Source organism: Sinohyriopsis cumingii, chromosome 4 (genome assembly GCF_028554795.1).
Source record: "Sinohyriopsis cumingii isolate HCF-2022 chromosome 4, ASM2855479v2, whole genome shotgun sequence".
Lineage (NCBI taxonomy): Eukaryota > Metazoa > Mollusca > Bivalvia > Unionida > Unionidae > Sinohyriopsis > Sinohyriopsis cumingii.
This window is the reverse complement of record NC_142964.1, coordinates 22,756,862-23,000,666: the sequence shown is the minus strand read 5'-3', so window position 1 is coordinate 23,000,666 and position 243,805 is coordinate 22,756,862. Positions and strand designations below refer to the sequence as shown.

At 34.9% G+C, this 243,805-nt stretch overlaps 3 protein-coding genes across 3 annotated transcripts; 1 reads left to right on the top strand and 2 right to left on the bottom strand.

The window, feature by feature from the left end:
• Window positions 1–18,795: 18,795 nt before the first annotated feature.
• Window positions 18,796–120,119, bottom strand: LOC149800808 (uncharacterized). The gene is made up of 20 exons (XM_089954800.1): window positions 119,799–120,119; window positions 112,831–112,935; window positions 109,263–109,396; window positions 104,371–104,390; window positions 100,293–101,034; window positions 98,694–98,986; window positions 98,131–98,220; window positions 85,293–85,397; window positions 79,544–79,660; window positions 77,317–77,388; window positions 63,280–63,404; window positions 62,102–62,188; window positions 52,465–52,554; window positions 49,039–49,116; window positions 46,715–46,786; window positions 44,267–44,531; window positions 38,439–38,582; window positions 33,907–33,992; window positions 32,482–32,552; window positions 18,796–19,487 (listed from the first exon to the last, which is right to left on the bottom strand). The coding sequence occupies exons 2-20, from the start codon at window positions 112,885–112,887 to the stop codon at window positions 19,349–19,351; spliced, it is 2,787 nt and encodes a 928-aa protein (XP_089810926.1). The 5' UTR covers window positions 112,888–112,935; window positions 119,799–120,119; the 3' UTR covers window positions 18,796–19,348.
• Window positions 120,120–120,641: 522 nt separating this feature from the next.
• LOC149800807 (uncharacterized) lies at window positions 120,642–135,064 on the top strand. The gene is made up of 5 exons (XM_089954799.1): window positions 120,642–120,970; window positions 125,929–126,018; window positions 127,659–128,340; window positions 129,828–130,023; window positions 133,945–135,064. Exons 1-5 carry the CDS (start codon window positions 120,695–120,697, stop codon window positions 135,041–135,043), a joined length of 2,343 nt encoding a protein of 780 aa, XP_089810925.1. The 5' UTR covers window positions 120,642–120,694; the 3' UTR covers window positions 135,044–135,064.
• A 15,137-nt stretch (window positions 135,065–150,201) lies between these two features.
• On the bottom strand, window positions 150,202–229,462 carry LOC149800806 (splicing factor Cactin-like). Its single transcript, XM_089954798.1, has 19 exons — window positions 229,224–229,462; window positions 222,030–222,320; window positions 218,712–218,781; window positions 210,594–210,647; window positions 205,018–205,164; window positions 201,019–201,090; window positions 195,349–195,411; window positions 192,853–192,907; window positions 188,351–188,439; window positions 187,795–187,948; window positions 181,710–181,853; window positions 179,619–179,728; window positions 168,154–168,341; window positions 167,537–167,804; window positions 164,744–164,899; window positions 163,027–163,110; window positions 161,772–161,822; window positions 158,161–158,223; window positions 150,202–154,394 (listed from the first exon to the last, which is right to left on the bottom strand). Exons 1-19 carry the CDS (start codon window positions 229,331–229,333, stop codon window positions 154,269–154,271), a joined length of 2,295 nt encoding a protein of 764 aa, XP_089810924.1. The 5' UTR covers window positions 229,334–229,462; the 3' UTR covers window positions 150,202–154,268.
• Window positions 229,463–243,805: the final 14,343 nt, after the last annotated feature.

Sequence of the window (243,805 nt, the reverse complement as noted above, 5' to 3'; positions counted from 1 at the left end):
TAGATATGATGATGACTCAAAAATGAAGGTATAACTGTACATGACACACAAAAACACCTTATTTTATGATCATCTAAGACAGTTAACATGGGAGTAAATTTCCTGTGACACATAAAATAAATCCCAAACTCGTGGCACAGTTTTTCTAAATATGATAACATGAAGGTGTTCCCAACATCATGCAAGGTTTGCATGTAATTAGTGTTGATTAGAAACTGATTATTCAACACCAACAATTCAATTAACAGTGTCTTCATCTCCTAGTTTTTTATGCTAGGATGTAATAACCTATGCTGCTGATCACCAGAACTCTGTGCACTGTTTGATTATAGAAGCATAGAAAAAGGCATGCCTTCCAAAGACTTGGCTGTTAGAATTTTCATATGTCCAAATATGAAGATCATTTTTACTTTCATGTTGATTTTTGTGGCCTACAAAACCCTGCATATACATTATCATGAATTTTTTCTTTATATTTAATTTTTTCAGCACCATTTCATCTCTTCCTTCAGATGTTCTGGATTTCTTAATTGTATGTTACTCTAACTTCTTTGTTGCATCATCTTTTAGCATCTATGCTTTTAATTTGATGTACAGCTGTTTACTTATATGATATGTTGTGATGGCATTTTAGGAACGTATCTAATACAGTCAGGCCTGTCAACAGTGAGCACTGTCAATAGTGGCCACCAATGGGAAAAGCAAAAACTGACCACCACTGTAAACATGTTCACTTTGCAAAATTGGTTTCTGAACAAGTACCATGCACCAAATATCATTATCTTATAACTATTATTATTATTATGTTCATTTATTTTACTTGCAATGTTCAACAGAATCATACGTGTATGTTTTCTCCAAAATGCACTCTGCTCATTTAAATCAGTCCTGAAAATGAAATCATCATCCTAAAATATATCACTGACATATGATTGTCATACAAAGGACTGGCTTTTTAGTCCATTAACTTGTAAAAATAAAGTTTAAAAGCAGCTGTTCACAATATATGGATTAGCCAGTAGTTTACTTGCCGAGATCAAAAGACAGTTGAGATGAATAGGGAATCGAAAGAAACTGAATATGGCTATTCTTTTTGACATAAATACTGAAACTTCACCTGCCTTTACAGACAAATCTTAAATATTGACTGAGCCCTGACCTTAATGAAAATAGATATATATCTGAGGCAAATTAATGAGATCACACTGGCACAAAAGGCCTATTCCATTTTTGCAGTGATAACACAAACTTTTCCCCAATATCCACAAAATACATTACTTTGACCCTCTAGACAAATTGACCCCTTTGACATGATATTCATTTGTCTAAACAATGCCTTCCTCGTGAAGTAAAAATTTTGTTTTGTATATAGTGAGCAGTCACTGTTGATATTATCTAGTCACTTCAATCAGTCAGAAGCCATTTTTTGTGATGCAGTTCTAAGCCAAAATGAAATTTGTTTGCATATTCTGTAGTTTACTGCTCCAAATCAAACACTGCAGACACAAATACATTACCGTAAATATGGGAATTTCTGCATCCAGTAAACCTTCTTTCACATGAATATTACAATATCAATGTAATATTTAGTTGTGAAAGTGACACTTTAAGGTTACATAAACATGGATCGTCAGCTGTATGGGTAGTGCATTAAACAATGCGACATCACACACATTGGTCATTCTGTGATGAAAAATAATGTTGTCTATGTAAAATGTTCTGTTTAATCGGAAGGACGCTTGTTCTTTGACTTGTAGTTTGTAAGAAAATTATAATCTACTTTTAGACGTCAATACTAGTTCAACTTTGGTTGGGACTATTTTTTATGCACAACAAATGAAAGGTGCATCATCTTTCATAATGAACGAAATTATTCATTCTTCTTTCCATCTAAATAATGATAAAAATAATCTCAAATGGGTAATGATTTAATATTGCATGTAAATTTATGAAACTCATTGAATAATGTCCAGCTTTTTCTTCCCAAGGATTCCAAAAGCTGAACATTATTCAATTTGTTGAAAAAATTCAATATTAAATCATTATCTATTTGAGATCCTCTATATAGAATATATGTATAGCACGTACGCTGTATCAGTGATATACCATGAGATGTATACATTTTTCATTCAAAAGAAATGAGGGTTGCCTTTTAATGAAACATTTATAGAGCAAGTGGTGTAACAAAGATACAGCATACATATTATACACATATTTTATTTATATCACATACAAATACACATATTTGCCCTTTGAATGGAGTTAAGATTGACTACAGGCATTCCTGCTGAGTGTGTCCGCTACAAAATATAGTTCTGTACCTATTGTGGTTATTCACCTTTGCAAATTTATAAGTTGATTATTTTCTTTTTTCAGTTTCTATTGTCATTCACATTGATTAAATCAATACAAGACACTCATGATTTAAAGGAAGAAGGATTGTTTTAATGAAGTAGAGCACTACACACACATGGTTAGATTTTTGAACACTGAATGCTCAGCCGTTCATGTGCTTTCACATGGAAATGAGTGTGGAATAGAAACTAAGCGAAAGGATGAACCAACAAGAATTAAAATATTTTAATATATTTACAGTTGATCTAACTCACTATTCTGCTTTAATTAACAAAACTACTGACCATAAAATTCTCTCTCTCTCTCCCTTTTTCCTTTGGTCAGTTTGACTTAACTTTTACCATCATTCATAGGTCCAGAGACATAGTTGTATGACACAAGTGAACATTCTCTATGTTCGTCTTTCCATGGATTTTTGCCTGTATCTTGCTATGATGGTCGAGTGATAGATAGGCAGCCTTTGGACATTTTCATATTTAATTAATAATAATCGATTTTTAGAACATTATAATAGGTTTAAGAAACAACAACAAAAACAACAACAACAAAGCATTAAATACCTTAATTATGTGTTCCTCGTAACTAGACATTTACCATATAGTGTCAACAGGCTATTGCAACTTTATATCACTGATTATATAAACACTGTAGATAAGTCCCAAGGAAAGTGTACACATACCATTACAATGAACCATATTCTTGTAGGTTACTGAGTGAAAAAAGTTGTTTCAAGGTTTTCATCCAACCCAAATTCTTTTTCTCTCTCACTCCAGATTTCTGCATATTTTGTCCATTATGCATGAGAGGAGAGGTTCAACGTAAAGCAGAGAGGATTGCGATAAAACTGTACCATCTTAAATTAATGTAAAAAATGGGAATTATTAATACTTTTTATTTTCATAGATCACTAATTATTAATGACTGGAAATTCATCATTGATCTATAGGCCTAGAATCGACAGCACACAGTTGCAAGAATGTTTATATATGCATATTATTGTGCTAAAGGTTCTTAGGAATATAGACCAGTACATAAGACTTATAAAAGGGGTTAGGCATGAGTCAGAAAACTACTTGTATTGTGGAGAGCACAGTCATGTAACACAGCAGTGTCTGCATGGAGATTTGTTGCCATCTTTTTAATGAACTAGGACATGAGCAAAAGTTGTGCACATACCAACAGGTAGAAGGCAATGATGTACAGACCTATGCAACACATATGTGATATTGTTCAAGTTACTTCTCTCTCTGACGCTCCTCAAGTGTCTAATATATAAATGTTTTTTTGTAGGTATGTAAATCAGTCTCATATTCAACATTCTCATGTATCCACTACATGTGGTCATGGTACAACAGATGGATCTTGTATGCCATCTTCTTCATGTGTGTATGTAAATAATCAAGGTGATGAAAAGAAATCTGTCAAGTCTAAAAACAATACACTGCATACTACCTTGTCTGAAGATCAATCCTCTGATCAAAATTGTCATGTCTTTGGGCACCTCAAAAGAGGTCTGCAAGTAATCAACCTCAATATTTAACACATCCTCCCTAAACTGAATGAGATTAAGTTAATATTACAGCAAACTAGATCAGTCAATATTCTAGGTCTATGTGAAACCTTTCATTCTGATGATACTGATGATTTGGCTCTCCAAATACAGGGGTCCCACTTTGAAAGAAAAGATAGGGAATCCATGGGGTGGGGGTGGGGGTGTTCTTCTCTATGTAGACAGTTCCATTAGTTATAACAGATGTATTATTTAGAGATTATTGAGGCTGAGAGTATCTGGATCAAAGAAACCCTTGCCCAATCAAAGCCAATACTCTTATGTTCAGTTTACAGCTGCCACCTAGTTCCACAGCTGATTGGATTGATAGATTTGAGGTGCAAATTCAAAAAGCATTACGAAATGAAGATTTAGAAACAATCATATTAGGTGATTTTAACAGTGACTACATGAAAACTCCACCTTTGACATGGATGAATAACTCTGAAACTTACAACTTTACTCAATTAATTAACACCCTAACTTGAGTAACAGATAAAAGTGCTATCATCACTGATCATGTCTATACTTGCCAGTAGCTTCTCATGGGTCAGAGGTTCTTTCCGGGGTTTTCCTGGGTTCTTCCTCCACCATTAATAATGGCCGCCATGTATAACCTATCGTGTGCTGAAAATGGCGTTAAACCCCACAACAACAACAACAACATATCTGTACTAATAAACCCGAAAACATAAGTGAAATTAATGTGCCAGTGTATGCACTAAGTGACCACTACCCAGTCTGTATAACTAGAAATGTTCCGAAATCATCTCAACACATTGAAATACAATATAGGGACTTTAAACAATTTGATGAGGAAATGTTCTTAAATGATTTAGTTTGCAAACCATTCCAATCAGTCTGCACTATAGCTGATGTCAACACTACCTTGGGCAAATGGTATCAGATGTTCCATGCAGCCTTAGACAAGCATGCCCCAATGAAAATTACACCCAAGTGGATTAGCCCTGAGATCAGTGAGGCTAGGCACCTAAGAGATAATTTCCACAAGAAAAAAAAACATGAAAAACTATAGAAAGTGGAGGAATAAAGTTAAGCACCTGATACATATTAGGCAAAAAAAAAAACTACTATAAACAGAATATTGATAAAAGTAAAAGTACCAAGACATTGTGGAAGCATCTAAAAGAGCTGAACCCACCCAAGAACAGTTGTTTTCCCCATAGACTTAAGCAAAACGATGATATAGCAACATTTGTACAAGACATTGTGGAAATGTTCAACATTTTCTTCATAAGAATCTCAAGTAACAGCATTCAGAACAAGACAAACAACCAATTGAACTTGATGCTCTTCTATCTTTTATAAGAGTTAAAATTCCTGATGATAATTATTTTTCAGTAGCTAATATAAGTGAAAGCTGATGTTTTTGATATGCTAATTAAATTGAATATTAATCAATCCTCTGGATTGGATGATATTGGTCCATGAATTCTTAAAATTGCTGCACCAGTAATAACAAAGTCACTAACGCATATCATAAACTTGTCCAAACAAGATTTTATTGCTTTGATGAGTTTAACTATCTATAGTCTTCTTCTGAAATGACAGTAGCATCAGTGCCGGTGTCAATTTTCATAGCTCATTCTTGTCCTTGATCTATGACAGTTGGTATCTAGGTTTTCACTTTAGGCAAGAAATTCATAACATTCAGAATTATCAGTGTTCTCCGAAACATTTTTCTAAGTTCTGCACATCATTGTGAAGTGTTCTATCTTTGAACATTTACAGTGTATTACTTTTCTTCCAGGACACATGTCTTTGCTGTCAGGAATCATCCCAGAGCTTTTGCATCTCCATATGTTATCCACACTGCAGTTTAATTTGCCATTTCTCCATGGCTGACTGGAACTGAAACTTTATTTCTCTTTTGTGGATTTGAACTGAATTGGTACGGTACCTTTTTTCCTGACCTGATTCCATTAGCATTCAAATTGGAATTTATGTGTATCCGTCCCTGGATTAGATGTTGCTGTTCCTTCATGGCCTGACTTGATCTAGATAAATTGATTGCTGTTTCTAAGTCAAGTCCGCCATAAAGTTGGAGTTTCTCTACCAAGTACTTGTCTTTTAGTACAACAATTAGACTGTCTGGAATCAGATGATCTTTAAGAACTCTAAAATTGCCATATCCTGCTTGACAGTTTAATGAAATAATAAATGCATCAATAGAATCACTTTCTTTTGTCATTACTAGCAAAATCTAGCTCTTTTGAAAATAACTTTTTTTTCATAATGAAATATCTTCCAATTTCTCTCTAACAATTTCTTTTGTTGTCAGCACTTAAGTTATTTCTGTTGTTAGTATATGAATTCCAATAATGGCAATACATAGCCTTAATGAGACAAAATGTGAAAATTCTCAAGTCTATATCTTGTGCAGAACCAATTTTAAAAAAAATAGAAATATATAAATATGACACAAAGAAGAAACAAGACAATGTTATTGATTGCAAAAGTTACTGATGTTGTAAACTTTCTTTTCAATAACAAATCAAAATCTTTCAGTTTAAAATTTCTCTATTCATTAAGTTTTAGAAGTGGATCAATAAAAATGGAATCTTACATTATAATGGTTAATACAGGTATGTAAAATGATAAGAAACAAAACAAGTACAATCCAATATAATAAAAAAACAATTCAATAAATATGTGATTGGTCCACATCAGCAGCAGCATCCATGTACATTGTTGAACAGATGTGATGGGAAACATACTAATACTAGAAAAATCACAAGGCATGAAAATAAATGTTTATTGAATATGAAAATAACAATGTAAAATGTGACTGGTACATACACACATGAAAACAGGCATCTTGAGATTAGAATAAAACAGTTATTAATATATAAATAGTTGTAATTTTTACAACTGTAAACAGATTTTATATTAGTAATCATTTAATTAAGACTACCAATTCATACAGACATGATGAATACATCTCACATGTACATGGTTGGAAAGATATATTACAAAAACAGTGCTGCAAATATCACATGACACACCCATTTTGTGACCTTTTCCCTATTTATGACCTTGACCTCTGAACAAGTGACTTTGTTTTATAAGGTAAAGTTTCATCAAGAATCTATACCACATACAAGTGACAGCCTGGAACAAGCCATTGACTAACATTATCCATTGTTCTGAATTTGGCCTTCAAGCAGGGATACAACTCAGTATATGAGACACTCTCAAGATATATAAAATGCTAAAGTTTCATGAAATTGGTAAGAAGTTTTGCAATACATGGATAGAGGTCAATGATTTATATTGTCTTTTGCCATTACTTTGAACTTGAAGCAGGGGAGCTGTGGCATTGGTACTTAACATTATCAGATAATGAGATTATATATATAAAACTTGTTTCATTATAGTTTTGTTAAAATGCCTTCATTGGTTAAGTCAGTTACATTTCTCCTCGAGGCAGGAGTGGCTCTGGTATGTAACACACTGTCTATAAAATATATATAAATACTAAAGTTTATTTAGACACCCTAAAATGTGACAGAATTTTCTTGCTTCCAATCTCCAGTAACAAAACACTGAAAATAAATGGGGGGGGGGGGGCATCTTTATCACATGTAGCTAATTTTTCATTGGGTCATGATTTACTCAACATTTTCCAGGTTCATACTAATGGCTGTCAGAATAAAAGAGGAATTGCTTGGGTTTATTTTTCCCCCAGATTTGGCAAATATTATGCAATATACTTGCTACTGTAGTGTAACCATCAGTTATTTAAAGCCAAGATTTCTGAAACTTTGAATCAATTCAGTATCTGACATCATTTTGAAGTACTGTCCTCCATTTGGCAAGAAACTTCACTTCATTATTCATTTTCTTCATTCTGCCATTCTCTTCTCACATTTGCACCACCATTGACTTGAAGGTGAAAAGAATCAGTAAATTTCTAGTCAGCCATGTTGAGTATAACCTAAAGTTTGGGTATGCACAAGGAATGGACATCAACTGCACAACCCCTCAATGTCACGTGTATCTATTGTAAATAATTAGTGAGATTTCTGAGCATCCTTTTGTATTAACATACATTTGCCAACTCTGGAAGGGACAGAGGTACTTTGATCAAATAAATAGCCTTACTCTCTATTTTCATTTCAATATTTATTTATTGAATTTATCTTAACAGTTAAAAAAAATTATACACTGTGCAGATTACATTAATAATAATAATAATAATAATAGTGACCTTATTTAAAAAGGGTAACACAATTAGCTAAAAACCTACCTTGAGGCCCTCATACAAAGGAATTTATTTATTTTAGCTTCATCTCTGAAGCCACTGGATATATTGGGTTTGGAAGAAGGAAATCAAGTGGGCATTTCTAATCTCAACTGGAATAGTATTCCAGAGCAAAGCTCCAGTGTATTGGAAACTTTTTTAAATAATTCCTTATTTGGTTTTGGAATTTTATACTGTTTGGTAGACATGGATTGCAGGTGGGGAGTATTACCAGGTAGCCTATACTGGAATAGTGATTGTAAATATTCAGGAGCACTATTATGGGATATCAAACATTAATTTGGCTTTTCTCAAAACAGATTTGGTCTTTAATAGGTAATTTTTTAACTTGCCAGCTAAATTTTCCTTGCTTTCTTTCTGAATTGATATTAGCTCAAATGCTCTTTTTTGAAGATGTGCCAGCTTTGCTATGTTTTTATCAATTGCATTACCCCATACTGTACTACAGTAGTCTAAATAGGGTTGTATGTAACTGTTATAAAATAGTTTTATGTGCCTTTCAGGGAGAAAATGTCTTATTCTACTCAGAGAAGCCATAAACTTGAATTAACCTTTTTACTGATATGTTCAGTCCATGATAGGTTATTATCTACCAGAGCACCAAGTAGTCTATCATGACAGACCATTTGCAACTTTTTTTATCCTTCCATGTCATAGTTCATCACTATCAAGATTTGTCTATTTTTGCTGTGTTGAGATAAGTAATATTTTAGTTTTACCAGTATTTACCACCAAGCTGTTGCGTGTGCACCAGTTTTCCAGTTTGTTTAGGGCATTCTGTAAAGAAATTTCGGTTCATGCTTTGTGTTTTGGATTTCTGACAATGTTGTGTCATCTGCGTAGAGATCTGTAAATGATATTGAGTCTCTTAGTAGAAGTGGTAGGTCATTAATAATAAAATAAATAGTAATGGACCCAGAATTGAGCCTTGTGGTATTCCATATCTTATTGTTCCAGATTCAGACAGAACATTATTTATATAAACATGTTGTGTTCTCTCATTTAAGAATGAAGTAAACCATCTAATTGTTCTTTCATCAAATTGGTAGATTTTCAATTTCTTCACAAGGATTTCATGATCCACCATGTCAAAATTTTTCATGAAATCTACAAATACAGATCCTATTATTCTACCTTGGTCAAGTGCTTGAAGCCATTTATCAGTTAGGGAGATCAAGACAGTCTCACATGAATGTTTCTGTCTAAAGACTGATTGATTAGGGTGTAACAGCAAGTGTTTGGTCAAATACGACATGAATGAGTCATGGACATGTTTTTCAATCAATTTTGACAAGTTTGTAGTATTGAGATTGGTCGGTAGTTATCAGCATCATCCTTAGAACCAGATTTGTGAATAGGAGTTACTTTTGCAGTTTTCCATATTTTGGGGACAGATGAGGTTGCAATACTTAAATTGATTATGAATGTCATGCTATCTACAATAGCAGAGGCAGAAGATTTAATGAGTCATGGACTAATCTGATCAAGTCCTGTAGCTTTCTTGGTATCAAGTTCACTGAGATATTTTTTAACAAAGATTTTTGATACTGGTGGGATAAAGAAACATACCTCCTTAGAGATTTTGCTGCTGCAGAACTTTTTCAGTTCATTAAAGTTGTTTTCTATCACTGGTTCTTTTAATTTTGTGGTAATGTTGGTGAATAAAATCATTGAAAACATTTGTAATGTCAGTTTCATTAGTGGCTATGCTGTCATTTACCAGAAGTGGGTGAATTTTATTTGTCTGATCTTTGTGTGTTCCTCCAATGAGTTCATTGAAGACTTTCCAAATGGAGTTTGTGTTGCTCTTTTTGTTTTCAAGCAATGATTGATAATAAGTTTATTTAGCCTTTTTAATCGTACTTGTTATTTTATTTGTCCATATTTTATATTGTGCATTGTTGCCGTCATATTAATGTTTAACATTTCCCTCTAATTTATTTGTATAAATATTGATTATCATTAAGACAAGAGACAGTGGTGTACATGATAGTTTTAGTTTAATGGATTTTAAGCGGTCAGATATGGTAATGTTAGAAACAAATTCTACCTAGTTCACATCTGATACTGATAAAGATTCTGACCCATTGGAGTTGGAGTCTGCAGTTGTCATCACTGTTGTTTTGATAAACTATTGCCCTGGTGTAAAACTAAAGAATTGTTCTCTGTAAGGAGCAGTCGTCTTGAGCCCTAGCTTGGGTGAACATTAAAAATTGGCTGGGAATATACTTTGTGTTGGATGTTATTGTTTGCAACTTTTGTACCTCGTAACAATTTTGGTGGCAGCGGTGGGATAGCAAAGTTGTTGGAAATTTGACAGTAACATTGAAACAGCACAAGTACCAAAGTTTTGTCTGAGTAGTGTAGCTGCAAATTGCTATTGGATATACTCTGTAACTTTGTGTGGGTGAGATTCCTGTTAAGCCAAGGATAAACAAAATAAGGATTGAAATGACGACCCAAGGTGGCGTTATAGATGAGAAGTAGGAACGATTGTTGAAGAGCACAGCATTGCAAGGGATAGAACCAGACGGAAACAGCAAACAAATTTGATGCAATTCACAGATATTGAGGGAGACTTCAGTGGTGAAGAACCATATGACATGGAAATAGAGGAAGAGCAGCCTGTAAGAAAACTAAAGAAAACACAGAGCAAACTAAAAACATCCAAGGACACCAACAAGCAAACTGAACGTGACCGGTTACAGTTAGAGAGGAAATGTGCAATTGAGAGACAAAAATTAGACCTTGAAAGGGAGAAGTTGCGAATGGAGCACAGTCTTAAACTTAAAGAGCTGGAGTTAGAGATAGAAAGGGTGAAACATCAGAAAGACATAGATAAAAAGAATGACAGCCTCCCATTCAAAGTCAAGCTTCGAACTTACAATCATCAAGCGAATGAAGACATTCTTACATTTCTCTCAGAATTTGATGCCGTGGCTGATCTCGCCAAATGGGGCGAAGAAATGAAAACCCTGCAACTGAGAACGCTGCTAACAGGGGAGGCAAGAGAGGTAGCCCAACAAACAAGTAAAAGCTATGTTGAGCTAAGAAAGGCCCTGATAAATAGGTTTGGGAAAAGACCTCATGAATATTTTAACCAGTTAGTTAGCATAAGAAGGGCTGCTAATGAAACATACAGAGGTCTGATGGCACGTACAGAGCAGTATTTAACACGGTTCATTGATAGTCGTGATCCACATAGATGTTTAGCAGATGAATACTTCTTGAAGGCTCTCCCACCAGTGCAGGCCCAGTGGATAAGGCGCAATAAAGGCAATGGCTCTGTTGTCGATGCTGCTGAGGATTATGTTTTGCCCATCAGTGACAGCAAGTTCGACCATAAGCACAGCCGACAACAAGCAAATAACCAAGCATCAAGTTCACCTCAGTCCAAGAAAACTGGTTTGATAGAAAAATCCTATGGAGACAAAAAGTGCTATAAATGTCACCAGAAGGGTCATGTTTTGCGTGACTGTCCCAGCAGAAAACAAAATCAAGCAACCTACTTTGCCCAGAATACCATTGGTGAATGGTTAATAAATGTACCGGGAACAGTGAACAACAAGGAAGTATTATTTGTTAAAGATACAGGCGCAGAAATGACCTTGATACGTGACGACCTTGTCGATAAGTCATGTATCCTTGAAGGACAGAACCTGACACTCTACACTGCCATTGGACAGCCTTTTGAGGCGAAATTAGTCATAGTAGAATTAGACACGCCATACTACAAGGGTCATGTCCAGGTTGGACTGGTATCTGACTTGGCAGCACAAGCGCTGCTGGGTATGGACATTCTACGTAGGAAAAAAAGGACTATGGTAGTAACGAGGAACCAGGCAAGAGCGCAGAAAGAGGATGCTGAAGAAAGTGAAAGGAAAATAAAAGAATGTGGGGTCCGATCCCATGAATTGGATGACGTGCATTTTCGGACGAAGATAGTGATCATGGTCCTGATGAGGATGAGGACGACATCCATCGTGAAGATGAGGCTGATGACAAGAACTTGTCGCTTGATCAGCTGCACAATGTTAATTTGGAATTAATTTCTCAGTATCAAAAGAATGACAGCTCGTTGGCTGGAGTGAGAGAAAAGGCCCTGTCATCTGCAGGTGAAATAGAAGGCATGGACAATGCATTTTTCTGGGAGCATGGAATTTTAAAACGGAAGTGGAAGTCGTCGGATAGAGAAAAATATGGAATCCAATTAGTTTTGCCAAAGCAGTTACGTCAAGCAGTGATAGAGTTGGCACATGATAGACCTCTTGCTGGTCATCTAGGAAGGGAGAAAACGAAAGCGAGAATAACAACCGCATTTTATTGGCCAGGAATGTTTGGGGATATTCAGAGGCACTGTCAGGCCTGTGACATCTGTCAAAAGACAGCAAGGAGAACAGGGAAGGAGAAAGCTCCAATGGTGTGTCCAACAATTGTGTCTGACCCTTTTGTCAAGATTGCGATGGATATCGTTGGCCCACTACAGCGCACAAAGGCGGGGAACAAATATATACTAACCATAGTAGAGGAAGCTACCAGGTATCCGGAAGCATTTCCTTTGAAGGACATTGATGCCAAAACAGTGGCCAACACCTTAATTGGCCTATTTAGTCGGGTTGGTATACCTAGGATTATCCTTATAGACCAAGGTACCAACTTCACATGCACACTTCTGAAAGAACTCTACAACATGTTGAACATCAAGGGGATCACAACTTCTCCTTACAGGCCACAATCCAATGGAAAGGTCGAAAGATTGAATGGCACACTCAAAGCTGTCTTGAAGAAACTGTGTTCCACGAACGGTGAAGACTGGGATGTGATGCTGCCTTATGCACTGTTTTGCTATAGGGAGGTACCACATGAAGCAACTGGTTTTTCGCCGTTTGAACTGCTGTATGGTTGGCCAGTTAGAGGGCCGATGGAGATTCTTAAGGATCTATTCACCGGTGAGGGTGAGACACATAAGTCAGTTGTTGAACATGTGCTTTCGATTCGCCAGAGATTGGTTGATGTAAGTGAGTTAGTGAAAGAAAATCTGACAGAGTGTCACAAGAAAGTTAAATCATGGTACGACAAAAATGCTACCAAACGGGAATTTAGGCCAGGAGATGAGGTCCTAGTTTTGTTGCCATCTGATGCATCGAAGATGAAAGCTCACTGGAAGGGACCTTATCGTGTCATTAGTAAGGTTAATGACGTTAATTACAAGATTAACATTAGTGGTAGGCGAGGACAAGTAACCTACCATAGTAACCTATTACGTCAGTACAAGAGAGCTGTACTGTTATCAACAACTGTGTGTGATGAATTTGATGGAGGAGGACGGATTGAATTCCCACTGGCTGACATGGAAAGTTTGGACAAAATCAGTCTGAATGGTAGACTGACGAAAGAACAGCGAGAACAGGTGCGAAGATTATGCTTGGAGTTTGAAGACGTGCTAACTTCAAAACCAGGCAAAACCAACTTGATCACTCACAACATTCGAACAACAACAGACATTCTAATCACGCAGAAACCCTATCGTATTCCCCATGCAAAAAGGGCTGAAGTCAGAGCCATAGTAGACGAAATGTTACAGCAAGAATTGATAAAACCATCTACAAGCCCATGGAGTTCACCAATTGTCCTTGTTCAAAAGAAAGATGGAAGTCTGCGACTTTGTGTTGATTACCGAAAATTGAACAACGTCACACTCTTTGATGCCTATCCTACACCAAGGATAGACGAACTTTTTGAGAAGTTGGGAAATGCAAAATATATTAGCAAACTCGATATGACCAAAGGTTACTGGCAGGTACCTCTGGCAAAAGAAGCGCAGGAGAAATCTGCTTTTGTGACACCCTTTGGACTTTATGAATTTACCATTATGCCTTTCGGGATGAAAACATCACCTGCTACATTTTCACGCATGATGGACCTGTTGCTGGCCAAATTACGTAATGTTGCATCTTACTTTGATGACATCATTATTTATAGTGAGACCTGGGATGACCACCTTCAGGATCTACGAGCAGTCTTGGAGAGATTGCGAGAAAACAATCTGACAGTTAGACCTTCCAAGTGTGACACTGGAAAGGATACTATTGTTTGCCTTGGTCACGTTGTTGGCGGAGGGCAAATTAAACCACACCACAGCAAAGTCAAAGCTATGGTTGACTTCCCACTTCCGACAACAAAGAAAGAGGTTCGATCCTTTCTAGGAATGGTGGGCTATTATAGAAAATTCATCAGGAATTTCGCTGAGCTCTCGGCTCCGCTTTGTATTTTGACAAGGAAGGGTCAGCCAAATCGTGTTACATGGGATGAGACAGCTGTTAAGTCATTCAGTGATTTGAAGAATGCACTTGTAAAGGCACCTATCCTGATCAATCCTGTTTTTGAACGCCCATTTGTACTGCAAACGGATGCAAGTGATGCGAGCATTGGAGCTGTTTTGAGTCAGTACAATGACAATAAGGACGAACATCCAATAGCGTATCTCAGCCGCAAACTATTGCCCAGGGAGCAGAATTATTCTACAATTGAGAAAGAATGCCTTGCGATAGTATGGGCGATAGAATCTCTTCACTACTACTTGTGTGGTGCTCCATTCAGTGTTGAAACTGACCATAACCCATTAACCTGGCTAAGCCAAAACAAAGGAAAAAACCAACGGCTTCTGAGATGGTCCCTGTGTCTGCAACCATATGAGTTCACGATCAAACACTGTCGGGGAGCAGAGACTGCAAATGCTGATGGATTGTCACGTGCTGGAGTCTAAAACTATGTGTTTTAGTGTTCATTCTTGTTGGACTTATCTGAATTAAGACCCATATGATAATGTGTGTTATAGCTTGTGTACTAATTAAGTACTTTCGTAATACACATCAGTTTGATTTTAAGTGAATCCAAAATGTTTGTTTTAGATGTTATGCTAAATGTTGTATTCGTAATATGGAAATATTTAGCGAGTCATTCAATGCTTACACTATATACTGTTTGATAGAACTCTAATTGCCAGGGAGATGCTAGAACTTTTTAAATTTCCTGAAGTAAGGTAATTCAATAGAACTGTATACAGCCAAATATTAACCCTTCAATCTTGCTTGTCCATCCTTTATAATTTTGTTCGAAAACTAGTTTTCTCTTAAGGGGGAAGGTGTTGCCGTCATATTAATGCTTAACATTTCCCTCTAATTTATTTGTATAAATATTGATTATCATCAAGACAAGAGACAGTGGTGTACATGATAGTTTTAGTTTAATGGATTTTAAGCGGTCAGATATGGTAATGTTAGAAACAAATTCTACCTAGTTCACATCTGATACTGATAAAGATTCTGACCCATTGGAGTTGGAGTCTGCAGTTGTCATCACTGTTGTTTTGATAAACTATTGCCCTGGTGTAAAACTAAAGAATTGTTCTCTGTAAAGAGCAGTCGTCTTGAGCCCTAGCTTGGGTGAACATTAAAAATTGGCTGGGAATATACTTTGTGTTGGATGTTATTGTTTGCAACTTTTGTACCTCGTAACATGCATGGTTTTCCATAGTCTTGAATTGGTCTCATGCTTTCTTAGCATCAAGGATTTCAGTAGCAAGCCAATTAGGTTGATGTACTTTCAGTAGTGCATGCTTAGAGACTACATCTTGAGGGCCTCAAGGTAGATTAGTTCTTAGCTAATTGTGTTACCCTAGTCTTTAAATAAGGTCATTATTATTATTATTATTATTATTCATAAATGAGTCAGTCCGCACACTCAGAGCTTCATCTATGTTATCCAAATTTTGGATCATATTCCATGGAACTTTATAAAGGTCATTCAGAAATTGTTCTTCATTAAAATTTGTGAATGATCTGTAAGTGATAGTTTTGTGTGTACTTTTCTTATTTCTCTTGCATTTAACCTTTCTTGTCAAAAAAGTTGGATAGTGGTCACTAAGACCAACATTCGGTACATTAACACAAGCCACATTGTCTGGTAGGTTGGTATAAATGTGATTAATAAGAGTGCTTGATTTTTCTGTTACCCTTGTAGACTCATTTACCAGCTGGACTAGGCCTAATGATTCAACAAATTCCATCCAGTTTTTCCTTATTTGAGTATTGCAAAGGTCTTTATTTATATCACTGAATATATGTTTCTTTCTCCTGTGCAAGAACATTTTCCTTTTTGTTTCAGAAAGTTATCATTCCAAATTGCTTTGGAGGAAGATAACCTATAAATGAAACCAACTAGGAATGATTTTGCATTATTTTGAGAAATTTCCACCCAGATACTCTCAATTTCATGTGACTCCAAGTCAAGTCGCCTTTCTGCATTTACATCTTCCCTAATGTATACAACATGACCTCCCCCCACTATCTCTGTTCCTGCGCAATGGTTTATTGTAGCCTTGACAGTGAAATAGATATCATTGTGGTTAGCATTTAATTTGGTTTTAGGGAGTCCTAAAAGATGTATATTATTTTCCTTGGAAGACAACATTAACTTAATGTGGTCTATTTTTCCCACTATACCTTGTACATTTAAGTGACCTATGTTAAACTTTTTGTATTTAGTTTCATATCAATTATATGTATGTCATCATGCAATGGGGTACTCACTGAGATTGTCTCCATACTACTTTTATCATTCTTACATCCTATTTCCATATTTAAATGTTCATATATATTAGCGTCTTCAAAGTCACATACAGACCCTGAAAATTCATTAACTTTTGCATTGACAATAGTGTCCAATGAATAGTTAGAGACAAGAGTCTCACTAGGTACATTTAGATTTGTTGTAAATGAAGCATTGGCATTCTCCTCTTTGCCAGCTTCCTAATATGTATAATACATTGATTGACAAAGCCTTTGGTTGTGTCCAAATTTATGGCATCTGAAGCACTCAATCTGTTTGCCATGATGGCATACCTGTGTCACATGTCCAGTTTCTCCACAGTAGAGACAGTACTCTTCATTATAGTGCCTGAAAATGGGGGTATATGTGTTAAATATTTCTCAGTAGCTGAGAGGTTCCTTTTCTGCTTAAATGAATTTTGTCTCTGTGGTAGAGACTAAGGCTGACATCCTGGTTCTGAAGAAAAAAAGATGTGTATTGTGGAATGTACTGAAGGTTGAAGACTTCACATAGGTCAATTATCAGGTCATTGATTTCTTTCGCCTTGGTGTCCACACAAGGAGGTAGTCCTGATATCATTATTTTACATGTATCTGGACTGCAATACCTAGCAGCATACAGTAAACTTTCAAAATCTGTTCTGATTTGATTTATTCACCTTCCCTCACTGGCATCATTTCCACCTACTAAAATAATAATTTGGTTGGATTCGGTTAGGTCAGTATTCAATATTTTGTCCATGATGTTGTCGATTTTTGCACCTCTTCGAGTCTGTACATATGTGTTCAAAAGTCTCCTTGCTATTATATTTTTCAATATTTAGAAGCCATTTATTAGAATCATATCTTTTCTGGCTTGTGGTGTCATGTGTTGGACTCTGCTTTCAATTTCAGACACATCTCTTGGAGGAAGGGGTGCTGAAATTGTTGCTTTAGTTGTGTGAACTAATCGAGCTGATGTTGACACATTTGTCTGAGCACTGGTAAATACAGATGTTGGTGCAGGCAACAGACTTGACTGAGCTGAGGGCCATGGGTGTGCACTTATTGCTGTTGCAGGTGTGACACATGACTGAGATGAGGGGTACTGTTGTTTGCAATGCAGGATTACTTTGGGTATCAGTTTTTACTTGCATGGTCATTTTACATTTTCAATTGGGTGGTAGTGGGATTGTCTGCCTAAGCATCTAACATTGTTGCTGTTTGGGAGTCAGTCTGAATTGCTGTTTCACATGAGGTTACTTGCTCATTAATCCTTCCCTGTACTGACCTAATAGCATGTAACTGTAGTTTTAATTCTTCAATTTGGGCCTCCAAGTTTCTAAATTGTTTTTTGATGTACACACATGAATAAATCATAAAGGTTTAAGCCATCACTGCTGTGGTCATGATTTATGGAGCGTGTAACTGCCTGACACTCTGGAGGGGTGTAAATTTTATTGCATGAGTCATCTAGGTCAAAGACTTTAGGAACTGTTTCATGTTTGGTACTACATCTAGTTACTGGTGTAGGTGTCAGCATGTAGTATGGGTATTCTCATCTTCTCTACATTTAGAGATATGATTTAACCATGTGAAACAGTTCAGCCCCTGAATATGTAAGACAAATGTTGTTTTATACAATGTAGCTGTCAGTGTTTATCTCTTGTGCTCTGTAGACAGTACTATTTGAAAACTTGAACTGCATGAAGTCATGCAAGGTTTTGAATCCAATATCTGTTTTACAAACTCAAACGTTTGTGGATCTATACGCAGTGATACTGTATTTATTATGTTTGACCCTCAGGAATTCTGGATAAATGTCAGCCATATTGGATAACTCCAAATCATCATCTGCACCATTGTTTTCATTTTCATTCTTTACATGATTTTGCTTAATGGGATTATCTGTGTGGCTCTGATCTTTAGGTATATCAGACATACTAAAGACAGAGAATGATGCAGAAAAGGTTGAGCTAAGAGTGCTGAGTAAGGAACCTACAAGGCTGGTATTTAAATATTTTTCCATGATTTTGATATTTTCACCTTGTTCATAACAGTGATAGAAAGTATAATTATGAAATCCTTATATATGACTAGCACATATCCATAGACTTTTGAAAAAGAAACTTGCATACTGTGTTTGAGTTGGTATCATCAGAAGTTTAGATATGGTGGATGTAGTTAAATTTCAAATTAATCCACTTCGGTAGCCATCTTGGATAATAATTATAGCTTTGAAATAATTTGTGGATGTTCTCATGCATTACTGCTTTCCAAGTGCATGAATTTGTAAGATATGTGCACACTGGAAGCATCTCTGATTTTGTGTACATTAACAAAAACATGTTACCAAAGATACATCAACATCAGGATTAATGATAACATAATCTAAACAGAATGATAAAGTTGAATTGTTGAGCTTGATTCTTCAGAGTAGCCTTTCTCATTTTCCCAAACCTCCCACTCCCTCCATTTTCCTCCCAAACCTCCCACTCTCTCCACGTGTAACATGCTTCTACATTTGCTACACAGAAAATGAAAACGTAGAAACAGATACAGTCTCTAGAATTATGTTGGTGAAGGATTCTTGTTTTTATTCTTGTTTTTGTTGACTGCATTCTTTTTTTGGGATTTGAATGGAGGTGGGTATGGAGTTGTGGCCCACTCTGGTAACTGCTGGACTGAAAAACTGTCATCAAAAGGATTACTGAAAAACGAAGAAATAAAAAATAAATTATAAAATAAATTATATTGTCTGAATACATTTTCATCTATCACTTTTCCAGTGTATATAAAAAAATGTAGGTGAAAATATTAATGGCAACTCTAAACTGATTTCTGCATTAAAAAATCTACATACCTGACATTTTCCAATAGCATAATCAAGTATATGTACAAAGTGAGACCTGGTTTGGTGTTGTTCAAATAAAGAAATTGCAGGATAATTTCTTCATTAATTTAAGCCACTGAAAATATAACTGGTTTGTAACATCATAATGGTAGAATTAAAAAGTCCTTAACCGATTCGGCCCTGATCCCATCTGTAGGCATGATGAGGCTGTACCCTACTTCAAAGCTCTGCAGCATCAAGGCCATTTAAGATACACCAACGTGGGTGGTATTAAAAAAAAGCAGACAGATATAGCTCTAAAATGATATCAAATAATCTGGAAGTTCTAGTTGCACTACAAAATACAGAGAGAAAAACCTCATTTTTTGGACCCGTTTTTTTTTTCACCCAAAATTTGATCGAGATCGGAATGCGATTTTGGGTTCGGATTTTAGACCTTTTGGCCACAGATCTAAAGCATACCAGTCTTAACTGCACACAGACAGGTGAACCTTTGCAAAAACTAGGATAAGGTGGGCATTTGGAATAAATTGCGGTCTCCATATAAAAATGATGGGTCCATTAAGCAAAAAAAAAAAAATAAAATTAAAAAAAATAAAATAAAAAAAAAATAACTCCAACTTTTACCCTTCTGCTCATGCGCAAGCAAAATAACCAATGGAAAATGATGTTTCTAATACAACTAGGCATTATTCTCATGGAAAATCTGTTGAAAGCTGCTGTATTCAGAAATAGCCCCCCAAATGTCTTTCCTACGCACATTTCAGGCAAAAATGACAAAAACCGCTGGGGCCGAATGAGTTAATGCCAAAATGGTTTTCATAAATTTTAGTAAAAGTCTGTTGAGAAGCATACATGTGATTTTACAAGCAGTTAGCAAAATTGCCATTTTAAAGGTGTTCTACTGCATGTACCATTTCATAGTTGAAATCAATTACTTTTGAAAATGAAAAGAATTTTTAAAAAAATGTAATTAAAAACCCCAGTATTTTTACATGCTGTATCAATTCAGCCAGAACCAGTCTACTGGGACTGGATGTTCCTCCAGTACAACAACAACAACAACAACAATGATAATAATAATAATAATAATAATAATGCTTTATTTATAGAGGATGACTCATTAGTCAAGGACTATTCTCCTTGAGACCCTCTTAAGGAGAGTATAACAATGCACATTATATGAAGATAGCAATAATTACTGTTTATTTTAACATGTTTAGTATTAAAATACTAAATTCCATTATCTATTAGAAACACATACATGCTCATGATATCTTTTCTTAAATACTCTAATATTTTTGGCAGATTTTACATGTAGTGGAAGCTTGTTCCACAGAACTGTACCAGAGTAGTGGAAACTCTTTTTAAATTGCTCTGTTCTTGGTTTTGGTGGTAGAAGGTTTCCATGTGATATTGTTCTCAACCGGTATTGTGTTGAAAAAGGCCTGAATAAGTGCTGAAGATACTCTGGTGCAGTTCCATGTAGACATTTATACAAAAGAACTGCCTTGTGAAAATCTATCCTGTCATATATTGTGAACCATTTGAGTTCTGTAAATAATACTTTTGAGGGATGATCAACAGATACATCTAAAATTACATGTGCTGCTTGTTTCTGAAGTTTATAAATCCTGTCAAGCTCAGATTTAGCACAGTTTCCCCATACATTAGAACAATAATCCATAGTTGGAAGAATATAGGACTTGTAGTATAGATTGCAAGTTTCCATAGGTAAATATTTCTTGATTCTGCTGAGAAGGGCAATTTTGGATGACAGTGTTTTACAAAGCTTATCAATATGGTCATCCCATAATAAATGTATTACCTATGGACACACCTATAAGCCTTTCATGTTTGACATTTTCTAATGGATGATTATTTATTGCAAGAGATAGTTTTGTGTTCCCTGACTTGTGTAGCTTTTGTGATGTCCCCAAAATCATACATTTTGTTTTACCTTCATTAATTACCATCCTATTTTGTTGTGCCCAGTTTTGGACTCTAATAAGGTCTGAGTTTAATCTTGTTTGGATAACTTCAATATCAGAACTATATGTATACAAGGTTGCAACGTCTGCAAACAAATCTGTATTTGTGGATTCATTATTTAATGGTATATCATTGATATAGATAAGGAAGAGGGGAGGGCCCAAAACTGAGCCTTGAGGGACTCCTGAATGAATAGTGCGAGCTTGAGAGCTAATATTGCCAATGCTTACTTGTTGAGACCTTTCAGTGGGATGATACATGGCAGAGAAATAGGATTAGAATTGTTAAAAAACAGTTGACATGTGCACAACAGTCTGTTTATTGGTTACTCTATTGTTTGAATTTGGGTAGTTCATGGCCAAATGCAGAATGTTTTTGAGGTGTTATAACTAATACAGTTATAACATGTGGTCATGATGTCTTCTGAATCTTTGATGAAAATCGGTCAACCTTTAGGAGGAGGGAGTTACTGACCATAAAAATGATTTTGGCAGACTTTAGTATTTTGAATTTTTTGTCATTTTTAATTGTTAATTTATTGTTCAAGATGTTTTAAGAGGAAAATGTATGGACACTTCATACATATTTTGTTAATTCATGGCAAAATGCCAAAATGTTTTTTTTTCTAGTGCAAAGAAACTAAGAAATATTACAAGTTCAACAGTGCTTAGATATCAGAGTTTAAGCATGAACAAGTGTCTTACAAAGGTCTTGTGTGCTTCAAAGGTAAGCAGATTTTGTCATTCATAAACTATTTGAAGTTTTCATGTACATATATTTCAATCCCTAGATCAAATATATCAGTTAACACTATACTGCAAGATAATTAATTTTAAAGTTGGAATAGATTATTCATAAAAGCCTAAATGCATAGCATGTTTTTTCATTGTTTATTTTAAGTCTAAATCAATCTTTTTTTACAGCGGTGAAACCTGCTAACAGATTTTTGGATCTAAGCCATGATGAGAAAGTAGCTCTTGAGGATGAGACAGACTCAGGAATCTTAAGTCCAAGTCAGGAATTTCCTCTGTGGGGTCAACATAACATAGAGGAGTATTGGAGAGCAGTCAGCAACCTTGTAAACCAGCAACATGAAAACTTCTTTGCAATCTAGACATAGTGGTCCCATCATTACAACACTCTAATGCTGATACAGGGACGGCATTCTCCATTCTTCACAAAATGCAAAGTATTTAAATGGGAAATCTGGACAAGAGCCTGTTAAACATGAAGCTTAATAATCACTGCATATGTCATCACTGGTCACCAGACAGTGATCTTTAGAAGAAACTAAAAATATTATTAGATGTTATTTAAAACAGTCAAATTTTACATTATCATTACATAACAATAGACTAACTCTTATTAAGTAATTATTATTGTAACATTTGCCGTCAGAATATGACTCTGATTTCAGTAGTAGCAATTACTTATCCTGTCGCTGTTGCTTAGCTAATCTATTTTCATGCCAAAAATATACCGTCCGTATGATGCAAATACATCCTCCCAGCTTGGAGAAAAGTCAGTATGACCCTTTGACCTTTTCAGTACCACTCTGTCGCATGGTCATGTACAGAACATAGATGTACCTATATGTCATTCTTTTCATGGCTGCCAAGCTGTATAAGTCGTTGTGACCAAGAAATTATGCCTGTGGTCAACTAAGATACTGCAGTTAGTGGTCTCTCTCTCTCTACAGTGTTTAATAATTCTCAGTGTTACTACTGTCCGTTCGTTTCTAAAACCGTATTGTAGCCTTTTGTTTTCCCCCTTAGAACTTTGTTCTTTGTGGGAATTCAGAAGCTACCTCATGTTCTACCCATGGTGGTAGACACTTTTACTTAAAATATTAACTGAATGATTTGGGTAAGTCTCTATGTTCAAGGAACAATAACAGGCCCTGCTCCGATGTTGAGGACATCGTTTCCTCCATTTTTATTTTCTACCCAATAAAACAGTTATAATTTCATATAACACTTGCACTGACATTCATGTATTTGCATGTTACCTAAATAAACAAATCAATAGAACTGAAAATATCTTGTTTCTTTAAATAAATAAGGAAATACTTCAACGATAATTTCCATCCTTTGTTTATTCGTGTGCAAGTCGAGTTTCACAACAACAAGGGACCACACCACTAAAAAAAATTATTTAGAGACAAAGCAGTCTGTGGGGCCATGGGGCTGTCATGGAATTGTGTACAGAGTTATATCAATATGTATATGTTGTCAAAAATGTACTCGGGTTTCGTTGCCACGTACAGCATCACCCGAGGGTGGTATAATTTTTTCAGCTAGTGTACTTATACAGCAAATTCTCTATAACCAAATCACATTACGCCGAGTCTTGTCAGGAAGCTTACCCCTTTACAGAAGCAAATCTCCAGCTGTAGAATTAATGAAATTTTCTTTATTACTATTCGTTTATATGACTGAATTGTTTTCATACTTTAGATGTTTTAGAACCTTAATTAATGTTTCAAAAAGACTTGTATCTGCAAAATATTCACTGAATGCAGTAGCTAACAAGCAGGAAACATATATTTATTCTAAACTCTATGGAGAGTCAATACCTAGGTTATACAACGCCATATTAGAAATACTATAGTCTGGTTCAAGTTAGCTATTTGTTGTAACTGAACAGACAAACTGAATTTAATTACACGCTGATTGCATTAAACTATTAATGGAATGGGTAACAAATTCATGTGCGCACATGCGCTACATATATCAATGAAGAAGTACTTAACCATGTCATATGTACTACACGGTTTAGTTATCATTTTAGCTGCCTAAATACCATGCCTTGTATATGGTTTGATGTGGAGTCACCAGCTGTAAAGCTGCTTTATACATGCCTGCCATGCCTTGTACATCGTTTGATGTGGAGTCACAGAACTCTGTGGGGTTTCGTATGATGTATACACTGTGTTTTGGTGACGTTGGATCGGAAGAGTGGATTGGGTCTGTGATGCAAGGGACCAGGTCTTCACGACCATCGGGTCTGTGATGTGAGGGATCCTTCAGCAGACTGAGAGGAGCGGACCATGCGTGGGTGCTTCTCTGGCCATTTACTAAAGCACGTGGAACCAGAGTTGTTGTTGTTGTTGTTGTTCTAGGGTTTAACGCCATTTTTCAGCACAAGATAGGCTATACATGGCGGCCAGTATAACTGCAGGAGGAAGAACCCTGGCAAACCCCGGGAAGAACCACCGACCCACGAGAAGCTACTGGCAGGCTTTCCCACATACCCATGCTAGCCGAGCCTTGGACTCAAACCCACGCAGACAGAGGTGAGATGGCAGTGATCCGGAACAGTGAGCACTTCAGACCACTCGGCCACTGGAACCGGAGTTAACATCTTGGTCGTCAAATGGGCGCCACGATAGTTATAGTGTTCCATGTTATTTCCACAATTGCATTTCATAATGTCATTCATTCCTATTGTTATGTCGTTATATGAACGATCGATAGGTTCATAATTTCATTCATTCCTATCGTTACATGAACGATCGATAGGTTCATAATGTCATTCATTCCTATTGTTATGTCATTATATGAACGATTGATAGGTTCATGTCATTCATTCCTATTGTTATGTCGTTATATGAACGATCGATAGGTTCATAATTTCATTCATTCCTATTCCTATTTCAATATCAGTTTATGATCGATAGGTTCATAATTACACGTATTGCTATATCGTTATGTGAACGATTGATAGGTTCGTCATTTCATTCATTCCTATCGTTATATGAACAATCGATAGGTTCGTAATTTCATTCATTCCTATTGCTATATCGTTATGTGAACAATCGATAAGTTCGTAATTTCATCCATTCCTATTGCTATATCGTTATGTGAATGATCGATAAGTTTGTAATTTCATTCATTCCTATTGCTATATCGTTATGTGAATGATCGATAGGTTCGTAATTTACACTGCTTTTCAATATCATTTTATGAACAATACGTTCAAATTTACCTGCTTTTCTAAATCATTATTTGAATGATACATTCATAATTACATTCTTTTCTAAATCATTATTTGAACGATACATTCATAATTACATTCTTTTCTAAATCGTTATTTGAACGATGCATTCAAGACTCTTTATATTGTGGTGTAGATCACTTTTATTTTGTTGATCAGTGATAGGAATTCACGTTTGTTTTGAAATTCCATTTGTTATTTTCATGTTTGAGTTTTTTCTCGTTAGAGTTAATTGTTGATACATGTAGTTCCATGTTAGGAACTTCATAATTTTCCTTATCTTTTTGTTTATAATGGTGTCAGATTTGTTAATACTTAAATTGTGTTTATAAATAAACATCTTGTAAACGCAGTTGCTTTTGGTGTCTTCCCTAATCCAGTCCCAACCCGGCTTCATCATGTGACAGGGGCCACATAAAGGCTTCGTGAGATACTCACACAGACTGCACCAAGTGCTACATGTGCATTCAGAAAAAACCATTGCACCATCTGTGATTTGTAGTCTTCCAGCACCTGGAATCTAGTACAGTCGAACCCACTTATCTCGACCTCGGTTAACTCGCCAACCCTATTAAGTCAACGTTTTTGAAGTGGAACCGCCAAATTCTCTCTTTGTCTTAGCATTTTCTCATCGGTTATGTCGATTCTTTTATGTCGCCGAACCCTAATATCTCGAGCACAAAAGAGGGCCAAATTTGCCACTTAACGTTGGTTATCTCGATGCCCATGACCAATCGCCGGCTTTTGAAAATGTTAGTTATCGATGTCACTTCACCATCTCACTACCGTCCAAGAATCCCAGATGCTTTAAGCAGACCAAAGTTCTCCAATGTGATTATGATGGCCAGCCAAGCGCCTGGATCACAGGAGATCTATTCAGTGCATGGGTGAAAAAGTGGGACAGGAAGTTCCAAGCAGAGAAAAGGAAGGTGGCACTGATCGTGGGCAAGAGTAGAGCTCATCCGGATGACACTGGTTAGCTTTTTGTAAAAACGAACTACACCCCGCACGTTTTTTGTGATTTTGTGAGCGATCTTTGTGTTTGCAATGTTGGAGAATATAATAAAGGTTTGTATCGAGAGTCGACGGTGGTTTGTATTGTATACTGGTAAATCTCTGCTGTTAGTTGGTGCACATATGCCTTTTGTTGTTAGCAAACATGTATGTACATTTTTATAGCATGCTGATCGCTTCATCAAACAAATCGCGGCAACGCTGTTGTGTAAAAAACCTCCAAAAACACGTGCATGTACATTCTCATTTATTAACGCACATCATGTACATAAAGAAATTTCAAGCACATGTTAATATATTGCCGCCATATTGGTTTTCGTTTATCTCGATCATCGGTTATCTCGACGCTTTTTGGCAAACCCCTAGGCCGGCGACATAACCGGGTTCAACTGTAGATGGAACAGAATCTAGTAGATTCTAGGCACACCTATCAAAGAAGAAACAGAAGAACATTCCCTCTTCTTCATCTGATTTTTCTGGCTTTTCTTCCAGATCTCACATGTTAGGATAAGCATCTTTAGCAGTTGTTGAAGCCCCTCCAAAAGAGGGGTCTTGATGTCTGAGAAGCCATTCAACCTCCCCTGTAGGGAGATAATGGAAAGTTCTCACATCCCTAACAGCATTCACACTTTAGGTAGCAGGTTGCTCCTTCTGATGGGGAAGTAGAGCACTGCGACCACAGGTTACACCCTTCCATTAGGGAGGTAGAGCAACGCAATAGTGGGTTGTGCCATCCCTTCTAAGATGGTTGAGCACCATGACAGCAGGTTGCACCCTCCCTTGAAGGAGGTTGAGCACCATAACCACTGGTTGCACCCTCCCTTTAGAGAGGTTGAGCACCTCACATTAGGGAGTGTGAGCACCACAATACTCATTGTGCCTCTGGCAGCATGTTGGCCCCTTCCATTAGCGAGAACAACACATTGCACCCATTGTATTCTCCATCTATCACTCATCAAACTTGTGGTACAGGGCCAGGGCCAGGACTGAGTTTCCCCCTCTTCCCCTCCACCATCCCACCCTGTGCAGGATTTACAATCCATACACAGGATTGAGGCTAGGGATGGGGACTGTTTCAGTGACCCCCCACCCAATTATATATATGAACGCTTATTGGATGTGGGGCCTTCCACTTCAGGGACTTTGGTCCATTATGCCCCCATGGGACTTTGGTCCATTTGCCCCATGGACTACTGGATCTTGCCATACCAATCAAAGTAATGTTGCAGCTTGTGTCCCAACATCACCTCACCAAGTGGTTTCCTTTCGGAAGGCTACAGGTGTTACATCATTGAGAGTAGTTAGATGTTCTCATGTCCCCTTTCTGCCTCCTGATCAACCAGGGGTTGCAACACATAGTACTCCTATGCCCCTCCATCAAGCGACATAGTGACACCCAACCACTCTCCAATTCAGAATGTCCTTGACTATGACGATGATGATGCTCTCTCCATCTTCGTTGACTCCAACGAGTTTGAGACAGACGCTGTTGGCAATGATGCATTCTCAAAGGCATCTCAGGTGGATGAGGAAGAAGAGGTTGTCTGGTCTTTTAATAAGGTGGTAAACAAGGTCTACCATTTGTTACCAGCTGACTTGTGCCCCAAACCATCTGGCAGAGAATCCAAAAAGATCCTTTCCAGTTAGGAAAAGTTCTCTGGGGTACCACCTCAATCAGACCTCTAACTTCTCCCGCACTGATCTACGATTGATGAAATATCAAAGAGGTTTTCGCAAGGCCAAAATATTGCTCCACAACATAGAGGGTCTTTACCTCCCTCTATATTTAGACCTTTATTTGTTCTTCAAGCTACTGGGTACATTGCCGAAAGTGGCCTAATAAACCTCCTCCTTTGGATGCTGATGCAACCAAAGTGGGTATTTCTTCAGGATGCTGGGTATGCCTTCCCGTCAATACAATTGATGCCATGGAACAGAAAAACCAGTGTTTTGTAACTATAGCCTCGCATGTCGACTTTTTCTCAGCTACTTCCTTTAGTATGCAGAAAGTGGTCTCCCTGAATCCAGCTGCATTACATGTGCTGGAGGCTGTAGCCAAAATATCCCAGCATGTGCTATCTGTTGCCATGGCATTATTGGTGGAATTTCTGCACATCCGCTGTGATGCTGCAGTGGACTCATCAAAGGTTTTGCTTAACCACAGTAAAGACCTTCTAAGGGCTGCTCCTTTACAAGCAATGACCCTCTTTGGGGGCCTCATTCTTACCGTGGCTTCTCAAGACTTACTCGATCACCAACAGTGATCTTTTACCTCCACTCCTGGTCCATCGCAGTCGACCAGGAAACGAGGTCAAGCAAATCTTCCTCAGTGACCATCTGCCAAATTTTTCAAGCAGGCACAACCTCAGTCCAATCCACAAATTCTTGCTAGACCACCTCCTCCCTCATCAGGTCCATGGTGCCAGGTCACCACAGATCCAAGAGGAAGTTCTCTAACCCACCCTCCTTTCCAAAAACAGGACAGGAATGGGGGCATAGAAGCCCAAGCAAATCACCCCATTTCCTGCCATGCATCCCCTACCCAAACATTCTAGTAGGTACTTGCCTAGGCTTTTTCTCAGAGGCTTGGTCAAGCATCACAGACAATGGTTGGGTCCTGGACTCGGACCGTATTGTCCCTCCACATCAACAACCAAGAAATGGAAGCAGTATTTCTGGCATTGAAAGGGTGCATAAGGGGCCAATGTGTCATGTGACAACATGTCTGTCATAGCCTACCTACAATGTCAAGGAGGTATGGAACCTTTTCCTCTTGGCAGCCTCAGAATCTGAGTTCACCACAATCTGGGCAAGATGAACATATTAGCAGACAACCTATCCAGAACAGACTAAGCCATCCTCACAGAATGGTTTCTTCACCACTTGGTAACAGAGTCCCTGTTTTCCCTTTAGGGGAGACCTCTAGAGGACCTGTTTGCGACCAAGCTCAACAACAAACTTCCCTTTTACGTGTCTTCTGTACCGGATCAGAAAGCATGGACAGTCGATGCATCCAATTCCAATGGGATTGCTTTTTTGCTTATGCCTTCCCACCTTTCTGAATGTTAGCACAAGTTCTGCAATGAGTCTGAACTCCACTGCTCAGATCATTCTCACTGTCCCATTTTGGTCCCAATGACCATGAATAATTGTTCTCCTAGACCTCTTGAGACCCCGACCCAGATCTCTACCACACAAGAGAGATCTCCTGTCACAACACTGGGAATCCCTATTCCACAACAGCCCAGACATTCTCCACCTTCATGCCTGGCTCATCTCAAATGATCTCTCTGCCAGAACAAGTTTTTGGAGAGAGTCACCAGCTGCATCATTCAAGCCAGGAGAGCTTTTACATCCAAAGTTTATGACACCAGGTGGAGAATCTTCTGTAACTGGTGCAGTAGGAAACACGTTGATCCTATCTGCCCTTTTGTAACTTCCATTGCTGATTTCCTTATTTCCTCTTTGAGACCAAAAGATGGTCCACTATCAAAGGCTACTGAGCAAATTCTTCCATGGCACAGCTAACGGTTCACATCTGCATCTTGCTGATCTTATAAGGTTTTTGAGCTTCCGAGACCTGTCTCTTGCTCTCCTGTGCCCAGATGGAATCTTTCCAAGGCAGTGTATTCTTTGGTCGTGAACCAAAGCACCTCATGAACCAATGAGTGGAGCTTCCTTTATGGATCTCACTCAAAACTGTTCTGTCTCACCCTTGCCTCTGCAAGACGAAGTGAAATTCATACCTTGTCCATTGACTCAGGCTGTCTTATCCCCTTACCCATAGAGATTCCCAGTCTCAGTTTATGCACAGGGGATGATCAAGATAGACTTTTATGCCCTTTGTGTGCTCTTGGCTTCTATCTTAATGTCTCCAAAGCAAACAGAAAAGGTAGAAAACATCTCTTTCTCCCTATTAAGGGCTCTGTAGACATTTCAGCAGCCACAATCTTCTGGTGGATTGTCATTAAAATCAAATGAGCTTTGGAGTCTCTCACTGATTGAGACCTCACCTTTATGAAGCTACAATCCCATGAGGTTTGAGCCATTGCTACCTCATGGGCCTACTTTAATCATTCCTCTCTGGAGGATGTTATGAATTCTATTATTATTATTATATTATTATAATATTATGATATTATGGGCCGAATTGTTAGTAGTTTTGGTCATTGCTATACTCATGTAAACATCCACACTGTCCTTCCAGTATCAACACTGGTTAGAGCAAATCCATTTAAGTTATAGGTGTGGAGAGATTGGCTAATATAATCAAACATGCTACTTCCTGCTGCTCTGCAGTGAAGCAAAGTCATAGTTTTAAAACAAACGTGTCAATGAATACTGGGTTCATTTTATTTTTTCCCTCTGTCATTTAGAAAATGACTCAAGATTTTTTAAGGAAATTGCTCTGAACCCACACATCCGAATGGTATACTCCAAAACTGGTTTCAGGCAGTGTACATGTACACACACCTGTTGAATTCCTGGTGCATGAGTATTACCTTTGCCCTTTTTCAGCTGAACTACATGTAGTACTGAAGCCTAAATACATGATTCTTTTTAAAATATTTCTGAGCCTGAATAATGCATTTTATTATCAGTCAGATATAGGACCCTTTGGACATGGCCAGCAGATATGAATGTTGTGAAGAAAAAACCCAACACCAATTTCATAAATTTGTGTGAATGTATTAGCAAGAAATTAAATGGATTCTAATGGAACTAACACTTATTTGTTATCTTAGAATTATGCATCTTTTTGTACATTTGTAATGGAATTACTTATTTTTATAAAACCTATTTGACTGGTGAGTGCACATAAAAAAATATTTATGCTTATTTTGCAGATTTGGTACACAAAAAAGTAAATATTAAAAATATTAAACAAGTAACAACTATATGAAGTACTTGTTTAACAAGTTAGTATCGAACTAGTTATTTAATATGCATGGATTTAAGATGGTAACTGTGCCAGTGAAACCTGTATTTTGTTTCCGCTCTCATTTACACATACACAGACACAATTTTTTGGGGTACATGCATTATTTTCTTAGCTAATTGACTTGGTTATAGCATGGTCTGGCACATAATACAGTCTTGTTTTATGACCTGAACCATCATGTTACAGTGCAGACACCCTGTACTTCTGCTATGCTTATGTTTCCATGGTAACATTAAAACATAAAAAATATTAACTGCTGAAAATTGTAACTATCAAAAGACACATCAGTGCAACTTTTATGATTAACATACCAAGTGTGGTTGAAATATTTAGGAATGTTTTATGACATGCATACAGAGTTTGGTTGAAATATCTAGAATGGTTTGATGACATGCATACCAAGTTTTGTTGAAATAGCTAGAATGGTTTGATGGCATGCATATCTAGAATGGTTTGATGACATGCATACCAAGTTTTGTTGAAATATCTAGAATGGTTTGATGACATGCATACAAAGTTTGGTTGAAATATCTAGAATGGTTTGATGACATGCATACCAAGTTTGGTAGAAATATCTAGAATGGTTTGATGACATGTGTACCAAGTTTGGTTGAAATAGCAAGAATGGTTTGAGAGTTATGTTCTGGAAAAAAAATGTTTCTTGTCAGACAGGCAGATGGATACAGCAAGAGGTATTTTACACCATACTACACATTTAACCCAAGCTTTACAAAACTATTGACACTGCTAGCAGAAAAGTAACTGCATCCTTTCATTTTGTCACTAAACTAGTCTTGACAATAAAGGACAACACACAATACTTCAGCTGTTATTTTCCATGGCATCTTGGACAATTATTTTTATACTTTAATACATGAATATGACAATTGCTGTTTATCATCCTACCAAATTTCAACTGCAAATTTTCCTTCTTTTCCAAAGTCACAGTACATCTTTCTCCTGTTTTCCCATCTCACCTACAAAGAAAGGGAATAGATTATTTGTTAAAATAAAACATAACGTAATCCAAATAACATTCCAAAGCTGCCTTTATATACTGACACAAAATACAGCACTCCCTCAATACTGCACTGTCCATGGCAGGGACCCCGAGTGGCCAAGTGGTCTAAAGCGCTCTCCGTTATAGATCACTGCCACGTCACCTCTGTCTGCGTGGGTTCGAGTCTCAGATTCAGCCAATGTGGGTATGTGAGAAAGCTTGCCAGTAGCTTCTTGTGGGTCGGTGGTTCTTTCCGGGGTTTTCCTGGGTTCTTCCTCCACCATTAATACTGGCCACCATGTATAGCCTATTGTGTGCTGAAAAATGGCGTTAAACCCTACAACAACTACAACAACTGTCCATGGCAACCATGGAATATACTGCCATATAGTGAGACTGCAATATACTGAAGTGTATAATACAGTACTGCCTCATTATGACACTATTAATGGCAGCCAAGGAGTATACAGCCTTATATAATGAAGTACATAATATGTTCTCCCTCATTACAACACTGTCCATTGCAACCATGGACTATACTGCCATATAGTGAGACTGCAATATAATGAAGTGCATTATAATGTACTCCCTCATTATAACACTGTTAATGGCAGCTGTGGAGCATACAGCTTTATAGCAAAACCATCTTAATAATGAGTACATGATACTGTACTCTCTCATTATAACACTGTCTATGGCAGCCATGGAGTATACTGCCATATAGTGAGACCACCTTATGACGAGTACATGATTCAGTACTACCTCATTATAATACTATCCACGGCAGCCATTGCGTATACTGCAATAGACTGACACTGTTTTATCATGAAGTATATAATCCAGTTGTCCATCATTATAAGAGTGTACACAGCCACCATGGAGTATACTGCCATATAATGAGACTGTCTTATCATGAAGTATATAATCCAGTTGTCCATCATTATAAGTGTCCACAGCCACCATGGAGTATACTGCCATAGACTGAGACTGCCTTATAATGACTGCATTAAACATTAAATTTTATTACTACACAGTAAAACAGAATCCATGACCATACCCGCTATTTAACTGGAAAAGCGTTATAATGAGACATCCTTGAGTGGCATAGAGTATTGATGATAGTGACAATTCTGGAACTTTCTGTCCTGTTCATTAGAACCTGTTTATAATTAACCTCCAAGAACAATGGATTTGCTGTGAGATAACTTGCTTATAAACAGGAAAAAGTAGACATATATTGTGCATCATTCGAACGCCCACTAGCTTCCTTCCCATCAGAAAAGAAGCCCAAGATGACCTGTTACTGCCCACTTGTTAATACCACTACCTACCAAGACTCTTCCATCTTCCTGGACCTTCAAAACCACACCTGTACTGCCTGGCCCTCCATCATCATTCCCATCAGACCAGTTCTTACCTAATAAAAACAGATTGGCAATCTTAGTATTAACAAAATAATGAACACATCAGAAAATTTGACAAATCAGAAGTCTTTATGTGAATACTTTGTTATCTGGCTTAATTATAACCACACTAAGAAATGTGCTAGAAATCTGCATCCATATTGCCCAAGTCCATTCACATTCTTCATTCATGTATTCAGCCTCTATCTGATTATATCAAAACCCTCAAAACTTTCAATATGTCTAAAGTTTAACAAGGAAAATTATGGAAACAGTGTAAACTACCATATTAGTGCATAATCTTCACTGTACATCCTACAACAGTGGCCACTACTGTACCCAGTTACAAGAGAGTCATGGTCAAATGAAACCAGTTCGGTGAGGATTGTAATTTAATTTTAATTTGTTTATAAAGTAATGGTTCAATATTTATTTTGTATTACTTTGATATTAAACTAAATGTACTGGAATATGAATATCAATGTAATTTTGATTCATGTCATTTTAGGCACTACAGCACATGACAGGTTTAGGATGCTCATCCAAACCATTACTTATTCTGACTGGAAAATGAGATGCCACAGTGGTTTTTATACAGGAAGTAAACACCATTATTCAATGTCCAAGATACACCAAACATTTCAGTAAAGAACAAAATAAACTTGTATAGCCATCTGCCATTTAAAAAGAATAATCCTTTGATGGAGTACTAAAGTTATTGAAGTAGATATTCTACAGGAAATGACACAAGGTACAAAGAAGTAAGGCAATGAATCCATACAGAGAAGTAAGCCAATGAATCCATACAGAGAAGTAAGCCAGTGAATCCATACAGAGAAGTAAGCCAATGAATCCACACAAATGACACAAGGTACAGAGAAGTAAGCCAATGAATCCATACAAATGACACAAGGTACAGAGAAGTAAGCCAATGAATCCATACAAATGACACAAGGTACAGAGAAGTAAGCCAATGAATCCAAACAGAGAAGTAAGCCAATGAATCCATACAAATGACACAAGGTACAGAGAAGTAAGCCAATGAATCCATACAAATGACACAAGGTACAGAGAAGTAAGCCAATGAATCCAAACAGAGAAGTAAGCCAATGAATCCATACAAATGACACAAGGTACAGAGAAGTAAGCCAATGAATCCATACAAATGACACAAGGTACAGAGAAGTAAGCCAATGAATCCATACAAATGACACAAGGTACAGAGAAGTAAGCCAATGAATCCATACAAATGACACAAGGTACAGAGAAGTAAGCCAATGAATCCATACAAATGACACAAGGTACAGAGAAGTAAGCCAGTGAATCCATACAGAGAAGTAAGCCAATGAATCCATACAAATGACACAAGGTACAGAGAAGTAAGCCAATGAATCCATACAAATGACACAAGGTACAGAGAAGTAAGCCAATGAATCCATACAAATGACACAAGGTACAGAGAAGTAAGCCAATGAATCCATACAAATGACACAAGGTACAGAGAAGTAAGCCAATGAATCCATACAGAGAAGTAAGCCAATGAATCCATACAGACACAAAGAATTTCAATCTCATTACTAATGAAAGAAACAGTTATCGGACTTTTCTATGCTTGGATTTAAAACATTCTGGTGATCTCGATGCAGTCATTTCTGGAAAATTAAAAAATGTGAATACAAATATTTTTTGGAAAAGGTAATTAAGAAAACTCAAACAATGAAAAAATAGTTTATTTTTAACTGTTTGAATTTGTAAAGGTTTTATCATAATGAAAGTAGAAACAGTTTAGTACAGGTATATGTTACATGTAGTATGTAAAGTGGTGGTTTTCTTAGATCATGATGCAAAATGTGTTGCAAATGGTTGTACTATTTAATATTTTTTATCAATTGTATAAATTATTGCAACATCAAACACTGTGCTTTAGGTTAAGAGTAATATTAATATTTACTCTTCTTCGTTCCTTTCATACAAAGCTAAATTTAGCTTCTTAAAGTCAAATGAATGACTACAAAACTGTCTCACATACCACAGATTCATAAACCCATACATTGTGTCTAATAATTTTAATATGCATACAAATAAAAAGCAAATAATTTCTAAATATAAGTATCAATGTCTAATACACAAATAAATCATTATTATTAAACTTATTTATTTCAAAATTGGATAAAATTTCATAATACAGTAGTTCCCATCTTGAACAGCCCCCATGACCAGTGGCCACCCAATTTTTATGGCCAGAATCCCTTGGCACAGATGTGTTTGTATTCAACTTACCCCTCAAGAATGGCCACCCCTCTAACGCAACCAGCAGCCAGCAAATTAGTACAAAAATGTAAAATGTTCCCCTCATGAGTGGCCACTTTTGTTTTCAAATGTATCCAGAACCAATAATTAATTCATATCATAACATAAGGTAAGTAATCAGATTATCTCTATCATTGATACATGTCTCCCAATGTCAAGTTTCAGTTACTGAAAAAGTGTTGACTAAAGTGCAAGTAACAGTAAGATTAATATTATATCATTGTCTATAAAAGCCAACATTTACAGGAAACAGGCTTAACAATGTTATGATAGAGTGTTGGGCTTCACACATCTGTCACGTTTTTCTCTTTGATGATTACAACCAGACACAATTGTCAAGATCATAACAGGGTTAGCATAAGCTAAAAATAGATTTTGTGCATTAACACACACACACACAGAAATTAACCTTGAACAAAACCGTGTACCAAAAAAGACCAAAAACTCACGTGACAACATATTTATCGCTTCCTTTATAAAGAAGGCATTTCACCCACTCGACAAAAATTTTGTCTGCATAATTAAATTGCACACAGTTAGCAACATCTGAAAAAATCATTCCTAAACATTAACATGTCATCATGTAAACAAAGATGTATTATTTTAGAAGAAAGTCAGTCATTCTACTCAATGACATCGAGTGAGGTGGGGAGGGGGGACTTGCCGAACAATTTTATGTAGAAAAGACTTGAATAAAACATTTTTATATTGAAAAGACTGGAATAAACAACGTTGTAACCGATAAGGAGGTTATTCAGCAGCAGTGAAAATGAAGCAGACTGAAGGAGAATTATGTATGTGCCAAGATTTAAATGTAGTTTTGAATGATTTTGCAATGTGCATGACAACAATATCCGCTCACGTATCATGCTTAAGTCAAGAATAAGAACTATTAATGTATATTCAGTTGAAATAAGTCTATTGTTATAACAAAAAGAACCTTTTAATAATTAATATTACTTTTAAACAAAGATATTAAATGAAGATATTAAATGCTTTGAAGCATGTAGCTTTCTTACTACGTACATTATATATACTTCTCACAAAAAATTTAGTCTCCCTCTGGAATGGCCACCCATTTTATATGGCAACTTTCCTGCTGCAGAAGGGGTGGCCGTATCAGACTTTAATTTTCCACAATTTAAAAGTGTACAGTGATGAAAGAAGGTTTGATGTGAAATTTATAAGGTTTAAATAATTAATAATCCTCAACCAGAGAGTAACCATACCAGCTTAATGTTTCAAAGACTGGAAAAAAATAATTTCCACACACCAACTGTGGTTCTTGACCATGTACCTTGACCACTCTTAACAATAAATTGGTTGAGCATGTGCTGAGGAGTATTCCCACCAAGTTTAACTGGAATTGACACAGCATGTGCTCCTACCAAGTTAACTGCCACTGACACAGCATGTGCTGAGGAGCATTCCTACCAAGTTTAACTGGAATTGACACAGCATGTGCTCCTACCAAGTTAACTGCAACTGACACAGCATGTGCTGAGGAGCATTCCTACCAAGTTTAATTGGAATTGACATAGCATGTTCTCCTACCAAGTTAACTGGAATTTACTCAGCATGTGCTGAAAATCATTCTTACCAAGTTTCATTAAAATCAGCCCAGCATGTAGTGAAGATCATTTCTTCCAAGTTTTTAATTCAAACTGAAATTGCCCCAGCATGTGCTCAGCAGCATTCCTCCAAGTTTCATTGGAAATGACCCAGCAGGTTTTGAGAAGTTGAGAATAGAAATGTTGACAGATGAGACACAACGGACAACAGATGATGCATGCCATATGCAAGCATATATTGTAAGCCCACTCAGCCTTCTGGGCATGCCATATGCAAGCATATACCATAAGCCCACTCAGCCTTATGGGCATGCCATATGCAAGCATATACCATAAGCCCACTCAGCCTTATGGGCATGCCATATGCAAGCATATACTGTAAGCCCACTCAGCCTTATGGGCATGCCATATGCAAGCATATACCATAAGCCCACTCAGCTTTATGGGCAGGTGAGCTAAACACTAATTATTATTAAGCTCTGGAAGAGTTTGTATTAAGGAGTATTAACAGAAACCAAACAATTACAATTAAGTACAGATGAGAGCATAACAAATATGCCACAACATCCTCATTCTTACCTCTTTGTACGTGACAACCAACAGCAATGACTTCATTAAATTGCAGTACTCGAGGATCATCAACAATCACAATATCAAAGTTTCCTCGTGCACCATAACTATACTGTCTGATTGTCTTGCTGCAGTCCCAAACAACATTAACCCCTAGGTTAGATGGAAACAGAACTATATTAGAGCAGACAATATTTACGACAAGCATTTCTGAGGTACTGTGCCCATTATAACTAAATTTAATCGCTAATATACCTGCACTGTAAGTATATACATATTCAGCACAAGTCTAAGAACAAAAAAAAAAACTGAAAAGTTCTAGTTGTTTGATTTACTTATATTTCTATGTCCCATGTGTCAGAACTGAAATGTTTTTCATCCACTCAATGAAATATATCCATTATTCACTCCTTTCAAGCAGATATCCTCTATATAATAGAACTTAACATTGTCCTACAATATAATCATGAGTTTCCTTCACAAGAAACTGAGATAATGTAAACTTGATTCCAAATTTTTCCACTTTTCTCCAAAATCAAATGCCAGGCTGTTTCACCAATCTCATAAAGTCACTTAGAGTGAAGAATTTACTACAGATGTTATATTACAAAGCTTTTTGATATTCAAGCATTTTAAGTTTCTGCATACCCAATGTTTTCATCTTTATATACAGTACACACAAAATGTAGTGACCAATCTCCACTCATGTCTGTGTTGCATCCACTGAAGTACACCATATTACAAGGCAAAATCTTCAGGATTTGCAGGTGGAGTTGTGTCTGAGCTACACTGTGTTATTGGGTAATAGACCTAATTGATTCATCTTTAGTGGTATAGAGGTAATCCATGAACTGGCCAGGTAGAATCCACTCCTGAAGTGGAGTTAAGTGAAAGTTATGCCTGGACAGAAAACTACACTCAACAACACTCCACCAGCATCAGTGAAATATGATCAACTGACTTCAAGTGTACTGTATAGTCAAAACTATATATAAAGACCATCCTTGGTACTTGCAGAGTGAGGTCTTTAGGAGTTGCTGGTCCTTTATGATGTGAAGGATTATCAAAAATAAATTCTGATTGTAGTTTTGTGCCTCTACTTTTTGGCAATAAAATCAATGCACAAGAGTATATTTTTGGAATTGCTCTGACCTATATTTCAGTGGATCAAGGGATAATTATTTGCACAATTTCTTCTCATGTCATTAGCTCAGTTTAAGCCATAGAGAAGTTAAACCACGGTTTGAATTCAACTCACATTTCAGAATAAGAAGGTCAGAATGACTTCAAGGGGCTGTCTAATTTTGTTAACATAATCAATGTAATGAAATATTAAGACAAGTGAATGCTACCAAACCTGACCAGCATTTTATATGTACACCTCTTGAATATTTATACAAAGCATTTTTAATCCCCCTTCCCACCCCACCCAAACAAATCTGAATGCTTATTTTTTCTGTTTTTAACCCAATACTGAATAAATCATGTTCTGCATTTTGGTGTTCCGGGTATGTGCAATATGAAACATAAAGCAGCAGGCAAAAGCATTAAGGTCCAGCAAGGATTCCGCAGCAAAACACTCAGAATCCAGCAATTATTCCAGAGTCTGATTGGAAAACAAAACCTGTAAAACCTAAGTAACAAGATGGTGTTTTGGGCCATTTCAAGAATTTTCACAAGCAATTTAAAGAGACATTAGTGAATTAGTGAAATGTAGTTCATGCTTGCAAGGGATTGTCTCACAAGTATGAACCATTGTGGTAGCTAAAACTTAGGGAGAAAAAAAAACTTGTGTCTGATACTAAACAGAAATATGCAAATATAACTAATCAGGTTCAAGTGTATGCATGTTAAAATTTATAATTTTTGTTACAATTATTTTTAATGTTGTTGAGAGAGAGGCAAAGGAAGTTCATATGCTCAGTTGCAAAAAAGTTAAATTTATCTAAAATAGATAATTGTAAAGCACTATTCATCACCATGATGTCTTTATTTGGTCTTGGAACTTCTGCATGGTATGTTTTGGAGTGGGTGAGGTACCAGCTGGAGGAGGAACCTCTGCATGGTATGTTTGGAGTGGGTGAGGTACCAGCTGGAGGTATGTTTGAAGTGGGTGAGGTACCAGCTGGAGATATGTTTGGAGTAGGTGAGGTACCAGCTGGAGGAGGAACCTCTGCATGGTATGTTTGGAGTGGGTGAGGTACCAGCTGGAGGTATGTTTGGAGTGGGTGAGGTACCTGCTGGAGGACAATAGCAAATGGATTTCAAAAATGAAGACAATCATGTTTCATAGGTCCTGGATCTTGCCCAACATAAAGGATATCCTTAATCTTTTCTGTGAGACTCCTGTAGCAGACAGAATAGGTACTCATTCTCTTCATCAATGTATACTGTGGCTTTAATCTCGTAGCAGACAGAATAGGTACTCATTCTCTTCATCAATGTATACTGTGGCTTTAATCTCATAGCAGACAGAAGAGGTACTCATTCTCTTTATCAATGTATGCTGTGGCTTTAATCTCGTAGTAGACAGAATAGGTACTCATTCTCTTCATCAATGTATACTGTGGCTTTAATCTCATAGCAGACAGAAGAGGTACTCATTCTCTTTATCAGTGTATACTGTGGCTTTAATCTCGTAGCAGACAGAATAGGTACTCATTCTCTTTATCAATGTATATACTGTTGCTTTAATCTCGTAGCAGACAGAATAGGTACTCATTCTCTTTATCAATGTATACTGTGGCTTTAATCTCGTAGCAGACAGAAGAGGTACTCATTCTCTTCATCAATGTATACTGTGGCTTTAATCTCGTAGCAGACAGAATAGGAACTCATTCTCTTTATCAATGTATACTGTGGCTTTAATCTTGTAGCAGACAGAAGAGGTACTCATTCTCTTCATCAATGTATACTGTGACTTTAATCTCGTAGCAGACATAAGAGGTACTCATTCTCTTTAACAATGTATACTGTGGCTTTAATCTCGTAGCAGACAGAATAGGTACTCATTCTCTTTATCAGTGTATACTGTGGCTTTAATCTCGTAGCAGACAGAATAGGTACTCATTCTCTTTATCAATGTATACTGTGGCTTTAATCTCGTAAGCCTGGCTTGATAGTTGTGGTCTCGGACAGTTAGCCTGAGACAAACTGCAATGAATATTTTCAATTGCTGCTCTAAAAATTAACTCTTTCCATTCTATTGTGAGTAAGCTCATTGAGGTTTTTACTGTACTCACTAGGGGAGGTTATTCTCCTTTGATATGGCTTCCAAGCTTGCATATATTATATTAAGAAGAACAGAAGATGTAGTATTGTCCTTGGGCATACTGTGGTACCTGCCAACAGAATACGCCATTAAGTTTGGACCTCTCAACTGAGCAGGTAGATGGGTAACCAACATGGTTTGTGTCAGTGGGATGGCCTACTGGATGGAAAGCTGTTGGCAGCATGTATGGACTAATTTTCACATTTGTCCATAACATGCTATATAAAATGGGACAGTCAACTGGTTTGCAACACAAGTCATCAAAACAACTGGTTTTGGGTAACTTGCAGTTATGAATGGCCTGAGAGCTTGTCGGATTGGCTGGCTATTCAGCTACTGGTGATAGACGCCTGTGAGAGTGGAATCAATCTCCATGTGCCCAGACTAACAGGCACTCAGGCAATGCTCAGGAAAGCAATGCCCCATGTCCACTGGCCTGCCATAATATCAGTGCAAACTCTCCAATCACTTCAGTGTCCAAACTGAAGTGATGTGATGAATTGCAGGAACAAATTCCCCGAAGCCAGTAACTGAATTGTATTCTCCTGAATATGCCACCTCATTTGACACTCAAACAGTGACTGGAGTGAGTTTAGTATAAATACATCCACTGCAACCCATTCTCCTGCTTCAAGTTGGCCAGCTGTGATGGTTGATGAAGATAAGGTTCTAGAAATCTTAGAGTGGGAGGGACCATTGTGGTATCCCCCATTATGCTGGTACGTGATGAAATATTAATATAAACGCTCAAAACATTGCATTACATTATTTACACCTTCAAGAGTCTATTACGATTATTTATGTCACAATATCCCCACATGACAGATCTTACTATTCAATCTTATATTTTAAAATAGCCTATTCATGTGACCTAGCCCATCCAGTGGGAAATAACTTCATTCTTCCAAGAACCCACCTGACCATATAATGGGATACAACCTGAAGCTTGTTAATATATTTACTAATAAAATTCTTATTAGTAGCTATAAACATGTACATAGCATCTATTTATAGAACCTATCCAATTTTATGCTCTTAATATCTTACAATGGAACCAATGCACATATAAAACTTCAACTAAAGATAATGACTACAACTATCTGTCAGGAATAAAATTTACAAAAGTTAGAGATATATGTAACACCAACTAGACAGCATAAGAAATCTTCTGGTGAAAATCTCATGTCAATATTACTTTCCATTCAGGAGGAAAAGCAATTTAAAAAAATTAAAGATGGCTGCCATTGTGCTTGCAGAATTATTTTGAAAGAAGGTAGGAAGGTGTACATATAAAGATGATCCCAAATGAGACTGAGAATTCACTGCCCCAGTCCTTCTGATCTGGTACTAGAATGACACATAGCATGGGAGAGGGAGGCAAATCAACATTTCTGTAGGTGATGAACTCCTCCACCCCAAGGAAAATGATGTCAGACCATTGTAAAGGATGTTAGCAGAAGGTCTTGCTCCTTCTTCTGACTCTACAGGTGGGAAGAAGCAGGGGACCCTATTAGAGGGGAAGAAACCATCACCGTTTGTTCCTTTGAGAACTATTTTGAGACCACCATGATGGGAATGACACTGTCTTCCAATCATCTATCTCTGGTGATGTCAAAATGGGGTTGCCGGCATCCTGAAACTGTTTAATAAGGATCATGGGACTAACCCTGCTAGCTGTTTTCCAAGGTGCATCTTCACAAACCAAGGTTCTGATGTGATTACCCCATCGACACCTTGGTGCATTGAGCAGATATTTCTGTGCTTTGAGTCTGTGAATTTCATTGGATGTGGCAGCAACTGTAACTGAGACTAAGGACTTGAACTAATCTAAAAATAGAAGGTATTTTCCAACTCGATGTAGAAGATTACTGTCTATTTATGTCTGGTTTTGTACTAAATGTAAAACAAACATATTATTAATGTTGTAAATTATCTGAATAGTGAGAGAGAAAAAATTAAAAATGTAATGCTTTTAAGTAGACACAGTCCCTTGATTCCTCACTGCAAACCACTTGTTATACCATATCACTGTAAACCACTCATTACACCATATCACCTAATAACAATGTAGCTATGATTATGAATTCCTATAACTTGGCTAAATCTAATTTTACTGTTGCTTCTTAATTTATTTCTCTTGATTTCAGTTCTTGGTTGATGAGAAGATTGATATTCAATTTTAAAATCATTAGATGCTCTATTTTTGTGTTTTTTCTGTACAATGCCCCCCCAGAAGCTTACCATATGGAAAGACTTTATGGTGACATCTTGAGTGTGACAAGAAAACGTTAATAATACTGAATTCTGATAGGAGCCAATAATTCTCCACTATAAGCCCATACAAGATATTAAGTTCAAACCTTTACACAATGTGTTCAAACTATTTTTGTACAAAGTTTTTTCCCATCATGAGACCACCCTACTTGTCCAATAACTTAAAATTTGAGCTGCTGGAACCGTCATAAAATAAATAATGTAATACAGGTATATGAAGGTCACATGAGGGATGCCAAAGTGTCAGGTGGGCCAGATATAAATGAATAACTGTATTTATAAAAAATATTACAAAAATCTCTAGCATGTCCAACAACAGTTCCCACTCCATTGTTATCTTCATTCCCTCTGTTCCAGTCTGGTCCACGGCGAACACGATGTCCAAGTTTGGGAAGGTTATTCTCTGAATTGGCTCTTTCTTGATAAACAACTTCATTAGGTTCCACCTCATTTACACTCCTGTCAGTTCTCTCATCCATTCCTGCCAGTGGATCTTCTATTGCATATTCATAATGATGCTGTTCCAATGCATCCCTGGCAAGGTCTAGGATGACTTCCTAAAACAAGATGAACAATGACAAATAAAACCAAGATATGGAATAATCAAAAAATGTGGGAAGCAATACTTAATGTGTAACTATGGGTATACACAAACACAATGAATACTTCCAAGGATCCTAAATCTTCGATCAAAACAAATGCAATGTTTCAACTTTTTCTCAAGAAGCAAGCTGCATATACAGATAGACTCACGGATTCTGCAATTTTTCATGCATCTTAAACTGGACTCATATACTGTACCACAATATTTTTTAAGACACACAGCACCACAACTACTGGTTTATACATAATTTAAACTGTTGCTCTTAAAGTAACTGGACCAAAAACATTATCCCAGTCTGATACTTACTGTAATTGAAAAAATCACATTATTCCAGTATGATACTTACTGTAATTGGAGAGAAAAAACATTATCCCAGTCTGATACTTACTGTAATTGAAAAAACACATTATCCCAGTCTGATACTTACTGTAACTGGAAGAAAAAAACATTATCCCAGTCTGATATTTACTCTAATTGAAAAAAAAACATTATTCCAGTCTCATATTTAGTGTAACTGAAAAAAATTTTTTTATTCCTGTCTAATGCTTAGAATAATTTGAAAAAACATTATCCCAGTCTGATACCTGAGCAATTTGAAACCAAAATTATCCCAGTCTGATACTTAGAGTAATCGGAAGCAAAACATTATCTTTCTCTGATACTTAGATGAATTGAAAAACAATATTTTTCCCTGTCTGATTCTTAGATTCTTAGACATTTATATAAAAGAACTGCCTTGTGAAGATCTATCCTGTCATATATTGTTTACCATTTAAGTTCTGTAAATAATGCTTTTGAGGGATGATCAATAGATGCATCCAATATTACACGTGCTGCTCATTTCTTAAGTTTATAAATGCTGCCAAGCTGAGATTTAGCACAGTTTCCCCATACATTTGAACAATAATCCATTGTTGGAAGAATATATGACTTGTAGTATAGATTGCGAGTTATCATAGGCAAATATTTCTTGATTCTGCTGAATAGGGCAATTCTGGATGACAGTATTTTACAAAACTTATCAATATGGTCATTTTATAATAAATTATTATATACGGTCATACCTACAAGCTTTTCATGTTTGACATTTTTTAGTGGATGATTATTTATTGCAAGAGATAGTTCTGGGTTCCATGACTTGTGTAGCTTTTGTGATGTCCCCAAAATAATACATTTTGTTTTAACTTCATCAATTACCATCCTATTTTGTTGTGCCCAGTTGATATACATTTGAAGACAAAATGGGTATGTGATAGGCCTAACATACATTTGAAGACAAAATGATAAGTGATAGATCTAAAATACATTTTAAGAAAAAAGGGATATGTGATTAAGGCCTAAATTACATTTGGAGACAAAAAGGTATGTGATAGGCCTAAAATACATTTGAAGACAAAAAGGGTATGTGATAGGCCTAAAATACATTTGACAACAAAAAGGGTATGTGATAGGCCTAAAATACATTTGAAGACAAAAAGGGTATGTGATAGGCCTAAAATACATTTGAAGACAAAAAGGGTATGTGATAGGCCTAAAATACATTTGAAGACAAAAAGGGTATGTGATAGGCCTAAAATACATTTGAAGACAAAAAGGGTATGTGATAGGCCTAAAATACATTTGAAGACAAAAAGGGTATGTGATAGGCCTAAAATACATTTGACCACAAAAAGAGTGTGTGATAGGCTTAAAATACATTTGAAGACAAAAAGGGTATGTGATAGGCCTAAAATACATTTGACCACAAAAAGGGTATGTGATAGGCCTAAAATACATTTGACCACAAAAAGGGTATGTGATAGGCCTAAAATACATTTGACCACAAAAAGGGTATGTTATAGGCCTAAAATATATTTGACCACAAAAAGAGAATGTGATAGGCCTAAAATACATTTGAAGACAAACATGAAAGTGAATTACAATAAGCAACATCATCCAAGGAAATGAGAGAAAAGTATTCTGTATGTGTCTGTGACTAAAGAGGCAGAATGGGATCATGTTCTTTTCAATTCTGGCATTCTAGTACTAATTGGAAAAGGAAATAATTACACCAGATTGGGACTAAAAGTCATGGAAAAAGAAAGCAATATTGTAGTTACATATATTGTATTAATGCTGTTTAATTTAATATAATACCTTCTCTTTGAGTAGGGGACTTCCACCTTCATTGAAATTCTCATGAAAGGATATGAAATTAGGATGTGTCATCTACAAAAAACACCAAACATGTACTGTAAATCACAATACTCTTAGTGTAATAAAATTTAAGTGGATCTTTCAAAATTATAAGCAAACACATAATTCAGAATATTGCTGTAAAATATCATCTACAAGTCTACCTGGTAACCCATGGTTTAATCCTAGTATAACAAAATTATGAAATGTAACTAATATGTAACAAACTTTCATAACTGACTGTCCAGGTAGATATGATACTTTTTGTTTTTTTCATCGTAAAATTTAATGAGCATGAAATTTTAGTGAGAAATAGCTTGGTCGCCGTATTTCACAAAATTCAATGTTATTCAAAAGTTCATGATTCACAGTAATAATAAGAACAAAAGTAACAATAAATAGAGGATCTGAAATGGATAATGATTTAATCATAATATTTTTCAATGAGTTTCATAAATTTAATATTAAATCACTAATCATTTGAGATTTTTTTATCACAGTTTTTATTTCAGTGGAAATTATTTAGATAGAAAGAAGAATGAATAATTTAGTTCATTCTGACAGACATTGCACCTTTCATTTGTTGTGCATACAAAATAGTCCCAAAGTTAAACTAGTATTAATGTTTAAAAATAGATTATACTTTTCTTATGATCTATAAGTCAAAGAACAAGCATCCTTCCAAATAAACAGGACATTTTACACAGACAAAATCATTTTTCAACACAGAATGTCCAGTGCTTGTGATGTCACACTGTCAGATGCAGTACCGGTTAGAATGCAGTAGGCGGTCCATGTTTATGTAACCTGACACGTCACTTTCACAACTAAACATTACATTGTTGCAAAACCCTTTTGAAAGGTTTCCTGGGTGCAGAAATTTCCATATTTACTGTATTTGTGAATAGATATTTGCAGTAGTTGACTTGGAAGGGCAGACTACTGAATATGTAAATAAATTTCATTTTGAGTCAGAATTACATCATATATTTGCCACATAAATACGCAGTGGTTGGATAAACTTCTATCAGTTTGGGGGACCAATTTATGTTCATGTTCTTCTGTGAATAGAGGTGAGTTTATTTACTTCTGTAAGTTAACATTTAAATCATGCTTGTAAATAAGGCGAATTCCATGCTTCAGATTTACCGCCCCCCCTCCAACCCCAAGTTACACATTCGCTATGACCTGAGCAGCACCCTTAGTTTTACTTGCTGCTGTTGCACTTGTCTTGGAGTTTTAGCCATTTTTCATGTTATGATGTTATACATTACATACAAGTCCCTGTGGTAGTAAATTAGCCATTATCTGACAGACGAGACCATTTTTCTCCAATTCCTTTTGCAAATCAAATCAAAAAAGGGTGACCAAAATGTTTATTGACAACTTTCCAGAATGCAGGGTTTAAAAAGTATCCCCATGATCATAGCCAATCAGTAAAGAGAATACTGCACAATGATTTCATGGGCTTATTTGGACCAAACAGAATCACATAAAGTGATATGTTCACATGTTAAAATATCAAAACTATGAAACTGTACACACTACAGGCAAAGTGTACTGATTATGTGATAAGTCGGGGGAAAAAATGACAGATTTCATAAGGAAAATCACCGTGAAAACATCTAATGATGGATAACAAATAACTGTATTAAACACGGGTTATGAAACAATCTGCATTTTCAGGGACTTACCATACTGCCCTGAAATTTACCTTTATATAAATTTTAGAAGTATCACAAGTTTTAGTTGAGAACATACTCAAGTTGAAAAACTGTATCAAAGCTGGGTAAAGTAAATCAATCATATTTTTAAAAACTTTGAGATATTTTACACTTAATTAAATTTATTACAACCTCAACCAAACATGAATTTAAAAACTATTTTGCATTGTTTCACTCAATTTACCATCTCCTGAATCTCTTTATTTGTATTAACTCTTAAAATAAAACATTTCTAGTACAAACCTGAACATCACTGAAATGAAACAGTAATTACCGTTAGCTTTTTCTGTGTAAAGGTATTTTCTTCAATAAATTTGGTTAAATAACAGCTGAAAATATTGCACAAGCTTGACATGCACTAAAAATAAAACCTATGTAGAAAATGAAGTAAAATCTCTCTATAAAGGCCACTTTGTATATTTTGTACTCAATAGACAGGTGGTTTGAGTTTAAACATTTAGCCCTAATTATCAACTGTTTTAACTGAGAGAGGGACTATGCATTTAACAGTTTGATGTAAATTATACATAGGGAAATATAGTAAAATTCAAAAGCTCTCACCGCTTCTTCTAAAGTGACCACCCGATTCTCAGGGACTGTCAATTCATTCCTGCATTCTATCAATTTTCCTGCCAGAATCTGAAAATTGAAAGCAAGTATTAAAACTTCATATCTTAAATAAGATGACCCAAGTTTTACTAAATCTCTCAAAAATATTCCTTAAATGTGAGATTTTTGCATTATATCTTGCAGTATTCCAGACAAAAGTGGGAACTTTGTGATAGGACCAGATAATATAAGGAATGAAAAATAACTCCTTAGATTTAAAACTATATACATGAGATTCATTCTATTCTTTAAATATTTTAAAAATATTTATTGAGGAATCTTTATTTTTCTGAGATATACAAGACTAGTTTCAGGAAAATGAATAAAACTAAAAATAAATAATAAATACAATTTTTTTTTATTTAAAAATATTTATTATGACTGTATTTTAATCCTTAATGACCATCTAAAGTTCTGTGAAAAGTTCATCATTACAACCCAAGCAATTAGATATTTAAAAAATAAATTAAAAGAAGAGAATTCATGAAATTTAATGAAACTGGGATAAGAACTTGGAAAAGAAAGTTTAACTTTATTTCTTTCACTGTCCTTACTCTACATTTTATTGATTAAAATCCAGATTGGTGAGATCTCCCCTTTAAACCTTGTAGTAATAACCTTGTAGCAATATACTTTTAGTAATAACCTTGTAGTAATAACCTTGTAGTAATAAACTTGTAGTAATAACCTTGTAGTAAAAACCTTGTAGTAATAAACTTGTAGTAATAACCTTGTAGTAATAACCTTGTAGTAATAACCTTGTAGTAATAAACTTGTAGTAATAATCTTGTAGTAATAAACTTGTAGTAATAACCTTGTAGTAATAAACTTGTAGTAATAACCTTGTACTAATAACCTTGTTGTAATAAACTTGTAGTAATAACCTTGTACTAATAAACTTGTAGCAATAACCTTGTAGTAATAAACTTGTAATAACCTTGTAGTAATAACCTTGTAATAATAACCTTGTATTAATAAAATGCTGAAGATTCAAGCCTACTATTGTGTAGAATTTCCCCACATGTAGGCTTCTTCTGAAAATATGAATTTATGTTTTATGGTAATAATTTACAGCTAAGTAGTAAACCTCATTCTTTTAAATAAAGTAATCTACACAACCAAATATATACTGGTTCTATAGTTCATAAAATAACTACTTGCCTATGATGAAAAAGAAGCATATTTTTTGCCTCTTCTATAATGAGATCCACACCTGTCTCTGTTTCAAGGGGGTTGATGAGTTATCAGGGGATGAGAAACATGGGAACAGTGTATATACATACCGTAACCTCTGTTGGTATATTGGTATGTTTGTCTATCATATCACCTACCTACCTACCAAGATAAGAAACTGATAAAGTCAGGTGTTCAGTCTGTCTCAGAGATTTATTTGTTGATCACTGTAATCAGTGCTATCAAAGATCCTTAGTTATAATGGCTCATGATTAATTGAGACAGTTTATTAAAAGTTTCTATAACGTTTTGTTTGTAAGAAGAAAGATGCAATGTTATACATGTGTAACTGACCAATCAGAACCCTCTGTGCATGAGTCATAGTTCCACTGGTACCATCTACAGGCATCTGCCTCTTTGATACCACTCTGTGTTAAGACCTCACAGTAGTTGTTTGTATATATTAAAGTTACTGATGGTTAGAACACAGCTTCTCATCCTATGTTTTAATGCAAAAACACAATAAACACTAAATACTGCAGTCACCAAACTCTCAGTCAGTCTAATCATGGAAATCAAGAAGTCCAAGCAATGCATCTGAATCCCCCACTCAGTCAGTCTAGTCATGGAAATCAAGAAGTCCAAACAATGCATATGAATCCCCCACTCAGTCAGTCTAGTCATGAAAATCAAGAAGTCCAAGCAATGAAATCCAAAATGGAAGGTGATGACGTATGCTGGGGTCGGCGTCATACTGATGTGTCAACAGTTTTTTGTTGAATCACAGAAAATAATATTCCAGTATTTAATTCTATGTAAATTTCGATAACTGTCTTTGTCCAAGAATTAATTTAGAGCACTAGTATTTCCAGGGAAAACAAACTTGTAATCCAAATAAATTAAATTAAACAAAATAATTATCCCAAAACTGGTCACAACATAAAACACTTTAACTTCTCAAGTGTTAAGGCACTAATGACTATTCTTTTTCAAAACATCAATAGTAAATCTAGCTAGATTACAAAACAGATGCCCAGATGTGGGTCAGTCCTCTGGAACTGATACATGTTTTTTGACGCATGGGCCTGATATGGCCTTGATTCCACTTTCTGAATCATACTGTGAGAAACAATGTTTTTAAAAATTCACAAAACTGTCTAATACAACTTTTACTGGTTCTGAATCAAGGTCAGGAACTAGGTCAGCATTAGATACAAAGTTTCTATGAAGTTGTTTACATCAAAAATATAAAAAAATCAGTCAGAACTGAACTTTATTCCAGTAAATAAAGTTACATTACAATAGAAAGTAATGGAATAAAATAATTTAAAACTTACAAACAAACAATTAAATTAAACAAATATAAATTAAATCAAATAAACATACCAATATCTACCCATCAGTTTGTCCTTCTATCAAAGCCAAATGTCAGTTTAGTATACTTACGTTTCTCTTTCATATGATACAAATCAATTTCTCCATTAAGTTTTTAATGCCCTTTCTTAACAAATAAATTTACATGTAGTGTATTACTATTTTAAGTATACAACATAAACATTTTTGTTAGCACCTAAAAATTTAGTGAGCTGTTGCACACACATACACACAGTAGTACATATCAATGCCAGAAATAGTAATAATTGACCCTCAAACATTTCAACCACTATAAGAAGGCATGGCATTAAATCTCATTTACAAATGTCCCCAATAGTCCATCATTACACGAGTCCTCAACAGTCCCTCTTTACAAAGATCATCAATCTACCAAAGCAACATTTAGGAAAAAATTTGGGGCAAATTCAAGCATCAGTTATAACATTTTATTTTGATACTTTTTGGGGGGCAGAATTGAGAAAGTAAAGCAAAATGTACTGGGGCATTTCTGCTGAAAGATTTCAGATATTCAAATTTGGAGAAAAATTTTTTGTAAGAAAAGCAAGAATAGACCTCAAAAAATAAATTACTGATAAATGGTGCCATAGCCCCCCGAGATAAAATTGGGATGGGCCTGGATCACACTAAATTGGGTAAATATCACTTCTACCATGCTCATTTATTTAACATATTCTGTGTACAATATTTGTTAAGGACACATCCCATTGTACAGCAACCAAACTCAAAATACACTACACTTTATCTGCCAATAAGCATGTTACAAATTAAGTCACTGCTCAAGTATACTCCAAATTGTTTCCATCAACTTACATTGTGTTTTGCAAACTTTGCAAGAAGTGCTCCATTTTCGAAGGAGTACATTCTTCCATGAGTAACTGATGCAATCATTTCCATTAATGTCTGAAATTATAAACATCATCAGGTGATATTTCTACCTTGAGGATATATGTTACTGAATAAAATATAATATCTCTAGTTCCAATATATATATATATATATATATATATATATATATATATATATATATATATATATATATATATATATATATATATAGAGAGAGAGAGAGAGAGAGAGAGAGAGAGAGAGAGAGAGAGAGAGATGAAATTGGTAATGGCACAATTACCAGTTTCCAAACCATATGAGCAAATATTGCTTTTTGACAAAGAAAGCTATCAATAAACATATAACATACAGCTAAGAAAAAAGACTAACTGTTTGATCATCCACCTACAGCTGCTGTCTGCCTAATAACCCAATGCAAGAATACTTGGCCAAGAAACCTGAATGCCTAATAACCAAATGCAAGAATACTTGGCCAAGAAACCTGACTACCTAATAACCCAATGCAATAGTACTTGGCTAAAAAACCTCTTGGCCTAATAACCCAATGCAATAGTACTTGGCCAAAAACCTGTCTGCCTAATAACCAAATGCAAGAATACTTGGCTAAGAAACCTGTCTGCCTAATAACCAAATGCAAGAATACTTGGCCAAGAAACCTGACTGCCTAATAACCCAATGCAGTAGTACTTGGCTAAAAAACCTCTTGGCCTAATAACCCAATGCAATAGTACTTGGCCAAGAAATCTCTCTGCCTAATAACCAAATGCAAGAATACTTGGCTAAGAAACATGTCTGCCTAATAACCAAATGCAAGAATACTTGGCCAAGAAACCTGACTGTCTAATAACCCAATGCAATAGTACTTGTCTAAAAAACCTCTTGGCCTAATAACCCAATGCAATAGTATTTGGCCAAGAAACCTGTCTGCCTAATAACCCAATGCAGCAGTACTTGGCCATGAAACCTCTCTGCCTAATAACCCAATGCAACAGTACTTGGCCAAGAAACCTGTCTGCCTAAGAAACAAATGCATGAGTACTTGGCCATGAAACCTCTCTGCCTAAGAACCAAATGCAAGAATACTTGGCCAAGAAACCTGGGTCAGTAGGATGTTATCTGTTGAAATTTGCTCCAATGCTGCTTACTGCATATAAATCTTTACATCTTCATCCAAATTTGATGGCATCAGAATAACTTGCCCAATATTGAAATGCCAGTTTTTAGGATGCTCTTTGTCTAAGTTGGTTAAATACTGTTCAGCACTATTTTATTTAGCTAAAACTGTGTCTACATTCTTCTGTTTCTAATAAAAGCAACCATATTGTGAAAATTAATAATACATTTTCAATAGTACATAAAGTTTTCTGACAAATTGGAATGTAAATTAATGAAAGTTTTACCCATGCTCAAAAATATGTAATTGAATAGAAGATCATCAAATGTAAAACCACTTGATTTTAGCAGAGTTCCTTTAGTCCTGCAAGCTTCCTTAATCTTTCTACCAGCAGTAGATATTTCTCCAAGAGGTCACCATATTCCCACTATTTAGCCAAAACAATTTCTTGTCATGAACAAGTGTGCAGAGGCTGCCAAAATAATTTTGTTTTCAAGGTGTAAAACATTTAGAGTTGAACTATTACTATTACTATTACTATTACTATTAATAGGCCAATACATTTCAGGAGTGAGGCCCACCAGCTTTTTACTGTTGACATTGTTTTGACTATTGGGGCACATGTGTACAGGAATGTTACTTACTAAACTAGCAAACTCCATTAAAACAGTCATTTCTCTAAGACAACTAGACCTTTGTGAACACATATCTCCAAATTCTAGAATATTTATCCAAACAAAATGCAAAATGAGAATTGACAATGGTATTCTTTATTTGCAAAATAAAATGCTAATATATCATGTAGTGTTTTTTATTTGCAAGTGTCACGAAATGCCCAATATGGCTCATTTAGTCTTCCTAACTTTTCATTTAAATCAGGTTGTCTTGTTTCACGCGCCGTAATATTTCTGTAAATGTAATTTTTCGTCGTATCTCATGATGCTTTTATTGCTCGCGCAGCACGTGCGAAATGTATTATTGCGCACTACTATATATATCGGGTAGAGATATTGAAGGACACAGCCAATATAGAGGGAAGCTCTAAACATATTCAGCTGTCAGGCAGGTGCCATTGTAATTTCGTTAAAGCCAAACAGTTGGGTGAGTCGAACGTTTTTTAGTCAACTCTTTTTATTATTTACAATAATTATTCAGTTTCGTAAAAGCATGTTCATTGTTGTATTATGTGGTCACATCGTTTATCGTATTTGCAATTCAGTTTATTAAGATATAACCTAGGCAATGTGGTAGCGAGTTAATTTCATCTAGTCGCTATCACGACTAATTTCAAAAACATGTTATGTATGTATTAATGTCATAGCATTACGTATATTTGTTTTTATTGCATAGCATTCCTATGTCATACTTCGTACCTATCATATATTCTTAAAGTAGTTGCAACAAAACCCATTCCAATTAAACTGGACTATTGGAAAGGTGTTTATTTTCCATATTCAGCTCGCTGGTTATGAGCAGCCGGATGGGCTTGTGAATACCATGACGTCTGGTGTACCATTACTAGTATAACCCACCAATTCAGTGCCAGCATACGGGTACAAGTGCGGAGGGGAAAGTGACCATGCCAGAGAGAAGGCCGTGTCAACGTGTATTTTCCAATCAAGTAGTGTTTTGACTACAAGTAAAGGACAATAACAAGTAGTGTATTGACTACAAGTAAAGTACAATAACAAGTAGTGGTTTGACTACATGTGAATCATGACAGTAGTGTCTGACTACATAAATGTTTGCAACCGGTAGTTGATTATATGGGTTTGCAACAAGCATTTGTTTATATGAAAGTTTGCTAGAGATATTTGTATACATGAAGTTTACGTGGAGTTTCTAGAACTTTTTGACTACATGAATGTGACATAGTAGTCAAAGTATATTTCATATATGTTTTATATTCATTTTATATGCTTTTCTGTGTTATTTTCATATCATTAGTACCAGTGTTTAATATATTGTCATTTGTCATCCGCGAACGTGTTTATTGTTTCTTTAAAACCTTGCCCGGTCTCAAAGGGTCAGCTCGACTACATTACAGCAAGCAAGAATATAATAAAACCTATTCTACCTAGCCCACTTCCTAATGGAATTAATGATTAAATGTGCCAAGCAAGAATATAATAAAACCTATTCTATGTAGCCCACTTCCTAATCGAATTAATGATTAAATGTGCCAAGCAAGAATATAATAAAACCTATTCTACCTAGCCCACTTCCTAATGGAATTAATGATTAAATGTGCCAAGCAAGAATATAATAAAACCTATTCTACCTAGCCCACTTCCTAATGGAATTAATGATTAAATGTGTCAAGCAAGAATATAATAAAACCTATTCTACCTAGCTAACTTCCTAATGGAATTAATGATTAAATGTGCCAAGCAAGAATATAATAAAACCTATTCTACCTAGCCCACTTCCTAATGGAATTAATGATTAAATGTGTCAAGCAAGCATATAATAAAACCTATTCTATGTAGCCCACTTCCTAATGGAATTAATGATTAAATGTGCCAAGCAAGAATATAATAAAACCTATTCTACCTAGCCCACTTCCTAATGGAATTAATGATTAAATGTGCCAAGCAAGAATATAATAAAACCTATTCTACCTAGCCCACTTCCTAATGGAATTAATGATTAAATGTGCAAAGCAAGAATATAAAAAAACCTATTCTACCTAGCCCACTTCCTAATGGAATTAATGATTAAATGTGCCAAGCAAGAATATAATAAAACCTATTCAACCTAGCCCACTTCCTAATGGAATTAATGATTAAATGTGCCAAGCAAGAATATAATAAAACCTATTCTATGTAGCCCACTTCCTAATGGAATTAATGATTAAATGTGCCAAGCAAGAATATAATAAAACCTATTCTACCTAGCCCACTTCCTAATGGAATTAATGATTAAATGTGCCAAGCAAGAATATAATAAAACCTATTCTACCTAGCCCACTTCCTAATGGAATTAATGATTAAATGTGCCAAGCAAGAATATAATAAAACCTATTCTATGTAGCCCACTTCCTAATCGAATTAATGATTAAATGTGCCAAGCAAGAATATAATAAAACCTATTCTACCTAGCCCACTTCCTAATGGAATTAATGATTAAATGTGCCAAGCAAGAATATAATAAAACCTATTCTACCTAGCCCACTTCCTAATGGAATTAATGATTAAATGTGCCAAGCAAGAATATAATAAAACCTACTCTACCTAGCCCACTTCCTAATGGAATTAATGATTAAATGTGTCAAGCAAGAATATAATAAAACCTATTCTATGTAGCCCACTTCCTAATGGAATTAATGATTAAATGTGCCAAGCAAGAATATAATAAAACCTATTCTATGTAGCCCACTTCCTAATGGAATTAATGATTAAATGTGCCAAGCAAGAATATAATAAAACCTATTCTACCTAGCCCACTTCCTAATGGAATTAATGATTAAATGTGCCAAGCAAGAATATAATAAAACCTATTCTACCTAGCCCACTTCCTAATGGAATTAATGATTAAATGTGCCAAGCAAGAATATAATAAAACCTATTCTATGTAGCCCACTTCCTAATGGAATTAATGATTAAATGTGCCAAGCAAGAATATAATAAAACCTATTCTACCTAGCCCACTTCCTAATGGAATTAATGATTAAATGTGCCAAGCAAGAATATAGTAAAACCTATTCTACCTAGCCCACTTCCTAATGGAATTAATGATTAAATGTGCCAAGCAAGAATATAATAAAACCTATTCTATGTAGCCCACTTCCTAATGGAATTAATGATTAAATGTGCCAAGCAAGAATATAATAAAACCTATTCTACCTAGCCCACTTCCTAATGGAATTAATGATTAAATGTGCCAAGCAAGAATATAATAAAACCTATTCTACCTAGCCCACTTCCTAATGGAATCAATGATTAAATGTGCCAAGCAAGAATATAATAAAACCTATTCTATGTAGCCCACTTCCTTATGGAATTAATGATTAAATGTGCCAAGCAAGAATATAATAAAACCTATTCTACCTAGCCCACTTCCTAATGGAATTAATGATTAAATGTGCAAAGCAAGAATATAAAAAAACCTATTCTACCTAGCCCACTTCCTAATGGAATTAATGATTAAATGTGCCAAGCAAGAATATAATAAAACCTATTCAACCTAGCCCACTTCCTAATGGAATTAATGATTAAATGTGCCAAGCAAGAATATAATAAAACCTATTCTATGTAGCCCACTTCCTAATGGAATTAATGATTAAATGTGCCAAGCAAGAATATAATAAAACCTATTCTACCTAGCCCACTTCCTAATGGAATTAATGATTAAATGTGCCAAGCAAGAATATAATAAAACCTATTCTACCTAGCCCACTTCCTAATGGAATTAATGATTAAATGTGCCAAGCAAGAATATAATAAAACCTATTCTATGTAGCCCACTTCCTAATCGAATTAATGATTAAATGTGCCAAGCAAGAATATAATAAAACCTATTCTATGTAGCCCACTTCCTAATGGAATTAATGATTAAATGTGCCAAGCAAGAATATAATAAAACCTATTCTACCTAGCCCACTTCCTAATGGAATTAATGATTAAATGTGCCAAGCAAGAATATAATAAAACCTATTCTACCTAGCCAACTTCCTAATGGAATCAATGATTAAATGTGCCAAGCAAGAATATAATAAAACCTATTCTATGTAACCCACTTCCTTATGGAATTAATGATTAAATGTGCCAAGCAAGAATATAATAAAACCTATTCTACCTAGCCCACTTCCTAATGGAATTAATGATTAAATGTGCAAAGCAAGAATATAAAAAAACCTATTCTACCTAGCCCACTTCCTAATGGAATTAATGATTAAATGTGCCAAGCAAGAATATAATAAAACCTATTCAACCTAGCCCACTTCCTAATGGAATTAATGATTAAATGTGCCAAGCAAGAATATAATAAAACCTATTCTATGTAGCCCACTTCCTAATGGAATTAATGATTAAATGTGCCAAGCAAGAATATAATAAAACCTATTCTACCTAGCCCACTTCCTAATGGAATTAATGATTAAATGTGCCAAGCAAGAATATAATAAAACCTATTCTACCTAGCCCACTTCCTAATGGAATTAATGATTAAATGTGCCAAGCAAGAATATAATAAAACCTATTCTATGTAGCCCACTTCCTAATGGAATTAATGATTAAATGTGCCAAGCAAGAATATAATAAAACCTATTCTATGTAGCCCACTTCCTAATCGAATTAATGATTAAATGTGCCAAGCAAGATATAATAAAACCTATTCTACCTAGCCCACTTCCTAATGGAATTAATGATTAAATGTGCCAAGCAAGAATATAATAAAACCTACTCTACCTAGCCCACTTCCTAATGGAATTAATGATTAAATGTGTCAAGAAAGAATATAATAAAACCTATTCTATGTAGCCCACTTCCAAAAAGAATTAATGATTAAATGTGCCAAGCAAGAATATAATAAAACCTATTCTACCTAGCCCAATTCCTAATGGAATTAATGATTAAATGTGCCAAGCAAGAATATAATAAAACCTATTCTACCTAGCCCACTTCCTAATGGAATTAATAATTAAATATATAATGCCAGGTGCATCATAACACATCATACATAATGATTTTCTGCAAAAGATATTTGGGCAAAGATCCACCTGATGGGGTTGATGCCTTACTGCCAAAAGAGACATTCAAGAAATCCATGGTGTCATAACATGAATTTCTTCTTACTTAACTGCTGAGTATTTAAAAGCATCTTCGATATTCTTGAGAGATAAAAAGATTTTCAAATTGGCTACCATGGTGACCATAATGGATGTGAAATCAGGTCAATATGACCTTCTATTTCAGAAAGCATAGCAATCACAACATTTTTGAGAATGCTCCCTTGAGAAAGGCACTTAGCTCCCATTTTCTCAGCATGACATAGCCAATAATGTGTTAAAAGTGCTGTTAAGCAATAAAACAAAACCAGATTCATTAATACACCTAGGTTGGAATCAATGCTACAAACTAGACTGACTTAACGTAATCTGCTTCAGGAAATTTATGACAAAGCAGAATCATATGCTCAAAATTTTGTTCAACTGAAACAGGTTAAATGAACATGTTATACCTGTCACAGAATTAGGCAAAGAAATAACTTGGTTTTGTTTTAAAACTATTCGACTATTTCTCGTTGTACATGCGTACAATATTATCTAGGGTGAATGTGTTTTTCCAGGTAAGCGACTGTATTAACATGTACCTAGCCACAGAGATTACTTGTGACAAGGTAACATGACTAACATGATATGCACGGGTACTCTACCCTGACTTGTACTCACTCTCCTATGGATTTAAGTAAGACCAATTTCTAAAACCACACTGGCTGTTTCTGGATCACGCCAAGGAGTGTGCGCGATTGTTCTCCAGCCATAGGGCTGACTGTGTTTGTAGCCGACTGTGTTTGTAGCTGATTCTGACTGTTATGGTGGCTGACTGTTATTGTAGCTGATTGCAACTGTCGCTGTGATTGTGTCTGTCGCTATGAAGTGTGATTGTCAATGTGACTGTGAATATGACTAGAGCGGTCTGAAGCTGTCCGAAGCCATCTAAAGTTGCTTAGAGTTATCTGGAGTTTCCAGAATATTCTATGCTGCGTTCTGTCGATATGTATGTATGTATGTACGTATGTCTGTGCCACGGACGTAGACAAAGCAAATTGAAAAAGTTGCTGTATGCTGTCTGTACGTGTAACGTATGACTGTACTTGTGGTGGATTCATAAAGGGTGCAAGCGGTCGATAAGAGTGTGGGCCAACCTAAGGAATCGTGCGACTGTACAAGGGGTCAAGAAGCATATGTTTGGATCCATTGTTGTTCCATTGCATTTTTATATCGTTAAGATTATTTTGAATCTTCATTATGTTCATAAGATTATTTTGAATCTTAGTTGTGTTCTTAAGATTATTTTGAATCTTAATAGAGTTTATATTCGAGATTATGTGAATCTCTTAAGGTGTAAAATACTGTTTAAAGTGTATCTGCAGTCCATGAGGTTTCTTGGATCTGTGCTTCATACGGATTTAATATTTTTGGTTTATTTTCGATGTATGAATGTTGTGTAGAGTGATTTGAGTAAATCGTATGTTGAGAGCGTGAGAGATTCATTGTATTTTTACATCATATATTTATCTTTATTAATTCATTCATAAATTTCCATCTTTCTCACATTGTGTTTGTCTTATTCATTTAATCCAAAGACACAATCGGTTTTTATTGTGCGACAATACCTCAGGTGTGGTAGTAAGTCTGACACAGGTTAAGGAGTTGTGTTACACATGAACATGTTATGTTTCAGGTGTGGTAGTAAGGTTGACAAAAGTTAAGGAGCTGTGTTGCAACAAAAACAGGTATAATTCTGATAATGATTGTGTGTGTGTATGTGATTTGGATTTCTAACATAGCTTTAACAATTGTTTCAGTCATATTACTATGATATTTGCAGTGTGACAGTTTATAGTGATGTCAAGCACTGGGGCATCATGCCGCAGACATGTAGCATAATGTCCCACCCAGTCACACTATCCTGACACCAGGTCGACCAGTCCTAACACTAACCTCTTAAGAATGCCAAGCGAGGCAGATGTTAGTACCTTTTTTGTAAGTCTTTGGTATGATTCGACCGGGGATTGAACCCATGACTTCCCGCATCTGAGGCAGACACTCTAACCACTAGACCATGGGGGCGGTCACTAATGGTAGTAAGGTTGACAAGGGTTAAGGAATTGTGTTGCAAAAAAACAGGTATACTTCTGATAACAGTAGTAAGGCTGCAAACCAGAATCACATTAAGATCTGTGGTTCAATTTTAGTATCACTTTTGAAAATCATGAAAAATTTAAAATTAAACAACATTTTGTCATAGGTTTTGTATGTGTTTCCTTTTTCAATTTTCAAAATTATTTCAGAAAACAGTCCAACTGAAAAAAAGCTTGTAACTTTTGTGAACTTTGGCAAACAAATTATTGACCCAATACATCCTGCCCAGCAGTCATAAAAAAAAAAGAAATTAAGCAACAAAAAATTTAAGATAAAGTTACTGTGAAGAAAATGTACATGCTTTTAAAAATCAAATATTGTGAAAATCAAAAACCTATACTAAATGTATAGCTATGAAACATGACTGGTTAAAAGACACATAGCAATTCATTCTTTCTTTCATTTGTAAATCAAATTCATAGGTTATACAGTGCAGAACCAGTCTAAACTCTACATGGACATATGCAGTCCAGCCATGACTAATTAAAATAACTGGGCAAATTATTTATATGAGTACAGTATTATTCTCTCCTGCAACACAGATACACAAAACAACTGCCTTCAGTATATTAAAAGTTTGCTAAAAATAAACACATGATATTTCATATCAGAAGACTAACCTTATCTGCATTTCCTACTGGAACACAGTACACTCTGACTTTTCTCAGGGCTAGTTCCTTTGCCACCTCACGTGTAGCATCCATTATCTGAGAAAAAGAATTGGCTATAATGACAGCAAAACAACATTAGTTAAAAAAATAAAAAAATTTTACAATCAAACTATAAAACAATGTTCAAAAATTGTCTGCGTTGTGTCTTGTTAAATTTGGACAAATTATATTTTTTGTGATAGTATGAGCCACTGGGAAGGAAACATCCCTTCAAACAATATAATATCATCACTGAAATCTAGAAATTTCTAACATAATAACATTAAAATATTGTACACTGAAACCATTATTTCGAGATCTGCATCAAATAAACTCCATTATATTCAGGAAATATTGAGCTTTGAAAATAAAAATTTCAAGATGTAAATTTTATGCCAAAATGGACATCTTCTTGCATCGTCTTGCATTTACAAGTCGCAGTTTGACTTGACATCAATGAACATTTTCCACAAACAGAAAAGCATCATGGGAAAACACCACACCCCCATCCAATTTACTCATAGTGCCACCATGACCTTGATAACATAACTGTAAATTGATCAAATCCACTTACACAACATCAGTTTTTCCCCGTTATTCTCATTCATTCTGGAAATGGTCTATTTATGCAAATATTTCCAGGGCCTAATTAAGCTAGAAAATTAGTATGTTTTATCCAAAATTATGACTTGCACATTTATGATACAGATAAAACAACAATACTTTAGACTGGTATCATATTTGCATTACACTTCTGTTCTCTCAATTTAAAATATTGTTTCTAATGTCAGCAAAGGTATACTGTTTCTGTTCTAGGGAAGTAATACAATTAAAGTCCAGCAACATGTGACTGTGTTACATTCCAGGGATTGTAATTCTAGGTCAGAGGTTAAAATACAGTTAAAGCTAGCAATCAATCTTATAACATACCCGAGATATTTCTGGGACTGTTTTGGGGCCAATGCCAAAAAATATCATTTTTTTCCAATTTCAGTATAGTCAATTCCCAAACATAATGTTAAAAAATATAATCTGATGCAATTCCATGAATTAAAAGTGCAAATATTTTTTTCTTCTAAATTCTGGGCTTATAGCCAGGTGAATTATAAAATAGTAAGTTTAAAAACTGAAACAGAAAACAAAAGCACCATTTTCATCTTCTCTTCCTCCACGACATCAGGACCTTGAATGAGGGTGGGGTCAGTGGCATGTCCATCTGAGATTAAAATTATCCTGGGGTAAACAACCATCCCAGCACCAAGTACAGGTGTAACTGAAAAACATGTTTAGGTTTAGTCTCCTCCTGCCTTCAAGAACATGTGTTAAAATTGCCTTACTTGTCTTTAAATCTGACTGCCATTATCTGTCCAATTTTGCACACTAACCCTCCTTGGGACTTAATTATACTTTTGAATCTCAAAAACAACCAATACTGTCTGGGTTAAATAAACAACCTACATTCCAATGATACTGTAGAGAAAACTCAGAACTCATGGAATCCAATGCAAAATAGGTAATAACACGTCTTGAAGAAAGATATACATTAAAGAGGTCCTCACATGATCAAACTATGAAAAACATAAGCCACAGAAGGAAAGAAAGGGAAATAAAGACCGTCTGGACTAGGGATGGTATCTTTAATGTTAAATTATATTATAACAATGTTAAGTAAAAAAAGAAAAGTTGGATGAAATTGACAACATTTTTTGACTTAAGATAACCATATCAAGCAAAAACAACAATGCTCAACTCTCAACCAGTTCAAGTTATAAATATTAACCAACAATGCTCAACTCTCAACCAGTTCAAGTTATGAATATTAACCAACAATGCTCAACTCTCAACCAGATCAAGTTATGAATATTAACCAACAATGCTCATCTCAACCAGTTCAAGTTATGAATATTAACTATCAATGCTCAACTCTCAACCAGTTCAAGTTATAAATATTAACCAACAATTCTGAATTGAACAAGTTATAGTTGTTTACACTGTTTTTGAAAAAGAATGGAACAATGTAATGTGATATAATATACTGGTATATCCAGGACAATGTAATGTGATATAATAATATTTGTATATCCAAAATAATGTAATATGACATAATAATACTGGTATATTGAGAACAATATAATATGATGTAATAATATTGGTATATTGAGAACAATGTAATGTGACATAATAATACTGGTATATTGAGAACAATATAATATGATGTAATAATATTGGTATATTGAGAACAATATAATATGATGTAATAATAATGGTATATCAAGAACACTGTAAAGTGAAATAAGATTAATATTGGTATATCGAGAATAAATGTGATATAATAATGCTAGTATATCGAGAACAATGTAATGTGACATAATAATATTGGTATATCTAGAACATTGCAATGTGACATAATAATAATGGTATATCTAGAACACTGTAATGTGACATAATAATATTGGTATATCTAGAACACTGCAATGTGACCTAACAATATTGGTATATCTAGAACATTGCAATGTGACCTAATAATATTGGTATATCTAGAACACTGCAATGTGACCTAATAATATTGGTATATCTAGAACACTGTAATGTGACATAATAATATTGGTATATCTAGAACATTGTAATGTGACATAATAATATTGGTATATCTAGAACCATGCAATGTGACCTAATAATACTGGTATATCTAGAACCATGCAATGTGACCTAATAATATTGTTATATCTAGAACACTGTAATGTGACATAATAATATTGGTATATCTAGAACACTGCAATGTGACCTAATAATAATGGTATATCTAGAACATTGCAATGTGACATAATAATATTGGTATATCTAGAACATTGCAATGTGACATAATAATATTGGTATATCTAGAACATTGCAATGTGACCTAATAATATAGGTATATCTAGAACATTGCAATGTGACCTAATAATATTGGTATATCTAGAACATTGCAATGTGACCTAATAATATTGGTATATCTAGAACACTGTAATGTGACATAATAACATTGGTATATCTAGAACACTGTAATGTGATATAATAATATTGGTATATCTAGAACATTGTAACATGACCTAATAATATTGGTTTATACAGAACATTGCAACATGACCTAATAATACTGGTATATCTAGAACATTGCAATGTGACCTAATAATATTGGTATATCTAGAACATTGCAATGTGACCTAATAATATTGGTATATCTAGAACATTGCAATGTGACCTAATAATACTGGTATATCTAGAACATTGCAATGTGACATAATAATATTGGTATATCTAGAACACTGTAATGTGACATAATAATATTGGTATATCTAGAACATTGCAATGTGACCTAATAATATTGGTATATCTAGAACACTGTAATGTGACATAATAATATTGGTATATCTAGAACATTGCAATGTGACATAATAATATTGGTATATCTAGAACATTGCAATGTGACATAATAATATTGGTATACCTAGAACATTGCAATGTGACATAATAATATTGGTATATCTAGAACATTGCAATGTGACATAATAATATTGGTATATCTAGAACATTGCAATGTGACCTAATAATATTGGTATATCTAGAACACTGCAATGTGACCTAATAATATTGGTATATCTAGAACACTGCAATGTGACCTAATAATATTGGTATATCTAGAACACTGCAATGTGACATAATAATATTGGTATATCTAGAACATTGTAATGTGACATAATAATATTGGTATATCTAGAACACTGCAATGTGACATAATAATATTGGTATATCTAGAACACTGCAATGTGACCTAATAATATTGGTATATCTAGAATATTGCAATGTGACCTAATAATATTGGTATATCTAGAACACTGTAATGTGACATAATAATATTGGTATATCTAGAACACTGTAATGTGACATAATAATATTGGTATATCTAGAACATTGCAATGTGACATAATAATATTGGTATATCTAGAACATTGCAATGTGACATAATAATATTGGTATATCTAGAACATTGCAATGTGACATAATAATATTGGTATATCTAGAACATTGCAATGTGACATAATAATATTGGTATATCTAGAACATTGCAATGTGACATAATAATATTGGTATATCTAGAACATTGCAATGTGACATAATAATATTGGTATATCTAGAACACTGCAATGTGACATAATAATATTGGTATATCTAGAACACTGCAATGTGACATAATAATATTGGTATATCTAGAACACTGCAATGTGACCTAATAATATTGGTATATCTAGAACATTGCAATGTGACATAATAATATTGGTATATCTAGAACACTGTAATGTGACATAATAATATTGGTATATCTAGAACACTGCAATGTGACATAATAATATTGGTATATCTAGAACACTGCAATGTGACCTAATAATATTGGCATATCTAGAACACTGTAATGTGACATAATAATATTGGCATATCTAGAACACTGCAATGTGACCTAATAATATTGGTATATCTAGAACATTGCAATGTGACCTAATAATATTGGTATATCTAGAACACTGTAATGTGACATAATAATATTGGTATATCTAGAACATTGCAATGTGACATAATAATATTGGTATATCTAGAACATTGCAATGTGACATAATAATATTGGTATATCTAGAACATTGCAATGTGACCTAATAATATTGGTATATCTAGAACACTGTAATGTGACATAATAATATTGGTATATCTAGAACACTGCAATGTGACATAATAATATTGGTATATCTAGAACACTGCAATGTGACCTAATAATATTGGTATATCTAGAACACTGCAATGTGACATAATAATATTAGTATATTTAGAACATTGCAATGTGACATATAAATATACAATATCATGTTCACAGTAACCTACATGTATAAAGAGGTTGCATGCTCAATAACTGATTATTATTAACCTGAAAATGAACAATGGGACTCATCCTGGATTCATCAGCTATAATAATGCTATTAGTTGACATCAGCAATGGTTAATATTGCTCAGTCACAAAATCTATCAATGGATGGATAGGTCTGTAAGATTCCATTTAGTATTTAGGAGCAACCTATACAACCATTCTCAATAAAATATAAATAATTAATTCCCATGATCCTCTGTGAACACACACTAATATTATGGAACTAATCTGACAATGGAAAGAATACACGACTTGGCTGAAAGAACCAATGTTCTTCAACAAAGGGGAAGGGGGGGGCGGCAAAGTGCTAAACTGAACTATTTTAATAAATTAGCTAATATCCTTCAAGATGGCATAATTGGTCCAAATGTTTTCATGGAATGTAGCCAAAACATTTCAGATGCAGAACAGGAACTCTGAGTATCCACCCATGGTATCCACCCATGTTACACAATAATGAACATCTTCCTTCAAGACATGACACAGCAAATTTATTTCATAGACATTTCTGTGAACCATCCTTTGTTGATGACACTTACACTATCCTGCAATCTACATCCCATCCTTTGTTGATGACACTTACACTATCCTGCCCTCTACATTCCATTCTTTTTTGATGACATTTACACTATCCTGCCCTCTAAATCCTCTTTTTTGATGACACTTACACTATCCTGCCCTCTAAATCCCATCCTTTGTTGATGACACTTACACTATCCTGCCCTCTAAATCCCATCCTTTCTTGATGACACTTACACTATCCTGCCCTCTACATCCTCTTTTTTGATGACACTTACACTATCCTGCACTCTACATCCCATCCTTTGTTGATGACACTTACACTATCCTGCCCTCTAAATCCCATCCTTTCTTGATGACACTTACACTATCCTGCCCTCTACATCCCATTCTTTGTTGATGACACTTACACTATCCTGCCCTCTACATCCCATCCTTTCTTGATGACACTTACACTATCCTGCCCTCTACATCCTCTTTTTTGATGACACACTATCCTGCCCTCTAAATCCCATCCTTTCTTGATGACACTTACACTATCCTGCCCTCTAAATCCAATCCTTTGTTGATGACACTTACACTATCCTGCCCTCTAAATCCCATCCTTTCTTGATGACACTTACACTATCCTGCCCTCTAAATCCCATCCTTTCTTGATGACACTTACACTATCCTGCACTCTACATCCCATCCTTTGTTGATGACACTTACACTATCCTGCACTCTACATCCCATCCTTTCTTGATGACACTTACACTATCCTGCCCTCTAAATCCCATCCTTTCTTGATGACACTTACACTATCCTGCACTCTACATCCCATCCTTTGTTGATGACACTTACACTATCCTGCCCTCTAAATCCCATCCTTTCTTGATGACACTTACACTATCCTGCCCTCTACATCCCATTCTTTATTGATGACACTTACACTATCCTGCCCTCTACATCCCATCCTTTCTTGATGACACTTACACTATCCTGCCCTCTACATCCTCTTTTTTGATGACACTTACACTATCCTGCCCTCTAAATCCCATCCTTTCTTGATGACACTTACACTATCCTGCCCTCTAAATCCCATACTTTGTTGATGACACTTACACTATCCTGCCCTCTACATCCTCTTTTTTGATGACACTTACACTATCCTGCACTCTACATCCCATCCTTTGTTGATGACACTTACACTATCCTGCCCTCTAAATCCCATCCTTTCTTGATGACACTTACACTATCCTGCCCTCTACATCCTCTTTTTTGATGACACTTACACTATCCTGCCCTCTAAATCCCATCCTTTCTTGATGACACTTACACTATCCTGCCCTCTACATCCTCTCCTTTCTTGATGACAGTTACACTATCCTACCCTCTAAATCCCATCCTTTGTTGATGACACACTATCCTACCCTCAACATCCTCTCCTTTGTTGATGACACTTACACTATCCTGCCCTCTACATTCCATCCTTTGTTGATGACACACTATCCTACCCTCTACATCCTCTCCTTTGTTGATGACACTTACACTATCCTGCACTCTACATCCCATCCTTCACTGATGACACTTACACTATCCTGCCCTCTAAATCCCATCCTTTGTTGATGACACTTACACTATCCTGCCCTCTACATCCCATCCTTCACTGATGACACTTACACTATCCTGCCCTCTAAATCCCATCCTTTGTTGATGACACTTACACTATCCTGCCCGCTACATCCTCTCCTTTGTTGATGACACTTACACTATCCTGCCTTCTACATCCCATCCTTTGTTGATGACACTTACACTTTCTTGCCCTCTACATTCCATTCTGACAGTATCTTTACTAGCATTTATATTAAGAGAAATGATGTAGAAGATGAACTTTCAAATCTAGACTTTAGAAAAAGGGAGGGTCCTAATCAGATCAACCCTAGGCTACTACAGAAAGATACTGCTGTATTATCATGACATTTATCTCACATTTTTACTGATTTGCTCCAAACATCATATATTTCTCAAGTGTGGAAACTGGCAAATGTCATCATTATTCATAAAAGAGACAAAGCCATTATCTCTAACTAGAAACATATTTTGTTTTCACTGGTAAGCAGTGTAGATAAAGTATTTGTAAAATAAATCTTCAATTATTTTTTATCTCACATTTAATAACTTAATTACTCTTTTAGAAGTCTGATATCAACCCTAAAAAATTCAGCAATTTTATGGCTGTATTATACTATATTTTTTGTACACATTTTGCAAGGCAGTCAATGAAGGCACAGAAATTAGAATGGTATTTCATGGATTAAGTATGACCTTTGTCAAAGTCTGGCATATTGGTAAAATTTATAAAAAACAGAACCCTTGAGCAATCACAAATTCTTTATCTGAATGTGTAGCAAACAGCAAACTATCACTGTATGACTACTATCAGTTTATGACTACTATCACTGTATAACTACTATCACTATATGACTACTATCAGTGTTTGATACACAACAGACAAATAAACTGTTAAAAAAAGCAATCCACCCACTGCGAAAAAAGTATATTCTAAAATTAAAAATTTGGTTTTATCTCTTTAGGAATCTATGTCTTGGCATAGGCACATACAAGAAATAAAAATAAAAGTGTGAAAAAATAGACATATTCTGAAGTCTTAAACTGAAACTTGACAGAAAATCATTGTAATTTCTTTATTCACCACTATAAGACCTCTTTTGGAGGTAGCAGTAATACAGTTTGTGATAGAGACAGTATGAAAAAAATGAGATAGAAAAAATACAAGCTGAAGCTGGAAGAATCCTATGGAAGGCAACAATATATGTGCAGCATTAATTTTAGAAACAAGCAACAAAATGGGAAAGTCTCATAACAAGAAGCTAATTGAAATAAACGTAATGTCAGGTCAAGTACTGAGCTGAAATCTGAAAAGCAATGACCACCATATCAGAGAATTAGAATGAAGAAATAAATGAGATGCAAAACATTCCACAGATCATTAAGACATGAAAAAATGCAGAAAATTTTATCAATTTGCAAGGCCTCAAAATAAGCATGCTGTTACAGGACTCAAGGTACATGTACTAAGGATACAGAAGAATGGGAACCAGTCAATAAAATAAAGTATATATGTGTTTGGCTGCAGGCCAGGATTGGTCAGTAATATTAAGACTCAAGTATATATGGGTTTGGCTGCAGGCCAGGATTGGTCAGTAATATTAAGACTCAAGTATATATGGGCTTGGCTGCAGGCCAGGACTGGTCAGTAATATTAAGACTCAAGTATATATGGGTTTGGCTGCAGGCCAGAATTGTTCAGTAATATTAAGACTCAAGTATATATGGGTTTGGCTGCAGGCCAGGATTGGTCAGTAATATTAAGGCTCAAGTACATATGGGTTTGGATGGCCAGGATTGGTCAGTAATAAGACTCTTTTGTGAGCTTATCCTAGTTGTAACTGTAAAAAACAATAGATATTGTTTTATTGATGGAATTTCAGTCTTGTTACAAGCTTGAGTTTCGAAAACTCATTACTGAAATTAGCGTTTGACTATGATAAAGAATTGAAAACATATGTTTTAAACATGTAGATCAAAAATAAACCATGGCTCATTTAGTTTTCCCAGCTGTCATGAAGGATGTGTCTATACTGATTAATATGGGTTTGATCATGAGCATTCAGAAATGTAAAGTCATTGAATTTCTCCATGGTGTTTTCGTAGTTCTTCTCCATGGTGTTTTCGTAGTTTACATTGGGAGTTGAAATAGTGCCATAAGTCCTATAACATAAGTGGAAGCACCAACTGATGAATGATGGGATTTGACACCAATCCCTAATTCATGGAGGTCAGAGACCACTCAAAGCCAACTTCTGTAAGCAGGCATTTTATACCCTAGCACTGCTAAATACATTTAGCTAGCAGATGTTGCTAAAACATCCCTTTTGCTTGGGAGGGTTGAATTTGAGAGGTTGTGCAAGGATTCCTGGCACATTATTGATGAGTAATGAATCTGGGGAAAAAACAAGTACTACAAAGTAAAGTTGTTTCCTCCAGAAAGGCTTATTTGGATTTTGTCAACTGGTGGCGTGCTGTTCTATTTATAGCAAACTGTACAATAAAACAAGATAGGTATAGTTATAATTGTGAAGTCAAAGCTGTAAGATAGCTAATTCTGAACACTTTAACCCTGGTAGTGCTGTTTTGTTTTGGGCTAACCTTGAAACCAGTGCTGATTTGTTTCTAACTGCCCTCTCTGTGTATGCTGAATTGTTTCATAACAATACAGACCTTTTGGGCCAAATCCATATAGCAACTACAAAACTAGTATTTATACACAGATTGCTGTGAAATTATACACAGTGACACATATATGCATGCAGATTGCAAACACTAAAAATGTCAGTAAAAAGGACGTGTGTTCATGGTTACCATAGCAACCAAATAGAGAAAAAGGGTGGAAAAGTATTTTGTGACAAAAATTTGAACATAATGTAAACATTTTCATCAAATATCGTTATTCTAAATGTGTACATGGACAGGTAATTTTTTCTACACATCATGTATCCTCAGTTCATTACTTTAAGCCCTATGCTAGATAATTAAAACTTTACTTTCAAACACGTGTCTACATGTCAGTGTGATGTGATGTGATTTGGATTTTTAACATAGCTTTAACAATTTTTCAGTCATATCGCTACGATGTCTACAGTGTGGCAGTTTATAGTGATGTCTAGCACTGGGGCATCATGCCACAGACATGTAGCATGATGTCCCACCCAGTCACATTATCCTGACACCGGGCCAACCAGTCCTAACACTAACCTCTTAATGCTGAGCGCCAAGCGAGGCAGCTGTTAGTACTATTTTTGTAAGTCTTTGGTATGACTCGGCCGGGGATCGAACCCACGACCTCCCGCATCCGAGGCGGACGCTCTAACCACTAGGCCACCGGAGCAGTGTCTACATGTTATTATGTTACAATATATATTTGGATGATGCAATATTTATACAGTATTATTATTCACAAATTTTCTCCATTTAAAATTATAATTATATTTACTTATAGTTCATTGATAATTACAGGTTACTGCATTTGTATGGGAAAATATGAACAAGTTTTTTGGCTGGAATACTGCACGACCTTGGGAGTGCAATATATCCATCCGACAAAACGAGTTCATATTTTCCCATACCACTGCAGTAACCTTTTTATTATATGCTCATTTTCTTATTCTACCTAAAGCATACTTACATAAACAAAATGCACTACAAGAAACAACGTAAATGAATGAATGCCGTATTCCAAACTAAATACACAAGCGCAGATTTATCATTACACAACAACATCATTATTAATGCGCACATAACTCTGCCCACATAAATTTGAACTTAGTTGTGCGCTCGACATAACTTTCAAAAGAAAATGACATGTCTAGTTAAAACTGAAATTTGCAGTCATACTGTGAATGAATGCGCACTGCAACAACTTTTCCATTTGATCTGGAATGAACATATTTTGGGTTTTTTTTCTCAATTTGATGAAAGTTTGTGATTTTGGTCTGGATTTATCTGTGCAAATTATACATGAAATACATCGGATTGAATTGGCGTGGGAGAGGTGTGTTTACATCTGCAAGTGTGTTTGTTTTGTCACTGACTATTTGAAATCATAATGTGGGAAAAATATGATGTGTTTCAATTGCAATTATCAAAAAAATGCTATTGAATTTAATGTTTATTTCATTTTGAGTGCAGTAAGGAAGATGTAATTGCTCTTGGAATATAGTCAAAATTACAGTACAATTTCAAAATGTGTAATCAAGCTTGAGAACTCATGACATGGGTCATGTAATTTGGATTTGCAGAACTAAGAAAGTACATTTTGAGGAAATTCTGAATGTAAAACTTTAAGTATATTTTTTTGCCATTCTTCTTACCAGCTAAAGCAGACAGTTTATGCCTTTATAGTTTGCATGTTATTTGTAGGTACTGAGCAATTTTATGAAATCTGGTGTCTATCGCGAAATCTGAAACAATGTATCAAAAAGTTAACGTGGAATGTAGCAAAACAGTTGGTATGTTCCAGTCCACGAAACATCTGCTTTAGTTTATTCAGAAACAAATTTAATCAACCAAAATGTATTGCATCTACTATGCGAATGTATATGATTTGTTTTTCAAAGTAGTTACTACTACACTATTGGGCACACATGTCATGCGTATGGGTGCAATATGGTGTGCAATATTGTAAAATATTGAACGATTCTGATAATGTAAAGATAAAGGAGAAAAAAATGACCATATAATAATGAAGCAATACTAATCATACTGAAAATGATATATAGTTATAGATTTACTTTGGTTGCCATAGCAACCAAAAAGTAATGTTAGTGTTTGAAAGGTTTAAAAGACTTTTTAAAATATTATTGTTGGCAGAATCTTTTATCCATCTAAATACAGCATTCATTTTTCAAAGAAATCAATGTCATCGAGCTGTTTTAATTACGAAGGTAAAAAAATAATTGTCATGATGTAGAAGAATTATATTGCTCATGTTTAAGGGTGAAGAGAATACTGTTTATGTAATGAAGTCAAACTAATGGAAAACTAGTTATCTCATTTGAAAATTGTTGGAAGACAGATGCCTTACTGATTTTTATGTAAACATTACTGTTGCTTGCAATAATAAATTTGACAAATACAAGTATCTCGATACATGTGACAAATGTAATAACTGACACAAAATCCATCTGCAGGTTTGTTATCGACTGCAGTGGGCTCTATTTTTTCATCACACCATGTAAAATGAAATGAAAATAATTTTTTCTTTCAAAATAAAAATATGGTTGAAAACATTAGGATTTCATTCATGGATTTAACAACTTTTAGAGTTATTTCTAGAATCGTACTACATAAAATTTTATTTTTGCCAGCTTCACTATTAAATCTTATGTATGCCTTAACTTTCCTTTACTATATATTGCAACCTGAATGCACATCAATAGTATAGGATACGTTGTCTTTCCTTTACTATATATTAACACGCAAACTGAATGCACATCAATAGTATGGGATACATTGTCTTTCCTTTACTATATATTAACACGCAAACTGAATGCACATCAATAGTATGGGATACATTGTCTTTCCTTTACTATATATTAACACGCAAACTGAATGCACATCAGTAGTATGGGATACATTGTCTTTCCTTTACTATATATTAACATGCAAACTGAATGCATATCAATAGTATGAGACATTGTCTTTTCTTTACTATATATTAACACGCAAACTGAATGCTCATCGATAGTATGGGATACGTTGTCTTTCCTTTACTATACATTAACACGCAAACTGAATGCACATCAATAGTATGGGATACATTGTCTTTCCTTTACTATACATTAACATGCAAACTGAATGCATATCAATAGTATGGGATACGTTGTCTTTCCTTTACATTACGTCTTTGACTTCTTTAATAGCTTTATAATTGATGCCTTCTTTAATATATGACAGCACTTTTATTTTCGAATATCTTTCTTTACAACTCAAGTTGTTTTAAAATCTTACTTTTAATACATCTTCTAATGTTCAGCTAGTTTGGGCACAACTGTCATGGACCTACCAAATAGATGTACTATCATCAGGTAGAGCAATATTATCACAGTCATTGGTTTGGGTCTTCTTTTGACGAAATAATGTACTATTTTTCAGTTACATATGGTAATGACACATCAGCTAAGAAATGCCAATGTGTTACCGAGTCAAGTAATCATTATGATCTTTACCACCAAGCGAGGCAGAAATAAACAACAGTATGAACTCTGCGATGCGAGTTTTCGACACTGGATGGGAGCTCTTGTGTCCAGTACACATATATGTATAGTGACATTGGTTGTCAGGCATTCTTTTTAGTGGAGCTGTATATCTGAGAGGCCTGAAAGTCATTATTACTGAAAATTAACAAAATTATTTCTCGTATAAATTATAAAGCAATAGTTGTGAGGTTTTCAATGATAATTATTAATTGCAAACTGCCAAAAATATTTTAAATAAAATAGATTTCTCAGCAAACAATCTTAACATATTATAACTTCTATGATGTCAAACGTTTGAGAAAAATAAAAAAGAACAAGCTTTATATGTTCATTTTCATACCTATGGAACAAGCTCTGTAAAAAGGAAACAAAACGAAATTGACGAGAAAAAAACAACAAACAAAAAAACAAAACAAGAACCCCCTCAAAAATTTCCACCAGGTCAAAAGTTCAGCTCTTGTATGAAGGTCTTGATTAGACTCCAAAGTCACACTGCTGTCCATTTCCTTTTCAACTTGATTGTTGAGAGAGAGAGAGAGAGAGAGCAAGATGAACTTTATAACACAAGAAGTGTATTGTGCTTTTCTTTATAAAAAAAAAATAATAATTATAATTTCAAAAATCGGATAGCCAAGGAAAGGAGTACCTCGGAATCAAAACCTGATACATTTCCGATAAACGATTGGTTCCATCCATTCCAGCTTGTACAGTTCTCACTCATGATGATACAATGTATCACCCAATATAAGAAAAGGCTCTGTACATGACAGACTTGTTGATAAATTTGGCTACTAGTTAAAGCTCGATTTAGTGGAATTTGAAGTTGTTACTGAATGGCATAGCACCTGTATATCAACACATGATAGTGTCCGAGCACTTTCATTACCAACACGTGCAGAAAATTATTTCTCAAATTTGGAAAACTGCATATTGCTATTTATACCTCTAAACACACACACACACACACACACACACAAAGCCCTAACGAGGTTTTTTCTTCTTCGAACAATCCCATACATATATATGGTAATCAGCGGCAACTAGCAATGAGACAGCTGTGAGACTGCAACTCCTTAATGCCCACCATATTGTTTACATCAACGTCCACTGTTGACAACATACTTTCCCGGGCAAATAAGTCTGTTGTAATATTTGTTTTACTGATATTCTGTTACAATGGTGCAGAACCGATCTATTGGATGATTGCATGTGCTATCTCTCAGCTATTATTAGCACACAATTAATGATTGGCCTACAATGGACATCTGTAAACATCACTGTCCTGTGCCATAAAAATGGCATCCGCACACAGAGCCAGGTGACATTTGACCATAAATATATGGTTCCCTGCATTCAAAACAAAGTGATGTCATCCATAAATATATGACTCCTGCACTACAAGGGTTAATATATCAATTCAATCTAATGACAAAGTCCTATACAAAAGGTATAATCGAAAATGTAGTTGAAACCGTTTTCCACACAATTCATTTGATACACTGTACTGAATTTAGTTCGTACAAAGAAAACTAGGTAAATGCTAGAATGTTTGCATTAGCCAATAGGATGAACTGAAAGTCAATCAAGGACCTTAATTCAAAAGAACTCAGCAAAACGTACTCCTCCTCATCAAACCCATCCAAATCCTTGCTGAGATGAAGGCTGAGAGGAAAACAGATGAAAATCCAACAGAAAATAAGGTTACTAATCCCAAGTATCTATGTGCAGACGGATGGATTAATGGATTAGTGAAATGGATTTACACTATATCTAGCAGTGAGTCATTTATATGATAAGCATAGAGTTTGTCATGTAGGATACACAACAACAGTCTACCACCGATTTTCATTGTGCTAGTGAAATATGTTATTTAATCTTATCTAATTTATCACCTGGCTCAGCAGCAAACAATGCCTTGTGGAGTCCACCATACAGTGGCGAAGGTCCTCCAAGTTTCAGTGATTCTACAAAACAGAATGAAAATTGTTGCATCTAATTTATCACCTGGCTGCAGACATAAAGCATGATGTCCCACCCAGACAAATTATCCTGACACCAGGCTGACCAGCCCTAACAATAAACTCTTAATGGTGAGCACCAAGTGAGGTAGGTGCTAGTACCAATTTTTAGAAGTCTTTGGTATAACTCAGCTGGGGTTCAAACTTGTGACTTCCTGTATCCAAGATAGCTGCTCTAACCACTTAGGTCACTAGAGTGGTTGAACTCATCCACATCTTGAACTTTGTGTTAGGAATGGTTGGCCATGAAGTCAGGATATTGTGACTGGGTGGGACATATTGCAACATGTCTTTGGCATGATGTCCCAGTGCTAGACATCCCTATAAAATGCCACATTGCAGAAATATAAGTAATATGAATCAAGTTGTTAAAGCTATATTAAAAATCCAAAAGCACACACTCACTTCATCTCTACTTTCAAATGAATGAAACAGCTGAAACAGTTTCTACTACATAAATATATATGGTTTGTTTACAAAGTAGTTCCCTCCCTCCCATCCATCCAACCATCCATCCATCCATCCATCCATACATACTTACCTACATACATACATACATACATACATATATACATACATACATACATACATATGTACATACATATGTGCATACATCCATACATACATACATACATACATACATACATACATACATACATACATACATACATACATACATACATACATACATACATATAATGTAGAATCATCTGCTGCGAAAGTGATATAGGTAAAGGTGAGCATGCATAAAACAAACAATGTACTGAAACATGTTTCTAAAACTAGTTGGAACTAACTTGCTTATGTAGTAACAAATTTTTTTATCCGTTACACAACAATTTTTACTCTCAAATGCCTGCAATTGCTGAATTATTGCACCTGTCCAAAGTACATTTATACACATCTACCACATTCCAATTGAAGTACCTGTGCACCATCAGCACAAAAGCATGTTTTAGTGAATCATGGAAATATCAGCTATTTTAAGCTGGCTTTTGAAGTGCCACCTTTGGGAAAACCCCTATTAGAAAGTATCTGTATTGAAGTAAATGACATCACATCATGGTATTGCTATTTAACAAATAATCATAATCTGCTATACAAAATAACTGGGTCAGATTCTCCATTATCCAAATATGAAAGCTGCAGATCTCATGTAGCACTTTCTTGCTTTTGGATGATTAGAATTATGACTAGGAAGTCTTCAATAAGTCGGACATAATCAGAATTATGATTAGGAAGTCTTCAATAAGTCAGTCATAGGCTCAGATAATGATGTAAGCAACACTAATTTTTGATAATCTGTCAAATTTAGATAATTTAGTGATACAGACGTAGACAACAAACCACATGATAGAGGCTGAAAAAGGTCAAATATAGTTGGTCATATTGGCTTGACAGTGAACGAGTTCTCTCAAGATTTTAAAGCATACAAAAAGGCTTTAGTGAAAAATACCTATACAGCCATTACGATGAGATTTTACACCAAAACCCATCAATAACAAATATGTACAAAAAAAGTAAAATCTTTAAAATGTATCTTGGCATACAGTACACTGCAGGGCATACAGAACACTGCTAGGCAGGCCTATGCACACAGAACCATTAAAGTGACAGGTGTTCTATTTAAAGTACACTACACTGTAGTTTTGGTATATCCACTGGTTTTGCAGGTGCACTGAGGTCAAGAGTCAATACCAATGAAAGTAGCCAATAGGTTTGTTTTATTTAAAGATATTTTTCAGCTTATGATAGGCTATATATGGTGTTCCAGTATATTTCATTAAGGAAGAATTGTACAGTAGCTAATAGCATGGTGTAATGGAAGGTAGCAATATTATCTGTATGAGAGAATAGAATCATTATAAAAAGTGTTCCAAAAGTAATGTAGAAGCCATATAAAGTGATATAGAATATTTATTAATGTTTTTTATGCGGTCCTACTAAATGTTTGGTGTTTTTTATGCGGTCCTATGAAATGTTTCGTATTTGTTATGCGGTCCTATGAAATGCTTGGTATTTGTTATGTGGTCCTATGAAATGTTTGGTGATTTTTATGCAGTCCTTACAAAATGTTTGGTATTTGTTATGTGGTACTTACGAAATGTTTGGCGCAGTCTACTCAGATCCATTGTCATTGTCTGAAGAATTTTTGTCTGAATGCCAAATGTAGTAATTGCAAACGTTTGTTCTTCAGTCACAATTTCTCCCTCTGCCTCTGCAAATAGAAAATTGACAAAATTAAAATAAAACATTAAAAGGTTGAAAATTTAAAATCTTGCCATTAAAGATCAGGTTCCAGACTTGGCACTCTTATTGTAAATTTTCTCCTGTCATCAGTTTTGTTGAAAATACACAAACTTTTTTTAATGTTGATTTTAAAATACAATCATGCCTGTCTTAACAAACAATTGCATATAAGTAACTCCTACTCAAAAATATTCATATGTCTGAGTCCATTTTCTGACATTTATGATCATCTGTAAACTCCATGTAGTCTGGTCACCTGTCAATAAAGGACATATTTTGTGGTCACTTATCTTTAACATAGTAATCAACATCTCCAGAATAAAAAATATGAAGCAGTCAGTGTGTCATAGATACAGTACTCTATCAGGTAACACTGTCCATGGTGGTCATGGAGTCTGTCATATCATAATGAGGCACACTATTATATACTTAAGTATGAAATATAGGAAATTCTTGGCAACAAAATTTCATTTTTCTTGAATTCCTGGATTTTCACATATGTGATATATATATATATATATATATATATATATATATATATATATATATATATATATATATACATACAGAAATTATATCTGGAGCAACAAAAATGAGCACTTTGTGAGCTAGAACAAAAAAAAACAGAAATGGCATTACATTTCAGACATGGAAAATTTCTGCTGAAAACATTTTACTCAACACTGTCCACATTATGAAGTTATTTTCCCTAATTTCCTTGTCAACAATGACAAACTCACTGTGATGCATTGCTAAATGTGGTTTGCTTTGTGGTAATTACAATTTTTACAAAATGTCAAATGGTCAGATGTAATTAAAAAGTTCACAAAATGTCAAAAATGTAATCTGCTGCAACAGATTAGATTATTCCAACACTACTACTCTCTTAAGTCACTGATATTTGATATGTATGCTTCTAAAATTGTAAAAATAAGAATCATTGCCCTCAGTGGTGTTTTCATTTTCTGATGCAAGATTTATATGAGAAAAACAAAACAAGAAACCCATGTGGGCCTGAGATCAATCACGTGGTGTACATTTGCCATTTTCAAATGCAAGATTTATATGAGGAGAATAAAAACAAGAAACCCATGTGGGCCTGAGATCAATCACCTGGTTGACATTTGCCATTACCAAATGCAAGAGCAGTTGATAAGAGAAATATGGGTCAGTAGGATACTTTAATGGCAGAAATTTCATCTGTGCAAAAATAATTGTTTCAAGGTTTCTCAAGTTGTTGTATCTTCATCCATATTTACAGCTCATATATTCATCCCTATTTTACATTTGATCTTTGTATGTCAAAGTTTCCCATTTTTAAAAATAAACAAGCTGTATAAATGTTTTCTACTTTGAGTAGCATCATCTGCACATATTTCAAGATCTTTAATACCCCATATGCATGCTCTAAAATCTGGTCAAATTCAGTTGAGTTGTTTTATAAGGGAAGTTGTTAAAATGTTTCACAATTTTTATATAATGGTGGCCATGTTTAACGACAGATTAGTACCACTGTGTATACTGGAAAGGTTTTCAAGCCAGTGTGTTTTTTTATCCATATTTGTCCAATCCTATACAGTGGTTTTTTATTTACCAAAGCTGTTTAAAGAGGTAGTTGTTTAAAATAAATGTCAGCTATATTCGATGATGTATTAGCATTATTCATATAGATTGGAAACTCATTCATGCCAGGATGCTTTCAATCAAGTTTTGTCATATTGTATTCAATGGATTTGAACTAGAAGTCACTGCAAAGTTTTGTTATTTTTAGCAATGGAAGTCATACTTGATTTTGTCTCAGCAACAGTTGTATAAAACTGAAAGGATCTTAGCTGGATGCAATCTCTTCTGTGTAGTAAAGTCCTGTTGGGTGCCCTTTGTGAAGTAGTTCAAAAGTTTTTCTTTTTTGTAAATGTGGCCAAATTTGATGGGAGATTAGCAGCATCATTGGATAAGGATGTTTTCTGTCAGATATTATCAATTCTGTTCAGAGTTTTGTCAGGAAGAAGTAAATTTTTATATTTTCCATAATGCTATCTATATTTAGTGGCAAATCAGCATAAATTGTACAAATCTGAAAGCTCCCCTATACCACTCAAACTTGGTCAAACCTGTTAGGTGACCTATGAGACAAAGTCATTTACAGATTCTTCGTGGCCACATTTGAAGGCATATCAGCATCAATTATACAAAAATTCAAAATTCTTCATGCAAGGGTGCTTTCTGTCAAGTTTGCTCAAATTCTATTCAGTTGCTTTGAGGGAAGAAAATGAATTTCTATTTAGGTAACCATGGCCTTTTCTATTTTTAATAACAGCAGTCATATCTGAAGGTAGAAGACTGGTATCATTTGTAACAACTTGAAAGACTTTCTTGTCAAATTCCAGTTTTTGAGATGTTACTTAAGGGATTTTATTATTTTAGTAATGGCAGCCATGTATGATATTGAACAGCATCTTTTCTATAAATCTGAAAGACTTTCAAGCCAAGATAAACAGTGACAAATTTTGTAAACATTAGTCCTGAGGTTTTTGTCAAGTTTAAAACTGAAACTGTTGATGGACACTGATGCACAGTGCATGACACATCATGCAATGATGGATCCAGGGTGGTACCATGAGCTCACCTGGCAATAGTGAACTGAGGCAAAATAAGAATTATTTGAGAAATATTAACTGAAGCATCAAACACTTAATGCAGAAAAGATGCAGATTAACAATGAGGAAAATATGTGCACAATTTATGTTAGGTTTTATCTGATTGGACTTTTTAGAACTATAGGAGCAACCATGTGATCAAACACAAATTCATTCATGTGTACATCTGATATAGTTTGTGCCTTTGAAAGCTGGGGAAGTAGTTTATTAACATTTTATTTAACTATTAAAAATCACACACCCCCCCATATCATTTTCATAGATTTACATAATTTCTATCATCTCTGACAATTGCTACAGAACTCTTCACCCTGATCTTGTACAATTTACCAGAAATGTATTTTACTTTCAATTTTTTCTTTGTCAAACTTGTCCTCAAAACTTACTAAGTGTGAAGGTACAAGTTTGGCAAGTTTCTCTAGCACTAATTTTAGTTTCAAGTGTAATATGTTTGATGAATCAAATAATCAACTCAGACTCTACATAAAAAAATGTTACTCTTTACTTGAAAAACAAAAAGTGTTACAAGTCTATGTTTTAAAAAAAATAACAGAAAAGTGTTAAAGACAACAAGCTTTGTAAAATTTAACAAATAATTTTTTCCCCAGAATACAAAAGTGAAAATGAGAAAAAAGAATTTACTGTATTGCAAATTAGATTACGAAATAATCCAAGAATTACAGACAAAAGTCCTAATAATTTAAAGTCCTGAATAAAACTCAGTACAAGTCCTGAAGAAATACAAAAACTGAAGGTGCTCACATGTCTGTTCTAGCTTATAGTGTTGATGTGTCAACAGTCTTTTGTTGAATCACAGTAATATAACTCCTGGCTTGAACTCAGTATAAATTCCAGTGAATATCTTTATCCAAGAATTTTATCAGAGCACTTTTGTATTTCCAGAGCAAATAATCACTTGAATTAAAGAAATAAAATTCAGCTCAACTGGTCACAAAATAATACAACTTGAAAGTGCTAGATGTTAAAGCATGAATGACCAAGTCCTCACAATCACATGATTATATAGTTTCTACTTGACCTCAGGTCACAATTAGCATTTTCTAAAAAAAAACATTACCTAATGGAAACTAACCTTCTAGAATGATCCTGATGTTTACAATACAATAACCTGGATTATGTATAATTCACTAAGGAAACTCCATAACTTTGACCCAAATAAACATACTTACCTATTCTATTAATAAAGATTCTGATATTAAGCCCATTCACAGAGAGAATAATTTAGCTACGCATTAGATGTTTACAATGAATAAAATAAAAAAGTCAATGAGGTCAAGCAGAAATGAACTCAATTTTGGACAAGGTCAAGTCAACATACAATGTAAGATTAAAATAGCATGTAATGAAATAAAAAAATTAAAACTAACAAACAAACAATTAAATTAAATATACATAACACAAGAAATAAAATGATATCTTACATCATTAAATAGAGTATTGACAAATAATAAGATACAAAGTAATAATTCACTATTCATCATTAGAGAAAATGATTAACCAATCAGAACATTGCTCTGCCATTTACATCATGTCAAGAAATAACCTTGTATTTGCATAAGCAGGAATATGTACAATTTAATGAATTTGTGATTTGCCTCTGGCAGTGTACACCACATAGGTTATGACATAAATGGCTGACAATGTTCTGATTGTGACTTCTGCTGCCATATTTTGCCATGTCAACAAAAGTAGTTCTGTTTCTCATGGCTGTTATTTCATCATTGAATGCAATTAATGTCATGATGACTTGCTGATGTATAATCAGGCAATAGTTGGAGAGATTCAATAATTTTTTTTCCAAAACTGTAGACATTTCATTGATAACTGATAATGGAAGCGTGTCAAATTGTTTTTCAAACTCTGTCTTTCACTGTAAGAACTGATTATACAAGTATTAAGCTGGATATTCTTCAACAAAATTTTCTAATTTATAAAATTTTAGGAAATATCACTACTATTATATAAGTCTCTTATATTCAACTATCATTGGAAAGCAGTGGGGATGTTCTGAATGCATCAAAACAGTTGACTTTAAATGCTGACAGGGAACAGGTAACTCAAGATTGACTAGAACAGCCAGAGAAGCAGGGTCTGGATTCAGTATTCAATTTAGCTGATACATAATGACCAACATATTTTTGGGATGGAAAATCAGTGGATGGATAATTTGCATAGAATTAGTTATCAGATATTTTATTTTTTAATGAATTTGTTACTTAAGACTCAAATTATTTTTTATGTTTAGATGAAGGCAGCCACAAGGTCTTTAAATGTAGTACATTTAAATAAACAATACAACATTTAATATGCAGTATAACATTTAATATGCAGTATAACATTTAATATGCAGTATATTTAATATATTTTATAACATTTAATATACAATAAATCTGAGATACAGTATAACATTTAATATACATTATAACATTCAAATTTGTATTGTGAAAGTGAGATAAGTACAATTGCAACATTACTGGTTGCAGTTATTTCCCCTGATGATTCACTTCAGAAGATCAAGACAAAGAACATGCAAGGCATGTAGATTTATTCCACTTTAAGTGGATATCAAACTGATTGCTGCAACTGATGCGGAAAACATGTGACTTTCAAATATTTTAATGCAAAATTTTAATACTGTTGATTCCACTGCCATAACCAAAATCAAGCAATGGAAAAGGCTTCAATGATCTCTTTGATTTTATTATCAATTAATTTAAATACTTTTAAAAGATATTGCAAATTCACTTTTATCCAAAGGATACATATTTCACAGATTTCATAGAAAGGAACCCCCCCAAACCTCATATCTATACAGAAACCAGGATCCATCCTGCATCATTGGAATATCCATGAACTAAAGAACCAATTAAAAGATAATTTTCTATGAAACCATGAAAAACCCAATAAATTTATTGTACATACCATTCATAAACTCTGTAAAAAAGTGTGTTGTCTGTCCCCATGCATTGTTTGTCTTCATACTTGCAGAAATGTCGATACACAGTACAGTCTTTAGACATTGAGAATCTATATGAATAAAATACATATTTAGCAATGAAAATGATAAATTGCTCTGCCACTGTAAATGTAAAGGACTCTTTCAAAGATAGATCAGTGGCATAAAAGTGAAATTTTGGGTCATCCTGCGAATATTCAGAAATACCACCCCTACTCCCGAATTACAGGGGCCATTGGAACCTTAATTACATCACAGATAGATATACAGACAGACAGACAGACATGTAGGTAAGTATGTAGATGGAGAGAGAAAGAGAGAGAGAGTGTTCTTGATACTGTTACTTATCCAAGTACCTCTTGTCAACTTATGTTTTTAAATTAACAATTACAGGTAGCATTCACAAATCAGAAAGTCATCAAAAACCATTAACTTGAAATAATATAGTGGTACCCTACATATAAGACTTTACTTGTCAAGAAGTATTACCCCTCCAAGTTTTATTATTCTAACTTGGATATTATGCATACAGCATGCCAAAAACTTATCTGGTCATGAACTACAAAGCAAATAAAGCTGAAATATAGGTCATGGTGACCTTCTTGTGTTTTAAGGGGTGGGTGGTATTAACTGAGATGCATATCATCATTATATGTATGATTCTAGCATAACCAGTAAGTTCACCCATATCTATGAAGCATCAAATAGAGGCCATAATGACCTACTTTTGTAATAAGGATCATCAAGTTCATCAAGATTAATCTGCTCATCACATTGGGATAATATACAAATAGCAAGCAAAACCTATGTGGTCATGATCAAAGGTCAAAAACAAAAACTAGTAAAGACTGAAATGCAGATCACAGTGAATAACATATGTGCATATTATTAAGTTTAATGATTCTAACATGAACAGTGCTTCATAATATAAAATAAAAAATGTAAACAAAGTCACTGAAACATAAAATATGGGTCAGTGACCTACTTTGCACTCATCAAGATGCATTCCCTGAATTAGTGTCATAATTCCAGGTATAACATTGCGCATTCACAATGCAACAAGAAGTAAAAAAACTTAATAAAGAGTATACAATGTCTGTAGGCAGTTACCCACTCCATAAAGGTTAATGCTATGAAACCCATTTCAAACTGCTGCATAGGACATAGTAAGGAAAAAGGGTCAATATGCATTAAGGCAGTCATATATACATATGTATATGTATTTACATCATATATACAACATCATATATACATATGTATATGTATTTACATCAATATGCATTAAGGCAGTCATATATACATATGTATATGTCTTTATGTCATATATACATATGTATATGTCTTTACGTCGATATGCATTAAGGCAGTCATATATACATATGTATATGTCTTTATGTCATATATACATATGTATATGTCTTTACGTCAATATGCATTAAGGCAGTCATATATACAAATGTATATGTCTTTACCTCATATATACATATGTATATGTATTTACGTCAATATGCATTAAGGCAGTCATATATACATATGTATATGTCTTTACATCATATATACATATGTATATGTATTTACGTCAATATGCATTAAGGCAGTCATATATACATATGTATATGTCTTTACATCATACATACATATGTATATGTATTTACGTCAATATGCATTAAGGCAGTCATATATACATATGTATATGTATTTACGTCAATATGCATTAAGGCAGTCATATATACATATGTATATGTATTTACGTCAATATGCATTAAGGCAGTCATATATACATATGTATATGTCTTTACGTCAATATGCATTAAGGCAGTCATATATACATATGTATGTCTTTACATCATATATACATATGTATATGTCTTTACGTCAATATGCATTAAGGCAGTCATATATACATATGTATATGTCTTTACATCATATATACATATGTATATGTATTTACATCAATATGCATTAAAGCAGTCATATATACATATGTATATGTCTTTACCTCATATATACATATGTATATGTATTCACGTCAATATGCATTAAGGCAGTCATATATACATATGTATATGTCTTTACGTCATATATACATATGTATATGTCTTTACGTCAATATGCATTAAGGCAGTCATATATACATATGTATATGTCTTTATGTCATATATACATATGCATATGTCTTTACATCAATATGCATTAAGGCAGTCATATATACATATGTATATGTCTTTATGTCATATATACATATGTATATGTCTTTATGTCAATATGCATTAAGGCAATCATATATACATGTATATGTCTTTACCTCATATATACATATGTATATGTCTTTACCTCATATATACATATGTATATGTCTTTACGTCAATATGCGTTAAGGCAGTCATATATACATATGTATATGTCTTTATGTCATATATACATATGTATATGTCTTTACGTCAATATGCATTAAGGCAGTCATATATACATATGTATATGTCTTTATGTCATATATACATATGTATATGTCTTTATGTCAATATGCATTAAGGCAATCATATATACATATGTATATGTCTTTACCTCATATATACATATGTATATGTCTTTACGTCAATATGCATTAAGGCAGTCATATATACATATGTATATGTCTTTATGTCATATATACATATGTATATGTCTTTACGTCAATATGCATTAAGGCAGTCATATATACATATGTATATGTCTTTACGTCAATATGCATTAAGGCAGTCATATATACATATGTATATGTCTTTACATCATATATACATATGTATATGTATTTACGTCAATATGCATTAAGGCAGTCATATATACATATGCATATGTCTTTACCTCATATATACATATGTATATGTCTTTATGTCAATATGCATTAAGGCAGTCATATATACATATGTATATGTCTTTACCTCATATATACATATGTATATGTCTTTACGTCAATATGCATTAAGGCAGTCATATATACATATGTATATGTCTTTATGTCATATATACATATGTATATGTCTTTACGTCAATATGCATTAAGGCAGTCATATATACATATGTATATGTCTTTACCTCATATATACATATGTATATGTCTTTACGTCAATATGCATTAAGGCAGTCATATATACATATGTATATGTCTTTATGTCATATATACATATGTATATGTCTTTACGTCAATATGCATTAAGGCAGTCATATATACATATGTATATGTCTTTACCTCATATATACATATGTATATGTATTTACGTCAATATGCATTAAGGCAGTCATATATACATATGTATATGTCTTTACCTCATATATACATATGTATATGTCTTTACGTCAATATGCATTAAGGCAGTCATATATACATATGTATATGTCTTTACATCAATATGCATTAAGGCAGTCATATATACATATGTATATGTCTTTACATCATATATACATATGTATATGTATTTACGTCAATATGCATTAAGGCAGTCATATATACATATGTATATGTCTTTACCTCATATATACATATGTATATGTCTTTACGTCAATATGCATTAAGGCAGTCATATATACATATGTATATGTCTTTACCTCATATATACATATGTATATGTCTTTATGTCAATATGCATTAAAGTCATATATACATATGTATATGTCTTTACATCATATATACATATGTATATGTATTTACGTCAATATGCATTAAGGCAGTCATATATACATATGTATATGTCTTTACCTCATATATACATATGTATATGTATTTACGTCAATATGCATTAAGGCAGTCATATATACATATGTATATGTCTTTACCTCATATATACATATGTATATGTATTTACGTCAATATGCATTAAGGCAGTCATATATACATATGTAGATGTATTTACGTCATATATACATATGTATATGTCTTTATGTCAATATGCATTAAGGCAGTCATATATACATATGTATATGTCTTTACCTCATATATACATATGTATATGTATTTACGTCAATATGCATTAAGGCAGTCATATATACATATGTAGATGTCTTTATGTCATATATACATATGTATATGTATTTACGTCAATATGCATTAAGGCAGTCATATATACATATGTATATGTCTTTATGTCATATATACATATGTATATGTCTTTACGTCAATATGCATTAAGGCAGTCATATATACATATGTATATGTATTTACGTCAATATGCATTAAGGCAGTCATATATACATATGTATATGTCTTTACATCATATATACATATGTATATGTATTTACGTCAATATGCATTAAGGCAGTCATATATACATATGTATATGTATTTATGTCAATATGCATTAAGGCAGTCATATATACATATGTATATGTCTTTACATCATATATGCATATGTAGATGTCTTTATGTCATATATACATATGTATATGTATTTACATCAATATGCATTAAGGCAGTCATATATACATATGTATGTCTTTACATCATATATACATATGTATATGTATTTACATCAATATGCATTAAGGCAGTCATATATACATATGTATGTCTTTACATCATATATACATATGTATATGTCTTTACGTCAATATGCATTAAGGCAGTCATATATACATATGTATGTCTTTACATCATATATACATATGTATATGTCTTTACGTCAATATGCATTAAGGCAGTCATATATACATATGTATATGTATTTACATCATATATACAACATCATATATACATATGTATATGTATTTACATCAATATGCATTAAGGCAGTCATATATACATATGTATATGTCTTTATGTCATATATACATATGTATATGTCTTTACGTCGATATGCATTAAGGCAGTCATATATACATATGTATATGTCTTTATGTCATATATACATATGTATATGTCTTTACGTCAATATGCATTAAGGCAGTCATATATACAAATGTATATGTCTTTACCTCATATATACATATGTATATGTATTTACGTCAATATGCATTAAGGCAGTCATATATACATATGTATATGTCTTTACATCATATATACATATGTATATGTATTTACGTCAATATGCATTAAGGCAGTCATATATACATATGTATATGTCTTTACATCATACATACATATGTATATGTATTTACGTCAATATGCATTAAGGCAGTCATATATACATATGTATATGTATTTACGTCAATATGCATTAAGGCAGTCATATATACATATGTATATGTATTTACGTCAATATGCATTAAGGCAGTCATATATACATATGTATATGTCTTTACGTCAATATGCATTAAGGCAGTCATATATACATATGTATGTCTTTACATCATATATACATATGTATATGTCTTTACGTCAATATGCATTAAGGCAGTCATATATACATATGTATATGTCTTTACATCATATATACATATGTATATGTATTTACATCAATATGCATTAAAGCAGTCATATATACATATGTATATGTCTTTACCTCATATATACATATGTATATGTATTCACGTCAATATGCATTAAGGCAGTCATATATACATATGTATATGTCTTTACGTCATATATACATATGTATATGTCTTTACGTCAATATGCATTAAGGCAGTCATATATACATATGTATATGTCTTTATGTCATATATACATATGCATATGTCTTTACATCAATATGCATTAAGGCAGTCATATATACATATGTATATGTCTTTATGTCATATATACATATGTATATGTCTTTATGTCAATATGCATTAAGGCAATCATATATACATGTATATGTCTTTACCTCATATATACATATGTATATGTCTTTACCTCATATATACATATGTATATGTCTTTACGTCAATATGCGTTAAGGCAGTCATATATACATATGTATATGTCTTTATGTCATATATACATATGTATATGTCTTTACGTCAATATGCATTAAGGCAGTCATATATACATATGTATATGTCTTTATGTCATATATACATATGTATATGTCTTTATGTCAATATGCATTAAGGCAATCATATATACATATGTATATGTCTTTACCTCATATATACATATGTATATGTCTTTACGTCAATATGCATTAAGGCAGTCATATATACATATGTATATGTCTTTATGTCATATATACATATGTATATGTCTTTACGTCAATATGCATTAAGGCAGTCATATATACATATGTATATGTCTTTACGTCAATATGCATTAAGGCAGTCATATATACATATGTATATGTCTTTACATCATATATACATATGTATATGTATTTACGTCAATATGCATTAAGGCAGTCATATATACATATGCATATGTCTTTACCTCATATATACATATGTATATGTCTTTATGTCAATATGCATTAAGGCAGTCATATATACATATGTATATGTCTTTACCTCATATATACATATGTATATGTCTTTACGTCAATATGCATTAAGGCAGTCATATATACATATGTATATGTCTTTATGTCATATATACATATGTATATGTCTTTACGTCAATATGCATTAAGGCAGTCATATATACATATGTATATGTCTTTACCTCATATATACATATGTATATGTCTTTACGTCAATATGCATTAAGGCAGTCATATATACATATGTATATGTCTTTATGTCATATATACATATGTATATGTCTTTACGTCAATATGCATTAAGGCAGTCATATATACATATGTATATGTCTTTACCTCATATATACATATGTATATGTATTTACGTCAATATGCATTAAGGCAGTCATATATACATATGTATATGTCTTTACCTCATATATACATATGTATATGTCTTTACGTCAATATGCATTAAGGCAGTCATATATACATATGTATATGTCTTTACATCAATATGCATTAAGGCAGTCATATATACATATGTATATGTCTTTACATCATATATACATATGTATATGTATTTACGTCAATATGCATTAAGGCAGTCATATATACATATGTATATGTCTTTACCTCATATATACATATGTATATGTCTTTACGTCAATATGCATTAAGGCAGTCATATATACATATGTATATGTCTTTACCTCATATATACATATGTATATGTCTTTATGTCAATATGCATTAAAGTCATATATACATATGTATATGTCTTTACATCATATATACATATGTATATGTATTTACGTCAATATGCATTAAGGCAGTCATATATACATATGTATATGTCTTTACCTCATATATACATATGTATATGTATTTACGTCAATATGCATTAAGGCAGTCATATATACATATGTATATGTCTTTACCTCATATATACATATGTATATGTATTTACGTCAATATGCATTAAGGCAGTCATATATACATATGTAGATGTATTTACGTCATATATACATATGTATATGTCTTTATGTCAATATGCATTAAGGCAGTCATATATACATATGTATATGTCTTTACCTCATATATACATATGTATATGTATTTACGTCAATATGCATTAAGGCAGTCATATATACATATGTAGATGTCTTTATGTCATATATACATATGTATATGTATTTACGTCAATATGCATTAAGGCAGTCATATATACATATGTATATGTCTTTATGTCATATATACATATGTATATGTCTTTACGTCAATATGCATTAAGGCAGTCATATATACATATGTATATGTATTTACGTCAATATGCATTAAGGCAGTCATATATACATATGTATATGTCTTTACATCATATATACATATGTATATGTATTTACGTCAATATGCATTAAGGCAGTCATATATACATATGTATATGTATTTATGTCAATATGCATTAAGGCAGTCATATATACATATGTATATGTCTTTACATCATATATGCATATGTAGATGTCTTTATGTCATATATACATATGTATATGTATTTACATCAATATGCATTAAGGCAGTCATATATACATATGTATGTCTTTACATCATATATACATATGTATATGTATTTACATCAATATGCATTAAGGCAGTCATATATACATATGTATGTCTTTACATCATATATACATATGTATATGTCTTTACGTCAATATGCATTAAGGCAGTCATATATACATATGTATGTCTTTACATCATATATACATATGTATATGTCTTTACGTCAATATGCATTAAGGCAGTCATATATACATATGTATATGTCTTTACCTCATATATACATATGTATATGTATTTACGTCAATATGCATTAAGGCAGTCATATATACAGATGTATATGTCTTTACCTCATATATACATATGTATATGTATTTACGTCAATATGCATTAAGGCAGTCATATATACATATGTATATGTCTTTACATCATATATACATATGTATATGTCTTTACGTCATATATACATATGTGTATGTCTTTACGTCAATATGCATTAAGGCAGTCATATATACATATGTATATGTATTTACGTCAATATGCATTAAGGCAGTTATATATACATATGTATATGTCTTTACATCATATATACATATGTATATGTCTTTACATCATATATACATATGTATATGTCTTTACGTCATATATACATATGTATATGTATTTACATCAATATGCATTAAGGCAGTCATATATACATATGTATATGTCTTTACCTCATATATACATATGTATATGTATTTACGTCAATATGCATTAAGGCAGTCATATATACATATGTATATGTCTTTACGTCATATATACATATGTATATGTCTTTACATCAATATGCATTAAGGCAGTCATATATACATATGTATATGTCTTTACATCATATATACATATGTATATGTCTTTACCTCATATATACATATGTATATGTCTTTGCGTCAATATGCGTTAAGGCAGTCATATATACATATGTATATGTCTTTATGTCATATATACATATGCATATGTCTTTACGTCAATATGCATTAAGGCAGTCATATATACATATGTATATGTCTTTATGTCATATATACATATGTATATGTCTTTACGTCAATATGCATTAAGGCAATCATATATACATATGTATATGTCTTTACCTCATATATACATATGTATATGTCTTTACGTCAATATGCATTAAGGCAGTCATATATACATATGTATATGTCTTTATGTCATATATACATATGTATATGTCTTTACGTCAATATGCATTAAGGCAGTCATATATACATATGTATATGTCTTTACCTCATATATACATATGTATATGTCTTTACGTCAATATGCATTAAGGCAGTCATGTATACATATGTATATGTCTTTATGTCATATATACATATGTATATGTCTTTACGTCAATATGCATTAAGGCAGTCATATATACATATGTATATGTCTTTACGTCAATATGCATTAAGGCAGTCATATATACATATGTATATGTCTTTACATCATATATACATATGTATATGTATTTACGTCAATATGCATTAAGGCAGTCATATATACATATGTATATGTCTTTACCTCATATATACATATGTATATGTCTTTACGTCAATATGCATTAAGGCAGTCATATATACATATGTATATGTCTTTACCTCATATATACATATGTATATGTCTTTATGTCAATATGCATTAAGGCAGTCATATATACATATGTATATGTCTTTACATCATATATACATATGTATATGTATTTACGTCAATATGCATTAAGGCAGTCATATATACATATGTATATGTCTTTACCTCATATATACATATGTATATGTATTTACGTCAATATGCATTAAGGCAGTCATATATACATATGTATATGTCTTTACCTCATATATACATATGTATATGTATTTACGTCAATATGCATTAAGGCAGTCATATATACATATGTATATGTCTTTACCTCATATATACATATGTATATGTATTTACGTCAATATGCATTAAGGCAGTCATATATACATATGTAGATGTATTTACGTCATATATACATATGTATATGTCTTTATGTCAATATGCATTAAGGCAGTCATATATACATATGTATATGTCTTTACCTCATATATACATATGTATATGTATTTACGTCAATATGCATTAAGGCAGTCATATATACATATGTAGATGTCTTTATGTCATATATACATATGTATATGTATTTACGTCAATATGCATTAAGGCAGTCATATATACATATGTATATGTCTTTATGTCATATATACATATGTATATGTCTTTACGTCAATATGCATTAAGGCAGTCATATATACATATGTATATGTATTTACGTCAATATGCATTAAGGCAGTCATATATACATATGTATATGTCTTTACATCATATATACATATGTATATGTATTTACGTCAATATGCATTAAGGCAGTCATATATACATATGTATATGTATTTATGTCAATATGCATTAAGGCAGTCATATATACATATGTATATGTCTTTACATCATATATGCATATGTAGATGTCTTTATGTCATATATACATATGTATATGTATTTACATCAATATGCATTAAGGCAGTCATATATACATATGTATATGTCTTTACGTCATATATACATATGTATATGTATTTATATCAATATGCATTAAGGCAGTCATATATACATATGTATATGTCTTTACATCATATATACATATGTATATGTCTTTACGTCAATATGCATTAAGGCAGTCATATATACATATGTATGTCTTTACATCATATATACATATGTATATGTATTTACATCAATATGCATTAAGGCAGTCATATATACATATGTATGTCTTTACATCATATATACATATGTATATGTCTTTACGTCAATATGCATTAAGGCAGTCATATATACATATGTATGTCTTTACATCATATATACATATGTATATGTCTTTACGTCAATATGCATTAAGGCAGTCATATATACATATGTATATGTCTTTACCTCATATATACATATGTATATGTATTTACGTCAATATGCATTAAGGCAGTCATATATACAGATGTATATGTCTTTACCTCATATATACATATGTATATGTATTTACGTCAATATGCATTAAGGCAGTCATATATACATATGTATATGTCTTTACATCATATATACATATGTATATGTCTTTACGTCATATATACATATGTATATGTCTTTACGTCAATATGCATTGAGGCAGTCATATATACATATGTATATGTATTTACGTCAATATGCATTAAGGCAGTTATATATACATATGTATATGTCTTTACATCATATATACATATGTATATGTCTTTACATCATATATACATATGTATATGTCTTTACGTCATATATACATATGTATATGTATTTACATCAATATGCATTAAGGCAGTCATATATACATATGTATATGTCTTTACCTCATATATACATATGTATATGTATTTACGTCAATATGCATTAAGGCAGTCATATATACATATGTATATGTCTTTACCTCATATATACATATGTATATGTATTTACATCAATATGCATTAAGGCAGTCATATATACATATGTATATGTCTTTACCTCATATATACATATGTATATGTATTTACGTCAATATGCATTAAGGCAGTCATATATACATATGTATGTCTTTACATCATATATACATATGTATATGTATTTACGTCAATATGCATTAAGGTAGTCATATATACATATGTATGTCTTTACATCATATATACATATGTATATGTTTTTACCTCATATATACATATGTATATGTCTTTACGTCAATATGCATTAAGGCAGTCATATATACATATGTATGTCTTTACATCATATATACATATGTATATGTATTTACGTCAATATGCATTAAGGCAGTCATATATACATATGTATATGTCTTTACGTCATATATACATATGTATATGTCTTTACGTCAATATGCATTAAGGCAGTCATATATACATATGTAGATGTCTTTATGTCATATATACATATGTATATGTCTTTACGTCAATATGCATTAAGGCAGTCATATATACATATGTATATGTCTTTACATCATATATACATATGTATATGTCTTTACGTCAATATGCATTAAGGCAGTCATATATACATATGTATATGTATTTACGTCAATATGCATTAAGGCAGTCATATATACATATGTATATGTCTTTACATCATATATACATATGTATATGTCTTTACATCATATATACATATGTATATGTCTTTACATCATATATACATATGTATATGTCTTTACGTCAATATGCATTAAGGCAGTCATATATACATATGTATATGTATTTACGTCAATATGCATTAAGGCAGTCATATATACATATGTATATGTCTTTACGTCATATATACATATGTATATGTCTTTACATCATATATACATATGTAGATGTCTTTATGTCATATATACATATGTATATGTATTTACGTCAATATGCATTAAGGCAGTCATATATACATATGTATATGTCTTTACGTCATATATACATATGTATATGTATTTACGTCAATATGCATATCTATATGTATTTACATGTGTGGATACCAATATCGACACTGATGGAAGAAGTGGCATTAAAAAAACTATACTTTGCAAAGGACAGCTAAAAATACAATATCATCATGCAAATGACAGTGGCCTCTATTGAGAGAGGCTTTATAAAAGGTGAATCACTGTATTATAAAGTTATCATAAATACTAAAGTCCACTGAAGGAACTGATGCTCAACTGGTTCACAAGAAAAGCCAGGAATTATGATAAGTTCATTTCTTGTATACTTTAAAAGATATTTTGTGTACCATTGTATACAAGATACATTTTAAAGATTATACATAAATATCTAAACTACAATCAACATACCTGCATATGATGCCTGTGGAGCAATCAATTTTTCCATTTTCCAATATCTGAGATTCACATATTTCTTCTCACTATTTACATCAAAGTCATCTGAAAAATAAACTGTTCCATTTAAACAAATCTCTTTAACACCCTTTTCAAATTTCCAGTGAAAGCTGTTGTAAATATCACTTATATAAAAAGAACAATATACACACTCTTAAAGACCAAATTGTCATAAATTCTGTGTAATCTAGTCCTGCCGCTATGTATTTATGTCCTTAACTATTACCCTTCATCTTTGTGAAAGTTCATAATCTTTTTTCCCATGATGCACTGTGCATATGGTAAGAATCAATTACTGACATTCAGGGGCCTAGGATTTTAACAAAAAAATAAGGGAATGACTTAAAAGATTTTTTCTTAAAATGAAGCCAATTTCTGCTCAATCCCAATTACTTATCAGAGACAAATTAAGAAAAAGAATGACAAAAACATCTTTTAATTCAAGTAAAAAAGCTGTAAGGCTTCTCACGCTATACCACAAAGTGCTATGAGCTACATGTAAGTAAATTCTGAATTACCATGCTCAGTGTTTGTTCCAGATGTAGCTTGCTGTTTCTGTTTGATATGAGTAAAGTTTGGCTTTAATATACCAACTGCGGCTGATGCAGAATCGGAATTTGAACCAGCAGACTGTGACACTAATATTTCCTGTCCAGATTTTGCTTCCAAACTACTATCTGGGATCTCAACAACAAATGAATCAGATGTTGATGATGCTGGTTGAGACTTTGACACTTGTGTATTTGTTCTGGGTTTTTGGAAATTTGATGTCTGGATCTTGGAGGGAAAATCTGACACAACTATGGGAGATCTACAGATAAAAATCATTTACAAATTACAATGTATTCTTGCTCAAAGCTGATGATTATTTTTAACAACATGTCTCTAAGCACATCACTTTTGATTTTAGTGCAAGGAAATTTTACACTTATCGAGAAATAAATCTGCACTTTATGCATTCATTCTCAAAATATAAGAATGTTTTAGAGGTCCCCTGGGGCAACAAACAAATCCCAATGGACCAAAAATCAAGCTATTTAAATAACAATATTGTTTTTCAAATTCTAGCAGTTTACTCCTAAAAATATTATTTTCAATTTGATAAAAAAAAATCTCTCTTCCAAAATGATGGGTCCAGACCACATTCCCAATCACTCTAAAAAAATGTCTAAAAAATGTCTGAAATTTTGTAACAGTAAAATATCATTTTCCACTGAGCAATCCTCATCATAATCAGCTGCATTAAATGTACACACTGTCCTGTTGGTGTTAATGGTCTTGTTCTAATAATTCTAAATTTGTTTTTATACATTGTGATATCAAAACTAACATTCAGACTCAGTCTGACAGGCATTTAACATTACAATATCAAAACTAATATTCAGACTCAGTCTACATAGACATTTAATATTACAATATCAAAACTAATATTCGGACTCAGTCTACATAGACATTTAACATTACAATATCAAAACTAATATTCAGACTTAGCCTACATAGACATTTAATATTACAATATCAAAACTAATATTCAGACTCAGTCTACATAGACATTTAACATTACAATATCAAAACTAATATTCAGACTCAGTCTGACACAGACATTTGATATTACAATATCAAAACTAATATTCAGACTTAGTCTACATAGACATTTAACATTACAATATCAAAACTAATATTCACTCAGTCTGACATAGACATTTAACATTACAATATCAAAACTAATATTCAGACTTAGTCTACATAGACATTTAATATTACAATATCAAAACTAATATTCAGACTCGGTCTACATAGACATTTAACATTACAATATCAAAACTAATATTCAGACTCGGTCTACATAGACATTTAACATTACAATATCAAAACTAATATTCAGACTCAGTCTGACACAGATATTTAACATTTCAATAACATAATTAATATTCAAACTAATGCTGACAGATATTTAACATTACAAGAAATGATTATTCTGATATTTAGACACAAAATTGCATGCTGTATATACTTGCTTATGAGTCCAGCTGCAAACTGCACAGACCCAGACCTGCCATTACATAATGCACCTGTCCAGCAGATCTGTTTTGCAATAGATACTACATTTTATTTACCTTACTTCTTGACTGGTCTCCTGACTTTCATCAGACTCATGTTCAATTTGGTTTGAAGTTTCTGAATCCATTCTATGACTTTTGTCAGATGATGCCAAGGTGGACTGTGCTACCTTGCCATTTGTACTAATGCTTTTTGAAGTCTCTGTTGGCCTGTTCATAGCCTTTTTTGGACTCTTACCTTTTGAAAAGTTTGGAACACTTAAATTGACAAGATGTTCATGGTTTGATTCTATCACAGAAGAAGAAAGATTTGTTGCTGTGAGTGGTTTAGTCTGTGAAAGGCCTTTTCTGCCACCAAATTTATACCCTTGTGAAGTGGTTTTAGAACCAAGGACATTTTTAGATACAGTATGCTCAACTGATGAGACTGCAGCAAATGATGGAACGCTGCTTGAATTGATATTGGAAACATTATCCGTGGTTGGTAATGAATTCTGCACAACTTCACCGTGATGAGTTGCCATATTGTCCAGTTTGCTTGGACTGTTTACACTCCTAACATTGTCAAGTGTCTGTAACTCAGCATGAAGATTTGTCAAATCCTGGGATTTATTATTTGATTGAATGTGCTCTCCTCTGCAAATTTTACCATCACTAGACAATTCCAGCTGGGACTCCATATTAGTTAGAAAATTATCAAATCGCTCAGCCAAGTTTTGTACAGCCTTTACTAACAATTTTACTTCATTTTCCCTCTTCTTGTCTCTCACTTCCAACTGTTGTATCCTGAACAGCAGATCTGCAAATTGAAAAGAAATAATGTTTGTCTCAAGCATCTATTTGTCTTAACACAATGAGCTCATTAATAACAGCCTTGAAATGAGAATAAGTTTGTACCAATGGTATCTCTATTTGATCCTTACATGCATATTGTTTATGTTAATTTCTAAGTTTAGCTGAAAGCCTTTTCCTCCAGTAGGTAGGTAAGAAAAAGATATAGCATAGCTGAAAGCCTTTTCCTCCAAGTAGGTTGGTAAGAAAAAGATATCGTATAGCTGAAAGCCTTTTCCTCCAAGAAGATAGGTAAGAAAAAGACATCATGTAGCTGAAAGCCTTTTCCTCCAAGTAGGTAGGTAAGAAAAAGACATCGTGTAGCTGAAAGCCTTTTCCTCCAAGTAGGTAGGTAAGAAAAAGACATCGTATAGCTGAAAGCCTTTTCCTCCAAATAGGAAGGTAAGAAAAAGACATTGTGTTCAGCAAGAATATTCTCCATAGGTTCTTTAGAATAAAATTTAGGAAAAATAAAAAGAACAAAAGATACTAATTAAGGGATACTAATTAAGGGATACTAATTAAGGAATCATGAGACTTGAAACATTAATGGCACACATTTGACCTAATTAACACTGTTCCTTTCTCAACTAATCAGTATGCCAAATTAGCTCAGTGCATATAGCATGAAACCCTGAGTCCAAGAGTCACAGGTATGATACCTGCCTACAGAATACAAGGCTTCTGCCTTGGTGTGTCTTTGCATGATACAGTTAAATTATAAAGCCAACCAACCAACCAGCATGTAAATAAAGGAAACCCTATTCAGGACTGTACTTAGAAATTGTCAGTATCCACATATTATGATAGTATCCAATGTCAACACTATATGTCATGGATACTGTTGTCAATGGAAACGGGGTCCCGAGTGGCTGAGTGGTCTAAAGCGCTCTTCGTTACGGATCACTGCCATCTCACCTCTGTCTGCGGCGGTTCGAGTCTAAGATTCAGCCAATGTGGGCATGTGAGAAAGCTTGCCAGTAGCTTCTCGTGGGTCGGTGGTTCTTTCCGGGGTTTTCCGGGTTCTTCCTCCACCATTAATACTGGCCGCCATGTATAGCCCATCGTGCTGAAAAATGGCGTTAAACCCCACAACAACAAGTCAATGGAAACTGCATTAACTCATTAACCCCTGGTGCCGTGTTTATGTGGCAGGAGGTAATAGCCTACTGCCGAGTTCTGTAGCGTCAAGGTCATGTCTGACACAATAAAGTGGGTGGTATTATAGAAAGGTAGGCAGATGTAGCTCTACAATGATACCAAATAATCTGTACATTTTAGTTGCACTACAAAATACAGATGGAAAAACCTAATTTTTTGGTCCTGTTTTTATTTCACCCAAAATATGCCTGTGGTCAGATCCAATTTTGTGTTTGGATTTTAGACTTTTTGGTCTCAGATCTAAGGCAGACCAGTCTGAACTGCACACAGACAGGCAAACCTTTGCAAAAAGTAGGACAAGGTGGGCATTTGGAATAAAGAAAGGTCTCAATACAAAAAATGATGGTCCATTAGGCAAAAAAAGAACCAATTGTTCATACACAAGCAAAATAACCAAAGGAAAACAATGTTTCTAACATAACTAGACATTAGGCTAATGGAAAATTTCTTGGAAGTCAATGTATTTGGATGTATTCAGTGATAGCCCCCAAAATGTGTTTCCTACTTGCATTGCAGGCAAAAACGACAAAAACCTCCAGGGGTTAATGAGTTAAAGTATGAGATTTTTTAGGAAGATGATGATAATTCAATTCACTTTAAGAAAAGTACAATCGCAAACTGCTTAGACCCTGATCTGTCATTGCATAATACAATGGAAGATCTGAATCTGTGTAATTTGTTAGAGGTAATGGCAGTAGAACACACAAAAGAAACCGTGATCTGCTGGTGCATGATGCGATGGCAGATAAAGGACAAGGTTGCCTGCAGTTGGACTTGACTTATATGCAAGCATATATGGTGTACATAATGAATAGATGATATTAAGATAAATTATTTTGTTTTTAAAACAAAAACATATCTCCACCCTCCCTCACCAATCATGATGATGTCCTTAACTTAATACAAAGTACTTTATCACTTTGTGACCTTGTAAATAAGGTCACAGTCACCTAGTTGGGTGATGGAATCCACTGAACATATCTAAACATTCAATTTGGTCTGGTTTGGCTAAATAGTATTTTTATGTCGTTTTTTATATAGATATATTGCTTACAAAGTAAGTGTGATAGATGGATGGACAGACAGCAAAAAACCAATGTTTCCCTTCCTGGGAAGGGGAAGATATAATACATCATTAATTCCAAGTCTGTAGCTTTAACAAATTATAATAAATACATACTGTGGTAAGAACTTGACCAAGGCACATGAAGAATAACTTCAATTTGCAATCCGTTTAAAATCATACACTCACAGACCTGTATGCTGCATGGAGATCTGATAAGCCTCCATTAGAGGCCATGTTCTAATGACTTTATTATCAACCAATCAAGTTGTAGCTCTCAGGATTTTGGTTATTCAGTATGCATTGCCACAACATGTAAAAAACCTAAAACTGTTGGAAAGGCACAATATGATTGGTTACATATGCATATTATATATCTAAACCATAAAAGAAAAAACATATCTGGGAAATTAGTGACTGAGTCTGTTAGGGAATGACCACAATTATTTTCTTTTCAAATTTCCATGTAACTTCGATTCATTGTGCTTGGTCTCATTTTAATATAATTGTTTCAACAATATTCACAGATCTGAATAGTACACAGCAGAGTATTGCTGGGAATAAAGAAAACAAAATATTGAATTATAAACAATTACTCTGTCAACATTATATCTGTCCAAAAACTGGAGCTATTTTTCAAATAAGTTCAAAACCTGTTATGGAAATGGTACAGAACTAAATTTCGTTCAAAATGGATAACAGAAAATGTCATTTAGTTACCTGGTCCATCTTAAATTGATTACCATACATAATCTGTTATAGATCAAGTCCGACTGCAAGCAACACAGACCCTGATCTGCCATTGCATAATGCACCAGCAGATCATGGTCTATGTTTTTTGTTCTACTGATTACTCTTAACAAACTGCACAGACCCAGACCCAGAACTGGGTCTCTATAGTTTATTGTTGGACTGGACTAACAAGTGAGTATTTCATCATCATTGAAACAGAACAACATATGAGAATGTTACAATTTCACAGCAACTGTTACAATGTTGCAAAAGTGTATGGGGGGAAATCCACTTTAAAAGTAAAGTGATCATAATAGCTTAACAAATGATGCTAATTTTGTTACATACCTTTATGACTTCCAAATGAGCTGAAATGAGAAGAAAGAAAAAACATCTTCAGAATTCTGCTCCTGAATTAATTACACAGTGAAACTAAGGGAAAGGTGAAAAAATTGCTGTTTCCTACTACATCCTACCCTCATGGAAACAAGAATTTAGTCAAACAAGGTGCATAACTGAAATTAGTGCAAATAAAATGACTGGTCAAAATGAATGTATACCAAACTACCAATGTACAACTACAAACTACTACTATACAATGTACTGAGTTCCACAGCAAACCACTAAAAACTGCAAAATTAGTTGCATTTCCTAAATTATGTCACATAATTCATCTAACACTAAGTCCTACAACAATCATGGAAATATAAAGATTAGTGCATCTTTAGACAACATAGAGCTAGAAAGAAGGATAAACATAAACTTACTCTGGAGCTACACCATCGTCTCCCATTGACGGATGGATGCCAAGAATAGACAACATGGATGCCTGCAGATAAGAGTGGGGGATGGGTGGCACTTACCCACCCACAACCCTTATTTTACATCTAAACATTTTTTGATCTACATCTGTAAAACTCAACAGCTGACTACTATGTGTTTTCCACATCACCCAAATAATTCTGTAGACGTCCTTGTTAGACACAATAATATGCACCAAATTTCATTGCTATCCATAAAATGTTGCAAAGCCAGTTCAGTTTGCAAGATTCTGTCTTTGACTGCATTCAGCTGTCAGACAAAATGGACAAAAACTAAAGAATGCAGACATTTGTTGATAAGACCATATAAAGATGATGATCATAACAATGGACAAAATTTCAATGCCCTCTGGCCTGGAACTGAAGAGGAAGTGTCTCTGCTACTGACTATGCAAATACCATTCCATGAGGACTGCTCATCACTGTCTGGACAAGCTGTCCACCAGAACATTTCTCTTGCGTGAAATGTGGCAGATTCTACGGGTGATCTCTGATGACGCTGTCAAATAGAGAAAGACTTCCAAGCTGAGAGAAGGGGCATAAGTGCCCTGTTAATGACTGAGTTATGCATAAATGATGCGTTGTCCATAACAACCATGATGAGAAGATGTCTTATGCAGCTGATGCACCTTTGTAGTGCTAAAAATTAGCCAGGATCATGATATGAAGGAAAGACGTTTCTTGCTGATTACAAACAAAGAGATACAAATCTGGGAAAAAACAGGTTCAGTGTTTGTATCCATAAATAAAAAATTTATAATGGAACTGACATCACTGCTGTCTAATGCTGTTTAATTAGTATGAATAATATGCGCTACAGTCACAGCGTGTAAATCATTTTTCATTTTCATCTTTTAGGCTGATATTTAGTGTTAATTCAATTAATGCACCACAATATCATCACAAAAGATGAAATTGATGTATTCTCACAGATTTTTTGCACCACTTTTGCTCTCTTTGAAGGATCACAGCCACTGTGAATAAAAAAATTGGGGGTTTGGGGGGCATTTAAAAAAAATATATATTTTGGGTAAAATTTCAGAAAATTGGAATTTCTAGATTTTTAAATAAACATTCAGGATGATCAGAGTAATTTGGAATAAATGGCAGGTCTGCAAACCCTGCTGGACTACTCTTTTGGGCTCCCTGAGCACCCCAGCATTAATATGAAGCATTAGTATACATGAAGGAGAAGGGTTCTAGAGTGAGCATTGGAACTATATAAACTTTTCCTGATTTCACCACCAACTCAAATGTGATGACAACTGGATCCTATGTAGGATCAAAGTGATCCCCAGTTTGCTAGAAACAAGAACTGTAACAATACATCTGAAGCCTTCAAGGGAGAACTAAGTCTGCTGCCATGTTGAGAGTCACCTGGAAAGAGGAGATGGTGAGCAGAAAATGATGTCTTCTCAACCAGTCTTGCTAAGAGAGACAGTATTTGTGAAATTCTGTTGGGAGTGATCCTTGATGGGTGAGGAAAATCTTTGTTAGGGATTAGACCTAGTAACTGGCTTTGTTCATCAACCAGTTATTGAAGACCTGGATAATAAGGACCCCTAAAGATCACAAGTGATCACCCATCATCCTAGTGAAGGTTCATGGAGTGGAGTCTTAGCCAAAAGGAACTAACCAAAACTGAAAGATCTTTGGCCCAGAAAAACCTGCAGTAATTTTCTGTGGGCTGAGGAAATGCATGTGAAAGTTGGCATCCTGAATATATATATGGCAACTGCCCAGTTGTTTGACCATATGGCATTTGTTATTGAGATGCATGGATGTCTCTTTTTGGACACTAGAAAGATTCAGGAATAAAATCCCATACTTTGAATGTTTGTCACCCTCTCAGCTGCACCTTCCTTAGAAGGATGTACACTTCTTACCAGCTGAGGTTCCAGTTTGTTCTGATGAAACCAAATGAAGGTTCTATGACAGAGGTGGAACATCCCACAAATATTATCAGTAAATTTACTCTCTTTTACTGTGTAAAGTAACCAAGCGTCATCTGTTAGGTCTGACAATGCCTCTGAAAAAGGGCAAAGTGAAGAGATCAGCAGACTACCTGCCCAGGCCCTTCTGGCCAATCTGTCTTTAGAAAGACAGGCAAATTGAGTTTTATATTGGAATGACAGTTCTGTTAAAGTCCCTGCTTAGAAGGGTACCAATAGACTTTTCCGACTGGTGTCTTCTTTTGTAAGTTAGTCCAGGCCTGGGACTGTGGCCAGTGACTGATGTTGTTGATACCTCAAACCAATAAATCACTGTGACGCCCTCCAATAATCTCTTTAAGCAGCTGCAGATAAAAAATTAACAGGTTGAAAAAGGCAACTGCAAAAAGGCTGGCATGGGAAGCAATGGTAACAAGTATATAAGACTTCAGCTCCATAGTCTCTAGAGACTTAGTGGAGATACAGGTCTGAACTCCTGCTTATAACCCAGCCTGGCAGAAGGAGGAAGTTAACCTCACTGGCAAACGTCCAGATGTCTTCATCATCTGTAAACTGGCCCAAAGGGTGGAAGTGAGATGGGGACACAAAGGGAAGGAAAGGACCAGACGCTTATAGGTCTTCAGAGATTTAATTAGTGTCTGCTAAAATTGTCAGTTCATTGTCCTGCCATTGCTCTCAAGGTCACAGAGAGAGAGAGAGAGAGAGAGAGTGTGTGTGTGTGTGTCGTGCATGCATGTGTTCTGGAATTTTAATGTAGGTTTTTAACAAATTCAGTTATATCGCTATGATGTTTGCAGTGTGGCAGTTTATAGTGACGTCAAGCAGTGAGGCATGCTGTAGACATATAACATCATGTCAGACCCATTATCTTGACACCAGGGCAATCAGTCCTAAAACTAAACTCTTAATGCTGAGTGCTAACTGAGGCAGCTGTTAGTACCATTTTTAGAAGTCTTTGGTTTGACCCAATCCCTTTCCCTACATGGTAGAGAAAAGCCAGTGTACGATCACCATGTTGATTGACTAAACATACAGTAAGGGGAGTCATCCACCCAACCCTTTTTCTTACACCAGTGATAGGCATCCAGTGACCATTGTTTAAGCCCTGTGACCATTGATGGATAAATGGTGACTGGTACTTTTCATTTTACTCTATGTCCAGTGCCTGGGTCCTAGTCCTCATTGCCTGGCACCCAGTGCTCAGTCAATGATCAATGAACTGGTCAGGTGATGGTGACCTGATCAAGGAGTCTGCAAAATCCAATGAATGGGATCTCCTTTTGAACACAGGCCTATCTGATTGAGCAGAAGACTGCCTCTCTTGCACTTGGATGGTGATACTTGCACATGGGTTCTGGTTACTTTCCTACACCACAAACATAAAGTCCACTTCACTTATTATAGACTGATTCTCTGACAGTTCCCTTGATCAATATAATCTGTCTAATAGCTCAGGTTTTCAAATAGAAGAAAGCAGTCAGATTTTCAGGAACTTCATCATATATATTTGCTACAATAGAACACTAGGAGAGCACATGTATTATATGTGTACTCTTGCAAACATGCAAGTGCTACATTAGAATTTTCTTAATACTTTCTCACACAAAAATCATTTTTGGGGATAATACGGGTTTCAAAGACAGAAGTCATTATTTTATTGATTTATTTCATTTTCTTGTGATCAATGTATCTAAAAAAATAAGGATACACAGGTGAGTAAAAGACTCAGAGGGCTTGTCCCAAACAGAAAAAACCCTGGGCCAGTCAGTTACATAAGTAGTAATGTAGTTATAGAGTGAGGGGTCTCAATAGTTTCTAAGTTGTGATCCACAAGCCCCAACTGTACACCCACAAGCAATGACTCTTGTGTCACAACACAACCCCTCTATTTGACGCGTATCGAGACCTTGGTATGTGAACACACACCTATTGCTCAGACATGCTGGTTTCATAATCTGGCAGTTATTTCAAAGTTATGCAAAACCATCCCCACCCCTAAGTTACACCCAACTAGTTATGCAAAACCATCCCCACCCCTTAGTTACACCCAACCAGTCATGCAAAACTATCAACCACCCCTTAGTTACACCCAACTAGGGCTGCATAAAATTGTAAAACTAAAAACAACCCACAATAAGATCACAAGTAGTAAAGTCTCCATCTTGAATAAGAGTTGTGCAAAATTACAAAAATATAAACATAATTACATAATAACCACCTTTTCAACCCAAAAATATAGGGATAATCATAAGATGGAATTTTTTTATCATTTTAACATGTTTTTCTTGTTATCTTATGCGCATAGGCCTGCACAGCCACAGCAGATGATGCCAACACCCCAAAGACAGACGACACTTCAAGGGCGCTATTCGCATGGTCTCTCGAGACTAAGCCGCCAATGATGATAATGATTATTATTATTATTATTACAATCAATCATCATATATATTTAATGAAATGAACTTACCATCCACATTCAGGACATGTATTATCAAAATCCAGGTCACTGTGACCCTTATTAAACTGCATTTGATTAACTCTCTTCAGGATAAATCTGGTGGATTGTTTCATCTCAGCCATATCTTGTTTGAAAGTGCGAAACTGTAAAACAGAGCACAAGGACATTTGAAAATTATCCAGTCTGTGGTCTGCTGTGACATGTACAATATATGTTCACTTTTCATACCGGGGCTGAAAAATGACAACTTCATAAAATGTGAACATTTTTTTGTACACCAAGATAGAAGTGGGCATTTGGAAACAAAAGAATCCCCCTGAGAGAACCACAAACCATGGAAAGGCAATCACTCATGCTTACAAGTGCTGGCACTGTGCATCAAACCTTCGGCCATACAAATGCTAAGCAAGCAGCTTAACCCTTTACCTCATGCAAGCGTCTTTGGATGCCTCAACTCCATTTGTATACAAGCACCTTTGGACGCCTCTACCCAATTCGCATACAAGCGCCTTTGAACGCCTGCTGTAAACATTAGCCATTTTAGCAGGTTTTCATAGCACAACCTTTGGGGAAAGCCCCTATTAGATACTACATTCATTGCTGTGAATGACCATTATGTCAGATCACGTGGTCGCTGTTTATGCTCTGGTCAAAATATGCTATTTAAAGTAACTGGGACATATTCTACTCTCTCCAAAATGGAGGTTGTGGATTTCATTCAGTACTGAAAAAGTTTTCATGATTAGAATCACAACTATGAAAGCTTCAATAACTTAGGTAAATGCTCTGATATTGATGTAGGCAGCAATTAGATTTTATAAATTATCAAATTCAGATGACTCAGTGATTCAAGTATGAGAAATGGCAGCTATGGTTGGTCACACAGCTTCACTGACTTGATGGTGAACAAGTTCTCTTAAGACTTTAAAGCAAATTCTTCAGTGAAAAATAATTACACAGCTATAACGATCGGACTTTACTCTTAAATTTTTCCATACATAATAAATGTGTACCATAAATGTAAAATGGTTAAACTTTCTGTTAAAAATACATACACTACACTGCTTAACAGTTAACAGGCAGGCCTATGTGTATGGAGTCATATAGGTAACAGGTGTTCTATTTATAGTGCACCGCACTGAGTAACTTTGCTACATGTGTATCGAAGGGCTGAAAAGCCATACTCTCTATGAGGTAAAGGGTTAACTATTAAAGAATCCCATCCCTATGCATCAAGGACATATTCATAGAGGCGCTCCCCATTCCACTTTTATGTTCAACAGTGTAAGAAGATTAATTTAATTTAATCATTCATTGGAATTACAGTGCTCACCATCTGGTATGTCCTGGCATCAATAATCACATCCTAATTCTTGTAATCTACAGTACCAAACCAAAATTCACCAAAAAATAATTATGTAACAAAATCTTGACATACTGATAAGCATGAGAAAGAAACTGGCATAAAATCTGAACATCTGCAAGACAAATAACAACATTCGCTGATAAATATCAAAGACAATTCTTGTACATAAAGTACATGATACATATAACTGTACTATAACCGTACTACTGTACATAAAGTACATGATTCATATAACTACTACTGTACTGTAACTGTACTACTGTACATAAAGTACATGATACTGTTACATATATCTGATTTAATATGTATTTATTATAATTTAATTGTTTGTTTGTCAGTTATATTTTTTTTTAATACTTTTCTTACATGCTATTGTAATGTAAATTTATTCACTAGAGATGATACTTTTTCAGAAAATTGTTTGGCCTTGTCTGTTAGTTTATAAACACCAGGTGTCGATCTAAATTTTGACCTTGATTCAAAATTAGTAAACAAAGTTCTATTTTATTTTAAAATCATTGGTTGTTTCCAAGGTCATGATGGGCCTACATGGTTTAAGATGTAAACAACTTTTTTTTAATTTTTTTATTTTTGAGAAAATTATTGGTCTACTCAAGGCCATATTCTGTGTGTGTCATATAAACATGATCACGTGACTTCCCTCTTTGATTTCGCAATTCTGGTGTCTCCATAACTACGCATTTGTTAGTTTTTTAATAGTAACTTGTAGAGAGACATTTCTGAGTTTTCGGGCTTTTACACTTGGTATAAATTTGTTTTCTTTGTTGTTGCCAGATTTTGAGTTATTATTATCTTCAGATTATTTGGATTTCAAAAGGATTAATTCATTATTCTCTGGAAATATCTGAAGAGTGCTCACACAGATTTTGGAAAGACATTGTTTACAAGTTTAATTTGGATTACCAATACCGGAGTGCCATTATTTACATTTCTATAAGTATCTGAAGATAATCACAGTACTGACTACAGCATACATCATCATCATCCATCTTGGATTTTCCATCAGGATTCGAACTTGAAATTATTAGAACATTTGTTACTAAGACTTTTGCAAAATAATTTGTGGATTATTCTTAGATTTAACTGGATTGGAATCTTGAAACTTTAAGTTCTCCTTTTTTCATTTTTACAAAAAATTTCCTGGAAATTAAATTATTTGTTAAATTTTAAAAAGCTTGTTGTTTTCACTCTTTCTGTGTTACTGTTTATTCAAGCCTAAACACGTAACAATACATATAACTGTACTACTGTACATAAAGTACATGATACATATAACTACTACTGTACATAAAGTACATGATACATATAACTGTACTACTGTACTATAACTGTACTACTGTACATAAAGTACATGATACATATAACTACTACTGTACTATAACTGTACTACTTGTACGTAAAGTACATGATACATATAACTACTACTGTACTATAACTACTACTACTGTACATAAAGTACACAATATATATAATTGCACTACTGTATTATAACTGTACTACTGTACATAAAGTACATAATACATATAACTGCACTACTGTACATAAAGTACATGATACATATAACTGTACTACTGTACTACAACTGTACTACTGTACATAAAGTACATGATACATATAACTGTACTACTGTCCTTAAACTATACTACTCTACATAAAGTACATGATACATATCACTGTACTACTGTACTATAACAGTACTACTCTACATAAAGTACATGATACATATAAATACTACTGTACATAAAGTACATGATACATATAACTACTACTGTACTATAACTGCATATAACTGTACTGTACTACTGTACTGTACTACTGTACTATAACTGCATATAACTGTACTGTACTACTGTACTGTACTACTCTACTATAACTGTACTCCTGTACATAAAGTACATGATACATGTAACTACTACTGTACTATAACCGTACTACTGTACTATAACTGTACTACTGTACATAAAGTACATGACCCATATAACTACTACTGTACTATTAACTGTACTACTTGTACATAAAGTACATGATACATATAACTGTACTACTGTACACAAAGTACACGATACATATACTGTACAATGAAATGAGATCCACAGCCATACTCCCTTACACACATAACAAGAATTGCATTATGATAAAAGGCTTTATGGAGGGTGTGTATTCTATCTCAATTTAACTTACTACAATTACCTCTTTGGCCAACTCATGGTCATTGTTGACCACATCAGAATCTTGGAAATCTTCCATCAGGGTATTTAGACGCTCACTAATGGTGGTAACTTATATATTCTAACTCTGAAGAAAAAGAAAAAATATCATACAAAATATCCATACCTTAAGATTTTAACCCAAAATACATAGAACTTCATTGGTTTAGCACAGTTGCAGTGAAATAAGCATTTATGAAGATTTCACCATGTTGGGGCCTTAAACGACCATTGTTCACTGTATTTATAAAACACTGTCTATTTCATAATTGTTGTTACCATGCCAAGTACCAGTATATTCAATTGCTCTGCACAAAACCAATGGAATTAACTAATATGCACACTAAAACTATTAATTTAACCAATATGTATATTTATATGATTCAAATTAGCCAGTATGACACTAAAATGATTCAATTAACCAATATGTACAATAAAGTGATTCAATTAATTTGAAGTTAAATGAATGAATTAACCAGTATGTTCACTAAAATAGTTCAATTAACCAGTATGTATACTAATATGAATTACTGAAACAGTATGTATACTACTATGAATTACTGAAATAGTAGTATACTAATACGAATTACTGAAACAGTACATATAATAAAATGATTCAATTAACAACTATATATATATATATATATATATATATATATATATATATATATATATATATATATATATATATATATATATATATATATATATATATATATATATATATATGTATATATATATATAAAATAAACAAATCAAACATTCACTATTGCAGTTCTGGATAATAATGTCTATGCAAATTCTAGAAGTAATGTACTCATCAATTTCAAATATCAAGAACTGGATAATAAGAACACTGGATGACTCAGTGAACCTCAATGAATTGTCAGGGGTTGGGGGACCCAGTCAAAAGAAGGGATGATTTCAATTTCCTAACAATAAAAGAATACTCAATATATCTACTGCAAGATAAACATTTTATAAAACGATGGGATCATCTTAGGATTATGAATGTATCTTTAATTCTTTTGCATCCAATTCAAGGGAAGCGGTGATTTTACAGAATAATAAATTTCAGTTTACCGTATAGAGAGTAAACAAATGTAAATGGCAACAAGATACTTTTAGATATTTCATCTCAAAATTGCAGTTACACAATTATAAACATTTATGGTCCTAATAAAAGAATAATCCCATCAAGCAGGCAAGGTTAGATTTCTTCCTAGTTTCAGAAACTCTTTTTACAGTGGTAAATGATACCTCTATAGAACCAGGTTATAGAATAGACTATCCTCTCATCCAGCTAACTAATATATCCAGGTTATAGAACAGACTATCCTCTCATCCAACTAATATAACCAGGTTATAGAATAGACTATCCTCTCATCCAACTAATATAACCAGGTTATAGAATAGACTATCCTCTCATCCAACTAATATAACCAGGTTATAGAACAGACTATCCTCTCATCCAACTAATATAACCAGGTTATAGAACAGACTATCCTCTCATCCAACTAACTAATATAACCAGGTTATAGAATAGACTATCCTCTCATCCAGCTAACTAATACTTTTTGAAAAAGAGAAAAGCACAGAACATTGTGGAAATTTAACAATTCTCTTTGAAAGATTTAGAATAGATAGCACTTGTTAAGCACTCAGTTCAAGAATGCCAGAACAAATATGTGTCTCACACATTAAATTCTAACTTGAAACCAGCTACAGCTTCTGAGGTTAGATTCTCCATTAATGACCAATTATTTTAAAAATGCTTTTGTGAGAATTAAGTGGGAAAACTATTTCTTATACTATGTATGAGAAAAAGACAACAAGCACAACAGGAAGATTAGAATACAAATGAGATTACTATTTAAGAACAGGAAAACAATATAAATAAGCTATATAAATTAGAAAGGAAAAACAGCCAGTTAGTGGAAATTTTAGCAAACAAAATGAAAGGGGCCAGACTAAAATATAGGGCAAAATGGACTGAAGATCGGGAAAGGGTTTAAAAAGATTTCTGTAATTTGGAAAATAGAAACTATATAAGAAAGATGATGTCAATTTAGCTAAACAAGATGGAACATTAACACAAAATAAGCTAGAAATTTTACAAGATTAAATCATACTATGAAAAATTATATTCTAATCACAATGTAGACCCAGTTGATCTCTGATCTCAAAGCTTCACTGAATTTTATAGACATCCCTAGATTGGACAATACACAAGGTAAATCAATGAATAGCCCGATTACACTAAAAGAAGCAAAAGCAAGTCTTAAAAACCTGCCAAATATAAAAGTCCAGGATGAGATAGATTTAAAGCCTAGTTCTTTATTGTCTATTATAGACATACTGGTCAGTAAGAGCAATTAAGTTTGCCTGTCTTAATGGTGAGCTATCTTCAACCCAGAAAGAAGGTGTTATAATTTGTCCCCGTTAGGGAGATAAGGCAAAACTATTTTAAGAAACTGAAGACCCATTTCTTTTAATGTCTTTTACAAACTTGTATAAGCATGCATTGCAGATAGGCTTAAACCTATACTGACATCAATTATACGTACATGTAGCAATCAAACAGGCTTTATTTAAGGCAGATACGTATCAAAAATGTCCATACTCTCTTATGACTTTAGGTCTTTGAGAAAGCATATGATTCAGCTGCATGGCTTTCTACTGATAAAGTTCCATATTTTAGCAAGCATTTTCAAGGCTAGATACATCTCTTCTGTAAAAAATACCAAATCTGGTGTCACTGTAAATGGACAATGTTCACCATGGTTTGAAATCAAGAGAGGATGTAGACAAGGTGACCCACATCTCAATACATTTTTAGTTTATGTGAATTGAAATAACCCCATCTGATTTGGAAAAATCCAAAATCAAAGGAATCAAAATAAAAGAAACACAGAATTTCTAGTTTTACAATATGCAGATGACAATACATTCACCCATGGGTGGTTCAGAGAAGTCTCTTGAGTCAGCTCTAGACCTTATCTACCAATATACTATATAAGTATTGAAAAAACTAAATGTGCATGGAGAGTAAGTACAACTGGGAGTACTATAAGATTGAAATACAGCTTATTTTATTTATCTAGGTATTACATTCCCTACAGAGTATGAAAGCAAAATTAGAGTAGTTAAATCTTTACTTTTACAGTGGTCAAAAAGATCACTTACCCCACTTGGAAAAACTGTAGTTGTGAAACGCTTGGCCCAATCCAAGATTACTCACCTATTTCTAAGTTTATCAAACCCACAAAGAGTCAAGATTCAAGTGATAAATGTATTATTCCATATGGATGGTGGAAAAGATAAAGTCAAAAGGAACGTTTTATGTAAAGAGCATTTTGAAGGAGGTTTGAAAATGATAGATATAAATATGTTTGTACATTTGCTGAAACTCACTTAGGTGAGAAGACCTGTCACCTCGAAACCTAAATGGAAAGAGATTTTAACAACTTCCAAGTTAAATTTAGATATTTTTTTTCACTTCTGGCACTGATTTTATGACAAAGGTGAGAAATAATTCAGATGCATTCTGGATTGATGCATTTCCAGTGTTATGTATATTTAATTTGTATTATTTGTTCACTTTTTGTAATGATTATATGTTATATACATCTGTGTTTTGTACTTTACTTTGTCCAAAATCAAGGTCATGGTGTACCTGACCAGTAACATTTATTTTGTAAACAACATAATACATAGCTAATATTTTTCTATGAATGTGGATTAAATGTTCTGACCATTATCAATGGAGTTAAACATGTTTATTCTGGTCTGGGTCTAGGGTACCAGATTTTCACTTGGAAATTTAATAAATTGCTGACAACTTTCTGAATGATTTAGCGAGGAGGCTGATCTACATCCTGTTTCTATTATTGTATCTTAGCTTTTTATATAATGTTGTTTACTTTAAATATCATTTATTATTGCCTTAATATCTGAAGCAGAATCAGTGTTATTGTTGTTTTTTGTTTTTAGTTTGTTTTGATTTATTTCTTTAAATTATTATTCAATGGAGTTACAAAATGCTCATAAATATTCACATACTGGAATTTTAATTTGGAATTACAGTTAAAATTCAGACAAGGACATTTTGGTTTATATTATCGTCATATATCATAACACTGGTAACACATCACCACACTCCAGGCCATTGGCACATTAGTAAATTTGAAACAACAGGCACATCAACTCATTCAATATTGGAATTTATTTGGAAAACCACTGGAATTCAACTGAAACCTCATACGTTTGGACTTGTGATAAAACATTTAAGACAATTTTTAATTCACAATACTGTACGTTCTTTTTAAATTTTCATTATATATTCAAGGGAAATAAATTAATTGTTGAATTTTACAAAACTTGTTGGTTTGTGATTTTTTCTGTTACTTACTTTAAGACCATAGTCATAACAGCAGCATACAATACTTATTGAAAATAACTTGGGTGAAAAAGGGAATTCAGTAAATGAATTAGTCAATGAAAACAGTTCATGGATTAATACAGATGATTATTTTAATAAGTTTGAAATGCAAGTTAACATTCAAAAGTTTCAAGGCATGCTCAGAGACATCAAGTTTTTTTAACAAACTTCATATAAACATTATTTCAAATATATATGGCCCCTTTTTACATAAAGATATAGTTTTGCTCATTAATGAAAAAGAGGGCAGTAAAAGTATACATCAAAAACTAAATGTTAGTACTTCTAGAACAACAGCAGTATTGAAATGGAATCAAGGCTATGAATTTATATATTAGAGTCATTAGAATGAATACTTTTTCTTGTCTTGTAAATAAACTAAGTGTTCTAAGCTAAGATGGTTTCAAACTAAAGTAATGCATAGAATTTTACCAACCAATACATTTTTCAGCAAAACTGGAAAAGTCCCTACATGCATGTGCTCTTTATATAATGATCCCTTAGGAACTTTATTTCGTCTTTTTTTTTTTAACTGTTCCAATACTGAGTTTTATTAGTGGATAATGAGTAAGTGTAATCTGAACAATTTCAAAATTTCAAAAGTAATATTTATTGTTGGTATAATAGACCAAAACAAAAGAGACACAGTGATCAATCTCCTTTTGCTGCAACTGAAATCATATATCTATAAATATAGATTTAAAAATAAAACCCTAAAAATGGCCCCATTTAAAGAAAGGCAATGAAGTTCTATTACATATCAGAAAAATATTATGCATATATCAATTGTACATGGACAAAGTTTGAAGATAAATGGCAATTATACAAACATCTCTATCAGTGATCCTTACTATGTCAATGCAAATCACAACTACAATTTTAAATAATCTCAGAAATGTCCATACATAAAATTAAGCATGTGTGTAGTATGACCTTACTGTTGTTGTGAGAAAACACATGTAGTAGATGTATATACACCTCTATAAAGTAGAGTAATTTCAAATGCAATATGTTGTTAAAGTACTATAGGTCTCCTAATTTATGTGAATGTTGAATCTAGTGATAACAAGCATATATCCCACTTCTGACACCATGCAATGTTATGTATTTGTCTTGGTATGTTCACAAAGTGTGAATATATGTAGATGACAATAGAGTCAAACACAAAGTGTGAATACATGTAGATGACAATAAAGTCAAACACAAAGTGTGAATACATGAAGATGACAATAAAGTCAAACACAAAGTATGAATGTATATGTAGATGACAATAAAGTCAAACACATAATGTGAATATATATATGGATGCCAATAAAGTCAAACACAAAGTGTGAATGTATGTGGATGAAAATAAAGTCAAACACGAAAGTGTGAATATATGTAGATGTCAATAAAGTCAAACACAAAGTGTGAATATATGTAGATGACAATAAAGTCAAACACAAAGTGTGAATACATGTTGATGACAATAAAGTCAAACACAAAGTGTAAATGTATGGATGACAATAATGTCAGACACAAAGTGTGTGTGTTTATATATATATATATATATATATATATATATATATATATATATATATATATATATATATATATATATATATATATATATATATATATATATATATATATATGTGTGTGTGTGTGTGTGTGTGTGTGTGTGTGTGTGTGTGTGTGTGATTAGGATTTTAAGGTAGCTTTAACAATTTTTCAGTCATATCGCTATGATGTCTACAGTGTGGCAATTTATAGTGATGTCTAAGACTGGGGCATCATGCCGCAGACATGTAGCATGATGTCCCAACCAATTACATTATTCTGACACCAGGCCAACCAGTCCTAACACTAACCTCTTAATGCTGAGCGCCTAGCGAGGCAGCTGTACCATTTTTGTAAGACTTTGGTACAACTCAGCCAGGGATCGAACCCACTACCTCCAGAGTGGCATATGTGTGTACATATGTATGCATGTGAATATCTGTAAATATACTTATTTTCATTTGCACTTCCAATCTCTCTCTGTCTCTCTCTCCCTTAGAGACTGATGACACATTTGTCTTTCTCTTTTTTCTCTCAAAAGTAGCCAAAATCTTAAATTTTATATGAGTTTAGAATTAGAATATAATACTACGTACTAGTGTCAACCATTATTGCCTATAAAGCAATGTATACTTATAGTGAAGTGTGTGGTACTCAGTTCCCAAACCTACTGCTACTTATGTACATAGAATAATAATAATAATAATAATAATAATTGTAAGATACAAAATTATTGGACAATGGAATGGATGCACAAACTTAAATTTCCTAAATAAGGTTAAAATATCTTTCAAAAAACATAAAACCAATGTTATTCTTTTTTTAAATATATATATCCAGAGTTCTGTTTCTAGTTACAATTCTGCAGCTACAGTAATCTCACTTAATATTAAGGAAATTTATATGATTTTTATAAGGAAGTAATTTAGCAAGTCCAACGAAAACAGCATCAACGTACTTCTTAAACTTACCTGCGAAAAACTTGAGTCGTGTTGCTCTCTTTACCACTGCAGTTGTAATTCAGCCATGGACAATGTTACACGGATGCATTTTCCCATGGAATACCCTTTTTAATAAGGGAAATTCCAAACCGAAAGTAGATCACACTATGAATTTTCCAATGAATTACAAAACTATAGTGCCCTCAAGAATTAACTGCGTGCCTTCAATAAATAACATTAAAAATAGGTTCACTTCTTATCTGGACTAGTTCTGCTGTCAACGTTTTTTATTTGTATAACTTAAACGTTATAATACACTTACAGTAGGCCCATATCACAAGTTACGACATAGTCTGGTTCACGTGAGTTGCACTCTGTTGCAAAAATTATTTAGGGGAGTGGTTGTAATTCAGAATTTATATACATAGGGTACCAGACTATTTGGGCTTGGCCTAAACTTGGAGTTATACCTATCTTAAGAATGTTAAATACTACCTTGAAATTTCAACTTAGGTCGTTCCGTCTTATAGTAGTCAGTATTATAGTCATGTTAGGTAAGGTATGCCCCAGACGATTTATATTAATAATATTAATATTTATATTAATAATAATACTGTTAATAATAATACTTTATTTATAGAAGGTAACTCATTTAGTCAAAGAAAATGAGAGAGAGAGAGAGAGAGAGAGAGAGAGAGAGAGTCCTACAGCGTAAAACACATCACCCGATATTTTTTGTTCTGAGAGTGATGGGACATAGCACTAGAACAAAAACATGTGCTATGTCTTGCATTGTTGGATTAAGATATAGAGAACGAAAGAGACAAAGACACAGAATTTTAAGATAGACTACTTGGTATTCAAGTTTAGCAAACAGTCGAAGATTGGCCTTCTCGTGTTGTGATAATACGTCAGATCTGCCTAATATGGACAAACTAGAAATTATACATATAAATTTAATATCAAAGGAAGTTGCTGAAGCGGATTTAACATGGCTCTTAAACGATTACATAGTTCAAGATGAAAGTGCCAAAAGAGCGGAAATCTCGAGTTATTGTGCGGGAACCTGCCAAGTTCAGTGTAGTTATTGCACGGACCTGCTATGGCTTGGCACGTGCATATTGCTGTTCAAGAGAGCATCAGAAAACACGGACACTCTCAGCACGATCTCTGTAGACATTGATAAGCTATTTAAACGATTGGTAATGAGTCTGCCTTTGGATTTGTTTTTGTTTTAATCTCGATTTGAACTTGCATTCTGTGGTTGTAAAATAGAACCTCGCACCAATCGTTTTTAATATCTCCCTTACTCCAGGTTTAAGTTTCTTGGCGAGGTCCCTTAAAGACGGAACATGATGCTGGTTTTAATTGCGCTGCGTGTTTGCCTTTTCATGCCTATTTATGCACCAGGGGTCCCAAATGCAAGGGACAATGTACCACAACCCAGCCTCCCCAATCTGTGACACATACAGAACTAAAGTGACAAAGAAAAATTGTTGTACATAGTGAACTAGTAGTACTTAAAAACTTGAAATAATCTTATTGGCTTTGGTAGTTTTGCCACCTTAAGGTAAACTGTTGCAATAAATGCTTTGTCTTGTAACTCATGAAAAGAGTAACATATATGAATATCTAGTGAACTTGAAATAAACTGCACAATGGAATTTTTCATTTATGGATCTTGCTGTCATTTAACTCGTCTGTTCACTCATTAACTACCAGCATTTATGATAATAAATACCCGTGTTTTCTTAATTTCATTTCTTTTCATATCAGTAAATCATTAATTAAATGACAAATTGTGTATTTGCGTACATTTAGTCTCCTTTGTCATTAACTTAGATTCAAATAAAATTAAATCTTCTTGCCACAGGTGACAAGACTTTCTTGGCACAGGTGTGACTTAAACCTTGAAAATGTGTTACACTAGTGGCTGTCAGATACTTTACATTGTAACTTGGCCAATTACCACAAACCAGATACATCAGTTTAAAATGAACATTAATTGCCATCACGCATAATACTTTGTTCAATATATAATTTGGCCGAGTGGTCTAAAGCGCTCTCCGTTACGGATCACTGCCATCTCACCTCTGTCTGCGTAGGTTCGAGTCTCGGATTCGGCCAATGTGGGTATGTGAGAAAGCTTGCCAGTAGCTTCTCGAGGGTCGGTGGTTCTTTCCGTGGATTTCTCGGGTTCTTCCTCCACCATTAATACTGGCCGCCATGTATAGCCTATCGTGTGCTGAAAAATGGCGTTAAACCCTACAACAACAACAACAAAAAAATCAATATATAATTTGCTTTAGCTTGTCTTGAAGATATTTTAAAAATGGTTCATGATGTAAATAATATCCTATCACTAGCAATAAGTAAAGGAGCAACAGTATGGAATCATCCTGAATTCAACATTTTAGATCGGTATTTAATCAAGAAAGTTTAAATTGTAGTAAATCTGTTTATATGTGTGGTCAAACTTCAAATTAAAATTTGTTCAAAACAAACCATTTAAACAACTAGAACCAACATTATTCATTAAAAATTTTCCAAGACTAGCAAAAAATCTATCCTTCTGGTTTCTAAATCATTTATGTTTATTGGTTTACAAATATACAGATAAGTTCATTGTATTTATGTTAATGGTTAAATATACAGACAAGCTCAGTGAGCTTATGGTACTGTTAATGGTTAAATATACAGATAAGTTCAGTGAGTTTATGTTAATGGTTAAATATACAGATAAGCCCAGTGAATTTACTGGATTCAGCTAATGTGGTTATGTGAGAAAGCTTGCCAGTAGCTTCTTTTAGGTCAGTGGTTTTTCCTGGGTTCTTCCTCCACCATTAATACTGGCCGCCATGCATTGCCTATTGTGTGCTGAATAATGGCGTTAAACCCTACAACAACAACAACTTCTAAAAAACTGCTCAACCAAATTTGACCAGATTTGACAAAAAGCATCCTGACATAAAGTTCATTAAAGTTCAAAGTTCAAATGATGCAGATCCGACATTAGATATATCCACCATGACTATAAATAGAAAAACCTTTAAACCTCTTTCTGTCAAAATCTGCGCAGAAGAATTTGATCACATTTGACCAGAAGCATCTGGCGAAATGTTCTTTCAGATTTGTTTTAAGTGTACCAATCCACCATACAGAATGGCTGTCATTACTGAGAATAGAAAAATATGTAAATGACCTTTTAAAGCACTTGAGAGAATTTGACCAAATTAGATACAAAGCATAGATGACTTTCAGTTTTGGTACCATTAAATAATATGTACCATTTTTCATATAAAAAAATGTAAAAAGAAACCACCCACCCCAAAAACTCGACAGAATTTTTCTAAGTTTTATGGAAAGTATCCTGGAATGTAGGTCTTTCAAGTTTGTTCAGATGATGCTTATTTCCATCGATATTTATTTTCCATCCTTCCATGTTTAACTTGTTTCCTCTTGAACTAATTAAAGATCTCCAAACAAAGTAGCACATACCACAGTTCTGTCCCTCTGCTTTCTAAGTCAGTTTGTATTGGTCAAACATTAAACATACCAAAGCCTTTTTGAAATTCTTTCTCAAAAGTCTCTGGGCTATCTATTATTTACATCAGTTTTTGTATGCAAATATGTATTATCTAAATAATGCTGAGAAAGAAAGAGTATATTTATTGAAACTTTTAGACATTGTAAAATACCTCCTTAGGTTCATTCATGATAAAAAGTTTGATTTTTGGGGTACATATTTCAAAAATTATTTCTGTATTGAAAATGTTAGTAAATTTTAAATAAATGTCATGTATTTATTAAAACTTTCCCTACCAAAACTAGCATTGTATCTCAAAGATTATGCTTCTTTCTAAATCATTTCAACTGCTCCGGTGGCCTAGTGGTTAGAGCATCCGCCTCGGATGCGGGAGGTCGTGGGTTTGATCCCTGACTGAGTCATACCAGAGACTTACAAAAATGGTACTAACAGCTGCCTCGCTTGGCGTTCAGCATTAAGAGGTTAGTGTTAGGACTGGTCGGCCTGGTGTCAGGATAATGTGACTGGGTGGGACATTATGCTACATGTCTGCGGCATAATGCCCCAGTACTAGACATCACTATAAACTGGCACATTGCAGACATCGTAGTGATATGACTGAAAAATTGTTAAAGCTTCGTTAAAAATCAAAATCACATCACATCACATCTAAATCATTTCATTTATTCAGGGTTCCTGAAGTCATAGAAACCCTGGAGAAGTTTGTAAATCACAGAAAAGCATTTAAAGGGCCTTGAAAAGTGTTACAATTTTCACAAGTCATTTAAAGTTTTGAAAAAGTCATGGAATTTGTTTTTTATGCATTCTCCAGTCGCATTTTCGTTTGCCGATGTAAAAATTGTACCAACCTACCAAACTTCGATAATGGATTTGTTAGAGTAGGTTCCCTTAAAACTTCACAGTGAGACTACATCCTGGAATCTTACTGCCGTTCAAAATTATTTTACTCAAAAGAGCATTTAAAATAGAAAAACTTATCTGATGGGATGAAGTATGCCCAAAGCCAGCTGTAAAATATGTTTTTGTGTTAAATTTAGTTAAGTATTAGATACCATGTTTACCATATATGTTGGGACATTTGTTGCACTGTATGTTCTGGGACACATCAATTTTTTGGTGGTCTATAATTTGCTGTGGTTGGGTTCTCAGATATTGTTAAATCATTTTAGATCATAAAATTAATAAAATATTTGTAAATTAACAAATGAATTCCATGGGAAAATTTCTGATGTTAGATGTTTTTTAAATCAAAAGTTTTAATAATAAACTCAAAAATCTGAGTAATGATTAAAAAATATAAAATACCTACTTTTTAGCAGATTCAAATTTTTTATGAATTTAGTTAAGTAAAATAATTATTTGTCAAAGAGGTGCAAACAGTAAGTCTGCAACTTTGCTTTCAAAATAAAGTTTTTAAAATGGACATATTCCTGTCATGTTAAAAGCCTTTACAAAAACTGTTGAGATGGTCTTGTATATATTTGTGGCATTTCATCAACTGGTGCTCCTTGTAAAATCTGGCTCTTCTTTGCAGGATAATCTGAGCAGCCTATATAATATCTTTTGTGTACATGTACCACCATTTCCTTTCCCAGTTTTGTATAATGCATGAAGCAGAATACATTGTACTTTCTTATTTTGTAGTTCTAAGTTCTGCAAATATAAGTATTCATACTCTTGTATATAATACCAGAACTCTTTAAAATGGAAAAGTACTCTGTATTCTACATTTGTACATTTCACTTCAGGGTAGATCGGAAATTTAGACAGTTCAGATTTTGAGCCTTGGTAACATTTAAAAAAAAATAATTGAAGTTGATAAGTGTAGTAACTTAATCTTAGAGAAAATAGAGTATTCATTGTCTCGTTCTTAAAGATTATCTGTTTTTCTTGTGACCTTTTCTTCAGAAGCTAGATTTACTAAAGTCATTTTGTATTTTTTGAGTCAGAGAGCCAGTTTATTTTCTATAGGGCCAGTTAATTTCCATGTGAACTGGCCTTGTTGGCCAATGAATAATCAGAGTTATTTTGACCACAGCATGGCCACTCCAGTGGCATAGTGGTTAGAGCATCTACCTCGGATGTGGGAGGTCACAGGTTCGAACCCCAGCAGAGTCATTCCAAAGACTTATAAAAATGGTACTTACAGCTGCCTCACTAGGCATTCAGCATTAAGAGGTTAGTGTTAGGACTGGTCAGCCTGGTGTCAGGATACTGTGACTGAGTGAGACTTCATGCTACATATCAGTGGCATGATGCCCCAGTGCTAGACATTTTTAATTGTCACACTGCAGACATATGACTGAAAAATTGTTAAAGCTATGTTAAAAATCCAAACCACACACACACACACTGACTCCAGCATAAACAGATCATCAAAATATGACAATTTGAAACAGGAAAGAAGAGATTTTGTTCTGTTTTGTCATGAAAAAAAAACATGAACATAAAATGCCATTAAAGAATCGCCAAGCAAAAAGAAGACACTGACTACTAAGCTAGCAAGCCATGTGTAGCACAGCATATACAAATGTTTTAGTAGGTACTTTTGATTTTGTCGATTGCTAAAACATCAGCTTCTAAAATACATTTTTATATTTGAAATACTTTTAGGAATATTTGCTGATGAATGCAACTGATCCCTTTCTAACTTATGAAGTTCAGAAGACTGTGGTGTCAGCACTCATATTACCAGCATTTAAGGTAAGAAGAACTCTTGATCACATTTTAACGCCATCTTAACTAATATTTGTAAACATGACAATTGTTTAAATAATTTCAGACTGTTTTTCTTGTTAAGACTTACAACCACATTGTTAATTCCAGAATAAAAAGGTGAGTCACAGTGGCCCAATACTAGGCCCAAATGTTTTGTATTTTAAAAAAAAGATATTTGTCTTGTGTTTTCAAGAAATTCTAAGAAATTTCATTATCACAGTTTATTAATTTCTGTAATAAATATTCACTGTTTCAGTGTTATATGATTTGAATCAGTCATTCCAGAGTATACTTCAATACAGATTTTGTACATGATCCTTGTCCACTTAAATCGTCTTGTCCAGTGTTTAGGTCACAATTACTTTTGGTTGACTAGAAAATTGTTACAAACTGTGCTTTATTTTGACTCAGCAGTGAATGATTGAGTGTATATAATGCTGGAAAAATGAATATTTATTGCAAAAGTCAATAAATTTATGACCAAACACTTTTGATCAATGTCAGCCTATTCTTTCTGTACTGGGATTTGATCCCACAGTAACTATTGTCTTCAGGATCCACGATGGCACAGTGGTTAGCATGCTGGAGTCACAAGTGAAAGGGCTTAGGTTTGAATCCCACAATCAGACCAGTCTGGGTTAGCTACTGTGCATCCTTGGGCACAAAATAACCAGCTTTTGTTGCTGAACCATAAACAACGAAACCAAACCAAAATTACTCCTCTCCCTTCTTGATCTTTTTTGTTGTTGACATTTGAGTCTGCATTTTTTCCTTCCTGTACAAACAGCAATGGAAATAGATGTTTAGCTTTGAGAAAACTTTTATTTACTGAAGTTTTCATCTTGAGAGGTTTCATTGTCAGAAAGGAAGTTAATTATCCAGTAATATTTTCCAGTTTGAACGTTTCCAAATTAAAGTTTCATGGTACATGTAGTAGTTGATTCCACTTTAATATCATTTGTTTAAATATAAACTGCCTTGAAATATACTTTATTGAGCTTATGCACACAGTGACTTGTAGAAGTGAATTTTACCCAGATTTGATGCAGTAATTAATTGTTGTCCAGTAAGGAGGTTGAGAGTCGGCACGCTGATATTGATTGCAAGGTCAAAACTTTCAACTCCAGTTTTTAGCTGTACTGGGTGAAACAAGTGTGAAAGGAGTTTGATCAAACTCAGTCTGTGGATATATTGAAGAATACCTTGAAATAATGCAAGTTCAAAAAGATATTTTTCCTCCCAAAAATATTTATCCATTAAATAAATTTGGCATGCATGTGTATACATTCTGTGTTCTTCTGTTCATGATTTAAGGTTCAAGGTCAAAGCCCATTACAGAGAATTTTGTAATGCAATAGATATGTTGAATTATTCTTAACACATACATGTCACCAGTATGATATGTTGAAATTTCTCAAAAATATCGGAGATGATTTCAATACACAGCACTACAAAAAAGAGTAAATAGACTTGTGTAGATTCCCAGAAATTAATTTAGCCAGTAGACTGTAAGTTCATTTGAGGGGCTGTTGTATGTTGTTGTATCTGCAAGTCTGATACAAATACCGAGTTTTAAAATGGTTCATAGGTGCTAAGATTAATATATTTTATTGATTTCTTTACAGGAGAAAATTAAATGGCTTCTTACTGCCATTACTGCAGAAGTCAACACTGAAAATGTTTCAGTAACAAGGCTGGTCAGATTCTTAGAAATATACAAGCTTCTTTTGGCAAGAAAGTGTTCTCAAAATATAGAAATACTTTTGGAAGAATCAGAACATTTATTGCCCAACTTGTGCTCCACCATTCTTGTAAATTTAGTTGAAAAAAGCAAATGTCTTGCAGGACATCTTAATTGGTTGCTTTTTACATTTTTCTGTGTGTGGCACAAGATAATTAAAATAACACACAGAGCTGAAAATGATGGGAAATTCCAGTTCTGCAAGAAATGTTTTCTAGAGTTCCATGAAAATATGCTACATTATATATACTCAGATCTTGAAAATGGGCTAATAAATAAGAAAGTTTTAAATATTTTCAATACCTTTTTGTCATATGCAGCAACTTTGTCTTCAGCATCAGCATTGAATAAGTGTTTCACAGTGGTAGCACAGAGTATTGCAAAGTTAATTCAGAAATCTGGTATCGCTAGCATTCCTATTCGACAAAGCAGAATTGGATTTGGTGGTGATCTGATGACATTCAGCCATGATGAGGTACATGCAGAGTTGGACATGTCACACTTGAGAGGAATTTCTCAGCTACTAATTAAATCCTCGGCAGTCCTTTCAAAAGACTGGATTCACGGTATTACACTCGGTCAGTGTTTAGTAGTCAACTTATACCAGGAGCGAAAAATTTAAGCTTTGACTCAGAATTCAAGATTCAACATATTTTATCTCTGGTAATTTTGCTGATGGAATGAAAGTACAGTTTTGAAAATAATATGATACAGTGTACTGTGTGCTTATTTACACAGTTTCATCATGTGTATCCAGTACTTGTTTACACAATTTCATTGTGTGTACTCTCTGTATTTACACAGTTTCATCATGTGTACTCAGTACTTATTTACACATTTTCATTGTGTGTACTCAGTATGTATTGACACATTTTCATTGTGTGTACTCTGTATGTATTTGCACATTTTCATTGACGTCTTTACATTTTTAGTCTGTTTTGTAATTTATTTTACTGAATCGAAGTTAGATTTTTTTATACACAGTTCTGTGACTGTTTATACTGTGTAGTTGTTCTTTGACATCAAATATTAGAGCGCAGGATTAAAAAGTGTATACATATTTCATGCAGACAAATTTAAGCATTTACTCCAAAACAGTGTATTGCAACTGGCATTAGAACAGTCCGTATTTTATTGTAGGGCATTCATTCAAGATAAATGTCTTATAGGCACAATTGCCAGGTATTAAATGGTAGTAATTAACAACTTGAGAACAAACAGAGCCATGTACTTGACTGGACTCGGAATTAGTCTTGATCAATCTGGCCATTTTATGCATCCCATGATTAACGTACAAACAGAGCCATGTACTTGACTGGACTCGGAATTAGTCTTGATCACTGGGCCATTTTATGCATCCCAAGATTAACGTACAAACAAAGCCATGTACTTGACTGGACTCCGAATTAGTCTTGATCACTAGGCCATTTTATGCATCCTAAGATTAACATATTGCTGATTAAGAGTTGTATGATATTGCAAGTTTGTGTTTCGCCAAATTCATAAAATACCCCATTGAATTTTAAATAAAACAACTTCCCAGCCAGGGAGTAAAACATTCAGTTCATTAAGTTCTTATCTAGAATTGTGATATCAGTTATCAGAATCATTGACTTTGGCTATATAATAACAAGTAGCTGTAAACAATACTGTTGATATAAAGAGGAATAAGCCAATAAAAAGGATGTTAGTACTCTCCCTTGGTAATCAGGAAACTATTTAGTGATTTTAAAGAAAAAAAACAATTCCGTGAAATTTTCAAATAATCAGCTGGTTTTTTTTATTAATTATTATTTAATAGTGACTAACTTTAAAAAAATTCCATTTATATTCAAGGAACTTAGATGAATTTTCATTAAAATACAGTTTGTTTAAGGGAAATACACAAGACAATATCAGGTAACTTAACAGCTAAATTACATTCAAGTGTGAAGTTTGTTTAAAGTGATTTGAAGTTCAGTTTTTTAAAAATAATTTTTACCAGAATCTAAGACAATTAACTTCTCCCAATCAGAAAGGTCTTTCAAATATTGCATTTTATTGAACCTTTCAGAACCCAGCAATCCTGCCCATTACACAGCTGTTTTGCAAGTACTGGACAACTTGGACAAGTATATTTTGCAGAAACTTGAACTCGAGTTCAACAGTGTCCATTTTTGTTGGTTACCTCATCTCTATGGTGACCAGGATGACGTCTGGATCGAAGCTCTGCTGGCTCTTTTGGACATAGCTATGATGGTATCGAGGAGGTGAGTATCAATCCACAAGGCCACTTCTGTAGATAAAGATGAGAAAATATATACCCCACTCCCTCGATAACTCACGCCCTGATAACTCGTAAACCCGCTTATAACGCTTTAAACCAGAAAATACCAAAAAAATTTATCACTATTTGTTGAACTTGAAGAAAATTGCGATACAAATTGGTAATGGAAATTTTGATGTATTGTTCGTTTTATTGTCGAAAACAGTAGATAGGACCTGGAAGTTTTAATCAACACTTTGAAATATCAAACTTAAAAATAGGTCACCGCAATTAACGATATGTAAGGAAATCTCGAGCAATGAAAATGTCACTTACACCGAGTAGAGGCAGTAATTTAATAAATAAATTTATCAATCAAAATTGTGTTCTAGTTCTATCTCTTAGTTTAGTTCTTTTTAAGTGTAATCGTCATAAATGCAATGTGTCCTCTTGTAATTAAACGTAAAAATGTGTCAATCTACCTTACTAGTTATGTCCACAACCATTTCTCTGAAAACCTAATTAAGTACCAACCATGTTTTGATAACTGACTTCCGAAAGTATTTGTTGTATTGTTGCACTGAATAAAAAGATGGCCTCCTTTGTATTACCATGTTAATTATGTCTTTTGAATCAAATAAAGGAGGTGGAATAAAAGAAAAGTTAAACGGCACAAAAATCCTACAAACTTAAAATCTAGCGGTCCCGGTCGTATGTCAGGTGAGCTCACTTCATTCGATCAATCAAACACTTATAAATGTTATTGTGTATGTAACATAAACATAAACTACCTTAAATTAACCGACTCTTTCATAACTGTGATCAAAAATAACAAGGCGGCCAAGCAAAATGAATACTTCGTAAAATAAAGAACTTGATTTCACAGATACGGATCATTGTTGGCAAGCAAGTTTCAGAGAATTCTTGAACTGGTACTTAGAGATATCCTCAAGGATGATAAGAAGTTTCATTATTACTTCCAGTGAAATCACAACATAAATATTGTACTAATTGAACAGTACAAAAATTGAGTTTCGACGTAGATGAATGTCTCATGAAATAAATGTCATGTGTTTAAAAAAAAAAGGAATCTTGTTTGGTGGTGTATCAACAGTTAGTCTAGTTCCCTGCTCTGTGGACTCCCGATTTGGCAGGATAATATTAAACACTACTATGTGAACCAGACTCATCAAGAAAACAAAAAGCAGTGATTTTTTCGCATACACATGTTGGTTGTTGAAACCAGTTGGAATGATCTTTCATATGTTGGATGTTTTGAAAATAAATGTTATTTAAACAGAATAATGAACAACTTCATTAGAAAAAGCATGTTATTAAATATTATTATCGATGTGATTGTAAAATTAGGATTCAGTCAATAAACAGCCCAGCTCCCTAACGCCTCCCCCCCCCCACTGTTTTCTCAATGTTGAAGCGATTTTTTAAAAAATTTTTGGAGGTTCCTTGGTAACTTGCACCTCGCTTATAGTGTGGTCTATGTTTGTGGACCCCGTTCTGTGCAAGTTATCAAGGGAGAGGTGTATTTTGAATCAATATTGATCAAATAATCAAAGTTTTGTGAAGCCAGCTAAGTTGGAAAATGAAACATAGTAGTCATGTTTTTTTGTTGCTGGCAGTGCCAGCAGTTTATGGTTTCAGTTAAAGATTTCAATGGGGTGTGTTTGTATGTGTGTGTGTGTGTGTGTGTGTGTGTGTAGATGTAGATATATATATATATATATATATATATATATATATATATATATATATATATATATATATATACATACACACTTGGACCAGCAATTTATGGTTTTAAAGATTCCTTTGATGTATGTATCTGTTCATATATAAATCAATGATCCTATGCTCCTTGCATGAAACGTATAGCTAACACAATTTGTTCTGTAACATCCGTTTACCTTCACTTCAAAGGTTACAATAGAAAATTAATAGAAAATGTATGTTACGGTTTTGGTTTAACAAAAAATCCATTTGCTTTATTTCTTTATGACTGTTTTGAATTTTGTTCATACAGAAAGTGAATCATTATGAAGTTAAGAAAATTTATTCTTTGACTCATGAGCTTTCCACTTTGGACCGCTCCTGTGGCCTAGAGGTTAGAGCGTCTGCCTCAGAACCAGGAGGTCATGGGTTCGAACCCTGGCCAAGTCATTCCAAAGACTTACAAAAATGGTACTAACAGCTGCCTCGCTTGGCACTCATCATTAAGAGGTTAATGTTAGGACTGGTCGGCCTGGTGTCAGGATAATGTGGCAGGGTGGGACATCACTATAACCTGCCACACTGCAGACATCATAGCAATGTGACTGAAAAATTGTTAAAGCTACGTTAAAAATCCTAATCACACACACACACACACACTTTCCACTTTGACATTGTAGAGAAGGTTACAGACATAAAATCTGCAATAACATTTTGGGTAATGTTTTTCATTTGTTTATATTTCCTAAATCACCTGATGGATTATCTTCATACTTTGGGAGAATCAATGTGTAGCTAAGACAGTTCATTCTGCAGCATGCCTGCTTGCCACTTTGACCTTCAGTTTCAAGTACATTGTTCGTATTTGTTATGTTATGCCTGGGGTTAATGAGATCTTTGTCCAGTCTTTAATTAATTAATGATAATTAATAATTCTGGATTTGATTGTCATTGTAAAATGTTCGTGTTGTTTGCTGCTTTTTTAATAATCCAGTTATTAAATCCACATTCCAAGGCATCATCTTTTCATCATAGTGTAGCCAGTTACATCCTTTGTTTATCCAGTTAATCTCCTTATTTCATCAGTGAATTAAGCCTTCAGTTAAGAATGTGAATGTTTTATGCCTGATGTTTATCTTTATTGCTGTATAAATTATTTTGGGTTAAAATAAACATAATACTTTAAGAAGAATTTTAAAATGCCTGTACAGTAATTGTGGGTGTTTTTCCTTTTTAAATTGTATCAAATTTTGACTTTGAAAACTGGTCACAAAACCTGATATGAGAAACCAATTGTTTTGAGAGACCACTTTTTCCTGGTAGAAGAAGTGGTCTCTTAATAATTCTTCACAGCTTATTGAAGAATCAAATTTGCTAAGTCAGTACATACTGATTTTAGAATATGGGTTCCCTTGTCCTCCTCAGACCATTCAGCAACTAAGTACATATTCATTTTAGAATCTGGGTTCCCATGTCCTCAGACCATTCAGCGACTAAGTACATATTCATTTTAGAATCTGGGTTCCCTTGTCCTCTTCAGACCATTCAGTGACTAAGTACATATTCATTTTTTAGAATCTGGGTTCCCTCGTCCTCTTCGGACCATTCAGCAACTAAGCTACCTGATGCTTTATTTGGTGTCTTGATTATCACACACTAGGCTGAACTTAAGATGATGGCACTATGTATAAACAAGCAGGGCATTGAGATTAAATAATAATTAATCAGTTAATTCATTTCTGCTGTATTTTGTTACTTTGCAGACACAGTCCCAAGGACCCCAATGTAGAAGCTTGGATCTGCCCCCACTTTCTATTTCACTAGTTCATGAAGCCATGAATCATTCATGAGAAACTTTGTTCATCATAGTTCATGAATATGTTCATGCACTTGTTAATGAATGATGATGACCCTATTTGTGAACTTTTATGAACTGTTCATGAATAGTTTGTGAAGTGTTCAAGAATAGTTTGTGAAGTGTTCATGAACAGTTCATGAATTCATAATTTATTGAACTGATCATTTTCAGTTCATGCACATTCATGAATATTTCATGAACCTTTTGATGAACTTTAATGAATGGTTCATGAACCATTCAAGAACAGTTTATGCCAGTTCATGAATTATTCATGATCATTTTGTGGGGGTAATTAATAATTAATCAGTCAGTTATTTTCTGCTGTATTTTGTTACTTTGCAGACACAGTCCCAAGGACCCCAATGTAGAAGCTTGGATCTGCCCCCACTTTCTATTTCACCAGTTTCTTCAGGTCACCATATTTGATCATAGTGTACTGGTAGACCTTTTAGCTTCCCCAGAGACCTGTTTCCTTAGTTATTTATTGAAGTATCTCAAATACACTCTGAACACATGGGATAAATTTGTCTCAGTTTATAAAAGCTGCATCACACCTTCAAATATTCTGAGTGCCAGAAAGATGAGAAGCTCTGGAGAACAAGTGTTATTGGACAGTTCTGACTCATTACAAGGACATTTGCCTGCTATGGATGCCCACTCAGTAAGCTCTAAAGAGGTATTGGACAGTTATGATTCATTACAGGGACATTTGCCTGCTATGGATGCCCACTCAGTAGACTCTAAAGAGGTACTGGAGAGAATGGACATTGATAATGCTGAAGCCAAAGATGATGTTAGTATTAGAAAGGTACAAAAATCAAGAGATGTCACCAGACTTAAGAGTGCCATTGATACAGGCATCACATATCCAAGAGGAGAAATGAAGTCATTTGGTCTTTCCTTGATAGAAGGTTATGGTTATGATTTAGATCATGAAAGTGATGATAGCATGAATGATGATGCTAATAATTATATCAATGATGGCGATAAATTCATGAATGATACAAGTCCTCCAACTTATTCAAGATGTGGAAATGAGCAAATTGTCAATGATAATGATAGTAATGATGACAGCAAAGATATTTCTGATGATAAAGAGGTTTCGTTAGCAGGGTTGGTTGTACCAGCAGATGAATTAAGGATTAGGAAAAATGAAAGTTTAGGTTTGGATGGAGATTCAGTAAGAGTGCATAATACATCTCAGTCTATATTGTTGTTGGCAGCCAATGAATCTGGTGGCCACGTTGATCCTGTACTATCAGAAATTGATAGGACTATGAGCACCTTGATTCGATTGCGACTCAAACTGGAGAGATTGTGGCAGATGAACCTGTTTCCTTACAACCCAAAACCTCTCCTAAAACATCAGGTGTCCCTGGAGCTAAAATATGAAGAATGGCTATCAGAAAGATACACAAGCAATAATTTAGATCGTGAATAAATAATGCAGTGTATAGAAAAACAGGTTTTCTTCTTTTTAAGGTTCTCTTTCATAAATTTTGGTTGTTTTGTGATTAATTTATTATTTCTTCTGCTCCTACATTCTCCACCAACACAATACTAGTGCTACCATCATTTCCATCACTACCGCAACTTCTATTTTTCTACTGTGACTACTATAACCATCACCATATTTGTCATTGCTGGTACTACTAGTGCTACTATTACTGTTAATGCCTGAATCTCCCCTTCTATTAAAACAAAATACAAAATTACTAAGTATTAAACTATTACCAGTCATTTTTAAGCAAAGTATCTTCATGGATAAGATTGCTGTCTTATAATATTACTAAAGTAAATATTTCATGTACATTTTTTATGGATTTACTGAATTAGCAGATCAAATGTGAGCAGGAAGTGAGTTATATATTTGGCTTCCAAATACCATAGAATGGTGGTCATTTTTTTAAGAAGTTGATCTTACATTATAGGTTTAAGAATTTTGTTGAATAATTGAGTCATGTACTCTTGGAACATACATTTTGATATATTTTGAAACTATAACTGCTTTTATAAAATCTATTCTGTCATATATATATAGTAGTGTTATAGTGGGGAATTTAGGTTTTGGTAGCTGACATAGATCAATTCCTTCTTCACCCCATGACTTTGCTATTTTTACCTCAATCGTCACACATCAGTGCATGTGCTATGGGGCAGTAAATCCAAAAAAATAATCATGCCAACATACAGGCAAAAACAAACCAACCCAACCACATCAACATGCTGCCACATGCATTGTGGGGAATTCCAATAGAAGGTGTGCCTGACATTGGAATCTTAAGATGGGTTGATGGAGAACTACAGTTATTTACTTAAAGGATTTTTGTGAAGTAAGAGGCTTACCAGTGTGTCAGTGATTACCACAGTGATTTTTACAAAATAAAAATCACTGGTTTACTTATGTGCTTAAGTATGTGTTTAATGATTTTTTTACCTGTGGCCATTGGCTATGTAAACAATGTTGCAAAGCAAAATCTGCTGGTAAACATTTACTCAGTTTTAACTCTTTATAAATCATTGTCAGTAATACTCTAGTACCAAATATCTATTTGGGGTTGCAGGTGGTTTTCCATTTCTTCTTCAAATACGTTAGCCAGTCATAATACCTTAGGAGAGCTATTACTACCTCACAAATCCATCCCTCCCAAGCTAAAATTTTACCTACAAAGGTAAAGGCTATCTGTCGACCAAGGTGACAATTAGAGTGACCTCCCCTTGATACTGGCATTGGCGCCAAATCCCAGGAAATTGTCAGTTACTGCTTCCACTCATGCAGAGTAGCATGCTCTCTACAGACAGACAAGCAGTTTAAAAGTTTTCCACCTCAAATGAAGTTTGAGGAGTTTTATTTTCAAAGGGAAGTATACTCCATCTATACATTTCCAACTTGTCTGTTTTTCCTATCGCTGACAAGAAAGATTCTACTTTGCCATCTTCACACACATAGGCACCTTTCATACATACCTGCACAGGTCGCATTGGCATCCCCTCACTTTGCTATAACCATATTTATATGTGCATGTCTGATAGAGAAAACTGATAGTATTGCCGTATAATTTACATAGAATCAGGATACAGATAAGTTTCTGTATTATCTTAGCAACTAATTCATCATGCTATATTTGATGCTTCACTGATTTTACCTGCATTTGTCTCATAATGGATATTGTAGCAGCTACTTCGTCAGTACCATTTTTATGTGCAGGTTTTGTGTGTGATATAGAAAACTCGTTTATATTACTGTATAGCTTCCACCATAGTTGGGTAAGTACAGGTTAGTTTTCTATACATCATTTACTCACTAGCGTCCATGCAATGTTACCTGAATTGATTATTCGGTCTCAACTTCGTACATGTAGTTTTTACTTGTATAGGCAGTCAATATTGACCTTTCTACAGGTTATTTGTTACTAGAATTGATTATTTAGCATCCACTTTATAAATATTATTAACAATGCTCTAATTTTTCACCTGTACAAGCCATGTATGCCCCTTTATAGGTATTTATCATAGTGGGTAACTCTACACAGACATACATAAGCTCATAAGCAGGATACACACTATGGTAAGTGTATATATGGTCAGCTCTATTTTTACCTTACAGATTTAGACCATGAGCAAGATTAGTCTGACAACCACCCATGTGTAGTTTTATCTGGTTGTCATTCCTTGAATATATGTTGGATTTGCATAATATGGACAAATCAATGATCAACAATTCTTTGGGCACTATGGGGAAGGTGCAGAAACGTAACTTGAGGGACAGAAGTATCAGCTTGCATGCAAGGGTTCGATTTACTGGAGAGTGACATGGAAAGCATCAACAGCATCAGTTAGTTTCACATATTAGAATTTCGTACTGTGGATCCTGTCCCCTTTCTTAACCTCAAGAACTGGATAATGTCATGCCAAGATGGCCATGTTCCTTCACACGGCTTCTAGAAGTTTTGTGATTAGCTTACAGCAGGCTACAAAACCAGTTATATTTTGGAGCAAGACATGATTTCACATGTTACCCCCCTTCTCATTCTCAAACTCATTGTCGACAAGGATAACTCCGACCTCATACCCTTTCAAGAATTAAGTTGATTAGGTTTGGAATCAATATTCAAGTAAAGATTACGTTTCCCCCAGGAACAAAAATTGAATTAATGCAGTGATAGACATCTTGCCAATATGGAACAATTCATCTACAAGATGATTTCTTCACCTACCGAGGTTTTTTTTAATGCATCATTGGACGTCTTAGTCCTAGGTTGCTTTCTTGGGCTCTCATAACAATGATACTGTGTTCAAAACGGAGATCGAACCTTGACCATTGGACCAAGTTTCGCATTCTGCACAATTTAAAGTTGCATCTCAAAGGCAGTGAAACCACTCTCTGGACTCTCGTCGGCGATGTTTCTGCAAGTACAAACTTGGGCAATCATGATCAGTATTGATGCCAACACAGAGGACTGAGAGAGCAAGTCTCCTGCCATTTCATGAGGTCTGTTCTACACTGGGCTGTTGGTGTAATTATTAAATTTGAAAATAAATACAGTGTGGCTTAAAACACTTTTTGCTCATCCATTTTCTTGTTTTACTAAAATATTTCAAGCCTCTCGCAGATCCAATGATCCATAGCCTGGCTTATGTTTCCTAAAAGAGACCAGAGGGAGAAAAGACCCCTCTAATACAAACTGAAACAAATCCTCTCATGATACTTTTTCCTGAGTAAGGGTCCATGATGGCAAAAAATGGGGGAATAATGGTGCCATTTCGACCGAGCTTCTCTTCCTGTCAATATCCCCACAGGAAATGTCGCATGCTTGTGCCGCCCTTTTCTAAAATCCAGGTGAGGGAAAGACAAAACTCTGCCATAGAATAAATGAGACTCGGCATCAGTGACCCATGGATCATGCAAATCATTTTGGGTACTTCAGGGTACTACCTTTCAGTCAGCATCTCAGTAATCAGAAGAATCACGGATATCACCACGATACGGAAAAAATGGATGACATTGTACAAAAAGATCAGAAGGTGGGAAATCATTTTTGTACCAATACATAAAATCCCTTCTTTCGTTGTTGTTTCACGTTGGATTCCTAAGCAAGAAGGAGAAATCTGGTCTTATTCCAGTCCAAATATCATGTTCATTCACTTTGGCATGGAATTCAAAACCCGTATGGACTGGGTCTTTCTCCTTCAGGAACGTACCTTGTAAATCATATCAGCAGTGCATATCATTCAGTAAAATAATATATACTCAGTCCGGGAATTTTTTTGCCTCCTTGGTCTCATCAACGTGACTTTGGTTCTAATGCCATTTGTTCATGAGACCTTGTAGATGATCCAGATATTCCTGTGACAGCAGAGCTTTGCACGACACATGGTCTCATCTCAGAATATCTGATCACGTTTACTTGCTTAATAGAACAATGCAAATGATTCAAAAACAATTCCAGAAAATTACTCTCTGCACAATCGCCAGCACAACATGCTGAGATTGCGCCTCCTGTCCTCTTTCAAAGACGTGAGTTGGGTTTGTCTCCATCAGAAGCAGTCAGTACGCATTAATCTACTTGAGTTGAAGGCCATAGTGATTATTGCAGGAGTTGCTGTCTGATAATGATAATCTTATTCTGTCCAACAACTCTACTGTCATCAATTACATCAGAAGGCAAGTCTGGAACAACCCTCAGGAGCTCTGGCTTCAGGCGTAGGATTGTTTTCGGGTAGTGTCATAATTGATAAATCCTTTCAAGTCCATCAAACCCCAGGCAAGATCAGTGTCCCAATGAACTCACTGTCCTGGTGGAACCAGCTGATCTAAACTGAATGATCAATCCAACCCTCGGTCATCAGACGGAATTTGTACCTGCTGGATTCAACCACTATAGACTTCTTTCCAGTGAGATGGAATGTCAGGTTCCTGATCTTCACCTCACATGTCCAGGTCCAGAAGCCTGTGCAGTTGAAGTATTTTCCAGATATGGAACAGTCTCGACACGTGCATTTCCAGTCCATCTGATTCCCAAAGTCTTGTAGGAAACGAGCGAGTGAGAACGTTGACTAATCCAAGTTGTTTCACTCAAGTGGGAAAAATCATGGATCAGCAATCTCTTACACCTAACAACAGTGATTCACGTGAAATTCCTGCCTTTTCCCAGGACAATTATTTATTATCCCTCCATGCTGACACAACTGTGAATGCAGGTTTTTGCATCCGAATCCAGAGATACTGAAACTGCTCACATGGGTCGCATCAAACAAGCTCTCAGAAAGAAACAGTTCTCCGTTGAAATGGTGGATGGAAATGCATCGCAGCATGGCAACAAGGCCCACCACTCTGAAAGCTTATGAGCGGAAATTGAGTTTTCTGCAAGTGGTGCAAGCAGAGATAGGTCTCCTCCCTATGTCGGGGTTACTGTTTGATGATTCGGATATGTCTCTTCATTATTGAAGAGGATACATGCTAGAACATTGACCTCTCTAACTTTCTGGATTTATCTACTTACCTTGACCAAATGCCTTCCCCTTCGTCGTAAGTGTAACCTACTGTGGAGTCTGATATGGTTGAAGAAGACTCGTCTTGAACCACCCTTTAGAGTGTTTCATGGCAAATCTCTTCTATAAAGGAACTGTTTCCTACTAGAAGATTCGCACTATCTAGAATGTTCGGGTGCCTGCACTGGAAATCCGGACAGAAACCGGTTCTAATTGGTACACGAACATGTCACGATGAAATCTTGTCCTAGAAAAACCTGAACTGACTGTGGATCCCTGTGCAGTCTCCAGTTGGCCAAAGCCAAAAACTGGAGGGCGCAAATACAGTATCTTCCCTAATGCACAAGCAGACAACTTGACTAGCCAAACACTCACGGGGACCGTGAGAAGAGGGATGCACAGCAGGGGCGGGAGCGAGTCCCTGGGTTTTCCCAACTCCTTCTTTAGGGAAGAGGGAGAGGACTCTAAAATGTTCTATCTCGGTCCTTCTTGCTGTATCGCCTAGCAACAGACAGGCGAGAGGTAGGCTTAAACCGTGGTTTCTACCTGGACTGGTGATGTACCCCTTTAAATAACTTTGCTGAAGGCCCCGAAGGGCGGTCAGGATCAACCCACTTCATGGCCGATTTTGATGGGACGGAAGAATATGCGAGAGACCGGTGTTTTTGGTCGCCCGGGTCCTGTGATGTCACGGAAGGAATGAGACCTCCAAAAAGCGTTTCTGCTTCAACTGGAACATCCATAAGAAGGTTTTCTACTTAGATCAAGTTAGACTTTTGAAGAGTCTAGGGCAACGTGCTTGTGGAGGTCGTGGAAGCAACTACGCTGACAGTGTTAGTGATTTAGACAAGTGGGGGTGGGAGAGTGAGACAGACCGTCCTTTATGTTGTCTAGCAAACCATCCCTTATGTAGCCTGGCAAACTCCATGCTTTTCAAAAACATCTGAGAGCTCCTCAACCATAGCCAAATTGGGAGTAAAAGATTTGGATGAGAGGCAGCCCCCAGTAATCTCTCCAAACTGGAAATAATGTATTTGTCTTTTGAGTCCGAGAGCTTGGAACACATACGGGGTGGGGGGGGTGCACAAACTGAAGGTTGGGAGGACCCAAAGGTAGGACAGAAACCATGTCTGCTCACATTACGGTCTACTAAGATCAAAAGAACTTATTTGTCCTTTGCCCGACCATGAGGGGATGCAGGACCTTTCAGCGCCTTATCTAGGTAAGAAGGAGACACGGGAGCAGAGGCTGTCGAGAGAAAGACATGAGAGTTGAGGTATCCTCATCCCCCAACTCCAAACTGGGAGTGATGGGACTGTCCCTGGCAACAGTTTTTCCAAGAGGACAAGAACGCTTTTTGTTCTTCCTCAGTTTGTTTGGAGCTCATCATTAAGAAGTTATTGTTAGGACTGGTCGGCCTGGTGTCAGGATAATGTGACTGGGTGGGACATCATGCTACTTGTCTGTGGCATGATGTCCCAGTACTAGACACCACTATTAACTGCCACACTGCAGACATCCTAGCGATATGACTGAACAATTGTGAAAGCTATGTTAAAAATCCAAATCACACACACGCACACTCACACACATACTGACTCCACACAAGTAGATAATGCAAATAGTGACCCGCAATATTAGTACTGCTGTGAGGTCAAGACATAGGCATCCGTGGTGCCATAAATGGGAAGGAAGATTCACTTCCGTAAAATGTATGTCCCACAACCCGTAGGGATTAAAAAGGGATCACTGGAAAGAGGGGATGCCATGCCAATCGACCTCCCTTGTCGGATGCATATATGCCAAATCCCTGTACGCAACAGGATTGATTGACACCAAAGGGGTGGGTGGGCGGAAGGTTAATTGACCCTACACCAATAATGGGGCTCTAAAGACTGGTGAGTGAAGATCAGTAAGGCAACTGATCTGATAGAAGAGCCATCCTCAGAAATTACACAGCGTGATTGCTGCTGTCCCTATCAGGGTGTCATGTTCTGCTTGTTAAATGTACAAAAGTTTATCTGCATCAGTGCAATCCAATCTGCGGCCCGCTAGCTGATTTTAAATGGCCCGCCAAAGCTCGAGCAATTTTTTTGTGCATTTATGCACAAAAAAAATGTCAGTGGCCATTTTTCATAGTATATCTTCTTAACCAGGTAATCACGTGAGCTGGGATCAAAAAATTCAAACATAGCGTATTACAGCTAACGCCATCTATCGCATGGCAATGACAAATAACCAGTCAGTATATTAATACATCCTGTCATGCAGAAGACGTGAGCCGTAATTAAAATAAACACATCCCGCCAAAATTAATAAAACCGGAAACTGATATATAGAACACTCTAGCGTGTCATTTTTTGTAAATAGTAATAACTACAACCATTCATAAATATATTTATTTCTAAAAATCTTTTAAAAAAATCGGAAAGTTACGGAATTAAACCGTACGTTTAATAAGTCAAGGGAACTGGATTTTGTGTTTATAGCGTCAAATGATAAGCCGGTGTGTCTGATATGTCAGAATTGTCTGTTTTGAAAATAAAAAACAATTTACAGATGCACTACACGTCCATGCATAAAGATTTCGACAAACATTACCCAATTGGTACGAAGGTAAGAGAAGAGAAAGTTGCTTCCCCAAAAAAAATCTTAAATGGCCAGCAAAGTGTTTTTCGTCAACTGTTGAGCTTAAGTGACTGTGCTACTGAGGCATCTATAAACATAAGCTGGGTGTTAGCTATAAAAAAAGAGACCATATTCAGATGGTGAAACTGTTAAACTATGTTTCCAAGAAAGTGCAGACTCTTTATTTGCCGAGTTTAACAACAAAGATGAAATCAATCAACATATATCAAATCTTCAGCTGTCTCACCAGGCGGTAGCAAGACATGTTGAAATTATATCACGTGATATATTTGAGCAGCTGCTTTTTTATTTGATGAATGCAACCGGTTTCAGTCTAGCATTGGATGTGTCATGTGATGTCACTGATACATACAGAACAACTTATAATTTGGGTTAGATTTGACATGGAACATAAAATTTAAAAACGAATTGCTGACACTGGTTCCATTGCAAAATACAAGAGGTGGTGATATATACAAGGACATTGACGGAGTGTTTATTAAGAAATGGCATTGATATGAAAAAGCTCGTATCGGTTCCCACGGATGGTGCCCCAGCAATGGTGGGACGGAGAGTATGCATTATCGGATTGCTGATGGCAGATTACGATTTTCCAAGTTTCCAAGCTTATCATTGTATCATTCACCAGCCAGCCCTTTGTTAAAACTGAAAGATGATGCTCTCCATAATGTAATAGATATTGTTGTTACAATTGTAAACTTTATATGAGCAAATCCTTTAAATCACCGGTAGTTTAAAACATTGTTAGAAGAGTATGAAAGCAATTATGGTGATTTTGTTCTTCATGTACTGATGTTCGTTGGCTGAGCAAAGGGAAGGTACTGGTAAGATTCTGGGATCTAATTGAAGAGATTACGGTGAAATCCAAGGAACAATTGTTAAATTATCTAGAAATGCCAGTGTTCATTGTTATGCTAGCATTTCTTATTGACATCACAGATCACCTGAATAAATTAAATTTGAAATTGCAAGGGCAGCATCAAATATTGGCAATTATAATGAAGGAAATTGGTGTTTTTGAAACAAAGCTGGGCTTATTCATCAGTCAACTGAATCAATCAAATTTTACACACTTTCCTGCACTTTCCAAGACAGCACAAGAATTTCCAGATCGTCAAAAGTGAGCTGTTCAACATATCATTAGAAAAGTTAAAATTGGATTTCTCTGCTCGTTTCAAAGACATTCGCAATCTGACTCCTCTGCTACTTTTTGTTGAAAATCCATTCACGTGATATTTCTATCGTAGCTACAAAGATGCGGTTATTGGGAGGAGATGAAGGTGCAGTGCAGCTTGAAATAATTAAAATGCAACATAATATGGCTCTTCGTGACAAACACAAGGATACGCCGCCAACTGAGTTCTGGATGACATATGTTTCTTCTGATGAATTTCCATACATATCGAAATGTTGTAAAAAAAAAAATAATTTTGACAAAGTTTGGGAGTACCTACGTCTGTGAAGCTTGATTTTGTGTTATGACCAAAATCAAGTATAAAAAAAAAAACGAAACTCTTTGACTGACGAACAATTAGAAAATCTAATGATGGCAGCAGTTACTGAATAACAACCGCAAAAAAATAAAACTGCAAGTACAATTCGAAGCCAAATACCTCACTAAAACGTGCTTGAACTTATATTGATATAATTTTGTGCGCTGAACTATTACAAAGCATACATTATTACTTAAGAAATTTTAATAAAGATAAACAATTGTGAATAATTTGTATAGTCGTTGCTTTTAAGTTCTCCTCTGAGGCCATCGGCTTCAAGAAAAAAGTTCAGTGGCCCATGGTGCTAGAAAGGTTGGACAGCACTGATCTGCATCGTCCGCAGCACAGATTCGACTGAGATTGGGGATTTATATTGTAAGTGGAGTTATTGAAGATAATTGATTTTTGGCTAAAATCCTGGTTGACAAAAGAGGGAAACTGAATCATAATTCCCATTAAAGCAGAGACAGCCAGTGTCAATAAATAAGGCACAAATCTCACGTCGTTGCCCTGATGCGAGGGCAAGTAGAAACAGTCTTGAGGGTGAGGTCCTAAAAAGAAGCCTCACTCAATGTTTCATAGTGGGTTTTATCAAATAACCATACAAATACTTAATAAGATTGGCATGGTGCGAATCTGAACTAATTATCGTGCCTTGATATAATTTAAATGTGTTAGATATGGCAGCTCTATAGCCCTTGATAGGGGATACAGAACATTTTATGTTCTCAAAGAGAAACAAAAGAAGATCAGCCACAGTGGTTATAAACGGGCAGGGCGGATCAACACGTTTCCGACTGCACCAATCACAGAAAATCACCTGGTGTAATAGACATTGGGTGTAATAGCTCTGATGCAACTGGTAACTCGGCCTGAAAAGTTGTTCCGGCAGAGAGATCGCTTGCGATGAGCCAAGCGTGAAGGTGAAGAATTTGTGGGTTGTTGTGGAGGAGGAATACCCGGTGTTGTGACAGAAGATCCCTCCTGAGAGGAAGAGACCAGGGTCGAGAGATCAAAAACGTCTAGAGGATCGTTGAACCACGGGCGCTGAGGCCACAAAGGGGCTATGAGGTTGATCCGAGCAGTGGTATTTCTGACTTTTTTCATCACTTGAGGAATCAGTCGGAAGGGTGGGAAGACGTAAGTGAACAGCCGATCCGCTGTAGACTGAATAAATCCACTTTCCTAGCTCCTTGGTCAGGGACAGGACAAACGTAAAAAGGAAGTCTGTTGTTGAGCCTGGTTGCAAAAGATCCACTAGGAGCCTTTCTCACAGAAACGACAAGGACTATGTTACAGAGCGGTGAAGAGCCCATTTGTGTGAGGATGGCTCTGCCAATTCTGGAGAGAGTGTCCGCCAAAACGTTCTTCTTATCCAGAATATGCCGAACTCTGTGTGATATGTTCTCTGAGGTGGCCCAGCGCAGGAGGTTCCAGACTTCCACACAAAGAGAAGGGGTATATATGCCTTTTTGACGTTGGAGATAAGCTATACGAAGGACGTGTTTTCGGAGACCATAACACATCCACCCCTTATTTTCTCGATGCACCCTTGCAACGCCAGGTATACAGCCTTCATTTCTAGGTTGTTTATGAGGAGGGATGATTCGGACGGGGTCCATTGTCCCTGTAGACTCATACCTTTTGGTTCTAAATGAGCGCCCCTGCCGGAATCTTACACGTCGGCGAACAGATAGGAGTGGGGTTCGGGTGCATGCACGAGGACTCCAATAATTAATCTGTCCCGATAAAATACTGGTCCTAGAAAGATCATTGTTGAATAGAGAATCTTTGTGAGGTTTCCACCTTGCGAGAAGGAGGAACAATAGAGGTCGCATATGGAGATGTCCTAAAAGAACCAAGTCGGCAGCGGTATTTAAGGTTCCCAGAAGGGACAGGTCCAGTCGAGCAGACAAAGAAATTACTGCTCGTAGCGTTCTAACAGGGCCAGGATTCGATCTATCCGATCCAGTGGAACTCGTAAGTTCTCTTTTGTGACGAAATTCATCTCTACGTAAACAAAGTCTTGCAATGGAGTGAGTTCCGATTTCTCGAGGTTGGGTACAAGACCCAACTGAGTTACCACGGATCAACAGCGGTACTGATCCTGCCGAAGGGACTGGAAATGAACATTGTGGATCAACCAGTCGTCGAAATACTGGAGAATTGGTATTCCCATTAACCGGGGGTATCTCGTCACTATTCCCATAACTCGTGTAAAAACTCTGAGGAGGAACTATGGGGATGTGTAGATAGGCATCCTGAAGGTCGACAGAGACTGCCCAATCGGACGATCGTAGTGCATTTCGGATTGTAAAGGTGGTCTCCATCTTGAAATGTTCTTCCTTTAAGAAACTGGTTTAAAGGGGAGAGGTCGATTATAATGCGAAACTTTCCACCTTTCTTGGTGACTACGAAGTGACTGATTGTTCATGACCCTCTTGAATGACCCTTTCTGTAAAAGTATGTGCGCTTCCTCCCTCAGTTAACCAGATTGGATCGGTGAAGAAAGATGGGGATCCTGGATAGAGGTAGTTCCCGAAACTGGAGTCGGTACCCCTCGTTCACTATAGAAAGGATGCAACCATCATCCTTGGTACTCGAACAGGCGTCGGAAAAAAGGCCTAGGCGAGCACCGACGGGAATGCCTGGGAGAGGGATGCGCGGAAGGAGAGGGCTCAAGTTCCTAGGGCTATTCCCTAACCCCTCCTTTGGGAAAAGAAGGGGGCTGTGGAACCTTTCCAGGTTCTTCGGGACATCTGTTTTGGGGTTTCTCAGAGCCAGACGGATGAGAAGGCGGAGGCTCATTTTGAGGTTGCATATTGGACAGAGGCTGTATCTGCCTGAAGAACTTTGAAGTCCTTTGAGAATGATTCACACTGATACATTTCCTGAGTCTTGAGATGCCACAGAAGGAATGAGGTCTCCAAACAGACTTTCGGCTTCAAGCGGAGCAGCCCTAAGAATGTCTTTACTGTGATCAAGAAGTACCTTTTAAGAGTCCAAAGTAAAAGCATGACAGATGTGAATGAGTTCCGCTGACAAAAGTCATAGAAACGGAAAGTGCATGCTGAGATGTCTTGGCCACAGCTTTCAGCACATGCTGAAGGGCAGCTTGGTTCAAGGATGTTTCCCTCAGCATACTAAAACAAGCAGCTGAGAAGAGATTGGTATGAGAAGCTATGGTGACTAGCAGTCGGACTTTCTGTTCCACAGTTTCAATGTCTTTAACAGGAAAGGCGTGCTCAGCCTCCATTTGAAATACCCACCTCAGTCATGCCAGGGTCAAGTTGGGGAGGCTTTGTGAGCCATATTAGGGAATGTACCCGATACCTGGCTGAAGAGACCAAGCATTGCAATGTTGAGGAGGCAAATGCCCATCCGCAACTTTGTTGATTAATATTTTGGCCTGTCAAAACCTATCAACAATGTCCTCTAAGAAGATTGAGGAAGGAGAAGGAGGTCTAGATGAGGATGAGCGCCCAAGATCTTTTCCAGACTGGAAAGGATCTTTTTGGACTGTGTGGCAGGTTTTGGGCAAAAGACTGGGGGTAAGAGGCAATAGACTTCATTTATTGCCATGTCAAACAACCATACCTCCTCTTGCACATCTACCAGAGATGAAGGAACAGGCATCACTTGTACTTCCTCAATGTTGAGCTCATTAGAGTCTGCGACAATGAAGATAGCATCATCAAGGACACTCTGAGCTGGAATCTGTGTAGGAATTACTAAGTCCCTTGGAGGTAGAGAGGGGAACACTCTGTGCTAAGTCACCTACTGCAACATGGTGGGTAGGGGCTGAAGGAGTGGCAAGAGGTAAAGGGAGACAAGAACTGTCAGTCCTGGAAGAAGTGATGCCTCTAACCTTCCGAATGGTTTCCACCCAATGATGAGGTGATTTCAGGACACGAGACGCAGCATCACCTATGTTATGAGGGCAAGATCCAAAAGCCTAGGAGGCATACTTGACCAAGGCCCCTGATGTGGAGGGCCCCATATCCCATATGAATTTATTGGGATTATAGGAAAGGGGGGAATACCAATCCAAACCCCTATCCCCATACCGTAAGACTTTAGTGTGAAGATCAGAGGATACAGGATCATCAATTGATGCATCACTAAGGAAAGTATGGTGCTAATCCCTCCCTAACAGAGGGTGCAACATACTACCTTGGACAGGATGGTGGTTGTGCATCTCCTGCTCAATAGGAGGCAGTGACACGATATGAATAGAGCAGTGTAATTCTCCTTCAAGGAAGGTAGCAACACGCTATGGTATAGGCAGTGCATCTCCTGCCCAATAGGAGGCAGCGATATGCCATGAGATGTGTGCTGCATATAATCCACAATGGGATGCAGTGACACACTAAGAGGTGAGCGGTACATCTCTTCCACAATGGGAGGCAGTAACACACTATGGAATGAGGGTGCATCTCCTCCGTTGGAGGCAGCAATATGCTGTTACATGGTCACTGTACATCCTTAACAATGGGAGGGGTTTTCCAGTCAAAAGATCCCTTTTTTTCAGTAACAGAGAAGCAGAAAATTCTGAGGAAGAAGGAGAATGAAGTTTCTTCTTTCTCTGATAAGTGCAGTTGGAGTCTGCAAGATTCCAGCTTTCTGCAGACCATGATTTACAAAATGCAATGATTTTTTTTCTTGTACATTTGGAACATTTAATAGTCTGGATGAGTGTCCCAGGAAGACTTCTTGTGGCCACACTTTCCCACAGACTGTGTTGACATTATTCCTTAATATAGAACATAAATTAAAGTACCTATAATGTCATGTATAACTCACCATGTCTGTATGTACTGTGTATGGAGTACACCCTTGTAATCTCTATAGATGTAGTAAACTGTTGCATAAATTTACCAGTCTTTTTCCATGTAAGAAAGAGAGTTGTCAGTTCTCAGTGTTTTATGCAATTTTTATCGAGAAAATGAAGTATACATATATACAATAACAATGTGAACAAAATTCAACACGTTGAATTAAATAGCTAGTATAGATACTGTATACGATACGGTTCCTGTGGTGTCAATCTAAAATAAAGAACACGCAGTGTCTATTCCTTGCATAAATGACTTACTGGTACTGAGATATAAAATGATTTTGATAGTAAGTGTATCTGACCCCTACGGGTGTACATGAAGTAACCCCAAGTCCCTGGAGGAACTGAAACTGGAGGGAAAAGGTTACCAGGTAAAAGTGTTGAAAAAAATGAACGCATTACATAACACTATTAGATATAATTATTGCAGAGGCCAGGTCGCAACTGTGGTTAAAAAACTGCAACAGGCATATTTTCTCTGGTGTTTGGCACATCAACGTCCTTGAAAAAAAATGAGCTAGCTGGTCTTGCTTTGCACATAATATACCAGGGACATGCAAGCTACAAGAGGAATTGCTTCATACTGACAATTCTTCACTCTAAGGGAAGATGTATGCACATAATATGGATGGTACGCTTGGCATGAAAAAGAAAGCTAAACAATAGCCATTAGTAAGCTTCTGCTGATATTCAATTTATCATGCACCTTTGTATTGATATCTTGAATGAATTCTTAAACATTCCACATCATCATTTTGTAGAGATATGGCCCAAGAATACCCAGTATCATTTCCCAATAAAATTCTCCCATTTAAACACTATATGATAAACTGGGTCCTTTGCAATGCACCTATCTCTAATAGCTCTAGTTTTACCACAAAATATAGACAAGGAATGTATGTATTTTCCTCTAAAATCTACTCAAGTCAGATGCAAATACCAAAAATTCCATAGCAAAATGCATACATGAATTATACATGGTTTAATTTTGAACACATACATGAATTATATATAGTTTAATTTTGAACACATACATGAATTATACATGGTTTAATTTTGAACACATACATGAATTATACAAGATTCAATTTCTGACAATGTACAAGACAACAAAAAACAAAGCTCCAGTCACTGAATTTCAATCCATTTATTTTTATATCCAAAGTACATTTTTTCATGACAAATAGCATCCCTAAATCTTAACATTTCTTTACATTTTGACATATTTTATCCATTAACTAAACAGAAATGAACAATGGGTAGAATCATATTCTTAGATTTTTTTAAAATCTGCCATGTACAAAGATAAATATACATTTAACTTGACAACCTTGCCCACCATTTTAATCTGCATTCCTAAACCCCAAAGTCCCCATTTTTTCCTCTCATTATGTTGCACAATGCATGACAGATATTGCTGGCCATAAATGTGAATACTCATTTATCACTCCTTGTATAGTCATGTGATAAGATTCAAGTAAATTATCATTCATTGTGTTGCAATATGGTATGATTTATGTAATTTATCACCCATCACCCATTGTAGTAATAAGATTCATGTAATTTATCACTGCTTGTGTAGTCATGTGATAAGATTCAAGTAAATTATCATCAATTGTGTTGCAATATGGTATGATTTATGTAATTTATCACCCATCACCCATTGTGTAGTAATAAGATTCATGTAGTTTAGCACCCATCATGTAGTAATGTGGTATGATTTATGTAATTTATCACCCACTGTGTAATAATGTGGTATGATTTATGTAGTTTAGCACCCATCATGTAGTAGTGTGGTATGATTTATGGAATTTATCACCCACTCTGAAGTAATGTGGTATAATTTATGTAATTTATCATACCCTGCGTATGTCGTACAATTCGTGTTATTTTTTAAAATATAATTAGTCAGTTTACAATAAAAAAATAAATCAATAAAAAAGCATTTAAGGACATGTACTTGACTGTACACTATTCACATTCAGATGTCTGCCTGGTATATGGACTTGAATATAGGAATAATATTTTACCTTTTAAAACAGAAATAAAACTGTTGTAAAAGGCACATTATAAGCCTGTCATGCCGTTAAAAGAATCCTCTCTTTGACTGGTTGGATCATCAGGTACTAAAAGCAACACAGTACCAGTTTACTATGTCAATGTTACTAATGTTACCTGACAACACTAAATGATACTAGCTCTTTCTATGGTCAGTAATATCAGCAATTACAACACAGTATGTGTTAGAATTACAGGTGTTCTGGTGTTAGTAGCAAAGTCTGCATTTTCCTTGCATTGATGTGTGATTTTGAGTTTTGAGATTTGTCTAGCATTGATAAAAAATTAGTATAACTTTGAGAAGTATTATAGAAACTATAATGCAGAATGCATAACAAAGTTATAATGTTATTATGGAATCCTGTTAGGGCCAATCACTCCATCATATAGTATTTGACCTGGTGATGGAGCAATGTGATGGGGCGTGTTATAGCAGTAGAGCTTGGATAGATTGGAAGGATTGCAAGCATGCTGGAGTAAATGCAGCAGAAAAGTCAGGAATGTTCTATAGTTTTATTCTAAAATTTGTTGTGTTCACCCAACAAAGAAAATGCTGCATTGGAGTTTAATGCCATTTCTCAGAACAAAATATAGACATGGCAGCCAGTATAATTGGTGGAGGAAGAACTTGGGAAAAACCCCAGAACCATTGACCCACAAGAAGCTACTGGCAGCTTTCTCATTACCCACAATGGCCAAGCCTGAGACTTGAACCAAAAGTCAGAGATGAGATAGCAGTGATTGGTAAATGTAAGTGATTTAGAACATTCATCCAACTGGGGCCCCTAATGAACATGCAACTATGGAAATTAGTGTGAAAATGAAAGTAATCAAAACTGGGTTGTGATGAGAATAGTATGATTTCTTGTTGGTCAGCTGACGAGTGTAAACAGTGTTCACAATAAAGGACACAAAACTCAAGTTATTTGGAAGAAACTATATTTCTTCTTTCTTCCAGTCAAATAACGTTGGTGATGGTCTATGGTACAGGAGTAGAGCTTTGTGGAAACCATTTCTCTTGCTGTACCTCTGAGTTCAACATCTGAACTTTAAACTTCCTTGTTTCAATGTAAGCCAACAATATTTTTTTATTATTATTATTTACATACCCAAAGAACATTTTAAAAAAATCTGTATAGAAAAATATATACAAATAAACACAGATATGCATACAAATGGATATATAAATATATACAGTGCAACTTGTTGAGCAAGCCCATCAGACATCTCTGATCTACAACTGCCAACATCACCCAACTTTAACAAATGCCCGTATATATTTTGATAACCGAAGGGGAAAAAAGGCACATAATTTGTCCACCTGGCAGTTCAGCCATAGTACAACACTGAATGCATCAGTATTCTTCTGACAGTAGCTCACAGTTTATATGTGAAATTTCTGCTATGTATTACATCCACAAAGTTTCATCAAAGCATGTGGTACTGAATACAAGTAGTGTTGTGGAAATCATTTTTCCCTTGTCTCAATGTCAACCATCCACAAAATTTGATAATGAACTAAAAATAGTATCTAAAAACCATTTTCATTCTTACAATCATTGTGATTTTGACCATTTACCTTTTAACTTTGAAATTCAAAGCAACAATACTCAAAAATGTTCATAAATGAAAAATTTGAATCCTTTGAATACTTTATTCTATGGAAGCAGGTGGAGGTACTTACAGAATTTTAAACTTAACATTTTTACTGCCTTAAAATTGTGTTTTTTCCAAGCATTTAAGTGCTCTAAAAGTCTTTTGTTGCCTGGGGTTAAACCATCTCTAATTTGAAATTATGGCCAAGTACCTGCCTATGTACTCATATGCAGAATTTACAATGTGTTGTTGTTATATTTATGTTAACAGCAAAAAAGGAAAATACTGATTAATGTTCTTTACTCTTATTTTCTAAAATGTTTAATTATGCAAACTACTGAGCATAAGGTATCATCTACCCAAGTAATGGCTCTCCTACTTTTACGTAGAGATTTTTTTTAAAGGGTCTGCATGCTTGGGTGCTTTTTATATTTTCTATCGTATATACTCACTTTTAAGTAGAGTCCAAACTTCAAATATCCAGATCTGCTGTTGTATAATGTGCCAGTAGATCTGGATCCATGCAGTCTGCTAGCAGTAAACAGTAGACCAAACCCTGATCTGCCAGTGCAATATGTACCATTAGATCTGGATCTATGCAGTTTGTTAGCAGTAATCAGTAGACCAAACCCTGATCTGCCAGGGTTTATGTTGTTTGTATGTGATGTCAGATCTGGGGATCTGTTGCCTGCAGCTGGACTTTACTTATAAGCATGTACATTAGTACCTAGATCAGCACTGACTGTCATCCAAGGGGGCCCCGAGCGGCCAAGTGGTCTAAAGCGCTCACCGTTCTGGATCACTGCCATCACACCTCTGTCTGCGTGGATTCGAGTCCAAGGCTCGGCTAGTATGGGTATATGGGAAAGCCTGCCAGTAGCTTCTCATGGCTCAGTGGTTCTTCCCTGGGTTTTCCAGGGTTCTTCCTCCACCAGTTATACTGGCCGCCATGTATAGCCTATCTTGTGCTGAAAAATGGCGTTAAACCCTAGAACAACTGTCATCCAAAATAAATGATCTTAGCATTTCAACAGCAGTAAGTAGAAGTGAATGTGATATATAAACATCGAATTATTTACACTGACTTGCTCATAAGATTTAGCTCATTCAGTGTAATCACAAATTATGTCCTAGAAATCTGATGTTAGGAATTGAGTGGAATTTGCCACTTAAGGTTTGGTCCAGAATGGGTTATCTCACTTACAATATTTCTATCAAACTTGTGTGTAAGGATTCACTCAGTTTTCGAGCTCTTCACCAAGGTGTACTACAGAAATAAAATGGCATCACCATGTGATCTGGACTTATTTTCCTTTTTCTCTATTATTTTACATTTACAGTCATACATAACATTGAATTTATAAGTTAACAGTAACTCGACTGCTACTGTTTCTTTAATAACCAACAGAAAGGAATGTCATACACTTGATCATTTGTTTGGCAATGCAAGCACTGCTGGCACTGGAAAGCTTTTCATCATTCCCAGCTTTTGTCTAACATTTATGAGAATACACAAGTCCATCACATCTTATCAACCTGCACTATCGGCGGTATCTATAGCGCTTGAAGTGGAACCATAGTTGAAATATATTGTTAGCAAACTGACATCTGAATCCTCGCTTGTATGAAAACTCCCATTCTCTGTTCACAACCTTGAAAGCTATATCCTGTAAAAAAGAGCAAAAATGTTTCAATCAAAATGTCTTGTTAACAGCCTGACATCACCTGCCATCTTCAATTTACTGCAAAATTTACCATCATGGATGATGTTCTGGGATAATCTTATGACTGTATACACACATTCACAGACAGACAAACATGCATACAAAGATACAAGGAAAGATGGAAAAAGCTAGCTAGCTATCTCCTGTCTTACCTTTTAAATGCTGATTTTTCTTGGTTGTGAAAGACGACTATATATGTATAGGTTTTTGTAGCAAAATACAATTCTGGTTGTAAATAAGCACAATCTAATTAGCAACTACCTTGTCATATCTGATCAAAGGTACATATGGATCATAACATAAATGTTGCAAGGTCAGTAGTTTGCCAAAAAATCCCTCCAAACAGCAAAATAATGAAAGTAAAAAAAGATAATCATAATCAGATCAGAAAAAAAACCCTGTAAATCTGTGAAGAAACCAAATGCCATGCCTCATAATCATTAATCATGTCTTCAGTTAGCAAATTTCACACACATAGAGTTTTATTGTCTGCGTAGTCCTGGCATTTTGTTGCACTGTTTTTGTAGCAAGCCTCCAGTGAATGTAAAGAACACAACTACTGTTCTGACTGCTTTTTTATTCTGTTCCTACTAGCACAGTGGTCAAAATATTCAGAAGAAAGAACAAAGCAGAAATTTTAAGCAATCTTATTCATTTCTTTCTCACATTCTTCACCACTTCTGAATTTTAACTTACCTATGGCTAAATTTTCTGGTGAGGAACCAGATGGGATTCAGAAAAATGCAAATGAAAACTGTGACTGTGGCATTTTATTGTTTAACGTGCCTGAACATTATCGAGCACTGCCAATTTTTATCATCTAAAGGATGCAAAGAACTAATAGGGATATATGTAGATTATTGTTGCTTCCAAATAAAATATAACAACTGGATTTAATGTTTTATATCAATATTTTATGAAAATACCAGTCATGTGGGGGAAATTAAAAAACATAAAGTAGGTTCTATTTGTAGTGAATTTCTTCACACATAAATACACGCATTCATCCTAAAATACAACTTGTATTAACCTCAGAAGCCAAAAGTAGATTTAAGAACATTTACTAGTTGATCTTTCTGCAAGAAGTAATATTAACTTTCAAAAAAAGGAGGTCTTTACTTAACTAGTTTATTACAACAAGAGGATCATTCGCAAATGATCTATAAAACATACACTGTGTCTGCCTCTTAGGAAATATATATACAGTGTATTATTTTCCACATAACCTTTTAAAAAAAAGTAAATAGTATGGGCTAAATAGTATGGGCAAATGTTACAATGTTCAGTAAAAGAGATACACTGTTGTACTGAAGTAAACATAAACCACAAGCTAGGCAGTGTAAGCTACAATGAACATAACTTTACAAATTACTAGTGGCTGATAGTTCAAACTGCAGATTGTCCACCAAAAAGATGAACCAAAAGGACAAAACAAGTTTGAACTACCTGAAGGAATTTTATAAATGTGTTTGATTTCTGTTTGGTCTTTCATTTTACTAACCTTTTGAATATCATAAATGCCACCAACCTCCATCACTATCACTTTACAGATATGAAGTTCAGTTTAATTAATTGCTTAATTTTCACAAAAAGTTCCATGATAAAAAATATTTGAAAAAGTATAATGTAGAGAAACACCCACCATAATTGTGTGAATTAATTTATGTGACTGCAAATCTTAAATGCTTATTCAAATAATGGTATTTTCAAAGATAATGGGTAGAAAACATTTAGGCATTTTTTAAACTAATTGGGGTTGAGGATGGATGGGTGGTTTCAGGTCCTGTTCAGTGTTTAAAACTGCTGCCTGCACAAGAACTTGACACCTGCTAGTTTCAGAGTGGACCAGGCTTTGTTTCTTTGTAAACACTTTGTTTCAATAGTTATCCAGCAGGTGCAGGTTACTAAAGTTAACAGTCTGTTTCTTATAGTTTTTTTGAGGGTGGAGAGGGGGGTTACCAACCCTGATTTAATTCCTTTGAATATGTACCAGTAGGTACCATGCATGTTAGATGTAACATTTTATTTTATTGAGGGGGGACTATAACAACAAAAAACCACTTGTGTTGACATTTCACTAAATCATTTACAATCAATTTTCTTGCCAATGAAGGGTAGGCAATATATAAGTATCACAGTCATGTATTGGAGACAGAGAGGGAAAAAAAACTATGGGAGGGGTAGTTTTATTTCTGGGATCATGGCAGATGTATGCACAAAATTGTCTAATTTGGTTAATATTGGAACATCATTTACATTCTTCACAATTTTGTTTAAAAGCCTGTTTATACTGGTTATGGTGTAGAATATTTCAAAATTGAGAGAAAACAGGTTGTTTGGCTATGATAGTCCAACACTGTATCTGGTAATTAGTCATAAGGCACACACCCTAAGCCTTTCTTTCTCTTAACGAGTTAATACCATAATCAATATTACCATGTCTAGTGACTGGAAAACATTGCTGGTGAACAATGATAACATTTACACTTTTATGATCAATTTAGATCAGATTTGCAGTGAAGTTTCATCTTAACAGGAGTTAATATTAATTCAACGACAACCATATTTTTGAGAGCTATGGTCCTTGACTGACTTGGCGTAAGCAACAGTTGAACACTCTAACATTCGCCTTCATTAATTTTGACCAAACTGACTGGATGCCTTATTTCAAAATAATTTCCGACGGGTTTGATGATGATTACATTTTATGGCCTAGATTAATGCTAGCAACACACTTTATGTTTAATTCTAATCAAATGTGCGATAAAGCTTTTGCTCTGCAAGATCCAGGACAACTTTAAAGATGAGTAGGTTCTGATTGTACCCTTGCAGAGTTATGGTTCTTGAAACACTTGGAAAGCTCATTACAGTGAAATGTGAGCATTCTTGCATTCACATTTGCTATTTAAATAAAATCAAATTGGTTCTACAATGATCAGACTTTGATATTTTAGCGTCATGGCCCATGAACAACTTAAGCATCTCACTAACTTCTGAACATTCATATATAGTGTGCTTAATTCCAACTACGTTTGCTATCAAAATTCCCCTGTGTAATGTCTTGGATGAAATTGATAATGGCTAGATTTTCATTACATTTTAGAGTTACAGCCCTTGACTGACTTAAAATTGCCAGGCAATCCATTGTATTTCGAACACTATAGCATCCTAATCTTTCATTTGATGATCACCAGATTTGGACCAGATTTTACTGAGTACAGATCTTGACTGGTTAGTGGCAACTACTTGTTCTGTTTAAACCTTACTTCCCATGCCTTAATTGGACACAATTACCTAAACGATATAATCGCTTGTAAGTTGTGTCCAACTGCAGACCTTAATCTGCCATTTCATAATAAAATGACAGATCAAAGTCTACATTATTTGTTCTAATGATAACTTCTTACAAACTGCAAAGACCCAGATCTGCAGGTACCTTATGTGATGGGAGTTCTGGGTCTATGCAGTTTTTAGTTGGACTTGATTTATAAGTGAGCATATATGATTTTCCTGAAAGCAAAGGATCCAGGGAAATTTTTCAAATATGGCTGGGCAACATCTTACACATAAACAACAACAAATATTGACTATGGAATCTTTGACATTAGCCTGTTACCACTTTACTCTTCAGCTATGTTTTAAGTCATGAATACAAAAACACTTTCAAGTGGGGCAATTCCGTCTTAATATTTTGACCAAAGATACTCACCTCATAAGGTGGTCCTGCATGGAACCTTAACACACCAAAGTCTTTGTTGTCTTCTAATGGTGTCTGCAAAAGGTATGAACCAACTTAGCATTGCATGGCAGAAAATGACTATTTCATGACATTATTTCAAATGACATAAGTTTTAATACCTTCTAGTTTTTTAGCTTATTTTATTACAGCATTAAATGATCATGGTTGGGTATTTATCAATGTGTAAATGTTATCTAATCACTTGGGTCTAATCACTAGTGGCCAAGTGGTGTAAAGCGCTCACTGTTCGAGTCTTGGGCTAAGTCAATGTGGCTACGTGAGAAAGCTTGCCAGTAGCTTATCGTGAGTTGGTGGTACTTTCCAGGGTTTTTCCAGGTTCTTTCTCCATCACTGATACTGGCCGCCATTTATAGCCTATCTTGTGCTGAAAAATGGCATTAAACCCTACAACAACAACATCAACAACAACCTAATCACTCACAAAGTAAATATTACAATATTAAAGTATATTAACTTTGTGAGTGATTAGGTAAAATTTACCTATTAATAAATACCCAACCATCATGATTTAATCCTTATAATTCCAATTTACTATGATCAGATCAGCAGATTTCATCAACCAAACAATCACATTTAGGAAGATCTCAGTTTTCTTTCATTAGCATATAATAGCCTGATCTTTGCTAGCAAAGAAATGTCAATTCCTTATATAGTAATATAGGGTAGAGTGTCAGAGTGGGTCATGCCAGTGATATATTGTTATGAGCATTATTTTAATATATAAAAAGTTGGTTGATGCCGTTTTAACCAGGCTAGTACTTCTTTCTCTAACATTAAGTGTGCATATAGCGCATGTTGTTATAGCATTCCTTGTTGTTGCTTTCTATGCATTTTGATCTTTCAAAAGCAAAATTGTGTCCATTTTTTGTGAGATCCCCTGCTCGACATATGACCCTGATCTTCAATAAAAGCCAGTGAAACATATATGAAGTAAAATACACTAATTTCTCAAGATTGGCTTGTAAAGCCTGCCATATGCTTTCTTTGGCAGAAGGGCTGAGTGTTGAAATGAAGGAATGACTTTGTAACTGCACAGTTTAAATTTCTGTTCGACGATTTTAATTGGGGTTACACTTTCTGGTCTGACATCACAAAGGTGGGTGGGTGAGGTATGTTGTTGCTATTAGTATGGTGTAAGACGTTAGTATAGATAAAGCTTCACATAAAATTACCTGGAAACTTGGAACTAAAGGTAGTCCACAGAATTTACGGATATTCTTGATCAGTATCAAGTGACCATTTATATCCAATCAGATTACAGAAAATTTGGTCAATTCATAACAATTGGAATTATATTTAGTTTACCAAAGATAAAATGCAACTGGCATTTATCACATACCATTAGTGATATTAATTCCACCTCATATTTTACTTGCATATAATTGTGTCATGATGTCATGAAAGTCATAGTCATACAAAATTTTAGGCATCCAACAATAATTCTGTCAAAATTTCCAACAGTTTCTTGTACATGGCATTCATTTTGTTTAAACAAAAGTTGACCATATTTGAGACTTTCACTGGTGGAGAACACACCATACATAGGTCTCGACCAAAGAACTTGTTAAAGTAATCCTGATTCATACAGTAAGAGTTAGTTCCATGAAGGAAACAAGAGGCATGAGTGGGCTAAAATTGCTCACCTGGCTGAACTCTGCCTCACAGCCAAATGCAAGGGAAGTTGTGCAAGATATGTGAGTCAGAAGGATGTTTTCTAAATAAATTAATGTTGCTGATTGCATATGTTAAAAAATAAATGTTTCAAGGTTTATACATTTTGGCATCTTCATCCATCTTCATCCATATTTGATGGCAGAACTGGCAATTGGCATCATTTGTACAAATCTGAAAACCTTCTATCAGGGTACTTTCTGTCAAAGTTGGTCAAATTTTCTTCAGCAATTTCTTAATATAAATTGTTAAAAGATTTTTTTAAATTTAGCAATGGTGGCTATATCTGACAGTGGATTAGCATCATTTGCATGAAACTGAAAGCTGTGATGCCAAGATGCTTTCTGTTAAATTTGGTGGCAACTCAGCATCATTTGTACAAACTTAAAACTCCCCATTGCAGGACTGCTTTCTTTCATATGTGATCAAATTCTGTTGACTGATTTTTGTCAAGAAGTTGTTTAAGGCTTTGTGTTTATAATAATAGTAGTCATACTTGATAGGACTCAATCTGCATTACAAATCTGAAAGCCCTGTATGCTATGATGCCTTTTTTAAAATTTGGTCTAATTTTGTTAAACAGTTTTAAAGTGTTATGCATATTTGATTTAATTTATATTTGATTTAATTTAATTGTTTGTAATTTTTTAAACTCTTTTTATTCTTAATTTCATTATATGTCAAAGTAATGTAATTTTGTTTACAAGGAATCTGATATTTTCCAGAAAATTAGTTTGGCCTGTTAATTGTAAACACCAAACTTTGTATCTTATGCTGACCTAGTTCCTGGCCTTGACTGAGAATCAAGGAAAGAACTTTTTTTTCAAAATTCATTTTTAATGTGTGGATGATAATAGTGAAATCGAGGCTGTAACTGGGCTATGTGCCATTAGACTTGTACCTTCTAACTCATTCTAGAATGTGATCATGTGACCCTTATCCAGGAATCTGTTTTGCTATTACAAGTTTCTGTATAACCTTTGCTTATAGAGAAATTAGGGAGTTGAGCTTTTACACTGGTAAGTGTGTGTTTGTGAACAGTTGGACTTGTATTTTAATTTTTATTCAAATTATTTGGATTCTAAGAGATAATTCTTTTTCCTGGAAATATCTGATTGCTCATACATAATTCTTGGACAAAGACATTTATTTAAATTTTATTAGAAATTCAAACACCGGAATATTATTGTCTGTGGAATTACAAAGAACTGTAGATGCAACAGCACCATAAAAGCTACAGTGTACGACATCGACTTCCATTTTGGATTTTTCAATGGGACTCAAACTTGAATTCATTAGGACATTTCATTAAGACTTCTAAAATTTAATTTGTGGATTACTGTTGGATTATTTTTGGATTTGATTCTTAAAACTGTAAGTTCTTATTTTTTCATTTTTTACAGTGTTTCTCCAGGGAAATAAATTATTTGTTAAAATTTTCAAAGCTTGTTGTTTTCACTCGTTCTTTTGTTACTGTTTATTAGAGCTTAAACACGTAAAATAAGAAAAGAAGAATATATTTAAAGGTTTTTCTATCTTCAGTAATTGTGGCCATATTGGATCATGGACTGGCATTATCTGTACAAGCCATCACGCTGTCTGCCATGTTTGTTTGAAACAGGTTCTGTGGTTTTAAAGAAGCTCAGAATAGCACTTGTTGATAAATGCATGATGGGTTCAGGTACATACCCATAAGCCTTTTAGCCTAAAACACTCACCCATGCAGTTTACAAAGAACCAAACATTCTGTATAACCAGATGACTGGCTAAACTAAAGGTCTATCTCTGCTATTACTATTATCAGTTACATATCACATTTCATGACATATATGTTCAAATGTAGAAATCGTACTTTCAGTGACACCAAAGGACAGAAATAAGTGACTTACCACAGTATACTCTGGAGTTTTGGTCTTGTCAATGAGATCTGGGTAGAAAATCTACAATCATATAAAAAAATACAGGGAATTATTTTCATGGATATACATTTTTGTGTTTTTTTATGTTCATAAGACATTATTAGTGGTACTGAATTTCATCAAATGGGCAAGTCAACCTATTGTTTCTACACAAGAATCAATGTCTGTTCAACCTTTAAATTTATGACTTTCAGCAACCAAAAAATACATGAAATTTGGTACACCATGAAATGCTATATACAAACAATCTGAAATACCTTTATGTAATATATGCATAGGAAAATACGCTATATGCTGTATATACTGATTGTTAAGTTGAGTCAAACTGCAAACAATATAAACCCAGATCTGCCAATGCAAAACTTGCTAGCAGATCAGGGTTTTTGGGGGTTGATCAACTGATTATTCCTAACAAACTGCATAGATACAGATCTTCCATCACATTTTGTGGTGGCAAATCTGGATCTGTGCAGGTTGCAGCTGAACTTGACCCTCTAAGCAGGTAGAAACATTAAGTATAATTACATTGAATGCTGCTGAACTTGACCCTCTAAGCAGGTAGATATATTAAGTATAATTACATTGAATGCAGCTGAACTTGACCCTCTAAGCAGGTAGATACATTAACTATAATTACATCGAATGCAGTTGAACTTGACCCTCTAAGCAGGTAGATACATTATGTATAATTACACTGAAAATTTTCTAATCTGACAAATTACTCAAGTGTGTTTTAGTCTCCTATAATAGTCTTTGTTAAAAGCTAGAATCCATTATTGCTATAAAAAAATAGAGTGCAGTAATGGCCAACTGAGGCATGGCTGTGTATGTGAAACATCCTCATATCTTTCTGATGCAAGATGAATAAGTCTGACTTTGAAAGAGACTTAGACGTATTCATAGCAATACAAAGTCTGGGTGTGTCCAACAATCAAGTGTTATAGCTCGGCCAATCAATGACACTGAATGCTAAAAACTGAACTCAGTCAAGGCCTCATCAAAGTCTACCTGCACACCATATCTTTTATAAATCCATTAATAAATCTGAGAGTTACTGTATGGAAACAAAAAAAATTATTTATCCTAAAAAGGGCATGCAGCAGTGGAGACCTGACAACAGTAAAGTTAGTGTCTTGTCTAAATTTGTGTAACACTTATGGCTGGCAAGACCAAAATGAATGATATAATTATAATACCAAATGATCAACGTAAAGAAACAACTTACATTAAACTTGTAACCCTGGACAATTTTAGGAGGTGGATTGTCTATGTCATAATGAGTTTGATTATACTTGTTCCACTCAAATCCCTGCAAGAAATGAAGAAATGATTAGGTTATACCTAATTTCATGTAAAACACCTGATATAAACTGTCTTAATTAGACAATTCTAAGACATATTTCAAATGAAGAGGGAAACCAAAGCAATTTATACTCAAAATCCTTCTGTGTAACAAATTTAAGCCAACATGAACAACTTCAAATAAATCCGGATACCGTAAATCATACTATTTTAATATCTTGTCTTATTAAAATTCAGTAAACTGACTGAAGGTTAATACTTAATTAAATAATCTTGATGAAATATACTTCTTACTAAGTAGGTGGCCATTACATTTATTGTTGATTTACAATAATCAAGTTCAGCAGATTTTTCTGTGTCTGTATTGAATAGAAATGTTTAAAAAATTATTAAAAAAAACCCTAATACCATTAGCCTTATGGGCAGGTGAGCTAAACAAACTGAGACAAAAGGTTAAAGATTACATCTGATAGGCATGTTTGATAATGAAAATGTGGCAGCTTTCCTATGCCACTTGAAAAAATCCAGAAAAACCCCCGCATGACTTGCATTTGTTTATATTAAAAATATTTCCATCACATTAATACTTTAATAAGCAAACTAGTACAAAATAATTCTGAGTTTTAAATTTAAAAAAATACTGGATGGCTACCAGTTTTTGTTATGTATCATTATTGTTATGTATCATGTTATTGTTATGTATCATTCATAGTGATTGTCTGTGCATGTTCACTTTGTACACAAATGTTTCTATAGTATGAGCGTGCTGCAATCAGTCATTACAGCATTGAAACATACTTTTGGATGACAGATTACACATAACTTCTAACCCTGATGTGAAAATCCAATTAAGGGAAATAAATGTTAATGACAGATTGACTACTAAGCTATGCAGTTCTGTCTCCCTGGCATAACGCTAGGTGCCCATTTTTAGCCACAAACACATGATCAGAACTTCTTACTGATATTATGATCATGTCTTGTATGGAGGACTTCTTCATGTCTTGTATGGAGGAATTGCATCATTTATTTAATCATGATTTTACTGCTGCCAATTTAAAGAAGGGTTCTGCAGAACACAGTGTATCACCTTTTCTGGAGTCATTTAAAAAATATATGAGCTTGTAAAAAATATTAAATGCTGAGTTACATAACCAGTTTATATAATGCCCATAATGTCTCACATTTTTCTCCAGAGAAGGTGAGACAATAAAATTTGTCTCAACAAAAAAATTCCCAAATCATTAGTAATTTTTAAAAAAAAATAAGTTTTTTAAATTTTTAATTAAGATACCTGGTATAGTGATGTCATTTCTGGTACAGAAAAGTATGTCAATACTGCAGACTACCTATTACCAAGCATCTGGAAGGAAATAAACCAAGTAAAACCCTCAACAAATAGGGCTCAAATCAATTTTTTCTCTTAGTGACAGAATATTTTCCACACAGATAAAGATTTGTTGTTGCTGTTTTGGGATTCAAACCATTTTTCCTGGAAGCCTTCCATGCAGTTAGAGATGAGATGGCAATGATCAGTAAAGGTGAGTGCTTTATATTACATAATCATACAGTAGGGTAAGACAAAGTGTGTAACACACAGATAGAGACTTTAGTATTGTATTCTTATGGTACGAACTTACAGTGTGAACCCTGTTGAAAAAGCGTGGTTTTCTGGGTCGATATTTGTCAGACCAGAGGAATGAATTATGCTCTAACTGAAACTCAACACTGAACTGTGCCTCATCATCATTCATCCCTTCTCTTGCCTTCTTCTCAAACTCAGTCTCTGCATCCAGCTGTACAGAAAACAAAAAAAAGTTTAAGATTGGAGAGTATATTTAAATTACCTTAACAGAATGAAAAATTTTCCATGAAAAGAGAAACTTGTGTGTGGCTGAAATAAAGAATAAAAAATAAAGTGGGTCTCAGTGAAATAACTTTTATCCAAGAAGCTCATTAAAGGATGATGCTCTATGTGAGATTTTAATTTTTTAATATAAAAATTATGAGAGAAAAAAGATAAAATAACACAACTGTTTCCAAAAAAAGAGAATAGTAAAATACCTTGGTCTTGAGCCATGAGATTATCAAGCCATGTGCTACTGTTGTTCAAAATACAGGACTGTGCATTAATATGAATATGTTAATGAGGACTATGGGGCAACCTGCTGACCCTAGGTAAACCATTTGATATTATTACTGTATTGGACTATGGGGCAACCTGTTGACCCTAGGTAAACCATTTGATATTATTACTGTATTGGACTATGGGGCAACCTGTTGACCCTAGGTAAACCATTTGATATTATTACTGTATTGGACTATGGGGCAACCTGTTGACCCTAGGTAAACCATTTGATATTATTACTGTATTGGACTATGGGGCAACCTGTTGACCCTAGGTAAACAAGTTCTATGCATGAGAAAATAAAGAAACATAAAACCATTTGATATTATTACTGTACTGGACTATGGGGCAACCTGTTGACCCTAGGTAAACAGGTTCTATGCATGAGAAAATAAAGAAACATAAAACCATTTGATATTATTACTGTACTGGACTATGGGGCAACCTGTTGACCCTAGGTAAACCAGTTCTAAGCATGAGAAAATAAAGAAACATAAAACCATTTGATATTATTACTGTATTGGACTATGGGGCAACCTGTTGACCCTAGGTAAACAAGTTCTAAGCATGACAAAATAAAGAAACATAAAACCATTTGATATTATTACTGTATTATCACATTTAATCAATAGGTGTCATATGAAAATAAAAGTATAAAATTAATATCTTTATATGGACAACTTTAACTTTCATCAGTTCTAATTTGGAAAAGTTCTATGGGTACTGGGTCAGACTACCGTACAGTTCTAACTAATGTGTCTAGTGACAGGAGATTTCTAATTCATGATGTTCTTGGGAAGTAATATTTTTTTTCGTGGAAATATGGCAAATGTTGCTATTATCAATGAATAATAGACTACATGGAAATCTTCTTGTGGAATAGCGTGCAGACTGATTGATAAGTGCAGGAATATTCATTTGTTTACAATTTTTGATTCAACTGGCACTGTTTGGAGGTGTTTGAAAATGTCTGAAGAACACGTCTGATATCATACATTTCTAGTTGTCAGTCTTTTTGCAGTAGCTCTTGAGAGAGTTTTAATTTTTCATTTTTGTAGTCAGTGATGTGTATAGTCTGTGTCTGAAACAGTGTTTTCCATCATAGCTTGTTCCACACAGCATTGTAAATTTTATCCTATCTGTAGCTCAGTAAATTTTCAGGTCAGTGTCATTACATGTGACTAATAGTATCTAATTTGTTTCACATGAAGTTTTAAAAACTAGCTAGGTACCTTGAGATACAATTATTGGTGCTGACCTTAAAATTTACTGAGTTAGGTGTACAGATAGAATAAAATTGATGAAGTTGTGTGGTGTTGTGTTTAGGCTCTTAAAAAACGCAACAAGAAAAGAGTGACGACAACAAGCTTTGTAAAATTTAACAAATAATTTATTTCCCTAGAAAAACAAGTAAAAAATGAGGAAAAGAACTTAGGGTTCTGCTAATTACAAAGGCTCACAACTACCAAGATTTCCATTTCACAATTTCAGCAGGCTTAAGTGTGGGATATTAAATAATGGTGGCGCACATAATCTGCTATTGGGATCTCTGTCTGGATGTCTTCAGCACTATTTTCATGACAATGTACTACATCTGAATTTCATAATTACGAATACTTCTGAGTATTTATGGCCCCTTGTTTTCTAAAAGCTGCACAAATTTCTACATGCTGCTCGATTGAACTTGTAAAAAGAAATCAAGTCAAAAAGCAATGTTTTGTTTTACTTCAATCAGAAAAAATATTAGTTTCGTGTTTTGTAATTAGTTGTTGTCATAGTACAGTGGATGTGTCACCATTATGGAAAAAATACCCATTCCATATATCAAAAGAATAAGCACCTACAAGCTCTTTAAACTAAATGGATTTAAATAAAATGTAATCATCTCCATTCATTTAAAGGTGAAAAACACTTGCTCTGAAAAGCTGCTAAGTGCAATATATTTAACAAGTGATACATAACCCTGTTAATGTGAATTATTATTATTCATTGTTGTTCTCCATTCATAGTTAATGTACTTCATTTAGTATACAAGGTTTATAGCTTTTGATACAAGTAAACATGAACTTCACAAGGTTGAGGGAACAACAAATAAAACACAGCAGGAACTCAATATTTATAATTTACCAATGTTGTTTTTCTTAGAATTTCACAATGAAAATGCAGCATTATATCAGTGCACTATAGGTTTTCTCAGGTACAGAATATAAAATGTGAGAATGTCCACTAAGTACAAGAGAAAGCATAAAAACATTCTACAGTTAATTTGTACTTCAGGCTAAATATATTTTGGTGTCTGACATACCTTAACCTGCCCAGTATATCGGACTTGTTCTCGTGCTAGCTCAAGCTTCTTCATGTCATCTTCTACATCATATACAACATCATCAATGTTTAAATCCTCAGGTTCCAGGAGTTTGGGGGAATAATTCCCAGCTTTGTAGTCTACAACCTCCTGTGGTTCTAAATCTTCCTCTGTCAGGACTGTCTCCCCTTCCTCTTCCTCCTCATCAGCATATTCTTCTTCCTCATTGACCTTTTCTTGCTTGATTTTGACCTGCATGCCAGCATTGCTGAAAATCACACAAGTTTAGACAAAATCAGATGACTGGAAGGAATGCTTTTCATTGATTAAGACAAAGAAGAATCTACATTTATGCAGCTCCTTATAAATCCAATATAAAACTACTATCATCTTTTGAAATTAGGTAAATCAAAGTCCCATAACAAATGGGTACAATCTGTGTATCATCACAGCACTCCCTAGTAATCTACTGTTTATCACTCAATAGTTATGGAGTGAATAACTTGGTTTTAAAGGGAACAATTACAATTATTCAAGATGACATTAAAACTCAAAGGGAGAGTAGAAAAATAGAATACAACTAAATTCACAGAAGAATGGTCTTATCTGATTCTTACTCCTCCTCATCTATCTGAGGCTTTTCTCTGCTAGGTCCAGGCTCTTGAGTATCGGAGGCAGGTTTAGGGGAGTCCGTCTCCCGATCCTGGCTAGGCAAGGGGTCAGGAGTTCCTCTTCCTGATCCTTTCATGTAGTCCCTTGAGCCTGATGACACTACAGGGAACAATGGTTCAGATGTGATTCCTTGCTGAAAAAATTAATGAAAAGCAATTATATTATAGTATAAGTCATACAGGCCATGTATGTGCATTTACTCATCTTACATGAAATATAAATTGTTGTTTTAAAATTTAATACTAAAATGCATGGATGACAAACACAAGAATTGAAAACTGGTTTTACAAGGAATCTGTCCTGTGAGGAATTTATGGAGTAAAGGAAAAGAAGAGAGGATGATTATGTTACTCAATAACTGCCCTGCCCACCCAGCTACTTATAGCCTTGAAAGCAGCAATGGAAAAAAATCAAAATTCCTTTTATGGAGAAAAATATGACTTCTATGATACAACCTCTTGGTCAGGGGATTATTGCAACATTTAAGATGAACTACAGAAGAGAACTGTGAAAATTCATTAACAGAATAAGTTAAAACATAATGGAGGGGATACAAGCATGGGACAGTGTGACGCCCACATGCTGGGAGAAGGGACTGAAGGGAGCTTTCCAAGATACAAAAGCAGAAGAGGAGGATTGTGACTTTGAAGGATTCAAGAAGGAAGATATTAAAGAAGTTAAGTACTAAGTAAATTCAATGAGGACTAACCCAAATGTAAGTCTGATGCTGAAATTATAAAAAAATTTACCAAGGCGCTACAAGAGAAAATTCAGATCCCAATCAACAGGAAGGAGCTACTATGGACAATATTCTTTTGTATACCAAGCCCAGCAACGTAGAATGAATTGCCCACTGAACTTAGACACAATGCCACAGTGATCCCATTCAAGAGTGCTCTTAAAACTCACTTATTTCGACTGCAAGAACAAACTTAAAGACCAAACAATGTTCCCTACCTTAAATATTTTCAGCATGTTATTTTATGTTTTTTAATTTCATGTTGTTGGTTTTTTGTAATAATATCATTATGTTTTAATTTTATTTTATAGGTGTTGTCTAATGTTGTAAAGTGCTTAAAGCTTCTAAAGATTAGGCGCTATACAAAGTCCTCACTACAAAACAACAGGATGTATGACAAGAAATAAGTATAATTACTGAAATTCATATAACTCATTTTAAATTACAAAAATGTTAACTTCACTCTTCTTAACTGTGTATAAAGAAAGAGTGTAGAAAAAGTTTGTTTTCAATTTCAGTCACAAAAAATATTATATACCTTTATACCGAAACAAGGACAAAATGTTTTTTTAAAAGTAAAAATCCACTTATGCAGGTCTTAGGGAAATTTCTTCCGTGCACACCTCCTTAGGATGATTCAGTTGCAATAGATCCTTGTCCAGGTTATCACTTTATTCACACAACATTACTTATGCTAATACTTAAAAACGACGGAAATTAACACGAACTAGATACTGTAAGAATTCTGTCTTCACTCTAAATATAATATTTTCATGACCTGAGTGTAAAGTTTGTGTTGGGTAAAAAGTAAAGTCAGCAGCTTCTTTTGTGACATGTTCCTTTGTGACATGTCCTGGACCGACAAGTAGGCAAAACTTATATCTGATGAATGCCGAATGTTAAGCAATGTAAAGCTAGGGGTAGAAATTGCACACAGATATTCTCAAGGTACAAATCTTCATCTACTTCATCCAGTGATGAGTACAAGTAGCTTTCCTGACCCTACTTATGTCGGGTTGGTGCCCTAACATTTACTTTCAATGTAATCTGACTATGGATTACATTATTAAAACAGTCATTGTTAAGGTCACCAAAAAGATAAGTTTTACTATTTTTCTCAAACATCTAACAAGATCACACACTGCAGAAAGGTACCAGTATGGAGCAGGCAAGGAATAACCAGTTTACCTTACCAATCTGATCATTTAAGCACTTGAACAGACCACACAAATGTTTCTTGCAAGCACAGAAATGATCCATACAGCAACTGTCATGCCCAGGTTCTGAAGTTGTGCTGTTATGAACAGAGTGTGGTAACTGTATTGGACAGCTACTAGTGGCCCAACAAGATTCAATTCATTCTTTTGTGAGGCCATATCATGTAAATAGAAGCTAGCTAAAGTACGCTGGGCATGATAGCCAAATGACTACGGTATATCACAAATTCAGACATCACATTCAAAGCCCAAGCTCATGGAAATTGCTAACATATAGTGAACCAAATTCTTCTTGAGTCCTGTTCCTATGAGTTTACAATACACCAATCAAACAAACCCTGTAGCTACGTGACCAGCACTTGTAGGGTAATGTCTTACTGTATAGCCTTAACCAGTAGAAAGAGCTTGGACAGTAACCTAGGACATTGTGTGCCTCAGATAACATTTCAGAGTATGTACTGTGTCTAACAGCTTCAATGGATTGATGAAGAAGACAGGGGTGGATAGTCATTTGTTGCTTGTCTATTGACAGTAACCTGTTTTAGAAACAAAACCAGGTTGCATCAAAAGACTGATCTGCCAAACAGAATTGCATATAGTTCACATCCACACACAGTGCATGCAGTTAATTCACCCTGAAAGCTCAAGCTAGTGCTATCAGGAAGCAAGTCTTGTTTGCTACCAGCTTCAGTGAGGTCAAAGACAGGTGTTCAAACTTACACAAGCTGAACCACACCATATACCCTTGAGAGTTCCAATCTGGGAACTATGTCAACAAGCAAGGCTTAGACTGAAACTGGACAACATTTCAAAAAGGTCCCCGTTGCAGCCAATATCATCTCTTCAATAATATTTGAACATGTCTGAGATTATGGAATGGTATCCCTTGACTTGCATTAGGGACCAGATTCTTGTTTCAAAGAGGAAACGAAAAAAGATAGCCAAGAAAATATGCCAGTTCCCCTTATGTGCTTACAAAGTGGAGGGCTGTCTAACTCTCACAATCCTCTCCACAAATAAAGCATTGAACTCCTTCTTGCACAGGGGATCCATGACAAGAGCCAAGGAGGAGTTTCCCTGGACATGGATTGGAATACTGGTGACCTTGGCTGCTTGAGCAGCATGGGGGTCCTACAATTTTCGTATGTATGTCTGTCACCAGATTCAGCAGATCACTGATCCAGAATCTGTCCCATTAGAGAGTGGCGATCAAGCCCTGCTTCTCATTTTTTGGATTGGTTTCAGTATCTGAACCACTGGCACATGGGCATATTTCCTCCCAAAATGAGTGACAGGTCATTGATGTCTTGACAATGCATCCACCATGACACTGCACCTACATGGAATGAAGATTTCTTGACAATTACAACTGAAAAAATCGCAAAGAAAATTACCATAAAAAATTCCAAACATTATGGCTGATATCTGTAGCAATGCCAAATGATCCCCATGTTTATTAGAAATCAAGATGCCCTTTCCAGATAACATCTCCTGCCATCATTACAATGTGTTTCCTACAGTTTTCATTTCCAGAAAGTTGTGTGCATGTAATATGCTGGAAGAGATTAAACCCAATTGCTTCTTGAATGGAAGGCAGAAGATGGACACCCCAAACAGTCATGCTGGCATCTGAGCATTGACTGATCCTGAAGAGGTTCTCATGTATGCTGTACTTGCTTGGTTATGGACTTAATGCCATGTTTCATTGAACCCATGCAGACTAAAGTGAGTTGTCAGTAATCTGTAGAGGCAGCACCCTAGACAACTTGTCCCGCCAGAGCCCTGACCTCATGTAGTCTGAAATATTTGATAATCTGGCCTAGTGGGCAAAGTTTTGTCTGCCATTAGTATATAAGGATCATCCGTTTAATGAATAAGCAGCACAGATACTGTGAAGATCCAAGAGGTGAAGAAATTCCTGGACTAAAATTTGGCTGGACAGATTAAGACACAACTGAAATGATCTTTGAAGCACATTTGTGTTGGAAACAAACTCAATTTATACAGGTTTAAAAAATAACTCAGTGTAAAGATGAATGAAGTGCAGGGATAGAATGAGATCAGACTTGTCCTTGTTGACATCAAATGCAAGGCAATGCAAGAACAAGTGAAGGGGTTTTATATAAAGGTACAAAAGACGGTCCTCAGTGGATATTTGGAGAAAGTCATCCAGGTAGCTCAATGTCAGAGGTCGTTCTGAAGTTTCAAAAATCTATTCATAATCCTCACAAAGACAGAGAGACTGGGATTCAGATTGAAAAAGGTTGAACCTGAAACTGGTACTAAATGTCCCTGAAAGATAAACTCTGGAATTTCTGGGAAGAACTATGAATGGGAATATGGAGCAATGGAATTGGAAATTGAGTGTTGATAATAATAATAATAATAATAATAATAATAATAATAAAAATGTTTTATCTATAGAGGGTGACTCATTGGTCAAGGACTATTCTCCCATGAGGCCCACTTAAGAAGAGTATAACAACGTCCATTATATGAAGATAGCTATAATTACTGTTTATTTTAATGTGTTTAGTATTATCTATTAGAAACACATACATGCTCATGATATATCTTCTTAAATACTCTAATATTTTCAGCAGATTTTACATGTAGTGGAAGCTTGTTCCACAGAACTCCCAGAGTAGTTTAAGCTCTTTTTAAACTGCTCTGTTCTTGGTTTTGGTGCTAGAAGGTTCCCATGTGATATTGATTTCAAATGGTATTGTGTTGAAAAAGGCCTGAATATACTCCGGTACTGTTCCATGTAGACATTTATATAAAAGATCTGCCTAGTGAAAATCTATCCTGTCATATATTGTGAAACATTTGAGTTCTGTAAACAATGCTTTTATGGGATGATCAATAGATGCATCTAAAACTATGTGTGCTGCTCGTTTCTGAAGTTGATAAATCCTGTCAAGCTCATATTTAGCACAGTTTCCCAATACATTAAACCATTGTTGGAAGAATATATGACTTGTAGTATAGAATGCAAGTTTTCATAGGTTTATATTTCTTGATTCTGCTGAGTAAGGCAATTTTGGATGACAGTGTTTTACAAAGTTTATCAATATGGTCATTCCATAATAAATTATTATCTACGGACACACCTACAAGCCTTTCATGTTTGACATTTTCTAGCACGATTATTTATTGCAAGAGATAGTTCTGGGTTCCCTGACTTTTGAAGCTTTTGTGATATCCCCAAAATCATACATTTTGTTTTACCTTCATTAATTACCATCTTATTTTGTTGTGCCCAGTTTCGGACTCTAATAAGGTCAGAGTTTAATCTTATTTGGATAACTTCACTATCACAACTAGATGTATACAAGGTTGCATCATCTGCAAACAAATCTGTATTTGTGGATTCATTATTTAATGGTAGATCAATGATATAGATAAGGAAGAGGATAGGGCCTAAAACTGAGCCTTGAGGGACCCCTAAATGAATAGTGCAAGTTTGAGAGCTAATATTGCCAATGCTTACTAGTTGAGACCTTTGGTTTAGGTATGATCTAAACCAGTTTAAAGAAGGATTGTCAAACCTGTAACAGTTCAACTTTTGCAGCAGAATTTCATGATCAACAAGATCAAAGGCTTTCTTGAAGTCAAGGAAAACAATCCCAGTCATATGTACATTATCCATTTCCTTCAGCCAAAGATCAATTAATTTGGTAAGTTCTGTTTGGCATGAGTGGTACTTTCTAAATCCTAATTGCACCTTATAAAATAGAGAGTATGTTTCAAAAAAGTTATAGACCTGAATGGTTACATACTTTTCAAATAATTTTGACAATACAAGTAGAATTAATATTGGTCTGTAATTCCCTGGATCCTCCTTTTCTCCTTTCTTAAAGATAGGTGTAACCTTTGCACATTTCAGTGTTTCTGGAAAATTACCACTCATTATACTTAAGTTTACGATATGTATTAGTGACTTTGTTATTACTGGTACAGCAATTTTAAGAATTCATGGACCAATACCATCCAATCAAGAGGATTTATTAATATTCACCTTAATTAGCATATCAAAAACATCAGCTTCACTAACATTAGCTATTGAAAAATAATTATCATCAGGAATTTTAGCTCTTATAAATGACAGAAAAGCATCAAATTCAATTGGGCTGTTAGTCTAGTTATGAATGCTGTTACTGGAGATGCTTATGAAGAAAATGTTGAACATTTCCACAATGTCTTGTACAGATGTTGTTATATCCTCATTTTGTTTCAGTCTAGGGGGAAAACAACTGTTCTTGGGTGGGTTCAGCTTTTTTAGATGCTTCCACAATGTCTTGGTACTCTCACTTTCATCAATAGTCTGTTTGTAGTAGTTCTCTTTAGCCCTATCTATCAGGTGCTTAGTTTTATTTCTCCACTTTCTATAGCTTTTGATGTCTTTTTACTTGTGGAAATTATCTCTTAGGTGCCTAGCCTCATTGATTTCAGGGGTAATCCAATTGGGTGTAATTTGGTTTTTTAACCCTTTTTGTTTTAAATGGGACATGCTTGTCTAAAGATGCATGGAACATCTGATACCATTTGTCTAAGACAGTGTTGACATCAGCTATATTGCAGACTGGCTGGAAGGGTTTGCAAACTAAATCATTTAAGAACATTTCCCCATCAAACTGTTTAAGGTCCCTGTATTGTATTTCAATATGTTGACCAGTTTTACATGATTTCGGAACATTTCTAGTTATACAGACTGGGTAGTGGTCACTCAGTGCGTAAACTGGCACATTAATTTCACTTATGTTTTCAGGTTTATTAGTATAGACATGATCAATGATAGTAGCACTTTTATCTGTTACTCTGGTTGGGGTTTTAATTAATTGAGTAAACTTGTAAGTTTCAAAGTTACTTATCCATGTCAATTGTGGAGTTTTCATGTAGTCAATGTTAAAATCACCTAATATGATTCTAAATCTTCCTTTAGTAATGCTTTTCGAATCTGCACCTCAAATCAATCAATTCCAATCAGCTGTGGAACTAGATGGCCTGTAAACTGAACATAAGAGTATTGGCTTTGATTGGGCAAGGGTTACTTCAATCCAGATACTCTCTATCCCAACAGTCTCTAGATCAACACGTCTGTTATAATTAATGGAACTGTCTACACAGAGAACACCCCCACCCACCCATGGATTCCCTATCTTTTCTTTCAAACTTGAACCCCTGTATTTGGAGAGCCAAATCATCAGTATCATCATCAGAATGAAAGGTTTCACACAGACCTAGAATATTGACTGATCTAGTTTGCTGTATTATTAATTTAATATCATTCAGTTTAGGGAGGATATGTTGAATATTTAGGTTGATTACTTGCAGACCTCTTTTGAGGAGGCCAAAGACATGACAATTTTGATCAAAGGATTGATTTTCAGACACGGTAGTATGCAATGTATTGCTTTTAGACTTGACAGATTTCTTTTCATCGCCTTAATTATTGACGTAAACACATGAAGAAGATAGCATACAAGATCCATCTGTTGTACCATGACCACATGTAGTGGATATATGAGAATGTTCAATATGAGACTGATTTACATATTTACAAGAAGACAATATATTAGACACTTGGGGAACCTCAGAGGGAGAAATAACTTGAACAGTATCACATAGTTGTTTACATGTTAACAAGTTGCACTTTGTATATGAATCTGGTAGTGCTGGAAACCTGTTTATAGAATTATAATTATTACATTGAAAAGTATATACATATTCTAACGCATTTTGTTGCTGGATATGTGTTGCATAGGCCTATTGGCATGTGCATAACTTTTGCTTATGTCCTAGTTCATTACAAACATGGCAACTAATCTGTTTTCCATGCAGACACCACTGTGTTACATGACCATGCTCTCCACAATACAAGCAATTTTCTGACTCATGCCTAACCCCTTTTATAAGTCTTATGTACTGGTCTATATTCTTAACAAGCAAGGCAGTAACTCTGTTGGACAAGTAGATTCAGTCTCGCCAGTATAATTGTTGGTTCATTCGACTTTCTTTGAAGAAGGTCCTGTATTGCGGAGCAAGGAGTATTTGGAAATTTTCACACAATGTACTTAGGGTATTATTTAGTGGAGTCGTAAGTACATCCCTTCTTGGCCTTTTAAAGATTGGCCATTACTGTAAGTATTGCCACCAGTGAGAAGAACTACAGTATGATATGGTGACATATCCATTTCCAATATTTTTTCTATAAAAGTATCAATAGTTGCACCACTGTGAGTTTTTACACTGGTTTTATATAATCCTCTTGTCATTACTCCTTTGATTATTGATGATCCTATCAGAAGAGTTCTGTCTTTAATTATGTTGTTGATTTTAACAAGTGGGGGATTCAGATCCTTTGCTTGGACTTCTTGATTTCCATGACTAGACTGAATGAGAGTTTGGTGACTGCTGTATTTAGTATTTGTATTTAATTTAGCTTCATGATGTGGGTAATTGGAGGTTGTCTTTAGAGCAGTTCCTTCTGTACCTGGATTTGATGCTGTGAGACACATGATGGTCAGTGTTTACAGTTATGTGATTTAACTGATTTTTGGCTCTGCCTATCTAATACCTGTAGAAGAGACTCATCTTGTTTAACTGGTGTGGTTGCATCTGTTTGTGTGTATAATGATTTTTTTCTAATAGTTGGTTTTGGTATGGTCCGAGTGCCCTGACATGCTCTTGTATTTTGGTCCTCTGACATGTTTGTGTAATGTATTGTTTGGGTCACCTGGCACACTTTTTTTGCACCTGGTTTATCCATTTGAACACCGTGTAGACTCTTTGATTTTAGTGCACAGAGTTCCTGTTCTAACCTGCATAGAGGTGTAAGTCTGGTTATGGGTTCCATGGAACTCAAAGGAATTTGTTGCACCTGTTATAAACTGGGGTCCTAGAGTTTCCTCCACATTAATTGCAATCTGGCTTATTTCATGTAAAGCTGTGTTACTGCTGACTGGATTTTGACTGCTGACTGGATTTTGAGATCTGTGGGCTTCAGGGATGGGTGCTGAAGCCCATGGGTGAGAGATAATTAATTTCAAACTGGTGTTATCTACCATTTGCTCACAAGTGTTGATAAAATAATTTACCCATTCTATGTAGCCTGGCCCTTGCATGTGAATTTTACCAGTTGTTATGTAGAGAGTTACTGTGGCAGAATCTGTATCAATGGATTTATGGATCAGTCCATTATGTGAGTGTCCAAGCTGGAAGTGTAGATTCTCAACCAAGAATTCCTTGATTGTTGGAATATTTTTGGAGTCATCTGTGATTGCTATAATCTGCATATTATGTTGGATTTTAAGAAAGCTTGGAACTGAAGAGGAGTCAGTAATGTTTGATTTTGGTGTTACACAATCTTGGTAGGTTGAATCCATTTCAAGTGAATATTTCTGTTCATTATTGAGTGTGTCTATATTCTTTGTATCATTTAAGAGATCATCATGGGTAAATCCTGCCAGTGAATCTGATGAATCTGATTTGAAATATGAGTAGATCCACTGAGACAGTGAAGAAGTGGCCATATTTCTGCTGCCCTGCTGAGTACATGACCCATGCGCCAGACCAACTTCTAGGCATGTCTTGTCAGCATTGTGAACCAGGTGTTGCATATTGAAAAAGGATATCCAGTTCAAGTGTGCTGAGGAAGGTTCTGATACTCCCAGACCTGCAAATATCCCTATTGACAGCTGAGACTTCAGTGTGGAAGATTGGCATCTGTATTTAAAAAAAGGCAGATTGGCATGTGTGTTCTAAAAATAGCAAAGATGAAGTTAGATGGGAGTCATTGATCCTTAAAGGTATGTTGATGCTTGATGCCTCAAGATGATTTTCAAAGTATTGTATATCACAATATGACCAGACTGCAATCACTGTTTGTAAGGTGGTTGGTCTTTTTTGGTTAAGAGGACATGAGAATTCTGTGAATAATTCATGGATGCACAGAAGATTAAGTCTTTTCTAGACATCACCAGATGAAGCAGAGAAGATGGCACTTGTGAGCATACACCTTGAAAGTCATGGAGAAACAAAGAAGCCAAGTGTAGTTATAACTGTCTGTACCGGGAATGATATCCAATGTAGCCCATCTCTGTTGAGACATCATGATTTCCAGGCATACATTCTGAGAGTTTTCAAAAGTTTGAGGCAGGTACCAAGAGTCTGGAAGGGGAGTGTGTGTGTGATTTGAATTTTTAATGTAGTTTTAACAATTTTTCAGTCATATCGCTACGATGTCTGCAGTGTGACAGTTTATAGTGATGTCTAGCACTGGGGCATCATGTCGCAGACATGTAGCATGATGTCCCACCCAGTCACATTATCCTGACACCAGGCCGACCAGTCCGAACACTAACCTCTTAATGTTGAGCGCCAAGCGAGGCAGCTGTTAGTACCATTTTTGTAAGTCTTTGGTATGACTCGGCAGGGGATCGAACCCATGCCCTCCCGCGTCCGAGGCGGATGCTCTAACCACTAAGCCACAGGAGTGATTCTGGAAGGGGAAATCACTGTAGCCAATAATGTGTCATGATGGATCTGGGAGTGTTGACAGATCTGTTTGCTGCTGCAGTACAATGCCTTCATAAGTCAGGTACTGGATATTGTGGGAGACTTGTTTACCAAATCTAGTGCTGGTTGCACTGTGCATTTACAATAGAACCTGGAGCTAGAAAAGGTGCATGCATTTCAAGTCTTGGACTAGGCCTGCGGGGAAATTACTGGTTGTGGCCATAGATCAAGACAGAAAAAGCGTTGGAGTGGACAAGGTCCAGCCGATGCAGGAAGAACATGGAGTCTACTTCCTATTATTGAGAAAATTAGAATGATGAAAAGGGAAAACAATGGAAGGTGTTTGCAATGCCTCTTGTGAGACAATGATGACAAGGCAGGTGTGGAAATAGTAACTGACAACTGATGGAATTTGGTGCCTATCCCTCAATCCAAGTGGAGACCATGTGACTACAAGCAATTTAAAAAATCTGACTGATAAAACAGACCAAACGACTTTTTAGTTTGTGGATTGGCAAGACAGTGGATATTCTCCTAATATATTATGATTAAGTAATGTATTTAAAAAAGAAATGTGTCCATATAACACAGATACCTCTTCCACTATAATGCAATTTATGAGTCTACAGCAATAATATTATGTCAGAAAGTAGTAAAAACTGAGTCTTCTTAATGCAAACCTTCAGAACAAATTTGGTTCTAAAAATGTGAAAAAATACTGAAATGAGACAAAATCTGCCAAGGACATGATATGACATGACAGAACAAAATGTGATGCAATACGCAGACATGGGTCACACCATTTGTGCCCCACCCGCTAACAATGGGAGTGGAGGGACAGGAAAAATATCACATACAACTTTAGACTCTCTCTGACCCAAATCCCTGTGATTGGCCTATTAAAGGTAAATGAGTAACTCATTCATTTCCATACCTCTTGCTTGAGTTTGAAGAGCTTTTGCCGCAGAACATCTTGATGTCTTTCTCTTAACCGGGTTCTGGCCATATGAGCTTTTAATTGTTGCAGCAGTGACTCCCAGTAACCTGAAAATAGTCAAAGTGTTGTCTCATTCATTTTAGAAATTAATTTTATAAACACTGTTGCTTTTCAAAAGTATCAGATTAATTGTTTCAAAAACAATTTAATTTGAACTGAACTGCCTTAATCTGTCCCAATTTATCTTAATCTAGCATTGGTAAACTTACAAATCAAATGGAGCTTGCTGTGACAGGGTAAGGGCTGACATTGCATGAATCAATGTATGTTGCATAGTGACACATGCATGTTCTTAGCCTGGGTAAAGAAATTGTTATTGTGTCGTATTTTATATTAATAAAACATTGAAGACATTTGGATTTGTGACCTTCAATAAAAAAAATAATCATTTTTGATCTCTAAATTTATTATCTTGAATCTGCACAATCAACTGTAATCATAACACCCCCCCCCCCGAAGTGGAAGCAAAGGTATTTAAGTTGGACCACCATAGAGATTATGTGTGTGTGCACACACACACACACACACACATACATACATATATATATATATATATATATATATATATATATATATATATATATATATATATATATATATATATATAAGAGCTCATGTGAACTGATACTAGATAAAAAACATCTAATCATAACTTTCATGAGAATTGACCAAGCCATGTGGAAAACTATTAAACTTAAGGATGATCACTTGCAAGATGGTGAAATGTTTAACTTGTTAAAAAATTAATTTTTTAACAAAGCTCAGGGTCTAGGCAATCCAAATACACTTGTAAGGGTTACTACCAAGAAAAGTATTGGAAAAATTACCCTGACTCTAACTGTCCATAAAAAAAGTACTGGAAAAAGTACCCTGATGCTAAACTGCCCATAAAAAATTACTGGAAAAAGTACCCTGATGCTAAACTGCCCATACAAATTACTAGAAAAAGTACCCTGATACTAACTGCCCATAAAAAAGTATTAGAAAAAGTACCCTGATGCTAAACTGCCCATGAAAATTACTGGAAAAATTACCCTGATGCTAAACTGCCCATACAAATTACTGGAAAAAGTACCCTGATGCTAAACTGCCCATAAAAAAGTACTGAAAAAAGTACCCTGATGCTAAACTGCCCATAAAAATGTACTGAAAAAAGTACCCTGATGCTAAACTGCCTATAAAAATTACTGGAAAAAGTACCCTGATGCTAAACTGCCCATTATAAAAATATTAGAAAAAAAAAGTTACTTGATGCTAACTGCCCATAAAAAGTATTGGAAAAATTACCCTGACTCTAACTGTCCATAAAAAAAGTACTGGAAAAAGTACCCTGATGCTAAACTGCCCATAAAAAATTACTGGAAAAAGTACCTTGATGCTAAACTGCCCATACAAATTACTAGAAAAAGTACCCTGATACTAACTGCCCATAAAAAAGTATTAGAAAAAGTACCCTGATGCTAAACTGCCCATGAAAATTACTGGAAAAAGTACCCTGATGCTAAACTGCCCATAAAAATGTACTGAAAAAAGTACCCTGATGCTAAACTGCCTATAAAAATTACTGGAAAAAGTACCCTGATGCTAAACTGCCCATTAAAAAAATATTAGAAAAAAAAGTTACTTGATGCTAACTGCCCATAAAAAGTATTAGAAAAAGTACCCTGATGCTAACTGCCCATAAAAAAGTACTGGAAAAAGTACCATGATGCTAACTGCCCATAAAAAAGTACTGGAAAAAATACCCTGATGCTAACTGCCCATAAAAGTATGAGATACAGCACCCTGACACTAATTGTCCATCAAATATTGATTTTTAATGTCATCATTCTTCTTACTTGTACAATAACTCTTCAATGCAAAAAAATGAAGACATTAAACATCTTCAAACAGCACTATGGTGTATGTCATTAGACTTTACATGGCCTATGACCATGCCTCTAATACTGCTGGAAAATTATACTATCTTTTATTATGCAGACCCATTCTATAAAAAAGATATATAAAACATGCTTATAGAACACCTACCAACATCAACCCCTTCACCTCCCTGAAGTTTCTTTTTTATTTGCTCCTCTAACAAGAGAAGCTGTTTAGTTGTCTTGCCCTTGAATATGGTAGCAACTTCTTCACTCACAGACTGGTTGATACCCTCTCTTCTGTCTCTAAATTCTGGAAATACAATACTCGTACAATAAATGATTATCACAACTGAACACATAATGTTCATTTTTCATTTTTAAATATTAAACAAGGTATGGAAACTTAAAACCCATATAACCCTGGAACACACATATACTCAAACATATAGCTTCAGTAGAAGTGAGCTAAGGTAAATATTTATGGTCCATCGTGAAAGATAAAAATTGGCACATAAGATAATAAAGACATATTACATGATATCCATGACAACCAAACAATTTGTCATGCTTTGACATCCTATTAGGTTGTTAGTTGTGTGCACATTATTAGCATACATACATACATATATATATATATATATATATATATATATATATATATATATAACAGCTATGTCATGCTATCATAAATCCACGCTTTGAATTTCTGATAATTGGGGTAAAATATAAACAACACAATCAAGCTAAAAGCAGGACAATGAGATGGAGAATATCCCAAACCCCATTCTTGTGTGGCATGTACTTTTCCTTGCAAACACAAATTGCTGTAAGAAAGATTAGCCAATATTGCCTTTGCAATTTTGAAACATTACACCTTTACACTTTCCCAGTGGCAATCTGAACTGAACCTAACAAAACAAGAGTCCCCCAAAGGAGATGATGCTCTACTAGGTGAAAAGAACTTTCTGGAATTTAGATAAGACCAGTCTTCCTTTTAACTGATGAGTGTTAAGCAATAACACAATCTTCAAATCATGCTGATGGGGTGGAAATACTGGATGCCAGATTAACATCAATCTGGGGGTGGGGGAAGTGACAGTAAGATTTTCAAGATAGCCACCATGGTGCCATATAGCATGTATGATTGACACATTTTCATAGCCACCATGACGCCATATAGAATGTATGATTGACACATTTTCACAGCCACCATGACGCCATATAGCATGTATGATTGACACATTTTCATAGCCACCATGGCGCCATATAACATGTATGATTGACACATTTTCATAGCCACCATGGCGCCATATAGCATGTATGATTGACACATTTTCATAGCCACCATGGCACCATATAGCATGTATGATTGACACATTTTCATAGCCACCATGACGCCATATAGCATGTATGATTGACACATTTTCATAGCCACCATGGCGCCATATAACATGTATGATTGACACATTTTCATAGCCACCATGGCACCATATAGCATGTATGATTGACACAATTTCATAGCCACCATGGCGCCATATAGCATGTATGATTGACACAATTTCATAGCCACCATGGCACCATATAGCATGTATGATTGACACAATTTCATTTAGGGCCAACAAATAGCATGTATGACTGACACAATTTCATAGCCACCATGGCACCATATAACATGTATGATTGACACAATTTCATAGCCACCATGGCACCATATAGCATGTATGATTGACACATTTTCATTTAGGGCCAACATATAGCATGTATGATTGACACAATTTCATAGCCACCATGGCACCATATAGCATGTATGATTGACACAATTTCATAGCCACCATGGCACCATATAGCATGTATGATTGACACAATTTCATTTAGGGCCAACAAATAGCATGTATGATTGACACAATTTCATAGCCACCATGGCACCATATAACATGTATGATTGACACAATTTCATAGCCACCATGGCACCATATAGCATGTATGATTGACACAATTTCATAGCCACCATGGCACCATATAGCATGTATGATTGACACATTTTCATTTAGGGCCAACACATAGCATGTATGATTGACACAATTTCATAGCCACCATGGTGCCATATAACATGTATGATTGACACATTTTCATAGCCACCATGGCACCATATAGCATGTATGATTGACACATTTTCATTTAGGGCCAACACAGAGCATGTATGATTGACACATTTTCATAGCCACCATGGTGCCATATAACATGTATGATTGACACAATTTCATAGCCACCATGGCACCATATAACATGTATGATTGACACAATTTCATAGCCACCATGGCACCATATAGCATGTATGATTGACATATTTTCATTTAGGGCCAACACATAGCATGTATGATTGACACATTTTCATAGCCACCATGGTGCCATATAACATGTATGATTGACACAATTTCATAGCCACCATGGCACCATATAGCATGTATGATTGACACAATTTCATAGCCACCATGGCACCATATAGCATGTATGACTGACACATTTTCATTTAGGGCCAACAAATAGCATGTATGATTGACACATTTTCATAGCCACTATGGTACCATATAACATGTATGATTGACACAATTTCATAGCCACCATGGCACCATATAGCATGTATGATTGACACAATTTCATAGCCACCATGGCACCATATAGCATGTATGATTGACACAATTTCATTTAGGGCCAACACATAGCATGTATGACTGACACATTTTCATAGCCACCATGGCACCATATAGCATGTATGATTGACACAATTTCATAGCCACCATGACGCCATATAGCATGTATGATTGACACAATTTCATAGCCACCATGGCGCCATATAACATGTATGATTGACACATTTTCATAGCCACCATGGCACCATATAGCATGTATGATTGACACAATTTCATAGCCACCATGGCGCCATATAGCATGTATGATTGACACAATTTCATAGCCACCATGGCACCATATAGCATGTATGATTGACACAATTTCATAGCCACCATGGCACCATATAGCATGTATGATTGACACAATTTCATTTAGGGCCAACACATAGCATGTATGATTGACACATTTTCATAGCCACCATGGCGCCATATAACATGTATGATTGACACAATTTCATAGCCACCATGGCACCATATAGCATGTATGATTGACACATTTTCATAGCCACCATGGCACCATATAGCATGTATGATTGACACAATTTCATAGCCACCATGGCACCATATAGCATGTATGATTGACACAATTTCATAGCCACCATGGCACCATATAGCATGTATGATTGACACAATTTCATAGCCACCATGGCACCATATAGCATGTATGATTGACACAATTTCATAGCCAACATGACACCATATTGCATGTAAGACTGACACAATTTCATAGCCAACATTGCACCATATAGCATGTATGATTGACACAATTTCATAGCCACCATGGTGCCATATAGCATGTGTGATTGACACAATTTCATAGCCACCATGACATCATATAACATGTATGATTGATACAATTTCATAGCCACCATGGTGCCACATAGCATGTATGATTGACACAATTTCATAGCCACCATGGTGCCATATAGCATGATTGACACAATTTCATAGCACCATGGCATCATATAGCAAGTATGATTGACACAATTTCATAGCCACCATGACATCATATAGCATGTATGACTGACACAATTTCATAGCCACCATGGCACCATATAGCATGTATGATTGATGCATTTTCATAGCCACCATAGCTATAGCATGTATGATTGACACAATTTCAATTAGCGCCAACTAGGTGTCATAAGACATCTACTGGCAAAAAACCCTTGTTGAAGTACAAATCCATATGGGAGGAGTTCAAACAACAATTTTCAAGATGGCCACCATAACTGCCATATTAAGGGTTAATTTGCATCATTCTGACGTAGGATCAACTGGATAAATTCTTGCCAAAGTGACTTTCCATTTAAGAGTAGCAGCAGTAACAAGATTTTGAAGTCATATCAGCAACATTTTAATTTAGTGAAAACCCAATGTTGATATGACTTTGTTTTGGAGGAGTAATATTAAAAAGATGTTCAAGATGGCTGCCACAGTGGTCATATTGGATAAAAGATAAACACCATTGCTACTGAGGGAACAACAAGACATCATAAGAAGTCTTCTGGTTAAAACAGAATGTCATTATCACCTTTCATTTAGGAAAAGTAATAAGATTTTCCAGATACCTACTGGAGATCAGATTTTTACCATCTTCACCAACTAGACATAAGATGTCTTTCTGTGAAAACCCCATGCTGATATATCATTCATTCAGGAAAAGTACCAATAACAAGATTTTCAAGATGGCTATTAGTGTGGCCATATTGCACTTTATCCAGCACTGTTTTCTTTTAGGACCAACAAGACATCATATAAAGTCTTTTAGTGAAAACACAATGCTGATACAATTCAAAATGAGTTGTGATAAGATTTAAAACCAATATAAATTGTCTTCTGGTGAAAATCCCATGTCAATATGTCCTTCCTTTCAGGATGAATTGTGATAACAAGATTTTCATGATGGCTGCTGAGGTGGCCATATTGGACATCAGATGGCACCATCTTGATTAGAACCTAAGTGACTTCATAAGAAGTCTTCTGGTGACAAGCCCATTTCAATATGGCTTTCCATTCAGGGGTAGTAGCAATAACAAGATTTTTAAAAATGGGTGCTATGGTGACCATATTGGATGTCAGAGTGGCAGGATTTTGTTGGTGACCAAATAGTTAGCATTAAAAAGTCTCTTAGTGAAAACCCCATGTTGATATGTCCATCCATTCAGGAGGAATAGCAATAACATGATTTAAAAATGGTTGCTATGGCAGCCAAATTAGACACCAGATTGGCACCATTTTCATTCAGGACCAAGTAGACATTATAAAATGTCTTCTGGTGAAAACTCAGTGTCAATATGACTTTCCTTTCAGGAACAATAGCAATAACACGATTTTAAAAATGGTGGCCATACTGGATGTCAGATCAGCATCATATAGGAAATCATCAGAAGTCTCTTGGTGAAAAGCTTATGTTGATATGACCATTCATTCAGGTGAAGTAGCCAAAACAATTATTTTTCAGAGGGCTGCTGTGGTAGCCATATTGGTTGTTTCAGCAGCACCATTTTCATTTAGGACCAATTAGACCATGTGATGAATTTTGTTCTTGTTTTAGGGTTTAATGCCATTTCTCAGCACAAGATAGGCTATAAATGACAGCCAGTAAAACTGGTGGAGGAAGAACCCAGGATAACTCCACTAAGAACCAAAGGCCCACGGGAAACTAATGGCAAGATTTCTCACATAACCACATTGGCCAAGGAGAAGACTCTCGAACCCATGCGGACAGAGGTGAGATGGCAGTGATCGGTAAAGGTGAGTGCTTTGGACCAATTGGCCACCCAGGGCCCTGTGGAATTAGTGAATGTATGAAGTTTCACAGTAATCCTCCAAGAAGTTTAGGTGAAGCAGTGATAGCAAATATGTGCTAATGGATAGACAGATGAGAGATGAGGCATAAAAGAACAAGCTCTTCTAGTCTAAAACTATTAGAGCTAATAACCTCATCACAACATGGGCAGACATACTACCAAACTCAATGTAATTATACTGAATAGTCTTAGAGGCGAAAAATGACACATATGAAGAAACAAATATAAAGATGAAATGTATATCATTATCTGCAATACTTTGTCTTAGGACACCATGTTTCACTGAAATATGCAAACAATGTCAAAGCAATGTGAATTCATACATTGCCTTCACTGAGAAATAACACAGAAGTCAACTTCATTAGATTTTACTAACTTTTAGATCAAGCAATGCAACTTCTGATGGCTAAGAGATGGGTATAATATTCACGAACAGGCACTACAAAGACTTCTCTGTTCTAGGTTTCTTTGCTGATTATTATGCTGTGATCCGAGTGTCATACATAGAACTAAGGTTCACACAACTGTGACACTAGGCTGATCCTCAGTTCTAAGGCCTGCAGCAACTGGATAATAGGTTTGTGCCCCCCCCCCACTGTATTCCAGTTTCCTCCTCCTCAAAGAAAAAGAATGAAAGAATGCTTCATATCACTTGGTATCTCCACACCATAAATTATGAAAACTTATCATACAATTATTATAAAATGAATAAAATGTAATCACAAAGCTTCAGAACTGACAAGGTTACCTCTAGAATCTGCATCCACTTTGCGGAGTTTATTAAGCTCATCCGTCGTAACAGTGATAATATCTCTCCAGTAGTCAGCATTTTTGCCCTGCTCCAGCTCCAAGTACACCTTGATATCTTCAAGAAGATCCTCCAGATCCGGAATGGTCAGCCCCTGATAAAATAAGACACAGTACCTCCAAATCTAACAAGGAATGGTCAACCCTTGACAAAATAAGACACAATACCTCCAAATCTAACAAGTGTATCTCCCAATCCCTCTCTCAAACATGCAAAGGCAGACACATAAACAAATTAGCTACCAGAACAGACAGGACAGATATGTTCCGCTTAAACAGAAGTTTATACATTTTTACAAGTATTTAAATCCAGATAAGATATAAACACTTTTTGTCAACTTCAAGAATCACCCTTGTAGATAGGATTTTACACTGTTCTAATCTATGATAAGCTTTAAAGCAAAGATTTAATTATATCTAATAAAACAAAAGAATATATTCATGCCAAGTATCCTATCATTAACAATCACAAGAAAATAGTATCAAAATCAGCTTACATATAAGTAAGTATAGGGTTCATGCATCTCAACTGCCAGCTCATCATCTTCAGCACTAATGTACTTGGCTAACAGATCTATAGGTTTGGCTGCAAAGAAATAATAAAACTTGTATACTCGTGCACATTTGCAACATTCTTTTTTCATCAAAGTTTCATATTTTAAATTGCTGATGGTACATGGAAATGGACACACACTGCAGATATAGTTGGCAGTTTCTATTTCTGAAATATCAATGATTAGTAGAAGAAGCCTGATATCATTCCATTGGATTACATAACTTAAAACTGACCATAAAATGTTTCAGTCATATCACTATGATTTCTGCAGTGTGGCAGTTTATAGTGATTATTATCAATGAAGCATCATGCTGTAGACATGTGGTATTATGTCTCATCCAGGCACGTTATCCTGACACCAGGCTGTTCAGTCCTAACACTAACCTTTTAATGCTGAGCGCCTAGTGATGCAGCTGTTAGTACCATTTTTGTAAGTCTTTGGTATGACTCATCCAGCATTCAAACCCATGACCTCCCACATCCAAGGTGGATGCTCTAACCACTTAGGCCACCAGAACAGTCAGCATGGCAAGTATACAACCCTATGTAAACTCAGACCTGCCAACCCTGATGAGTCCACCTTAGTAAGGCAGTTGATTTTTTTCTGAAAGATTGACCAGTTTTCAGTAAGGTGTAACAAAATATCAATAACTGCTATTGGAAAGCTGGAAAGCATAATTAAAAGTTTAACACACTGACGATAAACATTATGTTCAACTGAAAAGTTTGTAATGTACGTGTAGACTTTATTTACCACTAGCACAGCTGCAAAATCTCTAGTTCCAAACCCAATGCAGCCCAATGATGCTATCTCTCAACCTGACATAATTCTTGGAAATTCTTTTCCATTTCACACGACGACGACAATCGTATCTCCTGCCACAAGAGATACTCAAATTGGTACATGATGTCCAATTCACATAACTGTGTCCTTTCTAACTTTTATTCACAAGAATCCGAATACTCCTTTTTATTCTTGTGTTAATTATTAACACTTTTCTAGAAGCTTATTTTCCCCTTCGTCTTAAACATGCATCACTTTCTAGGTGCCATTTCTAAAAATTCTATAATCAAAGGTTTGATCATGCAGACACTTCACATGAACAAACAGGTGCAGTTTAAAGCATCTGGGATGCTGCTGTAAAGTTAGTCTGGTTCCCTGACTAATTTTACTAATTCTAAGATGAAACCTGGATCCAAATAAAACCGATGAACCAATTATCCAGATTTTTCGGCAACGATAATTTTTCTGTAGTTCTTGCTAGTATGCCATAAGTTTGTATTTTCAGGGTAATTTTCATAAGACTTACGGCAAAATCGTAAGAGTTGGCAGGTCTGTAAACTAACTATTAATATTTCAATATTTCCTATGTAAGCTATCTCCCAAACTTCCTATCTTGTTGATTTTTCCCAAAGATAAAGGCTTAATAAGCACAGATCTAGCTTATAATCAAATCCATCCAATATCATTATAATATAAATATGTGTACCAAGTTTGATTGAAACTGGTCATGAGAAACACAGCCTATGGAGAAGCAAGAGCTCCGCCAATCAGATACAAGAACACACCATTAACATGCACCAATCTGACTTTTTATAGAATCTGTCTATGATTATGACGATATGAGTTTATTTAGTGAGTTTGAATGAAATGTGATTCGGTCTCCAGATTTTATGGCTGTAACTCTTATCAAAATGTCTAAACATGTATACAGTTTACAAAAACTGAATAAATGCCATTTAATCAAAATAATTAAAAACTCAATTCTACCAGCTAGGCTTACTTAACAGCTGACAGCTATTATAATATGCATGCTGCCCCTCACTCAGCTTACAACTGTTTCATTTGCTGTATGTCTTTTAGCTCTCAGTATGTCAGTATTCAGTTTGTAGGGCATGTCTTTGTTGAATGCATCTGAGGATTTCAGTAAGACATCTCTTGGATTGTAGTGATATTAATTTTCACTGTTATTTACACAATGAAGAACTATATAATATAATCCTAATTACTGTCTGGATCTACCTTGACTAACAAACATACAGTGGCTTACAAATATGAAATTGTGTTTCTGTGAAACTAATTTGTTATTTATCAAAGGTTCTGTGAACAAACAAGTTGTTTCAAGGCAACAGTTTTGAGTTTTTGTATCAGCAAATGAACATAATGTATATAGTTTCCTAACCTGTGCAATAATCAGTTGTCAATTTCTGCTATTTCCTAGCAATGCCACATTGGATGTGAAAATCATACATACATACATACTTTAAGAAAAGAATTAACATGAAAATCCTTTTAAACAAAGATAGGGAATAATGTGATTTGACTGAAATGACTGCCACATGGATGTTTATTTACAAGTTTACCTATTTTGAAAAATGTTTACAGGCTGTAAACTAAACACTAAACTTTGCTGCCTTACAGATGGTGTAAAGTATTCAGATACATAACTGACTCGTAAATATGCATAAATCTTTCTCATAATCATACACATCCAAAATCTAGATGATATAATAATAATTCACAAGACTGATCTTTATGATGTAAGCCTATTATCAAGTTTGATCAAAGTCCTATCTGACAGACTCAACTTAGTTGTAAGCCTACAATCAAGTTGGATGAAAATCCTATCAGACAGAATCACCTTAGTTGTAAGACTATTATCAAATTTGATCAAAATCCTATCTGAAAGAGTCTCCAGAGTGGTAAGCCAAATATCAAGTTTGATCAATATCTGATCTGAAATAGTCTCTTGAGTGGTAAGCCCAGTATCACGTTTGATAAAATCCTATCTGGTAGTGTCACCTGAGCGGTAAGCCTATCAAGTCTGATCAAAATTCAATCGGAAAGGGTGACCCAAGTGGTAACCCCATTATCAAGTTTGATCAATATCTGACCCGAAAGAGTCACGTGAGTTGCAAACTTATCAAGACTGATCAAACTCCTGTCTGAAAGAGTCACTTATGTGGTAAGCCAGATATCAAGTTTGATCAATATCCGATCTGAAATAGTCACCTGAGTGGTAAGCCTATCAGGTTTGATCAAACTCCTATCTGACAGAGTCACCTGGGTGGTAAGCCTATCAGGTTTGATCAAAATCCTATCTGAAAGAGTCACCTGGGCGGTAAGCCTATCAGGTTTGATCAAAATCCTATCTGACAGAGTCACTTATGCGGTAAGCCAAATATCAAGTTTGATCAATATCCAATATGAAATAGTCTCTTAAGTGGTATGCCCAGTATCAAGTTTGATCATAATCCTATCTGACAGTCACATGAGTTGCAAGCCCAAGATAAAATTTGATCAAAATCAAAGCTTATTACCAAGTTTGATTAAAAACCTATCTGACAACCTCTTTAATGTATACAGGTCTCACTCTAAACTATGGCAAGTGGCACTATGACAGGAAGACTCTGACTTGTGATTGGGTTGATGAAGTCATTCTGAAGCATGAAGACAGATAGTTGAAAAAGTGGTTCCAACTTTGACTAATGTGATAAATTAATTACTGTCAGTCCCAAATTCAGGTCACAATGTACAGAGAAGATTCAACTGTTTAGCTACAACAAGAGACAAGTTGGAAATAGCCTCATCATTTCAGCTGTAAATATGATGAACAATAATAGTCTGGCACAGATGATAAACATAATAATCTGGCACGGAGTTAGACTATTGTGGACTGATGTATGTCTCGCTCTTTTTCAAACAGCATGAGGAATGTAAGTCTCAAACTGTTTCTAAAATTGCAGCGAGTAATGTAAGCTCAAATTCTTTCTCACATAGCAGTGAGTGTAATAAATCTCTACTTCTTTCTCATACAGCTGTGAGTATAGCAAGTCTCAAATTCTTTCTCACATAGCAGTGAGTACCGTCTCTAATTCTTACATAAAGATATGAATTTATTTCAGTACAACTCACTGCGAACAGCTTATGGCATATAATATTACTCAATTCCTTTCAGGCATTTCATATTTTATAAATACTTATGTAAGATTTACAGGCAATCCTTTTATAATACACAGAATGTGCCCCCATCCAGTCAAAAACAGACAACGATTAAAAAAGATGAAAAATATAATTTACAGGCAATGAGACCCTCCCTTTGTCCGGATTTTCGGACAAGACCCATTGAATAGATCCCAAAACTAGTTATTATCCATCATAGGATGGGAGTGATAAAGGAAAGTTTCAAAAGAAAAATTTTAAAAAATTAAAAAAATAGAAAATAAAAATGGATGATTGGGTTAAAAAGACAGACTAGACATAAAAATATCAAATAAGTAGCAAGTTTTGAACCAAACATCTCTTGTTTGACAGCTGTGAAACAGAAAGACAAAACTGGATGTGTTTATGGACAAGATATAATGTGGTCTACTCACATCAAGGAAGACATTTGAAATATACCAAGGAAATGAAATGTTTCATACATATCTTTTCAAACTTACCTCTGCCATCTTGCACTCTTATCTGCGATCGTAACTTTGCTTGCTGAAGGTGAAACTGACAAAAAAGAGAAAAATACTGATTATGATTATAAAGCTTTTTAATCTCAATATAGCACTAAATAATCAAATTCATAAATTAAATGGTCTGATTTCTGTGTGACTGAGCTTTAGGTATTGGCAATCCATGCTTTTATCACCTCATAGATGTTGTTTTGCACTCTCATCTTTAAAATGTTATGTTTTCTTATATCATCTAGAACTCATGCCCATATCCTTCTTGATAGAGACTTTCTGCACTGGAATTTCATTTTCAAAGTTTTCTGATAACTCTGTGTCAAAGTTAATGAATTAAAGTTTTAGATAACTGTTATCATTAATTACCCCTTCATAATTTTGTGCAAGAAGCAACAATATAATAATGAAAAGGATTTTTTCTGGGACACTTATTAAAACTCTAAAGAAAAAATAAAAGGATTATTGCTCTACTGTACAAAAAGAATCTCAAGGAATTCCAGATATGATGGTTTCTTAATTTTTTCTGCAGATTGTTGAAACTATTTCTGATATACTAAGCGATAAGATGTACAAATTAGCCACTGATGCTGCCATATTAAATCCAACATACCATCTTCATTTAGACAAACCAGACACTATTGGAAGACCTTTGGTGAAAAGCTCATGTTGATATCAAATCAGAGACAAAAGTTTAAATATATTCACTGTGACAACCGTAGCTGAGATCAGATAGGCACTATTACATTCAAGCCCAACTTAGATATCATAATTAGATGTCTGGTGAAAACCCCATCTTTCCAGTTAGAAGGAGTAGCTATAACAAGATTTTCAAAATATCTGGCATGGTGGCCACAATGGATACCAGACTGGCACCATTTTCATTTGGTACCAACAAAGCATCATAAGACATCTTCTGGTGAAAAAACAATACTGATATGACCTTCCATTTAGGTGGAGAAGCATTAAGATTTTCAAGATGGACAATGTGGTGGTCATATTGGACATTAGGTATTAACAGATTTTATTTAAGATCAACCAGACACCACAAGAAATCATTCAGTGAAAAATGCCATGATAATATAACTTTCTGTTTAAGAGGAATAGCAATAACAGGATTTTCAAGATGGCTGCTGTGGTGGCCACACTGGGTGTCAGATCAGCCCCATTTTCACTTAGGGTCAAATAGACATCATTAGAACTCTTTTAGAGAAACCGAATGTTGATATAGTCATCCATTCAGGTGGAATAGCAATAACAATATTTTCAAGATGGCCACTGCTGTGTCCTTGATGGATGCCTGAGCAGAATCATTTTCAATTTGGACCAACTAGACATCATAAGAAGACTTCTGATGAAACTCCATGTCAATATGACTTTCCATTCAGAAAGTGATATCAAGATTTTCAAGATGGCAGCCATGTTGGCCATATTGGATATCATATCAGCACCATTGTTATTTAGGAACAAACTGACATAAAAAATCTTGTAGTGAAATCCCAATGTTCATATGACCATACATTCAGGCTGGCAATAGCAAGGTATTCAGGATGGCTGAAGTGGTGGCCATATTGGATGTCCATGTGGAACCATTTTTACCTAGGACCAGCCAGACGTTATAAGGAATCTTTTGGTCAAAACCCAATGTCAATATGACTTTCCATTTAGGAGTAGTGATGACAAGATTTTCAAGATGACATCAGTGGCAGACATATTGGACATCAAATTTGTACCATCTTCATCAATAACCAACTAGACATCATAAGTATTTTAGTGAAAACCCCATGTTGATGCTACCATCAATTCTGGAGTAGTTAACACTATTTTTAAGATTACTGCTGTGGTAGCCATACTAGATATCTGAGCTCATTTAAGACCAACGACTTTAGAATTAATGTATGTATATGTTTCATGGTAATCCTCCAGGTAAGTTAGAAGGAGCACCAATAACAAACTTGTGCTAATGGATGGATAGATGTTGGATGACAGGCAATGGACAATGGAGACAACAGGTCATCCCATGAACTCTTCTGGTCCACAATCAATAGAGCTAAATATTGCATCCTTATGGTGGTATGAAAGAAAAAACCAATACAGTGACTTACTAGACCTAGTGATGCAGACCTGTTTACCCTGACAGATGTCTTTCAGTAGTTCCCCAGAGTCATGTCCATAATTTGAGCCACCTGTCCACTATTTGTCTTCCAAACACCAATATCAAAAGTTTAGAACAATCATAAGAACCCCACTTATTATCCTTCAGATGCTTGAATTTAGTGCCATAGAGAATACTCAAGCACTTCAGTGAAAAAGTCAATGAGCTTATTAATAAATAGAAATTTGGCATGCTACGATGTCTAGGAAAAGGACTTAGCCAACAAGGCATACTTTCAAGGATAATTCATATCTTCTTAAATTTTCCAATGAAAAAGCTTTTGTGATGAACGATTTTTTTTATTTCTAAATTCCTCCTAAAATGCTTACTGAATCTTCCTGCTTTTCCCATTCTCTGTAATATTCTGCCTCTTTTTCCCTTTGCATTTGCTCCTGCAATGAAAATAGGAAATAATGACAAAGTAACCACAGACCAAAATTGCAACACAGCTTAAAAGATACATGTTCAAGGTGTGTACACTTTTGGGTAAGATGATTTATTAATGTGCATCAGTACAATAGTAAATTTATTTTGTATTAATTCAAACCCATAAATCTGTTTTCAGAAACAAAGAAATGCACTGTTACAACTTGCTGTGCTTCAACTTGGTCTTACAAAAAAAAGGTGTCAACTGGCACACTTTAATTAATAAAGCAAGTAAATGGTATGATCCCAACATCACAATCAAATGAGGTATCAATTACATATTCTGTTTTACATATTATTTGCATGAAGATTCTATACTCTGATGCATTCAATCACAGCAGAAGTCAAAGTCTATAATGTTATGCCACTCCAAACATTATAGTCGTCAGCCTTTGTCTACATGGTTCAAAACATTTCTTCAGCATGTGAATTTTTTTCTTCTTTTTCTAGGCCACTACATTATCTGATTCTTTGCCAGATAGTTTCACTTTCTGATTGACCTTCATCTCAGTTTTTGTAGGTTTTACCAACTTGTTCACAGGTCATCATACCACCATAATAATTATAGCTTTCACAATTCGAACATGATACTCGAGGACTGGGGTACAGAAATCAATTATATGTCCTTCCATATTTACCTCTTGGCAAAACTTTGCAGAGTTTACAAAGGATGCTACATATCATGTGACTGGAAACAATGAGAATGCCAAGAGTACAAAGACTTCTCTTAGTTAAAAATGTTAATAAAACAGGAGAAGAATTTACTTCAATATGTTACTTAAATTTGTTTCATTTTTTTTCTTCGACTATTGCAATTTGGTCACATGCTGACATATTCTTAATTGCTGAACCAAGAAATATTATGGGATGTACCAAGTACTTGACTCTTTCTGGATGATCTTGAGCTTGGCCATATGGCATTAGGAGATGGGAGAAAATAAATAGTTTGAGCCTATTGACCAATGCAGTCAAAAAAGATCACCTGATGGATTTTGTATTTATAAAAACACTAACTGGGCAATTCAAACATTTAATGACTGGCTGGCATATGCAAATCAGATTAAATTAATTTGTAAATTTGCTGCAGGAAAACTCTCTTTTGCTTAACTCTTTGTCTATTTTGCACAAATCCCATAAAGGTGGATCCAGGCTGAAACAGCACTGTTAAATGAAGAAAAAAATGCATACTGCATGACAAAACAAGTAGATACAAAATAAAAATTTTGGTCTAATGGATAACGCACATCTGAGAGTTAACATTTGTCAGCTTGTGAATGCAAATTCACACATATTGAAACTGTAGAAAGGAGAGAAAAACTTGATATATTCTCTATAAAAGATGGCATGCTTTATTTTTTTCCTATACCATATACATGAAGACTTTCTCTGCATTTATGCAAGAAGCCTTGTGCATTGGATCCCTGGGGACTTGGTCGTAAACTGGTCATAGCTGCAACCTTAAGTATACACATTTTCTTGGCATTACAAGGGAAGTTAATCCAAGTAGTCAACATGGATTACTGTTTCTGTTCTTATTCAAACTTGGATCCTTCCCCTGAGTCATACCTTGAAAATGATAGTCTGCACACAAGGGAGCTGCAGCGGCTCATTGGTTAAGGCACTACATGACCAGACAGTTGTAGGTTCGAGTCAGCCTGGATCAATTACCAAATTTCTCAATGTTTTTTAAGGTCATGAGTTTCTTTGCTCTTCTTGATTAAATTCAAAAAGAAAGCTTACTAGTTTAAAATAACATATGTAAATTAAAAAAGATGAAAAAACCCCACAGAATATACATTTAAAACAACCTGTGAGCGATGGCACTAATGATATGAAATGCCATACAATAATGTAATATACACATGATAATATATAAGTGATAACTTTTTAAGGCACTTTAACAAATATGGCAATATCTGCAACTTTATTTTACTAAACTTGCTTCAAAATATTTGAGTATTACAACTGCGATCACGTCTTAAGAATAATTCTTAGCAAATAAATGCACAAACCTGGACATGCTTTTTTTCATACAAGAAATGTATATGTTCTTCTTAAGGTAAAATCTTTTTCATTCACAAAATTAAAAATATAAAGAAATTCTGATAAACATATTGGTGTGAATCAGTGATGCTTTAGGTTTTTAAGCCAATAGGCTACATTTTATGATTAGTAAATTCCCATATATATTCTTTCCTAACAAAAAAATTAATGGTGTATGCAACATTTCTGGTTTAATTGGGCTAACCCTGATTTAAGGTGCTTTTGCTTAGTTGGTTTAATTAACTTTTGTTTAGCAATAAAACTAAAGTGCTTTGCCCAAGGACAAAACATAGCAGCCAACCTGGCCTGGTCTAGAAATCAAATGTTTTATAGGAATCCAGCATGGTCCTTTATAAACTAGTCTTATTATATACTATCAATTTTCAACCTGAGAATAAGCCAGAATTTTACTGTCAAATCTCAAAAGAATGAAAACAACACTGTTGTTTCCTGATCCTATATTACTACTCTCAAACCTGGATGGAACTACTTTTCCTTGAGGTTTCCTGGTTACAAATGAACAAGCGTGAATAAACATGCCATAGCTTCACTTGACCATATAAATGGAAATGGATAGTTTTCTCCTTAGCCAATCTGTATCATCAAGTTCCAACAATCAGTATATTCCTGCTGTAAATAACTGTCAAAATAATCCTGTCATTCCATTTTTTAAAAACTTTTTGAAATAACATTTTTATAACTATTTTAATTTATACATTTTACATTCAAAATATATTTGTTCTAGTCTTATACTTGTTTCTTCAAGGAAAAGAACTTTGCAAAACCTTAAAATATGACTCAAAATAATTCCTATCATAAGTCACTTCTATAGCTTTAAGAAAACAAATCTGGGTAAATAGGAAGATTTCCAATGAAACTGCTTCCAATGCTATTAATTGTGGTATGTTATGAAAATAGCTGTTACACCATTCATCTAGTTTTTCTATCTTAATACATACCTAATGGCTCATCAGAATTATTTGTCCAATTTTGAAACGACATCATGTCATGATCCTTTGTGTCATATTAGGTCTATTTTTCTGGTATGAGACTACATCATTAATATAAATCTGCAAGACATTCCAACTAGGACACCTTGTGTCAAATTTGACGAAAAAACGTCCAGCAATGTTTTACAAGTTGCAAAATGTTTTTCTATTTAGTAACAGGACTTATATCACATTGGCATCATTAGTACAAACTTGAAATGCCAAAATGCTTCTGCAAATTTGGGTCAAACTGTGTTGACTAGTGTCTGAAAATAAGTCTTTAAAAGAATTTCCCATTTATCGTAATGCAAGCTTATTTGATAGTAACTTGGCATAATTTGCATATAAATGAAAATTCTTATTACCATAATGCTTTCTGTCAAAATTTGGTCAAATTCTGTTAAGCAGATTTTTATAAATCATCTCAAGGTTTTTCTAGTTTGTGGTATGTGTAATTTGGATTTTTAATGTAGCGTTAACAATTTTTCAGTCATATTGCTACAATGTCTGCAGTGTGACAGTTTACAGTGATGTCAAGCACTGGGGCATCATGCCACAGACATGTAGCATGATGTCCCACCCAGTCAAATTATCCTGACACCAGGCCGACCAGTCCGAACACTAACCTCTTAATGCTGAGCACCAAAAGAAGCAACTGTTCGAATCATTTTTGTAGCTGTCAGTATCATTTTTGTTGAGTTTGTGGCAAAGCCTGCCATATTTCATAGGTCGCATTTAAGATGAATAACATTTTTTTTCTTTTTTACAATGGTAGTGGATCAGTATCATCTGAACAAATTTGAGTATATCTTCACACTAAGAATTCTTTGTCTAATTTGAGATACCTTCACACTATGAATGCTTTCTGTCTAATTTGAGATACCTTCACACTAGGAATTCTTTCTGTCTAATTTGAGTATATCTTCACACTAAGAATTCTTTGTCTAATTTGAGATACCTTCACACTACAAATGCTTTCTGTCTAATTTGAGTATACCTTCACACTAGGAATTCTTTCGGTCTAATTTGAGTATACCTTCACACTAGGAATTCTTTCTGTCTAATTTGAGTATACCTTCACACTAGGAATTCTTTCTGTCTAATTTGAGTATATCTGAGTATACCTTCACACTAGGAATTCTTTCTGTCTAATTTGAGTATATCTTCACACTAGGAATTCTTTCTGTCTAATTTGAGTATACCTTCACACTAGGAATTCTTTCTGTCTAATTTGAGTATATCTACACACTAGGAATTCTTTCTGTCTAATTTGAGTATACCTTCACACTAGGAATTTTTTCTGTCTAATATGAGATACCTTCACACTAGGAATTTTTTCTGTCTAATTTGAGTATACCTTCACACTAGGAATTTTTTCTGTCTAATTTGAGTATACCTTCACACTAGGAATTCTTTCTGTCTAATTTGAGTATACCTTCACACTAGGAATTCTTTCTGTCTAATTTGAGTATATCTGAGTATACCTTCACACTAGGAATTCTTTCTGTCTAATTTGAGTATATCTTCACACTAGGAATTCTTTCTGTCTAATTTGAGTATACCTTCACACTAGGAATTCTTTCTGTCTAATTTGAGTATATCTGAGTATACCTTCACACTAGGAATTCTTTCTGTCTAATTTGAGTATATCTTCACACTAGGAATTCTTTCAGTCTAATCTGAGTATATCTTCACACTAGGAATTCTTTCTGTCTAATTTGAGATACCTTCACACTACGAATGCTTTCTGTCTAATATGAGATACCTTCACACTAGGAATTTTTTCTGTCTAATTTGAGTATATCTTCACACTAGGAATTATTTCTGTCTAATCTGAGATACTTTCACACCAGGAATGCTTTCTGTCTAATCTGAGATACTTTCACACCAGGAATGCTTTCTGTCTAATTTGAGATACTTTCACACCAGGAATGCTTTCTGTCTAATTTGAGATACTTTCACACCAGGAATGCTTTCTGTCTAATTTGAGATACTTTCACACCAGGAACGCTTTCTGTCTAATTTGAGATACTTTAACACCAGGAATGCTTTCTGTCTAATTTGGTCACATTCTGTTTAGTAATTTTTGAGATATAGTCATATGAATATTGTTCTATTTCTGGTGGATCAGCAGGATCTAAATAAATCTGAAAGGCCTTCATCCCATTATTTTTTCCATCAACATTTGGACAAATTCTGTTCAGTGTTTTTGAGAAGTCATTTATGTTTTTCTATTTTAAGTAACTCTAACCTATCTGATTGCACATAAACTGAACAAATTTAAAACACCTTCATTCCAGGATGTTTTCTCTCAAATTTAAAACACCTTCACTCAAGGATGTTTTCTGTCAAATTTAAAAACATTAAATTCCATGAATTCCATTTAGCTAGAAAAACAATAAAATCAATTCCAAAACAAAGAAACTTCAATTGAAATTAAATGAGTAAATGAAAGTGTAGTTACAGGCATAAGCCCTGATAAAATCACTACTATACAGCACAATGTAAATAATAAAGCAGTCTTCTGTCATAGATAAATACCCTTTCAGACTGTCTTTCTTCCATTTCCTTTTCTCTCTCTAATCTCCTTTTTTTCACTTTTTCCAATTCTCTCTGAAATTTGAAAAAATATAGTTGAATAACTAGAAAGTTCATTGAAAACTGTAGCTCTGAATATTGCAAAATAATTTTATACTTGCTAAAATTATGCAATTCAAATATAATATTGAAGAGAAAGGAAATTTCTATCTAAAATTCTGCTTCCTTGAGAATACTTAACTAACAAATTAATGTTGGGATTTACTTGTGTAACCTTCCATATTAAATCCTATAGAGATAACAATCTACATGTAGACAGTATTTATGGGGGGAAAAAAAAAACTCTTTCATGATATCATAATTATTTCCACCTGTCATCACTAGGTTGCTACCTGTACAGCTGGGCACAAGATTAGTTGTGTTTTTTTCAACAACCCACAGGATCATCACAATATAACAATAACATTTTTACTGATCTGGCTAAAGTCAAATGGAAGCCTGTTCAGTTTCTATTTTAACATTACCAATTTATTACCATCAACTCAAAACAACAACAACTGCAATTCACTAATGCTGAAAATGCACAGTATCACATCCTTGACTGGGTCACACTTCAGCCATTTGTAATCATTTGCCTGGCATTTCTGGTACTTAGTCTCTTCTCTTGATCATAGTTGCAATCAAGCTCTTATCATCTAATTCTACCATTTCAGTGGCAGCTGCACACATTAGAGACACTTCCACATCTGTGCAACTATCTGTATTATTTTGGTTTTCTGAATTAAGTGAATATGACCATTTTTACAATTGGTCACTACTAGCTTGATACCCTATATCTTTTTTTATCATCAGTAATGAAACATGTGCAAAGACTGTTTTGACACCTATTTACATGACAAGTGGTTTGTCTTTTTGAGACAAAAGCATATATTGTACATTAATAAGAGCAGAATACCAGCAGCTGCTCAATTAACACAATAAGCAGACCAATTTCAAAGGAGTGATAACTCATGTTTTATGTGATACATCGATACAAGACCACTTGTTAATGGTTATGATAATGACCAGCTGTAAATTTCACTGTTCCAATCGAATAGTGACCACTGGGGGCTTTATGGTGTGTTGGAAAATTTTATCACCTTGTGTAAGTTAAAAGAAAATTGTAGAATATGACTGCGTGTAGGCAGTAGTTTTCCTTCTTCACTATCAAATACAAGTACCTGTTGCTGCAGCAGTATTTTGCATCTGCAGGAAATAAAATGTGATAGATAGATTTTGTTGGTATTCAACTTTATTCCCATGCCCAGATTTGTTCTAGGTGAAATGTTCTTTGCACGAGGAAATTGCAATATTTCTTCTGCTTCGAAGATAACATTGTAATATCTTCCAAGTGTAACTACCAAGAATGTCAACACCTATCTTCCAAAGATGGAAAGACCATCAAGTTCATATATGTATCAATATGTATTGTATCACAGGCTGTGTATCATGAGTCGTATCGACAAATGTAACATTTCACCCCTACCCACAAGGAGAATAGGTACATGGAGGTGGACATACAACCAATCTTCCTTGCTAACCAATTACAGGATATGTGATATTGATCTGACTCAAGTAAAGAGTAAAATCATTCACCTAACAAAGGGCAACACAACCTATGAATAAGTACATGCAATATGCAATCTTGTGAAGCCTTAGTCGAAGGGCATATGGAAATACATACTGTTTGCATATAATTACAAAAGTTCCAGGAAATCCAGCAAAAACCTCAAACCAATGCACAGGACAAACTTGAGTAAACATCAACAAGGTCTGGTCAACCACCATTTCATCTACCAGATTCAGTTTCAACTATGTGATGATGAATCACCAAGACTGAACTTAGAAACATTGACTGTGCATACCAGTTGACAATCTCAGTAATTTCCCAAATGAAACATTTGCATTGAAATGCAATGCCTGCAGAGATCAGTCTAATCTGATTTGCTGTATCATGTGTAAGTCAGTAAGGGAATGATACTACTGTCCTTGCACCAGAATAACAAGACATGCCACTTTTTCCATATACTTTCAAAATGGAGAGCCTTCTAGCATATGCGATCTTCTCCACAACTTAAGCACTAAACTCACTTCCACCCCAAGTTTTACTGACAAGAGTCAGGTATGAAGTATAATTCTGTCCAGGCAGGGATGGAAGACTTGGAATCTCAGCAGGTTGAGCAGACTGGGAACTATCCCAATCTTTCTGGAGACATGTATTGCTAGACTGAGATTACTAACCTAGAACCAGCTTAATCCAAGAGATGTGATCAGAATCACACTGCAGGTCAGATCTGTTTTTTTTCTGAACCAATCTTGGAATAAGAACAGTTAAAGAAAGGCATATCCTCAGATCCCATCCCAACTGGACAACACAGACTCCAATGCCCAGGCTTTTGGGTCTGGTAAAAATAACACAAGTGTGGACAGTATGTTTTATTCAACCTGTTTGCAAACTGACTGACCATCATACATTTCCAAAAAGGGCAACTTTAGTGAAAGATTAATGGATGGAATCTAACCTCTCCTTGATAACCAGCTTGCTAGGACATTCAGCCTGTCCAGGACATGTCTCATCTATAATGTGATTTGATGCTGCAAGCACCAATATAGAAAGAGGTCTTGGAGATTGGTCCATCATTGTCCATGAAGGTAACATCAGTTATGTATGCTAGATACCAAAGAATTATTATGCATTACAAGGACAACTTTGAAACTAGAAGATGCCATGGGTTTTAGACTACTTTGATACCCACCCATTGTTAATAACTGGGTAATAAAATGAGCCATAGGGTACCCATTCACTGTAACCACGTTTTCTGCCAGTGCTTGCAAGGGCAGCAACCACTTTGTTTTCAAGTTGACAATCCTTTAAATTAAGCTGCAAATACAGCTACTTTTTCAGTGCAAAGCGAAGGTTTGCCTCTTCCAGTAAATAATTGCCTGTAATCCCATATCTTGTTTTCCCATGAGAAAAATCTTTGATTGAGATATGAGTCTGGCAAGTAACAGGGTGGTTATTTGATCTTGCCACACAACTGATGTGTTCATTTGCAACCTTGAGCAGATTTCACAAACTGTATGATCAAAGTCTTACTTACAAAACTCTAAATAAACATCCACATATGACAGTGGGGCCAATGAAAGGGAGTTAGACAATATATGATGACTAGACCACGACTAGATGATGATGTAGGATTTCAGAACTTTATCAGACAATGAGGATTAATTCTTGGACTTTGTAGCAGATAACGTAAGACAGTGATATTTAGAGGATTCTGTGAATTAAAAATAACTGTTCACTTCACTCACATTTTGTATACATATAAAACAATTTCCCTTTTTATCAGGTACCTGGGTAACCAATCATTAAGATCAACAGGTATCCTGTAGAAGTTTTATAAATTTTTGACAGCTTTACTTGAAACAGATTTCCCAAATGGATTAAAGTCATTGATTAGAATGTATTAGATTATACTGCTAATGTAAAGATAACACAAAATCAATGTCATAAACATGTTAAAATAAAAACAATGATTAAATAAGCTCACAAACAAAAAATAAAATTTACTGTATTAAAAAAAAACATTCTTGATTATGACTCATATTATTTGTTCAATAAAAAATAAATTCATCAGAAACTTTGACATAAAATAATCAGGGGCCCTGAGTGGCCAAATGTTCTAAAGTGATCATCATTATGGATCATTGCCGTCTCACCTCTGTATGTGTGGGTTAAAGTCTCAGATTCGGCCAATGTGGGTATGTTAGAAAGTTTGCCAGTATCTTCTCGACGGTCGATTGTTCTTTCCAAGGTTTTCCAGGGTTCTTCCTCCACCATTTATGCTGGCTGCCATGTATAGCCTATCTTGTGCTGAAAAATTGTGTTAAACCCTACAACAACAACACAAAACATATGCAATATAAAATCTAATTTAAGGTTATAACTTTAAAGTTTCCTACCCTATTCTCCTCCATTTTTTGTTTCTGAAGCTGCTGAATTTCTTCTTTAGACAAACTTCTCTTTCCTTCTTTGTCCATCTTCTTGCTCCATACAAATGTGTCCAGCAAACGTTCATCTCCAAAAGGGTTATCTGCATTTGTATACCCCTGAAATATTAATTTTAATTTGTAATATATATTAATTTATATAATTTATTTAACATATTTTAATAAAATATACTTATTTTTTAAGATATAACTGTTCTAAAATTGTTGCATGATGTTAAAAGGGATACATCTGCATGGCTGAACTGCGAGTCAAACACATAACCTCTCTAATCTGAAAGGACGCTCTTATCTATCAAAACTAAATCATTCATTTATTTTCTTTCCATTAATTTCTCCCTGTCATTTTGCTAATACTTGGTAAAGTCCTAAGAGACATCCGTCTTAATTTTGGCAAATGGGTTTAAATATTTATCCCATCATGGAAACTGTATGTTACAGGGGTGTCTTGCAAGGAATTGGCCTATTATTAGTCAAGTACAGTACCACATGTGCTATCTATGTCTGAAAAGTTTCCAAGCCACACTTGTGATGTCTGTCAGTTGACTGGCTTGGATCTTAACATTAAATTTCATTGTTATCTGATATCATTCCAATAAGTACATGCCAATTCATACTTTAACATGTATTTGACATATACTGTATATAAACTAATTAGATATGCAATTATTAAGATATTAAGAATCTATTTATAACAAGGTATGTTAATAAAGAATATTTTCTCAGTAAGACAACAAATTTCATTCAACAAATATGTGCTTGTAAACTACATCTCTTCATCATTAGAATTTAAAAATAATTTAATTTGTTTAACATCAGTACCAAACAAAAACTTAGGCCATAAAATATCTTGCAGAATCAGACATTTACATATTTAAACGAACAAATAGGAAACTATTTCACAAAAATGTCATCGATGTTTAACTAATATGTTGACTGAGGATATCGTTACCTAGACTGCATGGGATGATTCATTAAACTTTCCACTTACTGGACATTGTCAGTCACTTATTGGACACTGTCATTCACTTACTGGACACTGTCAATCACTTATTGGACATTGTCAATCACTTACTGGACATTATAAATCACTTATTGGACATTGTCAATCGCTTATTGGACACTGTCGATCACTGATTGGACATTGTCATTCACTTATTGGACACTGTCGATCACTGATTCGACACTGTAAATATCTTTTTGGACATTGTCAATCACTTACTGGGTGCTCTTAACTACAAATAGAACCCGATCAGTTTGTTGCTATGTAATCTGATCTCAGAGCAAGTCTATTAGGATGTAAATGTACATAAATCTAACTCCCATAATTGTGTGCAATTCCATCACAAAAAAAGATTTATATTCAAACATGTTGTATTACCATTAATTTTAAAAAAGCAATTTAAATACATTACTTAGCAAATGGGTGTGTAAGGTGCTGACAAGCTCAGCCTATTGTACTTCTTTCTCGTCTACAGCATCTAACGGTTCAAACATAATATATAATTATCTGGTGAAAGAACACTTTGCTATCAAAGTACTGAGAATACATATAGCTTAGAGCGTTTATTAAACAGAATCAATTGGATTGTCTACAGCTCATAGGTATTGTCATTGAAAATAAGATTTTTCACTAACACAAGCATTGCCAAAATTTAACTTTCTTGAATTAGCACTCTAACAACTATTAGGTCAGATTTACATTTCCATAATGCTGTATTAGGATTTTAAATCAATTAATACCATAGTCCACTTGTTCAAAATGACCTAATTTGAATATCTTTACTTCTTAATTTCATTTTTCAGATTCCTATTTATTAGATTTGTAGTAACCTTTACTGCCAAATGAAATGGTAATCTAAAGATGAAATACGCTGGGAATTAGTCATTTGGGGTTTTTACATCAAATATACTGAAAAACTTCCCTGATGCAAGGTTCAAACTAAGACAGAATGCTTGTTATGGAGTCAATGTGCCAACCAAATTTAGTTTAAGAACCATTCATGTCAAGCCCAAGAAACCAGATGTGTGAACAGTTACGAAAAAATACATGTAACAAAATGTGCTACAATGTTCTGCCAACTTGCAGGGTTGGTGCTGGCTTTAAAAAAGTTGTCGCCCAAAACATCATCAACCTGAATATTTTGTCGCCAATTTTCATAATTCAGTACTATCCATTTATGTCAACATTTTCAGGACCAAGGTAATATTGTCAACATAAGTGGATGTTTCGATAAATGTTGGGGCTATGTTAAAAAAATGAAATTTTTAAGATGTAACTTGTCATCAGTGACTTCGAATTTACAGAGAGAAAATAACAAATGGAAATTTTCATTAAATGAAGACAAAACTAGTCTGAAATATACTTGTAAATTGACAACTTATATTTGAGTAGTACACTCCATGCATTAAGCAATGTACATGTATATGAAAACTCCATGAATCTGAGTATCAGATCATGTCAGAAAATTCATGTATCTGGCACATCCCATTAGAAAACACAAATAACAAAATATAAAAAGAATAGCCATCATTTGATCTATATTCTATTACCAACAAACACGCCACTTAACAATCCAATATTCCTCGTCAACAGTAGCTGTAATTGTTGACATGCTACATGTACGTGTACTTAAATCGGCCTACATTCTGAACAGCCAAAGACAAGCATCATCTTGCCAAGGCTACAAAAGAGATGAGGCTATTGATAGGGAAATGAAAAGATATGAACAAAATAAAAAGTTTAACGAACATTCTTGCGAGATGTCCCAACTTCATTTAACTTTACGGCCAGATATCTATAGTTTCAAAAGATTGTAAATTTAATTTGCATTTTAGGCTGCCATTGGCAGTGATCATAAATTTTATCTAAGTTTACTACAATACAGTTTCTCATTAATCCAATACTTTTAATCTAGTCTAAACTGTCTGATTCTGTGAACTTTTCACATGGAAATTTCGTTTATACAGAAGTCATTTACCCCACAAGAAAATATATTATGCAACAACAATTGTGATTGGTTCAACTGTTTAAACTGGCCATATTCCTGTAACTAATGCTAACCATCAGAGCCAACTGTCACAGTGTCTACTGTGAAAAGCTCATTCCTTCAATGAAAATGCATTGATTGCAAACATTCAGTATGTCAAGCTGTGAAGTTTAAAGACATCACTACCATGCATTGGTGTGTTGACAAACCATAAACAGTCACAGCTATTTTTTCATTATATATATATATATATATATATATATATATATATATATATATATATATATATATATATATATATATATATATACACTGTGAGGCTAGTAGCACTGACTGATTACTTAATCAGATGAAGAGTGGCTGACAACTGTAGATTATTATTTGTGTGTGGTAGTACTGACTGATTACTTAATCAGATGAAGAGTGGCTGACAACTGTAGATTATTATTTGTGTGTGGTAGTACTGACTGATTACTTAATCAGAGTGGCTTACAAATGTAGATGCCTCTTACCAATAACTATCACCCAACATTCATCCAAGGGCAAATTTAACAGTCATGTTCGTCGCCAGAAAATGTACAAAACATTTCATCATATTTTTTATCATTATCATTTTGCAATATTTTGGGGTTGCCTGACTGGGCTTTCAAACCGTGAAAAATTGTATCCAAACAATATTTTTTATTTGTCAATCATATGGGTTAGAACCAGAATACCAACACAAAATATACTGAAAAATCATTTACATTCAGCACTCACTTTAACTTGTCTACATGTGCAACTTTCACTAAATGATCATGAACTGTAATTTTACAATAAGCATGTTCAAACGCTCAGCGTGAAGTATTTCTCTTACATTCTTCTCTTAAAGTTTGTAAAGTGGTGTTGATTTGTTCTTTTACTGATCTGGCATGTTTTGGAGTTTAAAAAGATCTATCAGCTCTAATATTTTCTGTCATATAACATCCACAACTCACACCATAAAGCATTTTGCTTAACATGTGGCGCCATTTTCTTTACAAATACAGACTGGTCTGCTAACTTATTAGCTTATCAATATAATGTATCTATGAGGCAAAATTCAAATTTGATGAAACTAATCAGTTTTCTTAGAAATGGGTCGTATACAGTTGCTACAAACAGCAAATATGTACTCATATGCCTTTTTTATGAATCAGTTATCTTTAAAGATATTCTCAAATTTATATCAGTGGAATCAAAGAGGTGATAATAAAACTGACAAAAACTACTTTTTATTGCACCAAAAAAAGTGTAAAACATATACAGTCAAGTGTAAAACATAATTTGGCAAAAAAGTGTAACGATTACACCAAAAGCATAATGGTTGGCATGTATGTCAATACAGAGAGTGCCTTATTATTAGAAACACAAACTATTTTTAGTAACAGAGAGCAGACAGCATGCCATATGCTTTGAGGAATCTCTTCAATCCCAAAAAGCAATGCTGTAATGTTGTCATCAATTTGGTAGTTTCCTAAGACAAAAGAACACAAGAATAAAATCATATTTAGAAATCAGTAGCATCTCCCAATCTTTCCTTAATTATTTATTTTCCTATTCTCTGCGAATGTCATTTCATCACATCTTTCTCCACAAAATTCTGAAATAGCAGTGCAAATTAACACCCACAACCTGCCCACCCCAAAGCCCTGATAACAAGGGCATGTAAAAACTTTAAAGTTAAATATAGAGTGTGGATGCATGTACTGATAGGCATTTACACGGACGCTAGAGATTTTTACATCCAACTTCTACCAAGAAAGGCATGACAAAAATCACATCCTAAACTTTAAAGTTAAATATAGAGTGTGGATGCACGTACTGATAGACATTTACACGGATGCTAGAGATTTTTACATCCAACTTCTACCAAGAAAGGCATGACAAAAATCACATCCTAAACTTTAAAGTTAAATACAGAGTGTGGATGCACGTACTGATAGACATTTACACGGACGCTAGAGATTTTTACATCCAACTTCTACCAAGAAAGGCATGACAAAAATCACATCCTAAACTTTAAAGTTAAATATAGAGTGTGGATGCACGTACTGATAGACATTTACACGGACGCTAGAGATTTTTACATCCAACTTCTACCAAGAAAGGCATGACAAAAATCACATCCTAAACTTTAAAGTTAAATATAGAGTGTGGATGCACGTACTGATAGACATTTACATGGACGCTAGAGATTTTTACATCCAACTTCTACCAAGAAAGGCATGACAAAAATCACATCCTAAACTTTAAAGTTAAATATAGAGTGTGGATGCACGTACTGATAGACATTTACATGGACGCTAGAGATTTTTACATCCAACTTCTACCAAGAAAGGCATGACAAAAATCACATCCTAAAGTTTAAAGTTTTCTTTTGGGAGGTGAAGCATAATCTTATGCATGCACTCAGTAACCTCTCACTTATAAAGAAGTGAACACACACTCACTGCTTTTACTGAAAGACTAAAGAATTTTAAAAATATGGTGCTTTAAAAACAAATCATCCACTTTGCTTACCAAATATTCCTTATCCCAACCCATCTTCTCCTTGCGCCTTCTCTCCTTCAGTTCCTGAAAAAAATGAATATCTAAATAAAATATATTCGGTATTCTTTTTAATCCATAAATCAATTAAAAAGTATCTGCGTAAAGTAAACTCAGTATGCTTGTTAAACTTGTTATACATCACAAACAGTCCATGCAACAAAATCAGCCCGCTACAGTACTAAGATCATGGAAAGTTCCAGCTGCAAAGAGCTCTTCGAGATTACTAACAAGCTAATGTCAAGGAACAAATGTACACCACTTCCAACTACCTTCCCTCCAGGTGACCTTCTGGACCTGTTTGCAAAATTCTTCCGTGGCAAAGTACAAACCATTAGAGATAAGCTTGACAACACAATTTCAATTGACTCGTCATCACCATACATTTGGGATACAGAATTTCAGCTACAACCATTAGCAGTATTTGAACCTGTCTCTGGCTTTAGTACATACAATTGTGATGAAGAGTGCACCAAGGTCATGTGAACTTGATCCAAATCCAACATCACTGCTGCTTGAGTGCTTAGATCAAGTATTGCTTTCACTAACTGATGTTATTAATACCTCTCTCTCATCCGGGGAATTCCAATCATTTTTCAAAACTGTCAATGTAAGCCTCTGCTGAAGAAACCAACACTCGACCATAATGATTTAAAGAACTACTGCCAAGTTTCTAATCTCCCATTCATATCAAAAATCTTTGAAAAGGTTGTTCTATCCCAGCTTGTATCTCATCTGAATTCAAACAATCTTTTTAGCAATGTAAAATCTGCATATCGCCCTTGCCACAGTAGTGAAACTACTCTTCTAAAAGTAGTTAATAACATTTGCTCTGCTTTCGACAGCAGAAAGATTAAAGTCCTCACCCTCCTTGATTTGTCTGCAGCATTTGACACAATAGACCATGATATATTACTTCACCGTCTCCAGTATGTATTTGGCATTCATGATACAGCCTTACTGTGGTTCAAGTCCTACTTGGTCAACAGGACACAAATTGTGTCTGCAAATGGAATACACTCCAGCCCAGTTGATCTATGTTGTGGTGTTCCACAGGGGTCTGTTCTTGGACCTGCTCTCTTCATTCTATACACTCTGCTGCTCTCAAGTGTCATAGATCATCATCCAGTGTCTCACCAATTGTACACTGATGACACCCAAATATACAAATCTAGCCACCCAACTGAACTTGATCCTACCATCCAAGGTGTAGAGAGGTGCATTTCTGATGTGAAATCATGGATGACTTGTAACAAGCTGCAGATGAATGATGATAAAACTGAGACCATTCTGATCACAACACAAAGACTTTCTCATTCACATCCTTTACCTCAGACAATAAATATCAGCAACACCAACATTAAATTCACACAATCAGTACAAAACCTAGGTGTTACTCTGGACAGTACGTTCATATTGCACCGATATGTCATGAACATATGCAAGGCTGCATATCTTGAGCTGAGACACATCAGCTCCATTTGCAAATATCTTTCAGTTGATTCCACTAAAACACTTGTGTGTTCATTAGTACTTTCAAGACTGGACTATTGTAACTCAATTCTGTCTGGTTCATCTCAATATCTACTCCAGAAACTTCAAAACACAGCTGATCAGATCATACTTAAAGTATGTGCCATGATCGGAGCACACCTCCCCGCTGCTCTGTACACTACACTGGCTATCCATTTGATCCAGAATCAAACACAAAATTTGTTCTCTGTGCTACATTTCACTTACGGACTCCAATCCAACATATATATCTGACCTCACCCATGTGTACACACCAGCAAGATACTTATGCTCCTCTTCTGACAATCGTATACTCATTATTCCCGCTATGAAAATGAAGTCATATGGACAATGTTCTTTTGCATACAAGGGCCCAGCAACATGGAATGAATTGCCCATTGAACTTAGAGACAAAGACACAGTGATCCCATTCAAGTGTGCTCTTAAAACCCACTTATTTTGACTGCAAGAACTAACCTAAAGACCTAATAATGCTTCCTACCTTAAATATTTTCAGCATGTTTTTTGTATTCTAATTTCATGGTGTGTTTTTTTTTGGAATCATATCATTTTATATGTTTTTTTATGTTATAGGTGTTGTCTAATGTTGTAAAGTGCTTGGAGCTTCTAAAGATTAGGCACTATACAAAGTCCTCATTATTATTACATGTATTATTATTATTATTACACTTGATACCATGTTATACATGTTACGTATTTAATTCTCTCTTATTCTCCCTAACTGCATTTAAAGTTCTCCATATAAAACCTAATAACTATAGAAAACTTCAAGGACATGTACATCATAGATTGGACTAAATGAAACGTTTTTCAAGAAGTGTAACAACCCTATCTATTAATTATATATTTTGACACAAAAATTCGGAACTGGGTTACAGGCAATATTTCCCAAGCACAAGATACAGCTAACTGGTCATGCAACTTATCATTATCGTTAATTAAGGTACATTAACATTACAGACAAGTGTATAAACATTTATTTTACCATGTGATAAATCACAAAACAGAATTTCTTGAATAAAGGTTTTGGCGAAGTTATTGCAATGAAAAGACAATGGGTTTGGACATGTGTAACACTTTGGTCAGGTACATGGGTTTGGACATGTGAAGTGCTCTGAAAAATGGTCAGGTACATGGGTTTGGACATGTGTAGCACTTTGTTCAGGTACATGGGTTTGGACATGTGAAGTGCTCTGAAAAATGGTCAGGTACATGGGTTTGGACATGTGAAGCAGTCTGAACAATCATCAGGTACATGGGCCTGGACATGTGTAGTACTCTGAACAGTGGTCAGGTACATGGGCCTGGACATGTGTAGTACTCTGAACAGTGGTCAGGTACATGGGCCTGGACATATGTAGCACTCTGAACAATGGTCAGGTACATGGGCCTGGACATGTGTAGTACTCTGAACAATGGTCAGTTACAAGGGCCTATATAATAAAATCCCTGCTGACAAAGATCAAACACTGCAGCCAACCAACCCTGCCTACATCAAACACTGCAGCCAACCAACCCTGTCTACAGAATGAAAGGGTTTGTAATTGTTGTATAATACTTGAAATTAGCAACTAAATCAGCCAGTTAACAGTCACAAGATTAAAGACAGTACTACCATAAATATACTATAATGGTAGCAAGGTGTAACAAAAAGGAAGGAAAAAAAATACTTTTAATAATAATTTCATGTACATGGATGATTTTGGAAAGTGATGGGAGACTACACGCATCTTTGGAGGAAAACTCTCCTGTCTAGGAGGTCCACATGCATGTAAGTAAAGAGTAGCAACTTGGAAAAGTATGCAAGATATGTAGCACCTTAACTGAATTCTATTTGTGCTGAATATGTCCCCCCCCCCATGATTATGTCAACACAAATAAATTGTCTAGTATTCTAGAAATAGTTAAAGTTGTTGTAGCATTTTCAAATTACTCTGTAATATTTCACATATACAACCTATAATACCATATATAACCTATAACACTATATACAACCTATAACACTATATACAACCTATAACACCATATATAACCTATAACACTATATATAACCTATAACACTATATATAACCTATAACACTATATACAACCTATAACACTATATACAACCTATAACACCATATATAACCTATAACACTATATACAACCTATAACACTATATATAACCTATAACACTATATATAACCTATAACACTATATACAACCTATAACACTATCTATAACCTATAACACTATATACAACCTATAACACTATATATAACCTATAACACTATATACAACCTATAACACCATATATAACCTATAACACTATATATAACATATAACACTATATATAACCTATAACACTATATATAACCTATAACACCATATACAACCTGTAACACCATATATAACCTATAACACTATATATAACCTATAACACTATATATAACCTATAACACTATATACAACCTATAACACTATATACAACCTATAACACCATATATAACCTATAACACTATATATATAACCTATAACACTACATATAACCTATAACACTATATACAACCTATAACACTATATATAACCTATAACACTATATACAACCTATAACACTATATATAACCTATAACACTATATACAACCTATAACACTATATATAACCTATAACACTATATACAACCTATAACACTATATATAACCTATAACACTATATACAACCTATAACACTATATATAACCTATAACACTATATACAACCTATAACACTATATATAACCAATAACACTATATACAACCTATAACACTATATATAACCTATAACACTATATACAACCTATAACACTATATACAACCTATAACACTATATATAACCTATAACACTATATACAACCTATAACACTATATATAACCTATAACACTATATATAACTATATATAAAGATGGAGATGCTTGGCTGAGAGGTCAAATGAGGAGGATTTCAGATTTTGAACAACTTTGCAACCAATGGTATCTTCTGCTAACAACAACAAAATCTCCTGAGACAATATCATGGACACTTTTCCTCCCCAGCATTGCACTATGATCTACTTCTATCATGAATCCTGCATGACAAACACGTACTACACGTCTGACAATCTTCTGCATGGCAAACATGTACTACATGTCTGACAATCTTCCGCGCGGCTTTGTACAGGTACAGTGTGACCCCATTATAATACAATGGTTGGGGTCCACAGATCCCAACTGTTTTTATAACCAACCAAATCAGTTAGCTAAAGAAAATGAATCATGTACCAAACAAATGGCTTGGGGTAATATAAGTGGGTGCAAAAAATATGTGCTTTTTATCAAAATAACACAAAACTAGTCTGAAATACACTTGTATATTGACAGCTTCCATTTGTGTAGTACAATCCATAATGCATTAAGTACTGTACATGTATATGAAAACTCCATGAATCTGAGTATAGGTCACAGCCTATAAAATTCATGTACCAGTCATATCTTGTTTGAAAACACAAATAAAAAACATATATAAACAAATGGTAGGACTCCTCTGATGTATATCCCATTGTCACCAAACATGTCACCAAACAATTCACTACAATATTTATTGTTGCCAATAGCATATGGCTAAAGGTGTTAATCTGCCACATGTACATTAACTTCAATTGTCCTACATTTTGGTCTGCTGGAGGAAGCTATCATCTTTACGTGACTACCCAGGGGATGAGGCTTTTCATAGGGAAATGAAAACGTGAAAAAATTATGAATTTTAACAAACATCATTTTAAGATGTCCTACCTTCAATTAACACGATGGGCCAGATTATCAATGGCTTCAAAAGACTGGAAATTTAATTTGCCTGCAAAAAGGAAACTCTCATGGCATGATAAATGCATCCAGTCAATTTGGAAACTGCAACAATCCATCAGATTCCATTGCTTTTATCTCAGTTTGGTGCTGGCTTCCTTTGATGAAAGGTGCAAGAGTTATTGAAGTCACCGCTAACGACCAGCTTTGGAAGACTAAACAAATGCCCATTTTTTTATTGCAGTGGCAACATCAAATAAAAGTAGAACATTTATTAAGACTGATTTTTTCCCCATTTGCTTTGTGTTTATAAGAACAATCAGTGCTTCAAAGATAATCAGTTTTCTTTGAAGTTCAGCAAAACTATTTTTTTCTGGGTACATTAAAAAAAAACAACAATTAGCTGTCATTTAGTCGATTGCAGCCATTCTTTTTTCTGCCTTTAGAGGTTAGTTTATTGTAGCTAGTCTGGTAGCATGACTTTCTGAGTGTAATACAGCAAACAGTACTCAGGCCAGATGTCAGCATTATGATATCACAATACACTGTTAAGATGGTTTGTCCATATGAAGAAAGGAAATGTTGTAACAATAGATAGATTTCAGTCAAGTTTGCAGCTTCCTTTCATAGTTCCTTTGAAAATCACTAAACCCAAGATTGTATATACAAGTTTAAAGAGCCAACAATGTTGTCACAAACAAATTACCAGATGGTATATTTTGTCACCAATATGGACAAAAAGCACAGAATAAACCTTTTACTCATTATTTTTCTTATTAAGACAACAAAATTCATGCACATGAAATTTGGGAGCAACACCATGATTGTCTTCTGCTAAAATTCATAAGTGAACTCTACCCCCAAAAAATAAAAAAATAAACTTTTTATATGTTACTTTTTTTGTACTTTTAAGAAGAAAAAAAATAATACTTTAAAGTGTATGAGAAAAATACATGTAAATAAAATTTCAGGAGCCACCCCATGATCCTGTTATATCCGAATTCATGTTCTGACAAAGTGTGCTATAATGGGATAACACTGTACTTCACATCTGACAATTTTCTGCATGGCACTTCATATCTGACGTCAACATCATGCTACATGTCTGTGGCATGATGCCCCAGTGCTAGACATCACTATAAACTGCCATATTGCAGACATCAAAGCGATATGACTGAAAAATTGTTAAAGCTACGTTAAAAATCCAAATCACATCACATATCTAACGTCAAGTTTTCTCAGCCCCAGTTCGTAAGTCGTGTATAAACTAAGGTATTATTACAAGCCATGGTTTAATGTCTAAACATTGCCACAGGCTAGAGTTAATCTCTTATGCAAGGCTACTGTGACCATAGAGAAAACCTAACATCTTGAATTTGCACATGCATTGGATCGCACGACTTCCCTCCTATGTGTTACAGCTTAGTCCTAAGATCAGATGAATCCGTGAGAGACTGGAGCATGTTCTAAATCCATCCCCATGTGGACAGACAGTTAGAAGGACACTGTCTGCTAAGTTTGACTGGATCAGGTCAAAGCGACACCCAATCAGAATTGAAATAGAGGGTGTGATAATAACTAGCAAGCGAAAATTTAGTCTCACCTAGGAAATTTGCTGAGCAATATAGGGTTACTCAGATGAAGCCACTTGTAATTTGGTGGTAAAACTTAGAGAGGAGATTCTAAGGAAAGACAAAGCTTCATAAAGTAATTTTTTTTGTGACAGAACTTCTGGTTCAGTTAAGTCTCGAGTCTCTGAGAGGGTAGACAGAAGTGAAACGATCAGCAGTCGGAGTCGACAAGTCTAGTCAGTGGAGAGAGTCGAGGAGGAGAAAGAATTTGGAGGAAGTCAGGAGGAAGAGAAGAAGGAATTGGAGGAATAGGAGAGAAGAATACATAGATGAGTAGAATACAAGGAAAGGTGGAAAGCCATCTCACACTACAACTCAAATGATGCACTAGGCTTTCACAGGATCAAGTGGAAGGAGAGTACTTGGGAAATTTGAAATACTTGACTACTGAATTATTATTATATTGTTATTTGTTGAATTTCACTTTTCTGTACATTCAATCGTTTAACTTGTCATTGCTGACTGGGGGCTCAGAACTTTACATCTATCTTTCCCTAATTTAACTTTCTACCAAAATCAAACCTGGGCAGAACTTCTATAATAATTTAAATAGAATATTGGGAGCACACCACCCCAACCATAACACACCTATCACAGTGGCGGCATAACAACCCATCATGCCAAAGACAATCTTCTCCATGGCACATTGATACTTCACATCTGACAATCTTCTGCATGGCACACTGATACTTCATATCTGACAATCTTCTCCATGGCACATTGATACTTCACATCTGACAATCTTCTGCATGGCACACAGATACTTCATATCTGACAATCTTCTCCATGGCACATTGATACTTCACATCTGACAATCTTCTGCATGGCACACAGATACTTCATATCTGACAATCTTCTCCATGGCACATAGATACTTCACATCTGACAATCTTCTCCATGGCACATAGATACTTCACATCTGACAATCTCATGCATGGCACACTGATACTTCACATCTGACAATCTTCAACATGGCAAGAAAGTTATGGTTGGATCTTATGTGCAAAGCAACATATTAGTCAAAATGCAATACATGCGATGGGTATTTCCTGAGAGAAAAAAAGTACTGTCTAATACATTGAAAAATACGGGAAGTAATATTTCAACATTTCATTAAATAAGACATGTCATACCTTTTTAGCCAGTCTCCTGGCTCGTTTATCTTCAGGTGTCTCTGTGGCCTTGATGATTTCCTTCCTCTGTCTTAACAAAAAAGCAATGGGCATTAATTTTGTATTAAGCTATGAAATTTTGCACAAATACATAAAACAAGTATATTTTTAGCAGCATTTGCATTACCTGCATAACAAGTACATGATACAACAAGAGGCCCAAGTGAGCCTGATATATCTCACCAGACTTTAATGTCACCATTTCATTTAACATGCTGATGTAGTACTATAAGAACACAACCCAATATAAACTATCTCCCACCCTTTGTATGTTAGTATCCCTCTTCTTAATATAGTCTTAACAAAATTCTTTACAGTGTTCCAAAAATACTGCACAAGGGATTTTTAATATAATGATAGAATAAAACAGTGCTGAGTAAAATGATCATTAGGCAGCAACTTTCAATTAATATGTGTCTTACTCGATAACCTCCTTGTCTTGCTAAGATCTAACCGATGTGCCTTCATATAATCGCATTAAATTCACTTGAAGTTTGCTTGACAGCATGCAAACTATATAACTGATACTCACTATGTACAAAGGATTAAATAAAAGAATTTTGCAGACAAAGTTTGCCTATCAAGGGCTCAGTTAGAATTTTCAAGGATCCAAAGATGAAAATTATGTGTACTTTTATATGGATTTGTGCATCATGGAGAATCTTGTTAAACTGAATTGTGACAATAAACTTGTCAGTACAATTTTAGATAACAGCACATGGGTGTTTTTTAAGCAAAAAAGATGACTTGTGTAAAGTACTAAACATCACTATAATTTTATTGCTGACATGGTAAAAATACCTAACCAATCATCTAGGTATGCTATCATTTAATGATAACATCTACAAAGTAATCAGTCCACTGTACACAATGTACATAGTAATCAGTCCATTGTACACAATGTACACAGTAATCAGTCCACTGTACACAATGTACATAGTAATCAGTCCACTGTACACAATGTACATAGTAATCAGTCCACTGTATACAATGTACATAGTAATCAGTCCACTGTATAAAATGTACATAGTAATCAGTCCATTGTACACAATGTACATAGTAATCAGTCCACTGTATACAATGTACATAGTAATCAGTCCACTGTATAAAATGTACATAGTAATAAGTCCACTGTACACAATGTACATAGTAATCAGTCCACTGTACACAATGTACATAGTAATCAGTCCACTGTACACAATTTACAAAGTCATCAGTCCACTGTACACAATGTACATAATAATCAGTCCACTGTACACAATTTACAAAGTCATCAGTCCACTGTACACAATGTACATAGTAATCAGTCCACTGTACACAATACAAACTGAAAACTTACCATTTGTTTCTTGATTCTTTATCTGTCCAAAATGTTAGCTTTGATTTGCTTTATTTTCCATATAAATTCTACTTGTTTTATAAATGTACATTTTCATGGTGAATCACAACAAAAAAAAATACTAAATTTGTTATAAATTTCTGTCTGGAATAGGGGCCCTGAGTGGCCGAGTGGTCTAAAGCACTCTCCATCACGGATCACTGCCATCTCACCTCTGTCTGTGTGGGTTCAAGTCTTGGGCTCGGCCAATGTGGATATGTGAGAAAGCTTGCTGGTAGCTTCTCATGGCTCAGTGGTTCTTTCTGGGGGTTTCCCAGGTTCGTCCTCCACCATTAATACTGGTCAGCATGTATAGCCTATCTTGTGCTGAAAAATGGCGTTAAACCCTATAACAACAACAACAACTGTCTGGAATAACCTAAAATTGGTAGCTGTATCATTTCTCATGACAAATCTACTCAGCAGTTTCATGATTTTTCACATATATGATACGACTCAGCGGTCTCAGAGACACTTAATCACGCCATTTTGGATGCCAATTTTGTATCTGCGATGCAGAAAATCACTTAGACAGTTGTTCTCCGTATGCATGTAATAGGTGGGCGGCAAAATTTAAAGACTTGCCAGTCCTGCTTCATCCACCTGCTTAGTGGGAAAATATGTTATTAGTTAGCTGTGCTGACATTTACAATGGCAGAATTCAGTAGTTGAAAGACCGCTTGATGTACATATTGCCATTATAAGAGTACATCAATAGAACATGATGCAATAGCTGGGCAGCAAGTTCAAAGACTCTGACTGGCGGCTGGGTGGGAAAATGTACTGATATTTACAATGGCAGAATTCAGCGGCTGAAAGACCCCATGTTGCCATTATAGAGTACATCAAAAGAACATGATGCTATATGTGGGCAGCAAGTTCAAAAGCTATAACTGGCTGCTGGGTATCAAAAGGTACTGATATTTACAGTGATTGTGAATTCTGAGGCAGAAAGACCCAGAGATGTACATGTAGTCATTTATAAGAGTACATCAAACAAACAACTTTATCTTTCGTTATTGTGTTCATTTCCGTGTGTAGCTGAATAAGTAGTACACGTGACCTTGGAATCAAGACATGTTGAGATTTAGACAAAATGACATTCGCAAATTTGGATAAGTATTTTGGGGTTACATGGCAAACTGACGAAGATTTTATTGAGATTCAGAAGAGTACTGAAGTTCCTCGAACTGATAGTTCGGATGGGACAGCAGCCAAGTGTAAGAAAGTGTGATGCCTGGCTTAGTGCTTGGAATAAGACCTTCTTGGATTGACAAAATTCAGTCTCACTCTGACGGACAGACATGAGCTATGTCAGCGTTACAAAGAATGTAGAAATTAAACTCAATGGCAAACAATAGTTCTTTTAATCTACATAGTTTTCCGGGAGGGGACTGCATCTTTTGTTGGTGGAACTCCTATCTTTACAAAACTGGGAGTCCTGAACTCCTAGTTTTAAAATCCTATCGAGACCTCTGGGGCTATATACAAACATATATCAGAATCAATTGAGACTGAAATGTTGGCTAATGTAACCTCCATGTACCAGCTGTGAAGTACAATCAATATTTTTTCCAGTGATTCTTTCTAAATTTAAAAAAGATGCATAAATCTGATTGCTTTTAGAATGAATTTATTGAACTGTAATATCCACAAAAGTATTGCAAACTGGATGAAGATCTGTCTTAGAAATTAACTGAATTTAAGTTCAAGTGAGAAATATTGAGCACAACATTAAAATATCTTTGTCTGCTTGCAAGCAGCAAAATCATGTCTGACATAAATGACACTGAAGATGTCATCACTGAAGTTGTACCTTTGTCTCACCATATGCCAATGCTGGCAAGTCAATGTTCTGGCTGATTTAGTGTGCCTGAATTTTTAAATTAATAGCAAGTTACCTCCTCTCTTCTTTCAATCTCATGATATCCTTCTCAATCATTCTTGTTCTGGACAATGCGCCATCTGGATTGCTCTCCTCCGAGGAAGTGGAAGACACTGACACACGTCGTGACTTTTTATGTTTCTTTCTTTCCCATGAGCTGGTACGATCTGAACCATCTTCTGACGAAAAGGAATCTGACTTGTGATAAGGCCTTTTGTGCTTCTTTTCTTCCTGTGATCTTGACCGTTCTTTCTGCTTCTTGCTCTTTCCGCGGTCCCGTGACGAAGAATTAGAGTCTGATTCATTTCTACAAAAAGAATTAGTCAGATTCATTTCTACAAAAAGAATTATAGTCTGATTCATTTCTACAAAATTAATTTGAGTCTGATTCATTTCTACAAAAAATTATAGTCCGATTCATTTCAACAAAAAAGAATTTGAGTCTGATTCATTTCTACAAAAAAGAATGAGTCTGATTCATTTCTACAAAAAGAATTATAGTCTGATTCATTTCTACAAAAAAGAATTATAGTCTGATTCATTTCTACAAAAAGAGTGATTCATTTCTACAAAAAGAATTTAAGTCCGATTCATTTCAACAAAAAGAATTAGTCTGATTCATTTCTACAAAAAAGAATTATAGTCCGATTCATTTCTACAAAAAAGAATTATAGTCTGATTCATTTCTACAAAAAGAATTTGATTGATTCATTTCTACAAAAAGAATCTGAGTCTGATTCATTTGAACAAAAAGAATTATAGTCTGATTCATTTCTACAAAAAGGAATGAGTCTGATTCATTTCTACAAAAAGAATTATAATCTGATTCATTTCTACAAAAAGAATTTGATTGATTCATTTCTACAAAATGAATTTGAGTCTTATTCATTTGAACAAAAAGAATTATAGTCTGATTCATTTCTACAAAAAAGAATTATAGCCTGATTCATTTCTACAAAAAAGAATTATAGTCTAATTCATTTCTACAAAATGAATTAGTCTGATTCATTTCTACAAAAAGAATTAGTCTGATTCATTTCTACAAAAGGAATTTGAGTATTTTTCATTGTTACAAAAAGAATTAGGATCTGATTCATTTCTACAAAAAGAATTTGAGTCTGATTCATCTTTACAAAAATAATTGAGTCTGATTCATTTATACAAAAATTAATTTTTGAGTTTTAATTCATTTCTACAAAAAGAATTAGTCTGATTCCTTTCTACAAAAAGAATTTGAGTCTGATTCATTTCTACAAAATGAATTAGTCTGATTCATTTCTACAAAAAGAATTTGAGCATGATTCATTTCTACAAACAGAATCAGTGATTCATTTCTACAAAAAAGAATTAGTCTGATTCATTTTTACAATAAAAATTAATTTGAGTCTGCTTCATTTCTACAAAAAGAATTGTATAGTCTGATTCATTTCTACAAAAATAATTAGAGTCTGATTCATCTTTACAAAAAGATAGTCTGATTCATCTTTACAATAAAAATTAATTTGAATCTGATTCATTCATACAAAAAGAATTGTATAGTCTGATTCATTTCTACAAAAATAATTAGAGTCCGATTCAATTCTACAAAAAGAATTAGGATCTGATTCATTTCTACAAAAAGAATTAGTCTGATTCATCTTTACAATAAAAATTAATTTGAGTCTGATTCATTTCTACAAAAAGAATTGTATAGTCTGATTCATTTCTACAAAAATAATTAGTCTGATTCATCTTTACAATAAAAATTATTTTGAGTCTGATTCATTTCTACAAAAATTGAGTCTGATTCATTTCTACAAAAAGAAAATTCAAGTACCAATTGACTATGACCACAAGGTGTCCATTTAATTTATGTTCAACTTGATCATTTATGTCCACATCACCTGATAACTCTGTATTCATGACATAAAACTGAACTGTAACATTGGATTTTCGGCTAATTAGGACAAAACTGTTTGTCTCTAGCATGGGCTTTTATTCACAAAATTTCATTTTACAGTTTTTTAAAAAAAATTTGAAGTTCTCTGTAGCCTTTGATATTTAAAGTCCAAGACTCACAGTCTTCGGAGTGTTAGGTACCAAAAGGTTCAGTTTTGCCCATGAACCTAATATACAGTTTTGCATTCACCAGCAATAAGTACATGTATAAATACCTTATTTAACTGTCTTAATCAATTTAAAGTTAGAAGACATCTCCTTCCACACAAATTTACAGATTAAATATCAACTAAGAATAAAAGAAAACTTCTGTTTCTGAAACCCAAACCATGCAGGTGATTAAAATCAAAGAAATGATAAAAGTCATGCATGAAATGCATGACAGTTTATCAAGTTTACAAAATTTTTGTAAAATAGGACAACATAAACAACAAGGTCTTTGTCCATCCTGACACCTGGCAGCCATTCTAAGTGATATACATTTTTATACCTAATCAAGATATCTCAAAAGAGTGGCATTTGTTTAATTGTACCAAAATGTGTTTTTTCTTTAAATAAAATAGATCTAAATCTAAAATCATGCTATACCCATTTGTATCTGCCACAATGCAAACCATGCTATACCCATTTGTATCTGCCACAATGCAAACCATGCTATACCCATTTGTATCTGCCACAATGCAAATCATGCTATACCCATTTGTATCTGCCACAATGCAAACCATGCTATACCCATTTGTATCTGCCACAATGCAAATCATGCTATACCCATTTGTATCTGCCACAATGCAAATCATGCTATACCCATTTGTATCTGCCACAATGCAAATCATGCTATACCCATTTGTATCTGCCACAATGCAAACCATGCTATACCCATTTGTATCTGCCACAATGCAAACCATGCTATACCCATTTGTATCTGCCACAATGCAAACCATGCTATACCCATTTGTATCTGCCACAATGCAAACCATGCTATACCCATTTGTATCTGCCACAATGCAAACCATGCTATACCCATTTGTATCTGCCACAATGCAAACCATGCTATACCCATTTGTATCTGCCACAATGCAAACCATGCTATACCCATTTGTATCTGCCACAATGCAAATCATGCTATACCCATTTGTATCTGCCACAATGCAAACCATGCTATACCCATTTGTATCTGCCACAATGCAAACCATGCTATACCCATTTGTATCTGCCACAATGCAAACCATGCTGATTATCTAGCAGAGTTAGATAAGTAATTTTCAAAACTAAATGTCTGAAATGGAATGATTCTTATAGGTAAACATATGGATCCTTTATTGTTATTATTTACTGTGGCACATACATTAAATGTGCCAAGAAAAAATAAGGATGATGCTGATTTTCTTGAATTTAGGCTGCCATATTAGACAAACATGGAAAACCAACGTGTAATTTTTTTTTTTTTAAATACCGAATTAGAATGAATCTTGGAACAAGGCAACCAATCGTTACCTCTGAGGTTACCAAAGGGTAAATACCTTAAAACCACCATAAAATCATATTTTACATACTTTTAATTAATTTTAATAAGTGCAAACTTTCATACTCCATTTATATGCAAGAGAACTTAAAAGAATTTTAAATTATTTCAAACATTTGTCTGCATGTATAACATATTTGTTTTTTTATCAAAGTGCTGCAGTTTTTTGTGAACCATAGTGCACAATATGCCCCATTCAAAACTCCTCATTAGTTATCACCAAATTATGCCTTTTGACAACTCTATCCTACTTGACAAGCCAGAAAAACGAGATAATAATAAAGTCATTGATAATATAAACTTTTCTGAAATAATAATCTTTCCTAAATTACAAGGGAATGTTATCAGAAAAATGAAGTACAAGTACTGTTAATAACGTGCAAGTACTAACTTATTTTGTTTTAAAATATATTTACACTTAAATTAAAAAATGTAAAATGATTGCAGAGGCAATATTGTTTATATCCACTTGATTAATTTATCTTATTGATAGTTTATTGAAAAACTTTGAATTTAAGTTATTGATAGTATAAATTTTCTTCTTGGAATTAAGTTTTCCTCAACTGAAGACTATTACACTGAGCTAAAAACTTTAGTGCTCAAAAACACATTTTATGATAATCCAGTGATATTCTACTGAAGAGAAAGAAAATAATTTATCTTTTATCATAGGGTCCATTCTAATAAGAATGGCAGAACAGCAAGTATGCAGGAGTCAGTGTGATTTATTCATATAAAATTCTGAAAGAGTACAAAATAGGGGATTTAAAGATTGCTGTTTAATTAAACTGTCTTCATAACCATTTTTAAAAGAAGTTTTGTCCTTTATTGCCATTTGAAAAGTGAGTTACTTGGCCAGATTTTATGCCATGTACATGTTATAACTGCCCAAAGTAATAAACCAAAAGAGAAAATTAACCAGTTTCTGTATTGACATCTCCATAAATATGCTTATGTACCAAGGTAGTCCTACAATGTAAGAGGTATCACATGTTATTTATGTTTTACTGCTACATCTTACTACCAAAATAACAGCCTTGTATAGTGTGTTCCAATGTCGTTTGATATCAGATTTAGTAGTCAACGTTTCAGGAATAATTCACACACTTGGCAGCCCATATCGACACTCTTACAAAATTGATATGTAATTAATATACAGTGGAACCCCCGCTATAACACGACAATTGGGTCCCAAAAATTGGATCATGTTAATAGCGGGCTTGTGTTCATGCGGGGTTTTACAGGATTTTACTTTTTCAGCGAACAACTCATTGGCACATATATGTGTCTTCATGTCTAACGTATATGATGAATAGGGTATCAACATTGTTTACTATCTTGCTGTTGTGGCATGCAGTTTATATATAATGCATGCAATTCCATTGAAAAATTGCACACAGATTTACAATATTCAATAATTTTGTCCCAGATCATTATGTCTGAATTGAATGTCTAATATATAGTATGAACAGAGTATTAACACCGTTTACTTGCCTTCTGATATCGTACCATCAGGGCTTGCAATTAATCCATAATACATGTAATTCCATTGCCAAAATTGCATACATTTTAAACTATTAAATAATTTTGTCACAGATTATTATGTGTCTGAATTCAATGGGAAAAATTAACATCAAAATTAGATTAAGAAAGACGAAGCACATGTACGATTCACTACATCCCAGGGTCTATGAATGGTTATGTACAAATTTCAAACTGCTAAAATTTTCTCATATGCGTTTTGGTATACATTTATGCATTGTAAATTTCCAATAATTAATGCTTGAATGCCTATTCGTTTCTGTGACTACAGGAAGAATAATTAACAATCAACACATGCTTTCAGCGTGCATATAACTTTTACTTTAGATTTTGTGAATACAGAAAGAAACATGTGAAAACTACTATACTAATTATTGCACAAAGTGCAGAGAATGACTTGCGTTTGTGAACTTGCTTTTCCATAATGGTAAAATATTTTTATAAAAAACAGGAAATTAATAACAAGTTCATAGACAAACACCATACACATGTAAAACCCAAGAACTAAGTGCAGTAGGCCTGCAATGGTCACAAGTCACTTTTATAAAAAAAAATTAAGCTGAACGCATGTACAGTTTTGTACCCTTTCAATTTCCAGTTAATATAGTGGACTTTATTTACTGGTCAACTGATTGCGTCTAATAACACCGCCAAGCCCAGCAAACATGTTGGCGGCTTTCAGTTTGTGATGTTTATAAATTGTGCTGCTTGATTGTGTAAGCAGTTAAAGAAGAAACACATGTTGGCTATTGTTTGAGCAGCAACTGTATACAAATTGAAGACGATTACAAAAGTGAATTACTGACTTTACTCAAGGATCAGTAATAAGTAACATTTCCAATGTTTATTTTAGCATAACATTTCAAGAACCTGGTGAAATTATTAAATTTCAGAAGATATGCCACAATCGCATTATATTTTAAAAATTTTTTTTTGCTGGTACTAGAAAAATACATGTACATGTATTTAAAATTTCAAGAACCACGCCACGATCATATTATTATGTAATTCATGCATGATCTCTTCCCCAAAATGATAATAAAGTTTTTATACACTATTTCACATACTTTGAAAAAATATATTTGTTCCCAGTACGAGAAAAATACACATACATGTAATTAAAATGTCAGGAACCACACCACAATCGTATTATAATCAAATTAATATGTGATCTCTTCCCCAAAATAATAATTTTTTTGCACACTATTTCACGTACTTTAAACAAATTATATTTTTTCATGTGTAAATGAATATACAAAACATTGGGAGCCATGACACGACCGCGTTATATCCAAAATCACATTATGACAGGGCGTGTTATGGCGGGGTCACACTGTAACTACTGTGCTGTTTTTATCCTGGTGGAATCAAAGTCTGACACTAGAAAATGGATGCAATTTCATGTTCCATTGACATACATATGAATTTTTTAATGTGAAGGTAGTCTAGGTATGCCAAGTATGTTTAAGTAGGTTCATGTGGGGTATATGTTTATTGAATGAAAAGAAATGAAACATCGCTTACAGTTCCAAAAGGCATAATATATTTTTGTTTCATTGAAGAATAATATTTCAACAAAACCCCATTTCAGCATTCCCGGCTTTCATCGTTTTTCCAGCCAACTGAAATGTAGGCCAACAAAACTTGAAAACAGGTCCATTTTATTTGTGAGAATTTTAATTTATGAGAAAAAAGACATAACAGTAAGTAAAGTCTGACTAAAACATTATGACTTAACTTTGTAGAAAAGCATCGTTATTGGTTGCCAGTTGTGTGAGATATTCCTGAACATTTGACTTTCATTATGATGTTAGTTGACATTAAAACACGCTACACAGCACCTTTTGTTAGGCAATAAGACTCAGATACCCAAATCATAAATATCAGCGTCGAGGTCTTGCCAGTACCAAGGAGACCAGTTGACACAATTAGATAGTTAAATATCAAACTTAAGTACCTTTTTTATGTATTTATCTTTATTAATTTAAACGAGTTTTGAACTTTACTATTAACAATTTGATTGCTTTCCTGTAAAATTCTGATGCATACAAATTGAATTTCTACTCAATGCAACAGTGAGTCTACATTTTAGCAGACATATTTTCTTCGTGATCAGACTTTACTTCTCAAGACATGAACTTTCCAATAATGTATGGTTTATAGTGTTTTGTAACATTTTGAAAATTGTGTTGAATTAGTTATCAGTACCCATTGTTATAATGACGTTTTCTATCCTTCGATTTGATATGTCGTTCTTCTCGGTCACGAGATCTTGATCTCGATTTTTGTTTGTGTTTTTTCTTTTCCTTGTTTCCCATTTATTTCATTTCAGTGTCTCTTTATAGCCTCATGGTCCCTCAAAATTTAATTACTTGAAGCAAACATACGAAAGACCTATTCTAAATTGGATGATTTTGTTTTCCTCCTCGACAGGACTGAAGAGCTACTTCTAACTAGTCTGGTACCCTAATTTCTTTTTCCGTCCTCTCTGTTACTCTTCGTTATGAGGGTCAAGTAACAGGTAACGGCCTCCGCCATGTAATTGCAATGTCAATCGGAACATGCTCGTTTTTTTTTTTATAGTGGTTTTTATTGGTAGTTTAGTTTTGTTTTGTTTTGTTGTTTTGGGGGTATTTGTTGTTTTTCTCGAGAAAGAAAACGAAGATGTAATTTTTCCGCATTGAAAACTACATTCTCAAATGGGCAAGGAGCTCTTTTTATATAAAAATTGAATGCCGCTTCCACCTGCATAATATACAAATTCTTAAATATATAAAAATGAGGTCAGAAAGGTCCATTTATTTGGTTAGATATATAAAATAAAACATAAGAATATTATTCCCTTGACCTAACTCGTCAATGGCATTTCACAGCAAAAGAAATGTATGCACTCCAATCCAAAATTTATACCTACTTCGTAACGAAACAAAGACACAATCGGAACAATCTCATCTTCGCTAGCCAAGGTTCCAATATGTCAAATCTATCTACACCTTGGCGGATCAAACATATAGTGCTTTGTCCTAGCGACATCCATTGTATTTCATGAGTTGCCTTCTTTAGTATGTAATGCCAACTAATCAATAGTGTGTAGCAGCAGCGTATTGTATATCGACCTCAAAAGTGGAGGCAATTGATATTAAAAGGATATAACGTCAGCTTAACACGAAAGAATGACTACATACATTGTCTCCATCATGTAGGAACAATGTTCAAATTTGAACAACTTAATTTGACTGGATGAGGTTTCTTTCCGCCGCATACGATGAAATTCACAGACCCGAAGCACAGACATATCTGCTCGATCCGTCAAGGTGTAGATAGGGTTAACCTATCAGAACCTTGGAAAACGAAGATGGAATAAACTTGACCTTTGATATTGCCAGAGTTGAGTCGCATACCTACTTGTATCGTATTATGAACACATCCCTACTTGTATTACATATGGAGCGTAATGAGAGAAAAGGTTAGGGACAGAAACACTTACATACAATCACCCATATAATGCAAGCAAGCAAAGGGTTGGCGTTCTCAAACATACACACATACATTCATAACAGGAGAGACATGTTTACATACAATACACACAATACTTTATGATACAACACACAAGAAAGCAGTAGTGCTTAATCATACATGCTACGTATTTATATACTATCACACGCACAAGACAGAGGAGTGGAGAGAATGCTTAAATTGTATTTGTTAAAGAAAAGACACGGACAAAGACATACAGACATAAAAATAGGCATATGGCAACAAATAAGTAGTATATCTCTTTTTCTGAGAGAACTTAGCGATCATGAAAATGGTATTGTTGTTGTTTTATCTTTCTGTTGTCCTGCGTCATTTATGTCATCGATATTCAGTACAACTGCACCTCCCGGACCAGGTTCTGCAACACGGACACATCTGATCGTTGGTTCTCCATTTCACTACGGAGACGGAAAGTCTAAAATGTATAGCCTCTCTCTCTCTCTCTCTCTCTCTCTCTCTCTCTCTCTCTCTCCCATCCTTCCGTTTGCATCATCAGAATCTGTTCTGGCTGTTTATATTGCTGCTGATGGTGTACTTGCTCTCACAAGAGCTATTCGTCTTCGTGTTTTCCTCGGACGAATCCTTTCCCACCATTAAATGGTCTAGTTCTTTTGCCGTTCTCAGTGTGATCATCTGAAGATGCTTGGTGTTGGGGTAATACTCTTTAATCCCTTCCATGCGCTTCTCCACCCTATCTAACCAGCAGAGGTTTTATGGCTGTGCGGGTCCGGTGAGAAATTAGGACACTGTCCCCCTCAACCTAATTTCTATATCCATGAAATATTCGTAGAAAACTACAGGTTTGTTTTCAAAATCAAATTTAATTTTAATTAATCTGCTTTTATTATAATCTGCATTAAAGAAACTCCAAACTTTTCGGGGCCTCCATAGCTTGTGGGCCCGGTTGATTGCTCTCTTTTGCACTTCTATAAGGCTGCTACTAATCTAACAGTGCTATGGCCCGATTCTCCTCCTCTACAATGTTCTCTCATTCCTGTTGAGTTGTCGATGGATGTCAAGACTCGCGAATGCACCGTTTCTACGTTAGACATTCGGAAGGGAAGGGAATCATCCAGTTGAGACACTAGTAGTAATATGAGGCAATATAGGGACACATAGGACTTAATGTTAAAAAAGGGTGGATGTACTATGGGGACAAATTTTTATAGGGACACATAGGATTTAATGTTAAAATATGGTGCATGTACTTTGGGGACATAATGGGAAATTTAACATAGGTTGGGTTTGTATATGGACTATAGGAATGGAACAGGTGGGGTAACGTCACGGTACTGGACATTGGCAACAATGTTGCAAGTGGCTGACCTTTATTGGACCAAACAGGGACAGCAGGGAAGAAAGCTAGAACGCTTGGCGGGACGGGACGTATAACTTTACATAACGCCTGGCGGAGAGGGACATGTAACTTTATATAACGCCTGGGTGGCGGGAAATATAAATTCTTTTTAGACATAGACAAAGAAACACATGCACAAACAAACAAACAAATACGTAAATATGGCAAGAGAGTAAATCTTTTCGAAGCATATATGAGTGGCCCTGAAAAGGTCATTTGGTTTGTATCTTAACACCATTCAGTTAACATAGAGAGCATCGCATAAGTCTTCTTCTCTTCCTGAAACTTCGTCTGAACTCTGGTCCGTAAATGACGATTCGCTTCCGACAGCCTTGTCTTTCCAGATAGATCCTGCGCTTCCAAACGGTCGTTTCGGTGATCTTGATGATTGTCCACGATGCTTTGACATACTTGGGTAAGTCCGTGCGGAACAGCATCGACGATGCGAGGGTAGATGATTCTACGTTAGTCTATATCTTGGCATGAGAACAGGTGAATGGAAAGAGATAGACCGCTGTTATTTACAGTGGAAGAGCGGATCTAAGCGGACTTAGTTTTTTCACCCATCTCAACTCGCGTCACAAAATTCAGTCACAAAATTGCTTTGACGTTGTGGACATCCTGAAGACCAATGCCCTTTCTTCTGACAGATATAGCATGTCTCTTGACTTTATCTCGAAATAAGAGTGAGTAGGCCGTCGGCTACTTTGAAGAAAACTTTCGTATGACACCTCGCAAAGCTCTGATCAGAAATTCGATCTGTGTTGGCTCTTCCATCTTTCTGGTAGGAATAAGAGTGAAATGAACACTTTGAGGGAAGGCAATGACCCTTTATATAGGGAAGACACTGGTCTTACATTGATATAGGGGACCATGACGTTTCAAATGCAGTCGTTTGACTTTTCGCTATCAAGATGAAACGATCGCATCATTTCGTGAAGAAAGGAGAAGAAGAAAGTGATAGGCAGAAACGTGACATGCCGCCGCGCACTGTAGCTGATGTCTTGGCTCAAATCCATGCCAGAGATTTTGAAGATGACACGAGTGAACCAGAATCCAGACCCAGAGAGTCTACACCAAACCAAACTTCACCCCCAGTAACCCCATAAAAGCACTATCACATTCGAGAGACCAATTAACGCTCCTTTAGAAAATATAGAACCACAGCCTACGTAGTGAAGTTTAAAGATTTCAAGCCAGACGTACCGTTGGAGAAAGCAGAAGAGTTCATCACCGATATGTGGGATTTTTTCTTAACCACACTGAAACGACAATGTAAAGCCAAAGAACACGATCGCTTGACAGTCTCCATTTATCGCGATAGTCTGAAGTGTTCCGTTTGGATCGAGTTCATCAGACCATCATAATTGACACCTTCCAAAGTCATCGACAAGATTCAACACGTACAGCAATACAACGACAAATTTCACATCACCGATGGAAAAGCGACACTGAACATGGCCCACGTTTCTCTTCCCAATGGGACCGAACGAAGAAAATGTGTTATTGGTGGACGACCTTCGCAGCATCAAGTTCACTTTCGTTGAAATTAACAATCCTCAAAATCAGATGTGTTTAGCTCGTGCCATCGTGGTGGGGCGAACGTATGCCGCCAAATAACAACGTGGTAGAATGGAAAAGAAACTTACAAACTTTTCGAACATTGAACGGAGCCAAACAACGAAGAGAAGCAGAACTCCTGTTACAGCAAGCCGGCCTATCCAAAGACACACCCTGTGGCATTCCTGAAATGCAAAAACTGCAAGACGTCTTAGCTCCACGCTACACCTTGAAAGTACACCCTCAAAAAGTGCGCGGCAATCTGTTGTTTCGAGGCAAACATTTCAAAGACGGAAAATACAATCACATCAATCATCACGATGAACATTTCGATACCATTACCAATATCACTTTATTCCTCGGATACAGTTATTACTGTGAGAAATGTGGCTATGCCTATAACAATCGAGAACAACACAAGCATTGTGGATCGAAATATGAAGAATGTTTGACCCCTAAAGCATGTCTGGAGGAAGGACAAGAACGAGTGCATTGCCCAACTTGTCAGCGCACTTTCGTCAGCCCTACCTGTTATCAACAACATCTGAAGACGCAAGGTTCATAGCAGAAAAGTGCTTGTCAACTCCTGAGATTGTGTCCAACTTGTGGACAAGTCATACGTACCAATTGTGCCAAGGCACACGTATGTTCATGGTAGAGACGATGTCACATTTGTCACCAGAAGAAATGCAATTTTTTTTTTTTGTTTCGATTTTGAATGCATTGCAAGAGACCGGTATTCACATTCCTAATTTCTGCGGGCTCATCGAGCGTGCGAGAAGTGCATCCAAGAATCCATCTTTAGTCATTGCCCGCACTGTAGCTAGATTCCTGAAGGACGTGAAAAAATTCTTTCGGGGACCGAACACGATGGCCGATTTCGCCCAGTGGATCTTATACCCCATCCACGAGACGTAGAGCCAAAAGGACATCGAACGTTACGGAGATTTCCATCGAAATACCACGGTGATGGCTCACAATTTCTCGGGGTACGATGGGCAATTTCTTCTGAAATACTACACGGAACAAAGCACCGAACGTCCTAAAATCACTTTGGACGAAGCCAACTCATTTACATGCATATTGCTTCTAGTGTAGTTCAAAGATTCGATGAGTTACTTGCCAATGCCATTGAGTCGAATGCCTAAAATATTTGGAACGATAGTAACAGAAAAAAGGCTGAATCCGCACTTTTTCAATACCGAAGTCAATCAACATGCCGTTCTACCCCATTTGCATGGGTCTCGCTACTACGACCCCGAAAACATGCGCACCGAACAAAGAGAAGCTTTCTACGCTTGGTACCACTCTCACGCCTGGGACCCATTTGACTTTCAGGAAGAAATGTTAAAGTATTGTCGATCCGACACGGACATTTTACGGTGTTGCTGTCGAAAATTTCGAGAATTGTTCATGGAGAACGTAGGGATCGATCCTTTGAAAGAAGCCTGCACCATCGCCAAAGCGTGCTCCTTAGTGTACCGCCAACGATTTATGCCCGAAAACACGACGGCTGTCATCCGCCTTCAAACGACGAACTTTGCCAAACGTCAATACTCAGACAAAACTCCTAAGCTGGCTAAATTACTTGTAAGACAAGGAAGACAAATGGATCCAACATGCCCGAAACGGAGTAGATTAAAACGCTCATATCGCGAACGAGTTAACGGTTGCTTATTTCACGGATGTCGGATCTGCTGACCTTAACGGTACACCCGAATCAGTTTTTACCATGGAAGACTTGTATGAGGTCACTTGTCAGCAACGCTTGAAGTTAGAACAGCAAGGATTCCATGTGGTGGAAATGTGGGAAGATGAGTACGATCACCGATAATCCCGAATTTAAACTCATTGTGGAAAGTTACAAGTTGGTGGACACGCAGGAAAGTTAGTACGGAGGACGAACGAATAACACTTGTTTGCTGTACCACGCTGACGAGGAAAAATGAGAAGAAATCAAATACTTGGACATGTGTTCGCTGTATCCTTACGTGTGCAAATATTGTCACTTTTCCACAGGGCAGCCACAATTGCTGACCGAACACATCGACCTAGACAGCATTCGACAATACGAAGGATCGATTAAATGCAACGTCTTGCCTCCCACCGACTTGTACCGTCCCGTTTTACTACACCATTGCCAAGGAAAACTGATGTTTCCCTTGTGTCCTACTTGTGCCGAAACGTTCAATCAAGACCTACCTTGTCAAGACACCCAGGAATAAGGTGTCTTGACAGGAACGTGGGTCAGCGTGGAATTGCTTAAAAAGATCTTGGCCTGGGATACCAATTGTTAGAAGTGTACGAAATTTACCACTTTCCGCGACAGAACAGCACCACAAGCTCGACGAGACTCAGAAAAGCATTTTAACAGATTACGTTGATGACCTTTTGAAACTGAAACAAGAAACCAGCGGATATCCTTCCTGGTGCCAGACTTCCGCAGACCAAGAGAAATTCAAGGACAAATACTTAGAGCAGGAGGGCATCACTTTAGACCATGTGGAGAAAAAAGAAAGAAGTCGAACGTTTGCCAAAGTGATGTTGAATTGCTTGTGGGGTTAAATGGCACAACGTCCGTATTTACCCAAGATGGAGAACTTGACAGAACATTTCCGCTACTTCCATATGATTCACGACCAAACCAAACATATGAAACACGTGGAAGTCCTTCGTGAAGACTTGATCTTAGTCAGTTACGAAGAAGAACTAAAATTTGTAGAGGCTGACGAATTTGGAAATGCCATTATTGCGGCCTACGTGACAGCCCATGCTCGTTTAAAATTGCACGAAGCGTTACACCAATAAGGAGATCGTGCTCTGTACTTTGACGCGGATAGTTGCATCAATCGTCTGGGTCACCATCACCATGAAATCGAAGGAGACCGTATAGGAGCCTGGACAGACGAGCACACCAACAGCAAGATTCTAAGTTTTGCTAGTGACGGTCCCAAATTTTACGGCGACGAATACCGGGACCCCTAAGGTGAAAGAATTGACTCTCAATTACCTCACCAGTCAAGTAGTGAGGTTTGGGGTATTGAAAGAAGCGTTGCAGTCTACTACTACGACCGTCGAAAGAAAAACCTGCAAAGACGTAGTTTAGAACTGATGGATCGTTCGCATTTGGACATGTAGTTGAAAGAAAAGAATTTGCTGAACGGAGCGGATATCCGCCTGAGACTGAATTTCAGCAGTACCGTTTACCATTTGATGGCCAATGCCTACGAGTACAACACCATCATCCACGAAGCCAGGCTCTACGTGCAACGCGTGAAGTGTTAAGTAAAGTGGGAAACGACATTAGCCACACTTTGAGCAGAACGACTGCCAAGTATTTGATTCTACGCGTGGAAGTGACAGCCTTCACCTCTGGACTCCGATGCAATATCGAAGATCATCTATTTCAAGGACAGTTGCTCAAACGTTTGATCGTTAGTATCGTCAGTAACGAAGCCCTCAACTGAGCCGTCACTGCCAATCCTTTTGAGTTTAAGCACTACAGAGTATACAAGATCGAAGTCAGTCACGATGGCAAAACCTTATATACCAGACCATTCGAACATGTACGAAGCACGGGACATATAGGGTCCAACACCAGCCACAGCATTTCGTACGACGATTATGCAGGAGATTACGCTTTGTGGGCCTTTGGTTTCACTCCAGACCAAGACAGCGACGAGGGGAATTTGCACCCTATAAAATCCGGCCATCCGCATGTCGAACTTCTGTTTCCAGAAGCTCTACCCAACACGTTGAAGTTCACCTTGTATGCCAAATTCTACAACAGTTTAAGAGAAGTTATTCTTGACGATTAGAAATTATGGAAGACTGTTTTCCATCTTTGAATGATGAATGGAAGTATATCATTGTGGAAGCAGAATTCAAAGGAAAAAACGAAGAGGTAATGGTCATGTCCACATGGCCAGAACAAGAACAATATTTAGTCTCCTGTGTTACCAAACACCTTGCGGAAAAAAATTAGAGTTGACCAAGATAGATTGCTATGGGTGTCAAAACGATCTTTCCAGTCAAATTCAACACGATAAATGTCTGTTGATGAGTCAAGAAGAAAAAATTGTACGAGTATCTAAATGACGCTTGTCGTCTTATATCAGAAGAATCAGTATTTCATCAGTGACATAAAGACTTGCATGATCAGTCCTCCCCTCCACGGACTGCTCAAGAGATCCGTCGTACCGAAGCTCTCTGGCACAGGGTACGAAGACGAAGCTAATAGACGTTTACTTGACAGAGATTTTTAGACAAAAAGTCAGGATTGAATTGATGACTTATCATTACCTGTGAAAGAAGAAAAAAAAAAAAAAGAAGAAAAAATGGATACTTGGGAAATTGATTACCTTTTGAAAAACGGTTCGCAGACCGCTTCTTGGAATCCTGTGGTGTGCACTAAATATGAACTTCCTTATGGCAAGCCTAAAGACCACCAAGCTTATGTCATCAACACGGACGACAGTCATCTCCCAGGAACCCACTGGGCAGCCATCTACTTTCCCCATGATGCCTGTGTGGAATATTTTGATTCATATGGATTGCCTCCTTTGGAAGACGACATCATTCACTGTATGAGAAGAATTGCCCATACGACACGATTCAATAATGTGAAATTACAAGACACAGATTCATGGCGTGTGGACAATATTGTGTGCATTTTCTTTATCAATGCAATCTTGTATATCCCTTAGAACGTTAACTCACTTATTTTGATCGTGTCTCTTCTAGAAATGATGACAAAGTAGATCGACAGTTTTCAACGGCCCAATGACTTCCATAAGTGGAAGTCTCACTTGACTTCACAACGTTGTCAACCTTGTAAAAAATAATGGATGGGATCAGGTTTCCTACGGCGCCGTTTAGTGGTCCTTTTCTTCAGAGGCTCAGACTGGTACTTTGTCATTGTTGCACTAGGTCCATGAAATTGCATGCGGCGTGAGAGGGCACGGGGAACTGCAGAATTGCGGAAGAACAAAGAAAGATGGGCGATAATACCTACATGTATACGGCTTCTATTATTGGAAAATAGTGGAGAGTACTGCTGATGTAAACGGATGACCTTACACTCCAAGTATACAAGCCATTTCTTACCAGCTGGGAAGCAGCAGTCCGTTCGCGGTTTGGATTCCTCAGGAGAGACCCTTGCAAAGGTGGGACCGCCGATGCGTTGGGAATGAGTGATAGCAGCGCTGTAAATCAAGCACTGCTTAGGTGGCGCTCACCAGATAATAAGTACTTTTGAGAGAGTGACGTATGTAAGGTGAAGTAGTTCGCATTTAAAACATGCACAGTGGAGAGAATGTTTGCATACCTCTATGCTACATTAATGTAATGTGGATGATATTTCTTTTGGATATTGTACTTTTGGAAATTTTACATGATTTAAGCACACTGCTAACTAAAATGACTGCTCCCTTGTGTTAAAAAATCAGTCTGAATTAGTCTAAAGTACACTATACATAGCAGCTATTAAAATAGGGAAAATGAATTTTGCCAGACTAGACAATACCAGCTTCTGAAAGTGCAATGAATGAATTACCAAATATATAAAATGTAAAAAAAGTTATCGGCTCTTTTTTATACAAATGACCTCTGAAGTTCAGGAAGTGAAAATGACCAAGTAGAGCTAGCACTTTTTTGAAAGGTGCACATTTGAAGTAAGGCCAAGCTGTATACTCTATAACCCATAGTACACCCATCAATCATACACCAAAATAAAGGGAATTAAAGGTTCTTTGCATTATACCTAAGATATACAAGGTCTTTTTTAAATAGCCAGTATAACCAGTGAGGAAAGCCGGGGACATTCTTTTTCTTTAAATTCCTAACCCTATGCAAAATGCGAAACTGTATAGCGCCACCTTAAAGAAAATAAAAAAATGTTTGCAATGATTTTTTTTTATTTTCATATAATTATGTATGATGTTCTGAATAAAATGGTACATTCATATTGCGTTTAAGCATGAAAATAAGCTAATTATGATCATTTTTCTCTTGCTTACATAATTTGCCATGAGGTATGTTTGTGTGAGTAGTGACCTTAATTATGGGGAAATTAGAAGACTTAGAATATAGGAATAGAGTCAACTTAAATTTAAAACTGTTGCAATAAGTGACAGAAATATATGGTGAAAATGTTTCTTTTCATTTATTTGCAATGAAATAAAAAAATTAATGATGAGAAAGTGAATTCGCTTCTTCCATATTAAACAATAGGCAAATATTTTACACTTTGACCTTTGACCTTTATGAAGCTGATGAGTTACCTCCCTTTTCTAGTTGTAAAATTCATTGTTGATATCTCAGAAATAATTCTGGCTAGTTTCATGTTCCTATCATTCAGCATAACATTGGTTGCTATGTTTACAAAATGTAATGTGCATTCTTAAAATCGCTCACTTTTATCATGGGGGGGGGGAGGCTGGACTTGTTAGAGACTCTGACACTCATAAATACTGTTCTGTGGGGAAAAAAGCAGGAGAATTATTCATAAGGATTGTTTTGATGCTTGCGACTTAAATGTTTCAGCCATATAAACATAATTAAATCATAAAAAATAATACCTACATCTTCTTTATGGTGGCGCTCACCAGATAATAAGTACTTTTGAGAGAGTGACGTATGTAAGGTGAAGTAGTTCGCATTTAAAACATGCACAGTGGAGAGAATGTTTGCATACCTCTATGCTACATTAATGTAATGTGGATGATATTTCTTTTGGATATTGTACTTTTGGAAATTTTACATGATTTAAGCACACTGCTAACTAAAATGACTGCTCCCTTGTGTTAAAAAATCAGTCTGAATTAGTCTAAAGTACACTATACATAGCAGCTATTAAAATAGGGAAAATGAATTTTGCCAGACTAGACAATACCAGCTTCTGAAAGTGCAATGAATGAATTACCAAATATATAAAATGTAAAAAAAGTTATCGGCTCTTTTTTATACAAATGACCTCTGAAGTTCAGGAAGTGAAAATGACCAAGTAGAGCTAGCACTTTTTTGAAAGGTGCACATTTGAAGTAAGGCCAAGCTGTATACTCTATAACCCATAGTACACCCATCAATCATACACCAAAATAAAGGGAATTAAAGGTTCTTTGCATTATACCTAAGATATACAAGGTCTTTTTTAAATAGCCAGTATAACCAGTGAGGAAAGCCGGGGACATTCTTTTTCTTTAAATTCCTAACCCTATGCAAAATGCGAAACTGTATAGCGCCACCTTAAAGAAAATAAAAAAATGTTTGCAATGATTTTTTTTTATTTTCATATAATTATGTATGATGTTCTGAATAAAATGGTACATTCATATTGCGTTTAAGCATGAAAATAAGCTAATTATGATCATTTTTCTCTTGCTTACATAATTTGCCATGAGGTATGTTTGTGTGAGTAGTGACCTTAATTATGGGGAAATTAGAAGACTTAGAATATAGGAATAGAGTCAACTTAAATTTAAAACTGTTGCAATAAGTGACAGAAATATATGGTGAAAATGTTTCTTTTCATTTATTTGCAATGAAATAAAAAAATTAATGATGAGAAAGTGAATTCGCTTCTTCCATATTAAACAATAGGCAAATATTTTACACTTTGACCTTTGACCTTTATGAAGCTGATGAGTTACCTCCCTTTTCTAGTTGTAAAATTCATTGTTGATATCTCAGAAATAATTCTGGCTAGTTTCATGTTCCTATCATTCAGCATAACATTGGTTGCTATGTTTACAAAATGTAATGTGCATTCTTAAAATCGCTCACTTTTATCATGGGGGGGGGGAGGCTGGACTTGTTAGAGACTCTGACACTCATAAATACTGTTCTGTGGGGAAAAAAGCAGGAGAATTATTCATAAGGATTGTTTTGATGCTTGCGACTTAAATGTTTCAGCCATATAAACATAATTAAATCATAAAAAATAATACCTACATCTTCTTTATGGTGGCGCTCACCAGATAATAAGTACTTTTGAGAGAGTGACGTATGTAAGGTGAAGTAGTTCGCATTTAAAACATGCACAGTGGAGAGAATGTTTGCATACCTCTATGCTACATTAATGTAATGTGGATGATATTTCTTTTGGATATTGTACTTTTGGAAATTTTACATGATTTAAGCACACTGCTAACTAAAATGACTGCTCCCTTGTGTTAAAAAATCAGTCTGAATTAGTCTAAAGTACACTATACATAGCAGCTATTAAAATAGGGAAAATGAATTTTGCCAGACTAGACAATACCAGCTTCTGAAAGTGCAATGAATGAATTACCAAATATATAAAATGTAAAAAAAGTTATCGGCTCTTTTTTATACAAATGACCTCTGAAGTTCAGGAAGTGAAAATGACCAAGTAGAGCTAGCACTTTTTTGAAAGGTGCACATTTGAAGTAAGGCCAAGCTGTATACTCTATAACCCATAGTACACCCATCAATCATACACCAAAATAAAGGGAATTAAAGGTTCTTTGCATTATACCTAAGATATACAAGGTCTTTTTTAAATAGCCAGTATAACCAGTGAGGAAAGCCGGGGACATTCTTTTTCTTTAAATTCCTAACCCTATGCAAAATGCGAAACTGTATAGCGCCACCTTAAAGAAAATAAAAAAATGTTTGCAATGATTTTTTTTTATTTTCATATAATTATGTATGATGTTCTGAATAAAATGGTACATTCATATTGCGTTTAAGCATGAAAATAAGCTAATTATGATCATTTTTCTCTTGCTTACATAATTTGCCATGAGGTATGTTTGTGTGAGTAGTGACCTTAATTATGGGGAAATTAGAAGACTTAGAATATAGGAATAGAGTCAACTTAAATTTAAAACTGTTGCAATAAGTGACAGAAATATATGGTGAAAATGTTTCTTTTCATTTATTTGCAATGAAATAAAAAAATTAATGATGAGAAAGTGAATTCGCTTCTTCCATATTAAACAATAGGCAAATATTTTACACTTTGACCTTTGACCTTTATGAAGCTGATGAGTTACCTCCCTTTTCTAGTTGTAAAATTCATTGTTGATATCTCAGAAATAATTCTGGCTAGTTTCATGTTCCTATCATTCAGCATAACATTGGTTGCTATGTTTACAAAATGTAATGTGCATTCTTAAAATCGCTCACTTTTATCATGGGGGGGGGGAGGCTGGACTTGTTAGAGACTCTGACACTCATAAATACTGTTCTGTGGGGAAAAAAGCAGGAGAATTATTCATAAGGATTGTTTTGATGCTTGCGACTTAAATGTTTCAGCCATATAAACATAATTAAATCATAAAAAATAATACCTACATCTTCTTTATGGTGGCGCTCACCAGATAATAAGTACTTTTGAGAGAGTGACGTATGTAAGGTGAAGTAGTTCGCATTTAAAACATGCACAGTGGAGAGAATGTTTGCATACCTCTATGCTACATTAATGTAATGTGGATGATATTTCTTTTGGATATTGTACTTTTGGAAATTTTACATGATTTAAGCACACTGCTAACTAAAATGACTGCTCCCTTGTGTTAAAAAATCAGTCTGAATTAGTCTAAAGTACACTATACATAGCAGCTATTAAAATAGGGAAAATGAATTTTGCCAGACTAGACAATACCAGCTTCTGAAAGTGCAATGAATGAATTACCAAATATATAAAATGTAAAAAAAGTTATCGGCTCTTTTTTATACAAATGACCTCTGAAGTTCAGGAAGTGAAAATGACCAAGTAGAGCTAGCACTTTTTTGAAAGGTGCACATTTGAAGTAAGGCCAAGCTGTATACTCTATAACCCATAGTACACCCATCAATCATACACCAAAATAAAGGGAATGAAAGGTTCTTTTGCATTATACCTAAGATATACAAGGTCTTTTTTAAATAGCCAGTATAACCAGTGAGGAAAGCCGGGGACATTCTTTTTCTTTAAATTCCTAACCCTATGCAAAATGCGAAACTGTATAGCGCCACCTTAAAGAAAATAAAAAAATGTTTGCAATGATTTTTTTTTATTTTCATATAATTATGTATGATGTTCTGAATAAAATGGTACATTCATATTGCGTTTAAGCATGAAAATAAGCTAATTATGATCATTTTTCTCTTGCTTACATAATTTGCCATGAGGTATGTTTGTGTGAGTAGTGACCTTAATTATGGGGAAATTAGAAGACTTAGAATATAGGAATAGAGTCAACTTAAATTTAAAACTGTTGCAATAAGTGACAGAAATATATGGTGAAAATGTTTCTTTTCATTTATTTGCAATGAAATAAAAAAATTAATGATGAGAAAGTGAATTCGCTTCTTCCATATTAAACAATAG

What these genes read in the sequence shown, in the direction of transcription:
- LOC149800808 (XM_089954800.1), bottom strand. Translation starts at nt 112,887, where the DNA reads ATGGAAGATTTCCAAGATTCTGATGTGGTCAACAATGACCATGAGTTG. An exon ending in AGGAAGAGAAGATGAAAATG is followed by an intron (nt 62,189 to 63,279) that starts GTGCTTTTGTTT and finishes TCTTTTTCTCAG; the next exon opens with ATAATGGATGCTACACGTGA. An exon ending in TGGTTGTCACGTACAAAGAG is followed by an intron (nt 33,993 to 38,438) that starts GTAAGAATGAGG and finishes TGTTTTTATTAG; the next exon opens with GTAAGAACTGGTCTGATGGG.
- LOC149800807 (XM_089954799.1), top strand. Translation starts at nt 120,695, where the DNA reads ATGGACAAACTAGAAATTATACATATAAATTTAATATCAAAGGAAGTT. An exon ending in ATAAGCTATTTAAACGATTG is followed by an intron (nt 120,971 to 125,928) that starts GTAATGAGTCTG and finishes AAATACTTTTAG; the next exon opens with GAATATTTGCTGATGAATGC. An exon ending in TTCAAAAGACTGGATTCACG is followed by an intron (nt 128,341 to 129,827) that starts GTATTACACTCG and finishes TGAACCTTTCAG; the next exon opens with AACCCAGCAATCCTGCCCAT.
- LOC149800806 (XM_089954798.1), bottom strand. Translation starts at nt 229,333, where the DNA reads ATGGGAAACAAGGAAAAGAAAAAACACAAACAAAAATCGAGATCAAGA. An exon ending in AACCCTATACTTACTTATAT is followed by an intron (nt 187,949 to 188,350) that starts GTAAGCTGATTT and finishes TTATTTTATCAG; the next exon opens with GGGCTGACCATTCCGGATCT. An exon ending in AAACTCCAGAGTATACTGTG is followed by an intron (nt 158,224 to 161,771) that starts GTAAGTCACTTA and finishes TACCTTTTGCAG; the next exon opens with ACACCATTAGAAGACAACAA.